General features: G+C 43.7%; 2 protein-coding genes across 2 annotated transcripts; one reads left to right on the top strand and one right to left on the bottom strand.

Moving 5' to 3' along the window:
- The first annotated feature begins 8,398 nt into the window (after positions 1-8,398).
- TCP11L1 (t-complex 11 like 1) lies at positions 8,399-74,077 on the top strand. The gene is made up of 10 exons (XM_082270560.1): positions 8,399-8,410; positions 35,279-35,469; positions 38,730-38,862; positions 40,746-40,866; positions 43,771-43,991; positions 55,194-55,330; positions 65,929-66,092; positions 68,540-68,721; positions 71,112-71,284; positions 73,472-74,077. Exons 2-10 carry the CDS (start codon positions 35,283-35,285, stop codon positions 73,684-73,686), a joined length of 1,533 nt encoding a protein of 510 aa, XP_082126686.1. The 5' UTR covers positions 8,399-8,410; positions 35,279-35,282; the 3' UTR covers positions 73,687-74,077.
- An 18,397-nt stretch (positions 74,078-92,474) lies between these two features.
- On the bottom strand, positions 92,475-218,204 carry CSTF3 (cleavage stimulation factor subunit 3). The gene is made up of 21 exons (XM_082270832.1): positions 218,068-218,204; positions 193,932-194,033; positions 193,724-193,819; positions 144,838-144,870; positions 140,756-140,853; positions 135,908-135,974; positions 135,780-135,814; positions 128,461-128,587; positions 128,290-128,367; positions 127,391-127,553; positions 123,955-124,064; positions 123,746-123,862; positions 123,337-123,411; positions 120,175-120,318; positions 119,555-119,657; positions 118,927-118,996; positions 104,565-104,760; positions 104,059-104,212; positions 100,465-100,559; positions 95,999-96,059; positions 92,475-93,434 (listed from the first exon to the last, which is right to left on the bottom strand). The coding sequence occupies exons 1-21, from the start codon at positions 218,098-218,100 to the stop codon at positions 93,232-93,234; spliced, it is 2,160 nt and encodes a 719-aa protein (XP_082126958.1). The 5' UTR covers positions 218,101-218,204; the 3' UTR covers positions 92,475-93,231.
- Between the last annotated feature and the right edge of the window lie 70,154 nt (positions 218,205-288,358).

The following is a 288,358-nucleotide window of genomic DNA, read 5'->3' as shown; positions in this document are numbered from 1 at the left end:
ACCGGGCAATTGTCCGTTAAAGTCACGCAGTGCCGAATCGCAAAATACCCCCTGGTCAGGAAGGGGGTAAAATCTTCCGGGGCTTAAGTGGTTAAACAAAAGTGTGCAAAATTGAAAAAAAAAAAAAAAGACTTTTCCGCAATCCATGTTCCTGTGTGATTCCTATGTATTCCCCTGCAGTGCAATTTAGCAGCCTATTCATTTGAATAAGTTTCAAAACGCACCAGACTGCACAAAATGGAAAATGAAAAATGGGCTGCACCAAATCGCGTGGTACTGTCAGTAACATGCCTTCTGGTGCCCGCAAACGCACTGTGTTTGCAATCTGCATTTGGTGTGCCAATAACAATGTATTGACACCCACAGCAGATCGCCAAAGCAGTGCATTTGGAATGCGGTACAGCAAACACCTGGAATGCACCTTTTCCGCAAGTCATGTTGATGGGAACCAGCCCTAAATGAGACAAATCTTACAATAAAATGTGTACTTTCTATGTACAGTTTACACTAGTAGTTTTACATTGATCACAGAACAACAGAAGAAAGCTTATATCTATATTTTTCTATTTCTCGAAAGAATACGAAAAAACTGCGAGCCAAGCCTTTTATCCAAAAAAAGCCTTGTTTGTCCTGAAAAAATGATACATGTATTTGTGCGTTATTTAAAGCAGATCTTTACCCTGTTTAATGTGACTCTCTCCCTATAACTGAATTGCAAAAGATTTTTTTTTATGTACTTTTGTTGGCAGTTCAGTTCTATCATTCTCACCTAGGAAAGAATGATCTACCCGTACCCCACGCATGCGCAACTCTGGGATCCATTTCAGCGTTTCTCTGCATACACATGGTCCTGCAAACTGAATCCTGAGATTTCTATGTAATTCATCCCAGGAGGTAGATCACTGGATCTCCTGCATGTGCAGGAAGGGCACGGGATGTCTGCTAGTTTACTGGTAGGAGTCAGGGATGTGTCATCTTATGATCATAGGGTACATTGCATGCACAGATACTCCACAGGACTATGCCAAGTCCTGTAACCTGCCATAGATCCTTACAGCATGTCTGTCCATGGGCCAGAAATGAATTCAAGATGGTGGCGCTGGAGAGGAGCTGCAAGGAGAACTTTCCTTACAAGCAAAACAATGCTGGACTCCATGGACCAGTAAGTATGTTTTTACATTTTATTTTTGATAGTAAAGGTGGAGTACCTCTTTAAATAATGACAACATGATGGGCGCATCAATAAGTTCATGGCTATCCCTTACTATGTCCAACTTTGGGTGATCCCTAAAAACTCATCCCTACTGGAAATCCTATTCTGCCCCCACCCAAGGCATACACATTGCACTCTGGCCATACAATCAACTTTAGACCGACTAAAATGATGTTTGTATCATATCAAGCCTACTTCTTGGTAGATCTAATGATGGCCATACATTGTCCAATAAAACTGAACAATCGATATCTGATTTGACAAAACTATGGAATTAGACATTAGTCGAGAGAGACAAAAGCAGCATCGCCAGGGTTGGTCTAAGGTGATTTTCACATCCTATCGGACATATTTATTTACATGTAGATCGATCGGAACTGATTCACAAGGGGAGAACGAATGGCAGTGATTGACCCTGTACAACCAATTTTTTTCCCTCCACAGCCATACATATATAATTTTTTTTGAGGACAAACAAGGCTTTCTTTTCAATACATGGACTTGCACATTTTTTTTTCCTACTCTGTTTCATTCGCCTTGGGTTGAATGAAACCATCGCTTGGCCATGCCAATTTATCTCACTCAATCGATTTTCAGTCTGGTCATTTTGTTTAATTAGCTACAAAAAGTGTAGCTGTGGACTTTTAATACACACACACTCACCTGTCTGACGATCCAGCGATGCGGCCTCACGAAGCCTCGCTCCTCTCCCTCTCCTCTCGGGGGCACTGGCATCTCTAGTGTGGGCACCTGGCTGTGACAGATTACGGCTTCACAGCTGGGTGCGCACTGCGCATTCGCGAGTCACGCTATGCGTTGTGAATGGCCAGGCCATTGCAGGGAGGGAGGAGGAGAGTAGAACTTCTGTCGAGCTGCCTAGGCAGCCTGAGCGGAAGTGGGAGCGGGTACCTGTCAAAACTAGGTACCCCCCCCAAAAGAAATGACATACCAAATGTGGCATGTAAGGGGGTCAGGAGTATTTAAAGAGGAAGTTCCACTTTTGGGGGGGGAACTCCGCTTTAATTTTCTTGCAACATGTATCATGAAAAAAAGAGAGGTTGGAACGTGTGTGGCAAGCTAAAAGTATAACTAAAGGCAAAACCTTTTTTTTTTTTTTTTTTTTTTTTTTTAGTTTTGGATAGATTTAAGAGGGATTAGAACCCCTGTCATTTTTTTATTGCTGTCTGTGCCCCCGTTACGGAGATTCATCCTCTCTATTTGCTCTGTTTACCATTATTATTGAAAGTGAAAGTAAAACAAAATCCCAAATTTTGGGTTGCCCCCAGAAAAGTAATAGAGGGGAAATCTTCCATTGGGGACACAAGTTCTGATGACCTGGGGGTCCCCAAGGAACTCCCATGATTTACAGGGATTTCCTCTCACTTCCTGTTTGGCTATGGAACAGGAAGTGAAGGGAAATATCCGGAAATATCCGGAATGGGACACAGATGGTGAAAAAAAATCTGACCAGGTTATAACCCTCTCTAAAGCTTGATACACACAATCCAACTTTTGTGGTTAGATTTCCTTCATGACACATCTGAATTGTAAACTTATTGTCCAATGAGTGATTTTGTTTCCGACTCATTTTGAAGTATTGCAAAAAATGTCACTTTGTAACCAATGGGATTGATAATTGGGACTCTGTATTTTTACATTTCCACAGTAAGATCCTACCATATGGTAAATGTTATGGGGGGAGGGGGGGTGAGATCTCTGTGTAATGATTATTTTATAGATTACATTCTGCTATATATTGTGTATTCTAGTTTTTCTCCTGAATATCCAACCAAAAAAAATTGTCTGATAGTATGAGCACTGATATGGAACTGTCTGATAGTATGAGCACTGATATAGGACTGTCTGATTGTATGAGCACTGATATGGGACTGTCTGATACTATGAGCACTGATATGGAACTGTCTGATAGTATGAGCACTGATATGGACCTATCTGATAGTATGAGCACTGATATGGAACTGTCTGATACTTTGAGCACTGATATGGAACTGTCTGATAGTATGAGCACTGATATGGAACTGTCTGATAGTATGAGCACTGATATGGAACTGTCTGATAGTATGAGCACTGATATGGAAATGTCTGATAGCACGAGAACTGATATGGAACTGTCTGATAGTATGAGCACTGATATGGGACTGTCTGATAGTATGAGCACTGACATGGAACTGTCTGATAGTATGAGCACTGATATGGAACTGTCTGATAGTATGAGCACTGATATGGACCTATCTGATAGTATGAGCACTGATATGGAACTGTCTGATACTATGAGCACTGATATGGAACTGTCTGATACTATGAGCACTGATATGGAACTGTCTGATAGTATGAGCACTGATATGGAACTGTCTGATACTATGAGCACTGATATGGAACTGTCTGATAGTATGAGCACTGATATGGACCTATCTGATAGTATGTTCACTGATATGGAACTGTCTGATAGTATGAGCACTGATATGGAACTGTCTGATAGTATGAGCACTGATATGGAACTGTCTGATAGTATGAGCACTGATATGGAACTGTCTGATAGTATGAGCACTGATATGGACCTATCTGATAGTATGTTCACTGATATGGAACTGTCTGATAGTATGAGCACTGATATGGAACTGTCTTATAGTATGAGAACTGATATGGAACTGTCTGATAGTATGAGCACTGATATGGGACTGTCTGATAGTATGAGCACTGATATGGGACTGTCTGATAGTATGAGCACTGACATGGAACTGTCTGATAGTATGAGCACTGATATGGACCTATCTGATAGTATGAGCACTGATATGGAACTGTCTGATAGTATGAGCACTGACATGGAACTGTCTGATAGTATGAGCACTGATATGGAACTGTCTGATACTATGAGCACTGATATGGAACTGTCTGATAGTATGAGCACTGATATGGAACTGTCTGATACTATGAGCACTGATATGGAACTGTCTGATAGTATGAGCACTGACATGGAACTATCTGATAGTATGAGCACTGATATGGAACTGTCTGATAGTATGAGAACTGATATGGAACTGTCTGATAGTATGAGCACTGATATGGAACTGTCTGATAGTATGATCACTGATATGGAACTGTCTGATAGTATGAGCACTGATATGGAACTGTCTGATAGCACGAGAACTGATATGGAACTGTCTGATAGTATGAGCACTGATATGGAACTGTCTGATAGTATGAGAACTGATATGGAACTGTCTGATAGTATGAGCACTGATATGGAACTGTCTGATACTATGAGCACTGATATGGAACTGTCTGATAGTATGAGCACTGATATGGAACTGTCTGATACTATGAGCACTGATATGGAACTGTCTGATAGTATGAGCACTGACATGGAACTATCTGATAGTATGAGCACTGATATGGAACTGTCTGATAGTATGATCACTGATATGGAACTGTCTGATAGTATGAGCACTGATATGGAACTGTCTGATAGTATGATCACTGATATGGGACTGTCTGATAGTATGAGCACTGACATGGAACTGTCTGATAGTATGAGCACTGATATGGAACTGTCTGATAGTATGAGCACTGATATGGACCTATCTGATAGTATGATCACTGATATGGGACTGTCTGATAGTATGAGCACTGATATGGAACTGTCTGATAGTATGAGCACTGACATGGAACTGTCTGATAGTATGAGCACTGATATGGAACTGTCTGATAGTATGAGCACTGATATGGAACTGTCTGATAGTATGATCACTGATATGGAACTGTCTGATAGTATGAGCACTGACATGGAACTGTCTGATAGTATGATCACTGATATGGGACTGTCTGATAGTATGAGCACTGATATGGAACTGTCTGATAGTATGAGCACTGACATGGAACTGTCTGATAGTATGAGCACTGACATGGAACTGTCTGATAGTATGAGCACTGATATGGAACTGTCTGATAGTATGAGCACTGATATGGAACTGTCTGATACTATGAGCAATGATATGGAACTGTCTGATAGTATGAGCACTGATATGGAACTGTCTGATACTATGAGCACTGATATGGAACTGTCTGATAGTATGAGCACTGACATGGAACTATCTGATAGTATGAGCACTGATATGGAACTGTCTGATAGTATGATCACTGATATGGAACTGTCTGATAGTATGAGCACTGATATGGAACTGTCTGATAGTATGATCACTGATATGGGACTGTCTGATAGTATGAGCACTGACATGGAACTGTCTGATAGTATGAGCACTGATATGGAACTGTCTGATAGTATGAGCACTGATATGGACCTATCTGATAGTATGATCACTGATATGGGACTGTCTGATAGTATGAGCACTGATATGGAACTGTCTGATAGTATGAGCACTGACATGGAACTGTCTGATAGTATGAGCACTGATATGGAACTGTCTGATAGTATGAGCACTGATATGGAACTGTCTGATAGTATGATCACTGATATGGAACTGTCTGATAGTATGAGCACTGACATGGAACTGTCTGATAGTATGATCACTGATATGGGACTATCTGATAGTATGAGCACTGATATGGAACTGTCTGATAGTATGAGCACTGACATGGAACTGTCTGATAGTATGAGCACTGACATGGAACTGTCTGATAGTATGATCACTGATATGGAACTGTCTGATAGTATGAGCACTGATATGGAACTGTCTGATACTATGAGCACTGATATGGAACTGTCTGATAGTATGAGCACTGATATGGAACTGTCTGATACTATGAGCACTGATATGGAACTGTCTGATAGTATGAGCACTGACATGGAACTATCTGATAGTATGAGCACTGATATGGAACTGTCTGATAGTATGATCACTGATATGGAACTGTCTGATAGTATGAGCACTGATATGGAACTGTCTGATAGTATGAGCACTGATATGGAACTGTCTGATAGTATGAGCACTGACATGGAACTGTCTGATAGTATGAGCACTGATATGGAACTGTCTGATAGTATGAGCACTGATATGGACCTATCTGATAGTATGATCACTGATATGGGACTGTCTGATAGTATGAGCACTGACATGGAACTGTCTGATAGTATGAGCACTGACATGGAACTGTCTGATAGTATGAGCACTGATATGGAACTGTCTGATAGTATGAGCACTGATATGGAACTGTCTGATAGTATGATCACTAATATGGAACTGTCTGATAGTATGAGCACTGACATGGAACTGTCTGATAGTATGATCACTGATATGGGACTGTCTGATAGTATGAGCACTGATATGGAACTGTCTGATAGTATGAGCACTGACATGGAACTGTCTGATAGTATGAGCACTGACATGGAACTGTCTGATAGTATGAGCACTGATATGGAACTGTCTGATACTATGAGCACTGATATGGGACTGTCTGATAGTATGAGCACTGACATGGAACTGTCTGATAGTATGAGCACTGATATGGAACTGTCTGATAGTATGAGCACTGATATGGACCTATCTGATAGTATGATCACTGATATGGGACTGTCTGATAGTATGAGCACTGATATGGAACTGTCTGATAGTATGAGCACTGACATGGAACTGTCTGATAGTATGAGCACTGATATGGAACTGTCTGATACTATGAGCACTGATTTGGAACTGTCTGATAGTATGAGCACTGATATGGAACTGTCTGATAGTATGAGCACTGATATGGAACTGTCTGATACTATGAGCACTGATTTGGAACTGTCTGATAGTATGAGCACTGATATGGGACTGTCTGATAGTATGAGCACTGATATGGAACTGTCTGATAGTATGAGCACTGATATGGAACTGTCTTATAGTATGAGAACTGATATGGAACTGTCTGATAGTATGATCACTGATATGGAACTGTCTGATAGCACGAGAACTGATATGGAACTGTCTGATAGTATGAGCACTGATATGGACCTATCTGATAGTATGAGCACTGATATGGACCTATCTGATAGTATGAGCACTGATATGGACCTATCTGATAGTATGATCACTGATATGGAACTGTCTGATAGTATGAGCACTGATATGGAACTGTCTGATAGTATGAGCACTGATATGGAACTGTCTGATACTATGAGCACTGATTTGGAACTGTCTGATAGTATGAGCACTGATATGGAACTGTCTGATAGTATGAGCACTGATATGGAACTGTCTGATAGTATGAGCACTGATATGGAACTGTCTTATAGTATGATCACTGATATGGAACTGTCTGATAGTATGAGCACTGATATGGAACTGTCTGATAGTATGAGCACTGATATGGAACTGTCTGATAGTATGAGCACTGATATGGAACTGTCTGATAGTATGATCACTGATATGGAACTGTCTGATAGTATGAGCACTGATATGGACCTATCTGATAGTATGAGCACTGATATGGACCTATCTGATAGTATGAGCACTGATATGGAACTGTCTGATAGTATGAGCACTGATATGGAACTGTCTGATAGTATGAGCACTGATATGGAACTGTCTGATGGTTTCACTCCAGTTGATTGGACCTCTGTACATTTTAATAATAACAGGGATGGTAAAGCTGCTGTGGTGTGTAGGATTGGATATTACAGATGGATAAGAAATTGTCGCCATTGGCTGTTTGTATCGCGGTAAGATCCCCATGTCATGACTCCACGCTCTGTTCGGATACAAACAATGACTGCAGAGAAGCAATGAGCATGAGCAGAGCAAGCTGTCAGCCGCAGCCAGTAGAGATCTAGGACAGATAAACCAATAGGAAGAGGTTTTCCTGTGCCAATGACAGGCAGCGTTACATTCTCCGTCTACGCCCCCTCCAGGGCTCAGCCTATGGCAATTCTTCTGTCATCTCTGCAAGCAAAACAATCTGCATCCTCCAGTAGCAGCAGTGAGTTCAGCTTCCGTAAATAAATATTGCCCGGCCTTCAATGGGCTGCACCCTAACCGCTGTGACTTGCAGGATCTCCTCCTCTCACTGTGTGCCATTATTATTATTACCGATCGCTCATCAATTATTATTACCGATCACTCATCAATACCCAGCCGGAGAGATGAGAATAGACAGCGGGGGAGTCCATAGAGTGATGCTCGCCCTGCTCCGTGTATAGAGCTGTCTTGGCCCGGAATCACGCTGCTGTCATTCATACGTTCGGTGAGTAAAGCTTCCTTCCCCCGCCATTCATTGCATTGCTGTCTGTATGGGGGAAGGGGGGACATCTCGGTGATTGGTGGGTTCCGGAGAGTTGGCGCACCTGGCAGTGTCTGGGTGGGATGTCATTGCACAGTTCCTGGCTCTGCACACCCGCTGTGACCCTCAGAGGGGCGCTCTCCCACTCCCGACTGACACCTTGTTGAAGAATCCAAGACATTTAAAAAATGCCCACCAGGCTCCGCCTATCACTGAAATATTGGGTGGTCTGACCCTTTAAAAGCAGACCTGCTTTGAATAGATGTCAGTCATCCTATAGAGCAGGGATATGCAAACTGTGGCCCTCCAGATGTTGCAGAACTACATGTCCCATGAGGCATTGCAAGACTTTGACAGCCACAAGCATGACACCCAGAGGCAGAGGCATGATGGGACTTGTAGTTCTGCAACATCTGGAGGGCTACAGTTTGCAGATCTCTGCCATAGAGCATGCTTTGATTATGTTTGCTCAATATCCAAGCAAAAATAAAATGTAATTGTCTCCTCAGTCTTGATTCCAGATCTCTTCCTAAGCCTGGCCATACATTTTGCAATTTTCCTTTTAGATTTACCAAATCCATATAATATGAGAGCAAACCTTTCAATTTGTATGCAATACAGCAGGCCCTTGCACTACATAGTTGAAGGTATAGCCCCGTACACACGTACTGATCGTCGGCCGAACGATCGGCCGTCTTTTGTCCGGTGCTGTCCTGTCGGTTGAAAACTGCAAAAGACTGCACACAAATTTTGTCGGCCAACAACAGCCGACTACAGAAGTGATGTCATGTGATGGTTAACTTTCCGTGTGTTTTTTCTTTTCTGAGCATGCCCAGTCTTGCTAATCTGCTGTCTGTCGGCCGAAATCTGTACTGACTGAGGAACAATCGGCCGTTCTGGTGTTGGCCAACAAAAATTTTAATGCCTGCACGACAGATTCTGTTCGGCCGAAAATGCGCTGTCCGCTGTCGGAAGCATCATGCTAACAAGCCTACAATCGGCCGATCGGTCGTCGGGCGAGTATTTACGGCCGACAATCGGTACGTTTGTATGGGGCTTAAATCTAAAAGAAATTGGACAAGAAAATTGTAGAACGTATGACCAGCTTAAAGGATGACTCTACTTTCGTGGGGGAGAAAAATAATATAGCGTATACAATTGGGACACAAGTCATATTGTAATTAAAAATGACCTTTCCTTTTCAACCTGCAGCTCTGTAATATACAATGTAATATACAATGTAATATACAATGTAATATGGCAATCTGGAGCTGTTCTGTACACAGAATGTATACTGACCACACCCCAGAAAGATCGCCGTCACTCTTCCCCGATCGTCGGGGAATCTAGTTTGGAGATCCGCCCGCCTGTGTAAACAGAGCGGGCGGATCTCCTAAGTGACAGGGAGTGACAGATCGGAGTGTTTAGCATAGCTGAACCTGTGATCTGTCCCTGTGTCACTCAGTCACCTCCCCCCACACACGTCAGTAAGCACCAGGCATACATTAACCCCTCCCTCTCCAATATAATTAACCCCTTTCCTGCCAGTGTCATTTTTACAGTAACAGTGCATATTTATAGCACTGATTACTGTAGTAATGTCACTGGTACCCCCAAAAGTGTCAAAAATGTCAGTCAAGGGTCCGATCTGTCCGCCGCAATGTCGCAGTCCCGCAAAAAAAAAAAAAGGTCGCTGCCATTACTCGTTAAAAAAAAAAAAAACACCAAAAATGACAGAAATCTTTCCCTTAGTTAGTAAACGCAATAACTTTTGCGCAAACCAATCAAAATACGCTTATTGTGATTTTTTTTTTACCAAACATAGGTAGCAGAAAACAAATTGGCCAAAAATTAAAAAAAAATGTGATTTTTAAATTTTTTTTGGGGGGGAATTTCACATAAAAAATGTGAAAAATATTGTTATTTTTTCAAAATAAACGCTCTTTTGTTGTTTATAGCGCAAAAAGTAAAAATCGCACAGGTGATCAAATACCACCAAAAGAAAGCTCTGTTTGTGGGAAAAAAAAGGACATTTTGGGTACGGCGTCGCACGACCGCGCAATTGTCAGTTAAAGTCGCACAGCGCCAAATCGCAAAAAGTGGCCTGGACGTAAGACAGCAAAATCCTCCGGTGGTAAAGTGGTTAAATGCAGTCTTTAGTCTGTTGGGATTTGTCTCTACTAACTTTGCACATCAAGACCTTGCAATATTTACCCACTCTTCTTTGCAGAGCTGCTCAAATTCAGTTAAATTTGATGGTGACCGTTTGTGGACTTCAATCTTCAAGGCATTCCACAGATTTTCCAATGAGATTTAAGTCTGGTCTGTGACTAGGCCATGCAAAGACATTCACCTTTTTCTTCTTCAACCACTGTGTGGTCATTTTTGCTGTGTGCTTAGGGTCGTTGTCATGTTGGAAGGTAAACCTTTTTGCCATTGACAACTTTCTGGCAGAGGGCAGCAGATTTTCCTCAAGAATTTGAAGGTATTTCGCCCCATCCATTCTTCTTCTATCCTGACAAGTCCTCCAGTCCCTGCTGCAGAGAAACACCCCCATACCAGGATATTACCTCCTCCATGCTTTTTGGTGTTATTTGGATGGTGAGCTGTATTGGATTTCTGCCAGACATATTGTTTGGTATATACACACGTGTGTGTGTGTATATATATATATATATATATATATATATATATACACAGTGCCCTGCGAAAGTATTCAGCCCCTTGAACTTTTCGACCTCTTGCCACATTTCAGGCTTCAAACATAAAGATATAAAACTGTAATTTTTTTGTGAAGAATCAACAACAAGTGGGACACAATCATTAAGTGGAACGAAATTTATTGGATATTTCAAACTTTGTTAACAAATAAAAAACTGAAAAATTGGGCGTGCAAAATTATTCAGCCCCTTTACTTTCAGTGCAGCAAACTCTCTCCAGAAGTTCAGTGAGGATCTCTGAATGATCCAATGTTGACCTAAATGACTAATGATGATAAATAGAATCCACCTGTGTGTAATCAAGTCTCTGTATAAATGCACCTGCACTGTGATAGTCTCAGAGGTCCGTTTAAAGCACAGAGAGCATCATGAAGAACAAGGAACACACCAGGCAGGTCCGAGATACTGTTGTGGAGAAGTTTAAAGCCGGATTTGGATACAAAAAGATTTCCCAAGCTTTAAACATCCCAAGGAGCACTGTGCAAGCGATAATATTGAAATGGAAGGAGTATCAGACCACTGCAAATCTACGAAGACCTGGCCGTCCCTCTAAACTTTCAGCTCATACAAGGAGAAGACTGATCAGAGATGCAGCCAAGAGGCCCATGATCACTCTGGATGAACTGCAGAGATCTACAACTGAGGTGGGAGACTCTGTCCATAGGACAACAATCAGTCGTATACTGCACAAATCTGGCCTTTATGGAAGAGTGGCAAGAAGAAAGCCATTTCTTAAAGATATCCATAAAAAGTGTTGTTTAAAGTTTGCCACAAGCCACCTGGGAGACACCAAACATGTGGAAGAAGGTGCTCTGGTCAGATGAAACCAAAATCAAACTTTTTGGCAACAATGCAAAACGTTATGATTGGCGTAAAAGCAACACAGCTCATCACCCTGAACACACCATCCCCACTGTCAAACATGGAGGTGGCAGCATCATGGTTTGGGCCTGCTTTTCTTCAGCAGGGACAGGGAAGATGGTTAAAATTGATGAGAAGATGGATGGAGCCAAATACAGGACCATTCTGGAAGAAAAACTGATGGAGTCTGCAAAAGACCTGAGACTGGGACGGAGATTTGTCTTCCAACAAGACAATGATCCAAAACCTAAAGCAAAATCTACAATGGAATGGTTCACAAATAAACATATCCAGGTGTTAGAATGGGTAAGTCAAAGTCCAGACCTGAATCCAATCGAGAATCTGTGGAAAGAACTGAAAACTGCTGTTCACAAACGCTCTCCATCCAACCTCACTGAGCGCGAGCTGTTTTGCAAGGAGGAATGGGCAAACATTTCAGTCTCTCGTTGTGCAAAACTGATAGAGACATACCCCAAGCGACTTACAGCTGTAATCGCAGCAAAAGGTGGCGCTACAAAGTATTAACTTAAGGGGGCTGAAATATTTTGCACGCCCAATTTGTCAGTTTTTTATTTGTTAAAAAAGTTTGAAATATCCAATAAATTTCGTTCCACTTAATGATTGTGTCCCACTTGTTGTAGATTCTTCACAAAAAATTATAGTTTTATATCTTTGTTTGAAGCCTGAAATGTGGCAAAAGGTCGAAAAGTTCAAGGGGGCCGAATACTTTTGCAAGGCACTGTAGATACCTCGTAATTTATTTATTTTTTTAAATGAGCCTTTAGAACTTTTAACCATGATCAGTGACTGGTGGGTGCAATGCACAGACTCCTGCAGACTCTTCCTCCAGGTACCTGCTCATACCGAGGTGCAGAATATCAGAGAGTAGGGATGAGCTTAGGCGTGTTCAGACAAAAATCTGAACCTGCATAAGTTACCCCGTCAGGAAGCTGTAACTGCGGACAGCCAATCATAAGTGTCTGAGGCATTCCCCACCCCCAACATCATATGTACAAGGGGCGTGCATGTATGCGCCTGTGGGGCAGGGAATGCCTTAGCTGCTTTAATTGGCTGCCCACAGTGCCAACTTCATTGCTCATGTGAGTTCGGACTCATTGTTGAACATGCTTGAGCCCATCCCTGTTAGAGAGCTGAAGGAAATGTCAATAGAATCCAAGTACGGTGATCACCACGCTTATGTTCCATCAAGTGCTTTAAGTCCATTTGCTGTGGAACAAATGGGACTTCTAGTGCAATAATGAACTGGGACTTGTACTTTAATGATTACAGATCTCTGTGAAGGAATGGTGTGGCTGTGCTGGCGGAGTCACACACAGCTGTGCCAATCTTACATTCTGACTGTCTGTAGATGATGACATTTTCTTTCTTTCAGCCACGGGTTAAAGGAAAGAAAATTGCTTAATTTCCCCCATCAACACAGTCAGTGTTGATGTGGGAATCCCTTCGGCTGCAGTATTGTATTCTGACAGTGGGAGGTTATCCTGACGTATTGTATTAAATAACCTGACAGGCTGGTTGTACTGTTAAATAAGCCAAATTTTGATCGGTCTATAGTAGGCTTTACAGTTGCTGTGGGGGAGTAGAACATCCACACTCCCCCTGTCGGAGAATGGGGGGGGGGGGTTTTGGCAGTGGGAGAGTCCGCTAGGCACCATGTTATATCTCAAATTTAAAATGTAACATGGTCATAAAGGTGGAGTAAGGCCCCTTTCACACATACGGTCTGTTTGTCCGTTTTTCATCCATCCGTTGACGGATGAAAAACAGACATCAATGCATCTCTATGTAAAAACGGATGATCATCCGTCGTCTTCCGATTCCGTCAATGTCCGTTTTTGGAACGGATGAATGCCCTATTTTTCAGCCGTCAAAAAAACGGATCGGACGAAAAATGGATGTAAATGGACAAACGGTCAGTTTTTCATCCGTTTTTTGCATTGGTAGTGGATGTAAACGGATAAAAAACTGATACATTTTGACGTGACTGAACTGATGAACTGAACGGACTGTATGTGTGAAAGGGGCCTAAGCCTTTTAAAGCCTAACTCCAGGTTTACTTTCAATTTTACATAGTTCTCTCGAACCACGCTGTCCCATACAAACTATTTCCTGTAGCCCAGGGCTCAACAAACCCCGGGCACCAGGTCGCATTTGCGACTAGAATTAGTGACCTGGCGCCTGGGGTGCCCTGCAGGAGGTGTCCTGTCCCTTTTGTGCCCCCACCTCCTCCCTGAGTGCACGGACTTCTGCGCTGTCCGAAAATTGAGGCCCCGGCTATATAATCTTTTTTTTTTTCCCTCATCGCCATGCCACAGCCACAGCCGAAGGCCCCTTTCACACGGGGTGTCTGATCAGGTCCGCCTGTCAGTTTTTCAGGCAGACCTGATCGGACCCTTCATTCTCCTCTATGGAGCAGTAATCTGCCGCCATCTGATCCTGTCCGCCAAAAACAGACGGATGGTGGTTCTATTTTCTATCCATCCTGTGGATCGGATCAGATGGCATCGGATGGAAGGAGACCGACAGTCTGTTTCCATCCAATTGTGCTATAGAGGAGAGTGGGGTTCTAGTGGTATTTATGTGTAAATTTAGTATCCATTTTATTAAATAAAGCTTGGTTGTTAGTTTAAAAAAAAAAAAACTGGCTCCTAACTTTTTTAGCTGGCTCCTAGATTTCAGGCAAATTTGTCAAGCCCTGCTTTAGCCCCTGTCAGAGATATAGTAACTGTATGTAGCATCAGCTATGTACAGTATACAGTGCTGTGTTCTGGAAATGGTACGTTTCTGCTGCCGGAACAAAATTCCTATCAGCCATTCACAGAAAGCCTTGTATCTTTATCAATTAATACAAAGCTTCCTCTGATTGGCTGAGGTAGAGAGGTGGGTAGATGACTTTATGATCTACACAGGAGCCTATCAGAGAAAGCCTTGCAGTGGCGGCCGGTCCACAAGGGGTGCGGCCCCCTAAGCCTGCATAATCTGCAGTGTGCGGGATGCCGGACCAACAGATCTCACCCTGTCCGTCACCCCCTCACAAGCATGTGACCAGAGTCCAAGGCCCCAATCAGCCTGTTTATGTTGTCCTCGGGGCGCAGAGCACTACTCCCTGAACCCTCCCACCATGCGATACCAGCAAATCAACATTCGCCATTGGCTTCCCACCCCGGCCAATCAGGACAGGAGGCCGAAGACTCAGAACCTGGAAAGACGACCGTATCAACACAGAAGCTGAGGCGCCGGGCACCAGGGAAGCTGTGACCAGTGGAGGTCTCCACCCATAGGGTAAGTGCGGACCTGGAAGGGCCTGCCCACACCCCCCCCCCCCTCCCAAATCCTTCAGCACCAGCGGCCACCTAAGCCTTGTATTCAATAATTTAATAAAACAACCACAAGGCTTTCTGTGAATGGTTGAGAAACACTCAGTCCAACTTGATTTTGTTTTGACAGGAGAGAAGAAGTCGCCGTACCACTGCCAGAACACAGTGCTGTATACTAAACACTGATCAGCCATAACAATATAACTACTGACAGGTAAAGTAGATAACATTGATTACCTCATTACAATGACATCTGAAAGTGAATGGGATAGATTAAGCAGCAGCAAGTGAACATAATGTCCCCAAAGTTGAAATGTGTTGAAAGCAGAAAAAAATGGGCAAGGGCCAAATTGTCGTGGCTAGAGAATTGGCTCAAAGCGAATCCAAAACTGCAGCTCTTGTGGGATGTTCCTGGCCTGCAGTGGTCTAAAGAAGGAAAATTGGTGAACCAGCAACAGGGTCATGGGTGGCCAAGGGTCATTGATGCACATGGGTGGCAAAGGCTGGACGATGTAACCTGTTACAATAAAATCTCTACTGTAGCTCAAATTACTGAAAAAGCTAATGCTGGTTCTGATAGAAAGGTGTCATAACACACAATGCATCGCAGTTTGCTGTGTATTGGGCTGCATACCCGCAGACTAGTCAGGATGCCCATGCTGACCCATGTCCACAGCCTTAAGTGTTTACAGTGGGCAGATGAGCATCAGTACTGGACAATTGAGCAATGGAACATGGTGACCTGGTCTTACAATTTCAAGAATGGTTTAAGGAACACAAAAACAAGTTTAAGGTTTTGGCTTTGTTGGGGGAAGGAGCCTGATGATGGCGCCAGCACAGAGTTCATGCTAGGAATGCCAAGAGACCCTATCCCACACATGTAAAGCAGGAGCTAGCCTTAAATCCCCTGTGGTATGAGGCTGGCCGGAGGTGGTGGTTAAGTGACTCTGTCACCTGGGACAACGAGGATGGCAACAGAGGAGGGCTAAATCGGCGGACCCCTGGCGGCTGTGACTGATAGAGACCGGAGCCTCGTGGGGAGAAGAGTAAGAGAGAGGATGGACTGCTGACGTGAGACGCAGAGACCGAAGGACTGCGGGGAGACTCAGGAATTTCCGGCGGGACTCGATAGTAATCGGCTGTCCCCGGTCACACTTGGCACAAGTCGCTGACCTCCTGAGTCTGAACACCTGAGGAACTGGCAGGGAGTACTGTGGGAGCTGCTGGAGGGGAGAGGCCAGCCATCCGCAAAATAACAGGCTGTCTATTGTAAAGGAAGGAGAAGGATATCTATTTAAAGCAGCACTCCCTTATTCAGCAGGAGTGGTGAGTCACTCGCTACTTACTTCCCTGACGCTATTATATAAACCCTGGACTTACTGGGGGCAAGTTTTCTCTACCTGTTTTAAAGGAAAAATACATCTACCGAACACCCTCAGTCATATACTTAAAGAACTTAAAGAGCTCTGAAGACGTCACCGGAAGTGACGAAACGCGTTAACTTGGAATGCATAGCATGGGTACGTTACGTTGGTTGGACCACAAGCCGGAAGCTAGTTCCGAGAGGACGTGCAGCCTGCGCCGCACCGCTGACCACCAATGCTAAACGTCTGGAACAATTTTAAATGCTGAAAACCCTATTAGGGTAAATAAAATACCTTTATTTCAATACTGCACTATTTGGAGCATCCTTCTCTCTCCCACATATCGAACCGGATCGTTTACTACGATTGTTGCCATCCCATGGGATAACATCTCGAGGAGATCCGTTGAGCCCAGGGGGCTTACTAAGCCTGATTGGTTCTGGTGCCGTACGGCATTCAGTACCTACATCATCTGGTAAGTGACCCGACCATATTACCTATTTGGGACAAGGAACAGCTGAGATTTTATTTATCAAGTTTGAACAGGAGCACTTTGTATGAACTTTGGATAATTATTATATTTTTAAAGGACACCAAGCACTATTCATATTTATTATCACACATCACTATTTATAATTTTAACCACCATTTTTTCAAGATATATTCACGTTTTTACCCACAGCAACTGATATTGATCCGAAATTTATACCATTTTATATTTATTTCTATTAATTACTATTATTTGTGGAATTGTATTTAACACTATTGCACTTTACAATCACTTGAGTGTTGGTTTAGAGATAACATTAAGCAAGCGCTGTATTTGGTCGGATAGACCAATCGCCCACATATACTTAAAGAAGCTCATAGGTGGAAATAGATGATGAGGGGAAATCGGTTAAAGGAGGCGGGACTGCAAAGTCACCAAAAATAAGTGCTAGCCCTGGGCCATGAAGGGAATACCAGGAAACCAACTACTGAAAAACAGCTGGGGGCCCAGGGGAAACCAGGACCAGAAACTTACAAAAATGGACAGAACAAGACAGCACTTGAGAAGAGTATGCTTAACCAATCAAAAGTAAATCTAGAGATTGAAAGTGATTGAAAGTGACACAAAGGCAGGACTCGTGAAAGAACATGTTTTTAAAACCCAGTTGCCAACCAAAATAGAAATGGCGGATAATGTTCTCAAAATTAGAGCTATTACTGAAAACTGATATGGTGACACTCCATAAAGACCTGGGCCAGATTTTGAAATGAGTGGAAGATACAGAAAAGGGACTGGACTCTCATACTCAAGAGATAAGGGAATTAAGAGAGGAAGTGAAGCATTAGAAGTTGAACACAGGGACATTGCTTACAAAATAGACCAGAAAAACCGAAACAGAATGAAGAAGGTATTCAGCCCACTGTTAAGCTGGCCATACACCTGCCGAAAAATCGTTCGGAAATCTGTCATTTGGTCCAAACCGTTTTTCCTCCAGATAATGGACACAAATAGAAAATCGTTTTCAACTTTTCAGAGCCGAAAAATCGAAGGAACAGTTTTGAAATCTGCCGGCCGATCAATAAACGAACGATAAATTGAAAGGTTAATGCGTTTCTCGGCCGACCTATTTGCACTAGGTATATGTGACAAACTGAATTCATTTATGTCCATTGAACGATTTATCGTTTGAAATTCGGACATTACATGATGGCACGATGGTCTGCTCTCAGGGCCGATTTTTAGTTTTTCGAAAATGAGTTTGCCCGATATTTCGGCAGGTGTATGGCCACCTTTAGGCAGACCAGTATCGGAGGTCTTGAAGATAGAAAGAGTTCATAGGATCAGAAAGCCACAAAGTGTAGCAAAGGATGACCCCAGAGACGTTATAGTGACGTTCCACTGTTATGAGGAAAAAGCACAGATATGGAAAAGTCTGAGGGGTGCATCTCCAATAAAACATGAAGACAGAATCCTACAGATATTCTCTGATCTATCACCTAAAACATTGGAAAGAAGAAAGAACTTAGAACTTAAAACCTCTCTTGGAACATATGCGTAAATATGATATGCAGTACAATTGGGGGTTCCCAGCTTGCCTGGTAGGCTGGAAAAAACAGACGCTCAGCTAAACTGAGACTTTTGTAAAAAGCTTGAGTTCCCTTTGCCAGATATCCCTGGATGATCGTACAACAGGAGAGAAAAGTCACAGCTGGAAGAAGAGCAATAGCAACAACTACCTATGAATGAAGAGTTTGAAATTAAGGGCTCTTTCACACGGGCGGTCCGATCAGATCCGCCTGTCAGTTTTTTAGGCGGATCTGATCAGATGCCCCATTCAGCCCTATGGACCAGCGGATGTCAGCGGTGACATGTCTGCTGACATCCGCTGCCATCCGCATGCGATCCTGTCCGTGAAATTCGGACGGATGGAAACCCTATTTTCCATCCTTCCAGGGGATCGGATCGGATTGGATCGGATGAGAGCGGACATGCGGTCTGTTCTCATCTGATCCCCCATAGAGAGCAGCAGGGGCTGTGACACCTCCCTCTCCGCACTGCAAGCGGAGACGGAGCTGTCATCCTCCGGCTCAGCGGGGATCGCGGATCGATCCCCGCTGAGCAGCACGGATCTGCCTACGGAGGCGGACCGTGTGAAAGAGCCCTTAAGAGACTATAGAAGGGGTTTTTAAGAAAGTAGAATGAAGCTGATAGACACCACAATAGGCATAGAAAGAGTAAAAGGGGAGAGCAGGGATAGAAAAAGTAATAATATGTAGTTCGAGGGATGGGTCTTTTGAATATCTGGTGGGCTCTGGGCACTACCTTCCCAAAAGGAAGGGGGAGGAAGACCTTCTGGCACTAGCCAGAGCACCACCCCATGTTGGAAGAGTAGACAGGTAGGGAAGACACAAAATGAAGGAAGAAACCGTCTACTTAAAGACCAGAGATAGGTCAGGGATGAGTGGGAGCAGGGAGGGCAAGGGAAAAAAGTTTATTTTGCAAAAGGTGATGGAATCCCTATTTCTCCAATCCCCTTTTTGTCTTTGTCCCTCCTCTCCTCAATTCAACAGAGTACCTCAGCCCCTGGGTTCACCAGGAGAGAAGAAACCATGAGAGGCAAGGAGAGGAGGACGAGAGGGGAGAGATAAGGACCAGATGAAAACATTACATTTTTAACCTATAACGTACGAGGATTAAACGCTCCAGCAAAGAGACATAAGGTGTTAACCACTTGCCGACCGCCGCACGACTATTTACTGCGGCGGTCAGCCCCGTACAAGCAAAGTGACCTATTACTATGTCGATAGCCTGTGAGCCTCTAAGGGGCGAGCATGTGCCGCCGGAGGCACGCTCCCGCCCCCGCTCGTTCCCTAACATGTCCGCTCGTGTGACCGGCGGACCCGATCTCCGCCGGTCACACGCGATCTCCCCGTGGAGAGGGAGAAAGGCAGGCGGCTAATGTAAACAAAGCCGCCTGTCATTCTCCCTGATCTAACTGCAGAGATCATACGGTCCTGCTATGTAGGATCGTATGTCTCTGTGGTTACATCACTAGCCACACCCCTTTACAGTAAGAAGCACGCCCCTAGGGACACACTTAACCCCTTGATCACTAATAAAGTTAACCCCTTCCTTGCCATTGTCATTTTTACAGTAACAGTGCATATGTATAGCACTGATTACTGTAGTAATGTCACTGGTACCCCCAAAAGTGTCAAAAATGTCAGCCAAGGGTTCCGATCTGTCCGCCGCAATGTCGCAGTCCCGCAAAAAAAATCGCAGATCTCCACCATTACACGTTTTAAAAAAATAAATAAAAATGACAAAAATCTTTCCCTTAGTTAACACAATAACTTTTGCGCAAACCAATCAAAATACGCTTATTGCAATTTTTTTTACCAAACATATGTAGCAGAAAACAAATTGGCCTAAAATGTTAAAAAATTTAGATTTTTACTTTTTTTTTGGGGGGAATTTCATATACAAAAATGTGAGAAATATTGTTATTTTTTCAAAATTTACGCTATTTTTTTGTTTATAGCGCAAAAAGTAAAAATCCCACAGGTGATCAAATACCACCAAAAGAAAGTGCTGTTTGTGGGAAAAAAAGGACGTCCATTTAATTTGGGTACAGTGTCGCACGACCGCGCAATTGTCCGTTAAAGTCACGCAGTGCCGAATCGCAAAATAGGGCCTGGTCAGGAAGGGGGTAAAATCTTCCGGGGCTTAAGTGGTTAAAAGACATTAAACAATACTCTGCAATGTAGCTTTCTTAATAGAGACCTATATCTCCCATGATGTAAATGTAAGACTGTACTCAAAATATTTCCCAATATAGTATTATGGAGATTCCACAACGAAAAGAGTAAAAGGGGTAGGGATAGGAGGTTTTGCAAAGAATGTAAAGTTTTCTTTGGAAGAAAGGATGGTAGACCCAGAAGAGCGATATAATGTTTTTGAGGGGTAGATTGCAAGAGGAGGAATGTACCCTGGCAAATATATTGCCCTAATAAAACCTGACAGGGTATCTGAGGGAAGTAACGGGAAAGCTAGTCAATTTAAAAAAAGGTAAACTGATTTTGGCGGGTGATTTTTAATTTCTGCATGGATCCAAGGTTAGATAGTGCGTCACATGCACTGGGGAAGGAAATACTGGGGAAAATAGCCAACTTAGGCTGGTGAAGAAAAAATGATATCAATCCCAGATAGTAGACGGGTGGAGAGTACAACATCCAGGGGTAAAGAAGGACTATACATTCTATTCCTCAGTGCATGGGACGTACTCTAGACTGGACTATATCATGGTAGACCACAGATGGCTGGACTCAGTAGTTAAACAACTGTAGAAATAATATCCTTGTCAGATCACACTCCTGTAACAATGAACATGAAAATAGGAGATCAACAGGATACAATTGGCACCTGGAGGTTGAATGAGGAACTGATACAAGATAAGGAGGTTGAAGGTAGAATAAATAAAGTTACAGCCATATTTTGAGTTTAATGAAACCCCAGGGATTTCCGAGGTCAGGCTTTTGGGGAGCGCATAAAGCTTATATTAGGGGTATTTTGATCTCGATTTGCAGCTAAAAAGAAAAGGATAAGTAGAATGAAAGCATTAATAACGGAAATATGCGAGTTAGAGTAATTATATAAAAGGACAGTAGACCTTGAAGTACAGCACACCCTAACATTAACCACTTCAATATAGGCCACTTTTCCCCCTTCCCGCCCAGGCCAATTTTCAGCTTTTAGCGCTGTTGCATTTTGAATGACAATTGCGCGGTCATGCAACACTGTACCTAAACCAAATTGATGTCATTTTTTTCCCACAAATAGAGCTTTCTTTTAGTGGTATTTGATCACCGTAAGTTTTTTATTTTTTGCTACACAAATAAAAAAAGACTGAAAGGTTTGGAAAAAAAAAAAAAGTTTTTTTGTTTATGTATGTTATAAAATTTTGTAAATAGATACGTTTTTTTCCTGCACTGATGAGGCCGCACTGACAGGCACTGATGAGGAGGCACTGATGAGGAGGCACTGATGGGGTGGCACTAATATGCAGCACTGATGGGCAGCACTAATATGCAGCAGTGATATGTGGCACTGATAGGCAGCACTGATATGCAGCATTGGTGGGCACTGATGGGCGGCACTGTTGGGCAATAATGGGCACTGGTGGATGGCACTGATAGATGGCAATGATGGGCACTGGTGGGCAGCACTGATGGGGAGGGCACTGACAGGCTCCCTGAACCCTGATTGCCATCCCTGGTGGCCATGCTGGGCATCCCTGGGGTCATGGGTGGGCATCCCTGGGGTCATGGGTGGGCATCCTTAGTGGTTCTAGTGGTATCCCCCCCCCCCCCAAGGGTCTTCACTGGTAATCAATGCTCTGATTACCAGCACAGACCCCCCCCCCCCCCCGTCAGTAGGCTCTTTACCAAGATCGGAGATGTGGTGTGTCAGAGTGACACACCGCAGCAACGATCGGCGCTCTGCGTGCCCCCCGGGGTGCGCAGAGCGCATTATCATGCTGCCGTCATATGACGTCCGGTCAGGATAATGTAACCACCTTCCCGCCATCATTTGCCTATAGGGCGGGCGGGCGGGCGGGGAGTGGTTAAAAAGTAGAAGAACTGAAAGATTTAATGGAACAGGAAACAAGAAGGGTATTCAATAGAGTGGCCAAAGATAGGTACCAATGGGGTAACAAATCTGGGAAATATTTATCAAAAATGTTTAAAAAACAAAGAAATCTGTGGGTTTTATAGGAAAGATGAAAAATGAGGGGGAGATGATATACTTGACATCGAAAATAGCAGATGTATTTCAAAGTTATTATAGCTCTCTATACTCGGTGAGACAAAAAGGGTCACAGAAAGCAGAATTTAAAAGAATGCAAATATGACAAGAATGTATTAAAGAAGCAAACCTTCCTAGAGTACCAGCTGAAAAATTGCAAATTTTAGAGGACTTAATAACACAATAAGAGTTTGAAGTAGCATTAAAAAACACAGCTACAGGAAGGGGTCCAGGACCAGATGGGTTTACGATTCGATACTATAGAAGATTTAACCACTTGCCGACCGCCGCAAGTACATATACTGCGGCGGTCAGCCCCTCCTAGGCAAAGTGACGTACCGGTATGTCACTCGCCCACGAAACTTTAGGAGGCACGTTCCTGCCCCCGCTCGTTCCCTGACATCCCAGCGCGAGTGACCGGCGGCTCCGATGTCCGCCGGTCACTCGCGATCTCCCGCTTGAGAGGGAGAAAGGCAGGCGGCTAATGTAAACAAAGCCGCCTGTCATTCTCCCTGGTGTAACTGCAGAGCCTATACGATCCTGCTATGTAGGATCGTATGTCTCTGTGGTTACATCACAAGCCACGCCCCCCACAGTTAGAATCACGCCCCTAGGGACACACTTAACCCCTTGATCACTAATAAAGTTAACCCCGTCCCTGCCAGTGTCATTTTTACAGTACCAGTGCATATTTATAGCACTGATTACTGTAGTAATGTCACTGGTAACCCCAAAAGTGTCAAAAATGTCAGTCAGGGGTCCAATCTGTCAGCCGCAATGTCGTAGTCCCGCAAAAAAAATCGCAGATCACCGCCATTACTAGTTTAAAAAAAAAAAAAATGAAAAAATCTTTCCCGTAGTTAGTAAACGCAATAACTTTTGCGCAAACCAATCAAAATCCGCTTATTGCAATTTTTTTTTTTTTTTTTTTTACCAAAAATATGTAGCAGAAAACAAACTGGCCTAAAATGTTTAAAAATTTAGATTTTTACATATTTTTTTTTTTTGAGAATTTCATATATAAAAAAGGTGAAAAATATTGTTGTTTTTTTCAAAATTGTTGCTCTTTTTTTGTTTATAGCACAAAAAGTAAAAATTGCACAGGTGATCAAATACCACCAAAAGAAAGCTCTGTTTGTGGGAAAAAAAGGACGTCAATTTAATTTGGGTACAGCGTCGCACAACCGCGCAATTGTCCGTTACATTCACGCAGTGCCGAATTGCAAAATAGGCCCTGGTCTTTGAGCAGACAAATCCTCCGGGGCTTAAGTGGTTAAAGACTCGTACCAAAATGATGTACATACATGAATGGACTAGGGAAAGGAAAAGGAGATGAGGAAGAAATCATTGGAGGCCCATATCACAGTAATACCTAAAGAAGGGAAAGATACCACCTTGTGTTCTAGTTATAGACCAGAGATCTCCAAACTATGGCCCTCCAGTTGTTCAGGAACTATAATTCCCATCATGCCTAGTCATGTCTGTGAATGTCAGAGTTTTACAATGTATCATGGGATGTGTAGTTCCGCAACAGCTGGAGGGGCGTAGTTTGGGGATCCCTGTTATAGACCAATAGCACTGTAAAATGTAGACACAAAGCTATATGCAAACCTTTTGGCTATCACACTAAAGGAGTAGATGCCTGATTGGATCCATGCAGACCAAACAGGATTGGTCCCAGAGAGGGAAGGTAAGGATAATGGGATTAGAACCTTGTTCCTCGTGCAAAAGATGAGAAGTGGAGGACCCCCAGCGCTATTCCTGTCAACTGATGCTGAAAAGGCATTTGACATTGTAGACTGGGGATTCATGATGAATACAATAGAGGCTGTGGGAATAGGTCCTAGGATGGTCCAATGGATAAAAACATTGTATAGCCACCCCACAGCATCATGTAAGGTGAACGGGACGCTTATGTAGATTTTTAGGTACCTTAGTTTGTCGCCATTCCACGAGCGTGCGCAGTTTTAAGGAGTGACATCTTGGGTATCTGTTTTCTCGGCCTAAGACCATCTTTCATATTATACAAAAAAATGGGGCTAATATATGTTGTGGGTATTTTTTTTAATTCATTAGAGTGTATTTTTTCCTAGACAGTTGTGTTTGAAAAACTGTGTGACATAAAAACTTGCAACGATCGCCATTTTATTCCCTAGGGTCTCTGCAAAAAAAAAAAAAATGTATGATGTTTGGGGGGTTATAAGTAATTTTCTAGCAAAAAATACTGATATAAACTTGTAAACATAAAGCGCCAAAAAAGGCTTGGTTTTCAAGTGGCTAAGTTATGCAGAGTACAGGGATCAGTAGAATTATTTTATCTGCACATGACTGGATAATTCAAATTAAAGCGGAGTTCCACCCAAAAGTGGAACTTCTGCTTTAGGGAGTCCTGACCCCCTGACATGCCACATTTGGCATGTCATTTTTTTTTGGGGGGGGAGCGGGTACCTAGTTTTGACAGGTACCCGCTCCCACTTCCGCTCGGAGCGCCGCGGCGCCCTGAACGGAAGTTCTCCTCTCCCCCTCCCTCCCTGCAATCTTCTGGGACACGTCAGAGGTCCCAGAAGATTGCCGGCCAATCACGGCGCGCAGCGCGACTCGCGCATGCGCAGTGGGTACCCGGCTGTGAAGCCGCAAACTGTCACAGCCAGGTGCCCACAGCAGTGATGCCGGCGCCGAGGGAGAGGATCGAGGCTTCGGGCGGCCGCATCGCTGGACCGTTGGACAGGTGAGTGAATGGCTGGAACTCCGCTTTAAGAACGTTCTCAACTCCTTTACTTTATCAGCCTCAATGTATCAGTGCTAAATTAATTGTACCGTGGGCCCTGAGATGTTTTCAATTTATAGGCCATACACACTAATACAAAAGGGTCATCGTAAAGTAAACCTGTGCTCAGAGTAGTATGAAGTCTGTGATTGCATTCTGGAAAAAAAAAAAAGTCTTAACCACTTCAGCCCCGGAAGGTTTTACCCCCTTAATGACCAGGCCATTTTTTGCGATTCGGCACTGCGCTACTTTAACGGAAAATTGCGCGGTTGTGCGATGCTGTACCCAAATACAATTGATGTCCTTATTTTCCCACAACTAGAGCTTTATTTTGGTGGTATTTGATCACCTCTGCAGTTTTTAGATTTTGCGCTATAAACATAAAAAGGCGACAATTTTGAAAAAAAAACACTATTTTTTACTTTCTGCTATAAAACATTCGCAATAAAAACATTTTAAAAAAAATTAATTTTTTTATCAGGTTAGGCCAATTTGTATTCTGCTACATATTTTTGGTAAAAAAAAAACCCCAAAAAGCGTATTTTAATTGGTTTGCGCAAATTTTTTAGAGTTTAAAAAATACGGGATAGATTTTTGGATTTTTTTATTAGTAATGGTGGCGATCTGCGATTTTTAGCGGGACTGCGACATTGCAGCGGACAGAACGGACCCCTAACTGACATTTTTGACATTTTTGGGGACCAGTGACACTAATACAGTAATCAGTGCTAAATAATATGCACTGTTACTGTATAAATGACACTGGCAGGGAAGGGGTTAATACTGGGGGTGATCAAAGGGGTTAAATTTATGCCTAATGTGCTTACTGACTGTGTGTGAGGGGGGGGGGGGGGAGTTCTGTGACAGGCACAGAGAGATCGGGGGTCCAGCTTAGCTGAAACTGATGATCTGTCCCTGCCTGTCTGAGAGAAGATCCGCCTGCTTTGTTTACATAAGCAGGCGGGTCTTCTCTCGGTTTCCCGGACGATTGCGGGAGGGCAGTGGCAATCGCGCCGCCGAAGCCACATGCACTCCAGTCACGTAGTACTGCGTGGCTGGACGCAGCCGAGCCGCCCTGCCGCAGTAATATTACGGTGGGCGATCGGCAACTGGTTAAGATCTGCAAAGCTCTGAATTGAGTTACTATAAACAGCATTGAAGTGCGGGATTTTGTTGTTACCCAGTGGACTCCCTGAAATTATTATTATTACAGGCATACCCCATTTTACGTACACTCACTTTACGTACACTCGCGAGTACGAACACCGCTTGGTCAGCTTGACATGACACTGCTCCCTGTCTCACATTGGCGTCTATGGGAAATCTTGGTCTGCTTGACATGGCACTGCTCCTAAACCATAAGTGACAGGGACACCAAACGTAGAGAGCACTGAAAGGACTACACCATATCCTATTTTGTGAATGGACAGCTTGCCTAGGTAATCTACCATGTCAGTCCTGGGTCCCCTTAATGTGCTCCCCAAGTTTGGTGTGCTTGTCACTTATGGTTTGGGAGCATTGCCATGTCAAGCTGACCAAGATTTCCCATAGAGTTAGTGTATTTATATGCATTGAGAAGTGAAAAAAGGTATTGCTTCACTTTAAAGTGGAGTTCCACCCTAAAATTATACTTACCTCCATCTTCTTGCTCCGGGTCACCTGAAAAACAAATGGATAATCGCAATTTTTTTTTTTTTTTACTTACCTCGTTTAGAAGAAAATATACTTAACTTACTTCCTCTTCCTCCCCTCGGCGGCCACGGCGATTCGTCACTTCCTGGCATGCAATGATTCCTGGGAGATGAACGTCATCGCTCCCAGGAATCAATGCGCCTGCACCGGCGCCGACGTCAGTTCCGAAGCAAGCGCCGTCATACCTTGCTAAACAGCTTCTGGGCATGCCCAGAAGCTGTGCAGGGATGACGCTGCAGCCCCGGAAGTGACGGCGGGGCCGGTTCAGTGCATCATGGGACCGAAGAAGACGGAAGAGGACACAGAAGAGGATCGCGCTGGCTTCAAGCTGCCCACACCTGAGATGGCAGCGCTGGACGATACATTTTCAAGGTAAGTATTTCTTCTAAAAGTTAAGTGCAACCCGGGACAGTTCAGAGGCTATCCATTGTGGAATGCACTAGCCCTGACTGTCCCGGGGGTATTTTTATTTAAAAAAAAAGTTCACTGGGTGGAACTCCGCTTTAACCACTTAAGCCCCGGAAGATTTTACCCCCATTCCGACCAGGGGGTATTTTGCGATTCGGCACTGCGTGAATTTAACGCACAATTGCGCGGTCGTGCGACGCTGTACCTAAACGAATTTGACGTCCTTTTTTTCCCACAAACAGAGCTTTCTTTTGGTGGTATTTGATCACCTGTGCGATTTTTTGATCACGCGCTATAAACAAAAAAAGAGCGTCAATTTTGCAAAAATAGCAATATTTTTCACATTTTTTTATATGAAATTCCCCCAAAAAAAATGTAAAAATCAAAATTTTTAAAAATTTTCGGCCAATTTATTTTATGCTACCTATGTTTGGTAAAAAAAATCGCAAAAAGCGTATTTTGATTGGTTTGCGCAAAAGTTATCGCGTTTACTAACAAAGGGAAAGATTTTTGTCATTTTTGTTGTTTTTTTTTTTAACGCGTAATGGCGGCGATCTGCGATTTTTTTTTTTTGCGGTACTGCGACATTGCGGCGGACAGATCGGACCCTTGACTGACATTTTTGACACTTTTGGGGTTACCAGTGACATTTCTACAGTAATCAGTGCTATACATATGCACTGTTACTGTAAAAATACACTGGTAGTGAAGGGGTTAACTTTATTTGGAAGGGAGGGGCTGTGTGTGTCCCTAGGGGCGTGGTTTCTACTGTGATTGGCTGTGGCTCTAGCTGTAAGGACACTGATCAACGGATCTACATACCAGATCCGTTTTATCAGTGTCTTTGCAGCGAGGAGAATGACAGGCAGTTTGTTTACACAAGCTGCCTGACATTCTCCCTCTCCCCCGCCGATCGCCGAGTGACCGGCGGACATCGGGTCCGCTGGTCACACGCGCGGGGGGGTCCGTGACCACGCGGGAGCGGGAGCGCGCCCCGGGGGGCGCGCGCTCGCTCCCTAGACCCTCACAAGCAAGCAACGTAGCCCTACGTTAGTTTGCCTGTGAGGGGCTGACCGCCGACGTAGATAGTCGTGCGGCGGTCGGCAAGTGGTTAAGTACATTTTCGTTTTACATACATGCTCCGGTCCCATTGTGTACTTAAAAGTGGGGTATGCCTGTATTTCTATTATCAACCACTGCACTGTATACTAATAAAATGTATAAATCATATAAAGTAGCAATACAAGATCTCTTTAAAATGGATCATTAAAATATAGTTTGCCATTTGCCGTACAGTTATCTGTATTGTATTGAGTTATTATCTTCTGAACAGACACATCGAAGATGAAATATTTATGACAGACGAGCTGTTTTCATGTAGATTTTACATTAGCCAGCAAATGAAGACTGAAGTTCCATTATGGGAATATGTTTTAGAACACCGCTATTTTATCAGTCCTTTCACATATATCATGGACACTGCATTATAAACCCATCAATGCTGTTTTCTGCTGTTGGAAGAAAACTCTGTCCATTTCAGACTGTCTGGAGCCTGCTGTGACCCCAGCATTATGGGAAGGTAATCCTATTCTGCTGTGTTCTGTAGACATTTGTAATAAATTTGAGTTCTATACAGAAGTCTGGAGACATGACAAAGCACTACTTGGCCAAAAATATGTCTCATTGTTGAAAATGTAGTTGCTGTCGCAGGAAAAGGGACCTTTTTTTTTTTTTTTTTTTTTGGTAAGGTTTAGCATTTTTCATTAGTTATTTTCAAAAGGTTGGTTGTCGTTAAAATGTGTATTTGTTTTGTACATTGTAAGAATTTTGCTTCAAACCGAGAGTATCTCTGTGTATCTCTAGTTATTATGGGCTAAGGCTGGGTCATTAAAGGAGTGGTAAAGTCAGAAGGTTTTTTTTATCTTCATGCAGGGCTTGACAAATTTGCCTGAAATCTAGGAGCCAGCTAAAAAAGTTAGGAGCCAGTTTTTTTTTTTTTAAAACTAACAACCAAGCTTTATTTAATAAAACGGATACTAAATTTACATATTAATACGACTAGAACCCCACTCTCCTCTATAGTGCAATTGGATGGAAACAGACTGTCTGTCTCTTTCCATCCGATGCCATCTGATCCAATCCACGGGATGGATAGAAAATAGAACCACCATCTGTCTGTTTTTGCCGAACAGGATCAGATGGAGGCAGATTACTGCTCCATAGAGGAGAATGAAGGGTCAGATCAGGTCTGCCTGAAAAACTGACAGGCGGACCTGATCAGACAGCCCATGTGAAAGGGGCCTTCGGCTGTGGCATGGCGATGAGGAAAAAAAAAAGATAATATATATATATATATATATATATATATATATATATATATATATATATAATTTTTTTTTAATAATTGAAAAAAAAAAGAAAAATAAATATTTTTTTTTTATAATTAAAAAAAAAAAGAAAAAATTATTATTTATTTATTTTTTTTAATTTAAAAAATAAATTAATAATAATAACCACACTCCTTGTCCACTTACCTTTAAGCAAAGGTAACTGGACAGGGAGATGAAGCCTGCAAAAACTTCCCTCTCATCTCCTCTTGGGAAGGAGATGGGAACGCATTGAGAACAGGCAGTGGAAACAGTCATTACTCCCGGCCACCACAAGAGGGCGCCAGTTCCCCATTGGAAGCCTCTCTCATCTCAAAGAAGAAGGCCGAAAAGCTGGGGCCTCAATTTTCGGATGGCGCGGAAGTCCGTGCACTCGGGGAGGAGGTGGGGGCACAAAAGGGACAGGACACCTCCTGCAGGGCACCCCAGGCGCCAGGTCGCTAATTCTAGTCGCAAATGCGACCTGGCGCCCGGGGTTTGTCGAGCCCTGTCTTAATGCAATCTATACATTAAGATAAAAACCTTCTGGGTGTAGCAGCCTCCCCAGCACCCCCTAATACTTGCCTGAATCCCATCTCTGTCCAGCGATGCCCAGGACTCTCCCTCCTGATTGGCTGAGACACAGCAGCAGTGCCATTGGCTCCTGTGGCTGTCAATCAAAGTCAGTCAGCCAATCCGGAGAGAGAGGGGGTGGGGCTGAACGACAGCTCTGTGTCTGAATGAACAGACAGAGCTGCAGCTCGGCTCGGGTGCCCCCATAGCAAGTTGCTTATTGTGGGGGCACTCATCTGAAGGGAGGGGCCAGGAGCTGCAAAGAGGGACCTGAGAAGAGGATCTGGGCTGCTCTGTGCAAATCCACTGCACAGAGCAGGTAAATGACATGTTTGTTCTTTAAAAAGAAACAAGACTTTATAAAGTAATAACTAAAGGCAAAACTTTTTTTTTAGTTTTCGGTAGAGTGGAGAGGATTAGAATGCTTGTCCGTTCCTATTGCTGTCTGTGTCCCTGTTAAGGAGATTCACCCTCCCTATCAGTCCTGTTTACCCTTATCATTGAAAGTGAAAGTAAAAGAAAATCCCAAATTTTGGGTTGTCCCCAGAAAAGTAATAAGGGGAAATCTTCCAATGGGGACACTAGTTCTGGTGATCTGGGGGTCCCCAAGGATATCCCCTAATTTGCAGAGATTTCCTCTCACTTCCTGTTTGACTATGGGACAGGAAGTGAAGGGAAGTCTCCCCAATGGGACACAGATGGCGAAAAAAAATTTAACGGGTTAAAACCCTCACTTGCTCTATCCAAAATGAGAAAGAAAAAGGTTTTTCTATAATTCAACTTTAAGGGCTGATGGGTCATCTGGCAACTTTCATGTCTTCTCTTTTAAAAGTGAAATTGTATACTTTGAATTCCTTGGAGGCTGGAACATAAAGACAAAAAATGTTTCTGAACTATGAATGCTTCACTTGTAGCCAGGCCTGGATGTCCATCACTGGAGCCTGTAGGTACACCGTCTTTAGGGCCCAAAATATAACTCTTCTGCACAGAACATTTCCTTTTACTTGACCTATCCTGGGTATTGTCAATAAGTAAAGCTGAAATCCGGGCACACACATAAATTGCCAATTTATTATGCATTCATTTTAAATAAAATCTAAGAGTTCAGTTGTTATGTAGTCGTTTTACATAAAATCGAATTATACATGCAGCTAGTATATGTACTTGAAATCAACATGGTATAATCCTATTCACAGCACTGAGACTGGGAATTGGAGAAGCAGCACTAGATGGCAATCAAATGTGCTGCATACATACAGTATGTGAAGACAGGGAGGATGCTGGCAGGAGGAGAGAGCTCTATGAGCAGATGGGTGAACTGCTGCTGCTCCTTTACTGCCCAATCACAGGCTGAGGGCGGAGAGGTGACCTAGCACTGTTGCTTCACAGAAGCAGAGAAAAGTTGGGTCACCAGCCTGGCTTTACAGTCTGTCCAATAAAAGTAAATCGCAGGATTGGATGACCAGATATGCACATCCTATGACGGGTATATTAGCAAATGTGTATACTGTATATTTCAACTGTGTCTTTAATGGTTTGCCTGAAGTTCAGTTAAGATGACTTCATTTCTACTGATGACCGGAAACAAATAATGGCTGATACTTTCACAGGAAGAAGCTGCCTCTGCTGTCTATAAGCAATGCACCTGATAATAAATCCATCCCTGATTCTAGCCATTTCTTCTGGCAGTGACTCGGGTGGTGGAGTAATACTCATCTGTTGTGTTCCTTCCCCTGGGGTTCCATGAATTCAGGTGCCTAAAGCCAGAGATGTATAGTAACTAAGTAGAACTACTTCACTACTGTACTTAAGTAGCGAAAGGCGGTATCTGTACTTTCCTAGAGTAGAATTTTTTTCTCCTACTTCCACTTTTACTTCACTACATTTTTTCGATGATTTCAATACTTCTACTCCGAAATTTTTTTTTTTTGTGCTGCATAGATACTAGTTACTATTATAAAAATTACCACTGCCAGAACAGTAGATGGCAGATTTCATGAAGCTCAAAACATGTGTATTATCAGCGCATACGAAAATAAAAGCTACTGTATGTATAAATAAATGCTGCATTTGAAATAATAAAAAACAATATGATGTTCAAACTTTTGACTTCTTTCTTTAATAACTACATAACACAGTACTGGTACTTTTACTTTCAGTACTTGAGTAGCAAAATTTTTTTAAAAAAACTACTTGCAATACTTAACCACTTAAGCCCCGGAAGATTTTACACCCATTCCAACCAGGGTTTTTTTGCGATTCGTCACTGCGTGACTTTAACGGACAATTGCGCAGGCGTGCGACGCTGTACCTTAACAAATTTGACGTCCTTTTTTTCCCACAAACAGAGCTTTCTATTGGTGGTATTTGAACACCTGTGCGATTTTTACTTTTTGCGCTATAAACAAAAAAAGAGCGTAAATTTTGCAAAAATAACAATATTTTTCACATTTTTTTATATGAAATTCCCCCCCAAAAAAATGTAAAAATCAAAATTTTTTAATATTTTCGGCCAATTTGTTTTATGCTACATATGTTTGGTAAAAAAAATTGCAAAAAGCGTATTTTTATTGGTTTGCGCAAAAGTTATCACGTTTACTAACAAAGGGAAAGATTTTTGTCATTTTTGTTGTTTTTTTTTTTTTTTTAACGCGTAATGGTGGCGATCTGCGATTTTTTTTTTTTTTTTTTTGCGGTACTGCGACATTGGGGCGGACAGATAGGAACCTTGACTGTCATTTTTGACACTTTTGGGGTTACCAGTGACATTTCTATAGTAATCAGTGCTATAAATATGCACTGTTACTGTAAAAATACACTGGTAGTGAAGGGGTTAACTTTATTTGAGAGGGAGGGGCTGTGTGTGTCCCTAGGGGCGTGATTCTTACTGTGATTGGCTGTGACTTGAGGTGTAAGGACACTGATCAACAGATCTACATAGTAGAACCGTGTGATCAGTGTTTTTACACCGAGGAGAATGACAGGCAGCTTGTTTACACAAGCTGCCTGACTTTCTCCCTCTCCCCCGACATCGGGTCCGACGATCACACGCGCGGGGGGGTCCGTGACCGCGCGGGAGCGGGAGCACGCCTCCGGCGGCGCGCGCTCGCTCCCCAGACCCTCCCAGGCTAGTGACGTTAATTAACGTCACTTTGCCTGTGAGGGGCTGACCGCCGCAGTAAATTTACTTGCGGCGGTCGGCAAGCGGTTAATAACTACATAACACAGTACTTGTACTTTTACTTTCAGTACTTGAGTAGCAACATTTTTTAAAAAACTACTTGCAATACTTAACCACTTAAGCCCCGGAAGATTTTACCCCCTTTCCAACCAGGGGGTTTTTTGCGATTCGGCACTGCGTGAGTTTAACGGACAATTGCGCGGTCGTGCGACGCTGTACCTAAACGAATTTGACGTCCTTTTTTTCCCACAAACAGAGCTTTCTTTTGGTGGTATTTGATCACCTATGCGATTTTTTGATCATGCGCTATAAACAAAAAAAGAGCGTCAATTTTGCAAAAATAACAATATTTTTCACATTTTTTATATGAAATTCCCCCCAAAAAAATGTAAAAATCAAATTTTTTTTAACATTTTCGGCCAATTTGTTTTATGCTACATATGTTTGGTAAAAAAATCGCAAAAAGCGTATTTTGATTGGTTTTCGCAAAAGTTATCGCGTTTACTAACAAAGGGAAAGATTTTTGTTGTTTTTTTTTAACGCATAATAGGGGCGATCTGCGATTTTTTTTTTTTTTTTTTTTTTTTTTGCGGTACTGCGACATTGGGGCGGACAGATAGGAACCTTGACTGACATTTTTGACACTTATGGGGTTACCAGTGACATTTCTACAGTAATCAGTGCTATACATATGCACTGTTACTGTAAAATTACACTGGCAGTGAAGGGGGTTAACTTTTTTGAGAGGGCGGTGCTATGTATGTCCCTAGGGGCGTGATTCTAACTGTGATTGGCTGTGGCTTGAGCTGTAGGAACAGTGATCAACGGTCCTACATAGTAGAACCGTATGATCACTATTTCTACACAGGGGAGAATGACAGACAGCTTGTTTACATTAGCCGCCTGCCTTTCTCCCTCTGCACCGACGATCGCCGAGTGACCGGCGGACATTGGGTCCGCCGGTCACACGCGTGGGGGGGGTCCGTGACTGTGCCGGAGCGCGCCTCCGGGGGCACGCGCTCGCTCCCTAGACCCTTACAGGCTAGCGACGTAGTACTACGACGCTCTGCCTGTGAGGGGCTGACCGCCGCAGTAAATAGTCGTGTGGCGGTCGGCAAGCGGTTAAGTACAAAAAATGTTGAATACTTTAGTACTTCTACTCAAGTCACTTTTTGATCGAGCACTTGTACTTTTACTCAAGTATGGGTTTTGAGTACTTTATACAACTCTGTATAAAGCTAATTGGTATTTTTCTTAGTATTAATAGGACAATGCCACTGGAACCAGGGAAGTTGCAGTCTGGGGAAGAATCATCTAATGAAGCCGGCAGGACGAGCCATGGGGACAACTCTGAGGCCTCAGAGGAATCTGGCCGGAAGCGAATTCGGCAAAGTACCCCCAGCCCACACCGAACTCGGCAAAGTACCCCCAGCCCACACCGAGGATACCCTGCCCAGGGTAAGATTGACTGCGTCATTTCTGTTAAAGTAGACTTGTGACACAGGGAACAGCTGCTGTCAATATTGTGATGTAGGGCGGTCTATACAAGGCCGATACCTGCAACAAAATACTGATAACCCTACACTGCACAGCTGCTGCAAGTACTGTAAACAGTAGAGCAATATTGATCTTGACTTATCTATTCTTTTTTTTTTTTAACACAGAGGTAACCTTCTTAATAAAGGGCTATGAAACCCAAAAGCCATAGGCGTGCGTAGGGGGTGTGCTAGGTGTGCCTGGGCACACCCTAATCACCAAGGTTGACAACTATTCAGTGTCTGTAAAAGCCAGTTGCTCTGCGTCTTTGCTGCTTCCTTATCCAATGGGAATGACACCATTCCTACCCCCTTCCCCAGCTTGCCTTATTTGACTTTACAACAGGCGGTGGCGGCAGAGAGAGGAGTAAACACAGCCTGCAATGTGGGATGGACTTCAGCCTACCAGGAGAAGGTGTGGTGGGCTGAGCACAATGCAGTCAATATACATACATACATACATACATACATACATACATACATACATACATACATGCATGCAGGTGTGCTTGAAATTTGGAGTGCACACCCTAATGCAATAGGCTGCGCACACCTATGCCAAAATCAAACCTTTATTATATTGCAGCTAACCAATTCTTAGATTTTTTTTTTTGTAGGTTTTCTTGCCTTTATTTTCACCTGTTGATCTGGCCAGTAAGTCTGTTATTTCAAAAGAACAAGCTCTCCTGCAGATGTTACAGGGACTGACAGGGGTCCTTACAATGATTAGCTTTTCTTTTAACTGTGTATAAAGTGTAAGCTGGAGTTTGGTTTGTCAGTGAATCTACATCTTCTAGAGCAGCCATTCTCAACCTTTTCAACACAGAGGAACCCCCTGAAATAACTTTTTGGTCTCAGAGAACCCCTGCCAAAATTAATATATCTACAACTCATGATACATTTAGTATGATGGTCAGTGGGAAGAATGTTCCTCCCACTTGTGGTAATTGGGAAGAAGTACCCCCCTTACAGATAGCTAAAAATATCAATGGTGTCAGTGGGTAGGCAGAAATTGCTCATTGCTCAAGGAACCCATGGCAACCTCTGGAGGAGCACTGGTTGAGAAACCCTATTCTACACCCCCCTCCCTCCAGATAAAAAATGCTGCTGTTCAAAGGTACCCCAGTGCTCCTTCATCCAGAGTGGGGGAGATGTTAACTGCCAGATCAACAGGTGAAAACAGAGGGGAAAAAAAAAGAAAACAAAACATGGGAGCCTTGGGCTGACATTCTAGTCCCTGGAGCAGTCCTAAATCCAAAAGAACAGAAATGGAAAAAGAAAAAATGTAGAACGAGAAAGAAAGAAGGACGAAGAGGTTCAGACTAAAAAAGAAAAAGGAGAAAAAGTAAGAAGGTATGGTTCATCATGGAGTCGGAGCGAGAGAAGAGTTCCCCCATTCCTGTAGGAGGTAAAGGTTTAACTCTCCAGAGAGACCTGCATATAGTCAATATAAACCTTTTCCTCTTACAGGAATGGGGGAACTCTTCTCTGTCTCTCTCCGCCAACTATGGACAACTTGTGATACCTGTTGTCACCTACAGATGGCAGTGCATATAGTCAATATGCAGGTCTCTCTGGAGAGTTAAACCTTTTCCTCCTACAGGAATGGGGGAACTCTTCTCTCTCTCTCTCTCTCTCCGCCAACTATGGACAACTTGTGATACCTGTTGTCACCTACAGATGGCAGTGCATATAGTCAATATGCAGGTCTCTCTGGAGAGTTAAACCTTTTCCTCCTACAGGAATGGGGGAACTCTTCTCTCTCTCTCTCTCTCTCTCTCTCCCCGCCAACTATGGACAACTTGTGATACCTGTTGTCACCTACAGATGGCAGTGCATATAGTCAATATGCAGGTCTCTCTGGAGATATAAACCTTTTCCTCCTACAGGAATGGGGGAACTCTTTTCTCTCTCTCTCTCTCTCGGCCAACTATGGACAACTTGTGATACCTGTTGTCACCTACAGATGGCAGTGCATATAGTCAATATGCAGGTCTCTCTGGAGATATAAACATTTTCCTCCTACAGGAATGGGGGAACTCTTCTCTCTCTCTCTCGGCCAACTATGGACAACTTGTGATACCTGATGTCACCTACAGATGGCAGTGCTTATAGTCAATATGCAGGTCTCGCTAGAGATATAAACCTTTACCTCCTACAGGAATGGGGGAACTCTTCTCTCGCTCCGTCTCCATGATGGACCATACCTTCTTACTTTTTCTCCTTTTTTCTTTTTAGTCTGAACCTCTTCGTCCTTCTTTCTTTCTCGTTGTACTTTTTTCTATTTCTGTTCTTCTGGATATAGGACTGCTCCAGGGACTAGAAACCTTTACGTGTTTGTAATATACTGCCTGCCAGAGGAGTAGTCACTATTGTGTAAGCCTCATTTCTAATACCTCAATTAACCATTATTTTATTTTTATTGCCTGCTATTAAACATTTTGTCTTTAAGATGTTCTGATGAGGGACAGAATCTTTGATGTTTGCTTTTGGCATATGTTTTATTATCCAGTTCCTTGTTGTCGGAACAGGTATTGGTTTTTGTACTGATTGTAATCTATGTGTAAAATCTTGAATAAACTCTTTGAAAGTAAAAAAAAGAAATCGAATGCAGCCACCACATCTAATGATTGGTAAGCTGCAATATATTACATTTTTGGGTTTAATACCGCTTTAATCTGTTATTTTATATATGACATGACTGCTGGTGTCATTATTTTAGTTCTTCAGCAGCAGCTGGATTGTCTTCAAAGTTTTAGCTCTATGTAGTTTCCATCTAGTCCCAGTGTATAAATGTTTCATAACCTACTCTCAGATGCTTTCTTGCTGCATTTGCATGCTCCTGAAAACACTCAGCGTCTCACCCCTGGTGTATACTGAGCACTGTATTTCTCTATGTAACCAAGCCATAGACCGCAGATGTTCTGAATTTATCATTATTCATTCTTCAACTTCTTTGCCATTTGCTGATCATTGCCTTTTATATGGATAATGGAGTCCAAGCCTTTCAGAATACATGCCCCATATTCACATTTTCTAGCCAAGCAGTGACAGAATCCTAGTAGGTAGCCTAGCAGAAGATGGGTGGATGGATTAAGGTCTGTGGCAGTCATTAGGAAATGTTCCTTTCTGTTGCAAACTGCTGATTACTATATATTGTATTGACTTTCTTGTATGTTGCAGCTAGTCCCCCTCGTTTTGTGTCAGTGGAGGAGCTCATGGATACAGCTAAGGGTGTCACTAACCTAGCCTTGGCTCATGAGATTGTAGTGAATGGAGGCTTTCAGATCAAACCTATGGAGCTTCCTCAAGGAAGGTAAGATTTAGATAAGCTAGGTAGTGGTAAACTTTAAAATATACGTCCCATAGTAGTACTGTATCTGTATGGACAACTTGTAATACCTAATGTCACCTACAGATGGCAGTGCAGATGTAAAAGAATGCAAATTGTACATTCCTCTTTATAGTAATCTTATTACTAGGTAATTGCACAATCTGTCCTTATTGACCTTCTGAAAATGCTGGTTGACAGACAGTATCCTCGTGACTTACATATTTTCTTGATTACCAACACAGAACAACGATGCCAATCATAAGTTTTAACTTTTGCTTTATTCATTTGCTGCATGCTTGTTTGGATCTGTAATTCAGAAATCAGTCTAACCAGAAAAAGCCAGGCAGCTAGCATTTTTTTTAGGCGTCAGCAGTGGCAGTTCATGTGTTTCTTTCCAGAAAGGTATCCTTTAACCACTTCTGCACCGAAAGTGTATATTGATTGGTTTGCTCTACAAACTAGGGGATCGATTTATGGCATCTTTATTTTATTTTTTACTAGTATTGTCCACGATCAGCGATTTTTTTTTTTAGCAGGACTGCGACATTGTGGCGGACAGATCAAACACCTAACTGACATTTTTTACACTTTTGAGGGGACCAGTGACATTACTACAGTAATCAGTGCTAAAAATATGCACTGTTACTGTACTAATGACACTGGCAGGGAAGGGGTTAACACTAGGGGCAATCAAAGGGTTTAGTGTGTCCCTAGGGAGTGCTTTCTAAACGTGTGGGGGATGGACTCACTAGATGAACACAGAGATCCGTGTTCCTGAATAGCAGGAACACAGGATCCCTGTGTTCATCTGTGACAGACCGCCGTTCTGTCCTCTATGGGGAGCGATTGCGGGTGGCCAGCAGCACCCCCTAATACTTACCTGAGCCCCATCTCTATCAAGCAGTGTCCAGGAGTCCCTCGCCATTCCGGGGCTCTCCCTTCTGATTGGCTGAGACACAGCAGCTGCGCCATTGGCTCAGTTAGCCAATCAGGAGAGAGAGGGGGTGGGACTGAATGGCAGTCCCCTGTCTGAATGGACACACGGAGCTGCAGCTCGGCTCGGATGCCCCCATAGCAATATGCTTGCTGTGGGGGCACTTGACAGGAGGGAGGGGCCAGGAGCAGCGAAGAGGAACCCGAGAAGAGGAGGTCCTGGGCTGCCCTGTGCCAAAACCATTATAGAGCAGGTAAGTATAACATGTTTGTTAAGAAAAACCCCAAAAAAAAACCCCACAAGACTTTACAAGACTTTAATAAAAGAGAAGCATGGCCAAAGCTTTTTGCCATACTTCTCTTATGGGTCACAGGGGTGCACTTACTTTTTTGCACTCCTGTTACCCAGAATTACAGAGCTGCTTCAGTCTCGGAATGTATCCCAACAATGTTCGGATGCACCTAGATGCTTGACCAGCAGCCGGCTCAGTCTCTCAGCGTGCCGCTGAGCGCTTGAGCCAGACACTCTGCCCCTTCAAAGCTCAGCATTTCAGTGAGCGCCGGAGCAGCAGAGAGCCGGTGGCTGACAGTCACTGCTCTCTGCTCAGTGAAGACCGAGAACTGAGCGATCAGTGGTGACATGATTGCTCATTTCTTGAGCTTAGAGCTGCCACAGATCATCTGCAGCATTGGATAGATGCTACAGCCACATAGATTATAGATGGGTTTTATTTTTTATTCTCATACTTCTCCGTTAAAAATGTCCTTTCCATGTCAGTCAATCAGCATGCATAATGGCTGCAGTAGGGAGCAGAACTGAGATCTCTCTATTGGTGTCACCAAGTGGCTCAACCAGAGTCCAACAATGATTGAGATATCCATTTTAGTGGACTTATCATTTAATTTGTTTCTTTTCCCACAACTTCTTGCAGCCTGGAAAGAACAGTTCGGGACATTGTGCACAAAGCATTCTGGGATTGCTTAGAGGCTCAGTTCAATGAAGACCCTCCAGTGTATGACCATGCGTTAATATTAATGGGAGAAATTAAAGCGGTAATGCTTTTCATACTTTTATGTTCCAAACTGTCATCATTCCTCATGACCTGTACACAAGAAGAATATTCTAATTTAACTTGACATGGAAACAACATAAAGGAAAATAGAAAATTTAGAATTAGATGTCTTTATGCATATATTTGGCTATAGAGGTGAATGTGTGTGTGTATAATGTATAATATATATATATATATATATATATATATATATATATATATGTATATATATTTATATATATATAATGTGTGCATATATGTATATACTAAATGCATATATATTTGTTTGACATTTTTGTTAGGTAATATTTTCAATTAATATTTTTTCAAATAATTAGGCTAAAATTTAGACACACAAATGTTTTTAACCCCCCCTCCCCTTCCTACCTTGTAGAACACCCCCAGATAAAGGTTCGCTTAAAAACAGAGAATCCGAAAGAAAACTGTTTCTGCCAAGACTTTAGAGAAGCCATAAGGCTCTGTAAATTCTGTGTCTTGTGCATCATGTAATATATATATATATATATATAATGTGTCTTTGTAAAAAAGAAATACTTTATGTACTTTAAATCAGAGTTTCTCAATTGTTTTATATAATGCAGCAACATCCGCACACGTAGGACACCCAATGTTAGAGATTACTTCTTTTTCCAAAGCAAACACACCTTTGCACACTGACACTTGTACTTACTAGTATCCCATTGTTTCCCTTCTCCCTCAGTTTCTCTTCCTCAGCACCTGGACAGGGCCGTCCAGCACCCAGGGCAAGGATCCAAAATTGCGCCTCCCCCACTGTCAATACATCCGTAGAATGGGTGTACCATCCTACATCTATTTTTTTTTTGCTGCCTCTCCTGCCCACATATTGTCCCAGCCCTGCTCTTCCTCCCTCAGCTAATGTGACCCCAGTGCTGGTGCAGTGGGCAAGGAGAGGGGCAAACAAGGTCGCTGTGCAGGCGCCCGACATGCTCCTCCTTATCAACCAATAACGTTTTATTTTTTAGGTATTTTGCAAAGGCACCCCTAAAGAAACCTTGAGGCACCCCCTGGGTGCCTGGACACTCTGGTTAAAAAAAGGCTGCCGTAAATAGTATATTTGAATATATAAAACATCAGTTTAAAAAAAAGGGCAAACCAAAAACAACTTTTATAGGATAAGTGGAGTTTCGAAATGGAGATCATGCTTTTCAATGTAAAAAAAAAAAAAAAAAAAAAAGCTTACAGTGTTACTAAACCCAGAACCTGCATTCACTATATCTGGTCTCCCACAGTACACAGAACATGGAAATGCAAATTTTTTAGTAACTATAAACTGATAAATACCTTTTCTCATCAGCAGTATATAGCAGTCTTGTGACTTGTATCAGTTCCTAATAAAGCTTGTAGGAGGATTTTACATTCTCTCCTGCTCCTCTGTCTGGATATGTCTGGACAGTGCTGATTGGCCCTGTGTTGATCACATGCACTCTCCCAAAAAAAAAAAAAATCTCTAGCAATACACCTCAAACTGAGCATGTGCAGCCCGTCCCCTGGCTCTGTAAATATCAGGTTATTTTTTGGAGACAGTGAAAGAAGAGGAGGATCAGAGAGACAGGATCAAACAGCCTTTATACACAATGCAAAGCAATAACCCCTTAGGTTCCACAGTGAGTATAACAAGCATGCTTTACTGCATATACACACTGATTTTATTGTTGTGGGTTTAGTAATACTTTAAAATTTTAAAATATGTTTTAATGGATTTTCACTTTATGGAAGCAGCCTTATACAAATCACAGTAACTCTTTGGTAATGCAACCTAAATGATGTTTCTTAAAGCGAGAAATAGGAGAGCGCCTCCTAAGTGTAGTATTTACCGTAGTAAATCCAAAGTACAAAGCACATTTAAAACTCACATTAAATTAGGAGGAATATAATGAAGCTCTTCGGGGATGAGACTGCTGCAGCGGTAGGGAGAAGACCGGAATTAGAGCTCTGTAATGGATCATATATCTCCGTATAGCATGGTGTCTTCAGCGGGAGATAGGCTGCTCCTGGCTCTCAGCTGTGCGGTCCATTGGTAGAGGCGCAGCGCCGGCTGGCGTATGAAGTCACCACAGAGCCAGGGAACACCACGTTTTTGAGCATGCGCGAGGCTCTCACAGAGCTTGCACGCTCCTTTATCAAGTGTGTCAAGGAGCGTGCATGCTCGGAAACACGTTGTGTTCTCTGGCTCCGTGGTGACGCCATACGCCGGCTGGCGCTTCGCCTCTACCAATGGACCGCACAGCTGAGAGCCAGAAGCAGCCTATCTCCCCGCTGGAGACCACATGCTATACGTAGATAGGTGATCCATTACAGAGCTCTAATGCCGGTCTCTCCCCACCGCTGTAGCAGTCTCATCTGCGAAGAGCTTCACTATATTCCTCCTACTTTAATGTGAGTTTTAAATGTGCTTTGTACTTTGGATTTATTAACTACTACACTTAGAGGCGCTCTCCTATTTCTCACTTTATTTCATATGGTTGCACTCAGCAAGCGGATGGCCCAAAATCGATTTTTTTTTTATTTTGATTTTGAGGCCGGAACTCCGCTTTAACCCTAGTGTGGATTATTGACTTTTTACAGTCTACTATTGACTCCTTGAACCATCCATGGTTTATTTCTATTTATTTTAATGTTATCGGTTATTATCATTTGATTTACCTGTGCACCAGCTTTCTATGTATAAATTATGTTTCTTGGTTCTGATGACTATTAAAGAAAATCGAATGGGTTGCTGTACATTACGCAGCATCCTTGCTCTGTAAACCCAAATTATTCCTGTTTTGAAACTTAAGGCCCAAAATCCTCATATAATTTTTTGGCCATATAAAGTGTTGTAATTTTTCCACCAGGATTGTGACAAGTATTTTCTATTTTTAAGACCCTTTTCTCATTCCTGTTACCTGGTCACACTCGACTGAGGAATCAGATCAACGAGGTCCTGGACCTGGAGCTCATTAAGCAGGAGGCAGAGAACCGAGCTCTGGATATCCCTAAGCTTGCAGACTTTACTATCAGAATGATGGGAACATTGTGTGCCCCAGCGCGAGATCAGGAGATCAGAAAGCTACGGGACATTAAAGAGCCGGTGCCCTTGTTCAGGTATGTTAAACACCCTTCACTGCATGCACCTTTTCTATAGATCTCATTGGGATCCTGTCAGAATATTTCCAGTTCAGACCCACCTACCTACTTAAGCCCCGTACACACGTACCGATTGTCGGCCGTAAATATTCGGCCGCCGACCGATCGGCCGATTGTAGGCTTGTTAGTATGATGCTTCCGACAGCGCATTTTCGGCCGTACAGAATCGGGTGTGCAGGCATTAAAATTTTTGTTGGCCGTCACCAGAACGACCGATTGTTCGCCAGTCAGTACAGATTTCGGCCGACAAACAGCAGATGAGCAAGACTGGTCATGCTCAGAAAAGAAAAAACACACGGAAAGTTAACCATCACATGACATCACTTCTGCAGTCGGCTGTTGTTGGCCGACAAAATTCGTGTGCAGTCTTTTGCAGTTTTCAACAGACACGACAGCCCTGGACAAAAGACGGCCGATCGTTCGGCCGACGATCAGTACGTGTGTACGGGGCTTTAGTTACTTCTGATTGGAGTTCTACAATCTTCTGGGGTATATGCATTTTTCCAGGATTGTCTAATTGAAATCACTAAATATATCCAGCTGACACATTTACCCAATTTCCGTATGATTGAATAATATATATATTAAAGTATTTGTAAAGCAAAAAACATTTTTTTCTTATTTTTATTTTGTTTATTTTTTTTTAGCTTTGGATAGAGTAAAGAAGGGTTAGAGCCCCTGCCAGTTTTTTTTTTTTTTTTTTAAATGTCCCTTTCAAGAGATTTCCTTTCACTTCCTGCCCCAGAGACAACGAGAAGTGCGGTAAATCCCTTTCTGGGGACATTTGTCAGTAAAACAGCTGTCCCCATTGGAAGATTTCCCTTGTTTTCCTTTTCTGGTGACAATTATAAAATTAGGAATGTCCCATTACCTTCTATCTTTTGACAGTGGTTGCCAGATCAAACAGAGAGGGTGAATCTTCCCAGTGAGGGCAAAGACAGGAATACAAACCTGACATAGCATTCCAACACAGAATCATACGCAAATGTCCTCAGACCTGCCCAGAAACCCCAAACAAACTTTGCTCAACTTGGTGACTTAGACCCCGTTCACACTGGGGCGACTTGTCAAGCGACCTGGTCGCCTGACAAGTCGCCTGCCATAGAGTAGCACAGGACCCGTTCTAATAGGAGCGACACAAGTCGGTCCGACTTAGAAAAAGGGTCCTGTACTACTTTGGGGCGACCTGTAGCGACCTGCATTGACTTCAAAGATATGAAGTCCGTGCAGCCGCTCCGAGGTCGCGGTGCGAGCCGTGCACCGCGACTTCACAGGTCGCCCCGGGAAGTCGGGTCGCCTGTATGTGAACCGGCTCTTAAAGCAGAATTAAACTCCACATATCTTAATTAAAATAAATAAATAAAAATTAAATAAAAATGTGTGGTTTATGCCATAATGTGCTATTATGCGCCACATATTAACAAATTATGATAGACACCTTTGACATTGTCAAATAAAGCCCACCAGTACTGAACTGCCCACTCTCTTCCTTCTGGGTTCACTTTCTCCAGTTGCTTGAATGATCGGGCTGCCATGATGTCACTCCTGTGCACGGAAGTCACGGCACAGGGTGGTGCCATAATTGCACGCTGAAGCATTTATTAAAACCCTACCTGTCAGCAATTTTATAAAAATAAGAGTTTAAAGTGGCTCTAAAGTTACAAGGTTTTTTTACCTTACTGCAATCTATACATTATGGTAAAAAATTATATGCAAGCAGCTCCCCCAAGCCCTCCCTTATACTTGATCCAGCAATGTGCACGAGAGTAGCGGCTCTCCTTGCTCTCTCTCTGCTCATTGTACAGAGAGGCAACAGCGAGAGTCATTGGCTCCTGCCAATCACAGCAAGTGAGGAAGGAGCAGGGGGCGGGGCCGTGTCCACACAGAGCCGCTTCAGGAGCGAGCACATTTGAGTGCCCCCATAGCAAGAGGCTTGCTATAGAGGGCACTAGGCGGGGGGTAGAAGCTAGGAGCGCCAGCAGGGCACCCCGAGAAGAGGAGGATCAGGGCTGCTCTGTGCAAAACCATTGTACAGGGCAGGTAAGTATAACATGTTTATTATTTTTTTGGAATCATTGTAAGTCCACTTTAGGCATAGGATAGTTAAAGGAGCCCTGGCATGTAGGTTTTTTTTTTTTGTAGTGCACTTGCACCCATGGTGAGTACATTGTGTCATAGTGTGCTGCAATTCACATTTCTTGGCAAGGTTATTTATTATGTATTATTAATATTACTTTTTTTTTTCTTTTGGCTGGAGTTATGCTTTTATGTGAATTGTAATATCAGTTTACCAATTGATAACACTTGTCTGCAATTCTTTGTAATTCACTGGGTACATTCTGCTTCCCATCCTTCAGTTCTAGATGATCGTATTGATATCCTTTGTTCTGTAGGTGTTGTGTGTGTTTTTTTTCTTCTTTTTTTTTAATTAGTAATATGACACGCTAGTCAGCCTTTCTCTTGTAACTTTGCATCAAGTTTCTATGTCTTATTGTTTATAGCCAATTAAACGTGGCATATAATTTTATTTTATATATCTATAAATGTCCTGTAAAACACATATACTTTATTCTACAAACATTTATTTTGGTGCCTAGCCTAATAAAAAAAGATATTTATACCCGTTTTAAAATTAAATTTCCTGTAGCTCTCACTGTTCATTTTGTTATATAGACATAGAAACCCTGGAGGACAGTAATGGCCTCTGTAAGATGCTGTTTATTCATCTGAAAAATTTAAATATTTCCTGTCTAACATCTACAGTGCGTCCGGAAAGTATTCACAGCGCTTCACTTTTTCCACATTTTGTTATGTTACGGCCTTCTTCCAAAATGGATTACATTCATTATTTTCCTCCAAAATTCTACAAAAAATCCCCCACAATGATAACGAGAAAAAAGTTTGTTTTGAAATCTTTGCAAATTTATTAACCACATAACGACCGCCCACCGCAGTTCCACTGTGGCAGGCAGCTGCTCCTGGGCAAAGCGATCTATTCTTTTTTAATATGCATGTCGCTTGGTTAATAGCTGCACCGGCTTTAGATATACATGTTCAGGGTTTGCTCCCCCAACTTTCTGCTTGTTTATTATGTATTCGGTCTGGCAGACTTCTGAGGTTGAGCACCCCACCCCACCCCACCCCCCACACACACCTGTACTCTATCAGTGTCCACTATCAAGTAGATATAGGAGGAGTCCCTTGTAGTGCAGTAGCACATCCATCCCAGCAAGGAGTGTTGTCTCCAAGGGTTGGAGAGGCTGGATTCATCCCTTTTTTATGGATAGTGTAGGACCCACTGATAATGGGGTACTTTGACGTAGTGGTGGGCTTGAGCACGATATGCCCATATGGTGGGACCAAATCCCCATTTTTATTTATGGATTGTCTCCATATTTGATAGTCATTTCTTTTGCATGTGTGCACTATTCTTTTTTAATATGCATGTCGCTTGGTTCATAGCTGGACCAGCTTTAGATATACATGTTCAGGGTTTGCTCCCCCAATTTTTTTGCTTGTTAATTTCATATAAAAGAATGTGAAAAAATATTGTAATTTTTTCGTGTGTGTGTGTGTGTGTGTGTGTGTGTGTGTGTGTGTGTGTGTGTGTGTGTGTGTGTGTGTGTGTGTGTGTGTGTGTGTGTGTGTGTGTGTGTGTGTGTGTGTGTGTGTGTGTGTGTGTGTGTGTGTGTGTGTGTGTGTGTGTGTGTGTGTGTGTGTGTGTGTGTGTGTGTGTGTGTGTGTGTGTGTGTGTGTGTGTGTGTGTGTGTGTGTGTGTGTGTGTGTGTGTGTGTGTGTGTGTGTGTGTGTGTGTGTGTGTGTGTGTGTGTGTGTGTGTGTGTGTGTGTGTGTGTGTGTGTGTGTGTGTGTGTGTGTGTGTGTGTGTGTGTGTGTGTGTGTGTGTGTGTGTGTGTGTGTGTGTGTGTGTGTGTGTGTGTGTGTGTGTGTGTGTGTGTGTGTGTGTGTGTGTGTGTGTGTGTGTGTGTGTGTGTGTGTGTGTGTGTGTGTGTGTGTGTGTGTGTGTGTGTGTGTGTGTGTGTGTGTGTGTGTGTGTGTGTGTGTGTGTGTGTGTGTGTGTGTGTGTGTGTGTGTGTGTGTGTGTGTGTGTGTGTGTGTGTGTGTGTGTAGAAAAATTGCTGTAGCATTGAAGGTCCCAATGGCTTTAGTCAGGGAGGTGACCAAGAACCCGAAGGTCACTCTTACAGAGCTCCAGCATTTCTCTGTGTAGAGACAGTATGCATGTCAGAGCACAGACCAAGCCATGAAGTTCAAGGAGTTGTTTGTAGACATCCGAGACCGGATTGTATCTAGGCAATGATCTAGGGAAGGGTACAGAAAAATGTTCTGCAGCATTGAAGGTCCAAATGAGCACAGGGGCCTCCATCATCCTTAAATGGAAGAAGTTTGGAACCACCAGGATTCTTCCTAGAGTGGGCCGCCCAACCAAACTTAGCATTTAGGGGAGAAGGGCCTTAGTCAGGGAGGAGACCAACAACCCAATGGTCACTCTGACAGACCTCCAGCGTATCTCTGTGGAGAGAGAAGAACCTTCCAGAAGAACAACTATCTCTGCAGCACTTCACCAATCAGCCCTGTATGGTAGAGTGTTCAGACAGAAGCCACTCAGTAAAAGGCACATTACAGCCTGCCTGGAGTTTGCCAAAAGGCACCTGAAGGACTCTCAGACCATGAGAAACCAAATTCTCTGGTCTGATGAAACAAAGATTGAACTCTTTAACTTGCTGTGGGGATGTTTTTCAGAGGCAGGAACTGGGAGACTAGTCAGGATCAAGGGAAAGATGAATGCAGCAATGTACAGAAACATCCTTGATGAAAACCTGCTCCAGAGCGCTGTGGACCTCAGACTGGGGCGAAGGTTCATCTCCTAACAGGACAATGACCCTAAGCACACAGCCAAGATAACAAAGCAGTGGCTATGGGACAACTCTGTTAATGTCCTTGAGTGGCCCAGCCAGAGCCCAGACTTGAACCTGATTGAACATCTCTGGAGAGATCTGAAAAAGCTGTGCACCGACGCTCCCCATCCAACCTGGTGGAGCTTAAGAGGTCCTGCAAAAAATAATGGGAGAAACTGCCCAAAAAAAGGTGTGCCAAGTTTGTAGCATCACACTCATAAAGACTTGAGGCTGTAATTGGTGCCAAAGGTGCTTCAACAAAGTATTGAGAAAAGGCTGTAAATACTTATGTACATGGGATTTTATTTTGTTTTTAATTTTTAAGAAATTTGCAAAGATTTCAAAACCAACTTCTTTCACGTTGTCATTATAGGGTATTGTTTGTAGAATTTTGAGGATGAATGAATTGAATCCATTTTGGACTAAGACTGTAACATAAGAAAATGTGGAAAAAGTGAAGTGCTGTGAATTCTTTCTGGATGCACTATGAATATACCGTATATGTGATTTGAACATATTATTTGTAAGTCTGTTCAGCCAGCCCTGTGATCCTGGCTCCCCTATTAGGCAGCATAGATGGGTCCTTGACTTCCAGCACTGTTAAATAGTACAGCTTGATGAAGGACCTGCCCCTAGGCCGTGATTGGACAGTGAAGGAGCAACACCACCCTGATGAGAGCATCTCTTTGCTCATGCCAGCAGGTTCCCGCATCCTTTTTCAGGGTCTGGCAGTCATTACTTTGCCCTCAAGGTTGAGGTCAAGTGTGAATTTTTCGCAAGGTGTGTCTACCTGCAGTGGAATCATTGACACCTCTCATTGCAGACAACCATCTTATAATTCTAGTTGCATAGCCTTTATGCTGCTCCTCTGGCTTCAGTACTTTGAGACCCATTTAGAAGGGGACTTATGGTGGGGACTCCTAATCTGTATGCTGGTTCCAGTGATCTAGGTTTGCTGACATGATTGCTGATTGGTTCTCCATCATTAGGATAGAAGAAGTTGTGATAGTGTGGTCTCATTGCTAGGAGCGTGCACAGTTGCGTGCTCCTAGCTGTAAAAGGGAGCACAAATTAAAATTCTCTTAGTACAGGAAATTGTAAAAGTTTTAAAAAGCGCATCGTGTAGCTTGAAAATATGTTTAACTGGAGGCATCCATATTTGCTCAGTACATGCATAGTCTCCAGTGGTTATGCCTTACCTCTTCAACATTTTTGTCTGGTATGTCCTGATTGAAAACCATAAACTGGACTTTTCCAATAGTAGTTATACAGAGATACAGAGATGAAATTCCCTGATAATATTGATGCAGCCATAGATTAAAAAAAAAAAGAAAAAGAAAAGTTTATAATCCCACAATAATAGTATGAAAATGCAAATATGTATGGAGATGCTGCAAGACTCCGGAGGGGGCTGAGTGTCACTGTGTGTGGGGAAAGTAGGGGGGGGGGTTATTCTGGAGAGGGTTAAAAGTGGGGGGTTATTCTGGAGAGGGTAAGAAGACTCAGCAGTCTTGTTGGCCCTGTAGAGGAAGAAGTTTCTGGAGTGGGCTGTGGTCTCTCCACGAGGCTGGGGGCTTTCCAGGGGCACTGTGGGAGACTGGAGGGCATTGTAGGGGTTAGGAGCTACAGTGGGAGGTTAGGGGGGGCACAGTAGGACACTTTTGAATGTTGAGGGCCTAATAGGGGACTGGAGGCTCTACTGGAGGCTTAGGGAGACTGGGGGAGGCTGGGAGGCACTGCAGGTAATTTTGGGAGGTTGGTGGCACTATTGTAGCTGAGAGGCAATGTGTGGATCTGCAGCTGGTTGGAGGGAGGCACTCTGGGGTCTTGGGTCACTGTGGGGGGTTGAGGGACACTGGGCAATTATGGGAGGTTGGGGGCACTATGAGAGTTAGAAGGTACTGTGGTAGGTTAAGGGACCTGCAGCGGGCTGGTGGCCCAGCAGAAGAGGGACCATGGGCCGACAGTGCGCCAAAGGCTAGTGGTTGAGAAACCCTGCTCTACAAGGAACATGAATGCATGCGCATATGACATACAGTACATATGCAGTAATACATAATAATGTAATCAAAATACAGAACTGCAAACAAGTAACAGTAAGAGATTCACATCATACTACTTTCCGGTAACTTACTCAGGGTTATGAGCAGGGCTGGACTGTGAGAGGAAGAAGCAGCAGGAGTAGTCAGTCAGTCAGTTTCTTCAGGGGTGCCTTGGCAGAATGCCTACAAAATGCCCGAAAATGTATACAAGCCAGCAGGTGGATTAAGCCTGCCTTTTAGTTACAAAGTCCCAGGTTTCTATTGTGCACCATTTCAACCTTCCAGCTATGGCACCTTAACAACCAATGATGTCATCAGTGTTGATAAGAAGGGTGTTGATCGCCTGCACAGCATCCTTGTTTGACCCTCTCCTGCCCCTCTCCATCAACCCTGGGGTCACATTAGCTGAGTGATGGAGAGGAGAAACACTGGAATACTAGTCAGGACTAGTATGCAAAAGTGTATTTGCTTTGGAAGAATAAATCGCCTCAAATGTTGGATGTCCTACGTGTGGTAATGCTGCTGCAATATGTAACACTATTAGAATAGTTTTCTACATTTTAGAATGGGGTGCCTTGAGACTGATCATGATTTTAGAGGGTGCCTTGACTGAAAAAAGGTTGAGTCAGTCCATGTTCCTGTAAGGAAGCATGCTGATAGGAGGAGAAAGCATAGTGATGGAGTGATGAGCTCATTAATGTGCTGCTTCTCATTTCACTGTCCAGTCACCTGGGCTCAGAGGATGGACTGAGGACATCTTGTGGGAAAAAAGAAGTATTGTGGGGGGAAATCTCTAGATTGACAGTGGATATCAAAACAAAAGTTGCTTTTTTATTTTATTGTTTGATGAGCTATCCTTTTTTTTTTTTTTTTGGTGCATTGGCCAGGAAACGAACCCGGGGCTCCCCTAGTGGTAGGCGAGTACTATCCATTTTTTATCTTCTCATTGGTTGGAGTTCCGCTTTAAACTGCAGCAAATTGTGAGATAGTACATACTTATTCTGCTTCAGATTTGCAAATCCATCTTTTTCTTTTTTTCTGCTATGTGATTTATGCTTTGTGTTTGACATTTGTGTCAGGTGTTTATAGTATACTGTATATACTGTATATTAAAGAGAGCCTTTTACTGTGTTGGCAGACGGTTCCCAGTGCTGCTAAACATAGATTTATTGGAAGGCGTGGGGGAAACAGAGCTTATGTATTCCAAACTGTTTGACTGTTCCAGACAAATCTTCCATCCATCACTGTAGATTAAAGGATTGTGCTGTTTAATGTACAGTGCCTGGCTTCGAGAATCGGGAACCTTGGCCAGAGCAGCAGAACAGACGGACAGAGAGCACAATGCAGGACTCCGCCGACATCCACACAAGTCTCTTTGTAATTGAGTTCCTGGATTAATCCAGGGGATGTACATGATTTGGGAGAGGTTTTATATATATACTGTTTGCCAGTTCATTTTAAAATAAATATTCTGTCTTTCTATATCCAAGCATTGGCAAAACAGCCTGGCCGGATTAACATGTGCTCATAGCATGCTGAGTAGTATCCGTTTCCATGAGCAGAATTAGAGTTCTAGGCTGTAGTTCAGCAGAGGTCCATTTAGTAAGTGTGCATGATGTGCCCTCTATTCTTGTCTTGAATTAAAGGACAACTCCATCCGAAACAGATAATTCGGATCTGCCCGGGCACTTATGGGCCAAGTCATCCACTGACTTTTTGGAGCCTCCGCATTGTGTAAAAAGGCTGTTTGATCCTCTTTCCTGACCCTCCTCTCCTTCCACTGACTCCTAATAATTTCCTGATAACACAGAGTCTATGGAGTCAGGCTGCACATGCTCAGTTTGGTGCGTATTGCTAGAGAGGTTTTTCTTCTTTTTTTTCTTGGGAGGGTGCACGTGATCAGCACAGGGCCAATCAACTCTGTCCAGACAGATGGAGGGGGCTTGCAGTTTCATAGCACAGTCAGAAAACTCCTACAAGCTTTAACCAGTGCTTGGCTGGATACTGTTAGAAGTCACAAGACTGCTATATACTGCTGATGAGAAAATGTATTTAGTAGTTTATTGTACCAAAGTAATTGCATTTCCATGTTCTGTGTACTGTGGGAGATCGGATATAGTGAGTGCAGGCTCCTGGGTTTAGTATCATTTTAACATCTAATTTTAATGTTAAATGTTAACCCCTCATTAATACCAACATGTATAGTGTATATATAGGTGCTTTTACTTGTTCAGTGACCTCTGACTCAAACAACATATGTGCTGTCTAGTATTGTTTTTTGTATTCTAATTTACTATATATTATGTACCTTTTATATAGCACCAACAATTTACTTAGCATTTTCCATATTCTACATTTACATAAATCCCTGCCCTCAAAAAGCTTACAGTCTGAGGTCCCTATCTCCCATATCTACACAAATGCTAGGGGCAATTTAGACAAGTGCCAATTCGGCTACCAGCTTGTCTTTGGAGTGTACACCGAGGAAGCTCATGTAAGCACAGGAAAAACAATCAAACTCAATGCAGATGGTGTCCTAAACAGGTTTTAAAGGATGCGGCAAGGCAGAAGTGTTCTAATCTAAAAGAAAAACACAGCAAAGATACGCTGTAAGCAAAACATTTCTTTAAAGATCTCTTTTCCTTATTTCAATAAATGACAGAAGACTAAGGTTCGGATCACACTGCCGCGACTTGGGATCTGACTTGTGAGACCCCAAATCGCATGACGTGTGAAATCCCATGTTAGTCAATGAGAGCTGTAATTCACACTACCGAAGTCGCTCCGACTTTAGAAAAGTTTCCTGTACTACTTCAAGGCGACTTCTATCCGACTTGTGCACATAGACTTTAATGGAAGTCGCCTCCAGGGCGGATCCTCATCTATATTGATGTGATTTGGATCCAACATTACAGGAAGATTACCCAGGCATTCCCTGTGGTGTAGCCCCTCCCTTGCTTCAAGTTGCATCAAAGTAGTACTCAAGTCATATCAAGTTACCAGCAAATCACCAGGAAGTTGCCTGGCAAAGTCACGCGACTTTTAGGTCACGGCAGTGTAAAATATTTAACCTTTAAAAAAAGAAAAGTCTACAGTGCTACAGTGCTCAAAATTGGCCTTTTACAGAAAAAGCTAAAATTTTCTAGTCTAATATTTTGTGGTGGGTGTTAAAGGCTAATCAGATATTTGAAATTGTGGCTCCACTCCAGGCTGACAATCTTCCCTGTGAAACCAGCTGTGGGTGATAAAAAGCCCACCGAGTTTCGTGTTATTCCCCAAAGGCATCTACATTGTATAATCCAAAGAAAAGGGCTGCACCACTGGGTCAATCAATGACCTGCTGTGGCCTAGGCCTTACGTAAGAGCAAAATGCATCAGTGGAGGAGGCAATGTCTTGCAATTGAAGAGACAAGAACTCACTGCTCAAGGTGGTGTAGTTGCCTGATGACTCACACCGGTGCATGCCCCGGCTCGCCTCCGTGAAAACTTGATAAAGGAAAAGGAATTGGCAGCACTCCAGGTTGAGTCAAAATCCAGATTTATTGACTGGACATCCAAATATGACAATCGTGACAAAGTATACCTATTTGGATGTCCAGTCAATAAATCTGGATTTTGACTCAACCTGGAGTGCTGCCAATTCCTTTATCGAGGAGGCAATGTCTGGTGGAATGTAGTTGCTCTGAAGCAAATAAAGTTTGTTGAATAAGTGAGTAGCTGTGGTGTTGCCTCTTTCCTTATTGGATTATATATTGATACATTTGTATACAATGATAACTTGTAATGAGACTGCCGTGATCATGTCATGTGAAAACCAAAAACAGACCGCCAAATGTTCTTCTCAGGTCCATGATGAACGTTGGCACTCTGTATTTTGGTTTTCACACGGATTTCATACGTATTCTTCATATGGGTGGCCCTTACCTCTTGAAGCACCCCCCCCCCCCCCCCTCCTGGTTGTAGAGCTGCTAAGGTCATTCAATCAAGTCTTACCACCACCTTTTCGTTTGGTGGGTCAAAGATCAGAGTCCAATGCTTCCCATCTACTTTTTCTTGCCGATGATGTCATAGCACTGATGGAAGCCAAGGGAGACCAGTTGCACTTCCAATCATAATCCCATATTATGTTAGATGTGTGTTAATCCCAAGTATTATTTCTGGAAGTTTTAATGAAATATTTGTTTGTCTATCTTGTCCCACAGAGAAATCTTCGCTGTTCTGGACTTAATGAAATTGGACATGGCCAACTTTGCTGTCAGCAGCATTCGGCCACATCTGATGCAGCAATCTGTGGAATATGAAAGAAATAAATTTCAGGACTTCTTTGATAAGCAGCCAGGTATGAACTCTGTTTCTTCCACAAGTTTTACTTTTTAGACAATCATTTTTGTGACATTACCACTTCCGCCGTATCTCATTGAAGCAAGTTGTTAGCAACCTTTTCAGGTTAAGGATACTTACAGACATCTCTGGGCTCTCTCTGGTGGCCGGTCACATGTTCCTCCCATTGTCCAGAGACCACGTTACCTATGCATAGGCGTTGGTTATATGACCTGATGCTGGAGGAATCTCAGAATTCTACTTTTCTTTTTTCGGAAAACTTGATTGAGTTTCCTTGACCAATGATCTCTCTTAAAGCTGACTTTACACCTCTGCTATTTACTAAATGATAATCTGAAGAGCATTATGTATGTAAGCGTTTAACAAGCTTCTATCAATTTTCTGGAAGCCTTTAAAACACATTTCAGTGTGACCATATTAAATACAGATTTTAATGAACCTATTGGCTGTTGCTTTAAGAAGGCTTTTAGCAGGTTTTTGCAAACATCCAGCATGTTGATTGGACAGTAAATGAGTAGCAGCACACTAATGAGGTCATCTCAGTTCTGTCCCCTCCAGTAAGTGTGCTCATTGTGTTACTGTGCAGAGTAAGGGCCTGTGTTGACGTGCCGTTCACATCAAAACTGCACCTCAAATACAAGTTGAATGCACCGAAGGGCTCTGTCACATGGGCAGCAGTGGTTACTCTCCTCTGAAAGCAATGTTGGGTCACATTTCGGAGGGTGGTATAGAAGTGACTGGCAGGCATTTAGAAGGTGATACTTGCCTCCCTGTTTGTTTCTTTCCATTGACCTCAATGGGCTAATTTGATAGGGCATGCCGCTTGTCAGACTCTGCCGGCCAAGGTAAAATGGCTGTGGCCATGGCATGTGAACAGCTCTGTCCGGCTGTAATGTTAGAATTTACAGGTGCAGCGGGGGTATAAAACCATGGCTCAGCTGCCTGTTTTTACTGTAATAGACCCCCCACCCCATGTTAATGAACCTATTGACTGTTGCTTTAAGAAGGCTTTTAGCAGGTTTTTACAAGCACCCAGCTTGTTGATTGGACAGTAAATGAGTAGCAGCACACTAATGAGGTCATCTCTGTTCTGTCCCCTCCAGTAAGTGTGCTCATTGTGTTACTGTGCAGAGTAAGGGCCTGTGTTGACGTACCGTTCACATCAAAACTGCACCTCAAACACAAGTTGAATGCACCTAAGGGCTCTGTCACATGGGCAGCAGTGGTTACTCTCCTCTGAAAGCAATGTTGGGTCACTTTTCAGAGGGTGGTATAGAAGTGACTGGCAGGCATTTAGAAGGTGATGCTTGCCTCCCTGTTTTTTTCTTTTTTTTTTTCATAAGGGAGATTTTGTATTAAAATAATAAAGAACAACTGTTACCCGAGCGTTTGGCTCGCCATTTTGGTGCGCTCCCATTGACCTCAATAGGCTAATTTGATAGGGAATGTTGCTTGTCAGACTCTGCCGGCCAAGGTAAAATGGCTGTGGCCATGGCATGTGAACAGCTCTGTCCGGCTGTAATGTTAGAATTTACAGGTGCAGCGGGGGTATAAAACCATGGCTCAGCCTGTTTTTACTGTAATAGACCCCCCCCCCCCCCACCCTATGTAAAAAAGCCCTTAAAGTAAACTGCATTTGCCCATTAACACAATCCCAGAGCCCAGTGACACATGTCCCAGTAGAGGACCAATTGGCTAACTCCTGCTGGCTCTCCCACTCCTAGTCTGTGCTCTGATGTCTAGAGAATAATAGAGAGGTAACAGAGGAACTTCTGTATTTTGACTCTTGTATGGACTGTGTCTGTAAAAAATCTCCTCATCTACCAGGAAGAAAGAAAGTACCCAGTAATTGTGGGTACAGAGAGGCATGTGACTCAATCCAAGTGACAGTGCTGGGCAAATCACCAGTGTTGTCCCATGCATAAAGCCTACAACTTTCAGTGGCTGGTAGCTGAAGGTAAGGTAAGCATGTGCTGCAGGGGGCAATTAAATGTATTTTTTCTTTTCCCAACCGGAGCAAAGCACAGGCTCAATTTTAAGTACGGTTATTCATAGCAACTAATCGGATAATTAATGGTTTAAAGTGAGAAAAAAAAAACCCACTGCATTAAAATAATAGTTGAAGGGAAAGAAGTTAATTAGGGCTGATTGTGGTAAATAAAGGGTTATCAAGGGGTTAAAAAGAGACAGGGGGAAAAAAAATGTATATATACTTCTTGTGCCCAACTCATGGCCCCCAATGGAATAGACGTGTGAAAGAGGCCTCAAAGAATGTCTCCAACCTACAAGCTGACCTCCAATGTACTGTTTGAATTAGCAATTATGTGGATTATGAGGTTTAATGTTAATAAATGTAAAGTTATTCCTTTGAGAACCAAAAACCTGCACCCATCATACACACTAGGAAGAGAACAGCTGAGGGGAGTCAATGGTGAAGGATCTGGGTGTTCTGGTAGATTATAGACTTATTAGTAGCATGCAATGCCAAGCTGCAGTTCCCAACTCTAGAAAAACACTTTCTTGTTTGGAGAGGAGAGGAGAGAGGAGACCCTAAATCTGCCCCTGTACAAATCATTACTAAGCCTTTATCTGCAATTTGCAGATCAGTTTTGGGCTTTAGTTCTCAAAAAGGATATGGGGGAACTGGAGAAAGTGCAGAGAAGGGCAAACAAACTGATAAGAGGCATGGAGGACCTCAGCTATGAGGAAAGATTAGAGGAACTGAATTTATTCTTCCTTGACAAGAGGAGATTAAGGGGGGGGGGGATATGATCCACATGTATAAATACATAAGGGGTCCATATAGTGATCTTGGTGTAGAGTTATTCACTTAAAGGTCATTGAAAAGAAAAAGTAGTTTAGCCTTGGACAGACTTCTTTACAGTAAGAGCTGTGAAAATGTGGATTTGTTTTCCTCGGCTACTAGTTCTGGACAAATCAATTAATTGTTTTTGCAAAAAAGAAGTTGAATGCATTCCTAAGAATGTATAACTAGATAATAAAATGTCTAAGTAATAACACCAGAGATTATTGATCCAGGGAATATCTGATTGCCTTCTAAAGGATCAGGGTGGAATTTCTTTCTTTTCAAATTGGATTGTGCTTTTTAGGCCCCTTTCACACTTATGCGACGCGATTTTGCCACGATTTTGACGTGATTTTGAAAGCTATGGCTATGGCTCAAAACGCAATCAAATCGTGGCAAAGTAGTGCAGGAACTACTTTAAAGTCGGTGCGACTTCAAAACGCACTGATATGAATGGGGCTCATTGAAAATAATGGAAAACGACTTGTCATGCGATTTTGCGATCCAAAATCGCGGGACATATCGCACTAGTGTGAAAGGGGCCTTAGTGGTGGTGTTGTGTTTTTTTTTTTTTCTTTTGCCTAATGCCTCGTACACACGCAACGATTATCGGCCGACCGATCGTCCGACTTTTGACCAGAGTTGTGTTTTGTTGGTTGGAATGTGCCTAGACTGCACACAAATTTTCTCAGCCAACAAAAATCTACTTCAGAAGTGATGTCATGTTCTGGTTTACTTTCCGTGTGTTTTTTCTTCACTGAGCATGCCCAGTCTTGCTCATCAGATTTTTGTCTGCCGAAATCTGTACTGACTGACGGAAAATCGGTCGTTGTGTTGACGGCCAACAAAAATTTTATAGCCTGCACACCAGATTTTTTTCGGGCGAAAAGTCGGAGTCGGTTGTTGAAAGCATCCTACTAACAAGCCGAAAATCGGCCGATCGGACGTTGGCCGAAAATTCCCGGCCAATAATCGATGCGAAAATTCCCGGCCAATAATCGATGCAATAATCGACGAGGCATAACTCTTGATCAACTGTGGCTATAGGGTTCTGTATTTTGAAGTTTTACATTTTTTTTTTTTTATTTTTTTATTTTTTTATTTTTTTCTATTGCTTAAACTCGATTGATTTGTGTCTTTTTTTTTTTTTCAACTTATGTAACTATATATCTATTTCACGTTAACGTCTGTATTCTATAGTTGTTATTGTTGATATTAACAACAATATGATTGAAATTATGAAAGCAAGAACCGTTTAATAAAGAAGAGTATCTTCAGCAAGTTAACGGGAACAATCTGAACTTTATACACTGTTGTTGTTTCATTCATAATTACAGCATAATTATAGAACAATTCTCTTCAGTCTTATCCAGAACTGGAAAACAAAAAGATCATGTTCCTGGGAGAATGGGCCTATTATCTTCAGTATGAGACTCTACACTGTTCATGCTGTAATATATGTGTATTTTATGGAACAGCTTTTTAAGGTTTATAAGGAGCTGCCAGCACTTCAGGTCACTGAAATGGTAGTGAACATGTAATTTGCCATTAGCAAGCAATGTTTCAAGGTTGCAGGGTAACTCTGTATCAAGATATGACCTTGAACAGTTGGTTATGAATGGCTGACTACATTGTAGAAGCACTGGTGCCTTGATCATGGGAGACCTGCTCAGCCTCGAACCATAATCGTTCATTATATGGAGTCCTCAGGTAAAGTGGAACTTTGTAAGAACACTGACCTTCACCCCCTACACAATAATTACAGTGTTTTTTTTTTGGGGGGGGGGGGCGCTTTTTTTTTTCAATACTCTGGCCCATTGCTCTGTTGCCATTCTCACCTAGGAGAGAATGACGTTCCCTGCTCCCGTAGCCCCCTGGGAGACCCCTGTCACATATCCCGGGAGGCTGCAGGAGCCCATTCAGAGTGGCTGGGGAATAGAGCTGCCCTCCATCATCGGGAACAGGGCTGCCTGAACCTGGTCCCAAAAAGAGGGATGGGACACAGGCTGTGGCACCCAATCTGTTGGACTGCTGAGTGGGTGTTTTGAAGAGAACCTGACATAGCAGGTAAGGGGGGAAGAGGAGGAAAAATGCAGGGGGGGGGGAGCATATTTCCATGTTTGCAGGTAAATTTGAAAAGTCCCCACTGCATGTTTGTGTTCCCATTGACACAGCATGCCTTATTGTTTTTTAATACTTCTTACCCTACAGATGCAGGAGGAGGTATCACGGCGGACTGCAAGGCTTAAGCCAGCCATAAATGGAGTGATTTTCTTTCCTGCAGCCAAGGGTTGCTGGAAAGAAAATCACTTGATTTCCTCTATCAACACTGACGCGGGGAGCCGTCCCTGTCGGGAGAACACAGTGATGATTGCTAGTGGCTATAGCCGCTGGCAATAACTGCATGAAAAATCTGGCCCACTGGTTCTTATCAACTTGGGTACAATCAGCCTGTCCATTCATGGTTTGAATCGGTTCAGCAGAGACTGGCTAACATTGTTTAATATAGCCAGTTTAAATTTCAGAGTTACCTATGTAGAAAATGTAGGGCATGCCAGTTCAATGCTCAAAATGTAGTGTATTTTATCCGGTGCCCTTCTGGCTTAGATTATGTTGGCCGGATCACCAGGGCCTTAAATGTTCGATTGGGTGAGCATATCTCTAATATTATCAAGGGCTTTCTAGAGCACAGTGTATCCAAAGTATGCCCAGAAACATAATGAGGACCCTTCTGGAACAGTGTTTATAGCCCTGGAGGAATACACCCCCCATTGGAGGGGGGGGGGGGTAATGCTAAGAGGTGGGTAATGCTAAGAGGTTTATTTCTAAAGCTGAAACTAGCGGATTATATCATTTAAGTTCTTACTCCCCACTGGGATTATATATTGAGTGGGATATTAACAGTTGATTTCTCATGAATTTGTGATCCCTCTTGATGTCTGTAGACCCATAGAGAATTTTTGGGTGGGCCTTGTTACAATATTTCGGCATGTAATAATGCTTGTCTGCTTTTTATTTGAATTTTTGGTTTTTATATATGGTATGTTGTAACATACTTGGGAGGATGCCTTAAGCTTAATGTGTAAAAAGAGTGCCCCCCACAAAAGAACTTGTTCATTTTTAACTATTTTAAAACCTTTCTGGACTCCTATGGATTTTTTATTATTTTGTTCATAGAATGTATATTGACATTCTGGCACAAGATGGTGCTGGTAACGGGCCGTCTAGTGTATTGGGCTTAAGTAGTATGGGATACCATTAACGTATTTAGCAGTGGCCACTTCTTTTATTAGATGATTGGTTGTCCAGTCATCGCGATCCTTCCGTGTGTGTGGTGTGTGTATGTGTGTGTGTGTGTGTGTGTGTGTATATATATATATATATATATATATATATATATATATATGGCATAGTATTTGCGTGTGCATGCCCCTGATGACGGCACACATATGACGAAACGCATCGGGCTGAGCTACACATGCTACTACGCATGAGCGGTCAATGTTGGCCATCTTAATTAGTGGATAGACCAGTGATGGCAAACCTTGGTACCCCAGATGTTTTGGAACTACATTTCCCATGATTCCCAGAGTGCATGATCATCATGGGAAATGTAGTTCCAAAACATCTGGGGTGCCAAGGTTTGCCATCACTGGGATAGACGGTTGTTACTACACGCTTGTCCCAAGTTTTTAATACGTAAGGTTTTACTCTTTTCTTTGTTTATTACATTTTTTAACAATATCACGCTATGTCAGTCATTTCATTTTTACATGTAAATCCCGGCCATCTTGGCTCTCCTTGGTGCAACCATCACGAATGGGGGACGCTGTCTGCTTGTTTATTGTATGTGGTGCCGTTCATTTGGCTCGAGGGAAGGACTTCCTAGGGATTTGGATCCTAGCCCCATCTATTGTAAACAAAGCGAATGAGACCTGCCTTATTAGGGGGTCACTTTATACAGGGTAAGCGTGGTGTGGGATCACAGGCTGGTGACACCTTTCCTATTTTTTCATCACTGTCCACGGATTGCGGGATTTCTTATCTTTTATAGCTCTTGATGGGACTGTTTCACATGGAATTTGAATAGATTAATTTATTAATCGCTATTAGAGCTGCACTTTTTGTTTTTTCTTCCTATGTTAATCTGGTGTCTGGTTTGTGTACAGCTGCTGACATTTCATTTGTTTTCACTACTTTCGCAGATTTGTTTTTTTATAAATGTTAGTAAGCCTGTCCCAAGTCTGTCCTGATTTCCACACAATGCAAGAAGCCCATTCTCTACATCAGTTTTTCTCAACTCCGGTCCTCAGGACCCACTAACAGGCCAGGTTTGCAAGAAAACTGAAATACATCACAGGTGGTATAATTTGCTGCTCAGTGATTGCAGTATTCTAGTCTGCATCTCCCCAAGGTAATACTTAAAATCTGGCCTGTTAGTGTGCTCTGAGGACCGGAGTTGAGAAACACTGATCTACATCATTAAAACCGGCCATAGATGGTTCAAATCTCGGTCGGTTGAGAAGGGACCAGCCCATACCGTATTGATAGAGGAATCAAGCAATTTCCTTCACTGTCTATGGCCGGCTTTACCCTTTGTTACTTATGAAAGTGGATAGATCGTGTTGAACCCTGGGATTGTTCTATTGGCATTACTGTCCAGTAATATAATGAAGATGGTACAGGTCGTCTAGTTACTGGTCTGTCAGCTTCTACACCCAGACGATTCCCACAGTTTCCTTGGTTTGTAGCGCACATCAGTTCTAAGATTAAAGGACTACACCACAGATTTCTACAGATAATTCCATTTACAATTTTGATCCAGTAAACGGTCAGAAAATCAAACAGATGAAACAATTGCACTATGGGGGTCCAAAAACAACTACTGTCATCTTGAAGGGCTTAAAATAGAAAAACCTGTATATGGCCCTAATTGAAGCTGGGGGGGGGGGGATGAAAAGTCAGCAGCTACAAACAGTGGCGGTTCTACATTAAATTGCTCCCCGGGCAAGACTCCCCCCCGGCCCCCCCCAAAAAAAAAATAACATGACAACATAACAATAAATGCAGAGTGCCACAGCAGTGCCCCCAATAAATGCAGAGTGCCACAGCAGTGCCCCCAATAAATGCAGAGTGCCACAGCAATGCCCCCAATAAATGCAGAGTGCCACAGCATTGCCCCCTTTCAATGTAGAGATGCCAGCGTGCCACCTTTCAATGCCGAGCGCCAGCGTTCCCCCCCTGCGAGACCCGTCCGTGCACTTACCTCACTTCTCTTCAGTTCAGTCCCCGAATTCCCCGCGTCTCCTCAGTCCTCCCGCGGCGCCTCCTCCTCGGCCAATGGCGTGGGGTTTGCCTTTCGGCCAATCAGGAAGCGGGAGGACCTGCTCCCTGATTGGCCAGGAGGAGGATCTGTGTGACAATAGCGAATTTTCATTCGCTTTTGTCACACAATGGGCGGGCTCGGGAGGGGGAGCAATGCTCTGCGCCTCGGCTCAGCTGCCACAGTGAAATTATTCAAAGTTCCTCGGGGGGTCAGGCACCATTTGATCCACGGACCGGTACCGGTCCGCGGCCCGGGGGTTGGGGAACACTGTCATGCCGACCCCCACGTGTCATGAAAAGATGCCGCCCCGGGCGGCTGCCCCGTTCGCCCATGCCTAAAACCGCCACTGGCTACAAATACTTGCCTGTCTGGGTAGCCTGCGATTTCAGCACCCCAGCTGATTTTTGATTCGACTGCCGGGTGCTGCTGCCGCCATTCGTTAGAAGGGAAACCGACAGTGAAGCCTTTCATCTTCACAGCCGATTCCCTACTGTACATGCGTGAAGCGTGCTGCGCTTTTTAATTAGCCCGGCGGCGGGGGAAGGAGGAGGGGGGCCTAACTTCTGAGCAACAGCGCCGTCTCCCAAAAGTGGGGAAGTGTACATGTCAAAAACAGAAATCCCTCCACCCCCCCGAACCTGAAAGGTGCCAAATGTGGCACCAGAGGGGGAGGGGATGCAGGTCAGCGGAAGCTCTACTTTTGGGTGGAACTCCGCTTTAAGGGTAAAATGTTAATAGTATTTTTACCAGTGCGGTGTCCAGCAAAAGTCTCTTTGGCTGCTGATTTGACAGCAGAATTTGGACCCAAAGCTGCAAGACCATGCTAACCACTGAGGTACTATGCTGCCCATGTTGCTGGAAGTGTAAAGGGAATAGGAGAAGGCAGAAAGCTAGGCAATAGCAGGAATAAGAGTTCTCCAATAGTGCCTAGAAGTAATATTAGACTTCTTCCAGCTGGTAAAAAAAGATGTTAGTACTAGTACCAGTATAAACCAATAACTCCACCTTTATGGAATCGGAAAAGTGCAGTAATTCTTAGCAGCCAATCCTAAGTTATTCTTCAGAAGTTGCTCATCAGTAACCTAATATTTGATGCGGTGTCATGCTTTACAGCACATTGGGGTTTGCTGTAATGAGCAAGCCACAACACAATAAAATTAAAAAGTGAAGGTTTGATACTTTAAGTATAATGCAGGAGAGAAGTACAGCCAAAGTTATTTTGGTCACACTTCTCCTATGGATCACAGGAGTGCAGTTCATTCTGCACTCCTGTAACCTGTTTAGCCTGCATTCAGCTGGCGTCAGTCAGACCAGGCTTGGGAAAGATTCCGGTCATATGATCAGTATCTACCCAGATAACTGAACTGGCATCTGGTTCAGCCTCTTAGCAATCTGCTGAGAGCCTGAGCCAGCCCCTCCACAGACCAGCACTGGAAGAGAGAGCAGAGAGCCGCTGACTGACCATCAGGGCTCTCTGCTCAGAGTGGAGGGGGAAAATTTAGAGATCAGTGCTGTTTGATCGCTCCGTTCTCACTGCAGAGCCAGCTGGGGGATACATGCAGTATGGGATCGAGGCTTCATCCACCTAGGTGAGTATAAAGGTTTATTTATTTTAATCCAGAACTTCTCTTTTAAAGGTAAAACTCTATTTGTTTTTATATTGGATAAATATCTTAATGGGGATCCCAGCTTAGAAAAAAAGCTGTTCATTCGAAGGGATTGCATGAGGACTCGAGGGCATACAATGCGATTAGAGGAGAAGCGTTGTAACCTCAGGCAACGTGGGGGTTCTTTACTGTTAGGGCTACAAGATTGTGGAATTCTCTACCACAAGAGGTGGTTTCTGCGGGTAGTATGGTGGCTTTCAAAAGACTCTTAGACTTACATCTCAAGGATCAGAACATTCAGGGGTATGAGAGATGATTACAGCCACACACACCTACCTTGAACTGTATGGACTATTGTCTTTATTCAACCTCACCTACTATGTAACTATGTAACTATGGATAGAATAGAGAGGGATTAGAAAATGTCAAGTTTTTTTTATGGCTGTCTGTGCACCCATTAGGTAAATTCACCCTCTTTATTTGTCCTACAAACAGTTATTACGTAAAGTGAAAGAAAGTTCAAAATTTTGAGTCAACAGAACAGGAATCTTCCAATGGGGAACACTAATTCTGGTGACAACCAGGAATTCCCTCACTTTGAGAGATTTCCTCTAACTTCCTGTTTTGGCTATTGGACAGGAAGTGATGGGAAATCTCCCCAATGGGACACAGATGGCAAAAAACCCTCCTTTCATTCCACTTTAAAGGGAGACGGGTGGTGCAATTTATGCTCTAAAGTTTGAGGTGAGCTTTACCTATTTTAGACAGCTGGAGACCTCGGCTCCCTCCGGTGTCTTTGATCTTTGTCCTGTCCTATTAAATGCTGTTTGTAATGTTATGTTCCCTTCTGTTTTCAGATTCTCTGTATTATGTAACCAGTTGGCTTCAAGAATCGGCCAGTGACCTGTACTCCAAGGATTCTGCTGGAGCTTCTTCTGGATCCTCATGTTCTGTCTCTGTGTTAAATCATGCCTACCTGAAGCTTCTCACGTGGGATCATGAACAGAGACCTTTCCCAGAGGTACGAATGACTTGCCAATGTTTGCAGATAGATTGCATGTTATTTGGAGAAGAGAAGTCAGGGAATATAAGGATTTCTTTAACACGGTGACTTGGTATTATAAAATGGACTTTGCAACCTTCACTGCTAATATTTACCAAGGATCCTTAACCCCTTGCCTCCCACCAGCCCTTTAGGTGGACCTAAATTCCTGGAGTTGGAGTTCCTAATAATGTGATTACTGTGATTGGCTGTCACAGTGGCCATATGAGCATACACTGGCGTACAAATGTTGCAGTCGGGTGTTAAGGCTCCGTGTTTATATGTTATGCAAACTGTAACCTCTGCTGAGAAAAATACAAAGGGTGCTAATGCTAACCTCCTGGAAATGCTTGTTGTATGGCTGTGATGTTGACCTTTTCTCTTCAATACTTTTAAAACGCCAGCTACCTTGCCAGAAAATGCTGTATAAAAACACTCACATTTGGCATTTTTGTGCCAGCGTCCAGAGGCTTCTAGCAGCATTTAGGAGCGTTAACTTTTAATAAGCGTTTTTTACTTCAAAACTCTAGGGGAGAAAAAAAAAAGTTGGGTATCCGCGCTTAGGAGGATTTAGCATTTTTTAAATGCCATAAAAATGCTCTCAAGCGTCTTGAAACGCTGAGCTTTAAAGTGGTTGTAAAGTCAGTGAGTACCATTACTGCCAGCTCCTTGGGTTATACCAAGGTATAATACACAGTGTCAATGTTTTTTCAAAATGATACTGCTAAATAACCTTATTTCAGAGTGCCGCTGTGCGGTCACGTGACCTCCCGCCCCTCTCCTCCACCAATCTAAGGACTACAGCAGGAGGGGCTGAGAGTCCCCTCTGACGTCAGCCGGGAGGTCATGTGATGGGTGTGCTGTCCACTCAGCCTCTCCTTCTGTAGTGCTTAGATCAGGGGGGGAGAGCGATGGGAGATCACATGACCGCAGCGGCGCTCTGAAATAAGGTAGTTGGTAGCATAAAAAAAAAAAAAAAAACATTGACAGTGTGTATTTATACCTTGTTATAACAGAGAGGCCCACAGCAATGGTACTGACTTTACTGCCACACTAAATAGTGGCAGGAAGGGAGGGGCGGGTTTGGATATTGCTCACACACTAGTAACTGACAGGTAGGGAGAGCAGAGGAGAGAGTAGAGACTCTAACACAGCGCAATGACGGAGGCTCAGCAGCCATGATTACCATGGTCAGTTCACATAGGGGGACACAGGAACAGGCAGGATCAACCAGGTATTTTACAGCATAGACAGGGACAAGCACAAACCCTATGCTGTTTAAAGGAGCAGGATCTTTTTCTATTTAGGGTTACAACCTCTTAATAAAAATACCTTTAGACTACCTAATGTGCATGGACACACAGGATAACTTTAGCTGCTTCTAGAGGCATAAAAAAAAAAAAAAATTAGACACCTCTAGGAGCAGTGTTTTTTTAAGCCAGTGCGCATGGACCCTTAGGCTGGCCATACACTATACAATTTTCTTATTCAATTTCCTTTAGATTTACCTTAAACTATGTAGTGCAAGGGCCTGCCTGATTGCATACAAATTGAAAGTGTTTAGGTTTGACCCTATATCACATGGTTTTGGTAAATCTAAAGGAAAGTTGAACAAGAAAATTGTATAGTGTATGGCCAGCCTTAGGGTTATAGAAATAGTAGGCTGGTATCACATGAGTGATGGAATACGGAAAGGTTTCTGTGTTCAAAGGCAGCTAAATGCCACCGGTGGACAAAGCAACACTCTGGTTGGAGGATCCAATCACTCAGATGAGCGATACATGTGAACAGCGGCAGCACTGGCCAATGATTTGTACATATTACAAATCTAACAGCTGCTGCTGCTGGTCGCACACAGTATGTTCAGGCAGTATTTAGTACCATTGGCAAGAATCTACTGATTTAGCCAGTGGGCCCACTCTACTTCAGTTTTGATTGGCCTACAGGCAGTGAAGTGGCCCTGTCATCAGTATCACCAATATAAATGAAACCCATCCTGTAAAAGAAGTAGACATCTACCCCTATGTCTGATACAGAACAGCCCAGTTTGCAGCCTTTTTACATAGTGACTCACTACAAACTTACAATGTACAGTCTGATCACCAGTGGAGAGATTGAGAAAATGCTACCCCCTGCCTGCAGCAGACTGAAGACCTTCTATCCCTCTAGGAAAATTATTTTCAATGTAGCTCAAGGATTGATTTTATATGTTATTAGGTACAGAGTTTGTGGGTGCCTAGCACTGCCTATTCTCCTTTTGTATATTGTGGCATGTCGGGAATTGAGTCATTAACATTTGTAAAAATACTGAAAGGTCCACCTTAAGCTAAAGTAAGATGTCATTTCTTGATTTTGATGTTTCTGGGAGGACCTCTAGGTCCCTAGTTACTTGCTTTCATTTGTGGACTGACTTTTCCTCCCCATAGACTGTAGTGATGGACCAGATCCGATTTCAGGAGATGAAGCTGGAATTGTTGCAGCTCACCTTGCTGGGGACTTTGCTGCTTATAACACACAACTCCGCTGGTCCAGCCGTCTCGGGTCTTCAAGGTTTTACAGAGCAGCTGAAGAGTCACGTCAGGCTTTTGCTAGAGGGAGTGGGAACTCCGTAAGTACATTTATCAATTTATTGGGATTTTAAAAAATTATTTGGATGCCATGACCATTGCAGAGGCCTTCCAATGGCAAGATGTACTATGTTTTCTAAAGGATTGTCTTTATTTCTCATGTGTTAGTATAGGGCTGGCCATACACTATTCAATCTGATTGTACAATTTGTGTACAATCTTCTTTGGATTTACCAAAACCGTGTAATATGAGGACATACTTTAACAATCCATTCAATTAGTGCCAAACCAAGCAGGCCCTTCCATTAACTAGTTGACGATAGATCAAAAAAAGGTTGTACAATCAGATTGTATAGTGCAAAGCCAGCCTAAGAGATTCCTCATTTTTGTGTGAAAGGTCTAGTGGTTTTCAACCTTTTTCAGACCAAGGCCAGGTAAAATCCTCCAAAACCCTCCATACCATAAACAGTAAAAAATAAAGTTTATACTTGCACAAGAAACGTATTGGGAATGCAAAACCTGGATTGAAATGTTGGAAGGCTGTGGTTGGGGCTGGGTGTCACTGGTAGGGGAGGGGGATGGTGGTTGTTGAGTGGGTTAGGGGACTCTCTAGCATACTTGATAGCCCTGTAAGGGATGAGGTTTCTGGAAGGGGTTGGGAGACACTGTTGAAGGTTAGGGGAACTGTGGAGGGCTGGAGGCTCTGCAGCAGGCTTAAAGTGGTCAAGCCACTATGTAATCTTTATACCATCCCTATTGTTAGATAAGAATATGTGTCTGTGCTTTATAAAAAAAAAAAAAGCCAATTTTTACCTGATTTTTACAGCTCCTCTCGCTCTCTCCTCTCCCCGTCTGACAGCTCCAGTGGGTGGGACCGAGAACTCCCGCTGATGTCAGCCTGGGAGGTGGGAGGTGGGGAGAGCCGAGGAGTCAGGTGTGCGCCGGGAGGCACTGTGAAATCAGGTAGAATTCTGCTTTTATTAAATATAAAGCACAGACGCTAGGACACGTTCTTATCTAACAATGGGAATGTATAAAGATCACATAGTTTTGCGGCCAGCGGAGCAGTGCAGCACTAGTGAGAGCTGACTGTCAGGGAGAGGGGGGGTGGGGGAGAGGAGGACAGAGGAGAGCTGCAGATGACTGGGGCTGGTAAACTGACCACGGTGTCAGGGCTCAGCAGCCATGATAAACTGTGGTCAGTTTACAGGGGGGGTGGGCAGAACCAGGAAGGATCAGCCAGGTATTTTAGGTGATATGGGGGTCCGAATTACACAGCACAAGCATTGTGCTGTATAACCTGCTTTAAGGGAACAGGATTTATGTGTGTATATGTATGTATGTATGTATGTGTGTGTGTGTGTGTGTGTGTGTATATATATATATATATATATATATATATATATATATATATATATATATATATATATATATATATACACACATGTATGTATATATTTATTTTTAGCGTAAAAAACACTTAAAGTTATATTAAAGGCAGTTTTTTTTTTTAATAACAAACATTTAATAACAAGCATGTCATACTTACCTGCTCTGTGCAGTGGTTATGCCCAGTGCATCCCTGATCCTCCTCTTCTCGGATCCCTCGCCAGCACTCCTGGCCCCTCCCTCCTGCCCCTATAGCAAGCAGCTTGCTATGGGGGCAACCGAGCAGACTCGCTCCTGAGCCACTGCTCTGTGTGTCCATTCACACACGGAGTGCGACTCTGACCCGCCCCCACTTTCTCCTCTTTGGCTGTGATTGACATTAGGGGGAGCCAATGGCTCCTGCTGCTGTCTCAGCCAATGAGGAGGAAGAGACCTGCTCTTGTGCACATTGATGGCATTAGATTGGGGTCGTATAAGAACTGGGGGGAGAGGGGGGGGGCTGGGTGGGAAACTGCACACAGGTTTTTTTTTACCTTCATGCAAAGAATGCAAGAAGGTAAACGTTGAGCCTTTACAAAGTACCGTGGAGGCTGAGGGTACTTAGGGAGCCTTGGGGCACTGTGGGTGGTTGTAGAGGTGGCACTATAGGAGCTGGGAGGCACTGGTAAAAGGTTGAAGCAGGTTATACACTGACAGTTATTTTTTTGTTCAACCTGCTGGTTGATAGATCCCCGCATTCACATTAGCAATGTGGATGCAGGGATCTCCCCGCCATTGGCTGCAAGCACTAATAGAATGCTAGTTTTCCAGCAGGACCTCTGTTGATTAGACAGGGGTACACCAGTATCCTTATTTATCTGGTTTCTGCTGAACCAGCCGAATTTTGATACGTGTATACTCGGCTTTGTGGATCTACAGCTGGCTGGAGGACTAGGCTATAGGGGAGTGGGCCACAGCCTGATGGTTGAGAAACACTGGTGTAGTGAGTTCATGATATCCGATAATATGGTTATTATTAACAAATGTGCTCTTCTCTGCTCAGAGGTGTAAATACAGAGGACGTTCTCGCCACAGTCAGTGAGAAGATCTGTGTGGAAGTGGCCAGATGCCTGAGTCAGCATGGATCCACTCCCTTCTCTCCAGAGAGAGAGGAATCTCTTAAAGGACAGATTCGGTCTGCCTCATCTCCATCCAATCAGATATATCGATTAATAGGTAATTTGTTTGGTTTCACAATCATCGGAATAAATACATGATCTCGTTTGTTTATTATATAGGATTTATTATTATTGTATAGGATATATATATAGCGCCGACAGTTTACGCAGCGTTTGTTAGATTGGATCAGAAGTGGCAGAATGCTTTGCATGTCCTGGCGCTCCTCCAATGATTGCATAGGAAAGAATTATTTAAAAAGGAATCTGTTCAGTTTGTGTACAATGCTTGCAAAGCCTCTGAGTAAGTTTAAAAAGGTCTATGCAGCAGACATCGTAAATTGTTATTCACTATAATCTAGCACTATGGTGCTTCTAGATGGCAATATAATCTTAACAAACATTGTCCGTCTTCTCTATTATACTCTAACAAATGCTTTTATTACTGCCTGTACCCCCATGAGAGAGATATTGCTTTACATAGTAACATAGTAACATAGTTACATAGTGAGGTTGAAAAAAGACATCTGTCCATCCAGTTCAACCTATGATGCGCGCGTGTGTTTGCTTTTAACCGTACATTGTAGGGATGCACCGAATGTTCGGCGGCCGAACATTATTCGGCCGAAAATAGGAAAAATAGCACTTTCGGTTTTCGGCCGAATAAGTCAAAAGGCCGAATAATTTTGTGCCGAACAATAGGGCTGAACGATAGTCGATATGATATCGACTATCGTTCTGTGGCCGTAGGCGATATTCATATCGCCGAGGTCACGATATTTACATAGGCAGGGGGAAGGGACTCGGAGGAGGACAGGAGGACTCACAGACTTCCGTGTTAGGCAGGGGAAGCCGGGACACTTCAGCGGTGAGCATACATACATTACTCACTCGTGCACTGCAGCCCACCCCACACATTCAGTGAGTCTTACTCTCCTCCCTAGTTTTTTCAATGGCACATTCAGAGAGCCAATCACGCCGTGATTAGCTGCACAGCGAACCAATCACGCGTGCCTGCACACCTGATTGGTTCCGCTGTGCCGCTACTCACGGCGTGATTGGCTTTCTGAATGTGCCATTGAAAAAACTAGGGAGGAGAGTAAGACTCACTGAATGTGTGGGGCGGGCTGCAGTGCACGAGTGAGTAATGTATGTATGCGGCTGTGCTCCTTTCCAGGCTCCTACTAGTCCACCTCCAGCCTCCTACTACTACCACTATGAGAGACTGTCTGTCACTGTATAATCTGATCGAGTCCACACTGACACTGACTGACTGTCACTGAGTAATTGATGTTACCACATTAACCCTGACCTGCCCAGTGCCCTGTATCTGCAATTAAAATTTACAAGGCTGCCTGCATGCTTCCTGATTTCCATTCCCAGCATCCTTCCCAATCCCTACAGTGTCACTAGCATTAACCCTATGGTACAAGGCTGCAGTGTGCACTGAATCCCATTCCCTACAGTAACATTTAGGGAGAGAGAGAGACATGAGAGGACAAGAGAGAGAGAGAGAGACACGAGAGGACAAGAGAGAGGACAAAAAATTGGCAAAATAAATGGAAAAAATGCGAAACACCGCGTTCGGTATTCGGCCTTCGGCCAAACATTTCATTATTATTCGGCTTCGGCCAAGAATTTCGGTGCATCCCTAGTACATTGTATACCCCTGTATGTTGTGGTCTCTAAGGTGCCCATCTAATAGTTTTTTGAAACTATCAATGCTCCCTGCTGATACGACTGCTTGTGGAAGAGAATTCCACATCCTTGCCGCTCTTACAGTGAAGAACCCCTTACGCACTTTAAGGCTAAACCGCCTTTCCTCTAGTTTTAGTGAGTGGCCACGTGTCTTATTGTATCTCCTTTCTCTGAATAGTTTGTTTCTTATGCTAGGGTCGCCAGTACAGTATTTGTACATTGATATCATATCCCCCCTCAATCGTCTCTTCTCCAGAGAGAATAGGTTCAGTGCTTTCTTCCTGTCTTGGTGACCACGCAGGAAGTGAGTAGAGGCTCTTCCCAATGGCAGTAAAAACCCAGCAGAGGTTCTACTCTCATACGTTATCCAAAACTTTAAAGGGGAAAAAAAAGCTTGGCTGTATTTGAACTTGAGAAATGAGATGCTTCCTCCAACAGGGAATCCATGTGGTGGATGGTTACCATATAAATCAGCGTTTCCGATGTGTTTGGTATTCTGTGATCTATGAATCGTATTCCCCTATTTATTATATCATTATTTTCATTTCAGAATCGAGGATTGAGTCATTCTTCTTGAGCTATCTATCCACCGCTAACCAGAGATCCAGCCCTGCCCTGCCTGGTGGCCTTGGACCCATACAGAAAGAACTGGAAGAACTGGCTGTGAAATTTGTGCGCCTTGTCAACTATAACAAAATGGTGTTCAGTCCTTACTATGACTCAGTCCTGTCCAAAATCCTGAACAAACAAGACACGCAGCCTTGAGTTTACAATCGATATATTGACCGTGAAGACGACGTACCATCACCGCTGCTTTGCATTAAATAGCTTTCAGTGTACAAGATGCAATGTTCTATCCGTAACCGACAGCAAACACATTCATTTCTCAGACAGGATATTAGGAATGCCAAATAAATATTTAATTCCTGTCTACAGGAGAATTCACTAATGTGAAAAATCAGGAGAGATTTCCTTCCCAGCTGAGGAATTGAATTTGCTGAATGTGGAAAAGCATACAAGTTCCATTGTGAGAATTTGATATTCTGACTGATGCCTATACAGACAGAGGTTCCACCGACCTCTGCAAGACTATGTATTGCCACTAGTGATGAGCGAAGGTCTAGGCTGAATGTGTGGGGAACTGTCATATGATAGCAGGCTGGGACTTGTGAATTCTATACCCTGCAACCGCATGTAACAAGGCCTGGTGACAGCATTGACCTAATATGACCCCATTGACCTAATATGACCCCATGGACAATGACTGAGCCGGCGGCCTGCTATCTTGTGACAGTTTCTTGCCAGTTTGTCCTAAACCTTAACTCATCACTAATTGCCACCGTGCTTCACAGTTTTCTTTTTGTAGCTAACTTGTCTCTTGAAACAGGTGCAGTTCTTCTGATCATGCTTCACTTTGGCGTTATGACGCAATCACAAATGAGTGAATTTGGCTGTAAACACGAAACATTCATTCTCTGATCTACAAGTTATGTCCTTATTGAACAAGAAAGCCTTGTTTTAATTATTGCTGTTCTCTTACAGCCTAGCTTTTACCTAAAATAGTTTGGACCAAGCTGTCCCAAATAAAATATTTCCTTTTACGGACTGCTGTGACCGCTGTCAGCATGGTATATAAACTGCATGTAGCGTTGTGTTCAGGGACCAGTACAGGGACTTCCCATCTGCTGCCAGAATAAAATTGAGTCAGGCTGAGTGCTGCTCAGCTATTCACAGGAAGTCTTGTTTGTTTATCATTGAATACAGGGCTTCCTCTGATTGGCTGGGGTGGAGAGGTGGGTGGATGATGTCACAATCTCCACCTTGGTCCTCCATTGGAGGAAGGCTTTATTCATTAATAAAAATGCAAAGTATCCTGTGAATGGCTAAGCAGGACTCAGCTCAACTCAATTTTGTTCGGGCAGCTGTGCCCAAACAAACTATTTAAAATGAAATTAAGCTTTATGTTAGGCTTTAACATTAGGTGGTGTCTAGTCATGCTTCCTCCTCCCTGCAAATAGGAAACTACTTGTAGCATCTTCTGCCCTCATGTGTAACAGCATGCCAACAGATTACACTGTAACAAATCTTAGGCTAGGTTTACACTTGCAGTGGGGTTGCCCTGCCTGCAGAAATGCAGGGAAAAAGTCCCAGACTCCTTCCTTATTTAGCCTGCGGGTAGGGAATGTGCACAAACGATTTTGCGAGAGTTCCCAACACGAACAAGTGTGAACCTAGGCTTGAGGTTTGTCCAGCCAGGACCATTTTCTACGTTTTTGAGAGTGTTGAACCATTAGAACCCGTTTGGTTTTAACTGCTGTCTGGGGCTCCATTAAGCTGGCCATACACCAGTAAAATATTTATTTTTGGAATGCTCATTAGATTTTCTAATAGTTAGTGAGGTCAAATAGACAATTGTTTTTGAGAGTAGTGATGAGATCATTTAAACAATGGAAATTTTTTTTTTCTTTCTTCTCATCAGAGCGAAAGAAATTCTAACTTGGAATCTGATGTACATTCAGGAAAAATCATACCAATTGTAATGCACATCTGTCTTTGCTGTTCAGATTCTGGTAGTGAATACTGTCCTATCCCAAAACTCATTGTTAAGGTAGCCATACACTGAGTCCAGATTTTAGCCATGGGAGTCCTTGCTGGCACTACCCGAATTAACAAACATTGATTTAAAAATCCATAGAGTTTGGTGGTAAACAGTGACTGTATCCTATTAGATGCAGTCACTATTTAGGTATTCAAATGTAGGATGCACTAAGGGCTTTTTCACACGGTCCGCCTCCGTAGGCGGATCCGTGCTGCTCAGCGGGGATCGATCCGTGATGCCCGCTGAGCCGGCAGATGACAGCTCCGTCTCCGCTTGCAGTGCAGAGAGGGAGGTGTCACAGCTCCCGCTGCTCTCTATGGGGAATTGGATGAGAGCGGACCGCCTGTCCGCTCTGATCCCCAGGACGGATGGAAAATAGATTTTCTATCCGCCCGGATTTCACGGACAGGATCGGATGCAGATGGCAGCGGGTGTCAGCGGAGGTGTCCTAGGGATGAATAGGGCATCCGATCAGATCCGCCTAAAAAACTGACAGGCGGATCTGATCGGACCGCCCGTGTGAAAGAGCCCTAACTCACTTTAGAGCAGCATCTAGAAGTCCCTGGACTAAGGAAAAATGGTTGAAGTATATGTGTGCTAGTGGGCTCCAACATAAATTTAAATAATATGCAAAAATATTGGTATATGATTGTGTAATCCCTTTTTTCTCACCCCATCAAGTGGTCGAGCAAACTGACACAGTCCTAAAATGTCTAAAAGATTATATTTATGCATATTATTTAAATTTATGTTGGAACGCACTAGCACACATATACTAAAAACTATTTGCATAGCCTCTTGCCCAGTAAAAGTGCATGTACGTTTGCTATGTGCGATTTGGGCAAAAAAATTATATTCGGCCATATCTGGTGCCTTTTGATTGTAAATTGTTGATTTTATTTGGAAAATAATGCATAGGAATTTTCTATAATACTTGGCTCCATCTAGTGGACAAATTTGGTATTTTCTATTTAAAATTCAGTGATTTACAGTCAAAAAGCACAGGGTATATAATGTAGTCTAATAACTGTTTGTTTTTTTTTTCATTCCCACAGAACAAATGTACATCTACTTTCACTGCAAATATAGTCATCCATGTGTGTATAGCTAGCCTTACAGGAGTATTTTGGTTAGAGGATAGCAGGTGTGAGAACAAGATTACTTTTGTGTTTAGGTCATCGCTGAAGTCAAACTATGATATAGGTCAGTATAGAGATAGCAGCCATGTGTCTTATCCCTGTTTCAATAGGCATCTTAGCTGCAAGCGAGATAAATTTGTTGCTGACTATATTGAATCCTGTAGGACACAAGACCATGCTGTAAGTCCTACTAATTTCCTCTATATCTATATGGTAGTAGTTTCTAAGTAAGCGTCATATAGAAATCCAGAGAATATCTATAAAACAGGTGTCCTAATTTTCAGATGTTCAACAAAAATCAATTCTGTGTTCGGTTTATTCTTCTGTAACATATATAAATCAAATATGATAAAGAATGTATCCCATGTATGAATACTAATACGGACTACCTATTTTTTTTAGATAGATCGGCAGCAAAAATGTTTTGTGGCATTTACTTAATTGTCAATTCATTTTTGATGTAAAGTACCTACATGCCATGACATAATTTATAGAAGTGGGAAAGCTTTCTTTCAGCAAGGCCTGTGCTTGCTATCATTCTACTGTTCGCATAGGTCCTTGTGTTCCTTCCTATCCACTGAGCATGTGCAGCAGCTCCATGGAGTAGAGCGTATATTAGAATACTAGAACTTAACTTCAAATCTTTACACAAAAGTTAAACATGCCTTTTTAATGAAGCAAATGTAATTCTTCCAGTGTGTTAGCTATTACAGAAAATGTTAACATTTTATTTTAAAATACTTTTATATTTGTGTTTAAAAAAAAAAAAAGCTATTTGAGGCAGTATTATATCCAAAGAATAGACCCTGGAGGCCTGCGAGAATATAGTTCGTTTTGTATTGTTGCTATACAGTTTTTAAATGAAAGTTGCACTTGAAAAAAAAAAAAACACTTTTTCAGCTCTGTAGGTTCTTGGAAATTGAAATAGGGAAGGTACAGGCGTTACTGGGCTGATGGAGTCAGGGGGCCCAAGCATGACTGTTCTGTGCTCACACTACATTCCATCCAGAATAAAGCACCTTTTCTCTTATCTGTATGCTGTTTGAGCCTCTAGTTCTTTTTAAAGATGGAAAAAAATAATATATATGTGCACACACAGGTTATAACAGAGACACTGTGATGTTGATTTACCAAAACTGGAAAGAGCAAAATTTGGTGCAGCTGTGCATGGTAGTCAATCAGCTTCTAACTTCAGTGTGTTCAGTAAGGGCTCTTTCACACGGGCGTTCCTTTTTTTTTTTGCCCGATCAGGTCCTTTTTTTTTTTTTTTGTAACGGACACGGATGACACTTGTGTCATCCGGTCCATATGTCCGTTTTTCATCCCATCCGTTTGCGGATGAAAAACTGACATAATACATGTCTATGTAAAAACGGATGTCTGCGGATGACACCACTGACATCCGTTTTTGCTTCAGTTCCGTTTTTTGAAAGGAAGAAAAAATAGGGTTCTCCTCCATTCAAAAAAACTGAACTGAACTGACAAAAAACGGATGTCAGAGGATGATCATCCGATGACATCCGTATTTACATAGAGATACATTATGTCAGTTTTTCATCCGCAAACGGATGGGATGAAAAACGGACATACGGAACGCCCGTGTGAAAGAGCCCTAAGGGCTCTTTCACACATGGAGTCCATCAGATGCATCTCTATGGGGGAATCGGATGGGAACAGACTGTCTGTCCGTTCTCATCCGCTGGACGGATGGAAAATAGGGTTTCCATCCATCCAGATTTGACAGATTGGATGTCAGCGGACATGTCTCTGCTGACATCCGATACCCTATAGAGATGCATGGGGTGACCGTTCAGATCCGCCAAAAAAAAACTGACGGGTGGATCTGAACGGTCCGCCTGTGTGAAAGGGGCCTAAAGCTTTGCCAAAAAAACTGGAAGCTGATTGGTTTCTGTGGAGAACTCCACCAGATTTTGCACTCTACAGTTTTAGTAAATCAACGCCACTGTGTTCCAGGTCCTGGCCTGCCCTGATTGCAATATCACTGGAACTATGCAGGCCCTATCTGGCAAAAGATCTCTGTGCCCAATCCTGCACTAGGTCAGTGCAGTGGAATCCAGTATGTATGGGGGGTATTCAAAACTGGCTGCATGTTCGAATGATTGCAATTCCAAAATTAACATTTCTACAATCTAAATCCTCCTGGGAAACAGTGTTGGCTGGCAACGAAACAGTTAAAGAAGGCAGAAAGAACGTGAATAAGAACATCACTTGCATCCCCTCTAGGTCTGCTTGCTGCCATATAACTAATGCAAAAGAATAGGAGATCTAAACCTGCACATCGGAAGGGATGCTGTGCTGTTGGGCACTTTCAACACACTTTAGCATACAAAATATAAATTTGACCCATTTTTTTGAAAATGTATCATTCAAAGGGTTAATGGTGCCTGGGGAAGGGGGGGGGGGTCACAAAATGCAAGTTGTGAGCTGTCTAAAGCCATGCGTTGACCCATTAACAAAGACCCTGTTTTGATGGATGACTTTGTTTGTGTCTAATTATGACTGCCACCATTGGTATTGCACCACATTCCTATAATCTAGACCAGGGGGCTCCAAACTTTCTAAGTATAGGGCCAGTTAACTGTCTTTCAGGGGGGAGTAGACATGTCCCAGCATCAGTGGGAATAGGCAATGTCCTAGGTTTAGTGGTCAGTTTGATTAAAAAAGTGCATGTCTTACAGAGCACGTGGAGAAATAGTGCCCTATCATTGGTATTAGTGCAAGCAATAGGGCCCGAATGTTTTTGTCAGTGGGAGCTCCCAATGGTTGGTGTCTGTAAAAGGAATAGTGCCTCATCACTGGTGTCAGTGGGAATTTTGGTTCCCCATCCCTGGTGTCAGTGTAAGGAATGGTGCCTTATCAATAGTGTCAGTGTGAGGAATAGTGCCTTATATCAGTGAGAAGAACAGTACCCTCGAAGGCAGGATAAAGGCATGCAAAGGGCAACATTCAGCCCACGAGACAGTTTGGAGATCACCTATCTACACAGATGAAAGAGAGCACTGGGAATTATTAGGTGCTACTTACTGATATACATGTACAGCTCCACCTTTTCTTAAAAATTGGACTTTTCTGAGTGGAGTACCTGAGGGCATCTGTCATGTGGGAGTTTTATAACAAGTATGCCTTTGGAATCCAATGTTGTCAATAGTCAGTTTTCTATTTCTTTACTTTTATATGGATTCTTTTTTCTTTGTTTTTGGAGTAAAATACATTTTTCTTTTGAGGTAAGACCTCATGGGATAAGGGTACTGTTGCCACGTTTCTCAGATCAAAGGATCTTCTTTCTCTGAACTATGGAAAACATCTAGATATCTATTGTTATAAGGGTACCCATCATGATGGAGCAGTTACTATTTGCATCCCATCCTGTTGAAAGGGGGAGATACTGGATCACGGAGCTAGGTCTCTCCCTTGCCACAAAAGGGATGCCATTAGGAACTGCTGGAGGTAATTGCATCTTAAAGCTGGTGTTAAGCCCCGTACACACGCACCGATTGTCGGCCGACCGTTCGGCCGTCTTTTGTCCGGTGCTGTCGTGTAGGTTGAAAAGTGCTAAAGACTGCACACGAATTTTGTCGGCCAACAACAACCGACTGCAGAAGTGATGTCATGTGATGGTTAACTTTCCGTGTGTTTTTTCTTCTCTGAGCATGCCCAGTCTTGCTCATCTGCTTTTTGTCGGCCGAAATCTGTACTGACTGCGGCCGAAATCTGTACTGACTGACGAACAATCGGCCGTTCTTTGTTGGCCTACAAAAATTTTATAGCCTGCACACCAGATTTTGTTCGGCCGAAAAGTCGCAGTCGGTTGTCGGAAGCATCATACTAACAAGCCGACAATCGGCCGATCGGACGTTGGCCGAATATTTACGGCCGACAATCGGTACGTGTGTACGGGCCTTTAATCTAATAAATGACCAATAGTTTAAAAATATGAAAGTCTCTATATAGACTGTACAACACTTATGTAGTTACTAGTGGCTGTTCTAAGCCTTGTCTTCAGTTGTTGATCATTTTGACTATAAATTTAAAGCATTATATGATTAATGAATGAAGCTTCATTTCTTTGAGTCTTTCCCTATGTAGTAATGGTGTGATTCCACTCTGCAAGGGGTGGTTTGAATTCACTCTTTGAATAAGCCTAGGATTGGGTAATACCCCCCTCTCAAGCTTAGTTATCTAGAGGTTTTCTAAAGTGTCCTGACAAAGCAGATCCTTTAGTATGAGAAATGCGTCAAACAACACCCAGTTGCCATTGGTAGAATCAGCAATTACGCAAAAGAAAAATTGAGCTTCACATTATGGACTTTGCTGAGTTTTGGGGTGCTGGAGGTCATTTGCCCTGTGAGAATTTCCTAACCAGTAAAGTACACTCTAATTCTGTACCTCTACATAGATTTTTATTTTTTATAATGATTAGCAAAATAAAAAAACAAGATTTCTCTTACGTCCTCCGACAGTCGCCGCCCACTCATACAGTCTTCACCAATGGGGTATTGACTTCATCTCCACAGGAGTAACTAGGCATAAGACTTGTTAAAAAACAAAGCATTTACATAGACACACCCCTGGGGGCTGTCCCACTGGTCCAATACCCCCCTGCAATCAGCCATCCCAACTCAGTTTGGTAGCAAGCAGTTAAGTGTATAAGACCCCCAACAGAGGGGCGGGGGCGGCGACTGTCGGAGGACTCAGAGAAAGGAATTTTTTTTTTTTTTTTTTTAATATGCATGTCGCTTGGTTCATAGCTGCACCAGCTTTAGAAATACATGTTCAGGGTTTGCTCCCCCAACTTTTTGCTAATTCAAAATAGGTGTACATACAAAATTATGCATTCTACTGGTGCTGTGGTGTGAATAAACCAACAGTGATATAAATATTCAAAAAGGGAATAAAATAAATTAATATCTGTTGTGACTAGTGCACAAACAATAAATAGTCCAACAGTCCAAAGTGATGAAAAACTCTTCAGTCTGTGATCAAATGATTTAAATGGTGGTATAAAAGAAATCCAACTAAATCAATATATGACAGTGATGTCCCTCCACCTGGTGAATTTCCTCCTTACCCGGCGGAAAATAGGTAAGTGCAATAGATAGATCCACTGTATTTCAAAAGTGCACTCTTCACGTGATGTTCACCTCCAACCTTATAATAAACACCTGGTGCATAGACAACAATGGCCTCTTACCAAAATGATGCAAAAAATGGACTTGGAAACCACTGGTATAAGTATAACGCTTTAGATAGGGTTAGGCGGCTTTCCCAATGAGATCAGCATGAATGTTCCATCGGACATGGGCGTTGTTGACCATCTCGGTGTGGGACCTCCAAAACTGTTGGCGTTAGATCACTCCCAGTGAAGTATAGGCCTAACTGCCTGCCCCGGTAGTACCACAAGTCCCAGCGGATCCGGAGATTACTCTTACAATATGGCCCACAAGGTGGTGACCTGACTCAGATAGAACGCACAGACAGGAAGTCACTTCCATTTAAATCATTTGATCACAGACTGAAGAGTTTTTCATCACTTTGGACTGTTGGACTATTTATTGTTTGTGCACTAGTCACAACAGATATTCATTTATTTAATTCCCTTTTTGAATATTTATATCACTGTTGGTTTATTCACACCACAGCACCAGTAGATTGCATAATTTTGTATGTACACCTATTTTAAATTAGCGCACCACCTTTTTTGATTTAAAAAAATTATATATAATTTTGGGGGCTCTAAGTAATTTTATAGCAAAAAATACTGATTTTAACTTGTAAACAGCATGTGTCAGAAATGGGCTCGGTCCAGAAGTGGCTAAGGACATGGATTACTGGAACCATGTCCTGTGGTCCGATGAGACCAGGATAAACTTATTTGGTTCAGATGGTGTCAAGCGTATGTGGCGGCAACCAGGTGAGGAGTACAAAGACAAGTGTGTCTTGCCTACAGTCAAGCATGGTGGTGGGAGTGTCATGGTCTGAGGCTGCATGAGTGCTGCCAGTATTGGGGAGCTACAGTTCATTGAGGGAACTATGAATGCCAACATGTACTGTGACATACTGAAGCAGAGCATGACCCCTCCCTTTGGAGACTGGGCCACAGGGCAGTATTCCAACGTGATAACGACCCCAAACAAGACAACCACTGCCTTGCTAAAGAAGCCGAGGGTAAAGGTGATGGACTGGCCAAGCATGTCTCCTGACCTAAACCCTATGGAGCATCTGTGGGGCATCCTCAAACCGAAGGTGGAAGAGCGCAAGGTCTCTAACATCCACCAGCTCCGTGATGTCGTCATGGAGGAGTGGAAGAGGACTCCAGTGGCAACCTGTGAAGCTCTGGTGAATTCCATGCCCAAGAGGGTTAAGGTAGTGCTGGAAAATAATGGTGTCCACACCAAAAATTTACACTTTGGGCCCAATTTGGACATTTTGACTTAGAGGTGTACTCACTCTTGTTGCCAGTGGTTTAGAAATTAATGGCTGTGTATTGAGTTATTTTGAGGGGACAGAAAATGGACACTGTTATACTGTAGCAAAGTGTAATTTCTTCAGTGTTGTCACATGAAAAGATATAATAACATATTTACAAAAAAAGGAGGGGTGTACTCACTTTTGTAAGATACTGTACATGTATGTGGTATCACCGATGCTGTAAGGAGCAGGGGAATTTAATTTGGGTTGTTCTTAGGTGGTAAGTTATGGTAGTATCAAAAAATATACAGCTAAATTAAAAAAAAAAAATAGATTTTGTGTTACTTACAGTAAAATCCCTTTCTCTGAGTTCATTGACAGATCCAGCCTCTCTCTTCTTCATATTCAAGCCAGATAGGAAAAAAGTTGCACAACAAGGGGTGGGCCAATAAACAAAGTAGCAAGTAGACAAACACGCCAAGCCTCCGAACTACCCCAAAAGGTGCCTACAGGAACCTTAACCACTTGACCTCCATAAGATTTACCCCCTTCATAACCAGGCCATTTTTCTGCTATACCGCACTGCGTTACTTTAACTGACAATTGTGTGGTCATGCCACAAATAGAGCTTTCTTTTGGTGTTATTTGATCACAATTGCATTTTTAAAAACTTTTGTGCCATAAACAAAAAAAAAAACATGACAATGAACAATATTTTTTGCTTTCTGCTATAACGCATATCCAATAAAATATATTAAAAAAATCTAATTTCTTCATATATTTAGGCCAGTATGTATTTTGCTACAGAGTTAGCATATAAGCGTATATTAATTGGTTTGCGCAAAAGTTATAGCATCTACAAACTATGGTATATATACTGGAATTTTATTTATTTATACTAGTAATGGTGGCAATCAGCGACTTATAGCAGGAGTGTGAAATTGCGGTGGACATTCTGACACTAACTGACACTTTGTGGGAACCAATTACACTGGCTGCGAAGGGGTTAAACATCTAGGGCGATCAAAAAGTTAAATGTGTGCCCAGCCATTGCTTGTGTACTGTGTTTGGTGTCTTCACTTAGGCAAGTGATGGATTTTCTTTCCCTGCAAAATCGCTCACTTCCCCCCCTGTGAAAACTAAGCTCTGCCTTATTTACACAGGCAGAGTTCCGTTCTGTGTGTTTTCCTGTACTAGGCACGTGATGCAGCACAGGACAGCCGCTTTGCCAGCGTACTTCCTCTTGATGCGCTTGGCAAGCAGTTACAGCAGCCTGCAAAACTTGGGGCGAAAACTAGCATCCAAAAAATGTTAACACAGCAACCTTGTAGAATTTGAAAGGGTGCACATACAAGGTCTTCCCCCTGCAAACCTGAGACACAAACGCCATATGTCAGCCCACCTAGGGGGCACAAACAGCCCTGGTGGAATAACAGGAAAGCAAGGCGCCCACCCCTTAAAGGCATACGCCTGAACAATTGTCTGCCAAATTTAATAGGAAACAGTGACAGAAGAGGCCTCTGTGCCCTTCCTCGAACCATCTGTGTGCACAAAAGGGGAGTCGGATCTCTGAAAGGAGGGCACAGTGGATAAAGACACACAAACGGCTCAGACCACATCCAAGGAGTGCAACGCCATTTCTTTAGGATGCGATGGCACGAGGAAGAAAGGACAAAGTCTACATTTAGGTGAAAAGCTAATACCACTTCCAGAAGTAGGGGGACGGATAAAGATCCACCTTATCTTTGTGTAAGACACGAGATAGGAAGGCCTACAGAACAAGGCTGGCAACTCTGACATTCAGCGTCCGGAAGCGATAGCGACCAGGAAGGCAACTTTCTGAGAATAAGCAAGGGAATATCCTGAATGATCTCAAATGCAAGTTACTGGAGAACCGAAAGAACCAAATTCAAGTCCCATGGCGGCAACAGGGAACGGACAGGGGGGCAGGTTACATGTCAAACCCCCTGGATGAAAGTGCGAATCAAAATGTGTGTTGTCAAAGGCCACTGAAAAGGACAGCAAGAGCAGAGAGACTTGACACTTAAAATGTAAAGTATTGTTTGTTTTTTTTCCAATAAAAATAACAAACATGATATACTTACCTGCTCTATGCAGTTGGTTTTGCACAGAGTAGCCCAGATCCACTTTGGCTCTTCTGGCCCCTACCTCCCTGTGAGCGCCCCCAAGGCAAGAAGCTTGCTATGGAGGCACCCGAGCCGAGTCAGAGCTCTGTGTATCCATTCAGGCACGGAGCTGCGGTTCAACTCCTCCCCCTCTCTCCCCTCATTGGCTGACTGATTGACAGCAGGGGGAACCAATGGGGCCACTGCTGTGTCTTAGCCAATGAGGAGGGATGTTGTGGAGGGCTGAGACAGTCGTGGACACAGCTGGATCAAGAGGGGACTCGGGTAAGCATTGGGGTGACTGCTACACACAGAAGGTTTTTTATCTTAATGCATAGAATGCAAAAAGATAAAAAAAACCTTCTGATTTTACAACCCCTTTAATGTTAGTCAAGGTTAGTGTTTGGTAAATGCTCTGTGGAGTTAAGGCCAACACCCGAGTCACTGAGAAGAAATGAGATTGAACCCCCAAAGTCTCACACCATGTGATATAAGCTTCAGGTGCGATGATATAGCTTCCGAGAGGTAGACTTACAAGCCTTTCACTTTGTGGGGAGCAGGGAACCAGACAACCCTTTGTACCTCAGAATCTGGCTTTCAATAGTAATGCCGTCAAAGCCAGAGAGGGGAAACAGGATGGAAGACTGGACCCTGGAAGAGAAGATCCTCCGGAAGAGGCAGTCGCCAGTAAGTGTCCGCAATCAGCCACATCACGTCAGCATACTAAATATGACAAAGCAAGTCTGGAGCCACCAGAATGGCTGGAATATCTTAGGTCTCCCTTAGGAGGAAAGAGAAATATGCGGCAATACTGATCCAACAGCCCCCACTGAAGGATGTGAGATACCACCTTGTGCCCCCTTGGTGACTGACTTAAGCCACTGCGTTGTGTGATTGGTTCCTGACTGACAGCCCTTGGAGACAAACCATCCAGTGCTCCAGGGATAACTGGATTGCTCATACCTCCAGGACATTGATGGGCAATCAAGCATCCTCTGGAGTCCAGCAACCTTGAGCAGAACTCGAGCCCAGGACTCCTCCCCAGCCAAACTGGCTGGCATCCGTCATGACTACTGTCCAACGGAGAGGGAGAAAATACATCCAAGCCCGTAGTGATGGAGACTGGCAACCAGAAAGGAGAGCTCTTTGTTGCCTGGTCCAGAAGTATCGGCTTGTCCATGGAACCAGGAGATCTTTACCATGTCGACAAAACTTCCTTCTGCAGAGATCTCGTAGGGAACTGCGCTTACAGGACCTCCTTAAAAGTGAACACCATTAGACCCAAAGCTTGGATGAAAGATCACAGGGAGGGTCACTTGCAGGACAAAGAGCTGTTTGACTGCAGTCTAAAGCTTCTGGAGTATATCCAGTGAGAGAAACACCTTGGCCTTCTCTCAATTAAAAATCAAGCCCAGGTGTCTGTTCGGGGGCCACGGTGGATTTCTTGAGATTCAAAACTCCTTAAAGTCCTGCCAGAAGTGCGTGATGATCTGCACGCTGTCCATCAAAGCTGAGTGAGTCTCTGCTTGCAAGAGCAAGTAATTCAGGTACCTGATCACGGCAAACCCCTAATGTCTCAGTAAGGCCTGGACTGGGGCTAAAACTTTGGTAAATACTCGAGGAGAGGAAGCCAGACCTTCCCTCTTGGTGGATTGGATGTCAGTCGGGTGTAAATGGACAGCAGAGTCTGTGTGCTCCTGGCAACCCATAGAGCAGAGCAGACTCTGTCCGTGTCCGCTCTGCAGAAAATGAGTGGACATGGACCCGTCCATCCAACCACTCTGCTCAGCAGGGGTTCAGTTTACAGATCCCCTGCTGATCAAAACAGAGCCCACCCTGTGTGAAAGGGACCTAGGATCACTGATCTGCGAAGTCTGTAGAGACTAAAGCCCCGTAAGCATGGGCAGAATATCGGGCAGTATCGGCCTGTTCAATGGGAACAGGCCGACATTCGGCTCATGTGTACAGCAGCTGGTCTGACAAAGGCCGACGAAGGCTTCTGTCGAAGGGGCACCAATGGCTGAGAGCTCTGACCATTGAGTTCTAGTGCAGGGGGGGGGAAGGGGGGGGTTGAGCCGCCTCCCTGTCAGAACACAATAGCTCAGCGGGGAGATCGGATAGATAGTACAGTGGCTCTTCTTGGGCTCTAGTTTTTTTTTCGTTCAGCCCACCAAACCGATAGTGTGTACTAGGCTTAAGCAGGGGCTGACTGGCATCTTTTGGCCCAGGGGACAGGTATAAACTAGAGGCCCATGGTGCAGCGACTCAGCCCTTCTCCCACTCTACCTCTTCCCAGCCTCCTCCTTACCCCCATTCCAGGCTGAAGCTCCGCTCTAGGTACTCTCTACTCACTGGCCAAATATGGGTTCCTGACCTGGCTACCAGGGGGGGGGGGGGTTGGGGGGAGCTGGGAAAGCTTGGTTGGGGGGGGTTGCCAGGGGAGGAGAGTCTCCAGTAGGGCATTAAACCGCCCTCTGCTCAGACACAGTTTACACCATCCATGCTGGGGGGGGAGTCCTGGGCTCTGTTCTTGTCTTCATCCCGCACTCAGTAGGTCAGCAGTGGGGACTTTTTACTTCTCTTCACAAGGAATCCTTTAGGCATGTCTGTGGCAAAGGCGGTGCAGCCTTTTTATGGGGCATCAGAGCGGCCTGGGGGGCAATCGCCCCCCTGCCCCAGTCCTCCCCTGGGCTTAAGCCAAGAAGTCACAGATTCTTAAGTCTAACCAATATGCCTGCACAGCAGCTGGGAAATGTACTGAGAAGGTCATAATAAATTACTTGTCATATTAATAGTTTAATTCCTTTAATCATCTCCTTGAATTCTGATAATCAAAATCACATTCCACACCTACACATTTTGTACATTGAGCACACTATGTCACTTATATGCAATAACTTGTTCCTAGATAAGAAGAACATGTCTGTACAATGACAGGAATGATTGGTATGTGTGCACTGTAAATAATGTAAAGGTGAAATCCAGACAAACAGCTAATTACACAGCTGAAATGGATACATACAGTTACCTGTTAACTGAATTGTAATAGTTTTAATCAATTATTGTGATTCAGATACCACTGACAGACAGAAAAGCCAGGCTGCTAATCTCACTTTTTCTCTACTGCAGTTAAACAATTCTATCTAGGCATGACTTGAGCTTACCCTTAAATGCCCCTTTTGTCTTCTAAATTATGTCCCAGCATTATTTATTGTATTGTTTTGTACCTGTAGCAGGAGACCGTTTTGATTACTTCTTGTGGTTTCACCACCAGGTCTGTAAAATGTATGCAGATGCAGGGGAAACAGCTGGGAGATTAGTTTCTATCAATGTAGACATACCTCCAGAACCACATTTCCCAAGAGCACTATTCATACACACACTGTGTAGTCAGGCTGTTTGGTAGTCAAGACAGCAGTGTTAAAGAAATCAATGTATGTATGTGGAGAGGGATGGGTTGGGGGGCTTGGTTTGGGTAGGCGGAGTTCTGTAGTCCAGCAGGCAAGGCTGACAATGTTGCTTTTAATTTTAGAGGGGAGGGCAGCCCAAACAGGAAGTCAGGAGCACACTGGACTTCTGGCAGATTATCAGTTATTTTTTTCTGTATTTGTATATTTCTGCACGTTTACGCACTTTAAAAGCTGCATGTTTTGCAGAGGTGTACTGTATACGTCTTTGTTATATTGCCCCGACATATTCTTTTAGCAATACAGCATGGCTACCAAAGTGCCCCCCTGCTTATGACTGAGCAATGGAGAAAGCTGCAGTCATCACTTACATCAGCTCACCCATGTTGTATTAGAAGCGATGCTTCATCTGCAACTATGGCACAGAGATTTTCCTACTGGTACCCCCAAGAGATTCAAGAAACCAGCGGGTGGCCACTAGAATGCATTAACCTATCACCTTTGGATGAACCAGTCATTTAAAGGGATTGTAAAGGCAGAAGGTTTTTTTTAACCTAATGCATTAAGATAAAAAACCTTCGCTGTGCAGCAGCCCTCCTCAGCCCCTCTAAAACGTACGTGAGCCCATCTTTGACCAGCGATGTTGCAGGAGTTTCTCAGCTGCTCAGGGACTCCCCTCCTCACTGGCTGAGACAGGAATGTGGTATAATTGGCTCCCACTGTTGTCAATCAAAGTCAGGCAACCAATCAGGAGAGAGGGGGTGGGGCCGGGTTGCAGCTCTGTGTCTGAATGGACACAATAAGCTGGGACTCAGCTCAGGTGCCTTCATAGCAAGCTGCTTGCTGTGGGGGCACTCAACAGAAGGGAGGGGCCAGTAGCGCAGAAGAGGGACCTGATAAGAGGAGGATCCAGGCCACTCTGCGAAAAACCACTTTAAGGAGCAGGTAAGTATGACATATTTGTTATTTAATAAAAAAAAAAAAAACACGAGACTTTACAATCACTTTAAGATAAGACAAATACCTTTCATTAATATGCATCAACACTTCTGGGGCTCCCACTCCTATTCTAGGCTTTACTACTTAGTGAATAAATGGCCCAGGATAGATATGCAGAATTGCTGACCTACATCACAGGTAGTGAAGCAAGGATAGGGATGGCATCCCAGGAAGGATTGTACATTAAAAAAAATAACACATACTTCCAAAGCACATCTACGACTCCAAAATCCTATGGCTCTATATCAGGTCCCATAAAAATCAAAACGTAACTCCACTTTTGTCTGAAAAAAATAGCAAATGAAAAAAAAAAAAAAGAAATAATATAGCAGATACAACTTTAACACAAGTCATATTGTGATTTCATGTTTTAAAATTGATATTCCCTTTTCAATCTGCAACTCTGTCATTTTCTGTAAAATGTAATATGGAATCCTGGAGGCCATCTGTACACAGATGGTGTACAGAATGCCTCCCATAAATGTAATTTCCTGCTTGCGTTAACTGGTTTAATGATTTTTTTTTCAGAAGTCTGCACACTAAGACATAAGTCAGATTTTGGGCATCCCCTGCAACAAGACACTCTCAAGGAAAATCACATTTGAAGGAATGCAGACCTTGCAACTTGCCTCATTAGAACCTAGCAAGTGCAGCAGCTGATTGATAATTCACTCCCATTGAAAGTCACTCCCATTCACATTTAGTTTGCACATCGACACAGACAAACAGCTATTTCTTCAGAGTGACAAAAGGTAGGAATCTAAACAAGGTTTGATTAAATCTGTTCAATGCACATTGATGACCCAGATGTTTTTTTCTCAACAAAAATGGAGTTACTCTTCAAAAAGCAGACAAAAGTTTGTAAATAGGTAATCCATATATGTAACGCAGTAGTATGACTGCAACAGTATTAGGCCCCTTTCACACAGGCGGACCGTTCAGATCCGCCTGTCCGTTTTTTTGGCGGATCTGAATGGTCCCCCCATGCATCCCTATGGCAGAGACAGAGACATGTCCGCTGACATCCGATCCGTCAAATCTGGACGGATGGAAACCCTATTTTCCATCTGTCCAGCGGATCGGATGAGAATGGACCGACGGTCCGTTCCCATCCGATTCCCCCATAGAGATGTATGGGGAACTGACAGCTGTGTCTCCGCACAAAGCGCGGAGAACAGCTGTCATCCTCCTGCTCAGCGGGGGATCGGCGGAACGATCCCCCACTGAGATAAACGGAGTCCGTCCTACGGACGGATAGTGTGAAATAGCCCTTACGGAGAACCAACCAATAACACTGTGCAGCCTTTGACAGGAAACCCCCCACCCCTCATTTTTCCTGCACATGTGCGCCATGGGCTCATTCCAATGGGTGAGCTGTCTTCCACTAGATGGCTAGAAGCTACTATAAGTACATCTCACCCGTAAGAATGGATGGGGCCATTACAGGCAATGGAGATATTTTCCCAGCAACGTCAGTGTCGCCCTGGGCAACAGGGAGGAAAGCCTTTCACCAAGCATGTTAGAATTGGAAAACGAAGAGAAGGGAAGTTGGAATTAAGTAAATTGACAAATGACCTTTAAACCTAAAAATTAGCAATGACAACTTCCACATTTCTATTCTGAAAGGTTCCCTTCTAAGGAAAGAAAGTTGGAAGCAGTATTTGACTTCCTTCAGCCTGGGTTCACACATATGCGATGTCAGACATTGCATGTGATTCGCACTGCATTGCTGTGCAAGATCACATTCAATATCTGTGCAAATGCAAATTCAGCCATACAGTTGCACAACACAATCGCTTCCTGTGTTACTGCTGGGTCACGTCCGTCTGTAATCCCCGCCCCCTATATGCGTATCGTCATGCGCTGTGGGCGTTTGACTTCTTCTTTATATATATTTTAAATAAACGATTTATACAGAGAGCATTAGATCTCCCTCTCCTTTTCCTTCTAAACACACACTGCTAACCGGGACAATGGATCGGGGAGCCCTAGTCCTCCATTAACCGTTGCAGCATCTCAGGACTCCAACTTGGTGGCGTGACCCTGCATATATCCTCAGGATAAGCGCTTATGACCCAGTGGTGACACACAGGTCTCAACCTAAGGTGAGGAGCCATCCAATTTTGGTGGTGGGATTCCCGAGTATTTATACCATTGTTTGGAGCACTTGAGCACTGCATGGTCTAAGAAGAGACTGTGTGATCTTGTCTTTCTACAGGGGATTTACCATCCACTTTGATCATTTGAATAGCACTTTTATGATTTTTTTGGGACTATTCACTTTGCACAGTACTATGACAGATCTAGGTCAATGTGTTTATTTTATATATATATATATTCTGAATATTTATATTTAAATTTGCTAATTTGCTAGCACATTTACACTGTGATTAATTATTTAATTAGCACCTGTTTGCACACCCTTTGTTGCATATTTGCACATTACTGAGATCAGCAGCGCTGTATTTTTGTATGTATTTTATAGTTTTGTATGTGCAGTGGTTTACACATTTTGATACGGCTGCAGCTATCATTTTATTGATTACTTTTTACTAGCGTGTGGCATTTTATTTAGTCGCGCTGATATATACACCTTATTGATTAACTTTGTATTGACACCTGCAGCAGTTCGCAAAGGGCAGTGTGAACTGGCTTCGGGGGAGATGCAATGCGGGAACCGCCATTCGAATCATGCTGGTTCTCTCATCGCATATGTGTGAACCTAGACTTAAGGTCCCCAGATGATATTTTGGTGCAGCCAGTACTGTGCACTGTAACAGGGCCACACGTAAAGCGCTGTGCACAAAACAAAGCTTTTCACACCCTCTACAGTATTACAAAATCAACTCTCACATTCAGCTTTATTCAATTTCATTTTATTTAATGTATGGAAAAAAAAAAAAAAAACCTACAGCTGACTGACAGGCAGTCAAATAACAGTTAAAAAAAAAACTGGACTCACACTTTAAACCATTTTCTTTTCAAAAATTCCCCGGGGTCCTCAGCAGTGCAGTACAGTCAACACTAGAACAATACAAAGAAGATCTGGAAATGAACAGTGGGTTTCACAAATTTGGAGGGGTCCAAGTGGTACAGAACAAAGTGTTTTTTCATAGTGATATCTCCTTTCTATCTTACAGTGTTGTTTTAAAATAGCAGCTGTTTTATTCGATTAAAATCCAACCAAGGCAAAAGGCTGTGGCGCCCTCTAGTGCGCAGGAATGTAATACAGTCCGAGCTGCAAATTTAAAAAAAAAACTGTTGGTACCCTGCTACAAATAAAACAAGTTGAGGCCATTTGGGGAATCACGCTGTTTTGAGTTAAAAAAACAAAAACAAAAAAACATTTGCTGTTTAAGCCATCCAGTTTTTGAAAATAAAATGCTGAAGCTCACTGAGTCTTCTCTGTACATCAAAACAAGCATGAAGGATGTACAACTGAAGACCTTGTCCTTTCTGCAGGAATTACTTTTTACTCTTCACGAGCACCGACGTCCACTCAATTCCAGGGAGCTGTTAACAAAATGTTTAAAGCGGAAGGTTTGAGGCAGAGCAAACCATCGGTTCACAAGTCTGTCTCTTTCAGGCATCTTTCTGAATTTTGCACGGCTTCACCGAATCCTCTTCTGCTGGCGAGCTCTGTAAATGTCATGAACCGGAGGCACTACAGCACCCTTGTCTTCATCATCATCAGAATCTTCGTTGGGTCTTTTCAGTGATTTATTGATCAGGGTGTTCACTTCAACTGGTCCGTTGGTCTCCTGCATCAGTTCGGCCTGGCCCCCAGTAATGACTCGAATGGCTTCTTCAACAGCTAGAAAGACAGAGTTCCTTGAATCATATCAGGATTACAAATAACTACATAACCCATTAAAAGGAAATAAAGGCGTTGCCATTTCAGGCTTTCTTCAGAAAATGCTAGGCGCCTGGCTGTCTCTGGCTTTGGCACTTCTAGGACACTGTCCCAGAACAATAATGCAGAAAATCAGAATAATGTTAGAACACGTGTACATAATGGTTTGTGGTCAGTGACTCAATGAACTGATCTGAAACAGAATAACAGCCAGGGAGAGGTCAGAAACTGCAGCCTCCATACTTCCTTCCCTACAAGAATGATAAGGAATTATTTGTGTCTACTGAGTACTGGTGCTCATTCAAATTACTTGTCAGGAGAAGAAAAAATTAAACAAAAAGGTAAAAAATTATATAATACATTGCATACAGGAGGGCCTCTGTTTTTTCTGGCTCTATCCATATGCGCTCTTGGTGGGTGGCACCTCTTCCCACCATTCCCCCTTTTCTCTTACGTCTTCCGACAGTCGCCGCCTCCTCCAAGTCATCACTATTGGGTATTGAATGCCGCTCCGCAGGAGTAGCTAGGCGACTGTCGGAGGACTCAGAGAAAGGAATTTTACGGTAAGATTTTACAAAAATTCCGTTTTTTTTTCTCTCCCACTATCCCCCAAGTTTTATGTAAATAGTTGCTCCAACCATTGCACAGACCCGTGGGGCTTCCCTAAAAATGATCACGCAAGTTATGTGATAGACATATATTGACACACTATATTGGTATATGCCCCCAGATCTAGAATGCCAATCATCTCCTCTACTAGGGCAATATGTAAATCCAGTATCATATGATGCCTTTCCAATTGCTCTTGTTGTAAACTCACAACTAAGCACTGGTCTGTTTTACATATTTTCTTTTCTATATTGTAGTGTATAAAAAAAATAAAGAATACAAAAAAAAAAAAATCTATCCTAAAACAAAAACATAAAAAAATGCCAATAAGGCCTTCAGCATCTACCTTTTACTCTATATTAAAAAAAAAAAAAAAACAAGCAAAGACTAAGGTCAGCCATAGATGGTTCGAAACTCAATAGATTATTAATCTATTAAGATTTGAACCATTAATAATGGGCAGGCTGAATGTATCAAGTTGATCAATCTATCAACTTAGGTACAACCAGCCTGCCAGATTTACTTGCGATTATCGCAAGTGGCTGCTATAGCTGCTAGCAATATTCACAGTCTTCACCTGACGGACGGTTTCCCCCACCGGGAGAAGACAATGGCTCAGCAGAAGGGATTCCCCTGTTAACACCGTCTGTGTTGATGGGGAAAGCGTGTACATTTCTTTAATGCAACCTCAAAAATCACGCCTAAGAATCCCATACTGGGTCCCCGACCATAGGGGAGGAGCAGCCTAATGTCCAACATCTTAGATGCAGGGACTGCCCCCCCTCCCCCCCTAGAAGCCATCTGTATCTCCCCAGAGATACAAAAAAAATTAAAAAAGTTTGTGCTTACATATACTTCCACATGGCCGTTCTGTGGCTCCCTTACAATTCTGTCTGCCTTACTGGCATCACATGTTCATTTAAAGGATCAGTACTTTTAATGTATATGGGCACTGTAACCCACGATGCCTTGCTCAACCTTAGACCAAGGTATAACTTTGATATTCATAGGCAACAAGAAAAATAACCTATTGTGAGTCACTAGTTACAATGTAAATAACAACATCTATATTAAAAGATAATAGGAGCACACACACACATAATAAACTCAATTAAACAGGGAATAGCAACAATCCCCTCTAAATATATGTATAATGGGTATACAATCATATACCAACAAGCCAACCTACATTTATTCCTTGCGGTTTCTCAAATCCAGATTTGAAGTGTGGCCCCTAACATCACCAAAGTGCTGCACATAATGTTCAGTGAATGTAATGCTTCTGAAAGCTGTCAGAGGCTGCAATATCAGATAGAGACTGCAATATCAGATAGAGGATGCAATATCCGATAGAGGCTGCAATATCAGATAGAGACTGCAATATCAGATAGAGGATGCAATATCAGATAGAGGCTGCAATATCAGATAGAGGATGCAATATCAGATAGAGGATGCAATATCAGATAGAGGCTGCAATATCAGATAGAGACTGCAATATCAGATAGAGACTGCAGACGTGTTATAGGAGTTGTTGGATAATGGGGACATGTTTCATGAAACAGTCATGCAGATTGCAGAATCATTAAATTAGACTGATAGATAACACATTTGTGCTTCCTGAAGCCCTTTTTAAAGTTACTTTTGATATAGTTAAAAAGAAATAAAAACTGTTTCAGCTGCACTGTATTTGCTTGCCTGGGAATTCAGATTTAACAGAAGAGGCATACATGTTAAATATATAGTATTTGCTTCAGATCTTTTTTTCACTCTAAACTGAATTTACTTTAGGAATCCAGCTAGATTAGATGTACATGTGGGTATCAGAGGTCTACAATGCAACGGTCAGTGAAGCTCTGTTCAAGCTTAAACCAGTGTAATTGTTTAAAATATTTTTAGCAGGCCGAACCAATACTTACTATCTGGAAGCTTACACCTGCGAAAGATCTCCATAACTTCATCCACCTGCACAAAAGGACCCTATTGTGAAAAAAATAAAAGCAGTTATTTTTTGTGCCTACATCTTCATACTAAGAATAATGAATGTTAAAACTGCCGAAGTTACGATAGAAATAAAGGAGCTATCAGTGGTAACTTATCTTCATAAAAGCAACAACAGATCTGGCATCCCAATCCTGGCTTTGATAGTGAGCCAGTCTCCTGGATCAAGGATGTAGCCACTACAATTTGAAAACTGAACTCCCTTTTAGCATGCAGGTCATTAACTCAGAGTAGTGGAGCCTGGATCAGGAGGACAGCTCCCAACCCCATCCCCCCGCAAAAATAAACTCATCAATGACAGCTACCATATTTCTGTCCTCACAGGCTTCCTTAAAAGGCCAACTCCATGCTCTGGGGTCTCCCCAAAGCACCACTGATACCAGCGCTGCTCTCTGCATTAGTACAGTGTGAAGAATGATGTGGTGATGGTGCTCTGGGGGTGGGACCATGAAGGAAGACTGATGCTATCTTGTGGTAAAGAAGAGGTACTGTTGGGACTTATATATATATATATATATATACATACAGTGCCTTGGGAAAGTATTCAGCCCCTTGAACTTTTCGACCTTTTGCCACATTTCAGGCTTCAAACATAAAGATTTAAAACTGTAATCAACAACAAGTGGGACACAATCATGATGTGGAATTAAATTTACTGGATATTTCAAACTTTGTTAATAAATAAAAAACTGAAAAATTGGGCGTGCAAAATTATTTAGCCCCTTTACTTTCAGTGCAGCAATCTCTCTCCAGAAGTTCAGTGAGGATCTCTGAATGATCCAATGTTGACCTAAATGACTAATGATGATAAATAGAATCCACCTGTGTGTAATCAAGTCTCTGTATAAATGCACCTGCACTGTGATAGTCTCAGAGGTCCGTTTAAAGCGCAGAGAGCATCATGAAGAACAAGGAACACACCAGGCAGGTCAGAGATACTGTTGTGGAGAAGTTTAAAGCCAGATTTGGATACAAAAAGATTTCCCAAGCTTTAAACATCCCAAGGAGCACTGTGCAAGCGATAATATTGAAATGGAAGGAGTATCAGACCACTGCAAATCTACAAAGACCTGGCCGTCCCTCTAAACTTTCAGCTCATACAAGGAGAAGACTGATCAGAGATGCAGCCAAGAGGCCCATGATCACTCTGGATGAACTGCAGAGCCTGAAATATGGCAAAAGGTTGAAAAGTTCAAGGGGGCGAATACTTTCGCAAGGCACTGTACATACATACACACACATACATACCCCACTTTTAAGTACACAATGGAACCAGAGCATGTATGTAAAATGAAAATGGACTTAAAAGTGAAGCAATACCTTTTTTCACTTTTCAATGTAGGTAAATACACTAGCTCTATGGGAAATCTTGGTCAGCTTGACATGGCACTGCTCCCGAACCAAAAGTGACAGTGACACCAAACTTGAGGAATACGTTAAGGAGACAGAGGACTACGACAGTTAGATTACCTAGGCAAGCTGGCCGACCTCAAAATCAGGTATGTTGGGGAACACCTCTCGGTTCAGGAGCAGTGCCATGTCAAGCTGACCAAGATTTCCCATAGACACCAATGTGCAGGTATTCACGAGTGTACACAAAGTGAGGGAAGGCAAAGCAGGGTATGCCTGTATGTATGTATGTATGTATGTATGTATATATATATATTATATATATCCCAGTTTTGACCTTTTAAGCACGCGCTTGTCATAAGAAAAGTATGGAGTTGCTGCCTTCATTTTGGAAATGCTAGCTTTCTGGTTCTATCTGGCTTTAATCATTTTGAGCCAAGGACCTGTAATGCTGTAAAGGGGTCATTCTATATGTTCCAGGTCAGTGGCTCAGAAAACGGAATTGTTAGTATCAGCCTAACATCCAGAGAATGAGAAGAACAAATAGGAGAAGTTCATTGTTAGGGTTTACATGTTAGATGACAGTTAAGATACAGTATGGACATAAATTTGAACAAGGTACAGTTTAAAAGAGACTCCTTCAGATACAAAAACGCTCTCCTAAAATTGTTATGTGCCTGGCCAAGGTGAATGACATTCAGTGAATGCAGAATTTCATTTTCTCAGACAAGGGTACATGTCAAATTCTACTGGAATTAATTCACCCCTACCCCTGAATGTAAATATCTTTAGACAGCTCTTACAAGACCAACATGAAATCCTCTGGGGGTTTGCAAGATTAATTGGGCAGCTTGGGATTGAAGGTGTAGAACCTACCCCTTCTGCAAACTCTTACCCATCCCCTCCTTGCTCTCCTATAATTTGGTTTCAACTCACCTGTCCCCAACCCCCTGTACCTAGCCCTTCCTATGCCCCCTCCTGCTCTTTAGATTTCTAATTAATCTATGTTTGAACTCTCTAAAAAAAAAAATAAAAAAAATAAAGCTCATGTCCTGAAGGTGTAACAGTCTAGACATGTACAGTATTGAGAACGCCTTCTATACAACGTTAAACTTACTGTAAACATGTTATAGCCAAGTGACTATCAAAGGATCTATAAGAAAGTTTAAAGAAGTTGACTTTTTGTAACGTTACAGGTTTCACCCGTATATAGGGTGTAACATGTAGCATGCTACTGCGCTTCAGTCCCCGCTCTGCCCACACAGCCTCATCATTCATTCACACAGCTTTGTGAAAGAATACACTAGAAGTCATGTCTTCCACTTTGACAGATGGCTTGAAACTCTCCTCCTGTACTGCAAGGGTATTGATGAGTGCTATTGTAGCTCAATGATTCTTCCCGCAATTCAGTAACTGTCTGTATGGGAGGTATGGGCAGACAGCTGTACTGAACCTTGCTTTGTACACTGGTACAAATCATTTGGTGGAGGGGGGATTATGGCATGGGGTTTTTTTTCAGGGGTTGGGCTTGGGCCCCTTAGTTCCAGTGAAGGGAACTCCTAAGGCGTCACCATACCAAGACATCTAGACAATTTCATGCTCCCAACTTTGTGTGAACAGTTTGGGGATGGCCCCTTCCTGTTCCAACATGACTGCGCACCAGTGCACAAAGCAAGGTCCATGAAAAGATGGATGAACGAGTTGGGGATGGAGGAACTTGACTGGCCTGCATAAAGTCCTGACTTCAACCTGATAGAACACTGTTGGGATGAATTCGAGCAGAGACTGGGAGCCAGGCCTTCTAGTTCAACATCAGTGCATGACCTCACACATGCACTTCTGGAAGAATGGTCAAACATTCCCATAGAAACACTCCTAAACCTTGTGGACAACCTTCCCAGAAGAATTTAAGCTGTTATATCTGCAAAGGTAGGGCCAGCTCAATATTGAACCCTACAGACTAAAGTTGGCAGCTGTAAAAGCAGGCGTCCCAATACTTTTGACAATGTAGTGTATATACTTATATGCATATCTAGACACAATTTCTCATCACTAGGACTGTGAAGACGATTATGTTTTTTGCTCATTCTTATAGCCCTGATGAAGGGGAAGTGCTGTTGCCCCTAAAACGTGTGGCTTGTTTTTTAATATTACTTATTTTTTAACCAACAATTCGCTTTCTCCCAGTTTTGGTCTGGTGCTTCTATTCTGCATTTTTATGGTTTATAAAGAATTTATAACAAAAGAAAAACAGTTAATAAAACTATGCTTCATTTAAAGGGGCATGAAGGGCCAAACCCCACTGCATCTTCATAGGTCTGTATGATGGATTTCAAAGCAGAGAAGCAAAAAAAAATGCAATGAATATTCTATTCTGACTGACAGTGCCCTTTACTGGGTCGCCATTACTGGTTGGAATGATACAGAAAAAATGTAGGTAGCATTAAACCAGTTTAGGGTGTATGACAGGCAGATGTCAGTATGCTCTGAAACGCAGAATAGATGTATGGATATCAAGCACAGGACAGGTCTGGTAAATAATCCCCAACTGCCAAAATTGTCAAGTTTTCATCATCTTTGGCTAAATATTAATAGACGGCATTATGTTTGCAAAGTAAACTGAATAAAGGTCAAACATACAACAGGTATAACTACTTTCCCATAATGCGGTATACAGTGATGCCAGTGTGTGATAAGGGGTTATGAGTGTTTTCTTCCAATCTAGCAATAGAATAGTGACATGTTAGACTGTCACTAACATTTAAGGAGAGATGAGAAAAAGTGTATACGCTGCTGGAAATATATACAGATCACCCCCCCCCCCCCCCCCATTCTACAGGTTTTAAAAACTGCCAAAAATCCAGGTGTTAACAGGAAGAAAGTAGTCTCAGGGGATGTGGCAAACATACTTCTAAGAATCTTTCCCTTTTTCCTATAGATAAGAAGATCACAGCAGAGAACATTGCAGTATTATTTAGAAAGGAAGACAAAAGGAGAAAGGCATAGAAATGAGAGGAATATACCACTCATGTACCTGGTAACACAGGGGTGGAGGAAGCAGCTTCATTAATAGCACAGCAGCAGGAGGCACTGGGAACACTCCTCCAGGCACTGGGTGAAGTCCAGGAGCTACAGAACACATAATAGAGAGCTGTCATGCAACTGGGCATTGTTACACCTTCAATATTAGATGCTTCTTCACATACATACTGCACATCAGGATTACTAAAACATTATAGCAATTGTCTAAACCATAGTGTGTTGTGCAGCCAAACATCTTTGGCACAGTTAAGCTGGCCATAGATGGTGCGATTTATTTTCCTGTAACCAAAATGCTCAATTCTTCCCACTAAGCTATTGTGTTCTCATGACAGTGGCAAGGTGTTGGGCAGGAGGAGACGTCCCTATCAGGAGAACACACAGCCATTATTCACTGCTAGTGACTATAGCCGCAGGCAATAATCGCTTGAAAAATAGGACATGCTGGTTGATCAATCATAATCCTGAGCCGTTCAGTCACCAAAGAGATATGTGATGAACAGCACACATATACCTCTAACTTCATAATCTACTTTATCCACCAAGAAAAGGTATAAGGGAAACACACATTCCAAGTAACCTTCACTTAAACCTGTGAGCTGCCAACAAAGAGTTTAGTAATTCCGATATAGCTCCTGGGGTGCCTCATTCAGAGAATTTTTTTTTGTCTCATATCTGAGAAGTGTGCAAAGTGTTGACAACTTACTGCTTTGAAGAATATTACATATTTTATATAGTTATGGCTTTACTTCTCCTCTTAATGGCACATAGATATATAAATTACTTATGTTTACCCCTTGCACATCTGGGTGATGGACTACAGCAAAGGAAGGTCTTTCCATTTCAATATTTTTAATAAAAAAAAAAATTGGGTTATACTGTCCCATACAGGAGTAGGACACGAGGCAGGAAAAAGCTTGACTATGCCTATGGGCAGTCCCAGGGGGTATACACCTACTCTCAGCTATAGGCACTCAGTTTTGTTACAAGCAGTGTCAGAAGAAAGCCAACTCCCCAGAGAGGTGGGTGCTGTGTCCATCAATTAACATCAGAGAAATGGATTTTACGGTAAGTCAAAAATCCCATTTTCTCTTTCGTTTATTGACGGACACAGCTCCCGAATCTTCTTAACCATTGGGACATCTTAAAGCAGTGTCAAACATGAGGGGTGGGTAACAGCAGAAATCAATTCCCAAGGCTAACCATAGCCAACCAGGAGCTCAACCATAAACAACTGGGGCTCACCTGAAAAAAAACAACACACCCTCAAAGAGGACCAGGTCCTCTAACAGCAGCCTGCAAAACCTTGCGACCAAAAGAAGCATCTGCAGATGCCAACACATCCACTTTACAAAAAAACTGTGTAAAAGTGTGCACCGACAGCTAGATGGCTGCCTTGCAAACCTGCGTAACTGACGCTGGATGACGGAAAGCCCAGGAGACACCAAATGCCCTAGTAGATTGCGCCTTGACAGGGAAAGGAGGAACCTGACCCTTGATGCAATAGGCCTGAATCACTGTCTGATGCATCTGGAAATGCTCGCAAAAGAAGCGGACAACCCTTTGTGAGGTCTGTCCGTGAGCACTGAAGGAACCAAATGTCGGACACCCTGAAAAAAAAGGTACGCACCAGGGAGTGTGTGGCCAAAGGTCGTTAGAAAAAGACTGCCAAAAACCGATATTTGGCCCTTGATGGTACTCAAGGGCAATATCTGTTAAACCCCCCGTTGAAGGAAGGTTAAGATCCGATCCACAGAGAAGGAGCGAGGTTGAACCCCAAGAGACAATGTACGTCTTCCACGTACCATAGATCTTCCTAGAAGTAGATTTCCTAGCTTTTAACAGCGTAGGAATCACCAACTCAGACAAACCTCTATCCCTCCAAGGAGGAGATCAGATAAGGCCTTCCTTAAAATCTGGTCCGTAGACCAGCAGTTCAGCCAGATAATACGCCGAAGGACCACTGCCGATACCGACAGCCTAGAAATCAAAGGAGCCGCATCCAAAAAATGCATCACAGATAAACTGTAGCCCCTGGATCAACTGATCCACCAGCTCCGCAAAGACAGGGGGAGTGGTTTCCCCTCCAGATCCCAGCATATATGTTTAGCCCACTCAGTCAGAGTTTGCGACACCAAGGCAATAGTAAATACCGGCCTAAGTACTGAACCAGCCACAGTGAACATATGGCGGGCCAGAGGCTCTGCCCTCCTATCAGCCGAATCTTTAAAGGCCGGGGATTCCTCAACGGGCTTTATTTAACCTTTAAACCGATGAGTCCACTACAGGTGGGACCATCCACCTTTAACGCAGTTATCCTCATAAGGACACCGCAAGCAAAAAGCGCTTATAATCATTGCGTTTTGGACAACCCCACCGTTTTGTGGCAATGTTGTCAAAGTGAGCGGAAAAGGGAACACCGTCGCCGCTTTGGAGGGCCTGTGGCTGCCAAAAGAAACTGACGCCTCCGACGCAGCATCAGTCGCAACCTCCATTTTCAAAGTGTCAGGCACTGATACAAACAGTGCATCCAACAGCGCCTTTTCATGCGTGGCTAGAGGAGCAGAGGAATCCTCCTCACTATCTGAGCACTCAGGGTGTATGGACGGAGATACCAAGCTCCCCCCGAAAACATAACAATCAGGGGAGGCCGCCACTGAGGCCCCGCAAAGGGTACACCGACCAAGGGTCCACGAATGGCAGATAGCTGCCATAACCCCAGGATTTCTTTGCCGCGGGATCACCTTTATGGGCAGCGGAAGAGGTGCACCCCACCCCCCGCCGCTTCCCGGTCGTTTCCCCCGCTTACCGGAACGGTAAGCGGGGAAAGCGATCCGGTCTTCTCTCCTCCTAGGCAGGAAGTCGAGTGAGGGCAAGATGATAAAAGTGATGAAAATTTTCTTTTTAAAAGGGACAGTGTAAAAATAAAATAAAAAATAAATAGGAAAAAAAATAAATGAAAGCGCCCGTCCCTGTTAGCTCGCGTGCAGAAGCGAACGCATACGCAAGTCGCGCCCACATATGTAAAGGGTGTTCAAACCACACATGTGAGGTATCGCCGCGATCGTTAGAGCGAGAGCAATAATTCTAGTCCTAGACCTCCTCTGCAACTCTAAACTGGTAACCTGTAAAAATGTTTAAAATGTCGGCTATGATGATTTTTAAGTACCAATGTTTGTCGCCATTCCTCGAGCATGCGCAATTTTGAAGCATATTGGGTAGCTCTTTACTCGGCGTAACATTATCTTTCACATTATAGAAAAAAAATTGGGCTAACTTTATGGTTTTCTTATTTAATTTAAAAAAAAGCATATTTTTAAAAAAAAAATTGCATTTGTAAGACAGCTGCGCAAATACAGTGTGATAAAAAATATTGCAATGATCTCCATTTTATTCGCTAGGGTCTCTGCTAAAAAGAAATATATGTTTGGTGGTTCTAAGTAATTTTCTAGCAAAAAAACCTGATCCTAACTTGCTGCACACAGAAGGTGTTTTGCCTTCATGCACAAAAATCTTGAGCCTTTAAAGGAGCTTCTAAAGATTTTGTGTAATTATACACACAACTATTAAAATGTTGGTGATGACTTACGAGCTAGGTGTCTTGGTTGAAAAGGAATCATCTGGCTGGTGTCTGGCTTTGGGTATTCTGGTTTTCTGTCAATCTCATCCTTTAAAGATGGGGCTATGGAAGGAGCCACCACTGGGTCTGGGATCATAGATGCTAATTTGGCACGGGAGACATCCTAGAAAAATTGGTACATATTGTCATTACCAAAAAAAAACTAGCTCAAGTATAGAGAATTATGAGGCAATGAAAGAAGGGAAAGGGGAACTGAAAACAAAATCAGTTTAGAGAGAGATTGGAAGGAACAAGAATAATGAAGCTCGGGCAAAAGAAAAGAGAGAAGAAAAGCTTTTAACTTGGAGACAGAGGATGTGATAACAAATAAGGAAAGTCATAAACAAAGCAAAGAAAGGTGAAAAAGTGAGAAATAACTGAGTCAGGTACAGAATAAAGAAAGGTACAGGCATAAAGAGTGCAAAAGATTTGGGATGGAATCAACAATGATGTATATAGCATTCATTTAGACATACCTTATATCCTAAGGCTTTGAGTTCGCTTGCAGAACATGGGTACAGATCCATGAACTTGTACCTGTCTACAAGTAGCGCTGTCTCCTTCCCCTCATACTCCTCTTTAAATGCAGTATATCTCCTCTTCTCTACTTTCAGAATACTCGCTAGATCTCCAATATTACTCTCAAATGCCAAGAATCGAGCCCAGATCTCACTAAGGAAAGCACAAAATAAACTGATTGCTGACAGAGCCAATACAACACTATATACTGCTGCACCTGCTTGATGAGCGGGAAGGACTTTAAAAGAAGTATGGCTGAAGGTTTTTTGGCCATACTTCTCTTCTGGGTCACATAAGTGCACTTTCTTTTGCTCTCCTGTGACCCAGAATCAGCTGAAAACAGGCTAGAGTCTGCTGTTGGTTGACAGTGCTTTGTAAGGATCCCAATCATTTTGTTGGGATTCGCCCAGATGCCTGACAGCTGGCCCCAGCATTCTGCACATGGCTGAGAGCTGAAGCCAGCTGCACCCTCCCCTCCTCTAGCCTGGCGCTCCAGTGAGTGCTGGAGGAGCAGACCAGTGACCGACAGTCGCCACTCTCTGCTCAGAGCAGACAGAGAACTGAGTGGTCAGTGGTCATGAGTTGGCGGGGGACAGCTGCAGTATCAGTGGTATGAGTGTTTATTTTTTTATTCCCCAAACCTCTCCCCTAAATATGTCAATTTGTTGTTATCTATAGGTTCAGGTGATTGGTCTGAAATCAAAGAGACATTAACCACTTGCCCACAACGCTTCCTGCCCAAGTCAGTTTTCAGCGCTGTCATACTTTGAATGACAATTGTGCGGTCATGCAACACTGCACCCAAAAGAAACTTAATTTTTGAGACAGAGAGCTTTCTTTTCGTGGTGCCTAATCACCACTGTTTTTTTTCCTGGTTTAGATTAAAAATTTTGTAAACAAGTAATTTTTCTCCCTCGCTAATGTGTGCTGATGAAGCTGCACTGATGGGGCTGCACTGATGATCAGTGCCCTGATTATCAGTGTAGATGTCCCCTGTGTGGATTGCCACTTACCGGCTTTCCTCACGCGCTGTCAGCGTGAAGAAAGGACTGCCGATAATCGGCAAATCATGTTTACACTGTGATTGGACACAGCTGATCACATGGTAAAAGGCCGCTGTAAATGGCCTTGTACCCCAATCCAAAGGACACAATGACCACAGAGCTCTCCTGATGCTTGCCCTGGGGGCGCACATGAAGGCAGGGTTCTGGCAGGACGTCTTCCCGATAATGTACAACTGTGTGTAGCCATCATTTGGCTATAGTGCGGTCAGGAAGAGGGTAATGATATGTATCTACACTCAAAATTGACTGGTTCAACTTTGGTATTGTCTTAAGATATACTGGACACTCTTACAACTGTTTAAGCAGAGCAGACCAACTATTGGTGTGCTGAAGGTCGCGTAGACATCTGGAACTCTAGGCATGTGGAATGCTTCTGATCCTAAGTATCTGTGCTACAGTGGATATAAAAAATCTACACATCCTTGTTAAAATGTCAGATTTCTGTGATGTAAAAAAATGAGACAAAGATAAATCATCTCAGAACTTTTTCCACCTTTAATGTGACCTATAAACTGTACAACTTAACTGAAAAACAAACTGAAATATTTTAGGTGGAGGGAAATAAAAATAAAAAAACTAAAATAATATGGTTGCATAAGTGTGCACACCCTTAAACTAATAATTTGTTGAAGCACCTTTTAATTTTGTTAATCTTCTTCTGGTGAAGCTTCTCCCTTGTTGATTTGGATGTATGCTTTGGGTCGTTGTCATGCTGAAAGATGAAGTTCCTCTTCATATTCAGCTTTCTGGCAGAAGCCTGGAGGTTTTGTGCCAATATTGACTGATATTTGGAACTGTTTATAATTTCCTCTACCTTGACTAAGTCCCCTGTTCCAGCTGAAGAAAAATAGCCCCAAAGAAAGATGCTACCACCACCATGCTTCACTGTGGGTATGGTGTTCTTTTGGTGATGTGCAGTGTTGTTTTTGCGCCAAACATATCTTTTGAAATTATGGCTAACCTTGGTTTCATCAGACCATAAAACATTTTCCCACATGCTTTTGAGAGAATTCAGATATGTTTTTGAAAATTTAAGCCGGGCTTGGATATTTTCCTTTGTAAGAAAAGGCTTCCATCTTGCCACTGTACCCCATAGCCCAGACATATGAAGAATACGAGAGATTGTTGTCACATGTACCACACAGCCAGTACTTGCCAGCTCGCAGCTGCTTTAATGTTGCTGTAGGCCTCTTGGCAGCCTCCCTGACCAGTTTTCTTCTCGCCTTTTCATCAATTTTGGAGGGACGTCCAGTTCTTGGTAATGTCACTGTTGTGCCATATTTTCTCCACTTGATGACTGTCTTCACTGTGTTCAATGGTATAACTAATGCCTTGGAAATTCTTTTGTACCCTTCTTCTGATTGATCCCTTTTAACAAGGAGATCCCTCTGATGCTTTGGAAGCTCTCTGTGGACCATGGCTTTTGCTGTAGGATGCGACTAAGAAAATGCCGGGAAAGACCTAGTAGAACAGCTGAACCCCATTTGGGGTAAATCGGAGGCACTTTAAATTATGGCAGGTGTGTACTGACTCCTATTTAACACGAGTTTAAATGTGATTGCTTAATTCTCAACACAGCTACATCCCCAGTTATAAGAAGGTGTGCACATTTCTCCGATGGCGAGTGGACTCAGCCTCAACGCCGGTAACGCTGCGGGCTATGTGAGTCTCATGTGGAAAAAAGAGAAGTCAATGCTTATACTCTTGTGTGTTGTGATGTATTACTATTCACTATGTTATTGCTGGTTTACCCCTGTTCCAGCTTCCTTAGGCCAGGTTAGGGCCGTATCCATACTCACCTCACCAGGGACATGGTATATCACCCTTAAGTGCTTTTGTACTGCCACATACAGCCAGTGGCTTACCCTCTCCCCTCCCGCCACCTTATCAATCCATATTGTAAGGTCTCTTCCTTATGATCCCCCTTAATCTCCGGATAGTCTCCTGGAATGTCAAGGGCCTTCGATCGCCTAATAAGCGCATGGCTATCCTTAGGCAGTTAAAGCGTCTCAAAGCCGACATCGCCATGTTGCAGGAAACCCACCTTTCCTCAGCCGATATCGAACGTATGCGCAAGCTTTGGGTGGGCCGAGTCTATGGCTCGACTGCGCCCAAAGGTAAAGCTGGTGTTCTCATATTGATACATAAACGCCTTACACATGATTGCACCCCCCTATACACCGATGACCAGGGCAGGATACAGGTCCTTAAATTATCCCATGGCCCTAAGGACATCATCCTGTCCAACGTGTATGCCCCCACACCTCCGACGCACGCCTTCTTCCATACCCTCACGGGCGTACTGGCCCCATACGCCCACCTCCCCCTGTTGGTTGGTGGCGACTTCAACGTGGTCATGAACCCTACAGAAGATAGGTCACTGAAGTCACCTGCAGGTGTCCCCCATGCCCATTCCTCAGGCATTACGCTGTCGGCGTTTGCTGACAGTCTTCATTTGACTGATGTGTGGCGCCTAGCGCACCCCACAGACAAAGAATATACCTTCTATTCCTCCCCCCATGGCACGTTTTCACGCATAGATTATTTCCTTTGCACCGCACCCATCCTTCCTACGCTGCACGACCCTTCAATCTCCGATTTGGTAATCTCTGACCACTCCCCCCTTTTGGTCGACCTGTCCTTGTCAGAATCGCCCTCTGCCCGTACACCCTGGAGATTTCCGTCTTATCTTGCTAATAACGCTGACATCTTGTCGATCCTGACCCGCACCTGGGAAGAATTCCTGCGTGATAATGAATCTCACTCATCTGACCCTGTCTTGCTGTGGGAGACCGGAAAAGCTGTCCTTAGGGGCAGAATCATCGCTTTTGCATCGGCATACAAGCGGACTGCGGAGACTAAATATCAGACCGCTAGCGCCAACTTGCGCTCTGCCCATTCCGAACTCCTGCAGCAAGATACTCCTGCCCGCAGAGCCCGCTGGAAGGAAGCTAAGCGATGCTTTGATGAGTGGGCAATGGCACACGAACAATTCCATCGCTCTGTCCAAGATCTCCAATACCATAAGTACGGCAATAAGTCTGGCAAACTTCTGGCCCGTTTGTGCAGAGGCCCCTTCACTCCAACCCATATCACCTCCCTCAAAGACCAGTCGGGGGCATTAATTGACACCCCGAAAGGGATTAACTCTGTCATGCAGCAATTTTATGCTAAGCTATATGGCCCTGATCCGATAAATGTCGAGGAAGCCAATAAATTTCTAGAGGAGGTTCATCTTCCACGGATAACGTCAGATCAATTGTCTGCCCTGAATGCGCCCCTCACCACTGAGGAGGTAATGTCTTTCGTTGCATCCCTATCCCCTGGCAAGGCCCCCGGACCGGACGGGTACACGTCCGAGTTTTACAAGCTGACCAAATCCTTGCTTACCCCCACGTTGACTAATGTCTTTCAACATATCATGGATGGAGGGAGGTACATGCCCACGGGCTCGCAGGCTTTCATAAAGCTCATCCCGAAACCTGGAAAGGTTGCTACGGAGCCGGGCTCCTATCGCCCGATTTCACTCATCAACCTAGATGCTAAACTTTTATCGAAAATTATAGCCTCCAGATTGGCCGTGGTCATGCCATCTCTCCTCCATCCATCCCAGGCGGGTTTTACCAAGGGGCGCTCTGCGACGTCTAACATTCGCAAGGTCCTGGCAGTATTGGCGCAAGCACGAGCCGACCCCTCTAACAACTATGCCATTATCACGTTGGATGCCGAAAAGGCATTCGACAATGTTAGTTTTCAGTGGCTACGCCTGGCCCTCCAAAAATTCGGCTTCTCAGGCCCCTTCCTCCACCTCATATCGGCGATGTATGCATCCCCTACGGCTAATGTTGTAACCTCTAATATTATATCAGAACCCATCCCCCTGCACAAGGGGACCAGGCAGGGCTGCCCCCTCTCCCCACTATTGTTCAATTTAGCTTTAGAACCCCTCTCCAGACACTTGTCCTTCACTTCCCCCCTGAAGGGCATTCGGATTGGTCGAGAGGAAATTAAATCTACCCTATTCGCAGATGATATTCTATTGTTCACCTCCGACCCGGAACGAGACATGCACCATGTCAAGGATATATTCGATAGATTTAAATTGTGCTCAGGTCTGCGAATCAACTACACGAAGAGTGAAATACTTCCTCTCGGCCAACTGCGCTCTCTGGGGTGGACCTCGAAATCCCCCTTTGCCATTGCCAAAACCAGTATTAAGTACTTGGGTATTCATATAGGTAAATCACCCGACTCCCTGTACCAATTAAACTATACCCCATTGATAGCGAAACTGGCTGTAGAACTAGATAATTGGGTCTCCCTTCCGTTGTCTCTCCTAGGCAGGTGTCACCTCTATAAAATGGTCACGTTCCCTAAAGTGTTATACCTCATGCAGACACTTCCACTGCTTATTAAACACACTGACATTAACACCTTACACAAATCCCTTTCCAGGTTCTTGTGGAAAACCAAAAGGTCAAGGATCTCTCTCCCCAAACTATACCCCCCCAAGTCACTTGGGGGCGCAAACCTACCCGATATTAGACTGTACAATTTATCTTGCCTGTTGAGAGTGGGTATGGATTGGCTAAAGGGGTCTTCTAGGTTCTCAAATTTTTCTTTGGAATCACAAATCCCGGTCCCTTTTTCCCTAGCAGGGCTCCTGCATAGCAAACTAAAGGATCTTCCCCCGGATCTCAGGTCAAATATCTTGTTCCGAGATACTCTTGTGGCTTGGAGGGAGATTAGGAAAAAGTTGGGTCTGCCGCAGTACATATCCCAACATCTCCCTATAGCGGGAAACCCGTCCCTGTGCTCAATGGAACTGGAAAGCGTCTACTCCACCTGGGCCCAGGAAGGACTAAGGACTTTTGCTCAATTATTTGACTCGAAGACGGGTGCACCTCTCCCCTTCGAAGACCTGCAACACCTGTATAAACTCCCTGTTCACCATTTCCTACATATACGTCAGGTCACCTCCCATGCCATGGCTTTGTGCAGGGACAGATCAAAGCGATTCCTGCCTTCCATCTTGGATACCATCCTATCTGTGGAACATTCTAAACTCGTCTACCGTCCTCTTCAGGCCACAATACTGGACACACGACCGGACTTCACCAAATCTTCATGGGACAAGGCCCTGAATATTACTGGCTCCAAGCGGCTCTTGATAGCGGGGTATATCACCACATGTGCCTTCAACACTAACGAATTTTGGAGGGAGCAGCAATTGAAAATACTCCACCATGCCTACTCTCCTTTCTCGTCCTCTCCCCTGCATATTCCATTCCAAGGATGCTCCTGGTGCTCAGCGCACCGCCCTACGTTACACCACCGGCTGTGGAGTTGCCCGATTGTGTCTTCCTTCTGGAACAGTGTGGAACTTCTGATACATAGGGTCACGGGCCTCCAACCCACGAAAAATCCCCTTCCACTGTTGTTTGGACTTTTGGACAATAACCCTCCGCTTGCTTATGTCACACATGATAAAACCCAGGCGTCTATACTGCTTGCCCATAAAGCCTGGATCTCTACGTGACTAATGCTTGCCCGTAGGACTATTCTCAGACACTGGATATCCCCCTCCCCACCCACTGTGAAAGAGCTACAATCGGACTTGGATAGCCTGCTTACCAAGGATCGTCTGGACCTGTCTGTGTTCAAGTCCAACCAAATTAAGTTCTGGAGGAAATGGCAGGCGTACTTGGTCCTTTTCCACCCGAACACTTCTCCACCTCCATTTACCTTAGAGGCTGATACGGCTCACTAGAATACTCCCTTGACTCCCACTTCTCTCCCCCCCCCCCCTCCTCCTGGATTATGTAGATGGTTTCAATTACCCTATACTATTACTACCTGCTGAAAGATCATCTAGCCTTGTCCTTGTTTCCCCCCTTTTTTCACCCCTCTGGCTGTAGTTGGTCATCAAACATATGTGATATACCTAGATAACTCTTTGATACTGATATGTCTGCTAACCTGATCACCCCTCCCTCCTTTCCTTACCCCCCATGTTCCTCCTCCTTCCTTTCCCTCTCTTCCAGTTCTACTGCTATACCCCGCTTGTTCCCTCTCCCCGCAGGGCATTCACTCTGCTCTCGCCTCTCCCACTCCCCCCCCCTCCCCCCTTCCCTCCCTCCCTTCTCTCTTGGCTGACATTAGTTATGGTCTCTTGACACCTCGGTTCATTTGCTTTGATTTCAGTTGTATGGGCCATTACTCCACCCACTGTATACCACACATGTTCTACTGTGTTACTTTTACACTCGTGTTTTTGAGTGGAATGTTGTATAATTTGTAAATTGCTGAAAAATCAATAAATATTTCTTTAAAAAAAAAAGAAGGTGTGCAAACTTATGAAACTACATTATTGAACTTTTTTTTTACTTCCCCACTTAAAGATTTCAGTTTGTTTTTCAATTGAGTTGTACAGTTTATCGGTCTCATTTTATTACATCACAGAAACCTGACATTTTAACTGGGGTGTGTAGACTTTTTATAACCAATGTATATATCTTTCATATATTGTAAACTCTGGGGTCCATTTACTAAAGCCAAATAGACTGTGCCCTTGCAAGTGCAGTTGCATTAATTTTCCCCAGAGCTTAGTGAATGTGGTGAAGCTTCACTTAGCAAAGAAAACCCAATCAGGTACAAGAAAATAAAATAAAAAAACAAAATTTTTGCTTGCACATGACTGGAAACTGGAGTTTCACCACATTCACCATACTCTGGGGAATATTAGTGCAATTGCACAGTATATTTGCCTTTAGTAAATCAACTCCTATAAAAAGAGAAAATAACCGCGCTAAAGTGAATAATATAAAAAGAGCAGCGACTTCAAGTGCGACCACACCCTCAGATAATGTATAGAAAAATAAGCCGCGCTGCGTGAAGTGGGTAAACAAAAAATTAATGTCCAAACAAAAATCAATGACCCATATAACAACTTGATTGACGCTGAAAACATAGATCACACTCCACGGTCTCTGTAGGAAATGTGCTTACCGCAGGGCTTGACAAATTTTCCTGAAATCTAGGAGCCAGCTAAAAAAGTTAGGAGCCAGTTTTTTTTTTTTTTAAACTAACAACCAAGCTTTATTTAATAAAACGGATACTAAATTTACACATAAATACGACTAGAACCCCACTCTCCTCTAGCACAATTGGATGAAAACAGACTGTCTGTCTCTTTCCATCCGATGCCATCTGATCCGATCCATCCGTCTGCTTTTGGTGGACAGGATCAGATGGCGGCAGATTACTGCTCCATAGAGGAGAATCAAGGGTCCGATCAGGTCTGCCTGAAAAACTGACAGGCGGACCTGATCAGACAGCCTGTGTGAAAGGGGCCTTCGGCTGTGGCATGGCGACGAGAAAAAAAAAAAAGGAGATAGATATATATATATATATATATATATATATATATATATATATATATATATATATATATAGAGAGATATATATATAGATATATATATATATTTATATAGATATATATTTATATATATATTTTTTTTTTTAATAATTGGAAAAAAAAGAATTTTTTTTTATTTTTTTAATAATTAAAAAAAAAGAAAAAAATATATATATTTTTTTTACATTTAAAAAATAAATTAAATAATAATAACCACACTCCCTGTCAAAGGTAACTAACTGGACAGGGAGATGGTAATGAATGAATTGAGAACAAAAAGGCAGTGGAAACAGTCATTACTCCCGGCCTCCACAAGAGGGCGCCAGTTCCCCATTGGAAGCCTGTCATCTCAAGTAGGCCGAAAAGCCGGGGCCTCGATTTTCGGACGGCCCGGAAGTCCGTGCACTCCGTGCGCGGAAGTCCGGGCAAAAATGACAGGACACCTTCTGCAGGGCACCCCCAGGCGCCAGGTCGCTAATTCTAGTCGCAAATGCGACCTGGCGCCCGGGGATTGTCGAGCCCTGGCTTACCGGATAACCACTAAAAATATGCAAATTCATATGCTGAGATATAGTCACAGATCCGGGAGATGGGAGTTGTCAGAGTCCTCAGCGAATAACGTGAATAATATGCAAAAGAAAAAACTTACATAGTGTGATACCGTAATTTAAATAAAATTTCCACCACCAATAAGGAATCCCTATCAATCGTGCAGCAGCTCACCAAATGAATAATGAGTAAAACGTGAATAGTCCAGTGTAAGAAGAGGAATGTGGAACAAACCACCACCAATTGTGAAGCCTCTTACCGAAAAAATAAGTCAAATGAGCAAATAGATAGATCCAGATCGCCAAGAAACCAGAAACGTCACTCAAAAGCCCTATTAGCCTCTTAAAAGATGACAAATAATCCAAGCAGTAGATCTAATAACGCTTGCCCATCATGCATGAAGCTCCGGGACCAACAGCATCAATGGTGTTGACTGGAAACTCAGTGCCTCTCCATTGGTGGGCAGTTGTGGTGTTATTAACCCCTTCATTAGTGGCCAGCGGCAGTGTTATGTTCCCCTTGGTAATGCAGCATGAAGGGTTTAAAGGCCAAGTTCACCTTTTTTCTTTTGCTAAATTCCAGCTCCCCTATGTACCAATTATACCATTAATTTAAAGATTTCTTTAAATTTGAGAACATTGTTCTCAAATTTAAAGAAATCTTTAAATTAATGGTATAATTGGTACATAGGGGAGCTGGAATTTAGCAAAAGAAAAAAGGTGAACTTGGCCTTTAAACCCTTCATGCTGCATTACCAAGGGGAACATAACACTGCCGCTGGCCACTAATGAAGGGGTTAATAACACCACAACTGCCCACCAATGGAGAGGCACTGAGTTTCCAGTCAACACCATTGATGCTGTTGGTCCCGGAGCTTCATGCATGATGGGCAAGCGTTATTAGATCTACTGCTTGGATTATTTGTCATCTGGTAAGAGGCTAATAGGGCTTTTGAGTGACGTTTCTGGTTTCTTGGCGATCTGGATCTATCTATTTGCTCATTTGACTTATTTTTTCGGTAAGAGGCTTCACAATTGGTGGTGGTTTGTTCCACATTCCTCTTCTTACACTGGACTATTCACGTTTTACTCATTATTCATTTGGTGAGCTGCTGCACGATTGATAGGGATTCCTTATTGGTGGTGGAAATTTTATTTAAATTACGGTATCACACTATGTAAGTTTTTTCTTTTGCATATTATTCACGTTATTCGCTGAGGACTCTGACAACTCCCATCTCCCGGATCTGTGACTATATCTCAGCATATGAATTTGCATATTTTTAGTGGTTATCCGGTAAGCACATTTCCTACAGAGACCGTGGAGTGTGATCTATGTTTTCAGCGTCAATCAAGTTGTTATATGGGACATTGATTTTTGTTTGGACATTAATTTTTTGTTTACCCACTTCACGCAGCGCGGCTTATTTTTCTATACAAATCAACTCCTATGACTTCTTTGCTGTTGTAAACATTTATTCTGACAACTCAGGAAGGACACCACCATTTTTGATTTATTTGACTGATGAATACATTTTTAATGTAATGTATAAATATAAAAACCAAAAAGAAAAAACTGTTTATAAATGAAAGAAGGCGCTAGTAAAAAAGGAGACAAATTTGTACCAAGTGGCGTGCTGTATATAAGTGGCCACATAACAATACATCCTATGCAACATCTTTCTGTGATAGAATGATAGCAAAGGGATGGAGGGAATGATGCCCAAATACAAAAAAGGTCCCAATACTAACACTATGGGTTTATTTACCAAAACTGAAGAGTGCAAAATCTGGAGCAGTTGTGCATGGTAGCGAATCAGCTTCTAACTTCAACTTACTAAATTAAGCTTTGAAAAAAAAAAAACAACAACTTGGAAGCTGATTGGTTTCTGTGTGGAGCTGCACCAGTTTTTGCACTCTCTAGTTTATGTAAATCATGTGTGTTATCTTCTACTGAACGATTGCAACAATACAGATCCACACACCTTCTTCACCTGTGATACTGTAGAAAGGACAATAAACCAAGCCAGGACACTTTACTCTGTATGAACTCCCAAGACAGCATAATGTAACAACCCCTTTGAGTAATGAAGAAGTGAGCATCCCAGTCTAGGAGGAGAATTCACAAACTACTGGGAAGGGTAGCAGTTTTGTGCTTGTTCCTTCATACAAAGTGAAGTGTTCTGGTCAGTTTGCAGTGCTGTCAGATCCTGTGTTCTTGGGGTTCTGTTAGTGCAAAACTAAGCATTTAAAGTTTTTTTTTTCTGTTAGGCTCCTTTCACACACTCCGTCCGTTGGACGGAGTCCGCTTTTCTCAGAGGGGGATCGAGCCGCCGATCCCCCGCTGAGCAGGAGGATGACAGCTGTGTCTCTGCGCTGTGTGCGGAGACACAGCTGACAGTTCCCCATGCATCTCTATGGGGGAAATCGGATGGGAACGGACCGTCAGTCCGTTCTCACCCGATCCCATCCGATCCGCTGGACGGATGGAAAATAGGGTTTCCATCCATCCAGATTTGACGGATCGAATCGGGTGTCAGCGGACATGTCTCCGCTGACATCCGATCCCCCATAGAGATGCATGGGGGGACCGTTCAGATCCGCCAAAAAAAGGTCCGCCTGTGTGAAAGGGGCCTTAAATAAAAGATTCATCTGCCCTATTCAGTGCACCTATGGTTTGCTTTGTTTACAGAGAACCCCTGGGTACTAAGTCCACAAATGTTAGTGCGTTGCTGAATTACTTCAGGGACAAACTGTCTAAATGGGAGGTAAATGTGTTTCTATCTTTTGTTAGTTTGGATTTTACTGTTAAAAAAAAAAAAAAGTGGTAATAGCAACGGACACAAATACATATACATAAAAAAACATCTGAATGAGGATGGCATCGGAATACACAGAGAAAACCAGATGCATCAGGAATTTATGTGCGGTCATCAACAACAGGCATGTCAAATTAAAATGAGATATACATAGCATATCCAAAAAAAAACAAGCTATATCGCTGCAACTCTTGGATGAAAAGGCAAGTGGAGGCGTCAGAGTGCAACATGTCATGACAACATATAGGGGTACAGATAGACCAACAAAGGCATTATGTTTCTTTGTTGTTTATAGCCAAAAATTAGAAAGGATAGTGGAATCATATTATCTGGGTAGGTTGCAGTAAACCATACAAACGGTACGCAGCCTTTCTTCAAGCATGTGGAGAACATATCAGCTTCCATGCAGACCTTTCTTTTGGTGAATGGTCAAATTGAATGCATAAGACTTTAGTCCCTCAGGGTGGGCTATGTCCAGAGTGCTTGGTAAAATAAGAGAAATGCTTGTGTTGGTGGACTGCAGTATTTTGTAGGTGGAGAAAGCAATTAGAGTGCGAATGATATATTGTAACTACAACAATAAAACAGATTTTATCATGGATACAAGAGCTCTCTAATTGCCTGCTCCATACGAAAAATACACCAACACCAGGTACCTCTGCAGTGGACCTTTCTTAGTACATTACAAAAAAAGGCTACATTGTTTTAAGAGTAGATAAGCTTTGCATTATATTGCATGTTAAATATCGACTTACTAAACAAACAGTAATATAATGAAAGGGCATAGTGTAACAGGAAAGTTGGAAAATTCGGACTTAGGGCTGCCAGAAAGGAGTAAACTGGACGACATGTGACCCAAATGCCACCAGATTGACATTCCTCATCTAGTGGAATAAGTGGTGAAAAGGAGGTAAGCTAAATGATGGTGTACATTGTCAGAGACATTGGCAGATCAGCCACTCAAAGAAGTATTTTATATGGCAAAAGTCTATCAAATGTTGCTGTCCCTTCAAATAAGTGCAATCAATGACCTATAATCACAAAAAACAAACTAAAAGATGGCACTCACAAATCATACGTACATTACATTAAAGTTACATTACACCAGCATGAGTAACCATAATTCCATGAGAAGTGTCATTCTACAGATAAATACCATATTCTAAATACACACACGCACACACACACACACACACACACACACACACACATAGCATCACCAGCCCCAATAGCAAGTCAAATGGGACCCGGAAGTGACGAATCCCGATCCAACGTAAGTTTCACTGTGAATGGCGTCTTCAGGAAGTGACGATCTGGCTTCAGCGTGGAGACATGATGCTCGACGTGTAGCCGGACCCTCCTGTTCCTCTGGTGTTTTCTTTTGCTGAGTCCATAAATTGGATCGTCAATTCCTGAAGACGCCAATCACGGTGAAACATACAACGGAGCGTGGATTCCTCACTTCCGGGTCCCGTGTGACTTCCTATCTGGGCTGGTGGTGAGAACGAGGCATGGACCGCATGCCAGCGCCCGAGGAGCATATGTTATCCGAACATGCTGTATGCACCAGTGGCGGTTATAGGCACATTTACATGTGAGTGCAAAACTATTATTTTATCCTTTTATTCCATCAAATAAACATACTAGTCTATGAAATATTTTATTATGTCTCTTGTGGAGTCATTTTTCTCTATCCTTATCTTGCACTAACGGAGAAAATGAGTGGAGAGGTGGCAACTAAGGAATTCAGCAATCTTTGACCTTTCTGTAAAAAGGGGTCAAACACCTCTGGCGAGCTTACACCGAGCACTTGAGCACGAGTGGTGAAGACCAAAAACGATATCCCCATATTGAAGCACTTATTTTGTGTTGGGATTGCCACAATGGACTTTTTTGCACAATTTATTTGTTATTCACTATATGATTATATTTACAATATGGTATTAATCAGTAGAATGACATTTCTTATGGATTTATGGTTAATCATGCTGGTGTAATGTAACTATAATGCCATGTACATATTTGTGAGTGCCATGTTTTAGTTTGTTTTTAAAAAACTGCAATAATGTTAAAGTACTGTATATGTGAACCCTTACCTTGAAAAACAACCCATTTGTGTACATAAATTATATATATATATATATATATATATATATATATATATATAAATAATAAAAAGTGATCCCAGCCTCTGCTCTCAGCTGCAAAAGGGGCTTAGCGAGGTGGGGGTGGAGAAACAGCAGGATACTGATCTTCACAGTGAATAGCTGTGCACAAGGCTATTGGAGGACAGGCAGGCTGTTCTAGCACCGCCAGAAAGCTGACCATGCTGAGATGCACACGCACTCGTGCCCAGCGTTGTCATTTTGAAATAGGAAAGCAAGAGGACTGGCAGTAACACGAGATATTTCAAATAATATGAAATGTTGCGGTACTTTAAGATTTCTATAGAAAAACATAATTTTACATACCCAGATTTCTCAGGTGGCAGACTCCCCGATGTTAAAACACGTTCAAATAATACCCTTGTGTTGTTGTCCTCTGAGAAAACAAAAATACAACATACATTCAGCCAAGGCTGTACGTTGATGGTTTCGTTGTACTGTATGGCTGAGTAATGGGGACAGACTACGGGTGGATACAGACAGGTGCATTCTCACCATAAACAAAGGACAGTTAGAGAATTGCCTGTCCATGCTGTACAATGCTACTCATGTCAAGTTCAATGATGGTTGCCTGGCAATACAGAATCCCTGAATGTTTATTTCTGTGAGTAATACCAGGTATGTCCGACAGTCCAGCTTCCAGGGGCAGCAGCCAAGTATGGTATATGCATAGTTATATTGGTCCAAGCAATATCCATACCTGGAATTTCTCTATCTAATTAAACCCACAAAATAACAAATGCAATAATAAAAGGTTTTAGTGTAGGTAAATAGTACGTACTGTATACAAAAACAGGTCTACACATTAGACCAAAATGAAGAATGCCTGAGGAGGCTGAAGGAAGGACATAAGAATTTTGTGGCAATAAAAAGGGGTAAGTCCCTCTAAATGAGGGGCCATTGGGAGCTATGATAGAATACCTAGAAAACTTACCATTGAGGTGAGATAAGTAATCAATATATGCTAGAACATATTCAGGTATGTCTCCATATTTCTTCAATCCTAACTCAAAGATCTTGAAGGCCACAGATGTGTCCTAAAAAGAAAGAGTTGCTTTTTACATTTTCTGAACATGCTCTAAAGATGTGAGTAGGTTGTACCTGGGTAATAATTGCAAGTGTCAGCTTCCTAGCACTGAGCTTGCACAAACACCGCAAGCTACATGAAGAAAAGCATCAATAAGAGGTTAAGTCTGTCAGAATAAAGCAAAGAAATACAGCTCGTGCTTATATTAGTTTAAAAAAAAAAATCTCTGACAAAAAAACAAAAAATAAAATACAGCTTGAACAAACTGGCAGGCAGACACATCAGTTGCAGCACTGACTTACAACCAGCTATCCCGTTATGGTTCCTACGGTTCACAAAACTTTAACACAAAAACACATGCAATTTTAATTTTCAAATGACTCAGTTGAAAAGAACTGTCACTTTTTCTTAATATGTATCTTTATCCTGGTGTGTGTTATATTTGCACATTTAACCGGTTACATTTTATTTGTTTCTCACAGTTTTCCATGAAAATGAAAAAGACACAGCACCCTGAATCTTCTTACCTTACTACAATAATACTCCATTAAGGCTGCTGTGACGTATACATGATGGCGGGTCCGAATATCTTCTCTTGCTTTTTTGAAGATCAGGCGCCCAGCTTTGATGCCCTCTGCCCGCCTAGCAAACTTCATGTACTGAATATAAACCTGATCAAACATATCTGACAATCAGACTGCTGAACACATAATGACATTACACAGAAATAAATGTTATTTAAAATATCTCTCCTTTTTGACAACTTTCTTATAACCAATCACTGTCACAAATAGCAATGCAAAATGAGCACTGGAATCTACTTTGATCAAGAACTGCAAATGTAGATCGTTTAAAGATCAAAACAAAATCAAATGAATAGAAACTTTAAAATATAAATGTATTTTTTTGACATAGGGGGTGACTCATCGCAAAGGAGTACACAATTAGGGTCATTGCATAAAGAAAACACTTCAGAATAACCCTTCTAATGTAAACCTGTCATTATGTCTTGTAGGCTGTACTGTGAGGATGTCATTACATTGACAAGTGCACAACAATGTACTGAATGTTACATAGTTAGTCAGTTTGACAAAAGAGACAAGTCCATCTAGTTCCACCAAAAAAAAAAAAAAAATGAAATAATGTTGCGCCAGGGTGCCCTCCTGACATGTAAGAAGAGACCCATGAAAGAGAAGTCTTGTATGACAATCTACTTCAGTAGTGTCCCATGTAGTAAAAGCTGGTGTTGGAACCACACAGTTAGGGTCCTTTCACACGGTCCGCATTCCATTGCGGACTGTGCTCTGCTCAGCGGGGATCGATCTGCCGATCCCCGCTGAGCTGGCGGATGACAGCTCCGTCTCCACACTGTATGCAGAGAGGGAGGTGTCAGAGCCCCGCTGCTCTCTATGGGGAATCGGATGAGAGCGGAACGCCTGTCCGCTCTCATCCGATCCAATCCCCAGGACGGATGGAAAATAGGGTTTCCATCTGTCCGGATTTCATGGACAGGATCGGATGCGGATGGCAGCGGGTGTCAGCGGAGGTGTCTCTGCTGACATCCGCTGCCCCATAGGGATGCATGGAGGATCCGATCAGATCCGCCTAAAAAACTGACAGGCGGATCTGATCGGACCGCCCGTGTGAAAGGACCCTTACACTTATTTTCTATGGAGTTTTTGGTACTTCAACAAAAAATGTGGAAAACTAAAGCTAAAAAACAGCAAACCATTCAACTAAATTTAAAGAAATATCTTTTTTTTTTTTTTTCATTTTACTATGAAGGGTTTTTCCTGTCTCAACATACCTTCCTTATTTGCTATCAGAAAGTAGCAATTCTGCACCCCAGCAACTAACTCTTTTGAAAACAATGGGTATGAGTTTACTGACATTGACACTGTGTTCACTTCAATCATCCAATCATGTACAAGAATAGATCCTGTTTTTCTGTGCACATGATTGAATAAACAAAGTGAACACAGCTTTGCCTTATTTACTAACCTCAGTGAACATTTACTTTGCTAGGTGAACGGTTTCAGCTTTTTAGTTATTCAACCCCACAGTGTCTGTTCCTGTCTCTCCCACTCAATGAAAGTCCAGCTTAGATAAAAAGTTCAGCTTCACTGACTTGAGATTTATTTCTGCTTCTCACCTCACCATCTAAGAGCCGGTTCACACTTCTGCGTGTGCCGGGTTCGCATGTCATGTCGGAGCGCACTGCTCCGACATGACATGCGATCAGCTGTGCGGTGCGAGTTTAGCCATACAGCAAAGCATACACCCGCAGCAAAGACGCACAGGAGGCATTTTTGCTGCCGCATCAGGATCGGATCGCACAGCGGTTCACACTTGTGCGATCCGATCCGATCCTGTGCGAACTGCACGATCGCACTGCGATATGCGATCAAACTGGGGGTGTCGTTAAGATTACATTGACACCCCCAGCGGATCGCATATGGCAGTGTGAACTGCCGGGGGTGCGTGTGCGATGCGGGAACAGGCTGCGAATTCGCAGCCTTCCCGCATCGCAATAGTGTGAACCGAGCCTTAGTGTGACATGAGAAGTGGCTGCATACAGCAGTGTTAATTTTGGCAGCAAATTTCAATTTAGTTTCAGTCTTAGTCTTAGGACTAAAATGGCATTTTAGTTTTAGTCCCATTTTAGTCTTCTGCAGGTATTTTAGTTTTAGTTGTATTTAGTCGACTAAAACTCCAGTACATTTTAGTCAACTAAAACGCCCTACATTTTAGTCGACTAAAACTCATTTTAGTCATCTATAATCTAATGGGTGTAGTTCAATTGTAATTTGTAATGCATTATTTAAGCATTTCTCTACAATTTCCAAACTCATTATATACTACTGCTGGTCCTGGAGTGAAAAATCTAATATTTTATTATTTATGGTACTAAGCTTTGAGCATGCACCAGTGTTAATTTTGGCAGCAAATTTCGATTTAGTTTTAGTTATAGTCTTTTGACTAAAATGCCATTTTAGTTTTAGTCGTATTTTAGTCATCTGAATTGTTTTAGTTTTAGTCGTATTTTAGTCCACTAAAATTGTGTTAATTTAGTCGACGAAAACGTTTTAGTCGACGAAATTAACACTGGCATACAGGAGCAAAAACACAGGTAATATTTTGTTACTAAGGCCCTTTCACACGATCGGACTGATCGGGTTCACCTGTCCGTTTTTCAGGCGGACCTGTTCAGGCCACCCATTGTCCTCTAGGGGGAGGAGGAAGTCAGCAACATGTGTCCGCTGACATCTGATCCGTCAAAATCTGCTGAAAACAGACGTATGGCAATACAATTGCAATCCGTCCAGCGGATCGGATGAAAACAAACAGCCGGTTTGTTTTCATCCGATCCGACCCGCTGGGTAGATGGCAAATGTATCACCATACATCTGTTTTCTCCCCATAGAGGAGAGCGGGACTCTGCACAGTGAGGGGAGACGGACCTGTCACCCGCCTGCTCAGCGGAGCCCGTTAAAACGGATCTGCCCCATATGAAAGAGGCCTAAGGCCCATAGGACCACCCTCAAATCATAAGTCGTTTCAAAGAAATTGTTGATGTCTTTCTAATATGAAGAAATGGTATGTTTTTGTTTTTTCTTGCATACAAAGAATATTTAACAGAGTTTTCCTTTCGTATGATTAAACATTGAAAAACAGTGTTAAAAACTTACCAAGGTAGGATCAATGTCCTCTATTTCAAGAAGTCTTTTATATATACAGTGAGTCCTATCATATTTCATACGGCTCTGCAATGCATACAAGGATGAATTACGTATAACATTTTGGACTATACAATAAGACAGACAATCATGCAAGGCCAGGATTATAAGATATATACCCCAATCTTAAATATCGCAAATGCTGTATGATTTCAAGTAACACAAAGCTGTGTATTGATACATGATGACAAATATTTTTTACTATTATCTATAGATTTCCTCCACCCCACCCCCATCACTCCAGCATTTTTTCTGCATACTGGTATGCAGGCAGCTGTATCTTCCCTTAATGAAAAACATGCTATAAGACTGCGTTACTAGAGAATTAAGTTAGGAATTCTGCTTTAATTGAAAAACACACCTCTTCGTAGTCGGCATAGGCAAAATACAGCAGCATATTCTTCTTAAGCAAGGTGCTAATTGCACGTTCATAAATACTGGCAGCTTCATCGCTGAACAGTTTGGCGTTGTTCATATCCTGTTATGAAAGTAAAAATCGATTCAATAAACCAAAAACACTTCAATATTATCTTACAGTCTAAGGTAAATGCAATATTTAAAAGGACAAACCCCTTTCTCGGCCAGCAGCTTACTGGACTGTTCCAGATACTGTGCAGCTTCATACCATATGTCTGGATGGTGCCCCAGCACCAGAAGGCACTGCTCATAGGCAAACATGACTGAAAGAGAAGACATTGAACTTCAGCCGAAATATCATATTGGTTCACAAAAGATTGCTAGGCAAAAACATTGACTAAATAATATTATTCTCTTTAAAGGTGTGTTACAAACACACATCCATACAGTTCAAATCCAGTTCCAGCTAATGCTTAGTAAACAATACAATACGAGAAGCACAAAGCAGCAGTTTAGACAAAACACAAATTTATGTTAAGTCCTCGTTTGTCATTTCAAAATCGCATTAAAGTCGCACCCTATTTTCGGCAATGGAACCGTTCACTGTGACCTGCATTGACTCCTGTTAAATGAAGTTGCAAGCCGCAATGAAATCAGAAATCCAAATCGCACTGATCTGTGGCTTTGAAATTGTGCTGAAGTAGCGTGATTTCAAAGCCGCACTGGTGTGAACCAGATGTTAAGGTACAATACTTAAACAGGAGAAACACGTTCTCCAGTCCAAACTTATGACTCTACATTGAACTTATGTTGAGTGTGCTGACGATGTAATCTGCAATAGTAACACAAGCCTGCTTTACAAGGTTAGAAAACAGGGCCCTCTACTTCTAACAGCATGAAACATAGATTTAGCAGCTATTCCTGATAACGTCTACAGACAACACCCTGGATCAGGATATGGGTGTAGTTTACCCCCCAGGCCATTTCTGACACTTTTTGTTTACATGTAACAATCAGTATTTTTTGCTAGAAAATTTCTTAGAACCCCCAAACATTATACATTTTTTTAAAGCAGAGGCCCTAGAGAATAAACTATATATCACATGGTATTTGCCCTGTGGTTTTTCAAACGCAATTAAAAAACAATTTTAATGCAAAAAACACATTTTTTTTTTTGTAAAGTATAAAAGATGATGTTATGCTGAGTAAACAAATACTAAACATGTCATGATTTAAGTCGGGAGGAAGAAGAGAGGAGATGTTGCTGGAACTGGCAGCAGAGGAGTGATACCGGAGGGATTTACATTATTGTAGATCCATTGGTCCATCCATCTCTGAGGTTCATCTGTCCCTTGGGTAACTCCAGAAGGGGACATACTGTGTTGAAGAATTACTGGTTCAACCACTTCTAAGGCCCATTAACCTTCTGGTTCTGGTGAGTGGATCCCCACAAGGGGTTTTTCGAGGCACCTTCCACTGTGTGGAGCACCATAGCACCATTTGACTTCAGCACTTTAGCGAGAATGGCTGCACCTGGCATTAGATTGTTTACATAATTGGAATTGCCATATTTTGGACTTTTCTCACCACCTTTTGCACTTTAGCACCATTTATTGTATTATATTCGAATAAGCGCCATTGCACTTTATGCACTATCCATAGGAGACGCTTTAAATGCTTATACAGGTTATCACTTTATATTAACACAGGAGGTCTAGTGCTGGAATTACTGCCTATGATCGGACATTCTCGGTGATACCATCTCACATGCGAGTACGTCGCTGGTCAGCAAGTGGTTAATTTCTGATTATTTGCAAGTGCAATAAGTTGCTAAATTCTACACCTAGAAACCAAATATTGCAGCGCTGCTCTAAATAATAAAATAGTGTCTCTGTGCAACTTAATACATATACTGTGCAAAATACGCCAAAATTTGAGCAAGTAAATAGCAGTGTGCAAATATTGCAATATAAACTAATATTTCTCTATATCCTCGTGCATGAATTGTGCAAAATAAGCCAAAGTTTGTGCAAATAATGTGCAAATACAAAACAATATATTCAGTCCTTTCATAAATATCAAAGAGTCCATAAAGTGGTGTCCATCAGGTGCAAAAAAGTGCTTCTGTGCTTCTCTAATACACACGGATTGGGGTGCTCCCCCTGTGGTTAACTACTTACCACAACTCGTTGGTATATGAGCATATACTGGAAATCCTATACTGTAGTCACCGCCTCTTTCCGTTTCCAGTATATGCTCATATACCAACGAGTTGTGGTAAGTAGTTAACCACAGGGGGAGCACCCCAATCCGTGTGTATTAGAGAAGCACAGAAGCACTTTTTCTGCACCTGACGGACACCACTTTATGGACTCTTTGATATTTATGAAAGGACTGAATATATTGTTTTGTATTTGCACATTATTTGCACAAACTTTGGCTTATTTTGCACAATTCATGCACGAGGATATACAGAAATATTAGTTTATATTGCAATATTTGCACATTGCTATTTACTTGCACAAATTTTGGCGTATTTTGCACAGTATATGTATTAAGTTGCACAGAGACACTATTTTATTATTTAGAGCAGCGCTGCAACATTTGGTTTCTATCACTTTAAAGGCACTAGCACTTTAACTTGCAGAAAGCAGCCACTGATTATTTAAATTTAATTAACACACGCACAAAACGTACATAAGCGCGAGGATATATCGTTATAAATTCTACACCTGACTGCCTGTCTGCACTATTCTTCTTTTTCACTTTCCAGTGAAGTCCGAGTATGGACCTCAAGGTAAACACCAAGGGTAACCAATTGGGAAACTGCCAGGGCAATAAGTAGTGAAATTTTGATAGGAACATCAGAAGAAAAAAGGAATGGTTTAAAAAAAAAAAAAAAAAAACATCTTCAAAGAAAAAGAGGTCCAAGGACATGAGCAAAAATAAATAAATAAATGGAGTATGATTAAATGTGTGGGGTTGTTTGAGCATGCACTAGGGGTATCCCTGACAAACTTATTTGTCCAATCACCTGAAGGTAGCCTGCATATAACCCATGGTCTATGGCAGCGATGGCTAACCTTGGCACTCCAGATGTTATGGAACTACATTTCCCATGATGCTCATCTACACGAGCATCATGGAAAATGTAGTTCCAAAACATCTGGGGTGCCGAGTTTCGCCACCCCTGGTCTATGGTGTCCTGTACTGTGCAATTAAAACAAAAGTTTTTAGTTAGACTGATCTTGTTCTGCTGCCATAACAGAAAAAGGCTACCTTTATTTCCAATAACTGGGTGGAAATTTACGAGTTTATTATCCCACATCTTAAGTATTGCAATGAGAATCTCGGTGCCATGCAAGAGACTGACTGTTACCTTGGTTCAGGGGGCTCTATACTGGCTTTCAAGAACCTTGCTGACTGGTGCCCAACCAGACAAAAAGGCCTTTCCACTAGATGCCCCCCCCCCCCTGCAGTTTTATTGGTTGGCATGTAGAATCCTCTCTCATGTACATAGATACAACCATATAAAGGTGTTGTAATCATATCGAGGGCCCATAAAAAGTTTATATAATAAAAAGATGTTTGTGATCATTTCTGAATGAATGCAGACAACCACTTTTAAATACTATTTCTTTTATAGTACCTCTTTTTGTTATGAGGGTCTGGTCTTCTGTTCGGAGAGGGTTACTCTTTTCCCACTGTATATATTTTTTCCACATCTCTACCTGTTGAGCTTCCTGAGGAGTGTTCTGTGGGGGCACGGAGGGAGCATTGCGATCCAAGCCTTTCATCACTGTCTCGTATTCCTTTATAGAAGAAAACAAATAAAAACTATACTAAATCAGTTTTCTTGATAGTAAATGTTAAACACTATCCACAGAACTACATATAGCAATCATCTGATCTTTCATAAGCAAATAAAAACTGACTGGTACTCTGTACCTATAAAAAAACAAAAAGGTGCCTGTAAAGAAAAGACTTGCCAATTATCCCCACTTGCCTGTACCTTCTATTAATACTGCCTTGATGACCTACACTGGCTGAAATATCCGAAAGATTTGATACAGTTTTGGGTGTGTAAGATGCCTGGTCCCCCTCTGTGCTCTGTGGTTCCTTTCTCCAGCCCCTACATCACCACTGTGTGCCTTAATGACATAAGGGCCTGAGGAAGCAACTGCAGCGCAGTTGGGGAATCAGGCATTCTACACTTTTGGAACTGTAAAATGCTAAAGATTGTTCAGACAACACAGATTGGCAGCGGGAAGGTTAATCTCCTTTTTTCAGGCAAGCCTTGGATTTTGGTTTTTAAAATAATGACAGAATCACTATAAACACAAACCCAACTCATTACAAGACTCATTTGCACATCTATAAGGTTGTATAACTCAGACATAAGATGAGACAGAGTAAACCCCCCTTTGTCAAAGGAACCTCTGTAGCCCTGCCCTATTTTCCCTATGGAATGTTACTATGCTAGTCACACTGAAGAAGCGGTTTTGATGCAATACATATGTCAGCCATGACTGACAGGATTGGACTCACCTTAGCCACTCTCCTGGCATTCATATAATCTCTACTCCGATCTTCGATCATTTTCTTTGCAAGATGAACGTTAATACCCTGAAGACAGCATGCAGAATGTTAGAGTTACATCAGGTGCTCAACATCTTAAAACGGACAAATACTATCCTGAGATGTGACTGCACAGCTTACCTCTTCGTACTTGTTATAATCTCTCCAGAGTTGTTCGATGTTAATCATTGGATTGACACAACCTCGCTGGTAGACCCTGCGAACAGCTGTGATTCTTTGGTTTTCTGCATAAGATCCCACAGCTTCCCTGGTTGACAAGAAACCAAAACACCTCACTATATATTAAAAAATATCACTCAAAATTTATATTCAGACTGATCCAACAAAGCACATAATGGCTCTGTGCAAGTGGGAGGCGGACAAAGAACAAGCAGGGTTCCATCAAAGCTTTAGAAAGCCAAGCAAATATCAGTAAAACTCTAATCACATATTCAATGGTACATAAACTTTTTTCTATGGAGAGCTAGCAGGTTTCTTTATTGCAAGGGAAGTAGTGGCAGTAATTTCAGCACACAGATTTTCTGCACCTAACCTCCAACATCCACATTAAACCTTATAATTAAATTTATACTTTGACCGCGATATATTATCATATGATACCCTATATGGCCAAAAGTTAGTGGACACCCATCACTCCTACAGTGGATATAAAAAGTCGACACACCCCGGTTAAAATGTCAGGTTTCTGTGATGTAAAAAAAAAAAAAAAAAAAAAGGAGACAAGGATAAATATTTTCAGAACTTTTTCCACCTTTAATGTGACCTATAAACTGTACAACTTAATGGCTTAGCCATTCCAAATCTTTAATCTTCTGGAGAAGCCATTACTTTGGTGATCTGGATATATGCTTTGGGTAGTTGTCATGCTGCAAGATTAATTTTTTCTTCATGAACAGCTTTCTAGCAGAAGCCTGAAGGTTTTTTGCCAAAACTGACTGGTATATAAAATGGTTCATAATTCCCACTACCTTGACTAAGGCCCCTGTTCCAACTGAAGAAAAACAGCCCCAAAGCATGATGCTGCCACCACCATGCTTCACTGTGGGTATGGTGTTCTTTTGGTGATGTGCAGTGTTGTTTTTGTGCCAAACATACCTTTTGGAATTATGGCCAAAACGTTCAATCTTGGTTTCATCCGACTAGAACACATTTTCCCACTTGCTTTTGGGAGACTTCAGATGTGTTTTTGCTCATTTTAGCCAGGCTTGGATGTTTTTCTTTGTAAGAAAAGGCTTCCATTTTGCCACTCTACCCCATAGCCCAGACATATGAAGAATACAGGAGATTGTTGTCCTGTGTACTACACAGCCAGTACTTGCCAGCTTGCAGCCCCTTTAATGTTGCTGTAAGCCTCTTGGCAGCTTCCCTGACCAGTTTCCTTCTCGCCTTGTCATACATTTTGGAGGGACGTCCAGTTCTTGGTAATGTCACTGTTGTGCCATATTTTCTCCACTTGATGTCGACTGTCTTCACTGTGTTCCATGGTATATCTAATGCCTTATAAATTCACAACCTGACCTTACAAATGCGTTTTTTGTCGGGGTCACAAATTCCCACAAGCACATTCTAACATTTTGTGAAAAGCCTTCCCAGCAAAATAAATGCTGTTTTGGCTAAGATGCGTGGAAAACGACATATTACATGACCATGGTTTTGCAATGGTGAAAAAGATATTTTCTCTAATGTTCATTGGCGGACACAGCTCCAGACTTTTCTTAGCCATTGGTTATGCTGCCCCCTACAGGAGTAGGACACTAGGCAGGAAAAAGCTTTACCACGCCTATGGGGCAGTCCCAGGGTGTATACTCCCGATTCCTGCTGTGGGCATTCAGTTTTGTTGCAAGCAGTGCCAGAAGAAAAATAACCCAACTCAATAGAGGGGTGGGTGCTGTGTCCGTCAATGAACATCAGAGAAAAGGATTTTATGGTAAATCAAAAATCCAATTTTCTCTTTTTTTCATTGACTGACACAGCTCCAGAATCATCTTGACCATTGGGACGTCCCAAAGCAGCGTCAAACATAAGGGATTGGAAAAAAAAAGAGCCGAAAAAATTACCAAAGGCTAAACCTAGCCAACCAGTTAACATGGAGTTCAACCAGGAACAACTGGAGCTCACCTAAAAATAATACACCCTCAAAGAGGACCAGGTCCACTCAAACAGCGGCCTGCAAAACTTCACAGCCAAAAGCAGCATCAACAGATGCCAACCAGTGTTAATTTTGGCAGCAAATTTCAATTTAGTTTTAGTCTTAGTCTTAGGACTAAAATGGCATTTTAGTTTTAGTCCCATTTTAGTCTTCTGCCAGTGTTTTAGTTTTAGTCGTATTTAGTCGACTAAAACTCCAGTATATTTTAGTCGACTAAAACGCCCTACATTTTAGTTGACTAAAACTCATTTTAGTCATCTATAATCAAATGGGTGTAGTTCAATTGTAATTTGTAATGCATTATTTAAGCATTTCTCTACAATTTCCAAACTCATTATATACTACTGCTGGTCCTGGAGTGAAAAATCTAATATGTTATTATTTATGCTTTGAGCATGCACCAGTGTTAATTTTTGGCAGCAAATTTCGATTTAGTTTTAGTTATAGTCTTTTGACTAAAATGCCATTTTAGTTTTAGTCGTATTTTAGTCATCTGAATTGTGTTAGTCGACGAAAACGTTTTAGTCGGTTTTAGTCGACGAAATTAACACTGATGCCAACACATCTACTTTGTAATATTTTGTGAAAGTGTGCACAAATGACCGCCTTGCAAACCTGCATCACTGATGCCTGATGGCGGAAGGCCAAGGAGGCACTATGCGCCCGCGTAGAATGCGCCTTAACAGGGAAAGGAGGAACCGGACCCTTGATTGAATAGACCTGCACTACTGTCTCTCTGATCCATCTGGAAATGGTCACGGCAGACGTGGCCAACCCCTTGCGAGGTCCATCCGCAAGGACAAAAAGCGAGTCTCATTTCCAAAACCATTCGGTTGCCGCCAGGTACATACACCCTGATTCCCCGAACCACATCCAGAAAATGCAAGGATATCTCCTTAGGATGCTTAGGCTTAGGACACAGGGAAGGCAGGCAACACAATGTCTTCATTCAGAGGGAAACCAGAGACAACCTCCGGAAGGAATGACTGACAAAGGCGAAGCATCACTTTATCTCTGTGAACCACCAAAAAAGTTTAACAACAAGAAAAAGCTGCCAGCTCGGACACCCTGCATGCAGAAGTAATCGCCACCAAGAAGGCTACCTTCTGGGACAATGTAAGCAGAAGAATCTCACAAATATTTTCAAAAGGCGGCTTCTGAAGAACCGAAAGAACCAAACTGAGGCCCCGGAGGCAGCGGAGACCGCACAGGCAGAGCCAAGTGGCGAACCCCCTGAATAAAGGTGTGAACCAAGGTATGCGTAGCCAAAGGACGTTGAAAGAAAAATCGACAAGGCTGAAACCTGGTCCTTGGTGGTACCCAGGGCCTGGCGCTGTTCCACACCTCTTTGGAACGCCAAAATTCGAGCTACCGAAAAGGAACGGGGAGAAACCCCTAGAGACTAACACCACCCAATATACGACTTCCAGACGCAATGGTAAATCTTTCAATAGCGTGGGAATTACCGAGGCAGACAACCCCCTATCCTTCAGCACCTGGCTTTCAACAGCCAAGCCGTTAAAGCCAGCAACTAAAGCTCTGCCTTGATCCTTCATAGAAGTCTCAGCAGAAGTTTGAGAGGTGGAAAAGTGTATATATCAGACGGTACTGCCCCCAAGGAGCCACAAGTTTGTCCGTGGCGTCGGCTAGAGGATCCCGACACCTTGCCACGAATCTCTGCACCTTCCTGTTGAGATGAGAGGCCAACAGGTCCACCTTGGAGACCACCGGAGACACAGCTGATGAAACCCCTCCGGATGAAGTGAACATTCTCCATGGTCCAAGGCCAGTCGACTGAGGTATTCCGCCTGCCAATTTTCCACCCCTGGAAAATGCACAGCAGAGAGAGTTTGAGTGAAATGTTCCGCCCACCTTAGAATGCCGGCTACTTCCTGAGCCACTAGGACACTTGGTGGACAGAACCAGAGCAGACTTCTGAAAATTCAAAGTCCATCCGAACTCCTGCAGAGTCCGCACAGTGGTGTCCAGGTTGTCCTGTAGAGCAGTCCGAGACTCTGCTCTTAGAAGATCGTCCAGGTACCCCAGCACCGCAATCTCCCACTGTCGCAACAATGCTAGCACCGGGGCCAACACTTTTGTGAACACCCAAGGAGCTGAGGCGAGACCAAAGGGTAACGCCACAAATTGATAATGCTCCTTGCCCACAGCAAAGCGGAGAAAGTGATGATGTCCAACATATATCGGAATATGGAGGTAAGCGTCCTTGATATCGATAGAGGCTAGAAGATCCCCTTGATGAAGAGATGCCACTACCGAATGGATAGACTCCATCCGGAACGTCTGTACCCGCACAAAGCGGTTCAGGGATTTGAGATCCAGGATTAGACAAACTTTGCCTTCCTTCCTGGGAACCGTAAACCGGTTTGAATAAAAACTTCAAAAATGTTCCAAGTTTGGAACCGGTAAAATCACTCCTTGCAGTAGCGAATCTTGTACCACCCCAAAGAGACCATGCAAGCAGTCTGGGGACAAATGCAGGTTGGAAGGAAAAAACCTCTGTGGAGGATAAAACCGAAATTCGATCTTGTAGCCGGACTGAATCAGCTCATGGACCAACCTGTCTTGAATCAGAGAGGTCCACGGGTCCGAAAAAAGTGAAGACGTCTCCCCACCCCAGATACGGGTGAGAGCGCAGCTTTTGGCAGGAGAGGGCTTGTCTGCAGGTCTGGAAGGACCTGCTCTTGGCTTACCAATCCAGGGCCTCTTGGAACCTCCGGAGACGTTGCGAACGGATTTGAATCCTTTTCTTGAGACTCTATGGGACGAAAAAAAAAACGCTTATGAGCCGAGAAAGAAGGACCACGTCTGCAACGAGAATCATTGCCCCTGGAAGCCTGGGGGAGGGGAGTAATCTTCCCTCCTGTGACTTTCTTAATGATTTCATCCAGGGAAGACCCAAACAGGCGATCCCCCACAAAAAGGGAGTTCCGCTAAGTCCTTCTTGGAAGTTTGGTCCGCAGACCAGCATTTCAGCCATATCAAGCGCTGAAGGACCACTGCTGTCACAGACAGCCTAGAAACGAAGGGAGCCGCATCCAGGGAGGCATCACAGATAAACTGTAAACCCTGGACCAACTGGTCGGCCAGCTCCGCAAGGGCAGGGGGAAGTTGTACTCCCTCCAGATTCTGGCGCAAAAGCTTAGCCCACTCTGTCAAGGTCTGGGACACCAAGGCAATGGTGAACACTGGTCTAAGGACTGAACTGGCCATAGTAAACAAGGTCTCCGCCTTCCTATCAAAAGGCTCTCTAAAAGCCGGAAACTCCTCCACCGGAACCAGGTTTGACTTATTAAGACAGGAAACCGGGGAATCCACCACAGGTGGGACCATCTACTTTTTTAACCGGGACTCTTCAAAGGGGTACCTTCTAGCGAAACCCCTCCCTCCAACAGACCGCGCGTTTGCCTGCCAGCGTCACCCCCCACATCGCCCGCTTGACACCCCCAAGATAGATCTGGACAGGTATGGCCACCCTCTGGGGGGGACAGGAGGGGGGGAGCTAGGTGTGGGTAGATGGGGGTTGTCCACAGGAAACCCCGCCATGTGGGGGGGATGCTGTGTAGGAAGGAAGGGGACCCTGGGGTCTCTGACTGTCCCAGGGACGGGCCCATGTCCACCCCAAAAGGCCATCAGGGAATGGTGGGACACTACATAGCATACCATGAAACCAAGTGGGCACCACTCCAGGCAGACCACCTCTCAATCGGAATGGGGGTGCTGCGGGCCAGGAGGCACGCTGCGACTCAGGCCTAGGGCCAGGTCGTATGTGTCCTCGTGAGACGTTTAACTCGCAGGCCAGCCCCCGTCCAGTGGGGCTATGTCGCGGCCGACCTAGTGCGGAGCTGAGATCTGCAGGTGTTTGCTGGCAGGACTGGGGAGATCATAAGGATCTAGAACAGTGTTTCTCAACTCTGGGTCCTCAGGGAACACTAACAGTTCAGCTTTGCAAGAAAACTGAAATACATCACAGGTGATATCATTTGCTGCTCAGTGATTGCAGTATTCTAGCCTGCATCTCCCCAAGGTAATACTTATAATCTGGCTTGGTAGTGTGCAATGAGGACCGGAGTTGAGAAACACTGATCTAGAATATCCAGTCCAGCAGTAGATTGTATTTCTCACAGGAACAGAAAATAAAAGAAAAAAATCAGTTTAAAAAAGAAAAAATGCTAGGACCTGAGATCCCAGCAAGGAACTAGGTCCTTAATCCTGACTAGGCAGAAAAAAACTGAATGACTATAGCAGGAAGTGGGAGTATACCCCCTGGGACTGCCCCATAGGTGTGGTAAAGCTTTTTCCTGCCTAGTGTTCTACTCCTGCAGGGGGCAGCATAACCAAAGGTCAAGAGGATTCTCGAGCGGTGTCAGTCAATGAACGAAAGATTTATTATATTGTATGCTGTAGCATTAACAGTACCCTTCACTGGAAACACCCACATTTATTCATGTGGATGATGTTCTCATACCTTTGGTCATAAAGTGTGTTTTCTTTCCTGCTAAGAGAATGCTGGCAAATGTGCTGCTGTTTAAAAGTTCACCTCTGTAAAAATAAATAAATGCAAATTTTATTTGTAGGTTAAAAAAAAAAAAATGTGCATTTATTATTTTTTTACTAGGAGCCTGCAAAGCACTGAACCCGCAATCTGCTGCGGGTGCAATGCATTGTTCTAGTGTAAGCTGTCTGCTCATACCTTGTACAGCAGGCAGATACACTCTGACAGAAGGACTCAATGAACTACTTAGGGCGCTTAACAGTGCCCTGGTAGTTCATTGATAACTACAAGCTGACAGCCACAAAGGCTGTTGGTACCTGTAGTTTTTACATTCACAGAACACTGAAGGAATGACGCGGCCGTGCACTGTCATTGTGACAGCAAGTGGGGGGGAGAGAGAGATCCCTGCTCACTATCAAAACAGGGGATCAGGGGGGTGCGGAGGCTGGTTAATTTGTAACATGTTACACCCTAAATATGGGTGTAACATGTAACATGTTACAAACGGTGAACTTATCCTTTAAAAAGGTAATTCCACCCATATCTGGATCTCCAGACCTTACAGTTTCTCTTTAAACCAGTATGGACATTGTTAGGTTAAACATTTTTATCTTATTGGTAGAGCCATTAATGCTACCAACATCAACAATTACAGCATGAGTTTTAGCAATTAGTGCTGTGTAGAAACTTCTAAAGCAAAGTGTGAAATCTATTTTTCGAATGTTAGTTCAAAGATCTATTAACCTTAAAATGATTGTTAGCATAAAAAAAACTTACACTCCTTTTAAAAAATTGATGTAATCAACCCAGATCTGAAAATGAAGAAAAAGGATTTGTTAATGTGACCATACTTAAGGTGAATATAGTACATGACAGAAATGTTATTATATGAAAAGTAATTATACCTGATATGACATTATTTCCATGCCAATTTTATCTAGCGCAAAGTCATATGCTTGTGCCATTTTCTCCCTGTGGGGTAAAAGATTTATGGAAATCTTGAAAGACAGAAACTAAGAACACAACAAAAACTGTTTATTTTTTATTTTTTTTTACATGTGCCTGTTAAAAGGTTACTGATCTGTGCATGTCATCATGACGTTTCCCACCATCAAACAAACCTGCTTCTGTCTACAGTTTATTAAATGTCACTAGATGACTCCAAGTACTGAATGTTCCAGGGCGAACAAAACATGGACTGCTGCTTTAAAGGATATGTGTAGATTTGCAAATTAAAAATATTTTCAACAAAATACTAAACATGGCATGTCTATTTTGTAGAAGAGGACAGTTTGGAACTGCTCTGCCTCCATGCATCCTGTTTGTTTACATGCTATTAATGTGCCTGCTCTAACTGATGAAATCCAGAGAGCTGGACATTACCAAGCGGCAGCCTTTCTTCAGCTGGTGAGCATAATGTCTTAGGACGCCAGCATGTAAAACTATGGGATACTTGAAGGCCATGCAATTTTAACTAGCTTCTTCTACAAAAATATAAATGACATTTTACTTAGTCATTTATATAAAAAACAAAAAAAAAAGGAAAAAAACAAACAAAGCTGATGGCAGGGGGGGGGGGGGGGGCAAAGCTACCCCAGAATGTCCTTTTTACATTTCTTACATAAAGCATTTCCTATTTTCATCACCCTTTGGTCTGAAGCCAGTGCTATGAAAACAAATGTGCATAACATAATATTGTTCAGGAGTAGTGAACAGCTACTATAAAATGTTCAGTCAAGTTTTTTTTTTTTTAAAGTGAACCCGGGATCAGGTTATGAGTATTTAAATGCTTCAGTCACTGTGGAGTAATGGGTCTTCAAAAATGAGAGAGACTGAAGTTGGCTGCCGTCAGTATAGAAACAGCTTAAAGAACCTGCTTTTGCTTACATAAGAACGCTGGGCAGGCTGTAAAGTCATCGCCGCCAGCTGATGGAAAGGCAGATAAGCTGCCATTTTTAGTGCTTGTGTTGTAAACTTTGAGAATTACTTGTTCTACAGTTCCTGCTGATACAGAGGTAAGTGAGGTTATGTTTTAAAACATATTTGCTGCTTGTTAAAGATAAGTAAATATTTCATTATTCATAGGCCAGCTGCAGATTCACTTTAAAGTTAGTTAGTTAACCTTTATAAAAAAAAAAAACTGCCTATGTAGGTTAGGGGTGTTTGTAGATTAAAACTGTGCAAATGGTGCCTTTGAACTCATGGGCCTTACATAATTTATAGTTAGATCTGTTATGTAATTCTCCTAGGTGGCCTCTTACATCACTGAGCTGATGTGAGCCGGTCTGAATCTATCATCTGATCTCCGAACTGAAATATCGTTATGGTCACTAAAAAGCTGCTGTTTTCTATAGAGATTTGACTATTCATTACTGTGCTGATATAGATTGATGCATAGATTTTTTCAATTCCTACATGTTTTGTTTATGCACCCAGACTGGTCCCACTGGATGGTCCAACCCTGTTACTATAATCTTCTTGTGTACCTACTTTACTGTGTGTATCTGTGCAGCTTTGACTAAAGATGAAAAATGCCTTGCTATAGATGTCGACCATTTATATATCTTATAAAGCCAGACTGTAATACTCCCAAGATGCTGCTAAGTGAGGTCTACTCACTACTGCTCACTTCTACCATCACAGGAGTGAGCTTTTTCTGTGATTCAAACCCTCTCACATGCTCTCTCTCCCCCCTGAGGGAGTAGCTCTGAGCTCAGCATTTGGGAGCTCACATCTGTGATGGTGTGCAATAAAGACTAGGCCTTGCTTAGGGCCATCCTAGGTGTATTCCAGTCAGGCTTCCTAAAGCTATATAAATGCCCTACACCTATAGCAAGGGTATTTTTCAATATTAGTCAGAGCTGCACAGTTTGTTTTTATATAGAGAGGCAACTGCATAGCCAGTCTTTTGGTAAAGTTAAACTAACCCTTAAATGCACACCAATTAATGCTAGGGTTGCAACCAATAGCATGGGGCCAACATCCCCTGATGGGTTTAAGCATGAAAACTCTAATAAAAACAGTGTGTACAGATTTAAAAGATGTCCCCAATGTGAGAAATACACAGCAACAAAGCAAGTTGGTATAGAAGCTTTCTCTAAATGTAATAAGAAAAAAAAAAAAAACGCCAGCAATAATTGAATGTAAAAATCTGATATGTTGGTTGTATCCAAGTCGATCGATAGATCGACCTGGTTACAATCAGCCTGCCCATAGATCGTTTCGATCTCAGACAGTCCCTGCTGAACTGGCCGAGATTCAAATCATCTATGGCCAGCTTAATAGTTAGAAATTTTCACATGGCCATGTTTTTACTACTAGTTGGCTTGACCCAATTATAATTAACAGATAATGTGTCTCTTATTCACTTCACACCTTTCTAAGGTACAAACGCCTTGACTTTCCAACCATTAGAAGTATTTGTTATTATAGAGCAGGGGTCCAGCTTTCTAAAGAAAAGGGCCAGTTTACTTTCCTTCAGATTTTAGAGGGGCCAGACTGTGCCCAGTGTCAGTGGGAGGAATAGAGCCCCATTTTTGTTGTTAGTGGAAGGACTTATGCCCCATCGCTGGTGTCAGTGGGAGGAATAGTGCCTCATTGCTGGTGTCAGTCGCAGGAATTATGCATCAAGAACTGGATAAATGCAAACAAAGGGCTGCATGCGGCCACAGTTTGGAGACCACTGTTCTAGAGAGATATTACAACCTGCTAGAAAATCTCTGTGCAAGTAGACAAGGTTGCTCCATCTTTAATGAAGAAAAGTAATCAATATTTACACCATGTATGGTCTACTAACATTGTGACGAGTTCCAGCCTTCCAGTGAAGAGTCCAAGGACATGCAGATGACATGTCTTAAGAACATGTCTCTGACATTTGCCTGTGAATAGACAGCCTAAAAGCAGATATTCTGTACTCCTAGTTTGCACAATAGCTGTGCAAGAAAAATGTTGGATATATGGCACCTATAAAAGAAGTGTATATACAATCCTTAGTGGTTATTTAGGGAGATTGAGGCAAAAGAAGAATAAGGCTAAAGCTACTAGTAATCTTTTCTTCTTATTTCCTCATTCATACTCAGAAAATGGAAGCGAAACTTCAGCTTTTATTTTATTTACCTGAAGTAGACCATGCTCATGCCTATAGGAATGGAGAAAATAGTGGGTGGAGCCAAAAAGAAAAACCATATAAATCAGAGTACCAACATCCCTATAAATATGTAAAAAAGGGGAATTGGTATTATTGCTTGCTCCACAGTTCACTGGAGACTCCATGCTTCAGGTATGGGCCTCCTACTCTTCTCATTTCCTTGCATTGATTCATCATGGATTATTGTTAAATTACACTTAATTATGTTTTGTATATGAAATTTATTTGTATATTTTTGTCTTTATAGTAAACCATGTAACAGATGTCTTCATTTCCTTGAGGAAGCTGTTTTGCAAAACCGGTCGGAAATTGATGCATAAATATAATAAACAGTTACTTGGTTAGGTTATATGAATTTATTGAATTAAATGTGAAAAGCAATGTTTTATTGTGATTGTATTAGAAATAAAGACACCATTTTTTTATGAATACTTGATGACTATCTCTTGATCTTTATTATAGTATGAGTACCGTTAAAGTCCCACAATCCTAATCCTATAGGCATGCGTTATGTTTAAAACACCTTGTTAAGTTTTAATTGTATATGTACTTTGGGAGATGTATTTTTATTACATATGCAAGCTCTGCTTCTTGCTTAGTATTGAAAAACAAGGTCACTATGCATGAAAACAATAACCTATTTTCAATATCCAATCACATGAAACACTGATAAGGCTACTGGTAGACGAAATTTAATCTTTGCATAAGTTGGCCATAGATGGGTCCGTTTTATTTTTATCAGACAGTGGGCTGATCAAAAAACTGAATAGATTCCTCCCTATTCACACAAGTGAGATGGATGGGGGAATCCTCCCTGCTCTGTTATTGTATTCTGACCGTGGGGTCTCTTCTGCCAGCTGACTACACTGATCAGAGTTACAGCAATGCTGATCAAAGCAAAAAAACTTTTCAACAAGCCGCTTAACAGCAGTCTGTCATTAGAAACAGAAATGGCCATAGATGGACCACAACTTGTCTGGTCCCTGCGGAACTTCAATCGATCTATGGGCATCTTTAAGCCTGGTACACACAATGAGATTATCAGACGAATGATCGTCCTCTTTTTTTTTTTTTTTTTAAATTTGCATGCTAGTCTCCAGATCGAAAATTAGGAGATTTCGAAAATTCTCGTATGACAGAAAAAAAAATTTGGAAGCGATTTAATGCATTGTATTTTCAGATGAAAACTACAAACTAAATGAAAATAGCATGATCTGGTATCATACAATAAAAATGGTCATATTTGTCCCTTCGGATAATTTCGGGTGAAAGCTGTGTACTAACAATCAGATTGTCGCACGATTGCTTAAAAAGCAGTATTTTTTGTTCATTTTTCTGATCGTGTGTATGGGCCTTAAGGCTTTAAGTGACTCAACATAACTAGGGAGCAACCTTATTTAAATAACAGTCGGTAAGAGGTACTTTATTATTTTTTTTTTACTAATAATACCTTGATTTGCCATTGCAGATCTGTTGCTGTAAATATGAATTAATGTAAAATGTTAATTTTAACACCAGCTCTGCTGTAAATGTGCAGTTGCTATTAGTCATGTCTCCACTTTTCTTTGCTTCAGTTTTCATGATCTGGCCCCCTTTGTCGACTTACTTGTAACTTGGAAGCTTCCCTTTGGTCTCCCGAACATAGGATACATAACATTTCCATAGATCTATGTGTAAGACCTTCATGAGGCATCTTTGAAATAACTGTAGGTAGAATTCAACAAAAGGTAATCTATACTAACATGATGGCCATTTGTGTTATACAATTTAAGAAACTGGGTAGCATATATGAACAGAATGAAGCACGAATATTTGGTTGAACTCTGTGTTGGAAAGCTAGTGACAGAGATAAGATGGTGGTCCTCAGTAACGGTATTTGGAGTGAGTCATTCGTTCACCTAAGAACAATACGTGTGTGTAGAATACATTTATATCCATATATAAATAGGCACATACATATACACACAAATGGTCTTGTATTAATTACACATTACGTAAAGTACACTTTCTATCCCTGGAGGTATCTTTCGATTATTATCTGGAACATCGGCACAAGAATTTTGTAAACGCATAATTTTCTCAGTAGAGAAAATTATTTGTAGTTCTAAAAAAAAACAATAACTAGCCCTATGTATGTGAATAGCCTGATAGCAAAGATATGCATTTTACTGAACACAGTTCCACAAAAAATATAAATGAAATCAACCATTAGAAGAGAGGCTACATACAGTAGATTTTAAAGTGGAACTCCAGCCAAAACTTTTTCTGGTCTTCAATGGAGGTTTTGTTGCTGTGTCCCCATTAGTCAGACTTTCTCTTTCTTTCCTGGGAGGCAGGTGTGAGGTGCTGGATCTTGTATTGTGGTGTGGGTGTTTTAAGTCAAGAATCAAACCAATTTAGGAGGAAGCCATTCCCCTCAGGAAGCCCTCTCTATGAGTGATAACTTAAAGTTGGCTATCAGCTCAGAAAAACTGTGGTGTGTGTGGGAATAGAAAGGTCCAAAAGAAGAACATAAAAAGGCAAGATTTGATGATATTTAAAATCTTGTACCATAAAAAGCCAATACATTTTGGGGTTTCAAAGGACTTCCTTTCTCCTGGGCTTCAATAAATACACATACTTTAAATCAGTATTCAAATGTTACCTATGTCAGCCAGTTAATATTTGAATACTGATGGCAATTTATTACTTTGTCACTCTTATTATTGGTGTTTTTAGTGCTACCTTGCTTAAAAAGATTTTTTTAAATGTATTTGGCTTTTTGAAATACAAGCTCCTAAATGAAATCAAATGTGAACTTTGCACGTTCTATTTCTGGCATTTTTCTTTCCACACACCAAGCAATAAAAACCTGACAGAGGTTCTTTTAGGACCAATTCACATCAGAACACAGTAAACAGGTTGCAACACTTCACAGCACAAGAAAATAGGTCCTGGGGCATTTTTTATGCAGCTCACCCATAGCACTCATTTTGAATTGTGGTTCGTTGCAGCATAACAGTTCTGTGTGCTGGACATGTGTTGGAATGCCATTCAAAGAAAACGGCACAGCAATGAACCCATGCATGATGTGCTACTTTACCTTACCCCAATGTGACGGAGAACACAAGCTCTTCCATGCACACATTAAAAAAAAAAAAAAGTTTTGCTTGGACTTCCACTTTTACAACCCAATAAAGAAACATATTTATATTATATTTACGGATCTGTATTTTTATATGTATATACATACATACATACATATACACATACATACACACACAGTATCTCACAAAAGTGAGTACACCCCTAACATCTTTGCAATTATCTTTTCATGTGACAACACTGAAGAAATTACACTTTGCTACAATGTAAAGTAGCGAGTGTACAGCTTGTATAACAGTGTAAATTTGCTGTCCCCTCAAAATAACTCAACACACAGCCATTAATGTCCAAACCGCTGGCAACAAAAGTGAGTACACCCCTAAGTTAAAATGTCCATAATGGGCCCAGTTAGCCATTTTCACTCCCCGATGTCATGTGGCTCATTAGTGTTACAAGGTCTCAGGTGTGAATGGGGAGCAGGTGTGTTAAATTTGGTGGTATCGCTTTCACGCTCTCATTCTGGTCACTGGAAGTTCAACATGGCACCTTTTGGCAAAGAACTCTCTGAGGATCTGAAAAACAGAACTGCTGCTCTACATTAAGATGGCCTAAGCTATAAGAAGTATGCCAAGACCCTGAAACTGAGCTACAGCACGGTGGCCAAGACCATACAGCGGTTTAACAGGACAGGTTCCACTCAGAACAGGCCTCGCCATGGTGGACCAAAGAAGTTGAGTGCATATGCTTAGCGTCATATTCAGAGGTTGTCTGTGGGAAATAGACGTATGAGTGCTGCCAGCATTGCTGCAAAGGTTGAAGGGGTCAGCCTGTCAGTGCTCAGACCATACACTGCACACTGCATAAAATTGGTATGCATGGCTGTCACCCCAGAAGGAAGCCTCTTCTAAAGATGATGCACAAGAAAGCCGCAAACATTTTTCTGAAATCAAGCAGACTAAGGACATGGATTACTGGAACCATGTCCTGAGGTCTGATGAGACCAAGATAAACTTATTTGGATCATATGGTGTCAAACGTGTGTGGTGGCAACCAGGTGAAGAGCACAAAAACAAGTGTGTCTTGCCTACAGTCAAGCATGGTGGTAGGAGTGTCATGGTCTGGGGCTGCATTAGTGCTGCTGACACTGGGGAGCTACAGTTCATTGAGGGAACCATGAATGCCAACATGTACTGTGACATACTTAAGCAGAGCATGATACCCTCCTTTCAGAGACTGGGCCGCAGGGCAGTATTCCAACATGATAACGACCCCAAACACACCTCTAAGATGACCACTACCTTGCTAAAGAAGCTGAGGGTAAAGGTGATTGACTGGCCAACCATGTATCTAAACCTAAACCCTATTGAGCATCTGTGGGGCATCAACCAGGTCCGTGATACACCCCACCTCCTCAATGCGGCCAAGGCCCTCATTCCCCTATATTGGAAGCAGCAAGTTGCCCCACCCATCGCTCTCTGGCTATGTTCTGTTGATCATACGTACCACCTGGAGGACATGACCTACGATTTCAGGGGTAGTGTCTCCCAGGCAAATAAGATTTGGGCCTGTTGGCTTGCCTTTACCTACTCCGAGAAATATGCTGAGCTTTTGAATGTGCAATCCTAAACTGTGCTGATTTGTGATTTTGCAGCTCTTTGTTGCACCAAGGGATTATTCCCTTCTCCCCCCCCTCCCTCCCGTTTCTCTCCATCTACTCTTTTTCTTTCCTCCTATCTCTCTTTCCTTCTCTTGTCGTCTGCTGTCTGTCCTCTCTGTGTCTGTGGGCCCTTTGCCCTTGGTTCTCCAATACTATTTGTCAGCCGTGTTGCCTGACAGGTGACCCCTCTGAGAAATGGTATCGGGCTTACATTTTTGCATAGATTCAAGATACTGTACGATTTACTTGTACGCCATGGGCTATGTGTGGTTGTCCGTCTGTGCACACTGGTATTTCATGGCCCGTCTATATTGGTTTTACCTGTCCAGTTTATTGCCTCTTAATTGTTTTTTTATTCCTGACAGTTTATTGTGTTTCAGTTTTGTTAAATTTCCTAAAAAATTTTCTTCAATAAAAAATTATTAATCAAACAGGTCCGTGATGTTGTCAGAGGAATGGAAGAGGACTCCAGTGGCAACCTGTGAAGCTCTAGAGAACTCCATGGCCAGGAGGGTTAAGGCAGTGCTGGAAAATAATGGTGGCCACACAAAATTTTGACACTTTGGACCCAATTTGAACATTTTCACTTAGGAGTGTACTCACTTTTGTTGCCAGCGGTTTATACATATATGGCTGTGTGTTGAGTTATTTTGAGGGGACAGCAAATATACACTGTTATACAAGCTGTACACTCACTACTTTTCATTGTAGCAAAGTGTAATTTCCTCAGTGTTGTCACATGAAAAGATATAATAAAATATTTACAAAAATGTGAGCGGTGTACTTGCTTTTGTGCGATACGGTGTGTGTGTGTGTATATATATATATATATATATTATATTATAATATATATATATATATAAATAAAATGCTTCATAATTAAATGTGTGTGTCTATTTAACATTGTCTGCAACAGATTGTGATGAGGAACTGTGGATCAAACTCACCTTTTCAACCTTGTCATAATTTTTAGCTTTAATCTGTGCACAAATTAAAAAGGGGAGAAAATAGTTAGTACAACATGGTTTTGCGTGATCTGAGAGAATTATTTATTTAGCATTGCAGTAGTGAATGTCTCCCTCACTTTACTGATGTGTTTATTGCACCTTCCTATAAGTATTACCATAACAAATGCTGCTGCTTCCTCTTAGTGCTATGCATTATAATGCATGGTACTTCAAGAGACCCTGTTGCCAGATCATTCCTTCAACAAAAATATTCCTATAAAGATTATATGTGCATTTAGTGTATTTTATGCATAATATCTACCTACAGTGTAGACATCCAAAAGGCTTTAGAAACAGATGCTGGGTGCCACCATCTTGTATAAGTCAGCAGCCACACATTTGTCACTCAAGATACACTATAGAATTCTTCCTTGCGCTTCCCCAGTAGCTACATAAAAGGTTATGTAAAGAGGTAAAAGGGAGGGACAGTAGAGCTAGGCCAGCTCAGACAGGAATTAGACACTATAGGGTTTATTTACTAAAACTGGAGAGTGAAAGATCTGGAGCAGCTGTGCACAGAAATCAGCTTCCAGATTTCATTTTGTAAAAGCCTAAATAAACAAGCTAAAGTTAGAAGCCGATTGGCTTACATGCTCAGCTTCACCAGATTTGAATATGAATTGGCTATGATATGCAAAGAGGGAGGGGGTTGTAGTAGGGAGCTGATTCTTAGCCAAAATTTCTAGCATGTTTAAGGGCAGAATGCAAATGGATAGAAAATAATTTTCAGAATAGAAAAACACTGCAAGTCAGCATTTAAATGAAAAAAAAAAAAAAAATAGGGATTTTTGACATACCGTAAAATCCATTTCTCTGATGTTTTATGATGGACACAGATCCTGATCTTCATAACCATTGGGTTATACTGCCCCTTACAGGAGTAGGACACTAGGCAGAAAAATAATCTGGCTACGCCTATGGGCAGTCCCAGGGGGTATCCCTCTGTCTGCTATAGGCACTCAGTTTTGTTACAAGCAGTGTCAGAAGAATTACAACTCCACAGAGAGGTGGGTGCTCAATGAACATCAGAGAAATGGATTTTACGGTAATTCAAAAATCCCATTTTCTCTTTCGTTCATTGGCGGACACAGCTCCTGATCGTCATAACCATTGGGACGTCCCAAAGCAGTGTTAAACATGAGGGGTGGGAAAAGCAAAAAAATTCCCAAGTCAAAACAGTAGCCAACCAGGCAACAGGAGCTCAACCAAAACAACTGGAGCCCACCTGAAAAAAACCATACACCCTCAAAGAGGATTAAGCCCTCTAAAAAGCACCCTGCAAAACCTTGCGGCCAAAAGAACCATCCGCAGATGCCAACACATCCACTTTATAGAACTTTGTGAAAGTGTGCACCGAAGATCAGGTGGCCGCCTTGCAAACCTGCATCAGTGACGCCTGATGAAGGACGGCCCAGGGGGCATTAAGTGTCCGAGTAGAGTGTGCCTTGACAGAGAAAGGAGGAACCTGACCCCTGATGGAATAGGCCTGAATAACTGTCTGTCTGATCCATCTGGAAATTGACGCAGAGGAAGCGAACAACTCTGTCCGAGGCCCATCTGCAAACACAAATAGTGAGTCTGACTTCCTAAAAAAAGACTCCATAGCTTCCAGGTACATCCTAATTACCCAGACCACATCCAAGGTATGCAAGGCAATCTCCTTCAGACGTTTCGGCCTGGGACAAAGGGAAGGCAACACAATGTCTTCATTCAAATGAAAATCAGAGACAACCTTTGGAAGGAACGACGAACAGGGGCGAAGAACAACCTTATCCCTGTGAATCACCAAGTAAGGTGAACGACAGGATAACCCCGGCCAGTTCCAAAACACTACGCGCAGAGGTGATAGCCACCAAAAAGGCCACCTTCTGGGACAGTGGATTTCCCGAAGGTTCTCAACCGGAGACTTCTGGAGGACCGAAAGCAACAAATTGAGGTCCCAAGGCGGCAACAGAGACTGAACTGGAGGAACCAAATGTCAGGCACCCTAAAGAAAGGTACGCACCAAGGAGTGTATGGCCAAGGGTCGTTGGAAGAAGACCGCCAAAGCAGACACCTGGCCCTTGATGGTACTCAAGGCCAATTTCTGTTCACCCCCCCCCCCCCCTCCCCGAAGGCAGGTCAAGATCCGAGCCACTGAGAAGGAGCGAGGATGAACCTCAAGAGACTCACACTACACAATGTACGTCTTCCATGAATGATGGTAGATCTTCCTAGAAGTCAATTTCCTAGCTTTGAACAGCGTTGGAATCATCGGCTCAGATAAACCTCTATCCATCAGCACCTGGCATTCAAAAGCCAAACCATTAAAGCCAGCGACTATAAAGCAGGATAAAAGATTGGTCCTTGAGACAGCAGATCCTCCTTGAGAGGAAGCTTCCATGGAAGGTCGGCGAACAGCCGCACCAGAAAGGCGTACCAAGCCCGACGAGGCCAGTCCAGAGCCATTAAGATGACCGGAATCCCTTCTGCCTCGATCCTGCGTAGAAGTCTTGGCAGAAGCTTTAGAGGAGGGAAGGCGTAAATAAGACGATACTGACCCCATGGGGCCACCAGCGCGTCTCTGGCATCCGCCAGAGGATGTAGTGACCGAGCCACAAACCTCTTCACCTTTCTGTTGAGCCAAAACGCTAACAGATCCACCTCGGGATTCCCCACCGGGGACACAACTGATGAAATGCCTCTGGATGAAGGGCCCACTACCCTTGGTCCAACGCCTGCAGTGTGAGGCAATCCGCCTGCCAGTTTTCAACCCCGGGAATGTGTACGGTGGAGAGGGCTGGAACAAGCCGTTCTGCCCATCTAAGAATGCAGGCTACCTCCAGAGCTGCCAGGACACTTCTTGTGCCCCCTTGGTGATCGACATAAGCCACAGCCATGGCATTGACTGAATGAATTTGCACTGGACATCCCTGGAGAAGATCCGTCCAATGGTCCAGGCGCAGTCTGATCGCTTGGAGTTCCAAGACATTGATCGGTAGTCTGGACTCTTCAAGTATCCAGATCCCCTGAGCAGAGAGAGACTGCGAAGCCTTGTCCCATTTGGCCAGAAACTCCCTTTGCAGGGACCTTGTGCTGGAACTGTGCAAATAAGACTGCCTCGAAGGTAGACACCATCAGGCCCAGCACCCTCATGCAAGTCCAGAGGGATGATCATCTACTGGACAGTAGGAGACGAATTGCAGCCTGCAATTTCTGGAGTTTGTCCAGAGGAAGGAGCACTCTGGCTAAGGCTGAGTCCAGAGTCAGACCCAGATTGTCCAGCTTTGTGGACGGAACCAGAGCAGACTTCTGAAAATTCTGAATCCAGCCGAAGAGTTTGTATGGTGATTTCCAGGTTTTTCACCAGAGCAGTAGGGGACTCCGCTCGCAGGAGGCGGCCATTCAAGAAGCCTAGTACCACGATGCCGTTGGCGTAAAAAAATCTGGCACCAAGGCTAACACTTTTGTGAAGACCCGAGGAGCAGAGACAAGACCAAAAGGGTAGTGGAGGAAGTGCTGGTGACCGTCACATATTGGAATGTGAAGGTAAGCATCCTTGATGGCGATAGAGGCAAGAAAATCCCCCCGATGCAGGGATGCCACCACCGTGCGACTGGACTCCATCCTGAACTTCTGCATCTGCACAAAGCAGTTCAGCGCCTTGAGGTCCAGGATTGGATGCACCTTGCCTTCCTTCCTGGGAATTGTAAACAGGTTTGAGTGAAAAACCCTGAAAACATTCCAAAGTCAGAACTGGCACAATCACCCCCCTGAAGCAACAGGTCTTGTACTGCCCCAAAAAGACCCTGTAAACGGTTCGGGGACAGGTGCAAGTTGGAAGGAAAGTACCTTGCCGGAGGAGGAGTGAAACTCGATCTTGCAGCCAGACGGAATTACTTTTTTGACCCACTTGTCTTGCACCAGGGAAGTCCACGGGTCCGGAAACCAATGAAGACGTCACCCCACCCCCGATATGGGTGAGGGCGCACCTTCATGCTGAAGGAGCCTTGCCTGCTGGTCTGGAGAAGCCCGCTCTCGGCTTGCCAGACCAGGTTCATTTGGATCCACCAGAGGAGGCCCTGAAAGGCTCCAAGCCCTTGTCAGTTGACCCGGAGGGACCAAAAAAACTTCTTATGACCCGAGAAGGAGAGCCCACGTCTACGACGAGGTTCCTTGCCCTTAGTAGCCTGTGGAAGAAAAGCACTCTCCCCCTGTGAGACCTCTGTGATGTCATCCAGGGTAGCCCCAAACAGGTGATCCCCTTAAAAGGGGACATCAGTCAAGGCCTTTTTAGAAGTCTGGTCCGCAGACCAGCATTTGAGCAAAAAGACACGCTGAAGGACCATGCCGAAACAGAGAGCCGAGCCACTTCCAAAAAGGCAGATAAACTGCAGCCCCTGGACCAGCTGGTCCACCAGCTCAGCAAAGGCAGGGGGAGCTAATCTCCCTCCAGGTCACAGCGTAAAAGCTTAGCCCACTCAGTCAGTTTGCGACACCAGGGCGATCGTGAATACCGGCCTCAGTGCCAAACCAACCAGAGTGTACATATTGAGGGCCAAAGCCTCCGCCTTGCTGTCAGCCGGATCCTTAAAGGCTGGGGACTCTTCAACCAGAAACATGGTTTCCTTGTTCAATCTGGAAACTGGAGGAACAGTCCACTTCCTAAATAAGGGACTCCTCATAGGGGTAATGCCTAGTAAATTGCTTAAGGAGCCCAAGGGGACGCTTTGGTCGTCCCCACTCTTTAGTGGCAATTCTGTCAAAATAGGCGGGGAAAGGAAACACCTTTGCCTCTGGATGGCTTGTGAGTGCCAAAGAGAACCTGCGCCTCCATCCTCCATCTTCAAGGTCTCACACACAGATAAAATCATTGCTTCGACCAGCGCCTTTTTGTGCGCGGTTGCAGATGTGAAGGAATCATCCTGAGAATTCCGGGCGCATGGTCGCAGACCCAGCAGGGTGACCCACATCCGCGGCGGCCAAATCAGATTTAGAATCTGATGAGACAGGTGAGGCAGGGGAAGGCGGGGAGTGCTTTTTGCTAGCCCATCGCCGAAAGCTACCTACACCTGGGACACAAAGCACTTCAGGACCGCTGTCAGTGCATCGATGAATGGGGTTGGGACTCGGAGGTACAAACCCCCCTTCCCCGCACAGCCGATCGCTTGGTCACTAGACCCCCCCAGCCAGCATAGCGCCCTGCCCCCACCCCAGGAGGTGGACCAGACCACCCACACAGCCCCAACATAAGTGGAGGGGGGGGGTAGGATTCTTTTTCTGCCTAGTGTCCTACTCCTGTAGGGGGCAGTATAACCGAATAGTTATGAAGATCAGGAGCTGTGTCCGCCAACGAACAAAAGAGAAAACTTGATTTTTTGTGTTTACCAGCAATTTTTGAGCTGGTGACAGGGTCTCTAAGAAAATCCATGCATGTCAAAATGCCCATTCTCAACATAGTGCAGTGTGTTTTGAAAAGTTCCTGCAGTAATGAGTGATGTAGTTTCCTATTCAAGTAAGCTGGAGACCTTCATAATCACACAGCATCTAACAAAGCAAAGGATCACCTGGACATGCAACAACTGCATTCCATGCATCTGGTGTGAATGAGTCTTGCATTCTTTAAGTGTTTTGTTTACTTATAAATAAATATTTACGAGAAAAACATTGTGAATGGTATCCTGTTTATGCATCCGGCTTTCCATTGCAGAATTTTGCAACTGTACAAGCTCCACTGCTGCATGCCCATGACAAGAAAAAGGCATTTATCCTATTATAGGCTTCTATAGGTACATTGTTTACTGTATATTTTACTATTAGAATACTGTGAATTACACTAGTACAAATTATTTTACCCCTCACAGATTTGGGATCCCAGCTCATACAAGCACCCTTCATTGACATAAAATATCTTAAGTCCCCTTCCACACGGGTCAGATCTGTTTTTTAAGCAGGGGATCGGTCTACTGATCCTCTGCTGAGTTGAGCTGAGCAGGCGGATGATAAGTCTGTGTCCGCTCCGCATAACAAAGCCCGTTCCGCTCCGATCCGATTCGCCAGATGGAGAGGAACAGATTCCCTTCTGTTTGCTTCTGCCAGAACAGATAGGTGGGTTTAAATGGACACAAGTCCCTTTACATTTGCTGCTCCATAGGAGGAGAATGGAGGGTCCAGTCAGGTCCGCCTGAAAAACGGACAGGTGGACCGGATTGAACCGCTCATGTGAAAGGGGTCTAGGGCCCTTATATATTTTTACATTCTGGTGCAGTAGTTAGTGGACTGTTTTGATGTGTGTTGCATTAGGACAACACTTTCATTTTCAATGTTCTGCCAATGCAGAGCAACAAGAAAAATAATAACATCCTTGCATGAGATATTCCAATGTGGTGCCCTGCAGTGTGGATGTCTTGCGGGGTACATTATTTTTAGGATAGTGTGCAAACCTAAATGAATGGAACCACAACACACATCATACCGTGCTTTACCATGCTGTAAAACATTAGTGTTACCATTGGGGACTGCAATGCACAAATGTAAACTAGCAATGGGCTCAGGCGTATTCGGATCGAGCTTGCCAGGAAGCAGTCACTGACTGCACACCACCAATTATAGGCAGTGAGGCATTTCCTCGACCGGCAGCTGGACATACATGTGCTGCCTATGACTGGTGGTTTGCAGTGCTGGCTTCCTGGCAGGCTTGATCCAAACACACCTGAACCCATCGCTAGTGTACACCCTGCCCTAATGTTCCAGGTGTGAATGGACACACATCAATATAATACACAAAGTGTCCAAGGTAGCCAAGGAACCGCACTGTGCTGAATGGTGTACAGTGTGCCGCTGTGTCTAGACCGACGCGTTTCAGGGGCAAATCCCCTTCCTCTGAGCCAAAAAAAAGAAAAAAAAAGGTAATGCACTAGGTCGGTGCGCCCCTTTTCTTTTTGTTGTTGTTTACTAGTTGGTTTCGGATACCCTTGATCCTGAAGGGGCAGCAAGACCACAAGCTTTGTCCACTCAAGTCTGAAGTAATCCTCTTCCCTCCGGCCTATTTTTTACTCGAGCGCAGGAGAATTGTTCTACTAATGTTCAGCCCACCTTACCAATCAATTCAAGAGACAGTCCTAAAATCATATGCATGCAGTAACTATCTGAAAGTATTTATTTTAGACAGATCCTCCTCCCTGCTTCATTGTAACATCACTAATATAGCAGACCCTCGCTGTAGTTTTCAAATCTAGGAATATTTGCTTTAAAGGGATAATTTTGTAAACCACACAGCTTGATGTGGAATCTGCTATTCACTGCATCTAGCATTACTGCCCTAGATCTATAATATGGTGAGGAAACGACAGCTTCAATTTGAGCCTTTTTTTCAGTTTGTGACACATTCCTAATTTATAGGCTGAAAGTGATTTACAAACTTTAAATCTAGTTATCTGGTATTTTGTTTATGTTTAACTACGACAAAATGATCACATTACAGCCATTTTCAAAGGATGGGTTTACCTCTCTTAACATGTTACATCCATGTTCAGGGTGTAACTTGTTATGAATGCACCACACCCGCACCTCCCGCCCCTCTGCTGTGACAGCTAGCAGGGATCTTCTCTTCCCTCTCCACCCCGCTAGCTGTCAAAACACGGGTCACTCATTCACAACGCTCTGTGAATTGAAAATTACAAGGTCCGGCAGCCTTTGTGGTTGAGGGCTTGTAGTTTTCAATGGACTACACAGCGAAGTGGTAGTTAATTTATTCTGCCTGCCAGAATGTATCAGCTTCCTCGTACGAGGTGACTGATACACAAACAGATCTGCAGGAGACATGCATGGCGTTAGCAATCCGCTGATTGCTGGCGCAATGCTTTACAGGCTCCAGAAACCAAAAATAAAACACACGTTTTCACCTGCACAAAAATGTGCATTTATTATGTTTTGTCAAAAAGTGAACTTATTATCCTTTAGGCACGGGTCACACTATTGCGATGCGGGAAGGCTGCGAATTCGCAGCCTTTTCCCGCATCGCACACGCACCCCCGGCAGTTCACACTGCCATATGCGATACGCTGGGGGTGTCAATGTAATCTTAACGACACCCCCAGTTTGATCGCATATCGCAGTGCGATCGTGCAGTTCGCACAGGATGGGATCGCACAAGTGTGAACCGCTGTGCGATCCGATCCTGATGCGGCTGCAAAAATGCCTCCTGTGCGTGTTTGCACCGGGTGCGATGCGAATTTAGCCATACAAACTGTATGGCTAAACTCGCACCGCACAGCTGATCGCATGTAATGTCGGAGCAGTGCGCTCCGACATTACATGCGAACCCGGCACTCGCATCAGTGTGAACCGGGTCTCAAGCTAGCAAGAAAAATGCCTGCAAAACCTTACCACAGAGGAATTATGCAAAGGTAGCATCCTAGAATTATGGTTTCAAATAGTGCACATTTAGGGCTGCAAAGCTGCAGCGACAGCATCCTCTTCCATAGGCTGCCTGCATGCAGCTCAGGGCAGATGTAGGCGCCAAAACACAGGCAGTCTGCACACAGTAAAGGTGCAAGTGTCTGTCTGAATGAGACCTTTGTACAAAATCTAAATGATCAGTCTATAAAAAAAAAAAAAAAAAAACTTTTTGCGTTGCCCCACCCGATGTAGTAAGGGTCAACTGCTGCTTACTTCTCTTCTCGGCTGGTTCTGGGATTGAGAACATGTCAACCAAAGCCTCTCTAGAAGGGACCCTAGAGACTTCTTGTAAGTGCATCTCTTTAGAGTACAAATCTGTCTCAGACCTTTGCAAATCTGTCAGCAGTTGACTGTCCAGGATTATAGGTGCAAAGTTTGCAAATATAAAGCAAATCTGACACATAGATTTTGCTAAATTAGAGGCAGCCTGATTTGCATTGCTGCTTTGCTTGATAACTGCCCCCCCCCCCCCAATAGCTTATTTTCTGAAGCTCTAAAAGTAAAGCCCACACTGGACTATAAGGCTAGCCATACACGGTTAGATTTCTATTGTTGAGCCCCGCAGGCTGCTTAAGAGAAATTAATCGAATCCCCCATCAACACTGAACCGCATGGATGGAGGAATCTCCTCTTCAAGCTACTGTATTTAAGCAGCTGAAACACCCATAGGTCTCTAAATATCCCAACAGTGACTGCATCTTAAAGGATGCAGTCAGAGCCCATTCACACCAGAACGCAGTGCGGGAAAGCGGCCTTTCCAGAACTGCATATGAACACGCTGCCCCATCTTGAGTTAAAGGTTCATATTTTCAGGCGTTTGGACCCTGGCAAGCTTCTGCAGACACCTCCCCTATAAACCTACCCCATTCCATGTGTCCTCAGTTTTGTAGCAAGTAATGCAAAGTATCAAGGGGAATTTGGGATGGGTGGCCAGTGTTGTCCTGTACTGTACTCCAAGATAAGGAATTTATAGGCAAGTCAACATTTTTCTTACTTTAATCAAACAGTACAGGACACAGGCAACTTATTCATACACCAAATGGCATTTCCCCAAGCAATGAATACAAAGAGTAGGCAACTAGACAAATGGAAGTGCCAACAGGCCCAAGAAGACAAAGACTCAAGTTCAGAGTATCACTACCAGAACTTTGTGGCTGAAAGCTGCATCCACAGAAGACTGGACATCTACCTGGTACAACGTTGAGAAAACATGAACTGAAGACCAGGTGGCGGCCTTACACAGTTGGGCAACCGAGGCTTGGAGTCTAAAGGCCCAGGCTACTCCAACAGAAGGAGGTTTTTGTTTAAAGAAATAGGCTTTTGTAATCAAGTTCCATATGCACTGTACAATGGTGAATTTTGAAGCAGGGTTTCCCCTTGTGAGGTCCCAAAAAAGAACAAACAGGAAATCCATTTGTTTAATGTACACAATAGCATTTAGGTATACTCTAATGCAGGGGTAAGGAACATAGGCATTCGATTTGTGGTGAAACTATAAATCCTATGAGGCATTGCAAGACTTCAATCATGACTCCCAGAGGCAGGATAGGATTTGAGTTCACCAAAGTTGGGGTGCCGAGGTTGCCTACCCCTGCTCTAATGGCTCTGACCACATCTAGACAATGTAGAGAGAATTCCTTGGGATGTTTGGGAGCAGGGCACAACAGGATGACGACAGGACAATATCCTCATTTAGATGAACAGTGAAACCACCTTTGGAAGAATAGATGGACTTGGGTATAATACACTGTTTTATGAAAGTATGAAAAAAGAAGGCTTTTTTACAGGTAAGAGTTCAGAGACACATCTGACAGAGGTGATGGCTATGAAAAAGGCTAATTTGCTACCAAGAATCTCTATTGGAATATCCCTGATGGGTTCAAAGGGTGGTTTTGCAGGGAAGAAAGAACCACACTGGGGTCTCAGAAAAGCAAAGGGTGCTTTTTTTTTTTTTTTCCTTTCTCGTTAGGATCATATAGAAATTTAGTGTGATAGTTTGATCCAAACATGTTACATATCTTAGATATGGCTATTTGATTTGTAATTTGAACAATGACATATGTTAATATGTTGTAATAGGTTATGCAAATACAGCAAAATTACCTATTATTTGAATAATGATATGTACTCACATACTATACCATGTTATGCTAATATGGCCATATTTTGTATTTAATGTTTTGTTTGGAATCTTTTGAATTTTTCAAAAAACAATTTTCATCTTTCTTCTTGTTTTTCTTGCTGGAAAATCCTTTTTTCTTTTCAATAAAAAAAATTATTAAATAAAAAAAAAAAAAAAGCAAAGGGTGCTGCAAGGGGGCCTAACACTAGAAACACCTAGAAGAAAAGGTTTTTACAAGGGATTTCAAAGCCAAAGGACTTAGAAAATGTATGGATATGACCAATGCCTGCCCCTTTTAGGGCGATAAATGCTAGATTCCGGTAAAGACCTGTTTGCAAGAATGCCAGAATGGTAAGGCACAGCGTAATCTCTGGGACTGAATTAACTCTGCTCGCACTAAGCAAAGATTTTCCTGACACAACAGTAGAACTTCCTGGAAATGGCCTTTCTTGCTTTCAGCAAAGTAGGAATCACAGGTTGAGAAATGTTTGTGAGGAGACAGGGTAGAATAGAGGGTCTTGAGATAGCAGATCTGGCCCATTGGGAAGAGGCCAGGGGTTATTTGCAAGAAGGCCGAGTTTATCTGTGTACCAGGTTTTTCTGGGCTAATGTGATTCAGGTAGAATCACCATTTTGTTTTTTCATTCTATCATGTGGAGGCAGGGAAGATATGGATTGCCTGAACTGAGACCAGTAGTGGTAATGATTCATACTCTGAATGGTCTAGGGCTGTTAGTGGTGTATCCCAAGGTTCAATGTTGGGACCCTTCCCTTTTAATATATTTATACATTTTTATAGGGTCTGAGATTAAAAGTACCATTTCAGTCTTTGCAGATGACACCACGCTATGCAGTGGAATGACATCCTTACGGGAGGTCTCCAACTTACAAACTGACCTCAATGCACTGTTTAATTAGGCAACTATGTGGCAAATGGGGTTTAGGGGGGGGGGGGGGGGCTAATCATATGTATGCATCATACATACTGGAGGGGGGGGGGGTAAGAGTACAACTGGGGGAATCAATGGTGGAGAAGGATAAGGGTGTTCTGGTAGATCATAAGCTTAATAATAGCAATTAATGCCAAGCTGCAGTTTCCAGTGAGCAAGTCCTTTCTTGCATTAAAAGAGGGACGGACGAGAGAGAGAGAGAGAGAGTTATTTTCCTCTGTACAAATTATTAGTAAAACCTCATCCAGAATGTTTTGGGCACCAGTTCACAAAAAGGAAACTGGGAAAGTACAAGGAAGGGAAACCAAACTGATAAGAGGCATGAAGAAGCTAAGCTATGGGGGAAGATTAGAGGAACGGAATTTATTCTCTCTGGAGAAGATAAGATTAAGGAGGGATATGATCAACATGTATAAATACATAAGTGGTCCATATAGTGAACTCGGCAGAGTTATTCACTTTAAGGTCATCACAGAGGACAAAGGGGCACTCTTTACATCTAGAGGAAAAGTGATTTAATTTCCAAATACGGAAAGGCTTCTTCACAACAAGAGCTGTGAAAATGTAGAATAGAGCTGGATCTGGCCAGCTCAGTAGATTGTTTTAAAAAAGGCCTGGATTTTTTCCTAAATGCACATAATTTAACTGGATACTAATATTTATAGGCAATGTTTTTTGCCTTCCTCTGAATCAACTGTAGGTATAGGATTGTGTATATGGAGGTTTTCTATTTGTGTGTTTTTTTTTTTTTTTCTATGTTGGTTGAACTGGATGGACTTTTTTTTCCCCAAGGTTAACTATGATAAATAGAGCACCCTAGGCCAAAGCTAGAGGATCCCTGGTTTTGGTTACAGAGGTAGTTTGTGGTTGTTGTATCTGGAGGATGGGATATTCACATCTGGTGTCCCCCTTGTTGGCATATCAGATTGAACACATCTGGATGAATACACCATTTCCCCTTGGTCTAAAAGGTAACGGCTGAGATAATCCGCCTGGCAGTTGTTCACTCCTGGGGCGTGGACCTCAGAAATTGCTGGACAGTGAATTTATGTACATGAGAGAATCTAGTTTGTTTTCATGAAGGCAGACAGGCTCTTTGTGCCTCCTTTATGGTTAAAATATTTGCCACTGTGGTGTCAATGTCTAAACACACCTGAATTGGAAGTCACTTTAGAAGGGGGTCTAGTGCTGGAGGGACAAATTGATTGCTTTGAACTCCAAGATGTCGATAGGGAGTTTGGTTTCCTCTCTTGATCATGTTTCCTGAACCATCAAAGATTGGGAGGCTCCTCCCAATCCTGACAGCCTTTTATCTGTTATAAGAACTTTCCAATTGTATTTAAGGAAATATTTCCCACTGTTAGAACTGAAGTGTTGATCTACCAGGACAAGGAAGTTATTGTTGGGCTGGATATGGTGATTTACCAGGACAAGGAAGTTATTGTTTGGCTGGATAGGATCATGTGTAAGTCCAGGGAGAGTGTGTCCTTGGAGTGTTTAGTTGGAGAGTTCTTAAATGGAATTGGATAAAGGATATGGCTTCGAAAGAGGAAACCATTAGACCCAGAAATCATGGTAAATTATAATGTGGGATTAGCTCAATTGTCGAGCATGGGCTTTTAGAGAAACTTTTGCTTAATAAATATACAGGAATAGACTCAATTATTCTAGCATGGGATGGAGATCAGATTTTTTTAAAATTGATTACCTAACCAAAAGCCTGGGAGCAGCTGAATTGTCTTTTGGACATTTGCGAGGGATATACATCCTTCAGGAGAAGGTAGTCTAGACAGCCTGTCACTTAAATGCCCTAAGTTCTGAGGAGGGCAGGCAAGGGTGCTAAGACCTTTGTAAACACTCCGGGATCAGAGGATAGGCCAAAAGGCAACGTGACCCACTAGAAGTGGCTGTCTGCCACGGCAAAGTGTAGAAATCACTGATGAGGTGGGTAAATCGTAATGTACAGAAAGGCATTTTTTTGGATGTCCATGAATGTCACGTGTTCCTCTGGTCTCAGATAAGCATTTACTGACTGCGGATTCCATGAAAAATTTTAGAATTTGTTGAGTGATTTTTAGATCCAAGAGAAGATGAAAACGCCAGTTGGGCTTTGGTACCATGAACAGGTTTGAGTAGAAGCCCTTGAATCTGTCCTGTGACAGCACTAAAACTCCCTAGGACAAGAAGTGGTTCATTGCATTCTGCATATCGGACTGTCTGTGGTTGATTTGAAAGAAGAAAGTGGTGAGACGGTAGAGTTTTGAACTCTGTCTTCTACCCTTTTGAAACCAACAATTAAACCCACAGGTCTGGGACATCTGTGGTCCAGAACAGGGTTTCTTAATCGGGGTTCCACCATGATCTACCTATCAATTGAAGGCAGCTGAAGGGTACATTGCATCCCCTCTGCCGACACATGCAGATCTAAGCAGGGAAGCAGATGTGATAGTGCTGGTTGTGGCACCCTGTTTCCAGCTGGCCCCCGCCTCCCCTCCTGCCCATCTTAGGTGCGTGTATGCAACATCATCGGAGAAGGACAGGAGGGAAGGATGGGCTGGCAGGGAACAACATGCCACAAGAGTACTGATTACAGTTACATCCCCGTGTTGCTCTGCATATGAAGGAAACCGCTGCTATTGTAGCGTGCCCTGAGTCATGTAAAGTGCCCTTCTCAGCCCCTGTACCCAACCCTGCTGCTCATCTCAAGTTAGACCCAAAATTGGGCATCGATGTAGAAAGAAAACCAGCACAAGTTTCTCATCAAATAGGCAAGTTTTAATATTGATTACATTTTTTTAGCCCACGTTTACATTAGAGGCGGGTTTGAAATTGTGCGAATTCAGCTGAACTCTCAGGATTTCAAACCCGCATTTCACTGCGAGATCGCGGGCGATTTGAAAGACATCTGTGCGGGTTCATGCACAGGTGTCTATTGCAATCGCCCCCTAAGTCACAAAAGTAGTGCAGGAACTACTTTTGGAAATCAGTGCGGCGTCATACCAATTGGGACAGTGCCGTTGCTGGCAATAGGCTGCGATTTGGCATGCAATTTGACATGTCAAATCACCCTGATGAGAACGAGGGCTTAATGCTATTTCTAAAAATTATTATTGTTATATCAACAGCTGGCTGATCACATCAACGTTCCATGAGCTGTGAACATTTCAGGGGTTCCTCCAAGGTAAAAAGATTGAGAAACCATGGTCCACAGCAATGCAAACTAACACATGTACCTCTGCTTTTAGGAAAGAGGGCACCCCGCCCTTTTACTGTGAAGAGGGCTGAACTTGGGTATTGAAGTTTAAGCCTGGTTAGAGCGTGCAGGTGCTCTGGGCTTTGAGGAGCTAAGGTTTTCGTAGTTTCAACTAGTAAAACCTTCCCACCTGTGACCTCCTTGACAAATTTATTAAGTGCCTCTCCAAAGAAGAGTCTTCCCTGGAACAGCATATTTAGGAGGAGCCTTTTAAATCTGGTACACACTAATAGTTTATTTTGTTCAACCTACTGGGCTAAACGAAAAAAACAAAAAACAAAAAAACGGTCAGCTCCAGTTGGAGCCACTGTACTATCGATCCAACGTTAGTACAGCAATCTTCCCCACTGCTGCCAGAACATTCCGGTCAGCTGCTGGTTTTCCAGCATGTTCATCTGATTGAAGTTGGCCAAACGGCTGGCTTCTGTCTGACCTAACAACATACACACGGGCCGATTGTCTCCCGACATTTAAGAAAGCTTCCGCAATCAAAGCCTTTAGGCATAAGATTCTGTGCATTTGAATGGAAATTAGAGCCATTCTGGATATTTACCTCATAATGTACTCCAGGACATCTAAAAAAAGAGCAGAAGGCAACTGTAATTATCCAACAATGGAATGGTCCGAAAATACAAGGTCATGTTGGTTATTTATTGCCCCAGTCCAGTTAGCTTCAGTTTAACAAACAGAAATAGCAGCAAGAGCTGTTTGTAGGGCTGGATCTGCCACAGTAATGCGGAGCTCCACCCAAAAGGGGAAGCTCCGCTTTCTAGTGCCTAGGGCAGTAATGGCAAACCTTGGTACCCCAGATGGTTTGAAACTACATTTCCCATTATGCTCATGCACTCTTCAGTGTAGCTAAGCATCATGGGAAATGTAGTTCCAAAACATCTAGGGTGCCATGGTTCGCCATCACTGGCCTAAGTGAACAGAAGCAGAAGTTCTCCTCCCTCCCTTCAGTCTTCTGGGACACGACAGGTCCCATAAGACTGCATCCACTATTAACAGCTCTGCTCATGCATGCACAGTGTGCACCCTTGCTGTGAAGCCTCAAGTGGTCACAGCCAGGTTCCCAGAGTTGAGATGCCAGGCTCAGGATAGAGGGTGAAAGCGACCACTGAATTGTGGGACAGGTGAGTGGCTGTTTAATAGTCAGCAGCTACAGTTTTTGTGCTGATTTGTGTGTTTTTTTTTGCTGATTTAAAAATAATTTTTACAGGAGACTGGAACTCTTCTAGAGAGCTTTTAAGAGTGTCTCAAAATTGCTATCAGGATAATCTTTAAAGGAAGAAACATCTGTAATAGGTACAGTAAGATATTTAAGACAGAGATGGCAGGATCAACCGCAGGAATAGCTCACTTCTTTTTCCACTGCATCGAGGTAAGCGACGATTTTGGGGAGGGTAAAAATCTTTTCAGGAGTGGCCCAATCATTATTATTATTATAAGTGGCTTTATGCAGAAGTGGCATTAAAGGGTGCAACCAGTGGTGTGATATAACCACTACAATTTTTGGTTTACATGTTTTTAAACCCATATTTGTTTTGTTACTAAATGTACTTGATTTTGATTTTAGTTTACAAATGAGCAATGAAGAAAAAAAAAAAAATCTTTTCAGGGTGACCCAATCATCATTAACTGCACATTTTATTTGTTCATAAAGGGAACACTTTACAAGTGTAGGTCTCTTCATGCCCAAAAGGAGCATTGCAAGATGGAGAAGAATCAATCTGAACAATGCCAAGGCTTTTGTGGACAAAGGTAATGGGTTTATCTAACTTAGCAAGCAATGTGACAATGTGAGGGAGAGAAATCTTTTGCAGCTTCCTCCAACATGGCCTTAACATCCTCTTCATTCCCTTCTGATTCTGTGTCCTCTAGGACCAACCAGCATATCAGACTCCAACTTAGATTGAGAAAAATGAGTAGGAGAAAAGGGCTGGGCCTTTCTGAGCCCTGGGCAAAGATGGCTGTATTAAGGCCACAATCTGTCCAAGGAATTGTGAGATAGATGCAGAAAATTCTGCTTTTGTGAAGTGGGCAGTTTGTTGCATGCCTGAAATAGAGCTGGATGCAGAGACCTGTGTTAAAGCCTCTGGGGTTGAGTGTTATACAGGCTTTTAACAGAGTGAATACACCCTTGCAGCTTACATTTGACTCCCATTCGCCTGCTCTCTGCCAAGTAATGCTATTACCCTATGGGGTACTTATGCCGTAGAGTGCAGGAAAGAGGGTAGGAGTACATGGTAACTCAGGTGTAGCCTGTCCTGCAACAAATCCAAATTTAGAACTGGTGGGAGGAAGCGCCCAAGTACCTTATAGGGGCTCTATGTAGATATGGCATTAAAGGGTGCAACCAGTGGTGTGATGTAACCGCTGTTGCAATTTTTAGTTTACATGTTTTCAAACCCATAATTTGTTTTGTTACTGTATGTACTTGATTTTAGTTTACAAATAAGCCCTGAATACATGACAAAGGACTCCCATAGGACTAAGGATTATCTAGAGAACGAACAAAAAAAAAAAAAAAAAAAGCATAAGCATTTTTGTCTTCCTAACTGAGACCTCGGAAAGAGTTATCTGATAAGGGAGGAACACTGTTCTGGCTTATTCACTTATGTATATACATTTTTTTAGCGTGAGCTATTGAACTCTCTTAACAGCAAGCATTTTACAACTGGAGTCTAGGGGAAAAAAAAAAAGGAAAACAAAAAAAAATGCAATGGTGCGCCACCTGCTGGATAAAAATAGGATTACAAAATATTACTATGTAATACATTATTCAGTCAGTCATTTAGGAACTGTCTGATAACTGTATAAAGGCGGCAGCCATTCCATGACTCATACACATTATATCCAAAGCAGTGACTAAATTAAAAAACTTTAAGTCAAGGAATGGCTCTTTATCAAAGCCTAATGACATAACTCTTTTGAAACTATGATTAGTTTTTCTAATGGCTGTGCCATCAAAGTGACCAGCATAACGTGACAGATATATACTCAGCACAACTTTTACAGTCTCCCAACCCACAGAAATTCAGAAAACCTTTTTAGCTGCAGAAAGCTAATGCGAATATAATCCTCTGAAGTCTCAGTACACCTCTGGTATTTCCAAGAACTCTTACCCTTAAAGTGTGTGTTACCCCAACATTTTATATTCCTGATATGTCTGTTGTAAAATATACATTCTGAAAAAGTAACCTGTTCTCTTGTCATTTCTTCTTTCGTGTGAAATACTTGGTATCCTGCCAGTTCCCTTGCTTTCCTATTTCAAAACGGGATTTTTGACTTACCATAAAACCCATTTCTCTGATGTTCATTGAGCACACAGCTTCAGATGTTCAAAACTGTTGGGTTATATTGCCCCATACAGGAGTAGGACACTAGGCAGAAAAAAAGACTAGGCTATGCCTATAGGAAGTCCTAGGTGGTATACTCCCCCTCTCTGCTATAGAACTTTAGTTTTGGAACAAACAGTGTCAGAAGTAATACAACTCCATGGAGGGGTGGATGCTGTGTCCACCAATGAACTCAGAGAAATGGATTTTATGGTAAGTTAAAAATCCATTTTCTCTTTCGTTCATTGACAGACACAGCTCTCCATATTCAGAACAATTGGGACGTCCCCAAGCAGTGCCAAACATGAGGGGTGGGACAACAAAATAATCCCAAGGCTAAAACACAATAGCCAAAAGGAGCTCAACAAAAAACTGGAGCCCAACCTGAACACCACACAACAAAGAGGGAACAGACCCTCTAAAAAGCAGCCTGCAAAGCTTTATGGCCAAAGGAAGCTTCTGCAGATGTCAACACATCCGCTTTGTGGAATTTAGTGAAAGTGTGCACCGCCAACCAAGGAACCTGACCCTTGATAGAATAGGCTTGAGTCACTGTCTGACTGATCCATCTGGAAATGGTTGAGGAAGAAGCAATCAGCCCTTTTCTTGGCCCGCCCGTGATCACAAACAGTGAGTCTGACCTCAAAAAAGACTTTGTAGCTGCCAAATACACCCGAAGCGCCCAAACCACATCCAAGCATGCAAAGCAAATTTCTTAGGATGCTCGGGCCTGGGATACAGGGCAGGTAAAAAAGTCTTCATTTAAAATGGAAATCAGACTACCTTAGGAAGGAATGATGGACATGGGCGAAGAACTACCTTATCTTTGTGGACCAAAAGTAAAGGGGTACGATAATGCCACCAGTTCCAACACCCTGCGAGCAGAGGTGGTTGTCACCAAAAAGACCACCTTCTAGAACAGCATAAGCAGGGGAATCTCCCTTCCCAGATTGTGAAAGCACCATGTTCAGATCCCGCGATGGTAAGGGAGACCGCACCAGTAGAGTCAGGTTTAACCCCTTAAACAAAAATGGTACACACCAGAGAGTGCGTGGTCAGGGGCCGCTGAAAAAAGACCGCCAAGGCAGACACCTGGCCCTTAATGGTACTCAAGGTCAATTTCTGCTCGACCCCTCATTGAAAGGAGGTCAAAATCCGAGCCACTGAAAAAGAACGAGGGTGAACACCAATCGACTCACACCACGAAATGTACGCTTTCCACGTACAATGGTAGATGTTCCTAGGAGGTGGTCTTCCTAGCCTTCAACAGTGTCAGAATCACGAACCCAGGTAGACCTCTATCCTTCAGCACCTGGCTTTCAACAGCCAGGTCTTCAAAGCCAGGAGACTGTAAAGCAGGATGGAAGATTGGCCTTTGGGACAAGAGATCCTCTGAGAGGCAGTCTCCAAGGGACGTCAGAGACCAGCCGCACCAGGTTGATGTACCAAGACCGAGGAGGCCAGTCTGGGGCCACTAGAATGACCGGAATCCCCTCGGCCTCAATTCTGCGCAAGACCTGCGGCAGAAGCTTGAGAGGAGGGAAGGCGTAGATCAGACGATACTGGCCCCCGGCCTCCGGGTCCAATGCCTACCAACTGAGATAATCCGCCTGTCAGTTTTCCACTCCTGGAATATGTACGGCAGAGAGGGCCACAACGAAGCATTCTGCCCACCGGAGAATGCTGGCTAGTACCAGGGCTGTCAACACACTCTGTTTTGCACTGGAGATTAACAAAAGCCACGGCTGTGGCATTGTCCGACTAATTCTACACCGGAAGCGACCCTTCCAGTGATCCAGACACAGCCTGATCGCAGTTCCAGGACATTGAGCGGTAATCCAGACTCTTCCAGCAGCCAACAACCCTGAGCGAGTCTCTATTTGAAGGGACCTCTTATGGAACTGTGCAAATGGGAACACCTGGAAGGTAGATACCATCAGGCCCAGCACCCACATGCAAGTCCGAAGGGAGGACCATCTGCTTGATGATGGGAGATCAATCGCAGCATGCAACTTCTGGAGATTGTCCAGAGGAAGGAACACTCTGCCTGGAGTGGAATTCAGAGTCAGACCCAGATAATCCAATTTCCTGGATGGAATCAGAGCAGACTTCTGGCAATTTAGAAGCCAACTGAACTTCTTTAGGGTCTGTATAGTGATCCCCACATTGTATATCAGGTCAGTAGAGACTCCGCTCGCAAGAGGTGGTCGCCTACATAGCCCAGTACCGCAATCCCTTGCTGACATAGCAATACCAAAAACAGGGCCAGAACTATTGTGAAGCACCACTGCCGAAACAGATAACTTAGAAATCAGGGAAGTCGCATCCAAAGAGGCTTCGCAGACAAACTGCAGCCCCTGGACCAACTGGTCTGCCAACCCAGCAAAAGCAGGGAATCCGTTCTACCTCTAGGTCATGGCACAAAAAAGTGTAGCCCACTCAGTGTGCAACACCAGGGCAATGGCCAGGACTGGTCTCAGTGCAGACCCAGCAATAGTGAACATGTGGCGGGCCACAGACTGCCTTCGTGGCAGCTGGATCTTTAAAGCCAGAGATTCCTCTACCAGAATCATGGTTGTCATGTTCTACCTGGGGACAGGGGGGTCCACCACTGGTGGAACAGGCCACTTCTTGAGGAGATATTCTTCAAAGGGGCACCACACTACAAAAGTGTGTAGGAACCACAAAAGGGATGTTTCTGATGCTCCCAATCTTTACAAGCAAATTTGTCAAAACAGGAGGGATAAGGAAACACATTTGCCCTGGGAGGCGGCGTGTGGGTGCCAAAGAGGGCCGGCGTCTCAGCTGCATCCTCCATTCCTAAAGTTTCCCACACAAATTAAATCAGTGGGTTCATCAGCGCCTTCTCATCTACAGGTATGGAGGAATCATCCTCACTATCTGATATTCAAGGAGCATGGCCGAAGACGCTGCAAGGTGGGCACGTCCGCGGGGGCGGATGAGACAGATGAGGCAGGATCGGATGAGACAGATGAGGCAGGGGACGCTTACTGCTAGCCCACCGCCCAAAGGCCACCTCCACCCAGGAAAGAAAGGACTCCAGGACCAGTCAGTGCACCTATGGAGGGCTGAGGCCCCAAGGGACCTGCAGCTTCTGAGAGGGGGGTCAGGTGGGGAAACGTGCGCCAAAGACTAGATAAGTAATGAGGGGGCCCCCCACAAAGTTTCTAGCACCACTATGTGCCATCCTTAGCAGGTCACCAGCAAGCAGAGCACCTCACAATCCCACCAGACTCACCACCCCTCCAGAGTAGCACCAGTCTGCACCAGAAGGCACTGCTCCACTTGCAACGTCCAAGGAAAAGTAAAAAAACTCAGGATTCAACACCAGGGAAAAGGAGGAGCCCCAGAGACTCTCCTGTCATGGTCGTCAGACTACACAAACATGGCTGCAGGCCATAGAAAGACACAGGATATAACAAAATACATGCCACACACGGCTCCACAAGGCTCCCAGAGACCCAGGAGGGATCCCTGAAGTCCTCGCATTTACCCAGCAAGGAGAGGGGGGACCAGGCACAGGACCCTAGTAACAGCCAGTGCCCCTCCAGCCGAGAAGCCCAGCTGCTGCGCCCTCCCCACCGGTACAGTGCAGCACACCAGCCACAGTCAATATCCCAACCCACCACCCCACCCAAGATTGGGGGGGGGGGGGGGAGACCAGATGGCTCACAGGGACCAGCAACAACCAAGGGGGGGGGGGGGGGGGTTGTACGGAGGGGAACTCACATTCATCCCAAAAACCTCCAATGAGGAGAGGGGTGATGGCTACTCACCATACTAGGAACCAGGCATGCACCACTCCAGACAGAACCTCCTCACCATCAAAATAGGGGGCTGTCAGCTAGAAGGCTGCAACTGCGGCCAAGACCAGGTCATATGCAACCTCATGAGGCGCTTCCCAACAGGCCAGCCCCTGTCCAGTGGGGATATGTTGCCACCAACCTAGTGCGGAGCTGTGGTCTGCGCGTGCTCACTGGCCAGACTGGGGTGACCACTGGATCTAGTTTATCCAGTCCATCGCCCACTTCGGCAGTTGATTGCAGATCTCGCAGGGAAAAAAAAAAAAAAAGAAATTCTCAAGCCCAGATATAGCAGGGAACTAAATCCCTACTCCTGACTAGGCAGAAAAAAAAAAAGAAAAAAACTCAAGGGCTATAGCAGAGAGGGGGAGTATACCACCTAGGACTGCCCATAGGCATAGCCAAGTCTTTTTTCTACCTAGTGATCTACTCCTATAGGGGGCGATATAACTCAATGGTTCGGAATACTGGAGAGCTGTGTCCATCAGTGAACGAAAGAGAAAAAGACAGGGGTTAAAATCCTCCCCTCCCTCTATCTAAAATGGAAAAAAAAAAGTTTGGTCTAAAGTTTCGCTTTAAGAACCGATGGAGTAAAGCTGAGTACACACAAATCGATATTCGGCTGATTTAGCAGGAACTGCCCGAATTTAAATCTGTTTGTAGCCCTCCCAGTTTGACAGAAGCCAGTTAGTCTGGCTTCTGTCAAATGAGACTGCTATAAAACCTGCGTTGATCAGAGGCTTGCAGACAGTGGGCTGCAGCACTGATCAATGTATTCTAAAAGCAAAGACTCCCCGTTCTCAGAATACAATATACCAGCAGGATTGGATTCCAGCATGAACATTGCTTGTGGGGGATACACAAATCAGATTTTAATTTTTTTCAGGAGGCTGAACGGGGGGGGGGGGGATAAAAAAATAACCCTGCGTTTCTAGCTTTACAGTCACCCTTTTTAACACCAAACATAAAACCTGGAGAGCAGCTGTAGAGGCGAGCTGCAGAATCAATTGAACACTGCCATCAACATTCATCAAGAACACAAAGCACACATCTGCAGGGTACATACATACAAAGGTACACCATTTTATCATGCCACAGTTATGTGCTGTGCTTGTTAGGCTGTAATGAACAGATGAACATATGAAGTATCTCTCTCACAATAATGCTTATCTGTCCTCCAAAGCTCCTGATTTTAAGAAGAGCCTGAACAAGCACTGATGCTCTTATTCTGGACTGCATGCAAGTCAGCAGTCAGGGGCTGCTGACTTTTAATAAACACAAAAACGACTGACGCTTCTCTTTATTGAGCAGTCAGTGGCAGCAATAATATATGGGAAATGGCTAGCACAGTAAGGGCTCATGTACACTGGCCCTTTTGGCATACTACAAAGAAAAAGAAAGAGGACATTAAGGGTCCTTTCACACGGGCGGTCCGTATGTCTGTTTTTCCTCCCATCCATTTGCGGATGAAAAATGGACATAATGCATGTCAATGGGATTGCGGATGTCAGCGAATGACCATCCGCTGACATCCGATTTGCATCCTTTCCGGACAGTTCCGTTTTTTGGAAACGGAAGAGAACACCAATTTTTCTTCCGTTTAAAAAACGGAACGGACGCAAAAACGGATGTCAGCGGTGTCATCCCATTGACATACTTTATCTCCGTTTATCATCTGCAAACGGATGGGATGCTAAACGGACATACGGAACGGACACTCCAAAGAGTAATCCGTGTCCGTTTAAAAAAAAAAAAGTGCCTGAGCGGATGAAAAAATGGACCGTGCCGTGTGAAAGGAACCTAAGGCTTCTGTTAGATCTGCAGTGGCAATGGTGCTGAACATGTGATCAGTTTGACACCAGCCATTTGATGGCTTGGACAGTTTGGTTAAGCGCACAAGCAACTGTGAAAGTTACCATTCACAACAGGTCTTAAAACAGGTGCAGCTCATAAAATTAGAATATCATCAAAAAGTTAATTTATTTCATTTCAGTAATTCAATTCAAAAAGTAACATCTATATAAAAGTTTCACTTTTTGAATTAAATTACTGAAATAAATGAACTTTTTGATGATATTCCAGATTTTATCAGATGCACCTATAAATGCTTTGGGAAAATGTTACATTGATGGGTTTATTTCCGCATTAAAGCCTAACTCCAAGCTTGATTTAGCTTTATATACTTCATTTGGACACAGCTGGTCCAAACAAACTGTTTACTGCACTACTGCATGCGCTTGCTGTGAGCGCTGTTCAAAGTGTGTGTGCATCAGTTACGTAAAGTATGCAGCTCTGTATTCCAGCGGCAGGACAGAGACTTCCCAGCCCAGTCCACAAAATCAAGTCAAGCTCAGTGATACTCATTCAGAGCAAGCCTTGTATTTTTCAATGAATGAATACAAGGCTTCTTTTAACTGGATGAGGTGGAGAGGAGTGAGGATGACTTTACACTCTCCACCTAAGCCAAAGGAAGTCTTCTATGAACAAAAATACAAAGGTTTCTCTGAATAGCTAAGCAGTTCTCAGCCCAACTCGATTTTGTTCCGGTAGCAAAGCAGGAAATCTTCATCCTACTGCTGGAACAAAGCTCTGTATACTGTATGTAGCTGATCAAACAAACCATTTCACAGGATTGTAAAGCTTTAGGTGTTTTTTCATTAAAATAACAAACAAGTCATACTTACCTGCTCTGTGTCATGGTTTTGCACAGAGCAGCCCTGATCCTTCCCTTGTTGGGTCCCCTGCCAAGTGCCCCTATATAGAGGCCCTTACTATGGGGGCTCTTGTGTGTGCTCGATCCCGAGCTCGGCTATTTGCATCTATTCAGGCACACAGCCCGACTCAGCCCCGCACCCTTCCTAAAAATATTTTGACCGACAGCAGCAGAAGCCAATGGCTACCTTTACAAACACTATATAGCTAAGTCTAATAATTAGTGGGTTACCAAAACTGGCCTAAAAATGCTTTTTTTGGCTCCTCGGTGTTAAGCTGGCACCGGTATCCCACATTCTCCCATCCTCTGAGAATGCTGGCTGCCAGCATCTAATAGTTTATAATAGATATTTTTCTACCCACGCTGCTCAGCGTAGATGGGGGAATCAACAGATTTCTCTTGTTCAGCCTGTGGGGGTCAAATGAGAAAAATCTCAGTGTATGGCAAGCCTAAATCTTTTAGCCTCCCATCAGAACAGCAACTAGGAGTAAGTGCTTGTTCACAACAGCCTGCAGCATTTTGTGTTCTCTGATATATGTTGTATACCAGCGGTGAACGAGCAAAGCAACACACGGATTCGCTGAGGTACAATGACAAGCAGTGGCATGCAATGTGCGGAGTTGTTCTCTGGAAAAATTAACATTGCCACTGTACTGTAGTTTGAATGGGGCTCTGACAATCTGCACTGTTCTTGTATAGAAAACACAGGTCACCATGTATAGTATGAACAAGCCCAAGGAAACATGTGACATCACAAGATTTAGGCATAGTTGCCATCTGCCTAAAGGCATGAATGTGTGTGTAGAATTTAGCATGACCATATTCCTTTACAAACATAGGAAGCAAAAGCAAAAAAAAAAAAAAAAAGAAGAAGAAGATGCACAAGCCCTGTAGTAGAACTGCTTAAACTGTTTTGCATATAAATTAACCTATGGCTGACATAACTAAGCTTTTACATTTCAACCACCCTGGAAGTGTAGGTAAAACCAAAACCACAAATAGAATATCCTACAGCTCAGTACCTCATTGATGTGGGAGCTGCATTATTTCTCGTTATTCAGGCTATTTTTCTTTTGTTTTGACTGGGTAATCCTGCAAATAACATATTTCCTGTCCCTGGGTGGCTACACTCCTCAACTATACCCTTGGAGGGAGTAATTTGTCAAACATCTGCTTTGTTTATCTTCATTACATGGAGAGTAAAAAGATTAGTAGTACAAGTAGACCTAATAAGGTGTTTTTTTTTTTTTTTTTTTTTAAATGCATAATTTAATGTAAAACCTTTCTTCAAGTCCATTAAAGGACAAAGGAATTAAGTAATTCCTGGACATTATACGACTTTCAGAATGTTTGGACACTGGCAAACAAAAAAAAGTTACACAAACTCCCCATATAACCCCCACTTCCAATTACCATACCTCAATTTTTTGAGCACGCAGTACATAAAGCCAATAGGTCAGAGACGGGACCCCTGTCCCTCAATGAATTTCAATAAAAAAAAAAAAAAAAAAAAAAACAAGGTTTACAATAAGTACAATAATTGTATTTTCTTTATCGTTCATTGGGGTGTCCAAAAGCAGTCCAACTCAGGGATGAGCAATAGCCACTCCAATGTATGTAGAAAATCCAATGGATGTAGAATCTTACTACAAGGAATCACTGCTTGGACTAAGGCAAAATGAACAGCCAAATGAAATACTGAAACATAACCTGGTGTTCCAAACCTAAAAATAGGTAAGCAGCACTATAATAAAGGGTCTCAACTGCCAAGGTAGAAGACAACAAATCATCAAAAGGAAGCCGGTAGAACAACAAACATTTCTGAACAGGAGAGGGAAAATAAAATAAAGATGCAAATATGCATACAAAGATCAGGACCAGAAGGAGGAGTCCTTCCACCTCTCCGTGACCATTTAGGATATACATAATTCTAAGAATCTAGAAAGGTAGCCATGTAACAAAACCCTACAAAGAAGCTAGGAACCGGAATTCGTGTACTAGCACGAAGAACAATGAACCCTATAAATAGAGTAGAAAGACAACCTATCTTTCTAGCAATTAGACCGCAAGAAGGCATCTGGATATTTGCATGACCCTCACTGTTTAAAAATGCAAATATCAGATGTAGGAATATGGAAACAAAACTTGAATCTAGAAAGGAAACAGTGTGGGCACACAATACACTCAATGCTATTTAGGGGAGGGAAACCGTAACCCAGTCAGAGAGAGAGAGAGAGAGAGAGAGAGAGAGAGAGAGAGAGAGAGAGAGAGAGAGAGAGAGAGAGAGAGAGAGAGAGAGAGAGAGAGCATTCAATTTTTTTCTTGGAGGTGAAGAGCTTGCATCCTCCAGATGAAGACCGTAAGAAATAAAGTAGTAAATCTATCCATAGGGATGAGAAAGGGAAAGGAATAATTATCCCCTTAACCAGATTCTGGCAAATAGCAGGATTAACAGATTCAAAAAGGGACCGACTCTAAATTGGGAGAATTGAAAAGTAGTGAGGTATAATTTGAGAATGAATTTTTCCCACAATCCCCTATAGAGGTAGATGGAAAAGATCTGCTATACTCAAGGAGTGCATGATCTGAATCGTATCCTAGGACACAGCTCTTTTTTCAGGCAATAGCTCCAGAGGATTCCACAATGGGGGAAGGTAGGTTAAATAAAAAAAAAAAAAAAGTCACAAAATCCCTTAAAGGAGGGATAGGACTTTAACACAGTCCAGCATGGCAAATAATGCAATCAAACATGATAGAAAATTATTCCACCACAAAGAAGATTGTGGGATAAATTTGATCTTTTTCTCAGATCGATTTTTACCAGAATAGAAATCAGATGCCAGGGTGCAGGGAACACAAACGATTCTGAAAAGAACTGCACAGTGGGTTGTAATACCAGAAGTGGCAACTAAAAAGCGTTTTGATCCGAAAGGTTTACAGTAGAGTAACAAGGGGAAGATTGAGCATTCAAACTAGTAAGTAAACCAGTAGGATGAATGAAAAACCTCCCACTCGCAAAAGTGGAGGGGTACCGGTCATGAGAAAGTCTGAGCAGAGGAGACAGAGAACTTCAGGCCATGAGATCGGATGCTCGAGTTTGAGGTATCCTGTCATCGTCTAAGAGGTACTACTGTGGTAGATGAAGAATGGGGTTTCTCATTCCTTCAGCCAGGCGCACATTCTGAGCACCAGAGGCATCAAGGATAAGTGTCATGGGCAGAACCAAAGAAACACCTACCCTAAAAAGGTAATTTAACTGTTCCTTACCATATCCTCAGTGTGCCAGGCACAATGCCAATGCACCCTTCACATCTGAACAGATGTGAGAGGCCACTTTTCGAAAAACCGTAGGACCTTTGTCCTTGAGATTAGGTAATCTCATTTAAGAGCATTGCTCCACACTGTCTGGGATTCATAAGCAAGTCATCGCTAAAGAGGGACAGTCACTGAAACAGAGACCTAGGTAGGAAATCTAACTGCTAATCCATGAAATCTGTAGGAGGCAAGAAGATCATCAACCTCTTTGGAGGTATGTCTGTGGTGAATGACAGGAGTATTTACAGTAGGCTGAAACATCTGATCAGTAATTTTATTTTAAATAAAAAAAGACCATTCGCCTTGTCAGAAGGAAACCATGATTCCACATGTTGCTTCCAGTCCTCACAGAGGAACGTTTTACATACCAAGCAGAATAGGTAGGCCTTTACAGCATTAACAACTACCTGACCCTATTCCTGGAACCAACTGCAGGCGAGAAAGCACTGCATCAGAGTATCAAAGACCTGAGTTATATGGGACTTGCTAAAATATTGGCTTTTCAGGAGAAGGCTGCGAAGGGGGGGTCTCAGGCACACTTAAGCCAGCCATAGAAAATTTGAATCTCGGCTTGTTCAGCAGGGACCAACAGATTCAAACCATTTATGGGTAGGCTAATTGTACCCAAATCAATCCATGGAGATTCACTAGGATACAACCAGCATGTTGGATATTAAGGATAGGACAGACAGCTCCCTGTGCTCCCCCGAAACCAGGAGAACACATTAGCTCCATGGGGCAGGGGACAGGGAACACAGTGAGTGCCGATTTGGGGGGGGGGGGAAATCAAGCTATTTTCTTTCCTGCAACCTGTGGTTGCATAAAATAAAATTGTATCATCTATGGCCTGCCTTAGAGGTGGAAGTCCAAAAGGGTCAGAAGTGCATTATTTTGTGGATGATGCCAAAGCACACAAAAAAACCCCAAAGAAACCCGATGTAGATAACGGATTTGTGGACAAATTGAAGGTCATAGCTCCATGCAGAGCTGTTTAGGACTCCAATGAGGAGGACTCTATAGTTATAGGGGTCCCAGCATCTAGGTTAAAGGCATTGGTTCCTTCTGGGGATGTGGAGATACCACTCCTGGAAACAATAGGAGAGTAAAGGTCACCCATTGCAGATAGACTGTCCCCTGTACATATTTGGAAAGCTATGTTGAACCACATAGTGGAAAACTAGGTCCAAATTGAGTACTCACAAATATGTGTGTGTACTGTGAGTAAGCATCCAAACTTGTGTGTACTCACAAACTGAAGCTGCTGATGTTGAAGAGGGTCATCAATAGGTGGAGATGATCAAGTCACCAAAAGTAGGCAGTGAAGCATAACTAATGCATATGCAATGTGGGAACAGCAGCAAGAAGCTGCTTATTTTAGACTGGATGGTGGGAGAAAAGATGCGGAATGTGCACACACAATAATCTAACTAGCACATGTCGTCATTGCTCGTTTCCTCAGCTTTACAGCTACCAAACAAACATTGCAGTGGTGGAAATTTAAAAATGGTGCCCACTCAATTGTGAGGCAGCTCCTAATGTTTCAGCCTGCCCTGCTGCACCCATTGTACAGGTCTTCAGAGACTGGGTCACAGCAGAGGCTGTGCCCCAGCTCTGGTCCTCGAGAGCGGTTTGTGGCAAGCCAATAGTACACAAAGGACTGAAAAATGGCACAATGCAGCCTGAAGGTTAGATTCAAGGCTGGCTCCCCCCCCCCCTCATTCCAGAGGGGTCCAGGTAAGTGTTTTTGAAGTCCTAAATGTTACCCGATAAAAATATATAAATCTAGAGTATCTTTCAGAGGAAAACAAAACTATAAAAAAAAAAAAAACGGCAGAGCAAAAGGAGGCATGGCAGACAGAGGTTGGTTTATATTGAAACCAACAACTTGTTTTTCTTGTTTGCCTTCAAACTTCCTGAAGGCGGCAGGATAACTTATATAAATGTCTAAGAATTACTACATTACCGTTTACCTTAATGGATGGCAAAGAAAACATTGTTTTCTGCTTACAGATCATTTCACAGGAAGTGACAAGAACACTGGCAGGATCTACAGGTATTTTATATAAGTGGCTTCACAGTATTATAAAGTATATAAATCTTCCCTGCCTGAATAAAAGAATAGATGCAGTCACCACACCTAAGGGCTGGTAAGCTGCAATATATTTCTCTTGTTCTTGGATTTAGATTTATTATTTTTGGGTGGCCACACACACAAAAGTGCAAGAAATGTAACAGCTCTACTCTATATATGGTAACTCGGTCATCTACTGGTTAGTAGAATTATGTATAACAAGACATTTAGAGGAGTACAGCCAAAGCTCATTTGGCTGTACTTCCCCCTGTAGATCACAGGAGTGCAGTTTGTTCTTCACTCCTGTGACCCATTTTCAGCAGACAGCAGGCTGAAGCCTGCTGTCGGCTGACGTAACAGAGCCAGTCCAGGCTTGGGAAAGATCGCATCCAAATGGTCAGGATCTGCCCACATGCCTGGACCGACACCTAGCTCAGGCCTGAGCCCGCCCCCTCCGCAGCCCAGCGCTCCAGTGAGCATTGAGGGCAGAGTAGAGAACCAGTGACAGTCAACGGCTCTCTCGGCAGTGTTTGATTGCTCGGTTCTCAGTTTTTGAGCCAGTGGGGGACCGATGTTGCATCCAGGTAAGTATGATAAAAAAAATAAATAAATAAATACTATTTTAAAAAGGCAAATGGAAAGGACTGCCAATAGCAGCAGAGATATCCATCCATCACTGATCGTTCTGTTCGCTGCATAGAAACAGGCCCTTTAGCACACATGCATTGTGATGGTTCATTGGTCCCAAATAGGGAAAAATAAATACTGAAATGTATCTCAATATGGGTACCTCTCTCTCTCTCTCTCTAACCCCAGGATAATGCCACTTACGCAAAGACCTAAAGAAAAAGGTCGCAGAATTATTATTTTTTTTTAAATAGTTATTTTATTTCAAGTTTACAATTCTAAACAGATTATGAACACTGACACCTTCAGGCTGAAGGTTCATTTTACTAATGAAGACCCCAGCAGCCTACATGTAAATTACTAGATCATAGCCAAGTATTGTATCAACCGCACCATTCGGGGGTTTTATGGATGTATGGATTCAAGGAGACACCTTGTGGACCTGTTCAAATAGAACGGACAGCTGCTGGAGAGTAAACCGCACTGTTCTGGCTGCAGTAGGCATCGTTTGGTGCGTGATGGCTTCAGTAGGTGCCAGTGTGCATCACACAGCTCCATTTTATTTCCACTGAACCTATAAGTATAACTAAGGGAAAACCTTTTTTTTTTTTTTTCTTTTGGATTGAGTGGAGAGGGATAAGAACATCTGCCAGTGTTTATTGCTGTCTGTGCCCCCATTAGGGAGATTCAACCCATTAGTCCTGTTTACCATTATCAATGAAAGTAAAAGAAAATCCCAAACTGGGTTTTCCCAAGAAAGGTAAGAGGGGAAATCTTCCAATAAGGGCACTAGTTCTGATGACCTGGGGGTCCCCAAGGAATTTCATAAAAATTTTCCAAGATTTTCTCTCACTTCCTGTTTAGCTATGGGACAGGAAGTGAAGGGAAATTGCCAAAAACGGAAAACAGATGGCGAAAAAATTTTTTTTTTTACATGGGTTATAACCTTCTCTTGCTCAATCCAAAATGGAAAAAAAAAAAACATTTTGCCTACAGTTCTACTTTAATTTGAAGTGTAAAAAAAGTACACTTTATTCATTTTGCTATACAGCAGCACAATGCGCTGCTGTGCAGTTACATGCAATTCTGTACAGCATGTTGCGATAAAATCCAGCATGTCTGTATTTTAGCACAGCTCCAGACTGTGTTGCAGTTCCAATTGGACACACAGAAAACAATGGTTTTGCGTGTCTCCTTGCAGTGTCTGGCATTTTACAATTCAGTAAAATACCGGTCACCACACATAGGATGAATATGCCCAGAAAGTCTCAAATCTAGGAAGTGGTGTCCAAATAAAAAAAAGAGATAAAGCAAAACTTTTTGATCTTTAGGGCTCATGCACACAGGAAGATTTTACAGCTGCTTTTAGGGCATCTAGTGTTTTTTTTACTGCCACTGAGATCCATGTTAACCTATGTGGCCATGCACACAAAATAATAAAAAAAAAAAACTTGGAGTTTAGAGGCGGAAGCATTTAGGGCAGTAAAAAAAATTAACACACGACTGCCTGTGCGTCCAGGAGAAAAGGCTGTTGGCTGTTAAACCCAAAATGCGGCTTAACGTTGTAAAAACCTTTAAGGCGTGTTTGGCGTTTTTACAATATGGGGAGTGTTTTTAATGTAAAAATGCCAAAAACTGCTAACGCGGCTAAACGCCTGTAAACGTTATTCAAAAACGCAGCTAAAAGTGCGTTTTAATGCTGCTTTTTCCTGGCAGCAGTGCTGGCGTTTTTTAAACGTCCTGTTGCGCATGGGGCCTAATCATAGCTAACACCATATAATCAGGAACCACTTTAATTCCAGACCAGAGCGGTCACAGACTGCCAGGACTGAAAGCTAACAGCTGCACAAAATGTTGGAAGGTGGAGCTCAAAGGAAGTGCGTCAATTAACATATTCCCCGCATGGGTTATTTTAATGGGAATAGGCAGGAAGATTTCAGGCAGGGAGGCATTAAAAGGGAAGAGCTGCTGAGTAAACATGAATGCCTTCATTACCAACTTATTTGGCAAATGCTAGTTAGTTGTTTAGATACCACGCTGCCTTTCTAGTTTCAGTACGTCAAAAAGGAGAAGTATAACCAAAGCTTTTTTTGGCTATGCTTCTCCTGTGGATCACAAGAGTGCAGTTTGTTCTGCACTCCAGTGACCCATTTTCAGGCGACAAAAGCCCAGAAGCCTGGACCGACAGCTGGCCCAGCCTCTCAGTAAGTCGCTGAGAGGCCGAGTCAGTCATTCCCACCCCTACACAGCCCAGCGCTCTACTGAGCACGGGAGGGCAGAGTAGAGCGCCTGTGACTGACAGTCACCAACTTTCTGCAGGCTGAGGACGGAGAACTGAGCGATCAGCAGTGTTTGAGCCCTCAGTTCTCGGTCTTAGCAGTAGTGGACAGCTGCAGCTGGGATCGGCGCTGCAGCCATCTAGGCGAGTATGATTTTTTTTTTTTCTTCAATTCCCATACTTCTCTTTTAAGTCAATAGTAAAAACAAGTATGCAGATAAGAATTTCTGACTTTCCTCTACACTTCCTCATCGAAATACTTTTTTCAAAAAGACTGAAGCCAACCGGGCAGTCCAGAGTATAATGGAAATACTGGTAAACCTTTAAAATGGAGTTATTCCTGTTAAAAAAAAAGGTTTAGAACCAAGCATGAGAATGTTTGTGTTTCTCGAGAAAAAGATTATATATCCAGTCAATAAAACATCAACAAACATCAAGAAAACAAGTACAGAAAAATGTTTTTAAATTAGTTTAATAAAACACAAACATTAACTAGTTAAACACAGAAACAATCTATAGCAAACTGTACAAAATATTGTGATATTGAATATTAATTATCTGGGTATCAGAGTACACAAATTACCAAAAAGGTGTTAAGAAGATGTTAAAGTTTATAGAAGTTTTTTTTTTTTTTTTTTAAGACATTTTTTGCAGAAAAGAATGTTCTGTTATGTCTTTTAAACTTTATAAACTCTAAAAATGAGAAAATAGAAACATGAATCTTTAATGTAAACCCAACCAAGACAACTGATTTTCAACATTTACTGCACAGCATATTCTAGTAATGTGATTGAAGATGTACAGACCATGCAAGTATATATATTCTATAACTGGAAAGCAAAAAAGAAACTTTCATTTTCTTCTGCACTCCAACTAAAAAGAGGATACTGGTAGCAGAACCCCCCCTTTCCCAAACACTTAGTGTCGGTTCACACTATGGCGATCCGACTTCGGAGGCGACCTGTGAAGTCGTGTGCACCGCGACTTCGGCGCGACTTGCACGGACTTCACATACTGGAAGTCAATGCAAGTCGCTCCGATGTCGCCCCAAAGTAGTACAGGAACTATTTTCTAAGTCGGAGCGACTTGGCGCTCCTATTAGAAGGGTTCCCGTAGCACAGAATGGACCGCGAGAATAACCTTCCAATGGGAACACTTGTTCTGGTGACATTTAGGAGAACATTTACCTCACTTTGGAGGGATTTCCTTCCACTTTTTATGTCATGTCTACAGTGAAGGGAAATGGTCCCCTATTATGACTAACAGAGCAATATTAAAAAAATATTGGGGGGGGGGGAGGGATGACGGGGTATTCGCTTTTGGCTTTGCATATTTTTGAATTATGCCTGAAACACGTTGTACATAAAATCCTTATTACACATCATTCCCACCCTCGACCATTGCCCCCCCCCCCCCCCAACTATTGGCATCATTACTGAACTGGATTTTCCCCTAAAGTGGGAGTAAACTCCCTTGTATGAATTTTACAGTAAATCTCTCAAACATGCACCATATAGGAGATATTTACTTTAGATGCAGCCAGTGACATGTGCACATGGGTTCTGAAGGAACAGTATATTCATGCCGTTCTTTCGAGAAGAAGTAAACTTCCCTGGTTTGTTTGTACCTATAGGTACTGTGAATATCTCCTAAACTTTCACCACATAAGAGAGATTTACTATATACGCCACCGAAGAAGTCATCGGCGCATGTGCTCTGAAGGATCAGCCGCCTGTGCCATTTCTTCAGAGTCCTGTGCTGTAACAGACGGCTCACGTGTGCATGGGCGGGAGTGACGTCAATCGCAGCTCTGGCCATTGACAGCCCACAAACCCCGAAGAAACACTGGGGAAGAGGTCAGCCGTCTCAGCGGTGTGCGGGCGCAGCTGGAGGGTTTCGTTCTAAGGTAAGTATTACATATTAAGCTAGCATGCGATTCATACTAGCTCATTATGCTGTTGTCCTACAGTTTTTTTTTTGTTTCCCCAGGGTTTACAACCTCTTTCAGAGCCGTGCTGTAAACAGTGACTCCCATGCGTATATGCGCAGGAGTGACGTAGTCGCTGGCTCGGCCATTCATATCGCAGAAACCTGCGAACCAGGAAGGGTGGGTGATGATAGAAGTGCCTTCAGGGGTATCAGCGCACCACTGGAGAGCTTCATTTTCAGGTAAATGTCATAATGTGCTAGTATGCAATGCATAGTAGCACATTATAACAAACTGCCCGGTGACTTTTTTCTTTTTATACGGTTTACTACCGCTTTAACGCACCCAACACTGTACTTATTGCCCAATTGAATTAAGTAAGAGTACAGGATGCATCCAATTTTCAATAATCTATTTAGATACAAAGCTGCCCAGGCACATCCAAAAGTTGCCAGGGGGTGTCACAGTTTATCTCCATGCGCCCCTTTAAAGTGAGCTGGTATAGGGGTCCAAAGAGCCTTAACAGGGAGAACCAAATTAAAAAATCCCTCAAAGGAAAAGGGGAGACAGAAGTAGGTTGCACATAACTGTCAATGTTTTTGCAATCTCTCTTAGGTTTAGCAGAGAGAATTATTTACATGGGGACTCTACTGGTTAACATGGGTAAAGATCCACAAGTTTTCCAGCTGTTAATTTTGTTGTGCAAAACTGGCATCCCTGGGGGCACCTGCTATAGGAAAGGGTTCCTGGTGCAGAACAGTTTTCAGTTTAAGAAAGGTTTGTGCTTCTTTTATTGGCAAGGTTAGTGTTAGGAATACTTTAAAGGCCAGTTCACGCCACGTGATGTCCAGTGCATTTTTTTTTTCTGCATCAAAAACGCTTGGAAAGTAGGTTATTCCGTATGGTTTCAACCAGTGCAGTCAGATCCAGGGTGTTCCAGTTTCAGAACAAAAGTAAACCATGCTGCATTTTTCCTGAACTGGACTGTAATGAAACGCAGTAAGAATGTATCACACAGTGGACCCTAGTACAGTGGAAAAAAAAAAAAAAAATCTTAAATGCATCCGGAAACACATACAAAATGCAACAAAAGTGCACCAGAAAGCATAAAAAAAAATAACGTTAAAAATTGGCATGCAGAAACACATTCGGAACTGAAGTGCGTTTGTGGTGTGAACTGGCCCTAAGGGTTAAGCTTGCCATACATGATACAATTTTCCTATTGCATTTCCCTTAGATTTACCTTCAACAATGTAGTACAAGGGCCTGCCTAATTGCATACACATTGAAAGAGGTTTGACCTCAAACTATATAGTTTTGGTAAATCCAAAAGGAGAATTGTACAATCTATGGCCAGCCTTAGGGTTCAGGAACCTAGGAGTTAAATTTGAACGTTAAACGTTACTTTTTGGGTTAAGGTATGACAAAGGGACAGGGTAAGGGTAGAAATGTCCGGTTTAAGTGTTAGGGAATCAATGTAGAGGGAACATGTTTTGAGGAAAGGGTAAATTGTAAGGAATTCGGTTCAGTGTTATGGTGCAAGTGTTATGAGCTTAGTTTTGGTTATGGCTAAATTGTGAAGTGCTCAGGAAGAGGAAGCTTAGTTGTTTGGGGTGGGAGTCTTAAATCAAGAGCCTGCTTTTGGGGGGAAAAAAAATTGTGTGCACAGCCACCAAGTGTCCTCGATGGTCCCAGCAGATCCTGTGCATTTTTATTGGGGGTATATTGTGCCATGTATACAATTTGTACATTTTGCATACATACAACTTGAACCGAGTAGCTAACAGGTTTGGGTGACACTTTGTGCTAACATTCTGTCAGTTCCAGTACTGAAATTGCTAGAAGCCATGACAGCTGGCTTCTAGGTGCTTGAGGTATACATCGGGCTCTGGGTAAATCTAGTAGTAATAAGTTATATTGAACTGGTCTTGTGCAGTTGGAAAGGGACCAACCACTGCTACTATCAATTTGGATTCAGAAACCCAGCCCAAAAACATCAACCAGTTAAGGAATTATAAAAAATACATGTCAGCTTGTGAAAAAAAAACCCACAAAAAGGAAAAGAAAAAAGGCGTGAGGCCTGCCCCAAACAAAAGCCCATGTAAAAACAAGCCCCAAGGAGGGTTGCTCTATGTAATTCAAAGCGAACTATACATACCTTTAATCTTGCGGTCTTTCTGGCTGATCCTGTGGCAAATTTCCTTCTTTGCCTCCAGCAGCAGGCTGAGCTTCGTCCTGGACAACTAATGACATGTGAGCTCTGCTGAGACTAGTACTGTAATGATGAAACCCAAAGATGTGCATCTGACATCCTGGTCTCTAAATTACATGATGATGGCCATCATTCAACTCAGAGAAGGACCAGCAATAGGCTTCTGAGGGCATCAAAGGATGACGCTAATATATATATATATATATATTTTTTTTTTTTTTTTTTTTTGTTACAGTTAAAGTAAAAATAACAAAATGGAGTCTCACTTTGTAAAAAAAAATGAAAAAAAAAAAAAAAAATATGTTCCTTGCAAGTGGCAAGATCTAATCGAATAAAGAAAGTTTGAAAAAAATAAAAATAAAATCTAAATAGTGAAAAGCTCATCACATGTTAATTGGCTTAAATTCTGAAAACAGTCTAGGGAATGGATTAAAATGAGGCAAAAATACTGGGGTGAAATCAAATGTTTTAAAGCAAAGAAGGCAGATGAAGACATCGTACAGATCATAATCATAAAATATAAAGACCTGAGCTGAAATAAAGATGACCAGGGGCTCATGCACACTGCATCACAAAGCAGCTGCTCCTACTGGCTTTTGAGCACTCATTTCTTTTTGGCTGGAAGCTCCTTCATGTTAGCGCCAATGTGTCCAAGCACACTATTGCTTTTTCAGGAGTTTAAAAGCATATGCTCTTACAGGCAGAGCCCTCTGAAGAGGCAAGAACTCGAAACGCGTCAGCCTACCCGTGGACGTTTTATTCATTCATGACGAGATACTGTGGACCTTATTGTCCTTTAATGCGATATGCCTGTACCAAATATTCGTTTGTGAGTATTTTACTTTTACTCTATTAAAATTCATTGGCCTAAGGATAATGCACTAGGCAGGTGTGCCATCTGTTTCTTGTTTGGAGGCCTGAACATAGGCCTGGCAAAATTTAAAAACGTGCAAACAGAAAAGACCAGTGGCAGTATCGCAAATCTGAGAGACAACTGCCTGATCCTGATAGCCTGAAATCCCATGATGCACCAACATATCTATCCCTACCCTTTATGCCATAGGCTTGAATAATGACTTGTCTATTCCACCTAGCAATGGTGGCATAAGAAGGGAGCTCCTCAGGAGGCACAAACAGGGGATCTAAAAGAGAGATAGACGCTTACAGCGTACATCGCATCAATGCAGTGAAGAGAATTTAAATTTAGATGTTTTGGAGCAGGACAATGTCCTGGCTAAGGTGGAAAGGGGACACCACCTCAGGCCAATATAGAAGCTTTAGGCATCAGGACAACCTTCTCCTTGTGTAACACTAGGAAGGCTCTTTACAGAATAAAACTAGAAAATTAATACCCGCGCTGTGATGTTAAATGAAGTGAGGATAAATATATAAATAAATAATATGTCCTGAAGCTGCTGCTCACTAGGTAAAATACCAAAAAGTTAAAAATTCATAAAAGGCAGCGCTAACAGGTAAAAAACAACAATCTGTGTATACAAATACTAGAAAAGTGCACGATGTGTTCAAGATAAATACAAATTCATCCAAAATAAAGTGCATATGTGAAGTACAATTTAAATGTCCATAAAACAAACATATATTGGTGCAAAAAATTAATGAATAAAGTGCTGTCCAAAAAAAGATGGTTACCTCAGAGGAACTAAGGTGCTGAAAGGTGCTTAAATAGTCCACAAAAAGTGCCCAAGTGCTCTCAAGAAGAAGGCCCCCTATGGGGATGCACTCACCAAATGGAGAGAAAAAGGGACACAGTGTGAGCTTAATGCGTCCATTTTCTCTCCATTTGCAACCTAGATTCGAACAATGTCTGCCCTAACAAAGGGTTAAAGGCTTAAGGGGGGCCCCTGCACTACATTTTATTGAGACAGAAGCACTTTGAAATTGTTAAGACCTGGCTCAGATATATGCGAATTGGATGCATTTTGAACCGACATGTGAAATAACATTGATTTCCATTGAAGCTGTTCACATATATGCGGTGCATCTACAGTATGAATTTAAATAGTCCTGTGAGTTTTCTGAGTACTGTACAGGTGCGAATTCCAGGCTCACGGAGTTCCATTTCTATAGGAACGCTTGAGGATTTCAGCACGGATTGCTCTCCCACTACAGGAGTTGACACCCTTTATCTACGATGTATTGGCCAGCATTGACATCGCAACTGTGACAAAAATCTGGTTCTGAGCCTTGTAAATTGGCATCAGCACTGCACCAAAAAACGCACCCGAACCGCTGAACAAATTCTTTTTTTATTCACAGTGAAAACGGACATACAATTTTCACCGGACATGTATGAACCCAGCCTTAGAAATGCTTGCCATGAGTCAGTTTCCTATATAAATAAAAAAATGCACACACATACATATGTATATACTTTATTAGTTATGCTGTGTGAATGGGATTGCAAACATAGTGGGGTATTCCCAAATATGACTGCAAAAGTGGCAATCAACCTAAAAACTATTAAAGAACATTATCATGTCAACTGGCAGACAAAAAGGGGTCGAATGCAAAATTGTGTAAAAAAAAATAAATAGAAAAAAAAAAAAAAGGTAAAACCGTTCCCAGCGTTTCAACCATCCAATAAATCTTTAGTTTAACATTTCCATTAGTGGCAGACATCCTTGCTGCAGGCAGTAGATGTTATGCACAGTACAGCTTTGTGGTATGCTCAGTTTAGTATTGGCTACCAATGGCTAGCTCTAAAAGAAAAATGTTGATTCAACCTGCAGAATGTCTGCTTCTTTGGAATATCAAGAGCAATGGCCTTCTCTGTAAGCAGGAGAATTAGACAGCTATGGAGGAGCACAGTAGTAAAGCATTAGAAGCCTGAAATAGTAATTGTAAGTCGGTACCAGAGTTAGAGGTAGTTGTCACCCTGTGATATATTGATAGCGCCTGTAACTGCCTTCTTTTTTGTTCTCATTTGGTGCATTTTGTACTTTTTTTGTATATTTTGCATACCTTAATAAAAATAAATTAAAAAAAAAAAAAGTTACAGGAAAAATGTATATCGTAAAATTAAGAAAATGCTAAAATAGCAAAAGAAAAAAAAAAAAAAAAAAGACAGAACAAGCAATACTAAAATTGGTATTAAAGGCACACAGCTTTCCACTGACTGGGGAGGGAGAGGCCACAACGTGAACATGGACATCACAGTGCCTATAATGTTGAGGCGTTCCGGGACCCTCTACTAGGTGGAAGTGAGCAGCCTGCAGGAACATAAATGTTCTTGCGATTTAAAGCCCACCGCCTGTACTAAAGATTACAAAAATAAAATAAATAAAAAACCTTGCACGATAATACCCACAGGTTTACAATAAAAGGGTTGATATTTCTGCCACTAAAGTAACCCAATATAATTTCTCGTGTTTATTAAGGAGAGAAAAAAAAAGCTTGCTAAAAAGACAATTATGCAAAGTATTGTGACTTGTTTGCTATGACAACTTTATGTCCATATTATAAAAGGGTTTGCAAACATTATGTATCAAGCAATAATATGTGTAAGGAAAGTATTTATCATACTACTTATTACTGAAAAAGGAATTTTAAGGGGGCTTTCTACTTGAACAGTGAACACATGACTTAGGCCCTTTTCAGACAGAGTGGAATCCATCAAGCAGGTCCGCCTGCTCAGCGGGCAATCTCTCCGTTGATCCTCGCTGAGCAGGCGGATGACAGGTCCATGTCCGATCCGCTATACAGAGCAGACACAGCCTGATGTTCTCTGTGGGCCTGTCGGATGGAAACAAACTTCTTCTCCGTTTCCATCCAACTGTCATCCGAACCACCGGACAGATAGGGAAAAAGAGTTCCCTGTTAGGCCTGCACGATTTTGGAAAAAATATATATTGCGATATTTTTTTTTTCAACGATATATATTGCGATACTGAGAGACCCGTACAGGGTTAATGTTACTGTAGGGATTCAGTGCACACTGCAGCCTTGTACCATATACATTGCAGGGTTAATGTTACTGTAGGGTAGGGAAGTAGTGCAGCCTTCTGATTGTACAAGGGACACCTGGGACAGCCAGGGTTAAGGTTACTGTAGGGATGGGATGAGTTTTGCAGCAGCCCTTCTTCTGATTGTGTATATACTGCACTGAGAGTCCGGGACAGCCAGGGTTAATGTTACTGACACTGTAGGGAAGGATGCTGGGAATGGATGGAAATCATGAAGCATGCAGGCAGCAGCACAGCCTTCTAAATTTTAATTGCAGATACAGGGCAGGCCAGGGTTAATAATGGTACTCAATAGTATACTCTCAGTGACAGTCAGTGAATGTGGAATTGGATTATTTATTCTCTCACTCTCGTCGGGACTCACAGTGGTGGTAGAGGACTAGGAGCCGGTAGAAGAACACAGCCACATACAGTGACTCACTCCACTTCCGTGCAGCCCACACGTTCAGTCTCCGGCTCCGCCCTCAGCTAGTTTTCTCAATGGATCAATTTCTCAATGGAAAAGCGAACCAACCAATCACGCCGTGAGTAGCAGCACAGCGAACCAATCAGGCGTGCAGGCACGCGTGATTGGTTAGCTGTGCAGCTGTTCACGGCGCGCTGCTCACCGCTGAAGTGTGGGACGGATGTGTCGGGCTGCTACAAGAATCACTGTGAGTCCTCCCCCCGCCGAGTCCCGACTTCTCCCTGCCTATGCTAAATGGCTAAATATCGTGTCCTCGGCGATATGAATATCGCCCACGGACGCAGAACGATTGTCAATATCATATCGACTATCGTTCAGCCCTATTCCCTGTCCTTCTGTTTTTAGCGGGCCAGATATAATGTAGATGCATGTCAGCGGACAAGCAGTCAGTTTATATCTGACCGCCCCATAGAGAACAGACAGGCAGACCCAATCAGTCCGCTGCTGTGAAAGGGCCCTAGGAATTTTTATAGTAACAGGGGAACTATTGAAAGGGGGGGGGGGGGGGTAAGTTGCCCAGTAGTCTTTACTTCCATTTCCTATGAGTAATCTTAACGGAGAGATACAACAGTGCTTGTAGAATACAATATTTGTATGGGAAGAGAGCTATCTGGGCAATTACAAAAACTCAGAAAAATAATATTTACACACAGCATAAGTATCTAGAATGTTTTGAAAAGTATCCTACTGTTACCCAATGTATCAAAGGATTTAGTTTGCAAGAGGGAGAGACAGCATTCCGAGCCAATTAATTATTTATTGCTTTGCACAACATTGGCATATTAACACTAAAACAAGCTTGTATCAGAAAAGAACAGAGGAAGATGACATCAGAGCGCTGCTGCTCCTTCACTGTCCAATCCCAGAATAGGGCAGGACTCAGACCAGGTTGTAATGTAGTCAGTAGTCACAAGCTTGGCTGTGCTGTTTGGAAGCAGGTTCCAGGATTACAAAAAAACAAAACAAAAAAAGGCTGAACAGATGTACAAATCCTTTTGCAGGTAAATGGTTTACATAGGTATTAGCTGTACAGTTAGCCGTTCGCCTGGAATTCAGTTTTTAACGGTCTGAGAAGATAGGGGTCTACTAAAGACAAGAAATGATCAGTGTTTATATATAGAATGTTGTTAAAATCACTTTAAAAATATACCTAAGATGGTACACCTGTGAAAGGTTTTTAAATGCGCCATGAGGGATAATGTGTATGTATCTTTCATTACCACTCTAGCCCACTGTATGCGATTTCTAGTTTCTCCCTTGAAGCCTCCTCCCAGGGCTCATTCAGACAGGCACCGACACCATACGGTGTGCTGAGCCACTCTTTCCTGCATCTGCTTCCACCATGGAGCTGTGCATAAGCAGTATATACATTTGAGATGCAGCGGCAACAAAGACAAAATGAGATACTGCCCCCTACAGGAGGACATTAGGCAGAAATAAAGTCTGGCTACGCCTATGGGCAGTCCCAGGGGATATACTCCCTCTCTCTGCTATCAGTACTCAGTTTTGTTAGAATCAGTGTCAGAAGAATTACAACTCCACAGAGGGGTGGGTGGTGTGTCCGTCATTGAACATCAGGGAAATGGATTTTTACAGTAGCGGCAATTCTGTCAAAATATGCGGGGAAAGGTAACACCTTTGCTGCTCTGGATGGCTTGTGAGTGCCAAAAGGGAACCTATGCCTCCGTTGCAGCTGCGTCCTCCATTTTTAAGGTCTCACACTCAGATACAAATCAGTGCTTCCACCAGCGCCTTTTCGTGCGGGGTTGCAGATGTGAAGAAATCATCCTTACTATCTAAGGATTCCGGGCGCGTGGTCGCAGACTCAGCAGAGAGACACGTCCACAGCAGCCAAATCAGATTCAGGATCTGATGAAACAGATGAGGCAGGGGGTGATTTTTTGCTAGCCCGTGACCCGAAAACCACCTCCACCTGGGACACAAAGGACTCCAGGATCACCGTCAGTGCATCGATGGATGGTTGGGACCCTGAGTGCTCCGCAGCCTCAGAGAGGGGATCAGGCGGGGAGATGTGCTCCAAAGACTCCATGAGTAACCACACAATATAAAACACTGCAAAGGGACAACCCCGACCGTACTGGCAGCACCACCCAGTCACAAAGCAATCCTCAGCAGCGAGGGAGAAGACCCCACACTGTGACTCAGGCCGAGGACCCAGTTGTATGCAACCTTGTAAGACGGTTAACTCGCAGGCCAGTCCTATTTCGGTGGGGCTATGTCGCAGCAGACCTAGCGCGGAGCTGAGGTTTGCGCGCGTTTGCTGGCCAGACTGGGGTGATCACAGGATCTAGATTATCCAGCCCGTCGCTCAGTCCGGCAGTTGATTGTAGATCTCAAAGGAAAGAAAACAGGAGAAAATGTTTTATCTAAAAACAATCCCAGCAAGGAACTAGGTCCCTACTCCGGACTAGGCAAAAAAAAAAATAAAATAAATTTCCCTGATGTTTATTGACGGAGACAGCACCCAACCCTCTGTAGAGTTGTAATTCTTCTGACACTGCTTGTAACAAATCCTATAGTACCTATAGCAGAGCGAGGGAGTATACCCCCTGGGACTGCCCATAGGCATAGCCAGACTTTTTTTCTGCCTCGTGTCCTACTTCTGTAGGGGGCAGTATAACCCAATGGTTAAGAAGATCAGGAGCTGTGTCTGTCATGTGACTGTGTCCATGCAGCCCCTGCATCTATTTGTAAAGGCTGTCTGCATGCAGCTGCAGAAAACAGCAACTCAGCACACAGGACGGGTATCAATGCCTGTCTAAATGAGTAATTACTAGTTTTTGTTTTTTTTTTCCTTTTTTAATATATCTTTTTGAATAATGCGGGGAAGTGTCAGTAATTCTGATTTCTATCCATGACTCCACTGGGGAGGGCAGGTGGTAGGGCTTTCATTTATTCTGTATATCCTGCATCTGTGACAGCCATTATAGGGAAAGCAATAAAAACAGATGTTCTATTTCTTCCCCATACTACTAAAAAAAAGCTGTACTGTGTGCCCTTAGTTATATTTCCCAACAGAGACCGACAATAAAATCCTGAAAAAGGCTATAAGCTTTCCCCGCACTAATCCAAATTAAATAGTTTTGGCTATAGTCGCCTTTTAGTAGTACATTTTCTATTAGCAAACTACACCCTTAATAGCCAAGTCACAAAATAGGATTTGCCCAACATATTTATTCAGATCCGTCTGTTGCACAGGACCACACAATTCAGCCATACAAACAGTTGTGGCTCAAAAACTATAGGATTCTTCACAGACTGGACAAGTCTGCACATTTATGATCAGGTGAAGCATTAAATCTAAAGACACAAAAAACAGAAATCGTGTATGCATGGCATCCTCACTGTAAGTAAAAATGGGTCCAAGCACTCATTCCACTCATTCGAATTAAGTTAGATATCTCATTCAAGTTTTCAAAAAGATATCTGTTCACCTATTTACATCCTATAAAAGATCCTTTTTATTTTAATAAAAGAATACTTTAAAGTGGTTCTAAGGGCATGACATTTACTTTAATGCAATCCTCACATTAAGGTAAAAAAAAAATATCCAGGTAGCAGTATCGCCCCCACATCCCCTCTCATATTTACCTGAGCTCTCACGGAATCCAGCGCTGTGCCCATCTGTAGCTGTTCACTCCCCCCCCTCTCAGAGACTTGGGCGAAACAGTGGGACCCATTGTGGTGCCATTGGTAATGGCACCCCCAGAATGCAGTTCATCTGTAGGTTTGAACCAACCCTAATGGTTGGTAACTGTAATTAGTCTTTAAAAGGGACTCTGTCATTAAAATAGAAATCTGCTGCAAGTATAAAGTACATGCAGCAGCCCCTAAGACCTTGCCGTCACAACTTATTTCTAGGCCATTCTGACAGGTTAAGCTTTAATATCTTTAAAGTAAAGTTGAGGATGTCATTAATAAAGACTACCCAATAGCCACCAGGATGATGCTGTGGGGCAGGAAGAAGCAGATAAGTCTCGTCACTATCACAATGTGGTTAGGACAGCAGGGATGCTGTAGTTATGCAAATACACCTTTAAGTGCCTGTCTGTTATACCTGTTGTAGATTTTCTTTTAATGACAGTTGGTCAAAGTGAAAAAGTATTATTCGCCGCTTTAAGTGCAATCATCTAGAAATAACAATCCAGTTCATTTGAATAAAAAAAAAAAAAAAAAGTCTGAATATATTTGAAGTAGAACTGTCATTCAGTAATAACTGTGATAACCCCAGTTCTCAGAGTACCAGTATAGGAAGTATTCTACAAGTGGCACACATACAATTAAAACTGACCTTGATGGAAACATCTAGGGATGCACCGATCTGACTTTTTTGGTCCCAATACCGATATCTGGCGTTGTGAAATCGCCGATACCGATCCGGAGCTACACACAAAGCATGCGGCTGCAGTACAGAGCAAAGCCACTGCTTCATGTGTGTGGCTCCTCCATTCACAGGCGGAGTGCATCTGATATCACTCCGCCTGTGAGCAGGACCTATACAGGAAAGTAGCGGCTCCCATCCTATACTACTACTACACCAAGTAAGGGATGGCTGAGCCGTTACTCAGTAAAAAACGTATCGGCCCGTGAATTGGTCAATGTTACCGATCCCCCAATCCAGCTATAATGGCCATATCGGCGCCGATATACGATCCGAATATCGGATCAGTGCATCCCTAGAAACATCTGTATGCATGTCTATCGGCCAACTGCGGCAGCACAGAGGATAGGTGCATTTTAGTCTAATCAGCACTGATTATATAAAATCTGCAGATTACACTCCTCTCAACATTCACCCCAAAAGAACAGATGTTCAAAAGGGTCTACCAGAGAAGTGATTTGTTGTGCCCATAGACAAATCCTCTCCTGCCTATAGCTAGACAAAGGTTGGCATACATAACATGGCAGAAACGCAATCCACTCTCTCAACTCCATAGCCATCCCAAGCATCCGCTCTTATGCGCAAATCTCAGCAAACATCTCCATTGAACTCTCCCAGCAGTCGCATTGCACCCATACATTCAAATGTCATCTGAGCCTGCCTATTTACAATCTGACCATACTGTGCTACAATCTGGAAATACAATATATAGAGGAAACAGGAATAAAATACTTGATTACCCTACAAACTCAGACAAAGTGTATATTTGAGGATTTATAGATCTCTTGAAGAGGTTATTGTTGGGGGAACAATCATGCACCTTTGTACATAGCCAGTTTTTCGCGTTCGGCAAATGTACAAGCTGGAGTGACAAATGTGTAGCATTTTGACATTTGACATTCAAAGACAATGGAGCGGATTAATAAAAATTTGAGCTGAAAGCTGAATTCCAGGAATTCAGCCACTTCTAGGAACTTGGGCATACTAAGATTCAAGCCCAACTAGGTGCATGTGCATGTCACCTCTGAATCTGATCTCTAATTTACATGTGACAGTTTTATGGAGTTCCAGAAGGATAGCTATCACTTAACCCAAAGTATGCCTGCACATTTATCAAAGTGGCTGAATTCCTGGATTTTAGCTTTAAAAAAAACGATATGACATGTGGAGTGGTTGTACACAACCCAACAGATTTCTTTTAACCATGCCCCATATGTAAAAACTCTGTACACTTTAATAAGTGTACAAATAAATCCATACATATCTAATTAACTCGTTTAAAGAGGAAGTAAAATTTCCATACATGCCTTTTACCTATAGGTAAGCTTATAATAAGACTTACCTTTAGGTAGTGAAAATAACTAAACATCCCTTAAAAACCTGCACCGTTTTGGAGATATATTCACATTACATGCAACCAGTGCCATCACTGGTGCATGCGCTCTGAAAGAACAGCCACCAGTGCCACTCCTTCAGAGCCCTGTGCCGTGAACGGCGGCTCCCACACACATGCGCGGGAGTGAGGTCATCGCGACCCTGGCCAGTCACAGAGCCGGAATCTACAAACCCGGAAGCAAAACGGGTGAAGATGGGAGCCCCTGCAGCGCTGACATTGCGGTGCTGGAACAGCTTCGTTTTCAGGCAAGCGTCACATATTGTGCTAGTATGCAATGCATACTAGTACATTATGAAAAACCTCCAGCGGTATACAACCGCTTTAAAGAAGAGCTATAAATAATGTGTGGTGTGACAGCAGTCAAGTGCTGCCCTAGTGAACCAATTTTTATCTATTCACATTGATACTGTCAGGCCACAGGTAAAACATCTACAAATTGCTTCCCCTTCCCCCTATTCTGATGCAGTAAACCCATCTTAGCGCCGGTTCACACTACCGCGACGCTACTTTAGGTGGCGACCTCCGAGCTGCAACCTCGGAGCGGCCGCCACGGACTTCATAACATTGAAGTCTATGGCGGTCGCCTCCTGGTCGCCCCAAAGAAGCTCCGGACTTTTTCTAGGTCGGAGCGACTTGTGTCGCTCCTATTAGAACGGGTCCGTAGCTTCCCCATGGGAGGCGACCTGCGGCGACCTGTGAGGTGACCAGGTCGCCTCACAGGTCGCCCTAGTGTGAACCGGCACTTCTAGAGCAGAAGCCAAACGTGGCATCCTTTTAGATAAAGGCAGGAATAACAGTTCCCATCAGTAACCCACTCTGTTTAGTATCTTTTTGCTTGAACTCTTTTTTATGTTTAGTGAGTGCTAACATTAAAAGCATTTTTAATATCCATGTAATAAAAAGGTGCTAAACTCTTTGTATTTAATATATTAAACATCTACATTGAGTACAACAGTCTGTGTTTTGCTGTGCACCACAAACCTTTTGAATAGAATTTATGTAATCGTGAAGGTGGTAAACTGCTGGAATGAAAGCTGCAGGAGGAAATATTGGTTATTTCTCATGCAAACGGCATAATGCTAAAGAGAAATACATGGTATTATAGACCAACCACATGAAAACATTACATAATATTTTATTACAACACACAACTACTTTTCCAGGATCCCATTCAAAATATTTTTACAATAGTAGTATTAGGTGGAATTTTGATTAGATCTAATAATAAAGGACACAGGAGGCAATAAATTGACACGACAAATAAATAAAAGTCTAGAGCACTCCATACAATTAAAATGTTTTAATGTTGTTGCGGTATCACTACGCAACAATCATCAGTCTAGTAACACTTTGGCAAAGTCAGCAGCTAATACTTTAAACCTGATTTACAAGGAAAGAAGAGTTATTGAACTTAATGTGTTCTATGTCTGCTGTCCCTTCTTAATACCTTATATTCAATGCAGTGTAGTGTTTGCAAACCCATATAAAATATGAAAAAAAAAATATTAACCTCGGCTTCAATGTAAAGTTTCCAGAATCTGCCAGAACTTGGGAACTGGGCCACTAGGCGCTCATAAGTCTTCCGGGCTTTGTCTATAGGCTGATTCTAGAATTTGAATAAACAGCATGTACAGAATTACAGATATATACAGACAAAAGATATGTTATGTCATTATTGGGACTGAGAGAGAACGTAATGTAATCCTATGTCACTAAACCTGTGCCTCTCGAATGAGAATGCTCCAAGCGTCGAGGTCATATGGGTTATCTTCCAACTTCTTCTCTGCCTTCTTAACCTTTTCCGGAACGTATTCTGCAGCCTTTACAAGAAAAAAAAAGAAAATAAATAAATAAAAAGGGAGAAAAAAAAAAAAAAAGTTAAAACTCAGATAATTGGCTCTAAAAACATTGTGCCTATTTGATAGGCAAGGAAACAAGTGAATAAAGCAAACTACAGCCAAGGATAAGAATGCAAAAAGTTCCATTTATGCTGACAATCGCCTAAATTACCTGCAAATGCTTAAATAATGGCTGCAAGTCAAATTCAACCAATGAGATTAATTTACTGGATATGCATAAGATTCCCAAAAGGACAACAAATATAAGCCAGGAAGCGTCAGTTTAAAGGAGAAGTTCACCTTTGTACAAAAAAAAATAATAAACGCACATCTTTTTTCAGGTAAATAAATGTGCATTTATTATTTTTTGCATTAGGAGCCTGTAAAGCATTGTACCAGCGACCAGCAGATTGCTGATGCCATGCAGGTCTCCTGTACACTGTCAGTGTATCTGCTTACTTACCCGTACAGGTAACCCAATACTCCCTGATAGGATGACTCGATGAACTACCACAACGCGCCACTAAGGTATGTCAGGGTATGTAGTTCATTTATACACAGAGCTGTGTGTATGAATGACATGACTGTGTGGGCGGAGCGGAGCTGCTTTCAAAAAGTGACAGCTAGTACAGGGGGAAAGTGCTGCCTAGATAGAGGAAAAAAATAAAATAAAATCGCACACAAACACTGTTCCTGGTGCATTGCGATTTCGGTCTATTCATTTTAATGATCTGAAATCACGCCGGGCCACACCAAAAGTAGTGCATGCACAGCAACTGGACCCCTGCGTTTGTGACCTGCATGTGGGGTGTCGTTCGTATTGCACTAACACCCGCTGCAGATCGCACATGCAGATCGTTTGAACGCTGTGTAGGAATCGCACACAGAACAAGGGTTTCCCACACCGCATTCTAGTGTAAACCAGCACTAAGAGCAGTACTGAGATAGGGCGCTATGATGTTTTCAAACCGTTATATTCAGCACCCTGCAGGCCCCTTCTATAGCCATGATCCACTTGCAATGCACCAAAAAAAAAATAAAAAACCAAGGAAGGCAAAATATAAAGGCAGTTTTAACCACTTGCTGACCGCCCACCACATATATACTGCGGCAGGCTTGCTCGGTTACGCAAATCGACCTATGGGTACGTCGGTTCGCAGAAGTGGTGCTGAGGGGCGAGCGCGCACTTCCGCCCCCACTAGGCAGCAGGGAATGCCGATCCACGGGGGTGACAGGCGCGATCGCTCCCTGCTGAGATAGGACGGTCAGCTGTTGTAAAACACAGCTGACCGTTGTTCCCTCTGAAATGATCACAGAGTGCCTGTGATCCTTCTATATAGAATCACACGTCTCTATAATCATTTCACAAGTCCCTCCCCCCCATACAGTTCGAAAACACTACCCTAGGCTCACACTTAACCCTTTGATCACCATTGTTAACCCCTTTGCTGCCAGTGTCATTATTACAGTAACAGTGCATATTTTTAGCACTGATTACTGTAGAAATGTCACTGGTCCCCCCAAAAGTGTCAAAAATGTCAGTTAGGGGTCCGATCTGTCCACCGCAATCCCGCAGATCACTGCCATTACTAGTATAAAATATATAAAAATTACAAATCTTTCCCCTAATTTGTAGACGCGATAACTTGCGCAAACCAATGAAAATACGCTTATTGCGATTTTTTTTATACCAAACATATGGTAGCAGAATACAAATTGGCCTACAAAGATGAGAAATTTTGATTTTTAAATTTTTTTTGGGAAGGTTATAGCAGAATGTGAAAAAAAAAAAAATTAAATCACCAGGATGTGTAAACTTATTGGGCCATGCACACTAAGATTTTCTGAAGACTTTTTCCTTTAGATTTACCAAAACCATATAATATGAGGTCAAACCTAAACACTTTCAATTTGTATGCAATCTGGCAGGTCCTTGCACTACATAGAAAAGGTAAATCTGAAGGAAAAAGTCTTCAGAAAATCTTATAGTGTGTATGGCCCTTTAGGGTCCTTTCACACAGGCGGTCCGTATGTCCGTTTTTCCTACCACCCGTTTGCGGATAAAAAACTAACATAATGCATGCCAAAGGGATTGCAGATGTCAGCGGATGATCATCCGCTGACATACAATTTGCGTCCGTTCAGTTCAGTTTTTTAAAAAGGAAGAGAACCTTTCTTTTTCTTCAGTTTAAAAAAAAAAAAAACGGAACGGATGCAAAAACGGATGTCAGCGATGTTATCCACTGACATCCGCAATCCCATAGACATACACTATGTCAGTTTATCACCCACAAACGGATGGGATGATAAAAACAGACATACAGAACAGACACTCCAAAGTATCCTCCGTGTCCGTTTAAAAAAAAAAAAAAAGTGCCCGAGCGGATGAAAAAACTGAACGGAACGTGTGAAAGGACCCTAAGTGCCGGTTCACATTAGTGCGATCACAGAGATCGCATATAATTCGGAGGGAATTCATAGCGTACTGCTCCTAAATTACATGCAATCTCTGTGCGGTGCAAATTTCAGTTTGTATGGCTGAATTCGCACTGCAATCGCACTAAACACGCACATGACCCTTTTTTAATCCGCAGCAGAATCGGATCACATGGCGATTCACACTAGTGCGATCCGATTCTGTGCGAACTTGCAGATCACACCGCGATATGCGATCTCAACTGGGGGTGTCGTTAAATTTTAATGGACATCCCCTGCGTATCGCATATGGCCGTATGAACTGCCAGGGGTGCGGATGCGATGCTGGAACACGCTGTATATTCGCAGCGTTCCCTGCATCGCACAAATGTGAACCGGGACTAAGAGTTAATTGCAGATAGGAAGAGATGCCTGCAGGTACTTTCTGCTATGCTGAACACGCCCTATGAGTTACTTCAATGAGAAAGAACACTTACGGAGCATAAGTTGGTACCTGTGTGATACAGCACCTTTGGTTCTAGATCTCTTTGGTATGCAAAGCATAATTAAAAGGCATATGTAGGCCCCTAACATTAACTCCCATTGCTTACAACAAACAGTTTTAGTAAACACACCAGGAAAAGCGCTACAAAATTATTTTACTGCAGAAAATTAGGTTTAATTATTGAAGCACACTAATAAAAAGGATTTCACAAAAAAGTGACACAAATATAACCATTGTACTGTTGTAGGGATGCACCGAATAATCAGCGGCCGAACATTATTCGGCCGAAAATAGAAAAAATAGCACTTTCGGTGTTCGGCCGAATAAGTCAAAAGGCCGAATAATTTTGTGCCGAATAATAGGGCTGAACGATAGTCGATATGATATTGACTATCGTTCTGTGGCCGTAGGCGATATTTACAGGGGGAAGGGACTCGGAGGAGGACAGGAGGACTCACAGACTTCCGTGTTAGGCAGGGGAAGCCGGGACACTTCAGCGGTGAGCATACATACATTACTCACTCGTGCACTGCAGCCCGCCCCACACATTCAGTGAGTCTTACTCTCCTCCCTAGTTTTTTCAATGGCACATTCAGGAAGCCAATCACGCCGTGATTAGCTGCACAGCGAACCAATCACGCGTGCCTGCACACCTGATTGGTTCCGCTGTGCCGCTACTCACGGCGTGATTGGCTTCCTGAATGTGCCATTGAAAAAACTAGGGAGGAGAGTAAGACTCACTGAATGTGTGGGGCGGGCTGCAGTGCACGAGTGAGTAATGTATGTATGCGGCTGTGCTCCTTTCCAGGCTACTACTAGTCCATCTCCAGCCTCCTACTACCACCACTATGAGAGACTGTCTGTCACTGTATAATCTGATCGAGTCCACACTGACACTGACTGACTGTCACTGAGTAATTGATGTTACCACATTAACCCTGACCTGCCCAGTGCCCTGTATCTGCAATTAAAATTTACAAGGCTGCCTGCATGCTTCCTGATTTCCATTCCCAGCATCCTTCCCAATCCCTACAGTGTCACTAACATTAACCCTATGGTACAAGGCTGCAGTGTGCACTGAATCCCATTCCCTACAGTAACATTTAGGGAGAGAGAGACATGAGAGGACGAGAGAGAGAGAGAGAGAGAGACATGAGAGGACAAGAGAGAGAGAGACATGAGAGGACAAGAGAGAGAGAGACATGAGAGGACAAGAGAGAGAGAGAGAGAGAGAGAGAGAGAGAGAGAGAGAGAGAGAGAGAGAGAGAGAGAGACACGAGAGGACAAGAGAGAGGACAAAAAATTGGCAAAATAAATGGAAAAAATGCAAAACACCGCGTTCGGTATTCGGCCTTCGGCCATTTTATTATTATTCGGCTTCGGCCTCGGCCAAGAATTTCATTTCGGTGCATCCCTATACAGTTGTGCTCACAAGTTTACACACCCTGGCAGAATTTATAATTTCTTAGCACATTTTTTCAAGAGATATGAATGCCAACACAAAAACTTTTCTTTCACTCATGGTTAGTGTTTGGCTGAAGTCATTTATTATCAATCAACTGTTTACTTTTTTTTTTTTTTTTAAATCATAATGATGACAACAAACTACCCAAATGACCATGATCAAAAGTTTACACACCCTGGTGATTTTGTCCTGATAACATGCACACAAGTTGACATAAAGGGGTTTGCATGGATATAAAAAGGTAACCATCCTCACCTGTGATCTGTTTGCTTGTAATTAGTGTGTGTATAAAAGGTCAATGAGTTTCTGGACTCCTGACAGACCCTTGCATCCTTCAGTCAGTGCTGCACTGACGTTTCTGGATTCTGAGGCATGGGGAAAGCAAAAGAATTGTCAAAGGATCTGTGGGAAAAGGTAGTTGAACTGTATAAAACAGGAAAGGGATATAAAAAGATATCCAAGGAATTGAGAATGCCAATCAGCAGTGTTCAAACTCTAATCAAGAAGTGGAAAATTAGGAGTTCTGTTGAAACCAAGGAAGACCAACTATAAATTTCAACCTCAACTGCCAGGAAAATTGTTCAGGATGCAAAGAAAAGCCCACAAATAACTTCAGGTGAAATACAGGACTCTCTGAAAACATGTGGTGTGGCTGTTTCAAGATGCACAATAAGGAGGCACCTGAAGAAAAATGGGCTGCAGGGTCGAGTCGCTGGAAAAAAATCCATTACTACGCAAATGGCACAAAGTATCCTACTTACAATACGCCAAACAGCACAGAGACAACCCAAACCTTCTGGTCATTTGGAGTGATGAGACCAAAACAGCTTTTTGGCCACAACCATAAACGCTACATTTGGAGAGGAGTCATCAAGGCCTATGATTAAAAGGTACACCATTCCTACTGTGAAACACGGAGGTGGAACGCTGATGTTTTGGGGATGTGTGAGCTACAAAAGGCACAGGAAATTTGGTCAGAATTGATGGCAAGATGAATGCAGAATGTTAGAAAAAATTCTGGAGGAAAATTTGCCTTCATCAGCCTGAAAGCTGTGCATGGGACGTACTTGAACATTCCAACATGACAATGATCCTAAACACAAGGCCAGGTCATCCTGTCATTGGCTACAGCAGAATAAAAAGTGAAGGTTCTGGAGTGGTCATCTCAGTCTTCTGACCTCAATATCATTGAGCCACTCTGGGGGAGATCTCAAACGTGCCGTTTATGCAAGACAGCCCAAGAATTTACAGGAACTGGAGGCTTTTAGCCAGGAAGAATCGGCAGCTTTACCACCTGAGAAGATAAAGAGCCTCATCCACAAATACCACAAAAGACTTCAAGCTGTCATTGATGTTAAAGGGAGCAATACACGGTATTAAGAACTGGGGTGTGTACATTTTTGATCATGGTCTTACAAGCAAACAGATCACAGGTGAGGATGGATACCTTTTATAGCCATTCAAACCCCTTTGTGTGAAGTTGTGTGCATGTTAGCAGGACAAAATCACCAGGGTGTGTAAATTTTCGATCAGGGTCATTTGGGTAGTTTATTTTGTTATTATGATTTAAAAAGAGTAAACACAGTTGACTGATAATAAATGGCTTCAGCCAAACACTAACCACGAGTGAAAGAAAAGTTTTTGTGTTATCATTCATATTCTCTGAAAAATGGCCAAGAAATCATAAATTCTGCCAGGGTATGTAAACTTATGAGCACAACTGTATAACAGACAGAAAACAACCCTTAAAGAGACCCTGTCAAAGTAAACAGCTGCAAGTAAAAGCATGGAAAAATCAAGCATTTTCAATGCTTATTCTGTAGTTTTCCTTTCTAATCATGATTTTTATATCACTTGTAATGTGCCTTTCAACTTCCAAGCAAATTTTTATTTCAGGTCAGTTCCCTAAATGTCCCTCTCCCACCTTGCACAATCTTCTTCTGGGAATGTTCAATTACTCTGTGCTGGCCCAGCTCTTTCACCCCTCCCCTCATCTCCCTACATACCCTTTTATACAGCCGTAGGGAAACAAAAAAAAAAAAAAAGAAGAGGGAAATGTTATTTAGGTCAGCCAAATGATAGCTCAGAGTCTGCTGGGACTGTAGACCTTGCAACCAATATGGCAGCACTCAGCTGCAGTTTCATGCTTTTACATGTACTCTCCAAAACTAGGGCAAACCTAGGGCTTACTGACAGGAATGCATTTTTCCTCCTGACAAAATAAATGCAAATTAATCAAAATGCATGTCAACATCAATGCACGCTGACATGACTTCGATGCATTTCTATTGATCTTAAAGAAGAAGTTTACCTTTCATAACATGTTACATCCAAATTCAGCGTGTAACAGGTTACTAAATGAGTAAACGGGGATCCTCTGCAGACATCAGCGGTCAGATTTAAAAAAAAAAAAAAAAATCATGTCAGTGCGGTGCTTCGCCCATCTGGGCGCATCATTCAATCAGAGAAATCTGTAAATAGGAGAACTACAACTACAGGCAGACATTGCAGCTGATGGCTTGTAGTTCTCAATGAACTACCAGGGTGCCGATGAGCACTCTAGGACCGATTCCTCCTGTCATTCAGTAACTGCCTGCCCAAAGTACGGACAGACAGCTACACTGACAGTCTTCAGGAGCCTGAGATTGCACCCAAGATGTGCTGATCATGAGTGCAATGCTTTGCAGGCTCCGAATTAGAAAACAAAAAAATAAATGCACATTTTTTTTAATTAAAAAAAAAAGAAACCCCTGCCAAAACTAGAGAAATATTTTCATACGGATTGCAGTGCAAAGTATCAGAGCACTGGTTAGGTCAAAATACTGATAGTCCTAAGTGTGAGACTAGCTATACAGAGTATGGGATATGGGAAGCAAATATAAATATTTAGGAACTCCTCAAGCCCCGTTCACACTAAGGCGACCTGTGAGGCGACCTGTGAGGCGACCTGGTCGCCTCACAGGTCGCCTTCCATAGGGAAGCTGCGGACCCGTTCTAATAGGAGCGACACAAGTCGCTCCGACTTAGAAAAAGGGTCCGGAGCTTCTTTGGGGCGACCCGGAGGCGACCGCCATAGACTTCAATGTTATGAAGTCCATGGCGGCCGCTCCGAGGTCGCGGCGCGCTGCTCGCACCGCGACCTCGGAGGTCGCCCCTGGAAGTAGCGTCGCTTGCATGTGAACGGGGACTAAGCCCCGGTTCACACTAGGGCAACCTGTGAGGCGACCTGGTCGCCTCACAGGTCGCCGTAGGTCGCCTCCCATAGGGAAGCTGCGGACCCGTTCTAATAGGAGTGACACAAGTCGCTCCGACTTAGAAAAGGGGTCCGGAGCTTCTTTGGGGCGACCAGGAGGCGACCGCCATAGACTTCAATGCTATGAAGTCCGTGGTGGCCGCTCCGAGGTCGCGGCGCGCTGCTCGCACCGCGACCTCGGAGGTCGCGGTGCGAGGTAGCGTCGCCTGCATGTGAACGGGGGCTTATAGTCACTGGCTTCTGTGTTCGGCTGCCAGAAATGCCAAAACTGACAGCAGAATCCCAGCATCCAAGGGCTGATGGATGTAAAACATCGGAAATCATAGAGCTGCAGAGAAAGGTTTCCCCGACTACCATTGCTACCCCACACAGTGTGGGCCGAGGACAGGGTCTCCAAAAATGTTAATACCCTAAAATGTTGTTGCTATGGGATGTAGAGGACTTGTTTATAGCACAGTAATAAACACTTTTTGCCACCTCCTAAGTATATTCTGCTTATATATTAAGGCCCCTTTCACACAGTGGAGTCCGTTTTTCTTATCGGGGGATCGATCCGCCAATCCCCCCACTGAGCAGGCGGATGGCAGCTCTGTCTCTGTGCTGTGTGCGGAGACAGAGCTGTCAGGTCCCGCTGTTCTCTATGGGGGGAATCGGATGGGAACGGACCGCCTGTCCGTTCTCATCCGATCTGATCCGCTGGACAGATGGAAAATAGGGTTTCCATCTGTCCAGATTTGATGGATCGGATGTCAGGGGACATGTCTCCGCTAACATCCGATGCCCTATAGAGATGCATGGGGCATCTGTTCAGATCCGCCAAAAAAACCTGACAGGCGGATCTGAATAGTCCACATGTGTGAAAGGGGCCTAAGTGCCCAAAGACTTCACAGTCTACTGTACTAAAAAATTAAAACCCAACTCCAGGAAATAGTCAAATTCTACACTGCCCACCCCTCTTGCAAGGGTTACATGCTTATTTGGAGGCGCTGCAGAGGCCAAATCCAATTACCTTAACCCCGCTTTGCCCACAGCTCTCTTCCTTCAGATGGTCTCTTGGTATCACCACATACAATGCAGGGCTATTTACCCTGCACTGTATGTGGAAGAGGCAGGAATGTGACCATGGTGGGGAACGCATTAGGGATGAGGCTTCGGAGGACCACCATTGGGGAGAACCTGCTGGAGGGAGCAAGGAGTATAAGATTATTACTCTTTATTCCCACACCTCAAAACTGAATGAGCAGTTAACCCTTGCAATGAAGCCAGGCTCAAGACAAGGGTAGATCTTGTCTTAATTCCTGGAGTTGGGCTTTAAAATGCAGTCAAAGCAGCAGCAAAATATTAAATAATACTGCATCAAGGAGCTATATTAAATGTTTACCATAGAACCTTTTAAACAAAGGAGGTTAAAACGTGAATCAGAGGTGGCTTAATAGGAAATTACAGACCCTAAGAAACATAGGAAGAAGCTAATAACCTACATTACAAAACAGGAAAGTAGTTAACTATCATTTTCTTTATTGTATTTTATCAACAAGCCATTTTCCAGTCCTTCTCCTGGGAGGATAATAAACACTTCATTCTTCCCTAGTGGCTCCTTCAGATGAGGAGCTCTGCTTGTTTAGTAAAGGGTGGGAAAATTCATAACCGCACATCAGCTAAAGACAACTGAAATTTGCATTTTCCAACACATTTACGGGCGTTTATTATGGGGTGTAATCACATTTCTGAAAGTAGAAAACAGATTGGCCCCCAACATTAAATTTAAAATTCCCACCATGCATTGGTCAAGTACATCATGAACACATTTACATAATATGATGAAATTTTGTTAAAAATGTATCCACCATAAATTGGAAGCAATCGCATTTCCTGACCACATTGACAAACAATGCAACCAAATCTTTTTTATTTTTTTTTTAATGTTAAAATGATCTGGAATTCATAAAAAAATAAATAAAAATAAAAAGTTAGTGACCACGTGTTCTTACAAGAATCTTGCCATTGATCAAACCATTTCACATAAAGAATCTCACCTTTCAGAAATAAACAATTGTTTTCAGGAACGGTATTCGTTCTGCCATAAGATTCCAGCAAATCAAACCAAATCTCCCTGCAAAAGCTGAAATTTTTTATCTGCATATATTTTCCCTCCTCTTTCATCAACATGCTAATACAGGGATCAACAAATCCCAGGCGCCAGGTTGCCATGGGAAAAAAAAAAAAATAAATAAATTGCACACTGGCTTATAGGCTGCCGCTTAAATCCTTCCATACACTCTGCATGTGCCCCCCCCCCCCCCCCACTATGTATCCCAAGCTCCGGTTGTTAAACTGCAGGCCGGGGACCGGCATAACAAACGTCGCCCGGTAGAGGGGGAGAGAGGACAGCGGGCACACATCTGCTCTCCTCCCCTTCTTGCTGCTGTAGGCACACGCCAGAATGAGACCAATAATTCCAACACCAGGCCTCCTTCTTAACGCTAAACTGATGACCTATAGGGGGCTTTAAAAGTGTGGCCTATGGAAAATATAGGGTTCTGTATTTGTTGCCATTTTACGGGGCGGACACAAATTTATGGTTTGACATGTTGGGTATCTAATTACTCAGTGCAACCTCCTCTTTTAGATTTTACCAAAAAATTTTGTAATTTATTACATTTTTGTCCTAAAATTAAACTTAGTGATTTTTTTTTACTGAAATGTTGTGTTTCCTAGACCTTTGCAATAATATGGGACACAAAAAATTGGAAATACCACTATTTTATTCTCTAGGGTGTCTTCTACTTTCAGAAAATTTATAATTTTTTTTTTTTTTTTTGTAATCTTCAGGCCTAAAATGATTTCTCAAACGTGTGCAATAAAGGCCAAAACAGCTCGGGCAGCAAACTGGTTAAAATATGTTACATGTTCTACCGGTAAGTTTTGTTCGTAAAAAAAAAAAAAAAAACTGGCTCCTGGATTCAAGACAAATTTGTCAAAGCCCTGTGCTAACATTTAAAATAAAACCGGTTTTCATAGCTCATACAAAGCTTATTTTAGACCGGCCTTTATCAGCCTTATTAACATGGAGGTGCCCTTGGAATAATGCCTAGTACACACAGGCCAAATGTCAAAAGGCCATTTAATAAAAACCGGCCGACATTCGGCCCGTGTGTATGTCAGCCAGTCTGACTGTTAGAGGAGCATGCTGGAAAACCTGCAGCCGGCTGGCTCCCGATCAGCGCTCTCAGCTAATGGCTGGAAAGCAGATCAAAGTGTTCTGGCAGGGGGTGGGGGGCGGTTCCCCTGCCAGAACACAACAGCTCAGCGGTGGAGATCGCTATACGAACTTTGGGGGACATTAGAACAGCGGCTACGACCAAAGCGGTCTGTATTTTTTCGTTCAACCCCAACCATTAGTGTGTACCAGGCTTAATTTTCCAGGATCAGTGAACCCCTAATAAAGCCGGGTACACACTAGAAGTTTTTTTTGTTAATTTAACCCAGCAGGCTGAATACAGAAAACTACAGAGCGATCACCTTACTAAGCTGTACAAGCCATGTCAGTGTGGCAAATCCCCCCCTGTGCCTTTGTGTTCTGACCGGGGGGGGGGGGGGGGGGTGCTGCCCCACTGCCAGGACCCAGAGACCAGCCATTGGCTGATCGCATGCTGGTTTTCCATTATGACCATTCAACAGAAGCCAGTCATTAGATCAGCTTCTGTAGGACAGACAGCTATACACGGAGGCCGAAAGTCATCCAGTTCATGCTGAACCCACAGATTTGGGCTGTGTGTACAACAAGCCTTTACTACTATATGTACAGATCACAGTACATAAGCGTGACCGCCACTGGAAAGAATGTTCCTTACATTTGTGGTCACTGGAAACCGTGCCCTCTTACAGATGGAAAAAAATATCAAAAGGAATCCCTGGAAACCTCCAAGGGTTCCATAAACACCTGCTATAGAAAGGCTGTTTTGGACCCAGCGATGCTACTGGGTTTCTGTGATTATCTATGCAATGCAGGCAGATCAAGGCTGCGTGCGGGGGAAAAGCATGGTTCCTCTTCAAAACATCACAACACCCTGCCTCAGTTAATGAATTTCTGCAAAAAAAAAAAAATAAAACACATCTTGCAATATGCATCGCAAGAACCAAAATAACAATTTTGGGAAAAGAACACCAACTAGGAGTGAAATTTAAGCAAATTTTGTATTTCTTATACTAGAATCTCTGCCGGGATTTAGCTACTGTTGTGTCCCCAACAGAAGACTTCCCCTTCACTACCTGTCCTAGTCAGAGGTGATCAAAATGAATGGTCTCAATCGCATCAGTGCGATTCATAGTGTGAACCGAGGCTAAAGCTGGTAACACATGGGCCAAATACCGGCCAGTTTAACAGAAACCAGCTACATTCGGCCCATGTGTATGGAAGCCTGTCCGACAGAAGCTGGCTAGCGTCTGGTTTATGTAGAACGGGCATGCCAGAAAAACATCGGCCTTCGATCAGCACTGGCAGCTAACAAATGGTGTATTCTGGCGGGGCGGTCAGAACACAGTAGCTTAGCGGGTAGATCACACATAGTTAGTACAGAGACCTCCTTGCAAGCTCCTCAGTTTTTTTTGTTCTGTATACCAGGCTTATGTCCGATCTTGCAAAACAGTAATAAAACAATTGTTACAATATAACAATGGATTGTAGAGAAAGTAACCAGCAATAAAAATATGAAACATTAAGACACTTGTAACAAGAAGCCAAAAGTGCTCAATCCGAATCCCATTGCTTTCAAAATCCCCCCCCCCCCCCCCCCCCCGTTCACATCTGAGCATCCTGGATGATTGGAAATGGATGCCTGTCACTCAGAAAAGCATATCAGCTACTTTTTAGACAGAATTGAACATTTTTGGGCCAAAATACTTCAAATGGGAACACAAATAAAACACTCATTTCAAGCATTTTTTCCAGGTATATTTCAGGATTTTTTTTTTTAAGCCTATATAACTCATCTCAACCCCCCCCCCCCCCCCAGTGCTATCTATTGGCTAAAAAAAAAGAAAAAAAAAAAGCTTGAATACAAGAAAATAGAGCCAAGTAAACTTCAAAAATGCTTCTATATATGTTTACAAAAACTGTCACAAAATTAGTTAAAAAAGGCTCTGCTCAGGTATGAATGTATCCCAACATTTACACCGAGTATTTCCTACACACCCTATTCATGAATCTCATTCCACACCTCCTGCTGTGTTGTCAAGAGGCCAAGTGCTAAACACAGCAGCTCACAACTTACAGTTACATAGTTAATCAGGTTGAAAAAAGCCAAGTCCATCTGGCCCAACCAATGATAAAAAAGAAACTGTAAAGAAAACCCAACCATACAACCATATACACAATCCTATATCCACAGTTGATCCAAAGGAATGCGAAACAACCCAGCAAAGCATGATCCAATTTGCTACAGCAGGGGGAAAAAATTCCTTCCTGATCCCCCGAGAGGCAATCAGATATTCCCTGGATAAACTTTACCTATAAATATTAATACCCATTTATACTAAGAAATTTATATTGTAAGAATAGAATCCAGGCATTTTTTTAAAGCAATCTAGTGAGCTAGCCAGAACCGCCTCTGGAGGGAGTCTATTCCACATTTTCACAGCTCTTACAGTGAAGAAACCTTTCCACATTTGGAGATGAAATCTGTTTTCCTCTAGAGGTAAAGACTGCCCCCTTGTCCTATGTGATGACCTTAGAGTGAATAAATCAACACCAAGTTCACTATATGGACCCCTTATGTATTTATACATGTTGATCATATCACTCCTTAATCTCCTCTTCTCAATACATTCAGTTCCTCTAATCCTCATAGCTGAGCTCCTCCATGCCTCTATCAGTTTGGTTGCTCTGCACTGCACTTTCTCCAGTTCCCTGATCTCCTTTTTTGAGAACTGGAACTGAAAACTGAACTGCATATTCCAGATGAAATCTTACTAATGATTTGTATAGGGGCAAAATTACATCTTGCTCTCTGGAGTCCATGCCTCTCAATACAAGAAAGGACTTTGCTTGCTTTGGAAACCGCAGCTTGGCATTGCATGCTATTATTAAGCTTATGATCTAACCGAACACCCGGATCCTTCTCCGCTATGGATTCCCCGAGTTCTACTCCACCTAGTATGTATGATGCATGCATATTCTATCGCCCCCAAGTGCATAACTTTACATTTATCAACATTAAACCTCATTTGCCACATAGTTGACCAATGAAACAGTGCATTGAGGTTGGCTTGCAAGTTGGAGAAATCCTGTAAGAAGTTCTTCCACTGCAAAGCTTGGTGTCATCTGCAAAGACTGAAATGGTACTTTTAATCCCAGACCCTATATCATTTATAAAGATATTAAAAGGTAAGGGTCCCAACACTGAACCTTGGGGTACATCACTGATAACCTTAGACCATTCAGAGTAAGGGTCCTTTTACACGGGCGATCCGATCCACCTGTCAGTTGTTCAGGTGGACCAGATCGGATGCTCTATGAATCCCTATGGGGTAGCGGATGTCAGCAGAGACATCTCCCCTGACACCCGCTGCTATCCAATTCCGATCCTGTCCGTGAAATCCGGACGGATGGAAACCCTATTTTCCATCCGTCTGAAGGATCGGATGAGAACGGACAGGCGGTTCATTCTCATCCAATCTCCCCCATAGAGGACAGCTGAGATCTGACAGCTCCGTCTCTGCACACAGAGCGAAGACGGAGCCGTCATCCGCCTGCTCAGCGAGGATTGGCGGATCGATCCCCCGCTGAGCAGAGAACGGACCTTGTCGGACAGCGCACTGTGTGAATGGACCCTAAGAATCATTAACCACTACTCTCTGAATTCTATCTTTTAGACAATTTTCTATTCATTTACAAATTGATCGTTATAAACCAGTAGACCTTACACATTACTCGTGTGCGGGAAACTGTGTCAAAACTCTTTTGCAAAATCCAAATATATTACGTCCACAGCCACCCCTCTTCCAAGGTTTTACTTATCTCCTCATAAAAAGAAATCAGGTTTGGTTGACAACTTCTGTCTATCATGAATCCATGCTGTCTGTTGCTTAAAATATTTTTTCCAGCAAGAACTCACCTATGTGGTCTTTTATTAAACTCTCCAGTATCTTTCCGACTATAGAAGTTAAACTAACAGGTCTATAGTTACTTGGCAAAGACTTTGATCCCTCTTTAAATATAGGCACCACATTGGCCCTACGCCAATTCAGTGGTACTATTCCAGTCCTTTAGGAGTCCCTAAAAATTAGAAACCAAGGCTTTGAAATGACAGCGCTCAATTCTTTTAGGATGCGTTGGTGGATGCCATCTGGTCCTGATGCTTTATCCACCCTTAATCTGTATTTCTGGACCATATCACTTTTGAGCCATTGCAGATAACTTGGGGATGTGTCACTACCGTCCTCATTATGGTCATGAGCTCCCCCATGCTCTTTTGTATTAATTTGTAAAGGGCCTACATGCTCTTTTTTAGAGAAAAGTAGTATTAGAACCTCTGTCATCTTTATACTTCTATCCAAGAGAAGACATAAGGGGGGCTTAAGTGAAAATGTAGTTGGCCTTTAAAGATGTTGTAAACCCCCTCTTATAACCTGTACCTATAGGTAAGGCTTTAATAAAGCTTACCTATAGATACTGTAAATATCGCCTAAACTTCCCCCATTTAGGAGATACTTTTAATGCAGCCGATGACGCCATCGGCGCATGCGCTCTAAAGGGACGGCCACCTGTGCCGTTCCTTCAGAGCCCTGTGCTGTGAACAGTGGCTTCCGCACGCATGGGCGGGAGTGATGTCATAAAGCCGTCAGCCAATCAGATGGCCGGAGGACGCGAACCAGGACGGCCCAAAAAAGTCGGCCATGTCTCTGCTGAGCGGGCGGCACTGCAGGGCTTCGTTCTAAGGTTAAGTATTTCATAATGAGCTAGAGTGGCTAGTATGCGATGCATACTAGCTCATTATGCCCGTCTTACAGGGGGTTTTTTTTCTCTCTTTTTTTTGGGGTTCACAAGCTCTACGTTAATGAAATTTGTTGGCTCCCTTTTCGTCTGGTAAATGTTTAACCTGTTCAATAAGTGTGAATAAACCCCTGATAATCCTGCCAGAAATCCAGTGCTATTCAGGTCACTCTACATTCTTATTTCAACGAGGGTTAATATTCCTACCCAGAACTCAGCACACACTAAAGAACAACTCCACACTGGGTTATGAGTTGAGGGGAGGGGAAGGTCTTCTATAATTCTAACACCACTTTCTGCTCTAGGGTGACAAGGCTGTTTATATATACAGCTATAGTACACAGAGAGTGAGCACCGTCACCCTAAGGCTCCATTCGCATTTGGCATTGTGGAATCTTGGAAAGATCCACTGATTCTGCCCACGATCCAGAGCCAAACGCATGTCCTGGTGCCATTCATTTTCAATGCCAGTTTTGCGGTGACAGAACCGCAACGTGCGAAGCTTGTCGCCCAAAAGAAGCTCCTGCTACATTTTGGGTGACAAGCTTCATGCGTTATGTTTTGCCGCGATAATCGAAGCAAAAACGTACCACATTTATGTGCCACTAAAAATGAATGGCACCTGAACATGCATTTTGCCATTGCAGTGCGATTTGAGATCGTAGGCAGAATCAAAGTGATTCTACCCGAGATCCCAAAATGCCAAATGTGAATGAAGCCTTAGATGGGAAGTGTGTTATGGGCAGGGTGATCAGGCGAGAAAAAACAAAAAACTAACGAAGTAACTGCATCCAAGGACTAGGAAACTTCAAAATAATTTTCTTGGGGTTTAAGGCGGTCTAAGCCCAAGGGCAAAAATTTTACATACTACTTGCTGCTGTTCTCACCTCCCAAAGCCATTTTTGTTAATGGGATACCGATGTTTACTTCCCTGGAGACTAACGTACACCATTCATACAATAAACTACATACAAACTTATTTTTCATCAGTCACCCATCAACATAGAATATATATATCTTACTTCAGTGAATCAATATAAGTGCTTATTTTCCTAGAGAGAAAAACCTCTACTCAAGTGTCTTCAACCTCCATCACATGCATTAGTGCTCAGAGTCCCACCACCTTTCACAGTAAGAACTCCCCTCAGCAGATGGACCTATTGCATGCATATAAATAGGTCACATGTGCCTTCCCCTATAAAGGGGTCTATTCACAGTATTGGAGAATCTTCCTTCCAGGAATCCTCTTCAATGCTCCTTGGGTGAGTTACTACAATACCAAGCTCTCTCCACTGGCTCCTGGATCCTCGCCTTGTGTGCCTATGAGCAGCTTGAGGGAAGCGGAAGGTGAGGCCTGTGGACTACCCCACTGCACAGGAGGGGGGGGGGCTAAAGATGAGACAGAAGGTGAGGATCCAGGAGCTAGTGGAGAGAGCTTAGTATTGTAATAACTTACCACTTACCCAAGGAGCGCTGAAGAGCATTCCTGGAAGGAAGATTGATACCTGGGAATAGATGATGATGATGTTACACTGAGCACATAGATACCAAACAGGTCATGCTTTAAAAATTGTGCACCCTCGTGCATCGACAACAAACCACGTAAATTTTACTACCCATAGGTGACGCTTTAAAAGCTTTTACAGGTTATCACTTTAGATTTACAGAGGAGGTCTGGTGCTAGAATTACTGCCCATGATCTGATGTTTGCGGTGATACCTCACATGTTATACAGGATTTATTTAGCGCCAACAGTTTACGAAGCGCTTTACAATAAAAAGGGGGACAGCACAATTTACAATACAGTTCAACACAAAAGGAATAGGAGGGCCTTGCTCATAAAGCTTATAATCTAAAGGGAAGGGGAGGTGGTACTAAAGGTAGTGGCTGCGAGGGATGATCTGATGGAGGGGACTCAAGTACAGATCTTAGGTGGAGGTGGGGTTGGTTTTCCTGAATAAGTGAGTTTTCAAGGATCGCCTAAAGGCGGACAGGGTAGGAGCTGACCGGACATACTAGGGCAGGGAGTTCCAGAGGATGGGAGAGGCTCTGGAGAAGTCCTGGAGGAAAGCGTGAGAGGAGGTAACAAGAGAAAAGGAGGGAGGAATGGAGAAGACGATTTGGGCTGTATCGGCAGATGAGGTTGGTGATGTAGCTGCGGGTGACGTTGTGTATGGCCTTGTATGTTGGTTAGTATTTAGAATTTTATACAATGGGAGTAGGGAAAGCCAGTAAAGATATTGGCAGAGAGGGGAAGCCGTCACAGATCGGTTAGTAAGGTGTATAAATCTGGCAGCAGCATTTATGATAGACTGAATGGGGGATAGCCTGTGTAAAGGTAGACCAGTGAAGATGGAATTGCAGTAGTAAGGCGGGAAATTACCAAGGAGTGAATAAGTTGTTTTGTGGTGTCGTTAGTTAGGGGCGAATTCTGGAGAGGTTAGAGTTTAAGGTGGCAACATTTAATCAGTGATTGGATGTGGGGGCTGAAGGAGAGGTCAGAGTCTGTCTGGGATTACACACAGCACCCTGGCATGTGTGGTTGTACCATTGATCTCAATGGTAAAGTCATGTGGAGGGAATCAGGGAGGAGGAAATATTACAAGCTCCGTCTTAGAAAGGTTGAGGAAGTGGGGTGACATCCATAGTGATATGTCACTCAGTAAGTTTGTGACATATGTGGGACGATTGCTGTTTGCATACTTGCCGAATCGCTGCATGCGTTCGCCTTTGCGCGGGAGCATTGGGAGGAGGAGGGGGGGGCACTTTACTTTTTTTTTTATATTAATTTACCGTATTTCTTTTTACACTGTTGCATTATTTTTTTGTCTCACTTTTATTGCTGTCAGAAGGAATTTAAACATTCTTGTGACAGCAATAGGCATGTGACAAGTACTATTTATGGAGAGATTCGGGGTCTGTAAGACCCCTTTGTACTTATTCAAAACACCAAGAATGTTTTTAAATGCTTTACATTTTGTTACAAAATGGTGCTGATTGTTTCCGAGTAAACCAGAAGTGATGTCACATTATTGCTTCCGGGTTACTATTACGAGCCGCCAAGCCGGGCATTGTTTGGCTGTCTGTCCAGGTGGCGGACGTGGCGACTGGTGGCTTGGGTCTCCCAGTGGGATGGGAGAGACTGAGCAAGCTGTGCAAGGCAGTGGGGGGCGACCTCTTCCGCTGCTTGTAAAAGGAATCGAGCTGCGACTCAGCCACTCCGATTGCTATTACAAGAGAGCCAACTGCCGGCTCTAAAGAAAATGGTACAACCACCAATAATCCAACTAAGTACAGGTATGTCGTTGGATGGGAAGTCCCATGACCTCTTTATACACAATAGATCCACCTGCTGAGGGGCGCGCACATTGTGAAAGGTGGTGGGACTCTGAGCACTAATGCATGTGATGGAGGATTGAAGACACTTGAGTACAGCTTAAGAGGACATTAAGGTATATTGACGTATACACAATTTTTTTTGAAAGATTTTAAGCAAATTAATAATTATTATGATTTGCAAGAGTAATGTATGTATATATATATATAACACATGATATATGATTTATGAAAAAGAAGTTTGTTGTATATATTTTTTAGCATAGAGTGTGAATAGTATACACATGGTGCACAGTTTAGTGATAAAAAGATATTACATGTTGTGTGACACCCATCTATGATTTGTTGGTGGATGTGGGAAAAGCAAATTTAAAAAAAGCATCCTGAAGTCCTCTTCAGGTGTAATTTCAGTGTCAAATTTGCACCTGAACCGCTGAATGGAAACCGCACCGTATTCTGCACGAAAACCAAACCCGCATATATGTGACTCCAGCATAAACAAACACAGGCAGGAAACTTAAAAATGATGGCAGGCCTAAAGAGGTCCCTGACACAGAAGGACGCACAGCAGCAGCGGTGAATGTTTGCTCTTCAATAACCCAACATTTTTGCTCCAACTGTATTTTATGCAGCTTATTACAATGCACACTAAAGAAGTTGGAGTAAACCACCAGCATTGGTGTGAATGGACAGAACAATCGCACAGCATGGGTGTCAGCGGATGCAATAATAAAGGCCGTACACACGATAAGAAAATCAGAAGTAAAATTTCGCCCAATTTACGATCTGCCGATTTTCAGATTGTTAGTACGGTGCTTTCAACAGCGGATTGCAAATTTTTGGACGACAAAATCTGTATGTGCGGGCTATAAAAAATTTATTGTACGTCAACACAACATTCGATTTTCCTTTAATTAGTACAGTTTTTGTCCGAAAATAATCTTAAGAGCAAGACTAGGCATGCTGGGAAACTAAAGAACACATACAAAACAATTCCACACATGACATCACTTCTGAAGATGAATTCTGTCACATGAAAGTAACCTCTTCACTTTCCATATGAGACCAGCATGCAACAAAAATCCGACACAAATTCGTCCAATAATCTTATCGTGTGTAAGGGGCTCAACCCCCAGCACTGGTGTCACAGGTAGGGATGCACCGAATAATCGGCGGCCGAACATTATTCGGCCGAAAATAGGGAAAATGGCACTTTCGGTGTTCGGCCGAATAAATCAAAAGGCCGAATAATTTAAGCCGAACAATGTCTCTCACCTCATTGCGGCTCGCGGTCCTCTATTATGTAACCCTCTGATATGTATGCATTCTCTGTAGCTTCCGCCCTGACCGCGGCTCGCGGCTCCCTTCCCGCTGGTGTCCTGTCCGGCCGCGTAGGGGGGTGTGACGTCACGCGCGCGTCCCGCCCCCTGCTCCTGACTGGCGGCTCCTTCACACTTGGTCCACGCCCCGCCCCCCCTGTTCGCGGCATTTGGCTCTGGCTGCAGTTATAGAGGTATGTGATGTGCAGCTGAGCACATTTGGGAGAGAAGAATACAGTTGCTGGCAGCTGCACAAGCATTAGTGTGCAGACTGCCATATGTTGTTGCCACAGTGCCCTATAAAGTGCCCCTTGACATAAAATGTGGCCATCAGCGTGCCCCTTATTTTATGCTAAGGGACATGCTGATGAGCATATTTTATGTTAAGGGGCACTCTGATGGGCATATTTCATTTTAAGGGGCACGCTAATGGGCATATTTTATGTTAAGAGCAATGCTGATTTAAATGTTTTGTTTTGCCCATCAGAGTGCCCCCTAACATAAAATGTGCCCATCAGCGTGCCCCCTAACATAAAATGTGCCCATCAGCGTGCCCCCTGACATAAAATGTGCCCATCAGCGTGCCCCCTGACATAAAATGTGCCCATCAGCGTGCCCCCTGACATAAAATGTGCCCATCAGCGTGCCCCCTGACATAAAATGTGCCCATCAGAGTGCCCCCTTACATAAAATGAGCCCATCAGCGTGCCCCTTATTTTATGCTAAGGGACATGCTGATGAGCATATTTTATGTTAAGGGGCACTCTGATGAGCATATTTTATGTTAAGGGGCACTCTGATGAGCATATTTTATGTTAAGGGGCACTCTGATGGGCATATTTTATGTTAAGGGGCACTCTGATGGGCATATTTTATGTTAAGGGGCACTCTGATGGGCATATTTTATGTTAAGGGGCACGCTAATGGGCATATTTTATGTTAAAAAATGCGAAACACCACGTTCGGTATTCGGCCTTCGGCCAAGCATTTTATTATTATTCGGCTTCGGCCAAGAATTTCATTTCGGTGCATCCCTAGTCACAGGACGCAATAACTGCACGGCACTGTTGTCAGTGGATGTAGAGATAGCTCCAGCATTCGTTTCAGTGGATGCATTGGTGTCAACTGACCCAAAAGGCTCCCAGCTTTGTTGTCAGTACTATTAACCCCCCCCACCCCCTACTGGTGGTCACTGCTAATAAAACCTAACCCCCCCATCACATTAGTGCTAGGGTGGCAGTGAAAGTTAACCAACCCCCTTCTCCCAGTCATAGAAGTGCAATTTAAAGCGGAGCTCCACCCAAAAGAGGACGCACCCCTTGTTTGCACCCTCCCCTCCTCCACTGCCAGGGGGCGGGACCTTCTCCCACATGACAGATCACATTAGATTACAGGACCATTCACAAGGCACAGCACGACTCACGAATGCACAGTAGGAAACCACCCTTGAATTCCTGGACAGGTGAGTGTCCTTACAATAAAAGTCAGCAGCTGCAGTATTTGTAGCTGCTGACTTAATTTTTTTTTTTTTGGGAGGGGAGGGGGCTGGAGCTCCTCTTTATCCCCCCCTGCATTAACGATGTGTGGCAGTGAAAGTTACTTCCCATTATGGAGGGGTTATTTATCACTGCCATGGTCAGCAATAGGAGGTAGAAATTATTAAAGGGTTAATTTTAACTGCCAGTGACCACCATCTCTCCTCCCATTGCTGGGCATGGCAGTGAGAAGTTAAACCCTTCATAATTGCCACACTCTGGCCATGGAAGTGAAACTTTACCCCCCCCCCCCCCCCCCAAAAATCCTCCTCACCTGATCCCAGGCCTCAGTGTGGCTCTCCCTTCCCCAGGCCAGGACTTCCATGTACGGTGAGGCAGAGATACCGCCATCCACAGTCCAGTCTCTCCTACTCAGCACTGGGACAGAGCGCCACCCACAGCCCGGGACAGAGCGCCATCCACAGTCCAGTCTCTCCTACTCAGCGCTGGGACAGAGCGCCACCCACAGCCTGGGACAGAGCGCCATCCACAGTCCAGTCTCTCCTACTCAGCGCTGGGACAGAGCGCCACCCACAGCCCGGGACAGAGCGCCATCCACAGTCCAGTCTCTCCTACTCAGCGCTGGGACAGAGCGCCACCCACAGCCCGGGACAGAGCGCCATCCACAGTCCAGTCTCTCCTACTCAGTGCAGGCGCCGGGACAGGGCGCCACCCACAGCCCGGGACAGGGCGCCGCCACCCACAGTCCAGTCTCTCCTACTCAGTGCAGGCACTGGGACAGGGCGCCACCCACAGCCTGGGACAGGGCGCCATCCACAGTCCAGTCTCTCCTACTCAGCGCTGGGACAGAGCGCCACCCACAGCCTGGGACAGAGCGCCATCCACAGTCCAGTCTCTCCTACTCAGCGCTGGGACAGAGCGCCACCCACAGCCTGGGACAGAGCGCCATCCACAGTCCAGTCTCTCCTACTCAGCGCTGGGACAGAGCGCCACCCACAGCCCGGGACAGAGCGCCATCCACAGTCCAGTCTCTCCTACTCAGTGCAGGCGCCGGGACAGGGCGCCACCCACAGCCCGGGACAGGGCGCCGCCACCCACAGTCCAGTCTCTCCTACTCAGTGCAGGCACTGGGACAGGGCGCCACCCACAGCCTGGGACAGGGCGCCACCCACAGCCCGGGACAGGGCGCCGCCACCCACAGTCCAGTCTCTCCTACTCAGTGCAGGCACTGGGACAGGGCGCCACCCACAGCCTGGGACAGGGCGCCACCCACAGCCCGGGACAGGGCGCCGCCACCCACAGTCCAGTCTCTCCTACTCAGTGCAGGCACTGGGACAGAGCGCCACCCACAGCCCGGGACAGGGCACCACCCACAGTCCAGTCTCTCCTACTCAGTGCAGGCACTGGGACAGAGCGCCACCCACAGCCCGGGACAGGGCACCACCCACAGTCCAGTCTCTCCTACTCAGTGCAGGCACTGGGACAGGGCACCACCCACAGCCTCACATAGTGCAGGCGCTGGGACAGAGCGCCACCCACAGCCCGGGACAGAGCGCCACAGCTTGGGCCCCCCCTTCTCTATACATGGCACCCTACAGCCCACATTTAAGGGGGGGGGGGGGGTTGTTGGGAATCAGGACTGTAATCCCTGCTTCACACTTATGTGATGCGGGAAATGCATTATGTGATGCGGGAGTCCTGTGCGTCCCCCCCCCCCTGCAATCACACAGCGTACGTGCGACCTGCCAACATTATCTTAACAACACCCCAGAAACAGAAAGAAAATGCAGTGCGATTGCCAGAATCGGGTCGCATGAGTGTTCTTTCCCATACAATGCGATTTAGATGGGGGGGGGGGGGAATAAGCAAAAAGGGTCCTGCACCATTTCGGAGCGGATGCAATTTCAGCCAAAAAAAATGTATGGCAGAAAATGGCACAGACATGGCATGGGATGGGCACAGGAATGCGGTGCGACTCGCACGCCGTGTCTGATAATCGCACAATTATGAGGCCGGAAAAGGTTCCCATTCACTAAAACATCACTGCACCCCCCAGAGTCAGCCAATCCCATCACACAGGAGGGAGCTGTACCCTGTGCAGGCCTCAGGGGGGCACCACACACTCTCCTCACCGTCCTCGGCCCTCCCTCACACCGACCTCCATACAGCACACACCGCCCCACATCAACCAACCCCTTCCCGCCCTTCTCCACACCTCTCCCTTCACTCCTCACCTGCTCAGCTGTGCTCTCCCCGGAGGCCATCATCCCCGCACCTTTCTCTCCGCACACCACACTGCCAGCTCCCTTCTCTCCTCCAACCTCGCACTCCTACACATAACACGAGAAAATGGCCGACGGAACAAACAAAAACTGCTCCGTATCAACGGGATTCAGCTAATCGGGATTGGAGACATCCTGTGGCAATGAGCGCTATTGCAGCTCAGGAGGACTGAATGAGAAACATCGCCATCTTGTGGACAATTTGAAGAATACACATTAAAACTACCATATTACTGAACGAAACACTTAAAGCGGAGTTCCACCCTAAAAAAGAACAGGTAGAGTAAAAAAAAACCTGAAAAAGAATTGGATAATTCATTTTTTTTTTCTTTCACTTACCTTGTTTTCAATGAAAATTAACTTACCTTCCTTCCTCTTCCTCCTTATGCGGCCGCGGCCCCCAACCTCACTTCCTCCTTTGCATTGAGTCCTGGGAGATTAGCGTCATGCGCGAGATTGCGATCGGCATTCTGGGTAGCTGAAACCAGGAAGAAGGACACAGCGGGGGACACAGCGGCTTCAGACGCCCACACCGGAGATGGCCGCGCTCTTCAATCAATTTTAAAGGTAAGATTTTATCTATATTCATTTATTGTACACTACTGTAATGTGGGAATAGTATTAGTGTAATTGGGGAAAGCTTAGGATTAGGGGGGTATTTTTAGGTAAAAAATGTTTTTGTGGCCGGAACTCCGCTTTAAAGCATAACTCCACTTTTTTTGAGAGAAAAACATTTTTTGGTACATTTCCCAATAAATAATAAATCGAGTTGAATTATAAGTATACAGTATCTCACAAAAATGAGTACACCCCTAACATTTTTGTAAATATTTTATTATATCTTTTCATGTGACAACACTGAAGAAATGACCCTTTGCTACAATGTAAAATAGTGATTGTACAGCTTGTATTGCAGTGTAAATTTGCTGTCCCCTCAAAACAATTCAACAGACAGCCAATAATGTCTAAACTGCTGGCTACAAAAGTGAGTACACCCTAAGTGAAAATGTCCAAAAAGGGCCTAATTAGCCATTTTCCCTCCCAGGTGTCATGTGACTCTTTAATGTTACAAGGTCTCACGCGTGAATGCGGAGCAGGTGTGTTAAATTTGGTGTTATCGCTCTCACTCACTCATACTGGTTACTGGAAGTTCAACATGGCACCTCATGGCAAAGAACTCTCTGAGGATCTCAAAAAAAGAATTGTTGCTCTACATAAAGATGGCCTAGAGAAGCATTGGGGAAGGGGGGAAAAATTGAAAGGGGGGTGTGCTAGGCAATAGATATAAATTGTAACATATGGTCAACTAAATGAAGTGTGGACATTCCACAACATAATCATAATATAGTAACATAATATTATTATGTTACTATATTATGATTATGTTGTGGAATGTCCACACTTCATTTAGTTGACCATATGTTACAATTTATATCTATTGCCTAGCACACCCCCCTTTCAATTTTTTCCCCCCTTCCCCAATGCTTCTTTATGATCCAGGGATGGAGGCATTTAGCCCGAAGGTGGCTATGCCTCATCTTAAAGTCCCAAAACGTTTTTCTATTTGTAATAAAGATGGCCTAGGTTATAAGAAGATTGCCAAGACCCTGAAACTGAGCCGCAGCAAAGCCAAGACCATACAGGGGTTTAACAGGACAGGTTCCACTCAGAACAGGCCTCGCCATGGTCAACCAAAGAAGTTGAGTGCACGTGCTCAGCATCATATCCAGAGGTTGTCTTTGGGAAAGAGACGTATTAGTGCTGCCAGCATTGCTGCAGAGGTTGAAGAGGTGGGGGGGTCAGTCTGTCAGTGCTCAGACCATACGCCGCACACAGCATCAAATTGGTCTGCATGGCTGTCGTCCCAGGAGGAAGCTTCTTCTGAAGATGATGCACAAGAAAGCCCGCAAACAGTTTGCTGAAGACAAGCAGACTAAGGACATGAATTACTGGAACCATGTCCTGTGGTCTGATGAGACCAAGATAAACATATTTGGTTCAGATGGTGTCAAGCGTGTGGCGGCAACAAGGTGAGGAGTACAAAGACAAGTGTGTGATGCCTACAGTCAAGCATGGTGGTGGGAGTTTCATGGTCTGGGGCTGCATGAGTGCTGCTGTCACTGGAGAGCTACAGTTCATTGAGAGAACCATGAATGCCAACATGTACTGTAACATACTGAAGCAGAGCATGATCCCCTCCCTTTGGAGACTGAGCTGCAGGGCAGTATGACAAAATGATAACGACCCCAAACACCCCTCCAAGACAACCACTGCCTTGCTAAAGAAGCTGAGGGTAAAGGTGATGCATTGGCCAAGCATATCTCTAGACCTAAACCCTATTGAGCATCTGTGGGCATCCTCAAATGGAAGGTGGAGGAGCGCAAGGTCTCCAACATCCACCAGCTCCGTGATGTCATCATGAAGGAGTAAAAGAGGACTCCAGTGGCAACATGTGAAACTCTGGTGAACTCCATGCTCAAGAGGGTTAAGACAGTGCTAGAAAATAATGATGGCCACAAACTATTGACACTTTGGGCTCAATTTGGACATCTTAACTTAGGGGTGTACTCACTTTTGTTGCCAGCGGTTTAGACATTAATGGCTGTGTTGAGTTATTTTGAGGGGACAGCAAATTTACACTGCTCAACAAGCTGTACACTCACTACTTTACATTGTAGCAAAGTGTAATTTCTTCAGTGTTGTCACATGAAAAGATATAATAAAATATTTACAAAAATGTGAAGGGTGTACTAATTTTTGTGAGATACTGTATACTTATAAGATTACTTGATTTATTATTTATTTGGGAAATGTACCAAAAAGTATTCCATAGGTGGCACTACACACCTTATAATATATCAAGATGCTACCCCACTAAGGACCCAGGCTGCTGGAGACAATGCGGAGAGGCGGGTTCACTGATTCACCTTTTATGGTAGTGTAAATCTCTCAATTTATTTTGGAACCAGGTCTTCTGAATGGCCTCTGACAGCATAGGAATGTATATCTCTCCTAAACTTGCTTTATTGCATTTGGGCGAAGAACAATTCATCGCCCCCCCCCCCCCCCCCGCTAAAACTGCTCTTATTCAGATGCGGTTAGTGGCCAAATTGGTCATACTCCGCTCATGGAAGTTTTCTACCCCACCTAGCCTGTTGGACACTCTTAAAGCACTTTATTATCAATGTGAAATTGAAAAACTCCTAGCATTTACCGATTTATCTTCCAATAGATCTCGAGTTAACTGGACTGTTTGGTTTAAGGAACCCTAAAAGGTATTGTTTTTGCTTGATGATGTCCCTGTCCCTCTTGTTACTGAGCTCCTTTCGCAAGTCTACAGCCGTGGCCAAAAGTTTGGGGGTGACACAAATATAAATTTTCTCAAAGTCTGCTGCTTCAGTGTTTTTAGATCTTTTTGTCAGATGTTACTATGGTATACTGAAGTAGAATTACAAGCATTTCATAAGTGTCAAAGATTTTTTTTGACAATTACATTACATTTATGAAAAAAGTCAATATTTGCAGTGTTGACCCTTCTTTCTCAAGACCTCTGCAATTCGCCCTGGCATTCAGTCAATCAACTTCTGGGCCACACCCTAAATGATGGCAGCCCATTATTGCATAAATAATGCTTGGAGTTTGTCAGAATTTGTGGTGGTTTTTTTTCACCCGCCCCTTGAGGACTGATCACAAGTTCCCAATGGATTAGGATCTGTGGAGTTTCCTGGCCACGTACCCAAAATGTCAATGTTTTGTTCCCCAAGCCACTTAGTTATCACTTTTGCCTTATGGCAAGGTGCTCCATCATGCTGGAAAACGCATTGTTCCTCACCAAACTGTTCTTGGATGGTTGGGAGAAGTTGCTCTCGGAGGATGTTTTTGTACCATTCTTTATTCATGGCTGTGTTCTTAGGCACATTGTGAGCGAGCCCACTCCCTTGGCTAAGAAGCAACCCCACACATACAGTAAATGGTCTCAGGATGCTTTATTGTTGGCATGACACAGGACTGATGGTAGCGCTCACCTTTTCTTGTCCGGACAAGGCTTTTCCGGTTGTCCCAAACAATCGGAAAAGGGATTTATCAGAGAAAATGACTTTACCCCAGCCCTCAGCAGTCCAATCCATGTACCTTTTGAATAATATCAGTCTGTCCCGATGTTTTTCCTGGAGAGAAGTGGCTTCTTTGCTGCCCTTCTTGACACCAGTGCATCCTCCAAAAGTCTTCGCCTCACTGTGGGTACAGATACAGATGCACTCACGCCTGCCTGCTGCCAATCCTGAGCAAGTCTCTGCACTGGTGGTGCCCCGATCCCACAGCTGAATCAACTGTAGGAGACGGTTCTGGAGCTTGCTGGACTTTCTTGGATGCCCTGAAGCCTTCTTCACAAATGCAGAGGAAATGTTTTTTTTATGGGATCAAATTCATTTTCATGGCAAAGAGGAACTTTGCAATTCATTTGATCACTCTTCATAACAATCTGGAGTATGTGCAAATTGCCATCATAAAAACTGAGGCAGCAGACTTTGTAAAAATGAATGTGCCATTCTTAAACCTTTTGGCCACAGCTGTACATACCTTACTATGGCTGGTCTCTTCTTTCTCTCTTAAGCCTCGTACACACGCAACGATTGTTGGCCGTGAATTTTCGGCCAACGTCCGATTGTCGGCTTGTTAGTATGATGCTTCCGACAACCGACTGCAACTTTTCGGCCGAACAAAATCTGGTGTGCAGGCTATAAAATTTTTGTTGGCCGTCAACAGAACGGCCGATTGTTCTTCAGTCAGTACAGATTTCGGCAGACAAAAATGTGATGAGCAAGACTGGGCATGCTCAGAGAAGAAAAGACACACGAAAAGTAAACCAGAACATGACATCACTTCTGAAGTTGGTTTTTGTTGGCCGATAAAATTTGTGTGCAGTCTAGAGCACATTTCAACCAACACAACAACACTGTACAAAAGACGGCCGATCGGTCGGCCAACAATCGGTGCGTGTGTACGAGGCATTACTCCCTATGCTTCTCTTCTTTCCTTTACACTCATTTTCTTTTTCTGGCACTTTTCCTGAGTCTACAACCCGACACCCCCCCCCCCCCCCCCCAGAAATAATATGTCTTGGGTCAGACAACACATGTTGTATGGTTTTGAGTTGTGTTTAAACTTCTGATGCTATATGTAAATTGTTTATCACCCTTACCTTTATTCCCTTCAGCTGACTGCCTACACGTGATGTTGTTTCCACATATCCACATATGAGTAAACTCACATATTATCCTGTATTGTTACTTTTTCTTAATAAAGACAAATTGAACAATAACTCATGGAGAAGGAATCTGTTGCCTTGGTCCTGTACTGTACAAATGAGATGGAATATCTCCTTGAGCTGTAGATGAGCTCTTCAAGAAAACAAAGATCAGGAGCAAGATCCACAGGAAAGAAAAGTATGGTGATGGTTGTAAAGGCTAAGGTGTTTTACCTTTATGCATTCTATGCATTAACCACTTCAGCTCTGGAAGATTTACCCCCTTCATAACAAAGCCATTTTTGCAAAACGGCACTGCGTTCCTTTAACTGACAATTACACGGTCGTGCGACACTTTGACCAAATACAATTTGTTTTTTTTTTTTGTTTTTATTTTTCCCCACATATAGAGATTTCTTTTGGTGGTATTTGATCACCTCTGCAATTTTCTCATTTTTGCACTATAGGCAAAAACAGGCCGACAATTTTGAAAAAAAAAAAAACAATATTTTTTACTTTCGCTATAAAACAAACAATATCCAATAAAAAAATGTAAAAAAATCGAATTTCTTCATCAGTTTAGGTCAATATGTATTCTGCTACATATTGTTGGTAAAAAAAAGATCCCACTAAGCGTATATTGATGGGTTTGCGCAAAAGTTATGGCGTCCACAGACTATGGGATAAATGTATGGAATTTTACTTTTACTAGTAATGGCGGCAATCAGAGACTTATAGCGGGACTGAGATATTGCAGCAGACAGTTGGGACACTAATAGCGCTTTTCCACTGCGTGTACCAGCTCGGCAAGCGGTTAAGGTAAACATAAAAGGTGCAGCTCCTCCCACAGCCCCCCAATACTCACCAGTGTTGTGCAAGTCTGTAGTAGTTCTTCTCTCAGCTTTCACACGTATTGCTGAGAGCAGTGGGAGCCATTGGCTCCTGCTGTGGTCAGTCAAAACCTATGAGCGCAGAGAAGGGGGGCGGGGCAGAATAGATGTTAACAGCCTGACTCAGGAGCGAGCCCACACGAGTGCCCCACGAGTCCCCCATTCCTATGGTGAGAACTTGGAGGGGGGAGGAGCCATTAGGGAACCCAACAAGAGAAGGATCAGGGCTGCACTGTGCAAAACCATTTCAAAGAGCATGATATGTTATTGTATGTTATTTAATGAAAAAAAAAAAGAAAAATTGGAAGCTTTACAATCAGTTTTATTTTTTTTATTTAATTTTATGTATTTATTTATTTTTCTTAGCAGGGGGCAAGGTTTTAAAGCCCAGCTCCAGCATTTTGGGCAAGCCAGCACTTTTAGATGTAGGATAATAACATACATGTTAGCCCTTGTGTTATTCACATCAATGGCTTTTTTTTAAACCCATCTCCAAGTAAAAATAAATCCCCTTTTCATCTATCCCTCCCACCCATTCACAATTTAAAGTGGAGTTCCACCCAAAAGTGGAACTCTGCTTATATGCTTCCTCTCCCCCTCTGGTGCCAAATTTGGCACCCATTTCATAGCGGAGGGGGGGGGGGGGAACGGGTACCAGTTTTTGACAGGTACCCTTTCCCACTTCTAGGAGACAGCGCCGCGGCACTGTCCCTCAGATGTTCAACCCCCCTCTTCTTCCTCCGCCGCCGGGCCAATTACAAAGCGCAGCACGAAAGGCTTCACTGCCAGGTTCCCTTACCTTGGATGGCGGCGCCGACAGCACCCGAGAGCTGATACGAAAATCAACTTTGGGTGCCGACATCGTGGGCTCCCTGGACAGGTAAGTTCTACTATTTAAAAGTCAGCAGCTACAGTATGTGTAGCTGCTGACTTTTAATTTTTTTATTGGGGGGGGGGGCGGAACTCCGCTTTACCCTCTTGACACTGACATAGCACATATCTGGGGGCCCACTGCACTGGGCTTTTTTATATGCATATCTCCCATTTGTGCTGGAAGCGTCCCCAGCACAAAGACCGGGCTCTAACTGAAAGCCTTGGGTCCGCACTAACAAATGTTTTTCAAATTTGTGCACAGCGCTGCTCCGATTAACCCTTTATTGTCCATGGAGCCTCTGGAGCATGTATCATCCCCCTGATCCACTCCTGCTGCGGAGAAGGACACATCCTCACTATTAGAGCACTCAGCGTGCGTGGACGCAGACCCAGTGGGCTGACTCTCGTCCGCGGCGGTCAGATCTACCTCAGAATCTGAGGAAACAGAGGATACAGGTGAAGGCAGCGGCACTTCTTGCTAGGCCTCCTTTGCAGGGCCATATCTGCTGTGGATACAAGTGACTGCAGGGCTGCCGTCATGGCCACCAGGGCAGACGGAGACCCAGAGGGTCCCGAAGCATCCAGGAGTGGATCAGGTGGTGATACACACTCCAGAGGCTCCATGGACAATAAAGGGTTAATCCGAGCCGCGCCGTACACAAATTCGAAAAAAAAGTTTTTTTCTCTTTTGCAAAAAAACAGAGGATCCCCCCCGTGCACCGCTGGGGCACCACAAGAATCAGCGCACCCAAACTCCAGAGACTCAAAACCCGAGTGGCAGTCTGTCACACTGCGATAGGAAGAGAAAGCGCCAACCTCACAGTAGAGGCCCCCACAGCCCATCACCGCATAAGACTACAAGAAAATCGCCACCATTAAACTCTTTGGGGAAAGCAAAAACATGGCCGCTAAAGCCGGGAATACAGAATCCACAGCAAAATGGCGGCACCACTCGGCGCTGCATGGGACGCTGGACCTCAGGGAAAAACACAGACACCAGGAGGGGGACCCCCCCCCTCCCCTGCAGCCCCCAGGTACCCATCTACTACTTCTCCAGCCCAGCACCAGACAAGCCCCCCTACCCAAATACACCTATGCCCCCCAAAAGGGGCCAGGGGGGAACCTTGCTAAGGAAAGGGGGGAAAAGCATGAAAGGAGGAAGGACACAGGAGGGGCCTACCATCCCCAGGGAGGGCCCATGACCACCCCAGCAATTCCGTAAGAAAGGAGGGGGGACACTACTCGCCATACCACGATCATCAGGCAGGTGCTACCTCCCAGCAGTCCACTGCACCATCTTGGAATGGGGTTACTGCGGCCTGAAGTATGCTGCGACTCTGATCGTGACTGCTGTCGTGACCAGGGCCATGCGACCTCGTGAGGTGTTTCACTCGCCAGCCAGCCCCTGTCTAGTGGGGCCACGTCGCAGGCCAACCTAGCACAGAGCTAATAATTGGGTCACGCTCGCAAGCCAGACTGGGAAGGCCATAAGGATCTAGAATATCCAGTGCATCACCCAGTCTGGCTGTTAATTGTAGTCCACACAGAAACAATAATAATAAAGAAAAGTAAAAAAAGGGAAAAATACCAGGACCGCAGATCCCAGCAGAGAGCCAGGTCCTTACTCCTGACTAGTTAGAAAAAACTGAAGTCCTATAGCAGGAAGTGATGATATACCATCTGGGACTGCCCCAGAGGTGTAACCAAAAAGGTTTCTGCCATGTCCTACTCTTGAAGAGAGAGCAGCATAAAGCCCAATGGTCTGAAGACATGGAGCTGTGTCCGTCAGTGAAGGAAATTTTTTTTTTAGTAGCCTTCACATGTAAACCATTCCTGCTTTGGTGATTGTCTCATTGTTGCCCATCTAGTGCACCTGTTAGTTTTATTAACACCAAAGCAGTTGAAACAACCCCCTCTGCTACTTAACTGACCAGATCAATTTTCCCAGGAGTTTAATTGACTTGATGCTGTACTCTGATTAAAAAGTGTCTTTAGAGTTTGGCCAAGGCAATCATTCACCGCTATTATATTTCTCCTTTGAGTGCCCGAGAGAGGCCCCAGGAGTTTTTACACTCTAAGCAAAGTGTTGGTTATATCAAATTCTAGGCAGAAATCAAATTCAATAATATACTAGACTAGATCAACTCCAGATCCTATGGAATTTCATTACTTATAGGACTTAAAAAGTTTTAATTTTTCAATTAATTGTGAAAAAATGTAAAGCAGGACTCCAGCAAAAAAAAAAACAAGATAAAATGAATAGCACAAGAGAATTACTTCTTATAAGAACTAATTCACTTGCTCTGAGCCCAGTTCATCCTGGACCTGTCCCAGCCTGTGCCTGGACAGTGGAAGGAGAAGCAGTAAAATCAGGACCTTATCAGTCTCTTCCCCTCTTGCTTTCGCCTCTCATCAGCACACAAACGATTTGGCTCCTTGTGCTGCTTTTCCCTCTCAATCTCCAGCCTTGCTGTACAGGGATTGCAAAAGGCTGACAGCTGTTCTGATTTTTATAGAACAGGAAGTCAGAATAAATCTTTATAAGGGATCGACCAAAATCTTTTTTTCAGGGCCGATACTGATTTTCTGGCCACCCTTTAGGCCGATAGCCGATATTAGGTGCCGATATTCTGTACATTTAAAGTTTTTATTTTTACACGGTTCTTTTAATTTTTTTTTTTTTTATTTCTATCACAAGGAATGTAAACATCCCTTGTGACAGTAATAGGCAGTGACAGGTACCCTTTATGGAGGGATCTGGGGTGTGTAAGACTCCAAACCCCTACTCTGCACTTAAAAGCATTCAAAACGCCAAGTGTGGCTGTTTTGAATACAGTCATTTTTTTTAAATCTGGTGCCTTTAGGGCTCCAGTAATCGGAAGTGATGTCATCACATAGTTTCCCAGCTACTACATCAGAGACCCGATCAGAGCTGATTCCGGCTTTGTTCCAGTCTTCGGCCAGCCAGTGGACGTGCAGACTGGTCGCTCAGGCCTCCTGGTGGGAAAGGAGACCCGGCGGAGCGGCTTGTAATAATAGCCGAGCAGCTGCTTAGCCGCATCGGTTGTTATTACAAAAAAGTCAACTCTCGGCCAGGGTGATGGCTCTAGCTGCAGGTATTACCCTGGTACAACCCCTTGAAGCAATATCGGTAATTTTGTGGCTGATAGCCATTCTTCAAAAAAAAAAGTGAATATTGGCTCCAATAATTGGTCGATCCCTAATCATTATAAATTAAAGGAAAGTCCCCTCCTAGAAAGTTGTCTCCAGAACTATTGTCCCCTTTGGAGGATTCCCCCTCTATTCCTGTTCTGGAGACAACTGTGCAATTGTGTTTTTCACATCAGTTTCGATACTATTAGCCAACAGAACAAAAAGGAAAATAAATCTCCAAAGTTAACAAAAGGGATTTAATAAAGTTTTGACTTTACATACACATTAATTATGTAATGGTTACAGAGTTGCAAGGTTAGACATACAGGGAAGCCTGGTGATGCAGCAGCTGGGCACTAGCATTGGCACATTCAGTCAGTGGCAGCACAAGAGGGGTGCTTGGGTATAGTGGTTCTTCCTGCAAAGCTCACACCTGATAACACCTCAACTATCCTGCACCTTACCCAGGGCCGTCTAATATTGATTGGACCCTGGGTATACATTTTCTTAGGAAACCCCCCACCCCCAACTGCCCCCCCCCCCCATGCAATTTCGCTCTCCACCTGCTCTGAGACTCAAAGTCAGTTTACTACAGCAGATCAGGCAGCAATTGCGATTGGTTGCCAGAGGATACAGCATATCATTACCGCTCAATAACTGCTTGCTAGAGGGTATAGCACACATTAAGGCTCACTGCTTAGTTGCTAGAGGTTACAGCACATCATTCTGCTTGATGATTCGTTGCTAGAAGTTACTGCACATCCTTACTGCTCACTGATTGGTTGCTAGAGGTTACTGCACATCATTCTTACTCACTGATTGGTTGGTAGAAGTTACTGCACAGTATTACTGCTTACTGATTGGTTGCTACAGGTTACTGTGCATCATTACCACTTACGTATTGGTTGCTAGAGGTTACAGGGTTGCCTGTGACGACTCCAGTAGGCAGTGCAGCAAGGTCCATATCCTGGCAGTGGCTCCACAACATAGTACTCACTTGGTGGTTTTTCAGCAGCTCAGTCTTTCACTGGGGGGGAAATGTACCACATGTTCCTTTCACTACCCTGGTGAATTTTTGCCTGGGCAAATCTTGCTCCCTCCGTCTTTAAAAACAGGGTTTAGTTCAGGCCCCATGGACTTCAGTGTACAGTCCATTCCTTGGGACTACATGTACCATCATGCCCCTTGGTTCTCTTCTGATTAGCTGCTCGCTATGCTTAGCCGAAGGGAGGGGGAAGAGTGAACGGCGATTAAACCGAGCTCACTGCTGACAGGAGGAGGGGGGGCAAGCAGGTTGCGAACACACAGACAAATCGCAGCTGCGCCTCTCCCCTGTCATAGCACAGCTCACCTGAGACCCATGCAGAGGTATGAGGAAGAGCGCTCAGCTACACTGATATGACAGGGAGGCTGAACAGGCCCCTGTAGCTGTGAACGAACCAGGATATTATTCCCATAGCAGGCTCAAGGGGCAGCTGCTTTGGTTCCACAAAAATGACTGGGCTCAGGGTATCTACCCCTTTTGCCTTGCCTTAAAGACGGCCCTGACCTTACCCCATACTCTGACTGGATCCCTCCGCATACCTTAGCCTGCTCAGACCACATACCACTGGTACACTTTTCCCTGCTCATACCCCATCCTGGCCTGGAGTTAGCATAATATACACTTTTACCCTGTATCGCATCGAGCCAATGCTGGCCTGCAGTATACTCTTTTGAATGCTGCAGAGGGTACATTCAAAAGCCCGCTTAAACAGCCTTGCAAATACCACATATAATCTCTGCTGGACTAAATAAAAAAAAAAAAAAAAAAGACACATTAAAGCCATATTGTGCTTAAACCTTTTTCCTTTTTTTAATTGTTTTAAACAAACATATTAGAAAGTAATCAATATTCAGCAAATTAAACTATATAAATAAATGGGAAAAAAGTATTACACAAAAGCCTAAATTTGCAGAAGGATGTGTTATTGAAATACACAGCAAAGGACACATTCACCTTTGCAAGGCCAGAAGCAGAATAGCTTTATAAAGAATGATATACTGTAGATCTTGGCAACAGGGACCTTGTGAAGATTGTGTCGGCTGCCTTTCCTCTGGGTTCAAACATTGGTTTTGGAGGTCTTTGTGAAGACTCAGAAGGACCTAATCACCACAGTTGAAACTCCCTACTAGTTGATGACCTCTGACCCAGCCTGTCACATGATCAGTCAGCAGCCTTTGTAGGAAAAAAAGAAGTAAATAAAGATGTAGTGCCGGTGTTCCGTGAGAATTACCTACCCGTGAGAAAAACCTACCCCTCGTCACTTCCGGTTCACGGCACTGTATGGAATGCAGCGCTTACATTAAAACAGCGGGGCTGCAATACGAATCATCTCCACTCGTGTGCCTGTCACTTCCCTGATCTCGGCAACTAAATATAAAAGCGGCGGCGGGTGTATGTAAACATAAATCACGGAGACGCCAGCCGCTTTTATATTTACTTGCCGAGATCAGGGAAGTGACAGGCACACGAGCGGAGATGATTCGTATTGCAGCCCCGCTGTTTTATTTAACCGCCGCGTGGGTAGGTTTTTTCAACGGTACACTGTGCTATTTCCATACTAGTGCGCATGCGCACTAGTCTGCTCCTCTGTTGTCCCTTTAGGTATCCGGCCCTGTGAGCATGCGCACTGCTGCGCTGCTCAGCTGTTCCTGGCCGGAAGTGACGGGGGGTAGGTAATTCTCACGGGGTAGGTAATTCTCACGGAACACCGGTTCACATTTGTGCAATCACAGAGATCGCATGTAATTCGGAGCGCACTGCTCCTAAATTACATGCGATCTCTGTGCGGTGCAAATTTCAGCCATACACTTTGTATGGCTGAATTCACACCGCAATCGCACTAAACACGCACATAACTCTTTTTTTTATCCGCAGCAGAATTGGATTGCGTGGTGGTTCACACTAGTGCGATCCGATTCTGTGCGAACTTGCATATCGCACTGCGATGTGCGATTTTAACTGGGGGAGTCGTTAACTTTTAATTGACACCCCCTGCGTATCACATATGGCAGTGTGAACTGCCAGGGGTGCGGATGAGATGCGGGAACAAGCTGCATATTCGCAGCGTTCCCTGCATCGCAGAAGTGTGAACCGGGACTAATAAGAATTTAAAATACTACTGGAGTAACTTGAGGGGAAGAGGGGGGTTGAACCAAAAGTTGCACTATAAACATTAGTGTTTTAAAAACCAAATAAAAAAGGTACGTAGGGGTAGAAAAAAAAAAGGGGGGGGGGAGATATGTCTGTCCATTTGTTTTAAGTGAAAACAACCAAAAAAAAATCTCCTGATGTAATAAAGAATACAGAAAATCTAGAAAAATATGGGTTTATAGCTTATTATTAAATGAACTGTGTACTTTAAAAAGGTAACCACGAAATCCAATATCAGTATAATAATGCCAGCCCTCATATATTTAACCGAAATGGACATTCAAGGTTCTGTAAGTTTAGGTGCAGCTTGGTAACAGACGGGCTGCCAGGAAGTAAAGTTCATATTCCCATCGCACACCTACCTGGATATAGGGACATCTGTTGTGGGTGCTGAAGCGATCACCAGCTGGACACTGGATCTATCACAGGTACAGACATATTCACCAGCACACCATGGATCTTGCAAAGCAGTTCAAAGAAATTTTTTATTGCAGAAAGGATCACATCAGAAACAGTGCAACGTTTCGGAGTCACGCAGGACCCCTTTGTCAGGCATGTGACCAGGAAGTTCCAGGTCAAGCAAGCAAGTTACAGAGTTAAAGTGCTTTGTTATATTAAAATGGATGGAAAAAAAAGTTCTTATATTTTAAAGACTAAGTTTACATTTATGATAAAAAAAAATAATAATAATTCACATTTATTATAAAAAAAATATGCATTTAATAATTTTTTCACAGGAGCCAAAAAAAGTTTTGTACCCTTGATCAATAGATTGTAGGAGCAATGTCAGGCTCCTGAAGACGCTTCTTACAGCTCTTTGCCAGTACTTTTGTATGGGCTGTAAGTTTTTGAGCTGGAGATGTCAATGGACTATGAGTGCACTGATCGGTAGCCCTGCATAGCTGCACCAATTTTAAATGGGAGAAGGGCTGCAGGAGAGAACAACCCCCACACAGTGTCACAGGGAGAGGGTTCTGGGGGTGGGAGGCGGATGCTTAGGAACAGGTTTCATCATAAATATGGGTATAAACAAGCAACATTGTGAACCTATCCTTAAAACCAAAGTGGGGAATCTTGTAAAGAGACATTTTAACCATGCCCATGAAGGGCAAATTGACAACGCCTCTGCAAAGCTCCCCCTGCCTACTCACTTTGCCTGCACGCTCTTGTTACTTTCTCTGTTACAGACAACAATGAAATCAGTGCTGCAGTCGGCTCAGGGACCAGTGAAATCACTTGGTCATGTGATTGGGCCCAGAAATCAGCTATTAGGCAGAGTACTGTTGCATGACCAAGTGACATTACAGGTCATGGGCTTCCCTTAACCCAGAAGCACAGGGCGGTGTAACTGATTGAAGAACACAGGGCGGCACAGTGGTGTAGTGGTTAGCACTTTCACCTAGCAGCAAGAGGGTCACTGGTTCGAATCCCAACCACGACACTACCTGCCTGGAGTTTGCATGTTCTCCCTGTGCCTGCGTGGGTTTCCTCCAGGTACTCCGGTTTCCTCCCACACTCCAAAGACATGCTGGTAGGTTAATTGGATCCTGTATAAAATTGGCCCTACTATGTATGTATGAATGTAAGTTAGGGACCTTAGATTGTAAGCTCCTTGAGGGCAGGGACTGATGTGAATGTGCAATGTATATGTAAAGCGCTGCGTAAATTGACAGCGCCATATAAGTACCTGAAATAAAAAAAAAATAAAAAGAAAGCAGTGGAGAAGGAATGGCGGGCCTTTGCAAAGGCCATGTCACTTTGCTCTGCTTGCGAAAGACGACCATGTCTCTAAAGAAAACCTGTGCTGAGAGAAGTACAATAGTTGCCATTTCAGATCTTTCTAGCTGCATGGCTTTCATGCTGATCCTCTTCCATGCCAAGTGACTAGCCTAAAACAAAGATACAAGCAGTAAAATCTTACCTGCATACTCTTTCCCAAGTCAGGGACTCAAAGCACCACTGGACCTCCATGACAGTCAGCAATGGCAGCTGACAGATCTCCTTAGTGCAGTTATCATTTGCACAAAACAGGGGGCGCAAGAGAGAGGCCTAGATTTCTGCGTCAATACACAGCTCTTCTGAATCCTGAAATAGTATAGGTAATATAAGGTATCTGAGGTAGAGATAAGTGTTTTGTTAAAATTCTCAGAATGGGACAGGTTGTTTACTCAATGGATACAGTTGCTAAAAGCAGGGCTGTCATATACAGGAGCATTGCCTTCATGTTCCACAGTGGTTGTATATAACTGTATGGTTAACACATGTTCACCGGGTACCTGTCACAAGCCAGTACATCTTCTCCACTGATGGGAAAAACGTATCCACATATACAATCCTCCCCATGTAAAGACTGGAAAAATGCAAAATGTGGCATGGAAGAAAGAAACCAGCCATGTTGATAATATGCAAGGAATTTGTCCAAAATTCCTCCAACAAGAATGAGTAAAATTATGCACAAGGCACTCCTCCCAAGCAGGTGTTTGCTATTCAGGTGACATGTGGACTGGGGGGGCTGGGCATTTTGAAGACCCGCCTCCTCTCTTTATCAAAGCCATCACTGTCATCAGGGTCGTAGTCATCTAGGAAGCAATCATTGCAGCTTTCATGCTGTAAACCAGAAAAGAGCGCTTTAGGGCTTACATGCCCAAAATTACCAAATGCTTGTCTTCAATAAAAACCCAATGTAATAACTAATCTCCTATGAAATGCTTGGTATGTAGTATCAATGTATACAGCAACCTGTAGAGTTGTACAAGGAGTCTCCGTAAGCTTACTGGAAAACACATGAATTGGACACCTGTTATTGAATGAAAGAATGACCTCATGTATGATCCTGGATAACACGGGCAAATATTTCCTCTGTATTTTTTTTTTTTTTTTTTTTTTACAAATTTAATTTTTATTCTAAGGAAAAAGAATGGGTTTACATTTCACAAAATGTCAGAAAAAAAAAAAAAAAAAAACGAACTATTATACCAACATAAATACATACTAAGAAGAGAAATATTTATTTTCTCCTCCCACCTCTTAAATATGGTAACATATTTTCTCCCTATCATTAGGGAGTATAGTTTTTTATTTCCAACCCATTCTATCCCCCTTACCTTTTCTCCCTTTTTTTCCCCTCACCTTCCCTCCCTCCTCCCCCTTCTCCCCCTCCCTTATCTTCCCCCTACTAAACACAAAAAATAAATAAATTAAAAAAATTAAAAAAAGGGGGGGGGAACAAACCCCTCCTCTCCTTCTCCTCAGAGCCAACGGCATTCATTTCTAACTTCTCTGTTTCTTTATTCCCTAAGGGCCTTCCCTTCCTCAGAGAGGATGAATACATTCCAACCCTCCCATATCTGTCTATATCTCTCTCTATTGTGATTTGCTGTTAAAGTCAAGTCTTCCATCTTGTTTATTTCCTCCACTTTCTCTATCCAGTCCCTAAGTGCCGGTTCACACTAGGGCGACCTGGTCGCCTCACAGGTCGCCTCCCATAGGGAAGCTGCGGACCCGTTCTAATAGGAGCGACACAAGTCGCTCCGACCTAGAAAAAGGGTCCGGAGCTTCTTTGGGGCGACCGCCATAGACTTCAATGTTATGAAGCCCGTGGCGGCCGTTCCGAGGTAGCGGCGCCCCTATGTGAACGGGGGCTTATAGAGAGTGGAGTGTTTTTTCTTCCACCCCAAAGGGATACATAATCTTGCTGCATTTGCTAAATGGCTTATAATTGATCTTTTATATTTTTTAGTTGACATTGTTGATAATTGTAACAGAAAGAAGGCAGGGTCTAATGGAATCTCTACCTCCGTAAATATTTCCTCTGTAAGTCTGCATTCGTAATCCTGGATATCTGCAGAAGTGCTCCTAAATAAATGGGCAGGGTGCCAGCATGTTAGGAATCAGTCATTATTACTCAATCAATTAGAGCAGGGGGCATTGAAAGTAAGAAAAATTATAACTTGTACTATTTTGTCTCTAGAAAAAGCATCATCACCCTCTGGAAGGTAGATTGTATAATAAGTCATCAAAACATTGGGAGGCCAAGTTGTGCTTAAATTGTTGCAAATGTGTTTTCACATTTCAAACCCTGTAAAAAGAATTTATCCTGCCCATTGTGGCCGGCATAGTTCTGGCACAAGCTCAGTCAACATAAACTCAGGAGATGGGAGACAGCAGAGGTAAGTAACCACTGAACACTAATGATATGAATTAGTGATCGAACGATATCGTTTTTTGAAAGCCGATATTTTGGCCATTGAATATCGGTATCGGCCGATATTTTTGTACATTTAAATTTTTTTTTTTTTTTTTGACAGGTACTGTTGTGGAGGGATCTGGGGGTTTAAAAGACCCCAAACCCCTCCTTTGCACTTAACCACTTGCCGACCGCCGCAAGTAAATATACTGCGGCGGTCAGCCCCGGCCAGGCAAAGTGACGTATATACGTCACTAGCCTGTGACCGGCTTGTGAGCCGATAGCGGCTCGTTCACTAAGCAGTCAGTGCGTGTGACCGGCAGACCCGATGTCCGCTGGTCACTCGGCGATCGTCGGTAGAGAGGGAGAAAGGCAGACGGCTAATGTAAACAAAGCCGCCTGTCATTCTCCCCTGTGTAAAAATGGAGATCAGACGGTTCTACTATGTAGAACCGTTGATCTCTGTTTTTACAATAGTAGACATGTCCCATCACAGTTAGAAACACGCCCCTAGGACACACTTAACCCCTCCCTCTCCAATACAGTTAACCCCTTCCCTGCCAGTGTCATTTTTACAGTAACAGTGCATATGTATAGCACTGATTACTGCAGTAATGTCACTGGTACCCCCGAAAGTGTCAAAAATGTCAGTCAAGGGTCCAATATGTCCGCCGCAATGTCGCAGTCCCGCAAGAAAAAAAATAAATAAATCACAGATCGCCGCCATTACTTGTTAAAAAAAAAAAAAACACCAAAAATGACAAAATTCTTTCCCTTTATTAGTAAACGCGATAACTTTTGAGCAAACCAATCAAAATACACTTTTTGCTATTTCTATTTCTTTTACCAAACATATGTAGCATAAAACAAATTGGCCGAAAATTTAAAAAAATTTAAAAAAATTTTGATTTTTACATTTTTTTCTGGGAATTTCGTATAAAAAAAATGTGATAAATAGTGTTATTTTTGCAAAATTTACGCTCTTTTTTTGTTTATAGCGCATGATCAAAAAAAAAGAAAGCTCTGTTTGTGGGAAAAAAAAGGACGTCAAATTTGTTTAGGTACAGCGTCGCGCGACCGCGCAATTGTCCGTTAAAGTCACGCAGTAAAAAAAAAAACCCTGGTCAGGAAGGGGGTAAAATCTTCTGGGGCTTAAGTGGTTAAAAACATTCAAAACGCCAAGTTTGGTCATTATTTTGAATTTGGCGCAGAGTACCCGGAAGTGATGTCATGACATCACCTCCAGGTTTTTACATGGAGACCTGATCAGAGCCGAATGCGACTTTGATTGGGTCTTCGGCGGCCTTGCAGGCTGGTTGCCTGGGTCTCCTGGTGGGACGGGAGACCCAGGCAAGCCGCGGAAGCAGGCGGAAGGGGGGGGGGGAGACATCCCATCCCACTCCTTGTAATAACAGCCGAGCGGCTTATGAGCCGCATTGGTTGTCATTCCAAGACAGCCGACCGTCTGCTATGGACGCTAGTATTGGGGCGATGCCTCTAGCTGCAGGCATCACCCCGGTACAAGCACTTTCCCGAAATATCGGCAATATCGGTAACCTCAGGGGCCGATTCCGATATATCGGGGAAAGTGCATATCGGCCCCCAATATATCGGCATTGTCGATAATCGGTCGATCACTGATATGAATTACTATATTCTTAATGGCCACCATCGAACAGGGGTAGGGGCCAACTTTACCAGCGACCGCTGCCGCAAAGGTGGCCAGCTTCACCAGTGACCACTGCTACAATGAACCATTGATTACAGCCATATGGGGCCACTTTCCTTATTATTTCTGAAGTATATTTCTGACACTTAAAGAAAGCCACTTTTCTAAGTGTTAAAGGGCTTTCAAATGTTTTCAACATAATCAAATAAATGCAGTTGAACATTTTCAACTGCAATTATCTTTTATTCACATTCCACTACAATCATAAAGAGGCGGGTGTTGAACATACTTACTGTGGTGATGTTGTACTCTTGCAACATAAGGCATTTCGTATGGAAACACTGAGAGCCGGTTCACACTGGGGCGACTTGTCAGGCGACTTGGTCGCCTGACAAGTCGCCTGCCATAGATTAGCACAGGACCCGTTCTAATAAGACACAAGTCGATCCGACTTAGAAAAAGGGTCCTGTACTACTTTGGGGCGACCTGCATTGACTTCAATGATATGAAGTCCGTGCATGTCGCTCCGAGGTCGCGGTGCGCGCTGTGCACCGCGACTTCACAGGTCGCCCCGGCAAGTCGGATCGTCTCAGTGTGAACCGGCTCTAAATGGTTACACTGAGGACCTTGCTATTCTTGTCCAGCCGATGGAATGTGTAATAGCCCTCTATTCAGCCAGAAGTTGCTAAGAATATTGTGCAGCTTGTATACTCGTATGTCTGGCCTGATCTAAGAATGAGACAATCTCCTACAGGTACAATACAAAGGCATTAGGCTAACTTTATAAATAGTGCTGCGCAAAAATTAAAAATCTCTATGTGTATATTGATGTAAGTGGCAATCCCAATTGATGCCGTGTATGGTATAACTAAAATCCAATTAATAAATGTGCAGATGATATAAAATAAAATCCAAATTAATTAATGATGTGTATTTTGTGCTAAATAATTAATTGACATAAATGATAAAACAGTACATCAAACCGTAAGATTGCTATGTGTTGATCAAATACTAATAAATTAATTTTCCTTGAATCCTGCAATATGTGCTTACTATATCCTCTCGTGCAGTAAATAAATAGATGTGATCAATATCAAATGTAATACCATAAAGTGCTTACAGATATTAAAATAAACAGTCCTTAGTGCATAAAAAGTGATATTAAAATTAACAGTCCTTAATGCATAAAAAGTGCCAGGTGCTTATAGGTAATCCACTGTATGTGCTCAATCCACCAAGAGTGTGGATGTGTTCCCACCGGTGTGTGTGACCGATATGTCACAAAGCCTTATCACTCCGTGCACCCCCTTGTGATGGGCGCTCACCTTAGATAAGAGATATATAAGCCCCAAAACGTGATCAAATGGTTTTTCCTCTAGGAGACTTCTCCTCACTCCCTTTCAGACCCTGATCGCTCGCTGGCCGTGCCTTCCTACATACACCTCCGATTCTCCAGAGGGGGCGGTATCATGAAGAAAAAATAGGTCCAAATAGTGCTTAAATCCTTTTAAAACTTTATTTTGTGTAAAATAAAAGATGGTACACTCACATTTTGTAGTTATGAATCGCTGTAAACCGTTTACTGGGTAGCCTCCGGATGCCTTCTTGACAAGCTGGGAGCCGCCTCGGCTATGCGACCGTTCACTCAGGTCTGCCGGACAGTCTCACCTACACTCGGTGCAACGCTCCGTCCATCCTAGCCCCTCCGCTGAGAAAAACGGAGTCTGCCGACGGACTCCTCTGTGTGAAAGGGGCCTTATACTTCTATCCAGGAGTCTGGACTCCCCCTCCTGTAGGACACATTCACACTGCTGGCTGGGTAAATGCATGTACAATATTCTGTACATTACAATAAGCCAACCCTTTCTTTTCAATTGGCTGCCTAACCCACCAATAAAAGGTACAGGAAATATTTCTGTAACAGCACACTACAATGTAATGTAGAACATCATTGTATGTTGTGGTGCCTCTAATCGCCCTAATGGGCATGGACACATAGGATAGCATTGAGCTGCTTCCACTGGCACTGCCATGTTGCAGATTTTCCTGAGGCTGCCGGCTGACAAAATCCACGATCAGCGGCTGCATCTGATTTCCTGTCCAGCTTCTCCAATCTTTAAATCTAAGCATGTCGGACAGGAGGGGGCAGAGAGGGCAATCCACTGAATCAACTTCAACAAACCCATTAAACCCAAAACCAAAAATGTAATATATGACAGCTTACAATCATTAGATGTGGTGGCTGCATTTGTTTTCTTTTTTAGACCCCGTTCAGACTAGCGCGACTTGTCAGGCGACTTGTCAGCCTGACAAGTCGCGGTTGGTCGCTCGCCATTGAGTAGTACAGGACCCGTTCTAATAGGAGCGACACAAGTCGCTCCGACTTAGAAAAAGGGTCCTGTACTACTTTGGGGCGATCTGGGAGCGACTTGCATAGACTTCCATTATGTGAAGTCCCTGCAAGTCGTGCTGAAGTCGCGGTGAACAGCTTTACAGGTCGCCCCTCGAAGTCGGATCGCCTCAGTGTGAACCGGCTCTTAGGGTCCTTTCACACGGCCGCTCCGTGTGTCCGCAAATCATCACATCCGTTTGCGGATGATTTGCGGACATAATGTAAGTGAATGGCATTGCGGATGTCAGCGGAATGCCATCTGCTGACATCCGATTTTCCTCCTTTCAGTTCTGTTCTGTTTTTTCGAATGGAACAGAACCCCATTTTTTCTTCAGTGTAAAAAACGGAAAGGAAGGAAAATCGGATGTCAGCGGTGTCATCCGCTGACATCCGCAATGCCATATACTTACATTATGTCCGCATATCATCCGCAAACGGATGGGATGATATGCGGGCACACGGAGCGGATGACACAAATGTCATCCGCTCCGTGAAAAAAAAAAAAGTCCCGCAGCGGACTTAAGCAGCGGAGCGGCCGAGTGAAAGGACCCTTAAAGTCTTGTTTATTTATTTTTTTTTTTAATAACAAACATGTTATACTTACCTCTGTGCAGCCCAAATTCTCCTCTTCTGGGGTCCCTCTTTGGCACTCCTGGCCCCTCCCTCCTGTCGACTGCCCCCACAGCAAGCAAGGCTAAGAGCCCATTCACATTAGCGCGACTTGTCAGCCTGACAAGTCGCGCTCAGTCGCGGTCCATTGATTAGCACAGGACCCGTTCTAATAGGAGCGACACAAGTCGCTCCGACTTAGAAAAAGGGTCCTGTACTACTTTGGGGCGTCCTCGGAGCGACTTACATAGACTTCCATTATGTGAAGTCTCTGCAAGTCGCGCCGAAGTTGCGGTGCACAGCGGTGCACGCGACTTCACAGGTCGCCCCCCAAAGTCGTGTCGCGCTAGTCTGAATGGGCTCTTAAGGAAAAAAAAAAAAAACACTTATCTTGCCAAAGTCGCATAGGAATTGCTTAGTATCTACCACTGATGGAACTTCTGTGAGTTAATATAAAAGGTCTATAGGGCTGAAATAGCAAGTAGCTATTGCAAACAATGTGATTTCCCTTGTCATGCGATTCTGTGTGACCCAAGTCCATCAGAAGTCAGACTAGTATGAGGGCTGATTCACACCACATGCAGTCTAGTGCTTTAATTTCCTGCATCAAAAGCGCATGGACAGAAGGTTACATGGATTCCAATGGAAAAGTTTACACCATTGCAGTGCATTCTCGTACAGTCAAAAAAAAAGTGGAACATTCTGCATTTTTTTCTGCAAGGAACTGCACTGGATCTCAGGGAAATGCATCGAAAACACCCAGAATGCTTTACAGTAGAAAAACCCCCAGGTAAGTTTGAAAAAAAAACCAAGAGAGGGGGAAAACCACAATGGAATGCACTGAAAACGCATTTAGAAGGCGCATGCAGAAACGCACCCAGAAAGCATCCGGGCCGTGTTCCTGTGGTGTGAACCGGCCCTTAGGGGACCTAATTAGTGGCTCCAGTGCATTTTTTATGTGTATTGCTGCATTCCACCCAGAAAACAAAATGTAGCATGTTGTACTTGTGTTCCCTGCACTGGAACGTACTGCACTGGTGAGAAATATGCATTGGAATCCATGTAACCTACTGTCTATGTGTTTTTTATGCATAAAAACCAGGCACTGGACTGCATGTGGTGTGAACCGGCCTTAATAGCATTTTACAGATGGCCTCCTCCTTGTATATGTAGTGCGGTATAGAAGTGTAATACTGCAGGAATTTATTACATTGGGGATTAGCTATAATCAAACAGTGGTCATCAATGCAAAGGTAAGAAGGCCTGAAGTGTGGCCGGACGCTTCCAGGGGAACGCACAATAGCAGCAAATTTTCTCAACTCACTGCCCAAAAACTTTGGTCCAACTGTATTTGCTGCAGTGTATTACAATGCACACTAGAAGAAGTTGGAGTAAAATTACCAACAGTATTGGTGTCAATGGACACAATAATCCCTCAACATTGGTCCCAGCATTGGTCTCAGCGGATGCAATAAAACCTGCACAGCACTGGTCCCGGCGGACGCAATAAAACCTGCGCAGCATTTGTCTCCGCAGACGCAATAAAACCTGTGCAGCACTGGTCTCAGGGGATGCAATGACTTCGCAGCATTGGTCTCAGTATTAGTAAACCCCTCTCCCCACAATGGCAGTAAAATATAACCCCCCACCACGTTAGTACTCAGTGGCATTAAAAGTTACCCCCATTGGTCATAGAAGTGTGATGTAACCCCTCCCCCCTGTATTAATGATCTGTGGCAGTGAAAAGACTTTAACCACTTCAGGTCCGGAAGGTTTACCCCCCTTCATGGCCAGGCCGTTTTTGCGATACGGCACTGTGTTACATTGTGGCGGCCAAATCGGACACTTAGTGACACTTTTTTGGGAACCAGTGACACTAAAACAATGATCAGTGCTAAAAAAGATGCAATGACACTGGCAGGGAAGGGGTTAACATCAGGGGCGATCAAAGGGATAAATGTGTTCCCTGGGAGTGCTTGCTAACTGTGTGGGGGAGGAGCTTTGACTGGAGAAGACAGATCTGCTTAGTAGAAACACAGATCTCCACCTTCCCCTCTCACAGAGCGGTGATCTGCCTTGTTTACATTTGCAGATTGCCGTTCTGCCCCTGGAGAACGATCGCCGGGTGCCGCCAGACCCGCTGATTGGCTCAGTGAGAGCGGGTTGCCGGCGGCGTGCATGCGCACCCCAGACCCGGGCATAGAGATGAAATACAGGTACGTGATTTGGCCCTGCCGCAGTATATGTACGTGGGGCGGTCTGGAAGCGGTTAAAACTTGCCATTCACTGATTGGTCCCGCTGACATCTGGCTATTTGGGGTCGCGGGTGGAATCACCGCAATTCTAAATCGCACTGCAATCCTGGGAAAGGGAAAAAGGAGCTGATTGGCTGCGATTGTCACCCGGCAAACCGCATTGTGCGCAGCTTGTCACCCACGAGAAGCCATTGTTCCTTTTTTAGTGACAAGCAGATTGACGTGCGTTTCTTTTGCGCGGCAAAACTGCACGGCGTTTGAGGTGACATTAGAAATGAATGGCATAGGAAGACGCGCGGTGCGTTTTGCCAGGATGGCGGTGCAATTTAGAAAAGCGCCAATTCCACCCACAAACCCAAAATCACCAGATGAGAGCGACATCATCACCACACTGGCAGCACCCCCCCCCCGACATCATCACCACACTGGCAGCACCCCCCCCCCCCCGACATCATCACCACACTGGCAGCACCCCCCCCCCCCCCGACATCATCACCACACTGGCAGCACCCCCCCCCCCCCGACATCATCACCACACTGGCAGCACCCCCCCCCCGACATCATCACCACACTGGCAGCACCCCCCCCCCGACATCATCACCACACTGGCAGCACCCCCCCCCCCGACATCATCACCACACTGGCAGCACCCCCCCCCCGACATCATCACCACACTGGCAGCACCCCCCCCCCCCCCCCGCCTGTCCCACAAGACAGGAGAACTATGAGCTGTACTCTGATTGTATATATGGGGGGGGGGGGTCCTTACACCTTATTCAGATTATGATATGGAGGGATGGGGGGGGGGTGAAGATGAGAAAGATGATGGGGGGGGGGGTGAGGAGGGGAAAGATGAGGGTGGGGGATGATTATTGGGGGGAGGGGAGATGAAGGGGGGGATAGATGGAGGGGGCTCTCAGCTGTGGCCTGATGGAGGGGGGGGGACTGGTAGACACAGACTGGGGGGGGGGGTTCTCAGCTGTGGCCTGATGGAGGGGGGGGGACTGGTAGACACAGACTGGGGGGGGGGGCTCTCAGCTGTGGCCTGATGGAGGGGGGGGGGGGACTGGTAGACACAGACTGGGGGGGGGCTCTCAGCTGTAGCCTGATGGAGGGGGGGGGACTGGTGGACACAGACTGGGGGGGGGTTCTCAGCTGTGGCCTGATGGAGGGGGGGGGACTGGTAGACACAGACTGGGGGGGGGGGGGCTCTCAGCTGTGGCCTGATGGAGGGGGGGGGGACTGGTAGACACAGACTGGGGGGGGGGGGTTCTCAGCTGTGGCCTGATGGAGGGGGGGGGGACTGGTAGACACAGACTGGGGGGGGGGTTCTCAGCTGTGGCCTGATGGAGGGGGGGGGGGGGACTGGTAGACACAGACTGGGGGGGGGGGGTTCTCAGCTGTGGCCTGATGGAGGAGAGGGGGGGGGTCTGGTAGACACAGACTGGGGGGGTAGAATGAGGCCTTTCCTCACCACCCCCGACTCTCCTTCTCTCTGTCCTCCTCACCTGCACAGCTGTGCTCTCCCCGGCCGCCTTTTCTGCTGCCCTGGGGCCGTTTCTCTCACTCCCCCCCACACAGACAGTCTGTAGGCCAAACTCTCATAGGAATTCATAGAGCAAAGATGGCCGCCGGAGCATAGCAACCGTTGCCAGGGAAGGGAGACATCTATGGTGATGAGCGGTATTACAGCTGTACAACATATTGCCATCTGGGGGCCGAATTTAAGAATAACCATTAAAATAACCCAGTACTGTATAATTCTATGTCAAATCAATAAAATGATATAAAATTTATATGGGTCCTGTGTTGTATGACAGTTGGTGTCACCCCGTTGTTTACATAAGGCAGAGGCTGTCCTCAGTCACTTCTCCTCTGCGAGTTGATGGAGTGACATTGCCTGAGCTTTGCTCCTGCGATTCACTGCAATTTACTGCGACTGACTGCGAATAACTGCGATTCTTATCATTTTTATTGCTATTTATCGCTATTACTATCATATAATCTATAGTATTGTTATTATTATTATATATTTTTAGCCGTTTTCAGGTACACGGGCATCCAATACCAACAGGATGCCCCGACCTTCTCGTCCCAGATCCCGTCACAGGCGCTCCCGTCAGGAAGGCGAAGAGTCACCAATCGCCCATCGGACACGGTCCCGAGCGCAACGTCAGCGGAGACAGGAGGACGTGCCCATCGACAGGAGTCGTTCGCCAAGAGACCGCAACAGGGCCGCTGAACACCACCCACCACCGCCGCCACCACCACCGCCACCGCCACCACCACCGGCCATGGAGCGGCGCGGTGAGGAGCAGGTGATTTGTACCATTTGTCTTTCAGGTTATGAAGATGGAGAAGACACCAGGATTCTGACCTGCGCTCACCAATTCCACGCCGGCTGTATCCAACAATGGCTTCAGGAAAGCGCAACCTGTCCACTGTGCCGGGCTGCTTTTCCTATCCCGCAACAGCCGCACCAATTACCCTTTGACATTGAAGAGCAGATCAATAACTGGTTTGACTTTGATGTTGAGGGTGATGAAAATGGTAATGTATATGACTCTGACATTGAAGAGGAGATCGAGTACAGGTTAGTGTCCGAGGTTGATGAAAATGGTGATCTATATCTGCTTTTCTCCCTGTAGAGTAACATATTTTTAAAATTGTATAAATATAGAAGTATATTAATGTATAGTATAACAGATATTTTATTTTTATACAGGATGCTTGTAGTAGTAGTGGCAATGGTTTATGCTTTGAAATGTTTTTTTTTTTTTTAATGTATAAATGTAATTATATAACATGTATTTTCTCTTTATACAGCAAGCTTATAGTAGTTTTATAGTAGTTTATATTAAGAAAAAAAAAAAAAACCCAAAAAAAACAAAAAAAAATTGTATAAATATATAAAGTATAAATGTATAGTATAACAGATCTTTTCTTTTTTATACAGGACATTTATAATAGTTGTAATATTGGTAGTGATTTATGTTTGACAACAAAAATTTATATAAATGTATAACATATATTTCTTCTTTATACAGGATGCTTAAGAGCCGGTTCAAATTAGCGCGACTTGTCAGCATGACAAGTCTCGCTCCCTCGCGGTCCATTGACCGCTATAGGACCCATTCTAATAGGAGCGACACAAGTCGCTCCGACTTAGAAAAAGGGTCCTGTACTATTTCGGGGCGACCTCGGATCGACTTGCATAGACTTCAATTATGTGAAGTCCCTGCAAGTCGCTCCGAAGTCATGGTCGTGGTGCAATGTAATGCACAAGTCGCCCCCAAAGTAGTAAGGAGTCGTGTCGCCTCAGTGTGAACCGGCTCTTAAGTAGTTTGATACTAGTTTAAAAAACAAGAAAAACAAACAAAAAATTGTATAAATATAGAAGTATAAGGCCCCGTTCACATTGGGGCGATGCTGCTTCCTGGGGCAACCTCACAGGTCGCGGCGCGCTGTTCGCACCGCAACCTCAGAGCGGCCGGCACGGACTTCATAACATTGAAGTCTATGCAGGTCGCTCCGGGTTGCCCCAAAGAAGCTCCGGACCCTTTTTCTAAGTCGGAGCGACTTGTGTCGCTCCTATTAGAACGGGTCCACAGCTTCTCTATGCCAGGCGACCTGTCAGGCGACAGTATGAATGGGGGCTAAGTGTCGGTTCACACTAGGGCGACACGACTTCGGGCGACTAATGCAGTCGCCTGTGCGCCGCGACTTCGGCGCGGCTTGCAACGACTTCACATAATGGAAGTCAATGCAGGTCGCTCCGACTTTGCAAAAAAAAGGTGCAGGAACCTTTTTCTAAGTCGGAGCGACTTGAGTCGCTCCTATTTGAATGGTTCCAATTGCACGGCACGGTCCGCTACTTGTCAGGTGACCAAGTCGTCTGAGTGACAAGTCGGCACAGTGTGAACCGGCACTTAATGTATAATATAACAGATATTTTCTATTTATACAGGATGCTTGTAGTATTGGAAATGGTTTATGCTTTAAATTTTTTTTTTTAAATGTATAAATGTAATTATATAACATGTTTCTTCTCTTTATACAGCATGTATGTAGTAGTTTTATAGTAGTTATTTAAAAAAAAAAACAAAAAAACTAAAATAAATTGTATAAATATATAAAGTATAAATGTATAGTATAACAGATATTTTTTTTCTATACAGGGTACTTGTAGTAGTTGTAGTAATGGTAGTATTTATGCTTGTAGTAGTTTTATAGTAGTTGATGTTTTGAAAAACCCCCATCCCCCCCCCCAAAAAAAATTGGATAAATATAGAAGTATATATGTATAACATAACATATATTTTCTTTTTATACAGTATGCTTGTAGTAGTAGTAATGGTTTATGCTTAAGAAAAAAAAAAAAAATTATAAAAATGTTAAATGTATAACTTATCTTTCTTGTTTTTAACCACTTAAGCCCCGGAAGATTTTACCCCCATTCCGACCAGGGCCTTTTTTGCGATTCGGCACTGAGTGACTTTAATGGACAATTGCGCGGTCGTGCAAAGCTGTACCTAAACTAATTTGATGTCCTTTTTTTCCCACAAACAGAGCTTTCTTTTGGTGGTATTTGATCACCTGTGCGATTTTTACTTTTTGCGCTATAAACAAAAAAAGAGCGTCAATTTTGCAAAAATAACAATATTTTTTACTTTTTTTTATATGAAATTCCCCCCAAAAAAATGTAAAAATCTAAATTTTTTAACATTTTTGGCCAATTTGTTTTCTGCTACATATGTTTGGTAAAAAAAAAAATCGCAAAAAGCGTATTTTGATTGGTTTGCGCAAAAGTTATTGCGTTTACTAACTAAGGGAAAGATTTCTGTCATTTTTGGTGGTTTTTTTTTGCGGTACTGCGACATTGCGGCGGACAGATCGGACCCTTGACTGACATTTTTGACACTTTTGGGGTTACCAGTGACATTACTGCAGTAATCAGTGCTATACATATGCACTGTTACTGCAAAATGACACTGTCAGGGAAGGGGTTAACTTTATTGGGGGAGGAGGGGTTAAGTGTGTCCCTAGGGGCGTGCTTCTTACTGTGATTGGACATGGCTACTGGTGTAGGAACAGTGATCAACGGTCCTACATAGTAGAACCGTATGATCACCATTCCTACACAGGGGAGAATGACAGGCAGCTTGTGTACATCAGCAGCCTGCCTTTCTCCCTTCACGGCGGACGATCGCGAGTGACCAGCGGACATCGGGTCCGCCGGTCACACGCACGGACTTCCCAGGGAACGAGCCGGGGCGGGCGCGCGCTCGCCTGCTATTGGCTCACAAGCAAGTGACAGGCTAGTGACGTACCGGTACGTCACTTTGCCTGGCCGGGGCTGACCCCCGCAGTATATGTACTTGCAGCAGTCAGCAACCGGTTAAACAAGACGATTCGGCACGGTATTTCTTTAACGAACAATTGCACGGTCGTGCGGCGCTGTACCCAAATAAAATTGATGTCCTTTTTTTTCCCACAAATAGAGATCTCTTTTGGTGGTATTTGATCACCTTTTTATTTTTTTTTGCGCTATAAACAAAAAAAGAGCGACAATTCTGAAAAAAAACAACTATATTTTTCACTTTCTGCTGTATAACATTCCCTCTCCCCCTCCCCCCCCAAAAAAAAATTAAAAATCTAATTTTTTCATCATTTTAAGCCAATTTTTATTCTGCTACATATTTTTGGTAAAAAAAAGTCCAATAAGCATATTTTGATTGGATTGCGCAAAGGTTATCACGTCTACAAACCAGGGGAAAGAGTAATGTCATTTTTATTTATTTATTTTTTAAATAGTAATAGCGGTGATCAGCGATTTTTAGCGGGACTGCGACATTGCAGCGGACAGATGGGACCCCAAACTGACATTTTTGAGACTTTTGGGACATTACTACAGTAATAAGTGCTAAAAATAGGCACTGTTGCTGTAATAATGACACTTGGAGGGAAGGGGTTAACCCAGGGGTGATCAAAGGGTTCAGTGTGAGCCTAGGGAGTGTTTTCTAACTGTGGGGGGGGGGGGTAATATCAACACAGAGACATGTGCTCCTAAGTAGCAGGAACACAGGGGCTCTGTGTTGATAGCAGAGAGAACAACATTCTTCTGTGTTTTTCTCAACAGCAGACCACCATTCTCTCTTCACGGGGAGCGATCGTGGGTGCCCGGCGGCAATTGTGGCCCCACGCCTCGGCTTCCCCGCTGGCGAGTGGACGCGGGCGAGGGACACCAGGCCCTGGAAATTATGTTTTACATGTACAGGAGATTGCCAGTGTGGGACCTCAGAAGAGGAGGTTGGGAGCCGCTCTGTAAAAAACCATTGCACAGAGAAGGTAAGTATAACATGTTTGTTATTTAAAAAAAAAAAAAAATGCACAACTTCCATCTACCTGATGGCACCTGCCTTGCTGGTCCCAGGTTTGCTGATAGGGACGAAGCCTATAACACTTTAACAGAAAAGGGAAATAAGGACACAAAAAATTTGCTCACTCTTACCCACATATACCAACTTGTGGCATCCATCCCAAATAACATAGAATGCATACACAAATCCTGTAACAGGATTTGACAGAGGGGCGGGGGAAGGGATGTTGTGATGCCGGAAAAGTATATATATGCACTCTAAATGTCTAAAAAAATATTTATTAAATACATCAATAAATGAACAAACAAAAACATTCTAATGATAATACAGATCATCAAAAATCCATGACAATAAATACATGACAAATTTATTAAAATTCACATTAGGAGGATATCCACAGCGTGGGCGCCAAGCAACACGTATGGCACAATGGAAGTTTATTGGTTCAGGATGCAGACCCTACGCGTTTCAACTTTTTGAGAAGTCTTCTTCAAGGGAAATATCGATCCTTCAAACTCCTTATGGACTCGACCTGTACATATAATAAGCAGGCGAGCAAATAATCCATACAATACATGAATATAAAATAGCACATAACAATATACAAAATATCCAACAACACAATTATATATAAGACTGAAGCACTTATTTACTAGACAGTCCTCCAAAGCAAATTCCCTAATTATAAAAGAAAGAACGATGTACAATGCATTGGCTGTATGGAGATGGACGACCCCGGGACAACCCAACTGCACGAGTCCAAACGAGGGTCCACGAGGGGCAAGGCATAAAATGGATGGAGAGAATCCTAGCAAAAAACAAATATAAAGTATAAAGCCATAGAGAACAATAGCGGTCACAGAAAAGCACCTAATAGTAGGGGCAAGTATAAAAAGGATGATATATATCTATGAACTAGGCCACCTATATATTTACCTTAAGGCAAGGCCCAGTTAGGGATCAGTGTGTCCACAGTCCAACAAAAAACTTAGCCGCCAGAGTGGAGGCTTGGTGACACAAAAGATAGCTGTAACCAATTCTCCTTTCTGCAGATAAAAAAGAGAAACAATAGTCCCCAAACAGGGGGAAAAAAGGAACTATCAGTGATGTATTAAAGTAAAATTAATTCCATTAAATAGGGGTAGCATAGCAGATAAAAAAAGGATAATGTCTATCTAAGATATCATATAATTACCTCCACACCGTCACACAGCAAGCGTACCTCCCAGCTGAAGCAAGGGGATGACCCTACCTGTCAGGTGTGGAGGTATATAGGGAAGGGGGAGACCACCCCCACAGGAAGTGGACCAATCCCCACAGTGTCTCCAATGAATGGGAGACTCCCATCCAGGTGCCTGTAATGGAGCAAAGAACTCCACCTGCCCCCCCCGCAGGGTTAACCCATCACATTGCGGGGCCGCCGACATAGGGCATCCATGGCAAAGAACAATGCCACTCAGAGGGGCAGGAATCCAGGGGGGGGGGGAGAACGGCCGTTGACGTGGCCAATGACGCGTTCAGTGACGTCCGCCCAGAAGGGCGGAAGAGGAGCCGGGGCGGGCATGTTATAAGAGGGCAGAGGAATGACACAGGTATCCGGTGGCCCCAAAGGCAAGATCGGAAAATAGGAAACCCACCGAAATGACACCTCCAAGCCCCAACCCACAAGAGAAGGGGCTACATGTCCCGGGTGGAACCCAGTTGGCACGGAGCAAGCTAGAGCCCCCACAAGAAGTCCTGTGGGAAGGACACATTTGCTAATCTTTTTCCCTTCTACTGGGTGGCAACCCACCATGCAGATTCTGGGTTCAATAATGGGCACAGGGAGCCTGGAAAAAATGGCTACAGAACATGTGGGGGACCAGCATTTTCTGGGGTATGCAGAAGTGATCTGGCAGACGCACTTCTTTTTTTTTTACACTTTACATTTTTTTTCTAAACATTTTTTTTCTTAACTTTTTATTTCATCCCATGGGGACAAAAAGTTCCCTTTGTGATACATGTAGGATGACAGGTTCTCTTTAACCACTTAAGCCCCGGAAGATTTTACACCCTTCCTGACCAGGGCCTATTTTGCGATTCGGCACTGCGTGACTTTAACGGACAATTGCGCGGTCGTGTGACGCTGTACCTAAACGAATTTGACATGCTTTTTTTCCCACAAACAGAGCTTTATTTTGGTGGTATTTGATCACCTGTGCGATTTTTTGATCATGCGCTATAAACAAAAAAAGAGTAACAATATTTTTCACATTTTTTTATATGAAATTCCCCCAAAAAAATGTAAAAATCAAAATTTTTTAACATTTTCGGCCAATTTGTTTTATGCTACATATGTTTGGTAAAAAAAAAATCACAAAAAGCATATTTTGATTGGTTTGTGCAAAAGTTATCGCGTTTAATAACAAAGGGAAAGATTTTTGTCATTTTTGTTGTTTTTTTTTTTAACGAGTAATGGCGGCGATCTGCGTTTTTTTTTTTTTTTGCGGGACTGCGACATTGCGGCGGACAGATCGGACCCTTGACTGACATTTTTGATACCTTTGGGGTTACCAGTGACATTTCTACAGTAATCAGTGCTATACATATGCACTGTTACTGTAAAATGACACTGGCAGTGAAGGAGTTAACTGTATTGGAGAGGGAGGGGTTAAGTGTGTCCTAGGGGCGTGTTTCTAACTGTCATTGGATGTGGCTAGTGGTGTAATAGCACAGAGCAAAGGTCCTACATAGCAGGACCGACTGATCTGTGCTTTTACACAAGGGAGAATGACAGGTGGCTTGTTTACATTAGCCGCCTGCCTTTCTTCCGGTGTAACGGACGATCCCGAGTGCCCGGCGGACCCGATGGGGGGGTCCGTGACCGCGCAGGCTAGCAACGTAGCCCTACGTAGATTTGCCTGTGAGGGGCTGACTGCCGACGTAAATAGTCATGCGGCGGTCGGCAAGCAGTTAAGGAGACATCAGGTGTCTAAAACAGTGCTTCTCAACCTTTTTTCAGTCAATGCACACTTTAAAATTTTGCACAATCTCGAGGCACATATGGGCAACCCAACATTAGAGGGGATTTATTCCTCCACCGTTGGAAGCTGGTACTGGCTAGTATTCTAGTATTTATCTTCTCCCTCACTTTCTCTCCTTCTCTTTGCCAACATGACCAAAGTGCTGACAGAGAGGGGCAAACAAGGATGCTGTGCAGGTGCCCGAAGTCCATCCTTATCATATGATGTTGTTGTTAGGATGCCAGTGGCTGATCCGTATGGTGCTCAAAGTTATAATGCTGCACAATCAAACCTGTGGCTTTGAGTCACAAAAAAGCTGCCTTGATGGCAATTTTTAGGCATTTTGCCAAGGCACTCCTGAAGAACCCAAAATGCACACCAGGGTGCATTCTATTTGTTTTTTGTTTTTTTCTCTAGCTATATTGGCTAGGGAAAGTGACATAAGGACCCGAAAGTGACATTTTACATGTAATTTCTGGGTCATTACCAGGAAGAGAAGATCAGCAAATGGATGTTCACTGATCTCCCTCCTATCTACCCATTGGCACCCACCATGCTGGTCTCAGGTTTTTCGATGGTCGTGGAGTCTAGAAATCCGGTGGATGTGGAGCCAAGATTGCTGGCGTGGGACCCCAGAAGAGAAGATTTAGGGACCATCTATGCAATACCATTGCAAAGAGAAGATAAGTATAACATACATGTATCAAACACAAGGCCTGTGGGCCAAATCCAGCCCACCAGGCCAAAATATGTGGCCCTCTCACTTCTCCTGCAGCTATGACACCTCCCTTATCCTGGCGCGCACCTTGTCTCAACAGTCGGCAACAAAAGGAGGAAAGAACTCCTCTGCCAGATCCTGTGCTTCTCTGTGCAGCTGTGGACAGGCTTGTCTCTGGCCTCACATGTCAGCAGTCACCAGCTTAGAGTTGGATAGAGTCTTCCTACAGATCCTGCACCTCTGTGTGCAGCCACTGCACCCTCCCTTGGTCTCAGCATTTAGCAGACTTCAGCAGCTGATAGCCCATCTCTGTTCCTCCTCCAGACCCTGCACTTTCTGCTTCCCAGCTCTGCCCCAGCTTCTTCTTGGAAGCAGCACATGGTAAGGGGGTGCAATGTGATGTAAGGGTGGGTGGGGGACACTTGTCTTATGATGGGAGGATGAGCAGACTCTTCACATCTGATGTAAAGGTGGGGGGGGGGAGGGGGGGGAGCTCTGGATATCTAGTCTTACAGATAAAACCGGCCCTTTTGGAGCAACTATAATGCTGATACAACCCTGGTATAACATCTTTAGTATTTTAAGAAAAAGAAAAAAAACCCCACCATGCACGTTCTTGGTTTACTGATGGGCGCACAGAGCCCGGAAAAAATGGAAAAGAAGCATCTGAGGGGGACCAGCATTTTCCGGGGTATGTGGAAGTGATGTGATGGAAGCGCTTGGGTATAACTTACACTTACACTTTTTTACATTTTCTTCTAAATGGGGACAAAAAATCCCCTATGTGCTGAATCTTTGGTGACATGATCTCTTTACCAAGACATTATGGGTCTAAAAGACCCATGATAAGCACACAAATGTTCACAACTCTTCCTCTCCACCCATTGGCACCCGCCATGCAGGTTCTGGGTTCACAGATAGGCAAATGAAGCCTGGAAAAAATGGCATCAGAGCATGTGGGGGAGGGGGGGGGCATTTTCTGGGGTATGCGGACACGAACTGGCAGAAGTGCTTGGGTGTAAATTTTTTTTCTTTTACAGTTCTTTATGAAACTTTTTATTTTCCCATCACATGGGGACAAAAGTCCCCTAGGTGATGCATTTTTGGTGACAGGTTTTCTTTAATGAGACATTAGGGGTCTCACCTGCCATCAATGATTTTATTTTCCTCTATACAGTGGCACCCATCATGAAGGTGCCATTGGGATCACCAATAGCCACATGGAGCCTGGAAAAAATGGCAACGGAGCATGTGGAGGGGGTACTTTTCTGAGGCATGTGAAAGCGATCCAGTGGAAGAGCTTGGGTGTAACTTTAATTATTTATATTTTTTTTAATGAACTTTTTATACAGAAAGTCCCCTATGTCATGTATTTTTGGTGACTGGTTCTCTTTAATGACAAAAAGAGCCCTGATGTCTCACCTATTCTTCAATGAAAGATTGCACTCATCCATTTTTTTTCTATAACCATATTTGCCAGGAATTCAGAAGTGACATTTTAGATGTCGCTTTTGGGTTATCACCGGAAGGGGAGATCAACAAACAGACATTGCTGATCTCCTTCTCATCTACCTGGTCCCAGGGTTTCTGATGGGCATGGAGCCTGGAAACCTGTTGGAGGAGGACCTCAGATAACCAGTGGGGGACCCCAAATGAGGAGTTTCAGGGCCGCTCAGTGCCATAACATTGCACGCAGGAGGTTAGTATAACATGTTTGTTATTTTAATTTAAAGAAAAACTTTACAACCGCCTTAACAGGCAAGGGAGTTAAGCAAAAAGACATTCGCTGATCTTCTTCTCATCTACACGGTGGCACCCACCATGCAGGTACTGGGTTCACTGATTCATTTTACGGAGTATCTGGATATGTTTCGGCGGAAGCACTTTTGTGTAACTAATTTTTTTACACTTCTAAAAAATGTTTTCTAAACTTTTTTCCATCACATGCAGGCACAGTCTCCTATGTGATGCATTTTTGGTGACAGGTTCTCTACAATGAGACTTCAGACCCCCCCCAATAAAACAAATAGGGTGCAGATTGTGCTTCACTAGCTTCTTTCCCAGTCATACTGGCTAGGGAAAGAGATATCAGGACCCAGAAGTAGCACTTTACTTGTCACTTCCAGATATTTAATAGGAAAGGGAAGTTAGTAAAGCGACGTTCGCTGATCCCCCCCCCCCCCCCCTCTACCCAGTGGCACCCATCATGCCTGTCCTGATGACATCATGATGGGCAATGGAGACTTGAAAAAATGACAAAGGCATGTGTGGGTGAAAACTGTAACACATGTTTGGTGACATGTTCTCTTTAACAAGACATCACTGGTCTAAAACCCATGATAAGCAAACAAATGTTCATTGACCTTCTTCCCCTTTACCCGGTGGCACTCAACATGCAGGTTCTGGGTTAACGGATGGGCATATGGAGCCCGGGAAAAATAGCCACAGAGCATGTGGGGGGGGGATTTTCTAGGGTATTCGATTTATTGAGTTTATGTTCTGCTCTTACTGTTGTTACTGTGTTGTATTGTTAACCATTGTTTGCTTTGCAAGAACGCCATTCAGCTGCAGCACTCATCTGTTTATTCTGACAGCAACAGGGTTTGATTTCAGAATACATAAATCAGTGACTGTAGCGCTGTAGGAAGTGATTTCACCACCACAGTTAAAAAAGAGCATATATGCCGAAGCATGGGGGCTGGGGTGGTCAAAGGGTGGATCGCCCCTATGCTTTGGCATATATTTTTTACTCTTTTTTGCACAGATTGCAATAAAAACATACAAAAAAAAATATTGAATGTATGCCCAACGGGATGATGCCTACACCTGAAGGCATCATCCCGGTATAACCACTCAAAGTCCAGAGACGTAGCAGTACGTTGCTGGTTCTTGTTGGGCATACATTCAATATATTTTTTTTTTTTTTTTTAGTCGGTTTTTTTTCAGCTGGTGGTTGGCTTACGTGTAAAGCAATCCTAGCGTTTAATTAGCCGCTAGACTGCTTTTACAAGCAGTGGAAGGGGACATTCCTCCCCCCCCCCCCCCCTCCGGCCACCTTCCACAGATTTCTTAGGCTCTCCTGTCCCACTGGGGAACCTGAGAAAGCAGCCGGTGGTTCTACCAGCTGACCATAGAGCTGATGGGAAACCGGAATGGCTCCAATCATCTCCGTGGCCTAAGAAACCAGAAGCTACAAGCATTTCATCACTTCAGTTTAGCCCGATATAAACAGCACCATTTTAGAATGGAAACAGCAGACCACCGTTCTCTCTTCACAGGTAGCGTTCGTGGGTGCTCGGCCGCAATTGTGGCTGCTGGCCCCGCGCCTTGGCTTCCCCGCTGGCGAGTGGACGCGGACGAGGGACACCAGGCCCTGGAAATTATGTTTTACATGTCCAGGAGATTGTCAGCGTGGGACCTCAGAAGAGGAGGTTGGGGGCCGCTCTGTAAAAAAGAGAAGGTAAGTATACCATGTTTGTTATTTTAATACAAAAAAATAAAAAAATGCACAAATTCCATCTACCTCATGGCACCTGCCTTGCTGGTCCCAGGTTCGCTGATAGGGACAAAGTTTATTGGTTCAGGATGCAGACCACTTCGCGTTACAACTTTTTGAGAAGTCTTCCTCAGGGACAATATCGATCCTACAGACTCCTTATGGACTCGACCTGTACATATAATAAACAGACGAGCAAATAATCCATACAATACATGAATATAAAATAGCACATAATAATATACAAAATAGCCAACAACACAATTATATAGAAGACTGAAGCACTTAGGTACTAGACAGTCCTCCAAAGAAAATGCACTAACTATTAAAGAAAGAACGATGTACAATGCATTGGCTGTATGAAGACCCCGGGACAACCCAACTGCACGAGTCCAAACGAGGGACCACAAGGGGCAAGGCATAAAATGGATGGAGAGAATTCTGGAAAAAAAACAAATATAAAGTATAAAGCCATACAGAACAATAGTGGCCACAGAAAAGCACATAATAGCAGGGGCAAGCATAAAGAGGATGATATATATGTATGAACTAGGCAACCTATAAATTTACCTTAAGGCGGGGCCCAGTTAGGGAACAGTGTATCTACAGTCCAACCAAAAAACGTAGCCTCCAGAGTGGAGGCTTGGTAACACAAAAGATAGCTATAACCAATTCTCCTTTCTGCAGATAAAAAAGAGAAACAATAGTCCCCAAAAAAGGGGGAAAAAAAAGGAACTATTATTATTATTAGTGATGTATTAAAGTAAAATGAATTCCATTAAATAGGGGTAGCATAGCAGATAAAAAAAGGATAAGATCTATCCGAGATATCATATAATTACCTCCACACCGTCACACAGCAAGCGTACCTCCCAGCTGAAGCAAGGGAATGACCCTACCTGTCAGGTGTGGAGGTATATAGGGAAGGGGGAGGCACCCCCACAGGAAGTGCACCAATCCCCACAGTGTCTCCAATCCAATAGGAGACTCCCATCCAGGTGCCTGTGATGGAGCAAAGAACTCCACCTGCCCCCCGCAGTGTTAACCCATCACATTGCGGGGCCGCCGACATAGGGCATCCATGGCAAAGAACAGAGGGACGGGCACTCGCTCCCGGAGAACAACGCAGTGGGAACGGCCGATGGTGCGGCCAATGACGCGTTCAGTGATGTCAGCCCAGAAGGGTGGAAGAGGAGCCGGGGCAGCCATGTGTGAAGAGGGCAGAGGGATGGAAAAAAACACTAGCACCGACACAGGTATCCGGTGGCCCCAAAGGGGAGATCTGAAAGTAGGAAACCCCCCCGAAATGACACCTCCAAGCCCCAACCCACAAGGGAAGGGGCTACAATGTCCGGGAGGAACCCGGTTGGCACCGAGCAAGCTAGACCGCCCACAAGAAGTCCTGTGGGAAGGACACATTTGCTGATCTTCTTCCCTTCTACTGGGTGGCAACCCACCATGCAGATTCTGGGTTCAATAATGGGCCCATGGAGCCCAGAAAAAATGGTTACAGAACATGTGGAGGACCAGCATTTTCTGGGGTATGCAGAAGTGATCTGGCAGGCGTACTTTTTTTTACACTTTACATTTTTTTTTCTAAACATTTTTTTCTCAACTTTTTATTTCATCCCATGGGGACAAAAAGTTCCCTTTGTGATACATTTTTGATGACAGGTTCTCTTTAAGGAGACATCAGGTGTCTAAAACAGTGCTTCTCAACCTTTTTTCAGTCAATGCACACTTTAAAATTTTGCACAATCTCGAGGCATCCCATTCTAAAATGTAAAAAACTAAACTAAGCAGCAACATCTACACATATGGGCCACCTAACATTAGAGGGGATTTATTCCTCCACCTTTGCAAGCTGGTACTGGCTAGTATTCTAGTATTTATCTTCTCCCTCACTTTCTCTCCTTCTCTTTGCCAACATGACCAAAGTGCTGACAGAGAGGGGCAAACAACAAGGATGATGTGCAGGTGCCCGATGTCCATCCTTATCATATGATGTTGTTGTTAGGATGCCAGTGGCTGGTCCATATGGTGCTCAAAGTTATAATGCTGCACTATAAAACCTGTGGCTTTGAGTAACAAAAAAGCTGCCTTGATGGAAATTTGTAGGCATTTTCCCAAGGCACTCCTGAAGAACCTAAAAGGCACCCCAGGGTGCCATGGAACCAGATTGAAAAAGGCTGGTCTAAAAGACACATGTCATCCAATGAAATAAGAGTGCAGATTGCATTCTATTTGTTTTTTGTTTTTTTCTCTAGCTATATTGGCTAGGGAAAGTGACATAAGGACCTGAAAGTGACATTTTACATGCCCTTTCTGGGTCATTACCAGGAAGTGAAGATCGGCAAATGGATGTTCACTGATCTCCCTCCTATCTACCCATTGGCACCCACCATGCTGGTCTCAGGTTTTTCGATGGTCGTGGAGTCTAGAAATCCGGTGGATGAGGAGCCAAGATTTCTGGCGTGGGACCCCAGAAGAGAAGATTTAAGGACAATCTATGCAATACCATTGCAAAGAGAAGTTAAGTATAACATACATGTGTCAAACACAAGGCCTGTGGGCCAAATCCAGCCCACCAGGCCAAAATATGTGGCCCTCTCACTTCTCCTGCAGCTATGACACTTCCCTTGTCCTGGCCCGCATCTCCTCTGCCAGATCCTGTGCTTCTCTGTGCAGCTGTGGACAGGCTTGTCTCTGCCCCCACATGTCAGCAGCTTAGAGGAGGAAAGAGTCTTCCTACAGATCCTGCACCTCTCTGTGCAGCCACTGCACCCTATAGCCTCCCTTGGTCTCAGCATTTAGCAGACTTCAGCAGCTGATAGCCCTTCTCTGTTCCTTCTCCAGACCCTGCACTTTCTGATTCCCAGCTCTGACCCAGCTTCTTCTTGGCAGCAGCACATGGTAAGGGGGTGCAATGTGATGTAAGGGAGGGTGGGGGACGCTTGTCTTATGATGGGAGGATGAGCAGACTCCTAACATCTGATGTAAAAGTGTGGCGGGGGGGGGGTGAGGTGCCCTGGATATCTAGTCTTACAGATACAACCGGCCCTTTTGGAGCAACTGTAATTCTGATACAACCCTGGTATAACATCTTTAGTATTTTAAGAAAAAGAAAAAAAAACCCTTGCAGGTTCTTGGTTTACTGATGGGCGCACAGAGCCCGGAAAAAATGGAAAAGGAGCATCTGAGGGGGACCAGCATTTTCCGGGGTATGTGGAAGTGAAGTGATGGAAGTGCTTGGGTATAACTTACACTTACACTTTTTTACATTTTCTTCTAAATGTGGACAAAAAAATCCCCTATGTGATGAATCTTTGGTGACATGTTCTCTTTACCAAGACATTACGGGTCTATATAAGCACACAAGTGTTCACAACTCTTCCTCTCCACCCAATGGCACCCGCCATGCAGGTTCTGGGTTCACAGATAGGCAAATGGAGCCTGGAAAAAATGGCATCAGAGCATGTGGGGGAGGGGGGGGCATTTTCTTGGGTATGCAGACACGAACTGGCAGAAGTGCTTGGGTGTAAAGTTTTTTTCTTTTACAGTTCTTAATTAAACTTTTTATTTTTCCATCACTTGGGGACAAAAGTCTCCTATGTGATGCATTTTTGGTGACAGGTTCACTTTAATGAGACATTAGGGGTCTCACCTGCCATCAATGATTTTATTTTCCTCTACCCAGTGGCACCCATCATGCAGGTTCTGGGATCACCAATAGGCACATGGAGCCCAGAAAAAATGGCAACGGAGCATGTGGAGGGAGGGGACTTTTCTGAGGCATGTGAAAGCGATCCGGTGGAAGAGCTTGGGTGTAACTTTAATTTCTTACATTTTTTTTTATTTAACTTTTTATACAAAAAGTACCCTATGTCATGTATTTTTGGTGACTGGTTCTCTTTAATGACACATCAGGAGTCAAAAAGAGCCCTGATGTCTCACCTATTCTTCAATGAAAGATTGCACTCAGAACTCAGAAGTGACATTTTAGATGTCGCTTTTGGGTTATTACCGGAAGGGGAGATCAACAAACAGACATTGCTGATCTCCCTCTCATCTACCTGGTCCCAGGGTTTCTGATGGGCATGGAAACCTGATGGAGGAGGACCCCAGATAACCAGTGGGGGACCCCAAATGAGGAGGTTCAAGGCCGCTCAGTGCCTTACCATTGCATGCAGGAGGTTAGTATAACATGTTTGTTATTTTAATTTAAAAAAAATAAATACTTTACAACCGACTTAACAGGAAAGGGAGATAAGCAAATAGACATTCGCTGATCTTCTTCTCATCTACATGGTGGCATCAACCATGCAGGTACTGGGTTCACTGATAAGCACTTGAAGCCTGAAAAAATGGAAACAGTGCCTGTGAAGGGGGCACCGGCTTTTTATGGAGTATCTGGATATGATTCGGCGGAAGCACTTGGGTGTAACTAATTTTTTTACACTTTTAAAAAATGTTTTCTAAACTTTTTTCCATCACATGCAGGCAAAGTCTCCTAAGTGATGCATTTTTTGGTGACAGGTTCTCTATAATGAGACTTCAGGGGTCTAAAAGACACCTAATGTCTTACCTGTCCCCACCCTCCCCCAATAAAACAAATAGGATGCAGACTGTGCATCACTAGCTTCTTTCCCTGTCATACTGGCTAGGCAAAGAGATACCAGGACTCAGAAGTAGCGCTTTACTTGTTACTTCCAGATATTTAATAGGAAAGGGAAATTAGTAAAGCGAAGTTCGCCGATTCCCCCCTCCCTCCTCTACCCAGTGGCACCCAACATGCCTGTCCTGGGTTTAATGATGGACAATGGAGACTTGAAAAAATGACAAAGCCATGTGTGGGGGAAAACGCCAGGTACCGGGGTATGTGGAGGTGATGCGACTGAAGCGCTTGGGTTTAACTTTAATTGTTTACACCTAAATTTTTTTTTTTCCTAAACTTTTTCTTTTTCCATCATATGGGGACAGAAAGTCCCCTATGCAATACATATTTGGTGACATGTTTTCTTTAACAAGACATCATGGGTCCAAAAGACCCATGATAAGCAAACAAATGTTCATTGACCTTCCCCTTTACCTGGTGGCACCCACCATGCAGGTTCTGGGTTCACGGATGGGCATATGGAGCCCGGGAAAAAAAAAAAGCGACAGAGCATGTGGGGGGGGGGGGGGGGGATTTTCTAGGGTATTCGATTTATTGAGTTTATGTTCTGCTCTTACTGTTGTTACTGTGTTGTATTGTTAACCATTGTTTGCTTTGCAGGAACGCCATTCAGCTGCAGCACTCATCTGTTTATTCTGACAGCAACAGGGTTTGATTTCAGAATACATAAATCAGTGACTGTAGCGCTGTAGGAAGTGATTTCACCACCACAGTTAAAAAGAGCGTATATGCCGAAGCATGGGGGCTGGGGTGGTCAGAGGGTGGATCGCCCCTATGCTTTGGCATATATTTTTTACTCTTTTTTGCACAGATTGCAATAAAAACATACAAAAAAAAATATTGCATGTATGCCCAACAAGAACCAGCAACGTACTGCTACGTCTCTGGACTTTGAGTGGTTATACCGGGATGATGCCTACACCTGAAGGCATCATCCCGGTATAACCACTCAAAGTCCAGAGACGTAGCAGTACATTGCTGATTCTTGTTGGGCATACATGCAATATTTTTTTTTTTTTTTTTTTTTAGTGGGTTTTTTTTCAGCTGGTGGTTGGCTTACGTGTAAAGCAATCCTAGCGTTTAATTAGCCGCTAGACTGCTTTTACACGCAGTGGAAGGGGACATTCCTCCCCCCCCCCCCTCCGGCCACCTTCCACAGATTTCTTAGGCTCTCCTGTCCCACTGGGGAACCTGAGAAAGCAGCCGGTGGTTCTACCAGCTGACCATAGAGCTGATGGGAAACCGGAATGGCTCCAATCATCTCCGTGGCCTAAGAAACCAGAAGCTACAAGCATTTCATCACTTCAGTTTAGCCCGATATAAACAGCACCATTTTAGAATGGAAACAGCAGACCACCGTTCTCTCTTCACAGGTAGCGATCGTGGGTGCTCGGCGGCAATTGTGGCTGCTGGCCCCGCGCCTTGGCTTCCCCGCTGGCGAGTGGACGCGGACGAGGGACACCAGGCCCTGGAAATTATGTTTTACATGTCCAGGAGATTGTCAGCGTGGGACCTCAGAAGAGGAGGTTGGGGGCCGCTCTGTAAAAAAGAGAAGGTAAGTATACCATGTTTGTTATTTTAATACAAAAAAATTAAAAAATGCACAAATTCCATCTACCTGATGGCACCTGCCTTGCTGGTCCCAGGTTCGCTGATAGGGACAAAGTTTATTGGTTCAGGATGCAGACCACTTCGCGTTACAACTTTTTGAGAAGTCTTCCTCAGGGACAATATCGATCCTACAGACTCCTTATGGACTCGACCTGTACATATAATAAGCAGACGAGCAAATAATCCATACAATGCATGAATATAAAATAGCACATAACAATATACAAAATAGCCAACAACACAATTATATAGAAGACTGAAGCACTTAGGTACTAGACAGTCCTCCAAAGATGCACTAACTATTAAAGAAAGAACGATGTACAATGCATTGGCTGTATGAAGACCCCGGGACAACCCAACTGCACAAGTCCAAACGAGGGACCACAAGGGGCAAGGCATAAAATGGATGGAGAGAATCCTAGAAAAAAAACAAATATAAAGTATAAAGCCATACAGAACAATAGTGGCCACAGAAAAGCACCTAATAGCAGGGGCAAGTATAAAGAGGATGATATATATGTATGAACTAGGCAACCTATAAATTTACCTTAAGGCGGGGCCCAGTTAGGGAACAGTGTATCTACAGTCCAACAAAAAAACGTAGCCTCCAGAGTGGAGGCTTGGTGACACAAAAGATAGCTGTAACCAGTTCTCCTTTCTGCAGATAAAAAAGAGAAACGATAGTCCCCAAAAAAGGGGGAAAAAAAAAGGAACTATTATTATTATTAGTGATGTATTACAGTAAAATTAATTCCATTAAATAGGGGTAGCATAGCAGATAAAAAAAGGATAAGATCTATCCGAGATATCATATAATTACCTCCACACCGTCACACAGCAAGCGTACCTCCCAGCTGAAGCAAGGGAATGACCCTACCTGTCAGGTGTGGAGGTATATAGGGAAGGGGGAGGCACCCCCACAGGAAGTGCACCAATCCCCACAGTGTCTCCAATCCAATGGGAGACTCCCATCCAGGTGCCTGTGATGGAGCAAAGAACTCCACCTGCCCCCCGCAGTGTTAACCCATCACATTGCGGGGCCGCCGACATAGGGCATCCATGGCAAAGAACAGAGGGACGGGCACTCGCTCCCGGAGAACAACGCAGTGGGAACGGCCGATGGTGCGGCCAATGACGCGTTCAGTGATGTCAGCCCAGAAGGGTGGAAGAGGAGCCGGGGCAGCCATGTGTGAAGAGGGCAGAGGGATGGAAAAAAACACTAGCACCGACACAGGTATCCGGTGGCCCCAAAGGGGAGATCTGAAAGTAGGAAACCCCCCGAAATGACACCTCCAAGCCCCAACCCACAAGGGAAGGGGCTACAATGTCCGGGAGGAACCCGGTTGGCACCGAGCAAGCTAGACCGCCCACAAGAAGTCCTGTGGGAAGGACACATTTGCTGATCTTCTTCCCTTCTACTGGGTGGCAACCCACCATGCAGATTCTGGGTTCAATAATGGGCCCATGGAGCCCAGAAAAAATGGTTACAGAACATGTGGAGGACCAGCATTTTCTGGGGTATGCAGAAGTGATCTGGCAGGCGTACTTTTTTTTACACTTTACATTTTTTTTTCTAAACATTTTTTTCTCAACTTTTTATTTCATCCCATGGGGACAAAAAGTTCCCTTTGTGATACATTTTTGATGACAGGTTCTCTTTAAGGAGACATCAGGTGTCTAAAACAGTGCTTCTCAACCTTTTTTCAGTCAATGCACACTTTAAAATTTTGCACAATCTCGAGGCATCCCATTCTAAAATGTAAAAAACTAAACTAAGCAGCAACATCTACACATATGGGCCACCCAACATTAGAGGGGATTTATTCCTCCACCTTTGCAAGCTGGTACTGGCTAGTATTCTAGTATTTATCTTCTCCCTCACTTTCTCTCCTTCTCTTTGCCAACATGACCAAAGTGCTGACAGAGAGGGGCAAACAACAAGGATGCTGTGCAGGTGCCCGATGTCCATCCTTATCATATGATGTTGTTGTTAGGATGCCAGTGGCTGGTCCATATGGTGCTCAAAGTTATAATGCTGCACTATAAAACCTGTGGCTTTGAGTAACAAAAAAGCTGCCTTGATGGAAATTTGTAGGCATTTTCCCAAGGCACTCCTGAAGAACCTAAAAGGCACCCCAGGGTGCCATGGAACCAGATTGAAAAAGGCTGGTCTAAAAGACACATGTCATCCAATGAAATAAGAGTGCAGATTGCATTCTATTTGTTTTTTGTTTTTTTCTCTAGCTATATTGGCTAGGGAAAGTGACATAAGGACCTGAAAGTGACATTTTACATGCCCTTTCTGGGTCATTACCAGGAAGGGAAGATTGGCAAATGGATGTTCACTGATCTCCCTCCTATCTACCCATTGGCACCCACCATGCTGGTCTCAGGTTTTTCTATGGTCCTGGAGTCTAGAAATCCGGTGGATGAGGAGCCAAGATTTCTGGCGTGGGACCCCAGAAGAGAAGATTTAAGGACAATCTATGCAATACCATTGCAAAGAGAAGTTAAGTATAACATACATGTGTCAAACACAAGGCCTGTGGGCCAAATCCAGCCCACCAGGCCAAAATATGTGGCCCTCTCACTTCTCCTGCAGCTATGACACTTCCCTTGTCCTGGCCCGCATCTCCTCTGCCAGATCCTGTGCTTCTCTGTGCAGCTGTGGACAGGCTTGTCTCTGCCCCCACATGTCAGCATCTTAGAGGAGGAAAGAGTCTTCCTACAGATCCTGCACCTCTCTGTGCAGCCACTGCACCCTATAGCCTCCCTTGGTCTCAGCATTTAGCAGACTTCAGCAGCTGATAGCCCTTCTCTGTTCCTTCTCCAGACCCTGCACTTTCTGATTCCCAGCTCTGACCCAGCTTCTTCTTGGCAGCAGCACATGGTAAGGGGTGCAATGTGATGTAAGGGAGGGTGGGGGACGCTTGTCTTATGATGGGAGGATGAGCAGACTCCTAACATCTGATGTAAAAGTGTGGCGGGGGTGGGGGGGGGACTGAGGTGCCCTGGATATCTAGTCTTACAGATACAACCGGCCCTTTCACTGTAATTCTGATACAACCCTGGTATAACATCTTTAGTATTTTAAGAAAAAGAAAAAAAAAACCCTTGCAGGTTCTTGGTTTACTGATGGGCGCACAGAGCCCGGAAAAAATGGAAAAGGAGCATCTGAGGGGGACCAGCATTTTCCGGAGTATGTGGAAGTGAAGTGATGGAAGTGCTTGGGTATAACTTACACTTACACTTTTTTACATTTTCTTTTAAATGTGGACAAAAAATCCCCTGTGATGAATCTTTGGTGACATGTTCTCTTTACCAAGACATTACGGGTCTATATAAGCACACAAGTGTTCACAACTCTTCCTCTCCACCCAATGGCACCCGCCATGCAGGTTCTGGGTTCACAGATAGGCAAATGGAGCCTGGAAAAAATGGCATCAGAGCATGTGGGGGAGGGGGGGGGCATTTTCTTGGGTATGCAGACACGAACTGGCAGAAGTGCTTGGGTGTAAAGTTTTTTTCTTTTACAGTTCTTAATTAAACTTTTTATTTTTCCATCACTTGGGGACAAAAGTCTCCTATGTGATGCATTTTTGGTGACAGGTTCACTTTAATGAGACATTAGGGGTCTCACCTGCCATCAATGATTTTATTTTCCTCTACCCAGTGGCACCCATCATGCAGGTTCTGGGATCACCAATAGGCACATGGAGCCCAGAAAAAATGGCAACGGAGCATGTGGAGGGAGGGGACTTTTCTGAGGCATGTGAAAGCGATCCGGTGGAAGAGCTTGGGTGTAACTTTAATTTCTTACATTTTTTTTTATTTAACTTTTTATACAAAAAGTACCCTATGTCATGTATTTTTGGTGACTGGTTCTCTTTAATGACACATCAGGAGTCAAAAAGAGCCCTGATGTCTCACCTATTCTTCAATGAAAGATTGCACTCAGAACTCTTCAATGAAAGATTGCACTCATTTTAGATGTCGCTTTTGGGTTATTACCGGAAGGGGAGATCAACAAACAGACATTGCTGATCTCCCTCTCATCTACCTGGTCCCAGGGTTTCTGATGGGCATGGAAACCTGATGGAGGAGGACCCCAGATAACCAGTGGGGGACCCCAAATGAGGAGGTTCAAGGCCGCTCAGTGCCTTACCATTGCATGCAGGAGGTTAGTATAACATGTTTGTTATTTTAATTTAAAAAAAATAAATACTTTACAACCGACTTAACAGGAAAGGGAGATAAGCAAATAGACATTCGCTGATCTTCTTCTCATCTACATGGTGGCATCAACCATGCAGGTACTGGGTTCACTGATAAGCACTTGAAGCCTGAAAAAATGGAAACAGTGCCAGTGAAGGGGGCACCGGCTTTATATGGAGTATCTGGATATGATTCGGCGGAAGCACTTGGGTGTAACTAATTTTTTTACACTTTAAAAAAATGTTTTCTAAACTTTTTTCCATCTCATGCAGGCAAAGTCTCCTAAGTGATGCATTTTTGGTGACAGGTTCTCTATAATGAGACTTCAGGGGTCTAAAAGACACCTAATGTCTTACCTGTCCCCACCCTCCCCCAATAAAACAAATAGGGTGCAGACTGTGCTTCACTAGCTTCTTTCCCTGTCATACTGGCTAGGCAAAGAGATACCAGGACTCAGAAGTAGCGCTTTACTTGTTACTTCCAGATATTTAATAGGAAAGGGAAATTAGTAAAGCGAAGTTCGCCGATTCCCCCCTCCCTCCTCTACCCAGTGGCACCCAACATGCCTGTCCTGGGTTTAATGATGGACAATGGAGACTTGAAAAAATGACAAAGCCATGTGTGGGGGAAAACGCCAGGTACCGGGGTATGTGGAGGTGATGCGACTGAAGCGCTTGGGTTTAACTTTAATTGTTTACACCTAAATTTTTTTTTTCCTAAACTTTTTCTTTTTCCATCATATGGGGACAGAAAGTCCCCTATGCAATACATATTTGGTGACATGTTCTCTTTAACAAGACATCATGGGTCCAAAAGACCCATGATAAGCAAACAAATGTTCATTGACCTTCTTCCCCTTTACCTGGTGGCACCCATGCAGGTTCTGGGTTCACGGATGGGCATATGGAGCCCGGGAAAAAAAAAAAGCGACAGAGCATGTGGGGGGGGGGGGGGGAGGATTTTCTAGGGTATTCGATTTATTGAGTTTATGTTCTGCTCTTACTGTTGTTACTGTGTTGTATTGTTAACCATTGTTTGCTTTGCAGGAATGCCATTCAGCTGCAGCACTGATCTGTTTATTCTGACAGCAACAGGGTTTGATTTCAGGATACCTAAATCAGTGACTGTAGCGATGTAGGAGGTGATTTCACCACCGCAGTTAAAAAAGAGCGTATATTCCGAAGCATGGGGGCTGGGATGGTCAGAGGGCGGATCGCCCCTATGCTTTGGCATATATTTTTTACTCTTTTTTTGAACCGATTGCAATAAAAAACAAACAAAAAAAACAAAACATTGCATGTATGCTGAACAAGAACCAGCAACGTACTGCTATGGACTTTGAATGGTTATACCAGGATGATGCATGCAGGTGTAGGCATCATCTTGGTGGGTTTTTTTTTCAGCTGGTGGTTGGCTTTCGTGTAAAACCAATACTAGCGTTTAATTAGCCGCTAGACTGCTTTTACAAGCAGTGGGAGGGGACATTCCTCCCCCCCTCGGGCCACATTCCACAGTTCTCTCTGGCTCTCCTGTCCCACCGGGGAACCCGAGAAAGCAGCCGGTGGTTCTACCAGCTGACCATAGAGCTGATGGGAAACCGGAATGGCTCCAATCATCTCTGTGGCCTAAGAAACTGGAAGCTACAAGCATTTCATCACTTCAGTTTAGTTTGTGAAAGCATGTTATCACACCGATCTTGGTGTGGTCAGATGCTTTAAGGGCAGAGGAGAGGTCTAGAGTCTAATAGATCCCAAATTTTTCAAAAAAGGTGTACTTGTCACTATCTAAAAAAAGAAAGGTACAGTGTAAAAATAATAAATACATTTAAAAAACAAAGGGGAACGCAAGCATCGATCTCATGTCGTATGTAAACAGCAATTGCACCATACATGCAAGGTATCACTGTAATCGTCAGATAGAGGGCAGTAATTCTAGCACTAGACCACCTCTGTCAATCTGAAGTGGTAACCTGTAAACCTTTAAAAACTGTACATAGTTTGTTGCCACAGCATGGGCATGCCCAATTTTAAAGCATGTCGTGGTTGGTATCTACAGTATCTCACAAAATTGAGTACACCCCTTTACATTTTTGTAAAACTTTTATTATATCTTTTCATGTGGCAACACTAAAGAAATGACACTTTGCTACAATATAAAGTAGTGAGTGTACAGCTTGTATAACAGTGTAAATGTCCTGTCCCCTAAAAATAACTCAACACACAGCCATTAATGTCTAAACCGCAGGGAACAAAAGTGAGTACACCCCTAAGTGAAAATGTCCAAACTGGGCCCAAAGTGTCAATATTTTGTGTGGCCACGATTATTTTCCAGCACTGCCTTAACCCTCTTGGGCATGGAGTTCACCAGAGCTTCACAGGTGGCCACTGGAGTCCTCTTCCACTCTTCCATTAAGACATCACTGAGCCGGTGGATGTTGGACACATTGCGCTCCTCCACCTTCTGTTTGAGGATGTTCCACAAATGCTAAATAGGGTTTAGGTCTGGAGACATGCAGGGCCAGTCCATCACCTTTACCCTCAACTTCTTTAGCAAGGCAGTTGTGGTCTTGGAGGTGTGTTTGGGTTCGTGATCATGTTGGAATACTGCTCTGCTGCCCAGTCTTCAAAGGGAGGGGACCATGAGGATGTGGAAACCTTACAATAAGACCTAAACAAAATAATAGGGTGGGCATCTACATGGCAAAATTACATTTTACTGCATTTAAAAAAAACTAAACAGTAAAGTTAGCGCATTTTTTCTGTATATTATGAAAGATGATGTCACGCCGAGTAAGATACCCAACATGTTACGGTTTAAAATTGCGCACACCCGCAGAATGGCGACAAACTTCGGTCAATAAAAATCTCCATAGGCGACGCTTTAAAAAATTTTAACGGTTACCAGTTTAGAGTTAGAGTGTAGCTTTTTTTTTTATTGCTCTCACTCTCACGATCGCGGTGATACCTCACATGTGGTTTTATTTCATTTGCAGCGCGACTTCCATATACGTTTTCTTTTGTGCGCAAGCTTACGGGGACGGGGCAGCTAAAACATTTTTTTTTCCTATTTATTTTATTTTTTTTTTTAATTTTAGCACAGGTTTTAAAAAAAAATAAAAAATCTGATCACTTTTATTGCTGTCACAAGCAATGTAAACATCCCTTGTGACAGCAATAGGCAGTGACAGGTACTCTTTATGGAGGGATCGGGGTCTAAAAGACCCTAGACCCCTCCACTGCACTTCCATGTATTCAAAACGCAGAAAACTGCATTTTTGAATACATTCACTTTTTAAATCTGGCGCCTTTAGCAGCCGAGTAACCCAGAGGTGACGTCATGGACGCCGCCTCCGGGTTACGTCATCGGAGACCTGATCTAAGCCACATCCGGCTTTGATTGGGTCTCAGGGTGGGTTAACGATTGAGCGGCTCCTGAGTCGTTACTGTTGTTACTGCTGGAAAGCCGACCGCTGGCTCTAAAAAACGGTACCGGGTTGATGCCTCTAGCTAGAGGCATCACCCTGGTACAACCACTTAAACTCAACCAATGTAGGTCTACGTGGCTGGTCGTTAAGTGTTTACACTGCGTGAAGGGTTGTATACCGTCAGAGCGGTAAGGATGTGGAATTCTCTTCCACAAGCAGTGGTATTAGCGAGGAGCATTGATAGTTTCAAAAACTAACAAATGGGCACCTTAACGACCACAACATACAGGGGTATACAATGTACTTTTGACATAAAGACTTATACACACACACACACACACACACACACACTCATGAAGGTTCTTGGTTCACTGATGGGCACACAGAGCCCGGGAAAAAATGGAGAAGGAGCATCTGAGGGGGACCAGCATTTTCCGGGGTATGTGGAAGTGATGTGATGGAAGCGCTTGGGTATAACTTACACTTTTTTTTACATTTTCTTCTAAATGGGGACAAAAAATCCCCTATGTGATGAATCTTTGGTGACATGTTCTCTTTACCAAGACATTACGGGTCTAAAAGACCCATGATAAGCACACAAATGTTCACAGCTCTTCCTGTCCCCTCAATGGCACCCACCATGCAGGTTCTGGGTTCACAGATAGGCAAATGAAGCCCGTAAAAAATGGCCTCAGAGCATGTGGGGGAGGGGGGGCATTTTCTTGGGTATGCGGACACGAACTGGCAGAAGTGCTTGGGTGTAAAGTTTTTTATTTTACAGTTCTTTATTAAACTTTTTATTTTTCTATCACATGGGGACAAAAGTCCCCTATGTGATGCATTTTGGTGACAGGTTCTATTTAATGAGACATTAGGGGTCTCACGTGCCACCATTTATTTTTTTTTTCCTCTACCCAGTGGCACCCATCATGCAAGTTCTGGGATCACTAATAGGCACATGGAGCCCAGAAAAATGGCAACGGAGCATGTGGGGGGGAAGGAGGGGGGGGGGGACTTTTCTGATGCATGTGAAAGCGATCCGGTGGAAGAGCTTGGGTGTAACTTTAATTTTTTACATTTTTTTTAATGAACTTTTTATACAAAAAGTATCCTATGTCATGTATTTTGGTGACTGGTTCTCTTTAATTACACAGCAGGAGTCAAAAAGAGCCCTGATGTCTCACCTATTCTTCAATGGAATATTGCACTCATCCATTTTTTTTTTCTATAACCATATTTGCGATGAAAAGTGACACCAGGACTCAGAAGTGACGTTTTAGATGTCGCTTTTGGGTTATTACCGGAAAGGGGAGATCAACAAACAGACATTGCTGATCTCCCTCTCATCTACCTGGTCCCAGGGTTTCTGATGGGCATGGAGCCTGGAAACCTGTTGGAAGAGGACCCCAGATAACCAATGGGGGACCCCAAATGAGGAGTTTCAGGGCCACTCAGTGCCATACCATTGCACGCAGGAGGTTAGTATAACATGTTTGTTATTTTAATTTAAAGAAAAACTTTACAACCACTTTAACAGGAAAGGGAGATAAGCAAATAGACATTCGCTGATCTTCTTCTCATCTACATGGTGGCACCCACCATGCAGGTACTGGGCTCACTGATAAGCACTTGAAGCCTGGAAAAATGGAGACATTTTACGGAGTATCTGGATATGATTCGGCGGAAGCACTTGGGTGTAACTAATTTTTTTAAAATTATAAAAAATGCTTTTCTAAACGTTTTTTTCCATCACATGCAGGCAACGTTTCCTATGTGATGCATTTTTGGTGACAGGTTCTCTACAATGAGACTTCAGGGGTCTAAAAGACCCCTAATGTCTTAACTCCCCCCCCCCCCCACCTATAAAACAAATAGGGTGCAGATTCTGCTTCACTAGCTTCTTTCCCAGTCATACTGGCTAGGGAAAGAGATACCAGGACCCAGAAGTAGCGCTTTACTTGTCACTACCCAGTGGCACCCATCATGCCTGTCCTGATGACATCATGATGGGCAATGGAGACTTGAAAAAATGACAAAGGCATGTGTGGGGGAAAACTGCAACACATATTTGGTGACATGTTCTCTTTAAAGAGGAAGTAAAGTCGAAAAAAAAAAGCCATGTAAAGAGAAAGGCATAATGAGCTTGTATGCATCGCATACGAGCTCATTATGTAGTACTTACGTTAAAACGAAGCCCCCGCTGTGCCGCCACCTCAGCGACAGGACGGCGACATGTCCGGCCGTCCTGCTTTCGGGTTCACGTCCTCCTGCCATCTGATTGGCCGGAGGCGCGATTACATCACTCCCGCGCCTGCGCGCGGGAGCCGCCGTTCACGGCACTGAGCTCTGAAGGAACGGCACGGGTGGCCGCTCCTTCAGAGCGCCTGCGCCGATGACGTCATCGGCAGTATGCACTCTAAATATCTCCTAAACGGTGCAAGTTTGGGAGATATTTATAGCACCTATAGGTGCTATAAAAGTTTGTGAGGTGGGTTTACAACCTCTTTAACAAGACATCACTGGTCTAAAACCCATGATAAGCAAACAAATGTTGATTGACCTGCTTCCCCTTTACCGGGTGGGACCCTTCATGCAGGTTCTGGGTTCACGGATGGCCATATGGAGCCCGGGAAAAATAGCCACAGAGCATGTGGGGGGGGGGGTTCTAGGGTATTCGATTTATTAAGTTTATTTTCTGCTCTTACTGTTGTTACTGTGTTGTATTGTTAACCATTGTTTGCTTTACAGGACTGCCATTCAGCTGCGGCACTCATCTGTTTATTCTGACAGCAACAGGGTTTGATTTCAGAATACATATATCAGTGACTGTAGCGCTGTAGGAGGTGATTTCACCACCGCAGTTAAAAAAGAGCGTATATGCCGAAGCATAGGGGCTGGGGTGGTCAGAAGGTGGATCGCCCCTATGCTTTGGCATATATTTTTTACTCTTTTTTGCACAGATTGCAATAAAAAACATACAAAAAAAAAAATATTGCATGTATGCCCAACAAGAACCAGCAACGTACTCCTACGTCTCTGGACTTTGAGTGGTTATACCGGGATGATGCATTCAGGTGTAGGCATCATCTTAGTGTTTTTTTTTTCAGCTCGTGGTTGGCTTACGTGTAAAAGCAATCCTAGCATTTAATTAGCCGCTAGACTGCTTTTACAAGCAGTGGGAGGGGACATTCCTCCCCCCCCCCTCCGGCCACCTTCCACAGATTTCTCAGACTCTCCTGTCCCACTGGGGAAGCTGAGAAAGCAGCCGGTGGTTCAACCAGCTGACCATAGAGCTGATGGGAAACCGGAATGGCTACAATCATCTCCGTGGCCTACGACACCAGAAGCTACAAGCATTTCATCACTTCAGTTTAGCCCGATATAAACAGCACCATTTTAGAATGGAAACAGCAGACCACCGTTCTCTCTTCACAGGTAGCGATCGTGGGTGCTCGGCAGCAATTGTGGCTGCTGGCCCCGCGCCTCGGCTTCCCTGCTGGCGAGTGGACGCGGACGAGGGACACCAGGCCCTGGAAATTATGTTTTACATGTCCAGGAGATTGTCAGCGTGGGACCTCAGAAGAGGAGGTTGGGGGCCGCTCTGTAAAAAAGAGAAGGTAAGTATACCATGTTTGTTATTTTAATACAAAAAAATAAAAAAATGCACAAATTCCATCTACCTGATGGCACCTGCATTGCTGGTTCCAGGTTCGCTGATAGGGACAAAGTTTATTGGTTCAGGATGCAGACCCCTACGCGTTACAACTTTTTGAGAAGTCTTCAACAGCGGCAATATCGATCCTACAGACTGCATATGGACTCGACCTGTACATATAATAAGCAGGCGAGCAAATAATCCATACAATACATGAATATAAAATAGCACATAACAATATACAAAATAGCCAACAACACAATTATATACAAGACTGATGCACTTAGGTACTAGAAAGCAGAGGTGGGGGACTTGAGTCACATGACTTGACTTATGTCACCAGTTTGAGGACTTGAGATTTGCTTGACTAAAATTAATAAAAGACTCGACTTGACTTTGACTTGGTATTCATGACTTGAGACTTGACTTTGACTTGAGACATATGACTCGAAATGACTTTACTTTTTTAAGTTATTAAATATTTGCATTTTCTCAAGATGTGATAAAACAAAATTAATGTGCCTGTTATGTTTCTGACACCACAGTCACTTAAAACACCTCTTGTGTTCTGATTTTTAGGACACTGGTTGTTTAACAATGGAAATACTTAACATGTTTATAGTGACTGTGGTATTAAAACATGACCGGACGAAGGATTTTGAGCTGTTTGGGCATTCAAAGTGTTTTTTTAATATGCCAAGAAAAAGCACTAAGCAGTTTTGTTAATTTTGAAAATAAAACAAATTTTATTTGTGACTTGACCAAAATAAATGACTTGACTTGACTTGCTTGACTTTTAGCAGGGACTCGACTTGACTTGCTTGCTTTTCGACACAGTAACTTGGGACTTGCTTGAAACTTGAAGGTTAAGACTTGAGACTTGCTTGTGACTTGCACATGTGTGACTTACTCCCATGTCTGCTAGACAGTCCTCCAAAGAAAATGCAGCAACTATTAAAGAAAGAACGATGTACAATGCATTGGCTGTATGCAGACCCCGGGACAACCCAACTGCACGAGTCCAAATGACGGACCACAAGGGGCAAGGCATAAAATGGATGGAGAGAATCCTAGCAAAAAACAAATATAAAGTATAAAGCCATACAAAACAATAGTGGCCACAGAAAAGAACAATAGCAGGGGCAAGTATAAAGAGGATGATATATATGTATGAACTAGGCCACCTATATATTTACCTTAAGGCGAGGCCCAGTTAGGGAACAGTGTATCTACAGTCCAACAAAAAAACTGAGCCTCCAGAGTGGAGGCTTGGTGACACAAAAGATAGCTGTAACCAATTCTCCTTTCTGCAGATAAAAAAGAGAAACAATAGTCCCCAAACAGGGGGAAAAAGGAACTATTAGTGATGTATTACAGTAAAATTAATTCCATTAAATAGGGGTAGCATAGCAGATAAAAAAAGGATAATGTCTATCTAAGATATCATATAATTACCTCCACACCGTCACACAGCAAGCGTACCTCCCAGCTGAAGCAAGGGAATGACCCTACCTGTCAGGTGTGGAAGTATATAGGGAAGGGGGAGGCCACCCCCACAGGAAGTGGACCAATCCCCACAGTGTCTCCAATGAATGGGAAACTCCCATCCAGGTGCCTGTAATGGAGCAAAGAACTCCACCTGCCCCCCACAGTGTTAACCCATCACATTGCGGGGCTGCCGACATAGGGCATCCATGGCAAAGAACAACGCCGCTCAGAGGGACAGGCACCCGCGGCCGGAAAACAACGCCCTGGGAATGGCCGATGATGCGGCCAATGACGCGTTCAGTGATGAAGAGGAGCCGGGGCGGCCATGTTGGAAGAGGGCAGAGGGATGGAAAAAAACACTAGCACCGACACAGGTATCCGGTGGCCCCAAAGGGGAGACCGGAAAGGAGGAAACCCACCGAAATGACACCTCCAAGCCCCAACCCACAAGAGAAGGGGCTACATGTTCCGGTTGGAACCCGGTTGGCACCAAGCAAGCTAGAGCCCCCACAGGAATTTCTGTGGGAAGGACACATTTGCTGATCTTCTTCCCTTCTACTGGGTGGCAACCCACCATGCAGATACTGGGTTCAATAATGGGCCCATGGAGCCCATAAAAAATGGCTACAGAACATGTGGCTACAGAACATGTGGGGGACCAGCATGTTCTGTAGACGTCACCGGATGTGAAGAAACACGTAATATTGGAACGCACAGTGTAGTGACGTGTGACGCAGGTGGAACGCAAGTCGGAAGTTCTCCCGCTTGCTTCCCCGCCATCGGTTTGCGCCGATACATACGGTCACAGGCGGGCGAAATAGGCCTGCATTCGGGTTGAACCCCTTTTTCTACCCTGTTTTTTTGGTTATATTGGCACATTGCTCTATAAATATTCCTTTTTACCCAAACGGGAAAATAAACATATATCAAAAGGTATCACACTATTTTGAGCTCCTTTTTTTTCCTTATATCCTTTTGGCACGAGGGGAGAAGAGAGAGAGGGAGACCCCACCATCTTATCCACCTGGAGCAAGCCATAAGGAGATTCCATCCTAGCCTGGAAGGCTATTCAAGCTTGATTGGTCGTGGTGCTATAAGGCACACATGACCCTCGCCATCCGGTAAGTGATTGAATCTTACCATTGTTACGGTGACATTATAGCTATATGGATTACTACTGAGTGGATTGAGTAATCATCGCACTGAGCACTTGCACTTTTCATTTGGAATCCGGCACTGTTTGCACAAAAGACTCACTTTATACTGCATTATTTATTGGACTTTTAACCTTGGAGTGTCCACATTCATAACTTTCATTGTTCTATGAAATAAGGTTTATATATATGGAATATATTATTTGCACTCATTATTATATTTGTCACTAATATTTTTTATGAAATTTATTATATTTACCTATATTAATTTATATATTGCAATTATTTAAAGCAAGCGCTATAGTTAGCCACTCAGACTACTTACCTGCATACAGTATAAGGGTCCATGCACACTGGGAGCACAAAAATGCCAGAACCTCTGGCAGAAAAAGCAGTTTGTGGCTCGTATTGCACAAGAGTTTATAGACATTTGCTATTCAGTTTTTTTTCCCAAAACATTCCTCTCTGCCCTCTGCATTTATGAGCGTTTAGCGTTTTTTCTGCCTAAAAGCTCCTTTCAAAAACACACTTGTAATTGGGCTCTTTTCTGCCTGTTGAAATACGCCTCTAAACGCTGTAATGTGCATGGACACATAGGATAACATTACGCTGCTTCTAAAGGCAGGAGAAAAAATAAAAAGGAAAACTCCTGTAGAAGCCGTGTTTTCTAAGTTCAGATGGACTTTGCTGCAAGCAGCCTGTATGGCTGATCATCAGTCGTATATCTTCTTAGACTGTATAAATAGATATATACTGTATATATAAGCCCTGGGGGTCAGTGGTCATTTGTTTGTCTTAAAAGCTTAGGCCTGGTTAACACCCAAATGTTTACTTTATTCTGCAGAAACGCACTACAGTCCATTTTACCACTTCTGGACCGGAAGATTTTCCCCCTTAATGACCCGGCCATTTTTTGCGATTGGCACTGCGTTACTTTAACGGACAATTGCCCGGTCGTGCGACGCTGTAACCAAATAAAATTGATGTCCTTTTTCCCCCACAAATAGAGCTTTCTTTTGGTGGTATTTGATCAACGGTGCAATTTTTATTTTTTGCGCTATAAACAAAAAAATTGGGACAATTCTGAAAAAAATATATATATATATTTTTAACTTTCTGCTATATAACATTCCCCCCCCCCCCAAAAAAAAAAATAAATGTAAAAAATCAAATTTTTCATCCTCTTAGGCCAATTTGTATTCTGCTACATATTTCTAGTGAAAAAAACAAAATCCCAATAAGCGTATTTTGATTGGTTTGCGCAAACGTTATTGCGTCTACAAACTAGAGGAAAGATTTATGTCATTTTTATCTATTTATTTTTTAACAGTAATGGTGGCGATCTGCAATTTTTAGCGGGACTGCGACATTGCGGCAGACAGATCGGACCCCTAACTGACATTTTTGACACTTTTGGCGGGACCAGTGATATTACTACAGTAATCAGTGCTAAAAATATGCACTGTTACTGTACTAATGACACTGGCAGGGAAGGGGTTAACATTAGGGGCGATCAAAGGGTTACATGTGTCCCTAGGGGGTGTTTTCTAACTGTGAGGGGATGGACTTTTGGAATCAACACAGAGACCCGTGTTCCTAAATAGGAGGAACACAGAGATCTATATTGATTCCTGAGAGAACAACGGTCTGCTGTGTTTATAACAACAGACTGCCGTTCTCTCTTCACGGGCAGCGATCGCGGGAGCCCAGCGACAAGCACGGCCGCATGAATGAGCAGCCCACAACTTTCTAGTATTTGTATAGAGAAGAGAAGGATTGGAACTTCGGTCCTCTTAAGGCCCCTTTCACACAGGCGGACCGTTCAGATGTCTGTTTTTCAGGCGGATCTGAACGGTCACCCCATGCATCTCTATGAACAAGCAGGATAAGAGTTGGCGCATCACACATACCTATATAGCATCAAGGGGTATGCAGTTCATGTATAGTCATTAATCTGGTGTAGTTGATGGCTGAAATAGATTACACTCAGGGCCAGCTCAGCTGCAGAGAGAAGTCAGCTCTGAAAGTGAAAATAAAAACAAAAAGCAGAGCGCCTCTAAGTGTTATCAGTTTAATTAAAAGGGTAATGCAGGTACAGGAAAACTGCTCACATTTAAAACAGTATAAAATAGCTCATCTGTTAGGTGGTCTGCAGGAACACAGGGGTCCATGGCTGGATGTTAGTAGCTCCAAGAGATGGTGCAGGGGATGCTGAAGGAGGGAGATGTCTGGAGAGCCAAGAGACCAGATAGTAGGATGGTCAGCAGCTTCAGGAAGGTGTTCTGTTCCTCAGGGAGACACCTGGTGAGCCGAGAGACCGTTAGGTAGAATGGCTGTCGGCTTCAGAAGGGCGCCCTGCTCCTCAGTACATCCGGCGCCAACAGATAGGGGAGCCCAGCGTGACAGATCCAGCAGCCAAACGCACAACGCGTTTCCGAGCGTGCGCAGTAGCCACTTGAGAAAGGAGCGCGCACGCCCTGTGAGGCTACTGCGCACGCTCGGAAACGCGTTGTGCGTTTGGCTGCTGGATCTGTCACGCTGGGCTCCCCTATCTGTTGGCGCCGGATGTACTGAGGAGCAGGGCGCCCTTCTGAAGCCGACAGCCATTCTACCTAACGGTCTCTCGGCTCACCAGGTGTCTCCCTGAGGAACAGAACACCTTCCTGAAGCTGCTGACCATCCTACTATCTGGTCTCTTGGCTCTCCAGACATCTCCCTCCTTCAGCATCCCCTGCACCATCTCTTGGAGCTACTAACATCCAGCCATGGACCCCTGTGTTCCTGCAGACCACCTAACAGATGAGCTATTTTATACTGTTTTAAATGTGAGCAGTTTTCCTGTACCTGCATTACCCTTTTAATTAAACTGATAACACTTAGAGGCGCTCTGCTTTTTGTTTTTATTTTTACCATGCATCTCTATGGGGCATCGGAGACATGTCCGCTGACATCCGATTCGATCCATCAAATCTGGATGGATGGGAACCCTATTTTCCATCCGTCCAGCGGACTGGATCGGATGGGTTTGGATGAGAACGGACAGACGGTCCGTTCCCATTTGATTCCCCCATAGAGAACAGCGGGGACCTGACAGCTCTGTCTCTGCACACAGAGCGGAGACAGAGCTGCCATTCGCCTGCTCAGCAGGGGATCGGCGGTTCGATCCCCCGATGAGAAAAACGGAGTCTGCCGACGGACTCCTCTGTGTGAAAGGGGCCTTATACTTCTATCCAGGAGTCTGGACCCCCCCTCCTGTAGGACACATTCACACTGCTGGCTGTGTAAATGCATGTACAATATTCTGTACATTACAATAAGCCAACCCTTTCTTTTCAATGGGCTGCCTAACCCACCAATAAAAGGTACAGGAAATATTTCTGTAACAGCACACTACAATGTAATGTAGAACATCATTGTATGTTGTGGTGCCTCCAATCGCCCTAATGGGCATGGACACATAGGATAGCATTGAGCTGCTTCCACTGGCACTGCCATGTCGCAGATTTTCCTGAGGCTGCCGGCTGACAAAATCCACGATCAGCGGCTGCATCTGATTTCCTGTCCAGCTTCTCCAATCTTTAAATCTAAGCATGTCAGACAGGAGGGGGCAGAGAGGGCAATCCACTGAATGAACTTCAACCACTTCATTAAACCCAAAACCAAAAAAGTAATATATTACAGCTTACAATCATTAGATGTGGTGGCTGCATTCGTTTTCTTTTTTAGGGCTCTTTCACACGGGCGGTCCGATCAGATCCGCCTGTCAGTTTTTTAGGAGGATCCAATCGGATGCCCCATTCAGCCCTATGGAGCAGTGGATGTCAGCGGTGACAGGTCCGCTGACACCCGCTGCCATCCGCATCCGATCCTGTCCGTGAAATCCGGATGGATGGAAACCCTATTTTCCATCCGTCCAGGGGATCGGAACGGATGGGATCGGATGAGAGCGGACAGCATCCAATTCCCCATAGAGAGCAGCGGGGCTGTGACACCTCCCTCTCCGCACTGCAAGCGGAGACAGAGCTGTCATCCGCCGGCTCAGCGGGGATCGCGGATCGCTCCCCGCTGAGCAGCACGGATCCGCCTACGGAGGCGGACCATGTGAAAGAGCCCTTAAAGTGATTGTAAAGTCTTGTTTATTTATTTTTTAATAACAAACATGTTATACTTACCTCTGTGCAGCCCAAATTCTCCTCTTCTGGGGTCCCTCTTTGGCACTCCTGGCCCCTCCCTCCTGTCGAGTGCCCCCACAGCAAGCAAGGCTAAGAGCCCATTCACATTAGCGCGACTTGTCAGCCTGACAAGTCACGCTCGGTCGCGGTCCATTGATTAGCACAGGACCCGTTCTAATAGGAGCGACACAAGTCGCTCCGACTTAGAAAAAGGGTCCTGAACTACTTTGGGGCGACCTGGAGGCGACTTGCATAGACTTCCATTTTGTGAAGTCTCTGCAAGTCGCGGTGCACACGACTTCACAGGTCGCCCCCCAAAGTCGCGTCCCGCTAGTCTGAATGGGCTCTTAAGGAAAAAAAAAAAAAACAACACAAAAACACTTATCTTGCCAAAGTCGCATAGGAATTGCTTAGTATCTACCACTGATGAAACTTCTGTGAGTTAATATAAAGGTCTACAGGGCTGAAATAGCAAGTAACTATTGCAAACAATGTGGTTTCCCTTGTCATGCGATTCTGTGCGACCCAAGTCCATCAGAAGTCAGACTAGTATGAGGGCTGATTCACACCACATGCAGTCTAGTGCTTTAATTTCCTGCATCAAAGGCGCATGGACAGAAGGTTACATGGATTCCAATGGAAAAGTTTACACCATTGCAGTGCATTCTCGTACAGTCAAAAAAAGTGGAACATTCTGCATTTTTTTCTGCAAGGAACTGCACTGGATCTCAGGAAAATGCATCGAAAACACCCAGAATGCTTTACAGTAGAAAAACCCCCAGGTAAGTTTGAAAAAAAAAAAACAAGAGAGGGGGAAAACCACAATGGAATGCACTGAAAACGCATTTAGAAGGCATATGCAGAAACGCACCCAGAAAGCATCCGGGCCGTGTTCCTGTGGTGTGAACCGGCCCTTAGGGGGCCTAATTAGTGGCTCCAGTGCATTTTTTATGTGTATTGCCGCATTCCACCCAGAAAACAAAATGTAGCATGTTGTACTTTTATTCCCTGCACTGGAATGTACTGCACTGGTGAGAAATATGCATTGGAATCCATGTAACCTACTGTCTATGTGTTTTTTATGCATAAAAACCAGGCACTGGACTGCATGTGGTGTGAACCGGCCTTAATAGCATTTTACAGATGGCCTCCTCCTTGTATATGTAGTGCGGTATAGAAGTGTGATACTGCAGGAATTTATTACATTTGGGATTAGCTATAATCAAACAGTGGTCATCAATGCAAAAATAAGGTAAGAAGGCCTAAAGTGTGGCCGGACGCTTCCAGGGGAACGCACAATAGCAGCAAATTTTCTCAACTCACTGCCCAAAAACTTTGGTCCAACTGTATTTGCTGCAGTGTATTACAATGCACACTAGAAGAAGTTGGAGTAAAATGACCAACAGCATTGGTGTCAATAGACACAATAATCCCTCCACATTGGTCCCAGCACTGGTCTCAGCAGATGCAATAAAACCTGCACAGCATTGGTCTCAGCAGACGTAATAAAACCTGCGTAGCATTGGTCTCAGCAGACGCAATAAAACCTGCGCAGCACTGGTCTCCGCAGACGCAATAAAACCTGCGCAGCATTGGTCTCAGCAGAAGCAATAAAACCTGCGCAGCACTGGTCTCGGCAGACGCAATAAAACCTGTGCAGCATTGGTCTCAGCAGACGCAATAAAACCTGCGCAGCATTGGTCTCAGCAGACGCAATAAAACCTGCGCAGCATTGGTCTCAGCAGACGCAATAAAACCTGCGCAGCATTGGTCTCAGGGGATGCAATAACTGCGCAGCATTGGTCTCAGTATTAGTAAACCCCTCTCCCCACAATGGCAGTAAAATATAACCCCCCACCACGTTAGTACTCAGTGGCATTAAAAGTTACCCCCATTGGTCATAGAAGTGTGATGTAACCCCTCCCCCCCTGTATTAATGATCTGTGGCAGTGAAAAGACTTTAACCACTTCAGGTCCGGAAGGTTTACCCCCCTTCATGGCCAGGCCGTTTTTGCGATACGGCACTGTGTTACATTGTGGCGGCCAAATCGGACACTTAGTGACACTTTTTTGGGAACCAGTGACACAATGATCAGTGCTAAAAAAGATGCAATGACACTGGCAGGGAAGGGGTTAACATCAGGGGCGATCAAAGGGTTAAATGTGTTCCCTGGGAGTGCTTGCTAACTGTGTGGGGGAGGAGCTTTGACTGGAGAAGACAGATCTGCTTAGTAGAAACACAGATCTCCACCTTCCCCTCTCACAGAGCGGTGATCTGCCTTGTTTACATTTGCAGATTGCCGTTCTGCCCCTGGAGAACGATCGCCGGGTGCCGCCAGACCCGCTGATTGGCTCAGTGAGAGCGGGTTGCCGGCGGCGTGCATGCGCACCCCAGACCCGGGCATAGAGATGAAATACAGGTACGTGATTTGGCCCTGCCGCAGTATATGTACGTGGGGCGGTCTGGAAGCGGTTAAAGCTTGCCATTCACTGATTGGTCCGCTGACATCTGGCTATTTGGGGTCGCGGGTGGAATCACCGCAATTCTAAATCGCACTGCAATCCTGGGAAAAGGAAAAAGGAGCCGATTGGCTGCGATTGTCACCCGGCAAACCGCATTGTGCGCAGCTTGTCACCCACGAGAAGCCATTGTTCCTTTTTTAGTGACAAGCAGATTGACGTGCGTTTCTTTTGCGCGGCAAAACTGCACGGCGTTTGAGGTGACATTAGAAATGAATGGCATAGGAAGACGCGCGGTGCGTTTTGCCAGGATGGCGGTGCAATTTAAGAAAGCGCCAATTCCACCCACAAATCCAAAATCACCAGATGAGAGCGACATCATCACCACACTGGCAGCACCCCCCCCCCCCCCGACATCATCACCACACTGGCAGCACCCCCCCCCCCCGACATCATCACCACACTGGCAGCACCCCCCCCCCCCCCGACATCATCACCACACTGGCAGCACCCCCCCCCCCCCCGACATCATCACCACACTGGCAGCACCCCCCCCCCCCGACATCATCACCACACTGGCAGCACCCCCCCCCCCCCCGACATCATCACCACACTGGCAGCACCCCCCCCCCCCCCCGACATCATCACCACACTGGCAGCACCCCCCCCCCCCGACATCATCACCACACTGGCAGCACCCCCCCCCGACATCATCACCACACTGGCAGCACCCCCCCCCCCGACATCATCACCACACTGGCAGCACCCCCCCCCCGACATCATCACCACACTGGCAGCACCCCCCCCCAGGACATCATCACCACACTGGCAGCACCCCCCCCCCCCCGCCTATCCCACAAGACAGGAGAACTATGAGCTGTACCCTGATTGTATATATGGGGGGGGGTCTTTACACTTCATTCAGATTATGATATGGAGGGATGGGGGGGGGTGAAGATGAGAAAGATGATGGGGGGGGAGGTGAGGAGGGGAAAGATGAGGGTGGGGGATGATTATTGGGGGGAGGGGAGAAAAAGATGAAGGGGGGGATAGATGGATGGGGCTCTCAGCTGTGGCCTGATGGAGGGGGGGGGGGGGACTGGTAGACACAGACTGGGGGGGGGGGGGTTCTCAGCTGTGGCCTGATGGAGGAGGGGGGGGGACTGGTAGACACAGACTGGGGGGGGGGGGCTCTCAGCTGTGGCCTGGTGGAGGAGGGGGGGGCTGGTAGACACAGACTGGGGGGGGGGTCTCAGCTGTGGCCTGATGGAGGGGGGGGGTTCTCAGCTGTGGCCTGATGGAAGAGGGGGGGGGGACTCTCAGCTGTAGCCTGATGGAGGAGGGGGGACTGGTAGACACAGACTGGGGGGGTAGAATGAGGCCTTTCCTCACCACCCCCGACTCTCCTTCTCTCTGTCCTCCTCACCTGCACAGCTGTGCTCTCCCCGGCCGCCTTTTCTGCTGCCCTGGGGCCGTTTCTCTCACTCCCCCCCCCCCCACAGACAGTCTGTAGGACAAACTCTCATAGGAATTCATAGAGCAAAGATGGCCGCCGGAGCATAGCAACCGTTGCCAGGGAAGGGAGACATCTATGGTGATGAGCGGTATTACAGCTGTACAACATATTGCCATCTGGGGGCCGAATTTAAGAATAACCATTAAAATAACCCAGTACTGTATAATTCTATGTCAAATCAATAAAATGATATAAAATTTATATGGGTCCTGTGTTGTATGACAGTTGGTGTCACCCCGTTGTTTACATAAGGTAGAGGCTGTCCTCAGTCACTTCTCCTCTGCGAGTTGATGGAGTGACATTGCCTGAGCTTTGCTCCTGCGATTCACTGCAATTTACTGCGACTGACTGCGAATAACTGCTATTCTTATCATTTTTATTGCTATTTATCGCTATTACTATCATATAATCTATAGTATTGTTATTATTATTATATATTTTTAGCCGTTTTCAGGTACACGGGCATCCAATACCAACAGGATGCCCCGACCTTCCCGTCCCAGATCCCGTCACAGGCGCTCCCGTCAGGAAGGCGAAGAGTCACCAATCGCCCATCGGACACGGTCCCGAGCGCAACGTCAGCGGAGACAGGAGGACGTGCCCATCGACAGGAGTCGTTCGCCAAGAGACCGCAACAGGGCTGCTGAACACCACCCACCACCGCCGCCACCACCACCACCACCACCACCGGCCATGGAGCGGCGCGGTGAGGAGCAGGTGATTTGTACCATTTGTCTTTCAGGTTATGAAGATGGAGAAGACACCAGGATTCTGACCTGCGCTCACCAATTCCACGCCGGCTGTATCCAACAATGGCTTCAGGAAAGCGCAACCTGTCCACTGTGCCGGGCTGCTTTTCCTATCCCGCAACAGCCGCACCAATTACCCTTTGACATTGAAGAGCAGATCAATAACTGGTTTGACTTTGATGTTGAGGGTGATGAAAATGGTAATGTATATGACTCTGACATTGAAGAGGAGATCGAGTACAGGTTAGTGTCCGAGGTTGATGAAAATGGTGATCTGTATCTGCTTTTCTCCCTGTAGAGTAACATATTTTTAAAATTGTATAAATATAGAAGTATATTAATGTATAGTATAACAGATATTTTATTTTTATACAGGATGCTTGTAGTAGTAGTGGCAATGGTTTATGCTTTGAAATTTTTTTTTTTTTTAAATGTATAAATATAATTATATAGCATGTATTTTCTCTTTATACAGCAAGCTTATAGTAGTTTTATAGTAGTTTACATTAAGAAAAAAAAAAAACCCCAAAAAAAACCCAAAAAAATTGTATAAATATATAAAGTATAAATGTATAGTATAACAGATCTTTTCTTTTTTATACAGGACATTTATAATAGTTGTAATATTGGTAGTGATTTATGTTTGACAACAAATATTTATATAAATGTATAACATATATTTCTTCTTTATACAGGATGCTTAAGAGCAGGTTCAAATTAGCGCGACTTGTCAGCATGACAAGTCTCGCTCCCTCGCGGTCCATTGACCGCTACAGGACCCGTTCTAATAGGAGCGACACAAGTTGCTCCGACTTAGAAAAAGGGTCCTGTACTATTTCGGGGCGACCTCGGATCGACTTGCATAGACTTCAATTATGTGAAATCCCTGCAAGTCGCTCCGAAGTCGTGGTCGTGGTGCAATGTAATGCACAAGTCGCCCCCAAAGTAGTAAGGAGTCGTGTCGCCTCAGTGTGAACCGGCTCTTAAGTAGTTTGATACTAGTTTAAAAAACAAGAAAAACAAACAAAAAATTGTATAAATATAGAAGTATAAGGCCCCGTTCACATTGGGGCGATGCTGCTTCCCGGGGACCTCGGAGCGGCCGGCACGGACTTCATAACATTGAAGTCTATGCAGGTCGCTCCGGGTCGCCCCAAAGAAGCTCCGGACCCTTTTTCTAAGTCGGAGCGACTTGTGTCGCTCCTATTAGAACGGGTCCACAGCTTCTCTATGCCAGGCGACCTACGGCGACCTGTCAGGCGACAGTGTGAATGGGGGCTAAGTGTCGGTTCACACTAGGGCGACACGACTTCGGGCGACTAATGCAGTCGCCTGTGCGCCGCGACTTCGGCGCGGCTTGCAACGACTTCACATAATGGAAGTCAATGCAGGTCGCTCCGACTTTGCAAAAAAAAGGTGCAGGAACCTTTTTCTAAATCGGAGCGACTTGAGTCGCTCCTATTTGAATGGTTCCAATTGCACAGCACGGTCCGCTACTTGTCAGGTGACCAAGTCGTCTGAGTGACAAGTCGGCACAGTGTGAACCGGCACTTAATGTATAATATAACAGATATTTTCTATTTATACAGGATGCTTGTAGTATTGGAAATGGTTTATGCTTTAAATTTATTTTTTAAATTTATAAATGTAATTATATAACATGTTTCTTCTCTTTATACAGCATGTATGTAGTAGTTTTATAGTAGTTATTTAAAAAAAAAAAAAAAACCCAAAAAAAACAAAAAAAAAAAATTGTATAAATATATAAAGTATAAATGTATAGTATAACAGATATTTTTTTTCTATACAGGGTACTTGTAGTAGTTGTAGTAATGGTAGTATTTATGCTTGTAGTAGTTTTATAGTAGTTGATGTTTTGAAAAACCCCCATCCCCCCCCCCCCAAAAAAAATTGGATAAATATAGAAGTATATATGTATAACATAACATATATTTTCTTTTTATACAGTATGCTTGTAGTAGTAGTAATGGTTTATGCTTAAGAAAAAAAAAAAAAAAAAATTATAAAAATGTTAAATGTATAACTTATCTTTCTTGTTTTTAACCACTTAAGCCCGGAAGATTTTACCCCCATTCCGACCAGGGCCTTTTTTGCGATTCGGCACTGAGTGACTTTAATGGACAATTGCGCGGTCGTGCAAAGCTGTACCTAAACTAATTTGATGTCCTTTTTTTCCCACAAACAGAGCTTTCTTTTGGTGGTATTTGATCACCTGTGCGATTTTTACTTTTTGCGCTATAAACAAAAAAGAGCGTCAATTTTGCAAAAATAACAATATTTTTCACTTTCTTTTATATGAAATTCCCCCCCAAAAAATGTAAAAATCTAAATTTTTTAACATTTTTGGCCAATTTGTTGTCTGCTACATATGTTTGGTAAAAAAAAAATCGCAAAAAGCGTATTTTGATTGGTTTGCGCAAAAGTTATTGCGTTTACTAACTAAGGGAAAGATTTCTGTCATTTTTGGTGTTTTTTTTTTGCGGTACTGCGACATTGCGGCGGACAGATCGGACCCTTGACTGACATTTTTGACACTTTTGGGGTTACCAGTGACATTACTGCAGTAATCAGTGCTATACATATGCACTGTTACTGCAAAATGACACTGGCAGGGAAGGGGTTAACTTTATTGGGGGAGGAGGGGTTATGTGTGTCCCTAGGGGCGTGCTTCTTACTGTGATTGGACATGGCTACTGGTGTAGGAACAGTGATCAACGGTCCTACATAGTAGAACCGTATGATCACCATTCCTACACAGGGGAGAATGACAGGCAGATTGTGTACATCAGCAGCCTGCCTTTCTCCCTTCACGGCGGACGATCGCGAGTGACCGGCGGACATCGGGTCCGCCGGTCACACGCACGGACTTCCCAGGGAACGAGCCGGGGCGGGCGCGCGCTCTCCTGCTATTGGCTCACAAGCAAGTGACAGGCTAGTGACGTACCGGTACGTCACTTTGCCTGGCCGGGGCTGACCGCCGCAGTATATGTACTTGCAGCAGTCAGCAACCGGTTAAACAAGACGATTCGGCACGGTATT

Source organism: Pelophylax lessonae (assembly GCF_965119305.1).
Source record: "Pelophylax lessonae genome assembly, chromosome: 10".
Classification (NCBI taxonomy): Eukaryota; Metazoa; Chordata; class Amphibia; order Anura; family Ranidae; genus Pelophylax; species Pelophylax lessonae.
This window is presented reverse-complemented; position numbering and strand designations above follow the sequence as displayed.

Bases quoted from the DNA above. Each gene is read 5' to 3' on its own strand.
- TCP11L1 (XM_082270560.1), top strand. From the start codon at position 35,283: ATGCCACTGGAACCAGGGAAGTTGCAGTCTGGGGAAGAATCATCTAAT. The intron at 55,331-65,928 runs GTATGAACTCTG...TTCTGTTTTCAG, and splicing joins CTTCTTTGATAAGCAGCCAG to ATTCTCTGTATTATGTAACC. The intron at 68,722-71,111 runs GTAAGTACATTT...TTCTCTGCTCAG, and splicing joins CTAGAGGGAGTGGGAACTCC to AGGTGTAAATACAGAGGACG.
- CSTF3 (XM_082270832.1), bottom strand. From the start codon at position 218,100: ATGATGGCCTCCGGGGAGAGCACAGCTGAGCAG. The intron at 140,854-144,837 runs GTGAGTTTGATC...TTCTACCTACAG, and splicing joins ATTATGACAAGGTTGAAAAG to TTATTTCAAAGATGCCTCAT. The intron at 93,435-95,998 runs GTAAGTATTGGT...CTGTCTTTCTAG, and splicing joins CAGGTGTAAGCTTCCAGATA to CTGTTGAAGAAGCCATTCGA.